Below are 273,452 nucleotides of genomic sequence, written 5' to 3'. Positions count from 1 at the left end.
ACACCATTAACCCAATTAGGAAACATAACTTAATCTGTCAAGTTACATAGTCCCCATTTAGAATGGGGGAAAGGGCAAATGTTTAGTTGCTTCCACTGGGCTGTGACATACTTCTCAGCATTCAGTCTTTTCATCACTTCATCCAGTGGATTCTGGTTAAGGAGTGGGAGTTTTTTTAAAAAATAAAGCCTGTATCCCAAAACTGAATAAAACCTAGGTTACATTTTAAATGCAAAGATCAGTTAATTCAGATTGTGATTTTAGAATCGATGAACACAACTGCCTTCACATTGGAAATTTATTGGTTGTTTCTACATGATGGTTCTATAAATATGATTACAGATCTAAAATGCCTTTAGTTAAGATCTGAAGCAAAACATGGCTCTAATGGAGCTGCTGTAAATGATTGCAGGGATACATGTGAAATATTTCAGATGCACAAGTCTGAAGAATTAATTGGAGCAGAATAAAGGGTTGTTAAAGCAAGTAGAATATGCATTAACGTGACAAAGTTGAGAAGCAAGTTGTCAGCTAAATCAAAATGATATTAATGAAAAGAATATGCTGCAATAATGTAGCAGGCTGAAGGTTAAGACACAAATTTGGATGTGTTATTTTGGGGCATCCAAAGTGTCTGGGACTAAGTGTGCTCCCAGTAGGTAAGATGAAATGAAGGACTGTTGCTGAAGCAAAAGATGTTTTTGACAGAATGCTAGTTAATGTGGGTGGGTCCTTTACAAGAGGTTGTTTTTGCAGGAAAATAAAAAAGGGTCGTAAGGAATAGCTCAATCTGTAAATAAAGAAACAGGGCTAGTGATAATTTTTCAGGGTCTGGGGATAGGATGGCCATTGTGGGGTCAAAGAGAAAATGTGCATCAACAAAAGCAAACATGACCAAGAAAGTATAAATGAGTGCACAAAATTCCGGTCAGCAGGAAGATAAATTGCTTTGCAGTTATTTGGAGAGTGAACCTCATTTCAACACTAGTTATTTCTTTGTACTGGATGCAATATAAAGCTTGCACCACAGCTGATGCAGGCATATTGCTTCCTATAGTTGTGAGCAAGTCTTTGTTTAAATTTTGAAAAGTAGTAACTGAACTTAGCAATGCTTGCTTAACCAGCTGATCTCTTCCCACCAATGGATTGGATTTTTAAATACTGCTCAAAGAAACTTCTGAAAGTCTTTTTATGTAAGAATCAGATTCTTTCTGAGGAAATTCTGACCCCTTTCACTGTGGGCTAACCCAGTCCTCTGAGCATTCCTTATGGGGAGGTGGTGAGTGAAAGTGGGAGTAAGTGGTCAAAATGACAGGGTTGGTGTATGAGCAGTGTTTGGGTCTTGGCTTGTACTCACCAGTTTAGAACAATGAGGAAGGATCTCATTAAAACCCAGGAAATATTGAAATGCCTATATAGAATGGGTGTGGAGAGGATATTTCCTATAATGGGGGAGTCTAGGACCGGAGGGCACAGCCCCAGAATAGAAATATGTCCCTTTAGAAAAGAGATGAGGTGTAATTTTTTTAGCTGAGGGTGGGGAATCTATGGATTTCACCATCACAGACAGTTGTAGAAGCCAGGTCATTGAGTATGTTTAAAGTGGAGGCGGATAGGTTCTTAACTAGTGAGTGTCAAATATTAGGGGAGAAGGTAGGAGAATGGGGTTGAAGGATAATAAATCAGCAATGAATGAATGGCAGAGTACTTGATGGACTGAATGGCCTGATTTGCGTCCTAAGTTTTATTGCCTAATTGGCAGTGGATTGATAATTAGTGTAACATTCAAGTAGTCAAATAAACCTCCATTTACATGCAAAGCTTCTCAAAAGTTCACCTCTGTTTTGAGGAACTGAGCTCCATATTTGTTTTTGCAGGTGAGTAGAATCTGTTGAAACTAAACTTTATTTCCAAGCTATAAAGGTATGAAACTTGTAATGGATGTATAGAGGTCTTGCGGTATCAAACTTTTGATGAGAATTAGCTGTGTGCTGCTGGTGTGAGAAAAGTGAAGCCTTCCAAAGTGCCCCATGAATTGTTTACTTCAACTCTGTTTTTATGTCTGCTTCTTTCCTTGTACCAAGGCAACAAATATTTCATGGTAAAGGTGGGAGCTGGACCACTGCCTCTTCATGGTGACTTGGAGTTCAGTCTTTCACAAATAGAGATGCTCAACACTTAGCCGCCTTTGCCCAGGCAATTTAAGAGTTTGTCTAGACACCTCAATGCCGTTTGCCTCTGTTTCAACCACATGGGCAGTGCAGTCATGTACTTGCCACCCCATCCCTTTTAAAATCTTCTCTCTCCCCAAACCCCACCCCCCCCCTCCTTTACCCTGAATCAATTAAAAAATGCTGGTCATCTACGTACATTTTATTCATTTACAGTTTTCTGGGTGCCCTTTATTATCTTAAATCTTTCCTCCCTTATCTAAACCCTATGTTTCCTAGTTCTATCTACCTGGAAGATCTGTTTGATTTATTTGTACTGCACTTGGTTTCATCGCCACCCCAATGACTTCTCAGTGATTGGTTCATCCCTATGCCTCACTGTCATGATCCCACATGTATAACCACTGTAATATGAGAAGACGTGCATAATAAATGTGGTTGATGAATGCTTGACAGTGAAACACAATCTCAATTTTGCACAATAAAGGATATATTTGTTGGTTAATCTTTGGATTTCTACATTAGCTTGAATCTGAAAAGCCATAACTGCTTAGCACTTACATTGATCCCTAATTGTTGGATTTCCTGTAAGCAATTCAAAAACATGGATTGCAGACAGTCCTTGGATTACAGCAATGTTCTGAGAACTGTTCATAAGTGTGTGTGGAAGAGTCACATAGAAAGTAGTGACAAGAAACAGCAGGCATGGAAGAGTGGCTGCCAGCCAGCCTCACTGATTGAGCTAGTGAGTGAGTCTGCTCAATGTTTTTTGTTCAAATGGGTGGGAGAGAAAATAACTGCCCCACTCCCAGCTGGCAGAAACTGCCAGTGGCAAGCAAATCTATCCCACACAAAATGCTGGAGGAACTTGGCAGGCCAAGCACCATCTATGGAAAAGAGTACAGTCGATGTTTCGGGCTGAGACCCTTCATCAGGACAGGAGAAAAAAGATGGAAGGTCAGGGTAAGAAGGTGGGGGAGGGGAGAAGTACAAAGCACTGTAGTAGGTGATTTGTGAAACTGGGAAAGGTGAAGTAAAGAGCTGGGAAGTAGATTGGTGAAAGGTAAAGGGCTGGGGGGTGGCATTACCAGAAGTTTGAAGAATCATTCCAGAACTAAGGAGATGTCCTCCAAAGAAAGGGGCTTCCCTTCCTCCACCATCAATACTGCCCTCACCCCATCCCCACCAGCCTTTACGTCCAGCACGTTAATTCTCCATAACTTCTGCTATCTCCAACGGGATCCCACCACCAAGCACATCTCTCCACCCCACCCCCACCACTTTCTGCTTTCTGCAGAGATTGCTCCCTATATGACTTCCTGTCTATTTGTGCCTCTCACTGATCTCCCTCATGGCACTTGCCCTTGCAAGTGGAACAGGTGCTAAACCTACCCCTACATTGTCTTCCTTACTACTATTCAGGGCCTCAAACAGTCCTTCCAGGTGAGGTGACACCAACTATGAGTCTGTTGGGGTCATCTACTGTATCCAGTGCACCCGGTGTGGCCACCCATATGTTGGTGAGACCCAATGTAGATTGGGAGGCCACTTTGCTGAGCAGCTTCACTTTGCCACAAAAAGTGGGATTTCCTGGTGGCCACCCATTTGAGTTACACTTCCCATTCACATCCTGATGTGTCAGTCCATGGCTTCTACTGCCAGGATGAGGCCACACTCAGGTTGGAGGAGCAACACCTTGTATTCTGTCTGGGCAATTTCCAACCTGATGACATGAACATTCAGTAATGGTCCCTCCCCTATCCTTCCCCATTCTCATTCTCATTTCACTTTCATCTTATCTCCTTACCTGCCCATCACCTCCCTCTGGTGCTCCTCCCCCTTCCCTTTCTTCCATGGCCTTCTGTCCTCTCCTATCAGATTCCCCCTTCTCCAGCCTTTTACCTCTTTAACTAATCGATTTCCACGCTCTTTCGTCCCTCCCTCTTCCCAGTTTCACCAAACACCTACTACCTTGTACTACCTCCTCCCCTCCCCCACCTTCAATCTGACCTCCCATCTTTTTTCTTAAGCTCTGATGAAGGGTCTCGGCCCAAAATGTTGACTACTCTTCTATAGTTGCTGCCTGGCCTGCTGAGTTCCTCCAGCATTTTGTGCGTATTGCTTGGATTTCAGCATCTGCAGACCTGTTGTTAGCAAATCTATTCTGCTTCTCTCTCATGTGCTTGTATGCATGAGCTGTACATAAATTCAGTATTTGTAAGTGGGAGAAGTCCTGTGATCAGCTCTTGTGTAAACGTCCAATAGGTGGGAACATTAAATCTCTGCAGGAATCGTGGGCAGTAATGCATCAATTGCCTGCTTTGTTCTGGGATCTTTAGTTCTATTTTTCATGCCTCTGCCAGGATAAATTTTGATCTTTTTATTGACTATTGACATTCTCTGACCCTAGTCATTAAGTGGACCATAAATCAGTGCAATGTCACAATACTCGTATATTGTTCAAAAAATTGCCCCAATTATGAGAGTTCCTGAGGCACAGAACGAACTAACTGGAGACAATTGGGCTGTACTCACCGCTCTTAATTTCGTACTGTGCAAAAGTATATGTAAAAAAAATCTAAATCAAGGATGCTTTCAAAAATAATGGAATGAAAAGATCCTGGCGTGTTAATACAGATCTGCTCATATCCGTGGCTAATCACCCCACAAAGGGTGGTATCTGTGGCCAATAAAAAAAAAGTTGACAAAGCCCTTACTCGCTCAGTCTTTCCTCTTTAATCTAGGCTGCTTCATAATGACAAGAACCGATTACCAGTTACCCTTCAGCACATCATTTCTGTGCTGACTATAATGCCAGTCTAAACTAATCCCACCCGCCTGTACATGCTCTATATCCCTCTGTTCCCTTCCGTTCATGTGTCTATTTAAATTCCTCTGAAATCCCACTATCATACCTTCTTCTACCATCTCCCCTGGCTGCCTGTTCCAGGCACTCACCAATCTCTGTGTAAAGAAAACTTGCTGCACAATCTCAATTCCTCTACCCCTCTCAGATCCTGCATTCGCTAGTATTTGACATTTACACCCTGGGGAAAAAGCCTCTGATTATCTAGCCTGTCAGTGTCTTTCATCTGCTCTACCTTCATAAGCTGGGAAGATGTGGAATCGATATGGGTAGAGCTGCGTAACACTAAGAAGCAGAAGACGCTGGTGGGAGTTGTGTACAGGCCACCTAACAGTAGTAGTGAGGTCGGAGATGGTATTAAACAGGAAATTAGAAATGTGTGCAATAAAGGAACAGCAGTTATAATGGGTGACTTCAATCTACATGTAGATTGGGTGAACCAAATTGGTAAAGGTGCTGAGGAAGAGGATTTCTTGGAATGTATGCGGGATGGTTTTTTGAACCAACATGTCGAGGAACCAACTAGAGAGCAGGCTATTCTGGACTGGGTTTTGAGCAATGAGGAAGGGTTAATTAGCAATCTTGTCGTGAGAGGCCCCTTGGGTAAGAGTGACCATAATATGGTGGAATTCTTCATTAAGATGGAGAGTGACATAGTTAATTCAGAAACAAAGGTTCTGAACTTAAAGAGGGGTAACTTTGAAGGTATGAGATGTGAATTAGCTAAGATAGACTGGCAAATGACACTTAAAGGATTGATGGTGGATATGCAATGGCAAGCATTTAAAGGTTGCATGGATGAACTGCAACAAATGTTCATCCCGGTTTGGCAAAAGAATAAATCAAGGAAGGTAGTGCACCCGTGGCTGACAAGAGAAATTAGGGATAGTATCAATTCCAAAGAAGCAGCATACAAATTAGCCAGAGAAAGTGGCTCACCTGAGGACTGGGAGAAATTCAGAGTTCAGCAGAGGAGGGCAAAGGGCTTAATTAGGAAGGGGAAAAAAGATTATGAGAGAAAACTGGCAGGCAACATAAAAATGGACTGTAAAAGCTTTTATAGATATGTAAAAAGGAAAAGACTGGTAAAGACAAATGTAGGTCCCCTGCAGACAGAAACAGGTGAATTGATTATGGGGAGCAAGGACATGGCAGACCAATTGAATAATTACTTTGGTTCTGTCTTCACTAAGGAGGACATAAATAATCTTCCAGAAATAGTAGGGGACAGAGGGTCCAGTGAGATGGAGGAACTGAGCGAAATACATGTTAGTAGGGAAGTGGTGTTAGGTAAATTGAAGGGATTGAAGGCAGATAAATCCCCAGGGCCAGATGGTCTGCATCCCAGGGTGCTTAAGGAAGTAACCCAAGAAATAGTGGATGCATTAGTGATAATTTTTCAAAACTCGTTATATTCTGGACTAGTTCCTGAGGATTGGAGGGTGGCTAATGTAACTCCACTTTTTAAAAAAGGAGGGAGAGAGAAACCGGGGAATTATAGACCGGTTAGCCTAACGTCGGTGGTGGGGAAACTGCTGGAGTCAGTTATCAAGGATGTGATAACAGCACATTTGGAAAGCGGTGAAATGATCGGACAAAGTCAGCATGGATTTGTGAAAGGAAAATCATGTCTGACGAATCTCATAGAATTTTTTGAGGATGCAACTAGTAGAATGGATAGGGGAGAACCAGTGGATGTGGTATATTTGGATTTTCAGAAGGTTTTTGACAAGGTCTCACACAGGAGATTAGTGTGCAAACTTAAAGCACACGGTATCGGGGGTAAGGTATTGGTGTGGGTGGAGAGTTAGTTAGCAGACAGGAAGCAAAGAGTGGGAATAAACGGGACCTTTTCAGAATGGCAGGCGGTGACTAGTGGGGTACCGCAAGGCTCAGTGCTGGGACCCCAGTTGTTTACAATATATATTAATGACTTGGATGAGGGAATTAAATGCAGCATCTCCATGTTTGCGGATGACACGAAGCTGGGTGGCAGTGTTAGCTGTGAGGAGGATGCTAAGAGGATGCAGGGTGACTTGGATAGGTTGGGTGAGTGGGCAAATTCATGGCAGATGCAATTTAATGTGGATAAATGTGAAGTTATCCACCTTGGTGGCAAAAATAGGAAAACAGATTATTATCTGAATGGTGGCCGATTAGGAAAAGGGGAGGTGCAACGAGACCTAGGTGTCATTATACACCAGTCATTGAAAGTGGGCATGCAGGTACAGCAGGCGGTGAAAAAGGCGAATGGTATGCTGGCATTTATAGCGAGAGGATTTGAGTACAGGAGCAGGGAGGTACTACTGCAGTTGTACAAGGCCTTGATGAGACCACACCTGGAGTATTGTGTGCAGTTTTGGTCCCCTAATCTGAGGAAAGACATCCTTGCCATAGAGGGAGTACAGAGAAGGTTCACCAGATTGATTCCTGGGATGGCAGGACTTTCACATGATGAAAGACTGGATGAACTGGGCTTGTACTCGTTGGAATTTAGAAGATTGAGGGGGGATCTGATTGAAATGTATAAGATCCTAAAGGGATTGGACAGGCTAGATGCAGGAAGATTGTTCCTGATGTTGGGGAAGTCCAGAACGAGGGGTCACAGTTTGAGGATAGAGGGGAAGCCTTTTAGGACCGAGATTAGGAAGAACTTCTTCACACAGAGAGTGGTGAATCTGTGGAATTCTCTGCCACAGGAAACAGTTGAGGCCAGTTCATTGGCTATATTTAAGAGGGAGTTAGATATGGCCCTTGTGGCTACGGGGGTCAGGGGGTATGGACGGAAGGCTGGGGCGGTATTCTGAGTTGGATGATCAGCCATGATCATAATAAATGGCGGTGCAGGCTCGAAGGGCCGAATGACCTACTCCTGCACCTATTTTCTATGTTTCTATGTTTCTATATCTACCCTAATTGTTCAGGAAGCAGCACCTTCTCGAGGGCAATTAGTGCGGGCATTGACAGTGAGACCCAAGATAATATATTGGAGTCATTGAGTAAAAAGGGCCATTCAGCCCATTGATCCTATCCATCTCCAAGTAAAGCAATCCTATCTCTTTCATTTTCTTGTAACCCTGCAACATTCTCTCTTCATTCATTCTAGCTTCCTTTCCATTCCTGGTGAAGGGTCAGCCTGAAACATTGACTGTTTATTCTCTCTGTAGATGCTGCCTGATCTGTTGAGTTATTGCAGTATTTTGCATGTGCTTGTCTCTTACATGGCCCTCGCCTCTTCTGATTCTTTTACCATCTACCCATATTAATTTACAATATTAATTATCTTACTGGCCTTGGGATGTGGGAGGAAACTGGAGCACCCACATGAAACCCATGTGGTCACCAGAGAATGTGCAGATTTCACACTGAGAACACACAAGATCAAGATCAAACCTTGGTCTCTGGAGCTGTGAGTCAGTGACTCTCCCCTCGGTGTGTGATACAAGGAGGAGTTAGCTCACTGACTCCCTCTGGTGCAGCAGTGAGAATAACTTGGCCTCAAACTGCAGGGAAGACTGAGTACTGTATATGTAACCTTTGGACTAGCAGGAGGGGTTGACAAAATCCTGAGAAAGTGCTGGTGTCGCTGTGAGCTCTCAGCTGTGACCTTGAGAGGCTGAGCCCTGTTGCAGGACCCCTTCACCAGCTGAGGGCTACTAATCTGGTGCTGAGCTTGCTCGACCTCACACTTCTCTGTGCCAGCAGAGATGTTGTTATCAGGCAGAAGTACAGCATGTGATCCCGTTACTACCTGAGGTGGATGTCTGCTGCTAGACTTCCCCGGGACTCCCCAACCCCCAACTCACTCAACTCTCCACTCCACTTTTTTTTCATTTCCTCCCCCCCCCCCCACACACACACACACACACACACAGATGATGCTTGACCAGCTGTGCCTTCAGCAGATTGTTTGTTGTCCCTCTCCCCTCTACTTACACCCTGTAACATCTTTTCACTCATTGGCCATTCATGGGACTGAAACGCCAGTTCCATTCCTCCCTTCTCTCATGGAGACTGTTCTAGCTATGGGAAGTACATAGAATATTACAGCACATGACAGGCCCTTTGGCCCTTGTTGTGCCAAACTTTTATGCTACTCTAAGATCAATCTAAAGCTTCCCTCCCATGTGGCCTTCTATTTTTCTGTCAGCCATATGCCCACTAAGACTATCTTAATTGTCCCTAATGAATCTGCCCCTACCTCCTGGCGGCGCATTCTATCCATCCACCACTCTCTGTGTAAACAACTTACCTCTGACATCCTCCCAATACTGTCCTCCAATCACCTTAAAAGTATGTTTCCTTTTATTGGCTATTTCCACCCTGGGAAAAAGTCTCTGGCTTTCCACTAGATCTATGCATCTTACCAGATTCAGAATTAGGTTTAATGTCACTGGCATTATGTCAGGAAGTTTGTTGTCCCATCTTGTCCACCTCTATCAAGTCGCCTGTCATCCTCTTCCACGCCAAAACGAAAATCCCTAGTTCACTCAGCCTCCTGCTCTGCTTGCTTTGTACTAAGTGGTTAAATACTGCTCCAATGTGAGCTGATAACACCACTGTTGTTGGCCAAATCAAAGGTGGAGATAAATCTGCATGTACAGTAGGAGGGAGATTGAAAATCTGGTGAAATGGAGTCACAACAACAACCTCTCGCTCAACGACGGCAAAACCAAAGAGCTGGTTATTGACTAGAGGAGGAAGAAGCCTGTCTTCATCAGTGGATAGGAGGTGGAGGGGATCAGTGACTTCAAATTCCTTGATGTTACCATATCTGAGGATGTACAATCCTGAGAATCATTTTCTTGTGGGCATTCACAATTAATGCAAGAAACGCAATAAAATCAGTGAAAGAATACAGCAAACAAGACGGACAGACATCCAATGTGCAAAAGAGAAAAGAATTGTTCAAATACAAAAATAAAGAAATAATAAACAAGCAAATAAATAAATAAACAATAAATGTGGAGAACATGAGATGAAGAGTCCTTGAAAATGAGTCCATCGATTGTGGGAGCTGTTTAATGATAGGGTGAATGAAGTTGAGTGAAGTTATCCTCTTTGGTTCAAGAGCCTGATGATTGAGTAGTAGTAACTGTTCCTGAACCTGGTGGTGTGGGTCCTGAGGCTCCTGTACCTCCTTCCTGATGGCAGCAGTGAGAAGAAAGCACAGCCTGGATGGTAGGAGTCACTGATGATGGATGCTACCTTCCTGTGACAGTGCTCTGTGTAGGTGTGCTGAAAGATGGGAAGAACTTTACCCGTGATGGACTGACCTGTATCCATTACTTTTTGTTGGCTTTTCCATTCAAGGACATAGGTGGTTCCATTCCAAGCTGTGGTGCAACCAGTCAATATACTCTCCACTGCACATCTACAAAAGTATATCAAAGTTTTTAGATGATATACCAAATCTTCGCAAATTTCTAAGAAAGTAGAGGCACTGCCGTGCTTTCTTTGTAATGGCACTTACATGCGGGAACCAAGGACAGATCGTCTGAAATGATAGCATCAAGGAATTTAAAGTTGCTGACCCTCTCCAGCTCGGATCTCCCAATGAGGGCTGGCTCATAGACCTTTGGTTCCTCCAATTGGTTTTCTACAAATGGTAGAAGAGCAATTTGGAAGCAACTACTCTATTTGTCTTTATTGTAAGGGAGGGGAAGATCAAGGAGATCTTGCAGAGATTATAGGGGGCTTTAATATATCTCATTTGAGGTTTTGTGCACTGTTTTAAAGGAAGATGCCTTGTTCTGCATGGAGTCATAAAGCACGGAAACAGGCCCTTTGGATGAAATGGTCCATGCTGATCAAGATGCTTATCTGTGTTAGTTCCACTTGCCTGCATCCTCTAAACCTTTCCTATCATGTACCTATCTAAATGTCTTTTATATGTTCTAAATGTATCTATCTCTACCACTTCCTCTGGCAGCTTGTTCTATACAAATACCAACCTCTGTGTGAAAAAGTTCAGAATTAAAATCAGAATCACTTTTATATGATGTGAAATGTTTTGTTTTGCAGCAGCAGTACAGTGCCATACATAAAAATCACACGAATGAGTAAATTGTGCTAAAATGAAATAACAAAGAAATGTTCGTGGTATTTTTTTAATATCTTTCTCCTCTCAACTTAATTCCATGCTCTCTGGATCTCAACTCACCTACCCTGGAAAAAAAGACTGTCACCATTCATCTTTCATGATTTTATAAATTTCTTTTGTCTGCAGAACTCACTGACTCAGAGGGCTTGAGTGAGATAGAAATGTGGAATTTTCTGCCCCAAACTGTAAATGAAGTTGAGTCAACTGTTGATAATGCATCTGACACTGACAGACAAGGTTAGGAAGATAGATCATGGACCACCAATGATCGTTTGAATGGTGGAAGAGATCCAAAAATGAGATTGGGACCTTGATCTTGTATTCTTTGCTACTATCAATTAAAGCCACAGTTAACGCCATCCCAGTCAACAACACCTTTGCTGAGTGAGTTGGATTGCACACACTTCCTGTCTCTGCTGTGAAAATTATAACACAGTAGTTATTGAGCAAAAAGTTAGCAAAAGGCACCTTGACAAATTAACTTGTTGAAGCATCAGTCAATTTTTCAGAAGTTAAAGAAGCCAGGAAAATCATTAGATAATCCAATTTCCATTAGTTCTCTGGTGATGGACAGATGATGTGGAGCCAATATTCCTTGCCCTTTACAATTTGGAGGAAAAAACGGTATTTACCAAATATTTCATTCCCACCTTATAATTCCAACTTTGAAAAATTGTTTCACTTGGCAAAGCTCACTGGATCTACGAATGCACATTGAAGGTATTGAGTGGAGAATAGGTACTGTCGCTAGTTTACTGGAAGCTATCCCCTAGGGTCAAAGGATCATGCAATAGTAACACAGGGTGGAAACAGGACCTTCAAGTCAACTGGTCCATGCTGACCAAAGTGCCTATCATGCTTGCCCCATTTGCCTGCATTTGGCCCATATCCTGCTAAATATTTCCTATGTATGTACTTATCCAAATGTCTTTTAAATGTTGCTATTGTACCTGCTTCAACCACTTCCTCTGGCATCTCATTCCATATATTTCAATATATGCACCATCATCTTCATGAAAAAATCAAGTAGGGGACCGTGCACAACCCTGATTTGATGGAGACAGACGTGAGTGCATAGCGGAACATCTGGGAAACTTCTGAAATGCGACTTCGCTACCGCTGCTACTGTGTGGTAACTGGAATCTCTGGAGCTGAAGGCCTCGAAATCCTCGGCTTTGCTTGTTTCAGCGGCTGGGGAGAGGTCGAAGGCACTCGGCAGAGGATGGCGCTCGGGAGGCTGTATCGGAGAGGCTGCTCGGAAGCTCGGATTTTTCAGACGGATGGAGTCAGGGTCAGCTGTGGTCGGCTGCTTCCAAGGTATCGGCAAGTTGACGGTGCCTGGAGGTTTATGGCAGGGAGTTTCTCCCTTGTGCTGCCTGCTGTCGGGGACTCGGGCGTCGATCGACTTGGGACTTTGAGAAATTTTTTACTGTGCTTATGGACTGTTCTTCATCAAATTATGGTATTGCTTTGCACTGCTGTAACTATATGTTATAATTATGTGGTTTTGTCAGTGTTAGTCTTTGGTCTGTCTTGTTTTCTGTGATATCACTCTGGAGAAACACTATCATTTCTTAATGCATGTATGCATTTCTAAATGACAATAAAAGAGGACTGAGTGTTCTCATAATCTAAAAAAAATACTCGGGTCCCTTTTAAAGTTTTCCCCTCTCACTTTAAATCTATACCCTCCAGTTTGTGAATCCCTTTTGCTGGGAAAACATCTGTATGCGTTCATGATTTTTATACATCTCTATAAAGTCACCCGTCAGTTTCCTTCATTCCTTAAGTCCTAGTCTGTCCAAACTCTCTCTAAAACTCTGTCCCTCAAGCACTGGCAGTATCCTTGTAGACCTTCTCTGCACTCTTTCCAGTTTAGTGATGTCTATTATAATAAAGCTACGAAAACTGCACACAAGTGTATCATAAATGAAGTGATACCCTTTGGAAGGTCAAACTTGAAGGAAGAGTACAAGATTAATGGTAAGATTCTTAACAGTGTAGAGGAACAGAGGGATTTTGGGATCCACGTCCATAGTTGCCGCACAAAGTTGATAGGACGGTTAAGAAGGTATGTTGTGTGTTGGCTTTCATTAGTCAAGGGAGACTTCAAGAGCCACAAGCTTTATAAAACTTTAGTTAGACCACATTTGGAGTATTGTGTTCAGTTCTGGTCACCTCATTATAGGAAGACTGTAGAACCTTTAGGGAGGGTGCGGAGGATATTTACCAGGAATCTGCCTGGATTCTAGTGCATATGTTATGAGGAAAGGTTGAGCAATCTAGGGCCTTTCTCTTTGGAGTGAAGGAGGATGAGAGGTGACTTGATAGAGATGTAAACGATGATATGAGACATTGATAGAGTGGACAGCCAGAGATATTTTCCCAGGGCAGAAATGGCTAATATGAACAGACATAATTTTAGGGTGTTTGGAGGAATGTCAGAGGGAAGTTTTAAAGACTAAAGAGATTAGCTTTATTTGTCACATCTACATCGAAACATACAGTGAAATGCATCATTTGTATCAATGATCAATGCACTCTGAGGATGTGCTGGGGACAGCTTGCAAGAGTTGCCTTGCTTCTGGCACCAAAATAGTATGCCCACAGTTCACTAACCCTAACACGTACACCTTTGGAATGTGGGAGGAAGCTGGAGCATGTGGTGGAAACCCACGTGGTCATGGGGGGTGGGGGAGTGTATAAGATCCTTACAAACAGTGGCGGGATTTGAAGTCTAATCACTGGCACTGTAAGGCATTATATCAGCCGTGCTACCCAGAGAGTAGTGGGCGCACGGAATGTACTGACATGGTCATGGTAGAGGGATATTTAAGAGACTCTTAGATAGACACAAGAATGAAAGAAAAGTGGAGGGCTATGCAGAAAGAAAGTGTTGGATAGATCTTGGAGAAGGTTAAATGGTTGGCACAACATCATGGGCCAAAGGATCTGTATTGTCACTGGGTACCTGCCCACTAATCCCATTGAGTGGCGACTCTAAGACTCAACATTGACCAGAGACTTAAATGGACCAGCCACATAAATCCTGTGGACACAGAAACTGTGGTGGGTGGTTCACTTCCTGATACCTCAAGGACTTTCCACACTGCACAAGGCATGAGTCAGGAGTATGATGGAATGCTGTCCACTTGGTAAACAGGTCCAGAATCAGAATCAGATTATAGTGTCTTATATGACATGGTTTGTAATTTTGTAGCAGTAGTATAGTGCAAAGATGTAAAATTACTATAAATGACCAAAAAAAGCAAATAGAGCAAAAAAGAGGAATAATGAAGTATTGTTCATGGGTTCATGATTCTTTTCAAAATCTGATGACAGAAGAGACTAAGCTGTTCCTGAATCATTGAGTTAGGACTTCAGGCTCTGAACCTCTTCCCTGAAGGTGGTAATGAGAAGAGAACATGTCCTGGATGGTGAGGGTCCTTAGTGATAGGTTCTGCCTTCTTGAGGCACTGCTAACCTTTGAAGCCCTTACTAATTAAGAACCTATCAACCTCTGCTTTAAATATACCCAATGACTTGGCCTCCACAACTGTCTGTGTTAATGAATTTGACAGATTTACCACCCTTTGGCTGAAGGAATTCTTCCTTATATCTGTTCTGAACAGTAGAACAGTACAACACAATACCGTCCCTTCAGTTTACGATGTTTTGCCGACTTTTTAACCTACTCTAAGATCAATCTAACCTCTCACTCCCACCTAGCCCTCTACTTTTCTTTCATCCATGAGTCTCTTAAATATCAGTAATGTATCTGTCTCTCCCACCACCTATGGAAGCGCATACCATGCATCACCATTATCTGTGTAAAAACTTACCTCTGACATACCCCTATACTTTTATTGAATGGCCTTAAAATTATGCCCTCAAGTATTAGCCAGTTCTGCCCTAGAGAAAAGGCACACTGTCCATTCTAACAATGCCTGTTATCAACTTATACACATTTATCAAGTCACTCTTAACCTCCTTCGATCTAAGGAGAAAAGGCTTAGCTTGCTGAACCTTTTCTCAAAAGACATCCTCTCTAATCTGGGCAGCATCCCACTGTATCTCCTCTGCATAAGAACATATAAACAAAAAATAGGAGCAGGAGTAGGCCATTTGGCCAGTCAAGCCTGCTCCACCATTCAATAAGATCATGGCTGATCTGGCCATGGACTCATCTCCACCCACCTGCCTTTCTCCATTGTCTTAAGTATATTTACTGAGGTAGCCTCCACTGCTTCATTGGGCAGTTGCTCCTCATCCCTGTCCCAAATCTACTCCCCCGAATCTTGAGGCTATGTCCCCTAGTTCTAATCTCACCTACCAGTGGAAATACCTTTCATGCCTCTATCTTATCTATCCCTTTCATAATGTTATATATTTCTATTAAATCTCCTCTCATTCTTCTGATTTACAATTTAAATCCTCTTTAGAGCTCCACATCCCTCTTATAATGGGACACCCAGAAATGAACATAATGCTCTAATATTCCTTGTTGTTAGGTGAGATTCCAAGAGCTAATATAGAACATAGAGCACAGGAGCTGGCCCTTCGGTCCACAGTGTCTGTGCTGACCATGATGAGAATGTAATTAACGTTCCTACTCATGGTTCACATCCTTTCACTGGCTGCCCGTTCAAATGTCTGTCTAAATGCCATTTAAGCATTGTATCAGCATCTACCTCCCTTGGTAGTCTGTTCCAAGTACCTATCACTCTCTGTATAAAAAAAAACTTGCCATATAAATCTACTTCAAACTTGCTTCCTTTCAACTTAAAACTGTGTACCCCCCCCCCCAACTTCTTCTCCGGCTTTGTAGTTCTGGGATGTATACAACTTGGTCCCCCCAAATCTGCGAGGTTGGGATATCTTGCCCACCCAAACCCCAGTGTGTGTGAATGTTGTACAACAAGAGTCATACGGCATGGAATTAGGCCAATCAGCTCACCAAACAATAAAATATTAACAACAACTTGGCCAATGCTTAAAGAATGTTCATGAAAACGATTTTCTTCAAAATTAGCCATTCTGTCTACATATTCTTCATGAGTTCAATATGCAAGGTGAAATTTGTTCAGACACTTTGGAACTCCTTCAAATTATTCCCACAAGATGGAAGCACCAATTGTTTGTTCTCAAAATATGAAGAATTATTATTTGTATGAGCTGTGATGAGAATTACTGAAGTTACATTGAAGTGCTGCTGACAACCTACACCAACAGCATTTGTTCAGAGTCAAACTGTAGGTTTGAGTTCAGGAACTGTGAGGTAATGTTACAGCTATACAAGACCTTGGTCAGACCCCACTTGGAGTACTGTGTTCCGTTCTGGTCACCTCACTACGGGAGAGTGCAGAGGAAATTTACAAGGATGTTGCCTGGATTGGAGGGCATACCTTATGAAAATAGGTTGAGTGTACTTGGCCTTTTCTCTTTGGAGCGACGGAAGATGAGAGGTGACCTGATAGAGGTGTCTAAGATGATGAGAGGCAATGATCATGTGGATAGCCAGAGGCTTTTTCCCAGGGCTGAAATGGCTAACACGAGGGGGCATAGTTTTAACGTGCTTGGAAATAGGTGCTGAGGGGATGTCAGGAGTAAGTTTTTCACACAGAGAGTGGTGAGTGCGTGGAATGCACTGCTGGCAGCAGTCACTGGAAGCGAATACAATAGGGTCTTTGAAGAGCCTCTTAGATAGGTACATGGAGCTTAGAAAAATAGAGGGCTTTGCGCTAGGGATACTCTAGGAAGTCTCTTGAGTAGGTTACATGGTTGGCACAAAATTGTGGGCTAAAGGGCCTGTAATGTGCTGTAAATTTCTATGTTCTATATTCTATTTTATGTTCAAACTTCTGCTGGCCCACTAATTTACATTAACCCTACACATCCCATTTTATTCTCCCACATTTTCGGCAACTCCCCCAACATTCTTCCCCTCACCTACACACTATGGGCAATTTACAGCATCCAATTAACCCGCTAGCTGCATATTTTTGTAATAGAGCGCCCAGGTAAACCCACATGGATTTCAGGGAGAATGTACAAACTGCACACAGACAGTAGCTGAGGTCCTTATTGGAGATATGAGACAGAGTCTCCACTGCACCCCTCCAGATGTTTCACAGGAACATTACCAGATTAAATTTAATAGAGTCCCTATAAGAAGTTGGTACAGTAAGTGTCCAAAGGCTTAGTCAAAGTGGGAGATTTTAAAGAATGTCTTCAAAAAGAGAAAAGGCCAGAGGTAAGGTAGAATGCACAGATTTTGATGTTTGGACAATTAAGTTCAGCAAGTCCCCAGATGCTGATACAAATGTTAAATTTTAAATGGTGAACACTTTCCTTTGGGTACCATCACTCACTTGAGGCTAACCCTCCTATTTGGTTTCCATATGACTATAAGATTTAGGAGTAAAATTAAGCCATTTGGGCCATTGAGTTTGTTCTAATATTCCATCATGTCTGATTTGGTTCAACCCCATTTTCTAACTTTCACCCCGTAACCCTTATTGATCAAGAACCTATCTCTATCTGCCTTAAATACATCCAATGATTTGGCTTCTGCAGCCCACCATGAAACGAATTCCATAGTTTCCACTGGCTAAATAAATTCCTCCTCATCTCAGTTCTAATGGAAGATTCCTTTACTGTGCCCTCAGATCCCCTACATCTGCTCTATCTAGGCCTTGCAATACTAAACAGGTTTCAATAAAATCCCCCTTCATCCTTCAGACCCAGAGTGATCAAATGCTCCTTATTTGTTAAGACTTTCATTCCTGGGATCATTTTTCTAAACCTCCTCTGGGTACCCTCAAGGGTTAACACATCCTTCCTTAGATATGGGGCCCAAAGTTGCTCAGAATATTCAAATGTAGTCTGAACAACATTTATAAAGCCTCAGCAATAAATCCTTGCTTTTATACTCTGGTCCTTTGTTTCTGAGCTATTTATTCAAGAAGTTTTGTCTTGAACCCAAAGTGCTTTGTATTCTTGTTCTTTAGTCTAACGAAGCCACAAGAGAACCAGGAGTTGCTGGAAGTCTTGGGCAAGGCACACAAAACTCTGGAGGAACTTAGCAGGTCAGTCAGCATCTATGGGAGGAAATGAACAGCCGATGTTTCTGGCTGAGACTTCATCAGGACCAGTACTGATTGCAGCATAAACTCAGCTGATGAATTCTCCGGTCAGCTCCATGGAACATGATGGACAATCCTCTACCTTCACCCATGTTGACATTGTGGAGACCAAGGCAGGACACTGGTGGCAGTGGGAAGCCTGATTTCTACAGGAGGACTGTCTCTATTGCACAGGCTTAGAATTGGTTGCTCTCTAGCCAGTAGTTCACAGGTACTGGGTGTGTAAACAGAGGTCATGAATTGAAAAAGAATCAGGGCAAGATGGACAAACCTTATCTACATTGAAACAGAAGGGGAACAAATCCAACATATTTGAAACATTGGAGTATTGTATTCAGCACTTGTCACTGCATTGTAGGAAAGAATGATGCTTCACGGTCCCGACTAAAGGTTTCAGCCCAAAATGTCGACTGTCCATTTCTCTCCATAGATGCTGTTTGACCAGCTGAGTTCCTCCAGCATTTTGTGTGTGTTGCTCTTTATTCTGTTTTGTTACAAAGCATTAAACCGGGAGATATGGGAGTGGAAGTACTGGAGCCTGGGAATTGGGAATAATTTTATTATTATCACATGTACTGAGATACAGTGAAAAGCTTTTGTCTCTGTGCCATCCGGACAGATTATTCCAAACGAGTACATCAATGTACTACAAAGGGAAAGCTAGACAGAATGCAGGATATATTGTTGGAGTGCATAATGTAGAGTTAGCTATAAAAGCCCAAAAACTTTGATGGATGTGCTTGTCCTGAAGATTTATGGACTATTGACAGTATGGATTTTTATGAGAATTTTGAAACAAATAGCAGCCAGTTCACTGCCTCTCTCTTGTATTTTGAATTAATGTTGAACCCTGACAGATACAATACACAGATGGGATTATTGTGGTATCAGACAATGAATTCTTGCATGGGTTGTATCTGGGTGAATTACTTCTTACAAGTTTACTTTCATAGATGTGTTGAATCAAAGCAAAATTTGGCAGAGTAAGGACATTTGGCTCACTTATGCTGGTTTTCCAATTAATCCCACACCCCTGCCCTTTGCTCTTGGCTCTGCAATTTTGTTTCTACAACAAGTATTTATCTAATTTACTTTTGATAGTTCCCTTTGAATCACCTTCCAACTCAGGCAATGTGTTCAAGATCACAGCATCCTATTGAGTAAAGTTCTGTTTCAGGATGTGGTACTTGGTTGACAGCATCTTGGAAGAAGACACTGGTAGTTTTCCTGTTAGCCTGTTCCATTTGATAGTAGAGACCATGGATTTAAGAGGTGTCATTGGAATAAGCTGGGCAAGTAAGTGAACATTTTGCAAATGATACACACTATAACCACGGTGCACCGCTGAGGAATTGGAGGAGCTGTTTCTTTGTCCTGGATGGGTGTGAAACTTCTTAAGATTTGTGGAGTTGCAATTAGAATCAGAATCAAATTTATTATCCTTGACTTATAGGTGGTGATATTTGTTGCTTTGTGGCAGCAGTACAGTGCAAAGTTACAAAATTGCTATGAGTTACCAAGACAAATACATAGTGGAAAAAAAGAATAACGTTCATGGATTCATTGACTGTTCAGAAATTTGATGGTGCAAGGGAAAAAGCCATTCCAGAATCTTTGAGGTTCTTGTATCTCCTTCCCAATGGCAATAATGAGAAGATGAGAATGTAAGTCTTTGATAACATACTGAATCTCCTCAAACTCCTAATGAAGTAGAGCAGTGGTTCGACTTCATTGTGATTGCATCCATGTGTTGGATGCAGGCTAGATCCTCCACCTATCCAGGCAAGTTGAGAACATTCCATTACTTGTGGATGGTGATGACTGCAAGAATGTAGATGTAGAGATCTTGGTGATGCTAATGCCATTGAATATTGAGGTTTGGTTAATAGGATGTGTCATTGGCTGTTGCCTTTGTTTGGCATGGAAGTTATTTGCCACTTATCAACCCACGCCTGATTGTTGCCCTGGTTTGCATGCAGGTATGGACTGTTTCTGAAGCTGAGGACGTGCAAATGGAACTGCAATCAGTTCCACCTCTGAAAGGAAGGTCAGTGATGGGGCTGATGATGGTTGGGTATAAGGAGCTCCTACAGTGATGTCTTGGCACTGGAATGATGAAACTCCAGCAGCCAATCACAGCCTTTTTTTATGCAGTCTGGTCCCAACCATTGGGATGTTTTGTCACTCAAATCTGTTTAAATCAACATATTGTTAAAATTACTTTAGTGATACAAGGATAGCTTTTTACCTTGCTGTTATAAGATGATTAAAAGTTCCTTAATATGATTAAGTTTGACTCATGACCTTACACCTATCTCATTTGATCTTACACCTTATTGTCCGCCTGCACTTGCTCTTTATTCTATCTGCACAACTATGGGATATGTGAGGAAACCCATTCAGCCACAGGAAGAACATGCAAACTCCATACAGTTAGCACCCAAATTCAGGCTTGAGCCGGGATCGAACTTGTGAAGAAGCAGAACAGATTGCTGTGCCACTATGACTGCTTGCTTGCTTCTCATTTCACTTTTCTTCGCATGGCACTGCTTCAGAATCTCCTCAATGCCTCTGTTCTTGAACTTGATGACTAAATTTGAACTCTCTAAGCAATGCCAAAAAAGTGACAGGGGATTTGATTGCACAATTTTAGGATGCATCCTCCACAAACGTTGGCCACTATACATTCCAACATTCCACTGAACATAATAAACATCTTTCAACATTCTTTAATCAGGACAGCCGGAAAGTGAGGCTGTTTGGGCACAGAGAGATGAAAGTATTGTAATCAGGATGGAAGAGGATTGTAGATCAGTTATGGCCTTAGTCTTGTGGCCAATGGCAGGAAGAAAATTGGAGGAAGTTTTGCTGTATTACTGCTGGTTGCATTTTACTGCTCCTGTCCTTGTTCCCAAACCTACTCACAAATTGTGGACAAAACCAGCTGTCATTCAGTAGGTTTTGCGGTCAGGGGGCTATGATAAGTGAGTCCTGGGGTCAAAGCCCAGATGTCAGCGAGTCTGGAATTCGAAAACCAGAGATTGAAGCCACAGTTCGGCAAGTCCAGAGGTTGGAAACCTGATGTTTGTGAGTCCGGAGCCATAGTCTGAAGGTTGGAAGTCCTGAGACAGCCTGTCCTGGGAATGGAGGCTCATTTCTGTGTGTGTGTGGAAGGGAATGGGGAAAGGGGTTTGCTTTGCTTTTGTTGTATGTTGGCTGCGTGTCGTTCTGCTGAACGTGGTGGGTATGCCATGTTGGCGGCAGAATGTGTGGTGATGCTTGTGGGCTGTACCCAGCACATCCTCAGATTGTGTGGGTCATTAACATCAATGACATCCTGCCTGTCCCCTGACCCCTGACCTCTGTCTCCGCTACGGACCAAAAAACTCATCCACCTCATCGGGAATATACTCGCTGATTCTGCCCACCCAGCTCCCTGGGAGAGAGAATTCTAAAGGTTCACAGCCCCTTGAGAGAAGGAACCTAAGGGGCAACTCCTTCATTCATAAGATGGCTCATAAATGGACTGAGCTGCCAGACAAGGTAGTTAAAACAGGTACAATAACAATGTTAAAAAGACCATTTGGACAAATACATGCATAGGAGAGCTTAGAGGCATGTATGCCAAACATGGGCAAATACGACTAGCTTAGATGGACGTGGTTGATTTGGGCTGAAAGGCCTCCTTCCTTGTTGGATGACTCTATGACTAAATTCCTCCTCTCTTCCATTGGAATTGCGTGACCTCTTATGTTGAAATCATATCCCTAATATCTAGATAACCCTATAAGGGCAATTCCCTCTTAGCATCCACCCTTTCCTCCTCCTCCTCAAATCAGTTTAAGAGTCAGTGAGATCACTTCTCATTCTTCTAAACTCCACTGTGCGTGGAGCCAAATCCACATAGTTTTTCCTCATAGGTTCAACCCTTTATTCCAGAAATCAACATTGTTAAGCTAGCCTGACCAGCTTCCAATTGCAAGGAAATCCCTCTTTAAATAAGAAATAAACTCAGGTATGGTTAAACCAGTGCAAGACTTCCCCACTCTTCTACTCATTCCCATGCAAACTATGATCAATATTCCACTGGCGACCTAATGATTGACTACACTTGTACATTAGGGCTGTTTTATGTCAGGTACCCAACTCCCCACGTGCCAAGACCTCCTGTCCTCTCCACTTATTTTTTGCACTATGGTCTTGTTTTGCAGTCAGTGTCCTTCAGTGTCTGACATAATTTTATGTTCTCTATCTGCCTGTGATGCTGCTGCGAGCAAGTGTTTCATTGTACAGCCTTCTGGTATGAGACTGAGAAGACAAAAAGTACACACAGGAGTGGTCCCATCAATGTCTGGATATTTGTACAAGCCCTGGGCAACACAGTCTCTTTTCAAATGACTGGTCAATCGTCCAGGAATCAGACAGTCTGATGAACCCTTGGAAATGAGACATTCACCTACCATGATATTCTGTACTTCCACCAAGATTAAATCAACCAAGCAGCCAGCGTAATTGAAGATCCCACCCATCCTGATCATTCTCTCTTCTCCCCTTCCCATCAGGCAGAAGACACAAAAGCCTGAAAGCACATACCACCAGGCTCAAGGACAGCTTCCATCCCACTGTTATAAGACTATTGAACCGAGACCTCAGAATCTGTTTGTCATGGTCTCGCACCTTATTGTCTACCTGCACTGTACTTTCTCTGAAACTGTAACACCATATCCTGCATTCTGTTATTCTTTTTCCCTAGTACCACCTTGAAGTACTGACGCAATGAAATGACCTGTAGGATGGCATGTAAAACAAACTTTTTCACATGTAGCAATAATTAATCAATTTACCAGTTTAGTATAACCTCCCTTTGAAATGCTATTTGAATCCTGCATGTCCCAATTACCTGCATCATCTGTAATAATGAAGATCTATAAGGTGACACAGTAGCCAAATTTAGGGTCAGCATGCCCAACATTTATTGATTCATTTGATTTTATAGACACATATGGATAGAAACCAAGATTTAGAGAAAGATTCTGTGGCTTCATTCATTAACAATCTGACCAATGGTACTGATCTACAATTCATTTTCCTGCTTTCATTCCAGCAACCACTCACAGTTCAAGCAGTTTCATATGTCTGTGATCATTCACAGGATTAAGGAGCCTTGACCTGGTATCACCATGTTTCCGCACAAATAGTTGCGATGTGAACGTAGCAGGAAATGTCCTAAACTGTGAAGTGTAACACAACAGGAAACTTAAAATAAAGCTCATAATCAGCTGGGATAAATACTGAAATGTCCAATTAAATTTTGGAGAGGCTTTTAGTTTCACAGGTGCATTGTCATTCAGCATGGAGGTAGGAGTCCGTGCCGACCATCGACCTCACCTGTTCTCTCTAATTCTACGCAGATCCAATTTCATTCTCCTCATGTTCCCATCAACTCTCCCAGAAACTCCCTGCTCATCTATGCAGCTCATGTGGAGATCATAGAGAATGCAGAGGAGACTTACAAGGATGTTGCCTGGATCGGAGAGCATGCCTTATGAGAATAGGTTGAGTGAACTTGGCCTTTTCTCCTTGGAGCGACGGACGATGAGAGGTGACTTCACAGAGGTGTATAACATGATGGGAGGCATTGATTGTGTGGATAGCCAGAGGCTTTTTCCCAGGGCTGAAATGGCTAACATGAGGGGGCGCAGTTTTAACATATCGAGGGGATGTCAGGGGTAAGTTTTTCACACAGAGAGTGGTTGGTGAATGGAATGCACTGCCAGCAATGGTGGTGGAAGTGGATACAATAGGGTCTTTTAAGAGTCGCTTAGATAGATACATGGAGCTTAAAAAATAGAGGGCTATGTGCTAGAGAAATTCTAGGCAGTTTCTAGAGTAGGTTACATGGTCGGCACAACATTGTGGGCCAACGGGCCTGTGATGTGCTGTAGATTTCTATGTTCTATGTAATATGTTCATCTACCTACACTCGGGGTACTTACTTAGAGATACAGCACAGGTCACAGGCCCTTCTGGGGTTAAATAAACAGTTGAGGGAAAAATGTGGGGGGAAGGACAGAGGGAATGGGTTACGTTGAAGAAGCCTTTCAAAGACCCAGTGGGTTGAATCGGCTCTCTGTATTGCACTAGTTTATGATTCCATGAAATTTTATCTTGGGCATCTCACTCACACACACACACACTGTTAACAAGAAGAATAAAGTTCAAAACAATCATAAGAAATCAAAGTTACTAAAATTTTACACACTTTTCCAATTCACATTGTACTTTTGCTGTAAGATACCATATTAAGTAGAACATTTCCTCTCCCAAATGACTTTCATAAATCTATGGGAATAATAAAACTGATCAATTTTCAGAGGAGGCATTTCATTTAAACATCGCTGGATGCAATAAATTATGGATAAATGATATCTACATTTGAAACCAACAACTGGAGGAAAAACAAGACTCATAATTATGGAATGCTTCATTCCCAAAATAATCAAAACACGCTGCACAATAGAATGAAGATAGCTTTTAAATAGTGTTTAGTTAGACAGTGTGCATACGAGTGTTCTTTTCATGTTTTGTAAGTTTGTTTCTCTTGCGACTTTAAGCAGAGATGTAAGGTGGGGGTGGATCTTTCTCGGTGATTATGCTAGCCTCATCATACGGCGGCAGGAGAACCTAATGGCAAGAAAGAGACTATGTTACAGAGAGAAGGAAAAGTATGTCCCCACCTCCACTGCTCCACCACTGAAACGTTCTCAACAATCGCTCTATTTCTGTTGCATTTTTCACAGCCTCCCCACACCTGAAGCTCTTTAAGTTCATTCATAGAAAGTCAACAACATTGGCCCTGTTGTCCCTAGGCTAAGGAGGCAGTGAAGAGCTGCAGTATTGTGCAAGACACACAAAACGTTAGAGGAATTCAGTAAGTCAGGCAGTTTCTGTGGAGTGCAAAAACAACTGATGTTTCTGGCTGGGATCAAGACTGATGATTTGTCTCAACCCAAAATGTTGACTGTTTATTCTCCTCCACAGATGCTGCCTGACTTGCTGAGTTCCTCCAGCATTTTGTGTGTGTTGCTCAAGATTTCCGGTATCTATAGAATCTCTTGTCTTTACTTGTTTTTTTTAACCTAGAGATACAGCATAGTAACAAGACTTTTCAGCCCAACGTACCCACATGTCCCAATTACATCCATGTGACCAATTAATCTATCAACCCATATGTCTCTGGAATGTGGGAGGAAACCAGAGGAAAGTCGTGTGGTTGTGGGGAAAACATACAAACTCCTTCGCGGCAGGAATTGAACCCGGGTCGCTGCCACTATAATAGTGTTCTGCTAATTGTTACCCTGGCTACCCTGTTGCCCTTGTGGTGTGGCAACAGTATTGTGTTGGGGCTGGAGTCACATTTAAGCCAGGCCAGGTCAGGGCAGCAGGGTTCCTCTCCAGAAAAACACTAGCTTTACAAAACAGTCTGAACTTCTCACAATCACCGTTGCTGGCCCCAGGTTTCTATCCCAGTGTAGTTCATTACTTGCATTTCACCTTCCCAGATGGGATTTCAACTCCTGCCTCTGGATCAGCTCCCATTGTGATGTATCGCTGAGCAACCTTGGATGGTCTATTCCTGCACCTGATTCCTGTGATCTTATCAATGGTCCATAGAGTCGTACGGTATCTCCCTCTTTAAAAGTGACCTAGATCTCTGGCTCTGATTTCACCTGCACAGTTGTAGCAGGGCTTTCCAGGGACTGGGGAGGGGTGGAGTCCTTCATAATTTGTATTATGTGCCTAAGTAAAAAACTGAACTGTTGTAATCTGCAAGACTGGAAACTAATATCTAATATCAGAGTACAGACTAAGCCCTAATATCTTTTTTACAGCCTTGGTTCCTTTATGAGGTTAAATCTCCATGGTGGTTAAATCTGCTGTAATTCATTGTCACTGAGAAAGTGAATTGAATGGGAACCTGCAGCCTCACCCACTCCAGCCAAAGTTTCAACGCGTCGCATGGGCAAGGGTAAAGCACCCTGTCTGACATTTCCACCGGGCATCAGTGCACCTCTTCATAGAAGCATAGAACGTGGACCAGAGCAGCACAGGAACAGACCCTTTGACCTATGGCGCTGTGTCACACTGATTAAGTTAGAAATTAAGTGCCCAGCTAAACTAATTTTCCCTTCCTCCACCATTGTTGCTGCCCTCACCCACATCTCCTTCATTTCCTGGACATTGGCATTTACCCATCTTTCCACCACCTTAGCAGGGATAGAGTTCCTCTTGCCTCACCTACCACTTCATGAGCTTCCATATTCAACGCATCATTCTCCGCAGCTTCCACCATCTTCAATGCCATTCTACTACCAAACACATCTTTACCTCCCTCCCACTCCGCTTTCCACAGGGATCGCTCCCTATGTGATTCCCTTGTCCATTTGTCCCGCTCCACTAATCTCTCTCATGACACTTATCCCTGCAAATGACTGAGGTGCCATACATGCCCATTTACAGTACCTCTTCCCTCGCCGCCATTCAAGGCCCCAAACAGTCCTTCCAGGTGAGGCAATACTTCACCAAAAGCAGAATTTCCCGGTGGCCATCCATTTTAATTCCTATCCTCATTCTTGTACTGACACGTCAATCCATGGCCTCCTCTTCTGCCACGATGAGGTAGGCCACTCTCAGCTTGGAGAAGCAATATCTCATATTCCGTCGAGGTAGCCTCCAACTTGATGGCACGAAAATCGATTTCTCCTTCTGGTAATTTTTTTGTCCCTCCCCCTTCCCTCTTCTATTCCCCACTCTGGCCTCTTACCTCTTCTTCCCATCTGTTTATCATCTCCTCCTGGTGCTCCTCCTTCTTCCCTTTCTCCCATGGTCAACTCTCTTCTCCTGTCAGATTCCTTCTCCTCCAGTCCTTTACCTTTCCCATACAGCTGGCTTCACCTATCACCTCCTCTCCAGTCATCCTTCCCTTTATCCCAGCTTCTTATTCTGGCATCATCCCCCTTCCTTTCCAGTTCAGAAGAAGGGTCTTAGCCCAAAACGTTGACTGTTTTATTCATTTCTGTAGATGCTGCCTGACCTGCTGAGTTCCTCCAGCATTTTTTGTGTATTAAACTCAACCCTTCTGCCCACGCGATAATCATACCCCCCCCACCCCCAATACCTGCATGTTCAGCTGCATATCTAAGGGCCTCTTAAATGTCTCTATTGAATCTGTCTCCATCACCACCCCCGGCGGCACATTCCAAACACTTACATCTGTGCCAAAAACTTGTCCCGCACATCTCCTTTACACTTACCCTTTCTCATCTTAAATGTGTGCCCTCTGGTATTAGATATTTCAATCCAGGGGAAAAGATACTGTCTGTCTACTCCATCTCTGTCTCTCACAATCTGTCCCGCAGCCTCCACTGCTCTAGAAAAAAATAATCCAAGTTTGTCCAACCTCTCCTTTTAGAAAATACTCTGTGTATCCTGGTAAACATCTTCTGCACCCTCTCCAAAGCATCCACATGTCATTCCTACAATGGGATGACTGGAACTAATTGCAATACTCTGAATATGGTCTAACCAGAATATTATAAAGCTGCAAAAGAACCTTCTGACTCTTGTACTCAGTGCTTTGAGTAATAAAGGCAAGCATGCTGTAGACCTTCTTTACTAACCTATCAACCTGTGCAGCCATCTGCTGGGAGCTTTGCACTTAGACCCCAAGATCCCTCTGTACACCAACAGTTAAGGGTCTGGTAAGCATTTTGCCACTAACAGTGTACAGTACTGTCCCTTTACATTTGATCTCCTGTCTGCCATTCCTCCACCCATACCTTCAACTGATCTACACCCAGTGGCTACTTTTCTGGGTACCTCCTGTAGCTAATGAAGTGGCCACCGAGTGTACGTTCATGGACATCTGCTGCTGAAGCACATCCACTTCAAGGTTCATCATTTTGTGCATTCAGTGATGCTCTTCTGCACATCACTCCTGTAATGCATGACTGTTTGAGTTACTGTCACCTTCCTGTCAGCTTGAACCAGTCTGGCCATTCTCCTCTGATCTCTCTCATTAACAGGGTGTTTTTCACCCACAGAATTGCCAGTTACTGGGTGCTTTTTTTAAAACTGTTTTTACACCATTCTCTGTAAAATCTAGACATGTTGTGTCTAAATTCATGGCAGATGCAATTTAATGTGGATAAATGTGAGGTTATCCACTTTGGTGGCAAAAACAGGAAAACAGATTATTATCTGAATGGTGGCCAATTAGGAAAAGGGGAGGTGCAACGAGACCTGGGTGTCATTGTACACCAGTCATTGAAAGTGGGCATGCAGGTACAGCAGGCGGTGAAAAAGGCGAATGGTATGCTGGCATTTATAGCAAGAGGATTTGAGTACAGGAGCAGGGAGGTACTACTGCAGTTGTACAAGGCCTTGGTGAGACCACACCTGGAGTATTGTGTACAGTTTTGGTCCCCTAATCTGAGGAAAGACATTCTTGTCATAGAGGGAGTACAAAGAAGGTTCACCAGATTGATTCCTGGGATGGCAGGACTTTCATATGAGGAAAGATTGGATCGACTAGGCTTATACTCGTTGGAATTTAGAAGATTGAGGAGGGATCTTATTGAAACGTATAATATCCTAAAGGAATTGGACAGGCTAGATGCAGGAAGATTGTTCCCGATGTTGGGGAAGTCCAGAACAAGGGGTCACAGTTTGAGGATAAAGGGGAAGTCTTTTAGGACCGAGATTAGGAAAAACTTCTTCACACCGAGAGTGGTGAATCTGTGGAATTCTCTGCCACAGGAAACAGTTGAGGCCAGTTCATTGGCTATATTTAAGAGGGAGTTAGATATGGCCCTTGTGGCTGAAGGGATCAGTGGGTATGGAGGGAAGGCTGGTACAGGGTTCTGAGTTGGATGATCAGCCATGATCATACTGAATGGTGGTGCAGGCTCGAAGGGCCGAATGGCCTACTCCTGCACCTATTTTCTATGTTTCTATGTTTCTATGTGTGACATTCCCAGGGGATCAGCTGTTTCTGAGATATTCCGACCACCCCATCTGGTTCCAATATCTTTCCATAGTTAAAGTCACTTTGATCACATTTCTTCCCCATTCTGATGTTTGGCCTGAGTAATAACTGAGCCTCTTTACCATGTCTGCATGGTTTTACGTTGCTGCAACATGATTGGCTGATTATATATTTGCATTAACAATTAGGTGTACAGGTGTACCTAATAAAGTATAGAGACTGAGTGTACATCCCACTGTAACATTTGGCAATACTCTATGCCATCCACAGCACCATCAGACATAGTATTGTCTGCAAACATTTCAACCCACTCATCTATATTTTCAACCGGGTCATTTATATTTATCACTAACAGCAGCAGTTCCAGTATAGATCCATGTGGAATACCACTAGTCACTGACCTCCAGTTAGAATAAGTCCCATCAACCATACCATCTATGGACAAGCCACTTCAGAACTCAAATGGCTCCTTCACCATGGAGTCCATGCACCTTAATCCTTTGGATGAGCCTTCCATGAGGCACCTTGAAAAAAAGCCTTTCTGTCATTTGTGATAAAGCAAAAACCTGAAACTTCCACTCTCGAGGAATCCTGTACTTGTACTCCTGCGTTCTTCTGTTCTATATCATTTTCCTTGGCCCTACTGTTCACTGTGAAAGTCTTACCCTCATTTGTCTATTTGAATTAAACTCCATTTGCCATACCTGGACCCACTTACCCAGCTGATCAAGACCCTCCTGTAAATCTTTATAACCATTTTCACTATTATCACCACCACCTATTTTAGTGCCATCTGCATACTTATTAACCATGTCTTGAACATTTTCATTCAAACATTTGATAAACAGTTGATGACAAATAACAATGGGCCCAACACAGAGCCCTTGGAACATCACAGGTCACAGGCATTACCCTCTGCTGTCCTCCATTAAGCCAATAGTGTATCCAGTTGCCATCTCTCCCGGGATCTCATGCATTCTACCTCTTTATTGCAGCCTACCCTGTTGAACTTTAAGTGACAATGTCTACCCCCCCACCCTCATTGACCTTCCTAGTGACTTCTTCAAAGAACTCCATCCAATTACGAGACATGACCTCCCATGCATTGAGCATTGTTGACTCTCCCTAATCATCTGTCTTTTCAAGTTCTTGTATATCTTATCCCTCAGAATTCGTCCAGCAACTTACCTTCCACACATGTTAGGCTTACTGGTCGATAGTTCCCAGGATTTTCTTTGCAGTCTTTCTTAAATAAAGACAGAACATTAGCCAGCCTCCAGTCTTCTAGCTCTTCACCCATCTTGAACAATGTATCTCAGACAGGGCTCCTGCTAATTTTTCGCTAGCTTCCCACAGTGTTATTGGAAAATTGTGATTTTATAACCAATTTTTGCCTCCACCTTTTTTGGTGCTCGCTTTAGGTGCATTGAACCAATATTCGCAACTCAGTACAGGGCGCAGTATTTTCTGTTTGGACTTTTATCCAACGTGTCTCCTAAATGGTTGAAGTAGGAACACATGTCATGGAGTTATGAGTCTGTAATGGAGCATTAAACTCCATTTGTCATTCTCTGGCCACTTACCCAGTTGATCAATATCCCTCTGTCAAACCTGATAACCATCTTTACTGTCACTATTCTAGCTTCATGCAAGAGGGTGTGTCATACAGAGCCAGAGTTGCGGTCTGCTCCTTTTCCACCTCAGTGAATTAAGGATTGTGATCTGGCAAAGCACCTCCCAAAGGAGGAACACACACAAAATGCTGGAGGAACACAGCAGGCCAGGCAGCATCTAGGAAAAGAGTACAGTTGATGTTTCAGGCTGAAACCCTTTGGCAGGACTAAAGGAGGAAGATGGATGGAAGAAGATGCAAATTTTAAAGAAGTTAAGGCATACTCTCGTTGCTTACCGCAGTGTCATTGGCCACATAGACTAGGACATCAGCTGAGTGTCTGCTGTTGATATATCTGTAGCAGTTCCAGACACAAGCAATCAGATATGCCTGGAAAATAAAGAAAGATAATGTTTCTCTTTGCTCTTTGAGCTCAACTGCCTCCTCCAATTGGACAGAAGGTACAAAAGCTTGAAAGCACATACCTGTACTTTGAATTCCTGCCCTTAAATCTCTCCCTCTCACTATCTTGTGTCAAGAATCTCTTTAAAGTTCACTTTTCTCACAGGGAAACACACACAAAATGCTGGAGGAAGTTCAGTGAGTCAGGCAGCATCCATGGAGGGAAATGAACAGAACTTCCCTCCGTAGATGCAGCCTATCCTGCTGATTTCCTCCAGCACTTTGGCAGTATTGTTCCAGATTTACAGTCTCTCTTGTGTCTTCTCTCACAGACTTTTTTTAAAAACACTTTCCCTAATGAGATCAATACTTAACACAAAACAGAAAATGCTGTAAAAACTCAACAGATCAATATTTAGCTTTCACTGGGGAGAGGACTGCATGCATTCACCCTGTCTATGTCCCTCATGAATTTCTACACCTTGGTAAGTTCATTTCTCAGTCACCTACACACCAATGAATAAAGTACTATCCTGCCCAACCTCGAGTCCTGGCAACATTCATGTTAATCCTCTTTGTACTATTTCCTGTCTAATGATGCCTTTTCTATTACGGAATGATGAAGGCCATTACATCAGATGTCTCCTTCGCCACCCAAATTTCAAACAGACCAAGAGAAATGGTTTGCAAAATGGCTACCGTGAAACACTTGCAAAAGTATCAACCAAGTGTTAAGACAACGGGGTTGCCAGAGAATCATTCCACCGAGATGCAGCACAGAGAGTCATAGGAAGTCATTCCTGCCTGAGGCCATCAAACTTCACAATTCCTCCCTTGGAGGGTCAGACACCCTGAACCAATAGGCTGGTCCTGGACTTATTTCCATCTGGCATAGTTTGCATATTGTTGTTAAATTATTTATGGTTTTATATTGCTATATTTATACTCTATTCTTGGTTGGTGCAACTGTAACGAAACCCAATTTCCCTTGGGATCAATAAAGTATGAGTATGCCTATTAATTGGCCTGCATCAACCCAGGCAACTAAGGGCTTAAGTAATTCGCACCATTGGAAATAAATTGAACATTCAGAGGTATCTCCCACTGTAGATATGTCATTCAAAAGAAGCATTGTCAACCCAAAATATTGAAGTAAACAATGTCATTGTGACCATTAAGATCATACTTAATCATCCACTGTTACTTTTTCTGTGTTCTATTGGTAAACTGGAATTTGGTCTAATGACTCATCTGAAACACAGCACCTCTGGTGATGATGCACTTCACCCTGGTGTGACTAGATTTTGTTCAAGTTTCTGAATTCAGCCTTTGGACTGCAGCCAGGGCACGCTCTCCCCTCATTACTACCATCAGGGAGGAGTACAGGAGCCTGAAGGCACTCACGCAATGTTTTAGAAACAGCTTCTTCTCTCGGGCCATCAGATTTCTGAACGGTCCATGAACCCGTGAAAACCACCTCACTCTTCCTCTTTTGCACTGTTGGCTTATTTGCATTTTATTACAACTCAGAGCGATTTTTAAATGTCTTGCACTTCACTGCTGCCACAAGACAATGCATTTTGTGACATATGTCAACGATAACAAACCTGGTCCTGGTTCTGAGTACTTTGGAAAGGCTAGTATTGGATCCCATGAGTCAGCTACTGAGGCACCATGGTGAGCAGGGACATACCCGGGCAAAGAATTTTACTGATTAGGTTAAATCGCTCACATTTTGATTTCTGATCCTTAAATTCCACTTATTTTTCCAATCTCCACTCCCCCCCAGATTCCCCTTTCATTTCCAGCTGAGAACTGCCCCCCGGACACTCTACTGCCTCGGTCTTTGGAGTTCAGCTTTGTTGCTCAACAGAGCCTGATAAAGCATCAGCATCCGATGTGGACATCAGACCTTGCCTGCCGAGAACGCACGGTAAAGAAGGCCTGAGTCCAGATAATATGGCCATAAGATACAGGAGGAAAATCAGGCCATTCGGCCCATTGAGTCTGTTCTACTATCTCATCATGACTGATCTACTTATCCTCTCAGCCGCAGTCTCCTGCCTCTCTCCCTTCATGCCCTGACCAATCAAGAATCTGTCAACCTCTGCCTTAAGTATACATAATGTCCAACCAAGGCCAATAACAACAGCATGCCATGAATTGTACCGATTCACGCTCTGTTTAATCCATAGATTATTAATTTATCTTGGCACCATCTGATTTTTTACAAGAAAATATTTTCATATCTTAACAGAACTTTGGTTTTATGTGTGAAAATAAAACTGAAGTTTATTTTAAAGGAGGAAGAGGCAACAACTCAAAGTACACAGGAATGTGTTATTTGATCTTTTGCAAAAGCCTGCCTGCTCCATTTCCACAGGAAAGAAGATTGGAGAGGAAGAAGACAGCTCAGTCACTCAGTCAGAGGAGAACTCTGTCACTATTCCACCCACTCCCCAACATGTAGCAAGTTAGTGCTGCTGCTTCCCTGTTCCAGGGACCCAGGTTCCAGGTAAGACAAGATGCAGAGTGCTTGACCACTTCACCGTGTACCTGCATTCTACCCACCATGGCCGTTTGGAGCTCCTGGTTCTTTAAGATAAACTTTAATCTTCTTTGTATGGTAAGATGGACTCTTGATCTCACAGTCTACCTTGTCATGGCCTTGCATCTTACTTTCTACCTGCACTGCACTCTCCCTGTAGCTGTAACAGTTTATTCTGCATTCTGCTATTGCTTTTCCCTTGTACTTCATGTACTGATGTGATGAAATGATGGGGATGGGAGACATGCGAAATGAAGCTTTTCACTGTTCCTCGGTATGTGTGACAATAATAAATCAGGGGGGTGGTGTTGTCAGCAGTGTAGAACAGTACCTCAGCTGAGGATTGGAAAATGTCTTTCAGTCCAGAAAAATGTGACATGTTGCATTTTGGGGGATCAACCCAGAGTACGACTAACACAGAAAATGATAAGACTCTGTTGTGGAAGAGAAGAACTAGGAAGTACTAGTGCACAGTTTGCTGAAAGTGGCATCTCAGGTAGGTAGGATGGTGAAGAAGGTATTTGACGTGATAGCCTGCACCAGTCAAGACGTTCAGTAAAGGAGCTGAGAAGTTGTGTTGTAGTTATGTGACACTGGTGAGGCTGCAATTGGACCATTGTGTACAGTTTCCGTCGCATTGTTATCAGAAAGGTGTTATTAAATTAGAAAGAGTTGAAAAAGATTTACCAGGATGTTGCATGAACTTAGGGGCTTGAGTTACAATGAGAAGTTGCATAGGACTTTAGGACTTCATTCCCTGGAATAGAGGGGACTGAGGGGTGACCTGAGATAAGATAATGAGACAGGGTGAAAGTAGACAGGGGGTGCTGTAAACATGAGGGCATAGGTTTAAAACCACAGACAAGAGATTTAAAAGGGACATCAGGCCATCTTCTTCACCCAAAGTGTGACGTATGTTTGGAATGAGCTGCCAGAAATAGTGGGTCAGTTGGAAACATCGGCAATGTTTACGAGCTACCAAACAAAAAAAAATTGAAAAATTGAGACACAGGAGACCTCAGATGCCGAAATCAAGAGCAAAAGCAGGTCAGTCAGCACCTGTGGAGAGAAATGGACAGTCAATGTTTCAGGTCAAGATCCTTCATCTGGACTGAAGGATAGAAGTGAACTTGTCAGTATAAAAAAGTGAGTGGGAGGTATGGTCGAGAGCTGCTGGCAATAAGTGAGAAGGGGTGTTAGGCAGATGGAGGAGGGGAGATTAGGAGTAGTGGCAGAAGCTGGGAGGTGAGAGGTACAGGTGACAGAGGGCTGCAGGTGATGGAATCTGATAGGAGAGGCAGGTGGAACATAGAGCCAAATAAAAGAGGTGGTAGATGGGAACAATGTGGGGGGGAAATAGGAAAACAGATTGTTCTTACAATGATTGAAACAACAAGCTTTTGAAACACAAGAAGTATCCAAAGAATTAATTGTGGACTTCCAGGAGGGAGAATTTAGGAGAACACACACCAGTCCTCATTGAGGGGGTCAATGGTGGAAAGAGTGAGCAACTTCAAGCTCCTAGGGATCAAGATATTAAGGGACCTACTTTGAGCCAATCATGAGGAAGGCACACAGGCAGCTATATTTCATTGGGTGTTTGAGGAGATTCATCAGAAACTGTTGGAAATTTCTGACTGATTACATCACAACCTAGTATGGAGGATGCAATCAATATACAGGATTACAAGAGGCCACAGGGGATTGTAGACTTGGCCATCTCCATCATAGACACGGCTCTCCCCAAATCTACATGACGTGGTACCTCAGGAAGGCTGCATCATTAAGGACCCTCATCATCTAGGACATGCCCTCTTTTCTTTGCTATCATCAGGAAGGAAGTAATAGGAGCCTGAAGACTTACTCTCAATGCTTTAGAAACAACTTGTTTTGCTCCACCATCAGATTTCTGAATGGACTGTGAATCTATGAATGCAACCTTGTTATTCCTTTGCTTTTGACATTATTTATTGATTTTGTAGTAATGTTATGTCTGTTCTGTACTGTTGCCACAAGACATCAAATTTCATTTCATTTCAGTCAATAATAAAACATTTAATCCTGATCCTGTACCACCCAGGCAGAATAAGGAAGGAAAATGATATTGTAAAGTGATGGACATCTTTTTGCAACTGTGCAGGGCTTCAGTGAGAGTTTACTTTTGGTCTTTAAGGAAGGGTATAGATGACAGAGCTATAGTGATATATATGCATTTTGATAATAGATTTACTTTGAACTTTGAACCCATGGAGAAAGGCTGAGCAAGGTTGGCTCACGCTTACCTTGAAGGCCAGAATAACACTGATGAAGAAAACAACAATGAAGAGCAAGTAGGTTGGGTTCATCGACATGATGTCTTCCTTGTATGGCATGTCATCAGGCTGTGGAAGCAAAAGGCAAGAAACAAATTATCCCTGGAACTGCTGGTATATGGCACCACACAGATCCACACAGTCCTTACTCCCATCGTTCCCATCTCCACCTCCATTCTGAGCACCGACAATAGCTATAATCGTTCAGTGCAAACCACATCAGCACGGATCCCTGAAACACACTCTCTCCTGAGCTCTACCATGGGAACTAGTGGAGAGAGGGAAAAAAGATTCAAGCATCCTTGAAGAAACACAAATGGACAGGAGAGATTTGGAGGGAAATGGGCCAAATAGAGGCAAATGAGAACAACACACATAAAATCCTGAAAGAACTCAGCAGGCCAGTCGGCTATGGAAGAAAACAAATAGTCGATGTTTTGGTTAAGACCCTTCATCAGAACTGGAAAGGAACGGGGCTGAAGCCAAAATAAGAAGGCAGGGTGAGAGAAGAGTGCAAGAGAGCAGGTGATAGATAAAACCAGGAGATGGGGGAAGGTGGGTTGGTGAGGGAGGGGTAGGGGGTTGGAGTAAGAGGCTAGGAGGGGATAGGTGGAAGAGGCAAGGCTGAAGAAGGAATCTGATAGGAGAGGGCAGTTGACCATGGAAGAAAGGGAAGGAGGAGGGGAATCAGAGGAAGGTGATACGACAAGTCATGATGGCAGGGGAGGAGGGAAAGGCTGGAAGGGCCACCGGAATGGGGAATGGTGGAAAAAAACAAAAAACTAAGAAAAAGGATGGGGGAGTAGTGAAAAATAGAGGGGAGTGATTACCAGAAGTTATAGAGAATGAAGTTCATGCCATCAGGTTGGAATATGAGATGTTGCTCCTTTGGCCTGTGTTTGACCTCATTATTGCAGTAGGAGAGGACGTGGATGGTCATCTCGGTGTGGGAATGGGAAGTGGAATTGAAATGGATGGTCACTGGGAGATCCTGCCTTTCGTGGTGGACAGAGTGAAGCTGCGTTTCTGATAGGCAAATGGGACTAGATCACTTAGTCAATGTGGTCAGTGTGGGCAAGTTGAGCCCTGTTCTCCATGCAGTATAACTTTAAGACTCTCTCGCCACTGATTCATGGAATGTCTGGCCCATGGCTGCACACAGTGGGTAAAGAACGCTGAAAAGGAAACCAAGAACCTTCAAAACACACGGCAGCCCTGTGGGAAAAGTGAATCACCTCACAGACAACCCTCTCACCACCCTGTCAGGCACCTGCTGTCCTGTCAGCGGAAAAGTCTGTGGTTCCCACATCAGCTTCATCAGCCACTCAAAAACCCAGCATGGAAGTAAATCACCTTCAGTCTTGAGGGACTGTCTGAGGAGATGTTAAGGAAGGCTAAATATCTGGTTGTGACTTCAAGAAGGGGATTCAGGGTGAACATGTTTAAATTCCTAGGCATTAACATTTTGGATGCCCTGATCTGAGCCCAGCACACAGACTTACTTTCTCTGGAGGTTAAGCTTGTCACTGAAAAATCAAACAAACTACTAGTGATGTACTGTTGAAAGTGTCCTGATTGTTTGCCGTGTGATCTGATACAAGGAATTCAACGCACAGGAATGCAAGAAGCTGCAGAGAGTAGTAGATTCTGCCCAATACATCATGGGCACATCTCTCCCCACCAGCAGGGTGTGCTATCTCGAGAAGGCAACATTTACTGTCAAAGATCCCCACTGTCTGGGCCATGCCATCTTCTCACAGTTACCATCAAGCAGGAGGTACAGAAGCCAGAAGTCCCACACCATCGGGTTCAAGAACAGTTACTTCCCTTCAACCATTCAGGTCTTGAACCAACCAGCACAAACCTAATCACTACAGTTTAACAACACTATGACCACTTTGCAGTAAAATGGATGTTTTTCATTCTAATTGTGTTCTTTCTTGTAAAAATTTTGCATAATCTGTTTTTTTTTTCTGAGTGCTGCTTATCTGATGTTATGCACCAGTGATGCTGCGACAAGTGAGTTTTTCATTGCACCTGAGCAGACATGTTCTTGTGCTTATGGCAATAAATTCAACTTTGACTTTGATTTTGAAGAGTATTTGTGTCATACCAGCTGTTGCAAGTAGTCCTGGATGGAGTTTGGGTAGACAACCAGACTGATTGCGACAAGAGTGTTGAGGGCACAGTCAAAGATCTGGTAACAGAAGAACGGGACGATCCAGGCACTGCGTTGCTGGAAAACAAGAAGGAACAAAGATGTACGAACTGTAGGCAGTAACCTGACCAACTCCGTCCTCTATCGCAACAGAATGCCGACACTCCCTCACGGTGAACGCTGCAGCAGAGAGTGGACCTGCCTTATAGCATGGTAGAGTGGTGGTAAGGTTAATGCGGTTACAATGTTAGCTACCCGGGTTCAAAGCCACTACCGTCAGTAAGAAGGTTGTGTGTTCTCTCCGTGATCACATGGCATTTTTGAGGTGGCGGCTAGCGTAATGCACTAAAGCGCCAGCAAACTTGGTTCAGTTCCTGCTGCTGTCTGTAAAGAGTTTGTACATTCTCCCCATGAACGAGTGGGTTTCCTTCAGGTGCCCAGGTTTTCTCCCACATTTGGAAGCTGCTGCTGCTATGCTGCTGCTGGGAACATGGCAACACCAGACCGCTGCCGTCACCACATTCTCAGACTGCGTTGGTCACTGACGCACATGACACTGCATGCTTTGATGTCTTGTGTAAACGTGACAAATAAAGATAATCTTTCATCTCTTCAGCATCTGCGATTCCCAGATTACCTACAGATCAACCCTCCACACCAAAATTCCCATGCTATGTGAGTTGTTCTAGGTTTCACCAGCAGTGGAATCACAAAATGTGGTCCATCCACTCCTCACTACTGATCTTTGCTGAAGTATCTCATTAAATAGGCCTTTCGGCCCATCAAACCACTGCTGACCACCAAGCACCCATTTTATTTTTATGTACAAATACATTTATTTCAACTTCTGCATTAGTACAAACTACAACAGTAACACTAGACACTATAACAATAACTCACATGAACTAAATTAAAATAGTACCATGCTCATCTAGGGTGCAATTTATCCCCTGTGGTGCTCAATGGTCACGGAACAATTCCATGATACCCATGGGCAAGCGTGTTCTTTCTCCAGGGTTACCCAGGCACAGACGTACCCTCGGAAATTTGCCAGGCAGTCAACCCAGGTGGAGCTCTCCAATGCCCACCTCAGGACCATGAATAGCTAAATTGGTCAATCCCAGGAGCAAATTCACTAGGCCACCCCCTACCCCCATCATACTGGATTAAAGAGGGTGGAGCTAAAATGTGACCAGAAGGCGAGGAGCCGCTCCCCCCCACCCGGGTAAGTGAAAAGGGCCCGCAGCCCCGTGGCACATGGCCTTTCACAGCCCGCAGAGGTGGCATGCAGCTGGAGATCTGTGTATAGGCTGATGAGCACCACTCAGTGCAGCAGTCTCCATCCAGTGTAGGAGGGAAGTGCACCCGCATGAAGAGACTTCCACCGGTGAGCCTGACATTTACAGCCGGCTCCCAGGCGACAACAAAGTGTCACGTCTTGAGAACTGCCCGCAAGTTGGAATTCAACCACAGCGGTGCGTGGAAGAGAACGGCGGTGACGGGAGAGTGAGCGGGTGTGGGAGAAGAACAGCCCCCACCCTGACTTGGCGCTCCCAACTCTGCTCAGCTCTACCCAGGCCCCAATTGTCGAGGCTCGGGTCAGGGCCATGGAGAAAAGGTGGGGAGAAGTGCCCCTTTCCCACCTGGCAGAAGACACCTGCAGCCCTGCACTAGCCAGTAAATGGGTCCCCATTCTCCCCGCTGGTCTCCTAAACACTCGTTCATGTGTATGGGGTGTCTGTAACCCAGGGAGGAGCTGAACACTGATCCTACACTACACCCATTCTGTTCCCATAAATTCCCATTAACTCCCTCAGATTCTGCCACTCACTTACACTAGGGACAATTTACCAGCCTTCATTTCTTTTTGGATGTGGGACCCCTTGGAGCAAACCCATGTGATCACACGGAGAGCGTGCGCACTCCACATGGACAGTGCTAGAGCTTAGGATCAAACCCTGGATCGCACAAGGAGGCGGCAGCTCTCCCCACTTTGCCACTGTCCTGTCTTGCCTTCACTGGCAAAGAGGCCAGTGCAGTTCACAAGTTCTGACTAAGGTGTTGTCAGTCGTAGTAAGAAGGTTTAAGTCTGAAACGTGTTAGAGACAAGTGAGAATTCAGTGGCATAATTAAATGTGTTTAAAATGGAACCGTTAAAATTAGACCCAATTTACCACTTGGTACGTCGGTGAGAAATAACACAGTAGTGAGAATTGGAGAGGCAGACAAATTGAACTCTCCCTGGTGTACAATGGTGGCTGGTGGTTTGAGCAATGGACACAGAACGCTGGAGGAACTCAGCAGGTCAGGCAGCATCTAAGAAGGAAAATGAACAGTCGATGTTTCAGACGGGCATCTTTTGTCTGCCTTGATGGGTTGTGGCTTGAAATATTGATTGTTGATTCCCCTCCATAGATGCTGCCTGACTTGTTGAGTTCCTCCAGCATTCTGTGTGTGTTGCTCAACATTTCCAACACACAAGATGCCAGAGGACCTCAGAATCTCCTGCGTCTGCAGTTGGGGGTTTGTTCTCATTTGTTGTTCATTCAGAAGATTATGGGTTCAAGTTCCACACCTGAGACTAGAGTAACAAAGCACAAAGAGCTCTCCAGTGGCCCTCCAGGGGCTTTTAGATGAGGAATTAAGTGGAGGTCCCTTTTGCCTCCAGCTGGAAGTCGAAGGTCAAAGCTGCACGTGTCAGGATTCAGTCCTGACCTCTAGTGTTCTCTGCATGGAGTTTGCACGACCTGGTGGGCTTACTCCAGGCGCACTGTCTTTTCCCACAGTCCAAAGATGGATTAGTCCATTGTATTTTAACCCTCGTGTGTAAATGAATGGTAGAATGTGTGGGAGCTGATGAAAATATGGGGAGAATAAAATAGGATTAGTGTACTTGGGTGCTTGATGGTCAGCATGGACTCGGTGGGCCGAGGGGCCTGTTTTGTGCTATATGACTCTGTGGCTGTAAGAGCAAGGAAGATCCCCCGTGATAATGTTCCCACTGTCTTCACAAGTGTTGCCCCAGATTTCCTGCTCCCGCAGAATCTTGAGTCACTCTGTTCACATTGCTGTTTGTGTGATGGCATGCTATCACAGACTGGCAAGGCAGTTCTTGCATTATAAGCAAGAACTAGAGGACATGGATTTCGGGTTAGAAGGAGAGATTCAATCGAGACATGAGGGGCAACTTTTTCCCCCAGAGCAATACATAACCCTGGAGGAACTGAGCAAGTCAAGCAACATCCACGGAGGGGAACAAGCAGTCGACATTGCAGGCTGGGACGCTTCATCAGGACTGCAAAGGGAGTGGGGAAGAAGCCAGAATAAGAAGGCTGGGGGGCGGAGGGAGGGAGTACACACTGGCAGGTGACAGGTGAGACCAGGTGAGGGGAAAGTGGGTGGCGAGATAAGGTAAGAATCTTGGAGGTGATAGGTGGAAGAGGTAAAGGGCTGAAGTGGAAGGAATCTGATAAGAGAGAACAGTGGACCATCGGAGAAGGCGAACCAGAGGGTGGTGAGGGGCAGGTGAGGAAAAAGAAAAGGGGTGAGAGGGAATGGAAAAAGAGAGGAGGAGGAGGAGGAGGAAGAGTAATTGATGTTCATGCCATCAGGTTGAAGGCTACCCAGATGGAATCTGAGTTGTTGCTCCTCCAGCCTGAGTCAGGCTTTTTTCACCCAGAGAGTGCTCTGTATATGGAAGGAGCTGCCAGGTAGGAAGTGGTTGAGGCAGGTGTATTAACAGGATTGAAACACACCTAGACATGGATAGGAAATGCTTAGAGGGAAATGGGCCAAATGCCAAAAAATAGGACTAAGTTAGATGATAATCTTGGTCAGCATGGACCAGTCGAGCTGAAAGGCCTGTTTTCCTGCTTGATGACCCAATATCTCTATGACAGAGACTGCACTCCACCAGGTGCTTTGGGAATGTCTCAAAGTGGATGTGATAGGTGTTAGGGCAAAATAGTATTCCTTTAATTCATATCCATGCTGGGATTACTTTGTAGGAGCCAGCCTGTTTTTAGCTATGGAACAAACCTTTCTGGAAAAATATGAAGTCACTTTTTTTAAACCTACAGATGTGAAAATATTGTATTGACTTTCATCAACCTGAGAATGCATTGCAAAATGCTTAGTTCGAAACAAAATGATAGAGTTTACTCAGCTAACCAAAAACCACCAAGTTTTAGCTGCAGGGAATCAGGGCACTGGGCTCTTCCTGTACCTTATAGGCTCCGTAAGTGGCCATCCCGCAGATTGTAATCATAAGCAGCGAAATTGCAGTGGCAATGCATATACCTGGAACAGAGAAACAGGAGTCATGCACAGCACAAACAACATACTATCATTGCAAGCCATATCACTGCAACAGGCCGTAATTATTAAACCTGAATACTGACCAAATACAGGGAATGGTGGTGGAAGAGTTAACCTACTGGAGGTCCTGACTGAAGATCTAACCTTAAGAATTCAAGCTTCATCAAGGAAATTGGAAAATTTAAATTCTAATTAATCAAATGCATATCGTTTTAATATTGATTTATCATTGACACATGTGCCAAGATGCAGTGAAAATCTTTGTTTTGCATGGAATCCATAAAGATAATTTTTTACAATAGTGCATTGAGGTAGGGCAAGGGAAAATAATAACAGGATGCAGAATAAAGTGTTACAGTTACACAGAAAGTGCAGTGCAAGCAGGCAGGCGATAAGATGCAAGGCCACAGTGAGGCAGATTGTGAGGTTAAGAATCCATTTTATCATATTAGAGAACTGTTCAATAATCTCATTCAATGTCAGCTTTAAGGTTAGAATGTCTGTTTCCTTTGGAGCAGGGAGTGCTGAGAAGGGATTTGTTCATGGTAGATGAGACTATGACTGGTTTGATCAGAGATTCAGACTCCTACAACCCTCTGAGTGAAAACATTTTCCTCATCCCCTCTTCATAGATTCTACAAATTACTTTAAATCTCTAACCTGTGATATTTAACCCCTCTACATTTCCTATCCATTTTGTCCTGTTCCCTCTCAGTATTAGCTGCCTTTATTAAACCTACTGCATTCCAAGGAAGACATCCCTGGCTTATCCAATCTTCCTTTGCGTCCCTTTTCTTTCAAGCCTGATGACACCCTTGCAAATCACTCCTGCACTGGCTCCATCTTCCCTGCAATGCTGTAATCAGAACAGTCCATGGTTCTTTGGCTGGGGTCTCACTAACACAGTGGTGAGTGAATTCGTCCATGCTGGTTCAGGAGCCTGATGGTTGTAGAGTCATAACTGTAGTGAACCTGGTGGTGTGGGACCTCCTGTCTGATGGTAGTAGGGAGAACAAGGCATGGGTGTTTGGCTGAAGGGCTTCTTCTTCATTCTTTATTCTAATTAGCATAACAGCACTATTTTAGAGTCACATGCTTCACCATGGAAACAGGCCCTTCAGCCCATCCAGTCCCTGCCAGCCTCACCTTCTACCTAGTCCCATCTACCTGCACCTGGACCATAGTCCTCCATACCCTTCTCATCCACCTACCTATCCAAACTTACTCTTATTACAACTGAACCGGCGTCTACCACAGTCTGCTGGCAGCTCGCTTCACAGTCACTCACCCTCTGAGAGATCTGTGATGAAACTGCAGCATCTGGGTAAAATCCATAAAGTCACAAAAAGCACTGGAGGTCAGAATTGTTCACTTTGTAAATCAATACAGTTTTTAGTTCTAGTGTTTTTAATATTGATGACCTTAATTCAATTAAAATAAATTGCAAGTTAAAATTTCCCCACCTCAGAAACACACAACTGTGATATGTTCAGTAGGAGGTGGCAACCACCAGGCAGTTACCTACTGTTTAATCATTTAAAAGCAATAATTGTTGACAGTTGCTGGTGGAGGATGGGTTGCAATCAATTGAATTCTTTCCTGAAAATCAGATACACAATAAATTAATGTCTGGTGACAAAACACTTCAGATTACATTGCAAGTTCGAACTGCCACATGTGTGGGACAGGGAGGTTTAGAGCATAGCTTGTATAAGCAATACTAACACTAGCACACACAACTAACGAGGACCTTTCAAGAGGCCGTGCCTCAAGGAGGCAGCATCCATCACTAAGGACTCTCCCCACCCCTCTTCTCATTACTACCTTCAGCGAGGAGGTACAGGAGCCTGAAAATTCACACTCGATAAATCAGAAACAGCTTGTCCCCTCCACTGACAGATTCCTGAACAGTCTATGAACCCATCAACAATACCTTGTGATTCAATTTTATGCATCATTTTTTTATTTTGCAATTTATTGTAGTTTTGTGTCTTTGCAATCAACTGCTGCTGCAAAACAACAAATTTCACCTTATTTAAGTCAGTGATAATGAATCTGATTCTGAAGAAGCTATGAACTAAAAGTGGGCTTTAACTCAGAACCATCAGGACTTTGAAGGAGAGTCCTTATGAAGTGTCTCGGCCCAAAACACTGACTTTTTATTCCCCTCTGGAGATACTGCCTGACCTGCTGAGTTGCTCCAGCGTTTTATGTGTGTATTTTTTTCTGTGATATTCTTCCCCAATGGATCACTTCTGTGTGAACTCGTTCTCGAACCTCTATCTAGAGCCACTAGATGGCAGTGCAAACAACAGGAATTCTGCAGATGCTGGAAATTCAAGCAACACACATAAAAGTTGCTGGTGAACGCAGCAGGCCAGGCAGCATCTCTAGGAAGAGGTACAGTTGACGTTTCAGGCCGAGACCCTTCGTCAGGACTAACAAAGGGTCTCGGCCTGAAACGTCGACTGCACCTCTTCCTAGAGATGCTGCCTGGCCTGCTGCGTTCACCAGCAACTTTTATGTGTGTTGTTAGATGGCAGTGCAAGACAGCTTTGATGGACAGGTCTGACCCAGCTGAGGATGTCTGCTGTCCAGGACCATTCTAGTCAATTCACAACTGTGAGATCAGGTGACCAATCACCAATTCTTCTGTCTCCCATTCTTCCTCCCCCGACTGTGGTCCCTTGATATTTTTACAAGAAAAGTTCAGTATAAACTTGCGGAAGAACCCTTTATCTCCTGACTTGGCAAGTTACAGCCTTTTGGAGCTTATGCTGAGTTGAATAACTTCCAGTAATGGTTCTGTTCCTGCCTCAGAGCCATCCCTTTTGTTCCTTTATTAGTCCTAATCCAACCATTCCTTCCTGTAATTCACTCCTTCTTTCCTTTTGGTTCGCTCTGTCACTCTCCAACCACCCAACCCTTTCTCTGCATCTTAGAACTTGGGATCTACCTGGATAAATGGGAATGATCTGGGCACCCAAAATCAGAACTAAGAACCTGGGATCTGGACTAGGCAACCAGTATCCAGATAAGTTATTCCGGATCAGGGATAGTTTGTTCCCTCACCAGTACCGACATCAATCTTAGATAAACTTTTTAAAGAATTGATAAAGGCACTGTACGTGTCTGTTAATTATTATCCCTGCTCTAATCTCTTCCATTAGAATTAGAATTTTATTTCTTATATCCATCTCACAACACGAAGGAGCAAAAATCTTTATGTTGCGTCTCTGTCACAATGTACACGCAATAATGTTTTCTCCAGAGGAACTCATTCTGACTATGGCCTATTTTATCCTGTGCCTCCAAGTACCCTGAGACCTGAGACTTCATCCTTAATAATCGACTCCAACATCTTCCCAACCATTGAGGTCAGATTAACTGTCTTACTGTTTTCTTTCTTCTGCCTCCCTTTCTTCTTGAAGAGTGGAATAACATTTGCAATTTTCCAGTCTATAGAAACATTCCAGAATCTAGTGATTTTTAAAAGATCATTACTAATGCCTCCACAATCTCTTCAGCCACCTCTTTCAGAACCCTGGGGTTTACACCATCTGGTCCAGGTGAGTTATCTACCTTCAGAACTTTCACTTTCCCAAGAACCTTTTCTCTAGTTATGGTAACTTCACACACTTCATGGCCCCTGACACCTGAAACTTCCACAATGCTGCTAGTGTTGTCCACAGTGAAGACTAACGCAAAATACTCATTCAGTTTGTTGGCAATTTCCTTGTCCCCCATTACTACCCCTCCAGCTTCATTTTCCAGAGTTCTGATATATGCACTCTTGACTCTCTTTTACACTTTACACATCTGAAGAAACTTTTGATATGCTGTTCAATATTATTGACCAGCTTATTTTTGTATTCCATCTCCACCTTCTTAATGACTTTTTAGTTGCCTTCTGTTGGTTTTTAAAAGCTTCTCAAACCTATAACTTCCCACTAATTTTTGCTCTATTATATGCCCTCACTTTGGCTTTTATGCTGGCATTGACTTCTCTTGTTAGCCACGGTTGTGACATCTTGCCTTTAGAATACTTCTTCCTCTTTGGGATGTATATATCCTGTGCCTTCCAAATTGCTTCCAGAAATTCCAGCCTTTGCTGCTCTGCCGTCATCCCTGCCAGTGTTCATTTCCAACCAATTCTGGCCAACTCCTCTCTCATGCCTCTGTAATTCCCTTTACTCCACTGTAATACTGATACATCTAACTTTAGCTTCTTCTTCTCAAATTTCATGGCAAATTCAATCATATTATGATCACTTTCCCCTAAGGGTTCTTTTATCTTAAGCTCTCTAGTCAGTCTGGTTCATCGCAAAAAACCCAGTCCAGAATAGCTGATCCTTTCATGGGCTCAACCACAAGCTGCTCTAAAAAAACATCTCGTAGGCACTCTAGAAACTCCCCTTCCTGTAATCCAAACTACCTGCGTATTGAAATCCCCCATGACTGTTGTAACATTGCCCTTTTGGCATGCATTTTCTATCTCCCATTGTAATTTATAGACCACACCACATCCTTGCTACTGTTTCGAGGGTCTGTATACACTCCCATCAGGGTCTGTTTACCCTTGCAGTTCCTTACCTCTATCCACAATGATTTAACATCCTCCAACCCTCTGTCACCTCTTTCTAATGATTTGATTTCATTTTTTTATCAACACACAATGCCGCCCCGTCTACTTTCCTGCCTGTCCTTTCAATACAATGTGTATCCTGGGACATTAAGCTCCCAGCTATAATCTTTCAACCGTGGTTCAATGATGCCTACAACATCATACCTGCCAATCTGCAACTGTGCTGTAAGTTTATCTACATTATTCCATATACTGCGCACACTCAAACGTAACACCTTCAGTCCTGTAGTCACCCATTTTGATTTTGTTCCCCTTTTACATTGTAACTATTGACTTCAATTTTGCCCCATCAACAGCAGCTCCTCACTACACATTGCCTGTTTATGTAAACCAGCTACCTCATCTTCGGCTTTATCATCTGTCTTTCCTACGATACTTCTTGCATTGAAGTGTAGGCAGCTCAGGACACTAGTTGCACCCTGCTCAACCTTCTGATTCCTAACTTTGTCTGTGGTCTTACCAAGATCCGCCTCCACAACCTCTCCACTCACTGCTCTGGCACTCTGGTTTCCATCTCCGTGCACCTCTGGTTTAAACACCACCGTGCAGTATTACTAAATCTTCCCACTAGGATATAAGTTCCCCTCCAGTTCAGGTGCAAACCATCCCTTCTATACAGGTCCCAGCTTCCCAAATCTTGGGATGATTCAAAATACTTATGCCCTCCCTCCTACACCAACTTTTTAGCCATGTATTAAATTGTATAATCTTCCTAGTTCTGGCCTCACTAGCACGTGGCATGGGTAGCAACCCTGAGATCACAACCCTGGAGGTCCTGTCATTTAACTTAGCACCTAATTGCCTGAATTTTCTATACAGAACCTTGTCACTTGTCCTACTCCTGTCATTGGTACCTACATGGATCATGTCTCCTAGCTGTTCACCCACCCACTTGAGAATGCTGGGGGCTCAATCCGAGGTATCCAGGACCTTGGCACCCGGGAGACAATACACCATCTGGGAATCTCGTTATTGCCCTCAGAGCCTCCTGTTTGTTCCCCTAACTAATGAATCCTCTATTACCACAGCTTGCCTCTTGTTCCCTGCTTCCCGTCTGAGTCTCAGAGGCAGACTCAGTATCAGAAACCGACCACTGTGATTTTCCTCTGTTAGGTCAACTCCTCAACAGTATCCAAAGTGGTATACCTGTTGTAGAGGGGGTTGACCACAGGGGTAGTCCACACTGGCAGCTTAGCCCCTTTCCCCCTCCTGACCGTCACCCAGTTTCCTGTGTCCTGCACCTTGGGTGTAACTATCTCTCTATATGTCCTATCTACCACCCCCTCAGCCTCCGGAATGATCCAGAGTTCATCCAGTTCCACCTCCAGCTCTTTAATGTGGAGTGTTAGAAGCTGCAGCTGGATGCACTTCTCGCAGCTGTAGTTGTCAGGAATACTGGAGGTCTCCCTGCCTTCCCACATCCTGCAAGAGGAGCACTGCACTATCCTGTCTGGCATCTCTACTGCCCTAGCTGAGCAGATATCAAGAAGGGAATGAAAGAGAATGTAACTTTGAACTTTTTGTTCCTTTGCTTTCTCTCACTGAAGCCTTGAAGAGCTAAAGCCTCAAGATCACCACTCTGACTCCGTCCTGTCAGACGATAGCCACTGCACATCCCTACCTTCCTTTAGTTTGTTCTTGCTAATGCTGATTGGTCACTGGTCAAAGCAGTATTATACTGCAATGACCTGCTGCTCCCTTTTCTACTCGGGCAGAGGGCCCAAGTCCACCTAGCTCCCTGAATTCCCTCTGCAGAACCTCGTCACTCATCCTACCTATTTCAGTGGTACCTACATGGACGACGACTTCTGACTGTTATAGAAGTGTATAAGATCATGAGGGGCGTAGTCAGGGTGAATGCACTCTATTTTTCTCCAGGGTTGGGGAATTAAGCACTAGAGGGAGTAGAGAGGGGAGAAATTTAATAGGAACTTAAACAAATTTTGTACACAAAGGGTAGTATGTATGTTGAATGAGCTGTCGGGGAGGTTGTTGAGGCAGGTAGGGAAACAGAAACAGGTCCTTCAGCCCAACCGGTTCATTCCAATCAAGACGCCCCATCCAAGCTAATCCCATTTGACCCACAACTTTCTGAACCTTCCCCTGTCCAACTGTCTTTGAAAAGCTTCTGTTGAATCTGCCTATACTGTACAGTTCTAATTGTTTACCTGCACTGCACTTTCTCCATAAGTGTAACACAATATTCTGCTTTCTGTCTTGCCTTTTATTCTCCCTTGAATGATCGGGCTGGTTGGCATGCAAATAAAACGTTTCACTGTTTCTCAGTATATATGACAATAATAAACCAATTCTTTGAGAGAAAATAGTTCAAAGCTCAAAAGTTCAAAGTAAATTTATTATCAAAGTACATATACGTCACCATATATAACCGGAGATTCATTTTCTTGCGGGCATACTCAACAAATCCATGCTAGAATAACAACCATAATAGAATCAATGGAAGACGGCACCAACCGGGTGTTCAACCAGCATGCAAAAGACAACAAACAGTGCAAATACAGAAAGAAAGAAATAATAACAATAAATAAATATTGAGAACATGAGAGGAAGAGTCCTTGAAAGTGAGTCAATTGGTTGTGAGAACATTTCAATGACAGGGCTAGTGAAGTTGAGTGAAGTTATCCCCTTTGCCTGCTCCTGAACCTGGTGGTGTGAGCTCCGAGCTTCCTATACATTCTTCCTGATGGCAACAGCGAGAAGAGAGCATGCCCTGGGTGATGGGGGTCCGTGTTGACGGATGCTGCTTTCCTACGACAACATTTCGTGTAGATGTGCTCAATGGTGGGGAAGACCTTACCTATGATGGACTAAGCAATATTCACTGTCTTTTGTAGGATTTACAATGTAGCTGAACCTGTGTTAATTTTACAATAACAACAGCAATAAGGGTAAATCAAGCCAAAGGGACACCACATCTCCATAGTGATGTTAGATTCACCTGAGATTCCTTGACACAATTCTGAACCACCCACTTCACCCGCTCCAGGAATATGTTGCATTTGGTTTCTTCTCCTAATTCAGTTAGGGACGTGGGTCAGTGTTTATTGGCCCTTCCTAGGTGCCCTCAGGGAGTTGCTGGTGAGTCACCACTCATGAACGGGCTGCAACAAATATGGAGCAATCTCCATAGTATCCAAACAGGGAAGGAGGTTTGGGCTATACATGAGCAGTAGATTTGGAGGTATCTGCACGGGGTTCTTGTGGGTAGTTTAATCATTAAGAAGGAAAGAGAATCATTAAGTTGTTGGAGAAGACCATTTGGTCTATGCCAACTTCCAAAGGAACAAAACGTTCCCCTGAACTGTCCCCATTGCTCTGTAAATCAGTCTCCCTCCAGTGCCCATCCAATTCATTTTTAAAGGCCCAGCTTGTACCAGCTCCCACTCCACAAGCAATGAGTTTGTCCTCACTAGGGTGGCGTGGTGGTTAGTTCAATCACTTTACAGCCCCAAAGATTACTGGTTGGGCTTCAATTCACCGTCAGTGCTGAGGAGCCTGTTTCTGTGCCGTGGTGCTCTGTGACTCTCTGACAACAGCCCCTACTGATAAAGAAGTCGTCGGTCAGTGGCCCAGTGGCACAGCTGGTAGGGTCACTGCTTCAGAGTTACAAAGACCCGCGTCCAATGTGTGAAGTGGTGACCACAGGGGTTTTCAGTTTATTCCTGCATCCCAAAGATGTGAGCATTGGTAAGTTAACTGTTAATCACCCCTCATGTGTGGGTGAGTGGTAGAATCTGGGGAGGGGGGGGAAGTATTGAGCAGAGTGTGGCAGTATAAAATGGGATTCATGAATATGGGTGATTAATGGCCAGCAGGAACTCAATGGGCCACAGGGCCTGTTTTGCATTTTGTTTTGCCAACTACCTCATATTCTGGTTTATTCAGCCAGTTTTTCCTGGAAGCAGATCACTCTGTAAGTTCAGATTTCCCTGGATTTGGGATCTTCTCTCGGAGATCCACTCCAGCTTCACCACCCTCTCCACAAAGCTGAATCAAAATAAACCCCTTCCGCACCACATCTTTGCTCCGACTCCAGCTTCTGCACTCCTACTCTGGAGCCAAAAACCCTCACCCTGCACCCATTTTCGTAAGTCTTCCCTTCACCCTTCCAGGAACTGTCACGTCCTCCTCAAAGATCCATTGACCAGAACTCAGCGTAAAGTTATTATTACTGACATATGTCATGAAATTTGCTGTTTTGCTGCAGCAGAACAGTGTAAGACATAAAAAATTGCTATAAGTTACAATATAAATAATTAATAAATAACACATAGATAGATAGATAGACAGATATTGTAAAGGAGGAACAGTGAGGTAGTGTTCATGAAATTATGGATTGTTCAGAAATCTGATGATGGAGAGGAGAAGCTTTTTCTGAATCATTGAGTGTGACTCTTCAGGCTTTTGTACCTCCTCCCTGATAGTAGTAATGAGAAGAGAGCATTTCCCAGCTGGTAAGTACTCCATCGGTGGCCTAATCAGTGTGTGGTACAAAGTCATCAAGCCATACAGCATATTCCACATTCTGCTTTCTTTTCCCTTTTGTATTTCCTTGTTATATTTATCTGTGGATTGATCTGTTATGGATGGCACACAAAACACCAAATTTTAGTAAAAGTGAATTGTTTCCTTTAAATGAATCTTTATTAGATTATGAGAACTCTCAGTTTTCATTTATTGTCATTTAGAAATGCATGCATTAAAAAATGATACAACGTTCTTCCAGAAAGATATCACAGAAACACAGGACAAACCGAAACTAAAACTGACAAAACCACATAATTATAACATATAGTTACAACAGTGCAAAGCAATACCATAATTTGATGAAGAGCAGACCATGGGCACGGTAAAAAAAAGTCTTAAAGTCCCGATAGATTCATCATCTCACGCAGGCGGCAGAAGGGAGCAACTCTCCCTGCCATGAAACTCCAAACGCCGCCAACTTGCTGATGCAGCACTATCGGAAGCACCCGACCGCAGCGGACTCTTGAGTCCGTCCGAAAACTTTGAGCCTCCGACCAGCCCCTCCGACACAGCCTCTCCGAGCACCATCCTCTGCCGAATACTTCGACCCCACCCCAGCCGCTGAGCAACAAGCAAAGCTGAGGACTCAGGGCCTTCTCCTCCGGAGATTCCGGATCACACAATAGCCGCGGTAGCGAAGCAGGCATTTCAGAAGTTTCACCAGATGTTCCTCCGTGATCTCACGTCTGTCTCCATCAAATCAGGATTGTGCACGGCACTCTACTTGACAAATAACAGACATCACCACCGGAGTGGCCGCTGCGAGCTGTGTCGCGCCACCATCTTCCCTACGGAATCTGTCTCGATATATGATAATACTCCTTTTAAAGTCACGGATTCTTTTAGATGTTTATGTGTTGTAATTACTAAAAAATAAAGCCAATTTCATTCCCTTGGTAGACTCTATGAAGTATTTATTTAGTAGATGGAGTCCACTTACATTTTCACTTGTCGGTCGTATCCATATAGTTAAAATGATGATTTTATGAAAATGTTTATATTTATTTCAGAATATCCCTGTTTTTTTGACTAAGAAGTTTTTTGATCGGATTGATTCTGTTAGTTTATCTTTTATTTGGAATAATAAAAGACCAAGAATTAGTAAATGCCACTTATAAAAGTTGAAAAAGGATGGAGGTCTTTCTTTGCCTAATTTAAGAATGTATTACTGGGCTGTTAATGTGCGATACATGTCCTTTTGGTTATATTGGGTTGATAAGAACGATCGGCCAATTTGGGTAGACCTGGAATTGAAAGCTGTGAAGCTGTTTTACTTAACCTTGTTATTGGGAGTTGTTTTACCTATACAATTAGCTAAAGTTGCTAATTTAAACCCATACCCTGTGATTAGGCATTCTTTACAAATTTGGCTCCAGTTCTGCAATTTTTTTAATCTTAAAAAATTTAAACTTTATAATTTAATTTATCGAAATTACTTTTTTAAGCCTTCTTTGAGCGATCCATTTTTTTTACTTTGGAAAAATAAAGGTATCAATTCTTTTTTGAATTTATTTAAAGAAGATAAATTGATGTCTTTTGAACAATTAGTTGATAAATACTCTCTTTCATACTCACACTTTTTACAATACCTTCAAGTTATACATTTCTTACAAAAATAATTAAGTAATTTTCCTTATATATTGGAGGCTGACCTGTTAGATACTATTATGAGTATGAATCCTTTGATGAAGGGTTCTATTGGAAGAATTTATAATTTATTATTACAATGGGATAAGCGTCCTTTGTCTAAGATTAAACAAGATTGGGAGAAGGAACTCAATTTGACTTTTATTGGATGTGGATTCTAAAGCTGGTAACTCTTCTTCGATCTGTGCTAATCATTCACCAATCCAATTTAAAATTGTACATTGTTACCATCTGATGAAGGAGAGACTGTCTAAAATATTTCCTAATGTTGATAGTTATTGTGATAGATGTAAAACTGAGACAGCTACACTGACACTTGTTCTATTCTGGAACAGTTCTGGAAGTCAGTTTTTTTGACAATTTCCAAAGCACTTAAAATTAATATACAACCTAACAAATTAACTGTGCTTTTTGGAATAATTCCTCAAAATATCCGTGGTATCTCTGTGTCTGACCAACATGTTATTGCATTTGTTACATTGATAACCAGGAGGACCATTTTGTTGAAGTGGAAGGATACACCAGCTCCCACTTTGTCACAATGGTTCTCTCAAGTGATGTTATGTTTTAGTTTGGAGAAAATTAGAAGTCGAACCTTTGAACCTTTATTTGATTTTGAGAAAAGATGGGGTTCATTTGCTCGTTATTATCATTTGAGTTAATTGATAGATTTTCTCCATGATCTAGTTGTAAATTTCTGGTATTTTTTTTTCCTTGCTGGCGGTTTGATGTTTATCTTTAGAAGCTTTTTGTATGATGCATGGCTCTGGGGTTGTACACCTAATGGGGTTTCCCCCCCACTTTTCTGCTTAGTACGGTTTTTTTATTATCACAAAAATTTTTCAATCTTTCATGTTTTTTTTCCTTGAGACATTGTAAGTGTTGCTTACCTCGATGTACTTGTTATTTTTTAATTAATAATAATAATAAAAAGATTTGAAAAGAAAGAAAACACTGTATCTTGGTACATGTGACAATGATAAACCAATTACCAGTCACCACTGTGGAAACAAGCTCGCTGACATCATCAAGCCTTTTACACTAATCCCATTTTATTCTTCCCAATTTCCTGTCAACTCCCCCCAGATTCTCTCACTTACCTACACACCAGGGCCAATTCATAGCAGTCAATTAACATAACAACCCACAGCTGGGAGGAAACTGGGCCAATTGGAGGAAGCCCACATGGTCATAGAAAGAACTGCAAACTCCATACTGACAGCACCTGGGTTCCTGGAACTGTGAGTCAGCAGCTCTACCAGATACACCACTGACTCTGTTGAAGGTAGGGGAGATGAAACCAACAAGGGACTAGGAATATGGGAGAGGGAGGTGGGGGAATGAAAGACAAACAAAAAGAAGGAAGGAGAAAGAGGGAGGGAATGAGGAAAACTGTAAAGGGTGAAAGAGGGAAATGGAATAGAAGCAGTAAAGAAAGATATAGGGAGAGAGACAGAATAGCAGAGGCAGTAAATATGTTGATAGACTTACTAGCATCGTCTGTGAAGTCAAAGTTGGTGCCAAGTTCAGCATGGATAAGGTGGTAGTGGTCTGGGTCACCAAGTACTGACAGAAGGATCAACAGCACTGCACCATTGATTAACTAACAAGAGAAAATTAAGTCATTAGTTTCGCATTAGCGTGTGCAAAAGCAAGGTTCAGTAAATATTCAAACAGACTGACTTGTTTCCATTAGTAAATCAATACAATGTATAAGCTGTCCACACTTCTGGCTGTCAGTGAAGCAGCTGGCACAATCAAAGAGCCCATTCTCCCTGGTCATTCCCTCTTCCTTCGGACAGAAGACACAAAAGCTTGAATGCTCATGCCACCAGGCTTGAAGACAGCTTCTATTTTGCTGTTATAAGACTATTAATAGTTCCTATGATAAGTTGCACTCTTGACCTCACAATCTGCTTCTTTATGATCTTGTACCTCATTGTTAACCTTTCTCTGGAGCTGTTACACTTTATTCTGCATTCTGTTGTTGTTTGATCTTGTTCTAGCTCAATGCTCTACGTAATGATTTTATCCGTATGAACAGTATGTAAGGCAAGCTTTTCTCAGTATGTTGCTACCTGTGACCACAATAAACCACTTCCATCTCAATTTCATTGCTGCATCCTGAACAGTCTTTGAGAACTTACAGAGTTTATATAACCTTTCATCTATGGTATGGAAACTGCACTGCACTGGACAGGAAGACTTTACAGCAGGTAGTCAAAACTGCCCAATGCATCACCAAGATGTGCTATCAAGGACATATCTACAGAAAGGTGCCATAAAAAAAGGCCAGCAATGTCATGAAGGGTCTCACCCACCCTACTCATGGACTGATTGTCCCACTACCATCAGGAAGGAGGCTACATAGCAACTACGCCAGGACCAACAGACTCAAAATGCTAGTCCTGGACTTATTTCATAATTTACTGGGATAATTTACACATTACTATTTAACTATTTATGGTTTTATTACCATTTATTATTTATGGTGCAACTGTAACGAGAAACCAATTTCCCCCGGGATCAATAAAGTATGACTATGACTAAAAACAATTACTTTCCCCAAGCAGTAAGGCTGATCAACACTTCCACCTACTAACTCACCCCACCACACTCCCCAGCACCATTAATTTATCATTTCCTGTCAGTCACCTTATTTACAGATATTCCTATTCCTAGTGTTACTTCATGTACATGGAAAGTATCTATTTTGCTATCTTATGTATTTATATTTATTGTGTTTGTTTTACTATTGTGTTCTTTATCTTACTGTGTTTTTATATGCTGCACTAGATCTGGAGTAACAATTATTTACACAAGTGTACTAGAAACAATCTTGAGTTCAATTAATATAGGTAACAGCTAAGCTTATAAATGCCTGGATGGGTGTTGGTATTAGGATTGGTTTGACTTGCTCTTGTACCCAACTGTGTTTATGTGGCAGGTCCAGTTGTGTTTCTAGATATTGATGATGCCAGGGTATTGATGAAGGGGTCTCGGTATTGGTAAAGCTACTGAGTGTTAGGGGTAGTGGCTAGACTCTCTCTTGTTGGAGGTGACCGTGCCTGCCACGAACACTTATAATCCCGTACTTGATTTTCTTTGAACCTGCGCATGTATGTTAAATCAGAATCAGGTTTATTGTCACTGACACATTGTGAAATTTATAGTTTTATGGCAGCAGTACAGTGCAAAACATCAAATAAATTACCTGCAAGTTAAACTAATAAATAGTGTAAAAGAAGAATAACAAGGTAGCGTTCATGGCTTTGGTGATGTGCTGAGTTTTTTTTTAATGTAGCAAGGAGAGAGAATTTTTGCCACAACACTTGCCTTTGAATCAATTTGAGTGAATTGTACAAAATCAGCCAGTTTGCTACAATAACATAGTTTATGTGGAACACTGTCTCAGAGGACAGTTCTGCCCATGGATTGAATGAAAATATGTATGTTTATTGCTTTGTTTATTGTGTATCAATTACCCATCTAGACTTAAGGGACCACTGAAAATTTAATGACGAGACTGCTTCAGTTACAACAATTATATTCTCATGTGACTTGAATTGTGATGGATATTTGTTACTGCTTAGTGCTTTTGCTAAACTACTGGAGAGTTTGCTTTATCATTAAAGAATTGACCAGTATCAGAAGCTGTTTTATGTAATGAATAGCTGGTGAATGAATCCAGAAGATCAAATTCTGGTTATTCACCATTCCAGTACAACTGCAGATCGTATTGCAGGTGGATACGATAGTGTCTTTTCAGAGACTTCTGGAAAGGTACATGGAGCTTAGAAAAATAGAGGGCTATGGGTAACCCTAGGTAATTTCTAAAATAAGTACATGTTTGGCACAGCATCATGGGCTGAAGGGCTTGTATTGTGCTGTAGGTTTCTACGTTTCTACTGAGTCATCGGATTCCTCGCTTCAATTCAGCATCGGAAAATTTACATATTAAGGAAAAAATAAAAAGGCAAACACCTTCCCCATACCCACAGCAGCCTCCCAAACCCTCCCCAGATGGAGGCGGCCCCTTCTTTATTCACAGCTATTTCCTGGGTTATCCTCTTGTGCAATAAACTCACCATCAGATTTCTGAATGGTGTATGAGCCCATGAACACTACCCTCTGTTCCTATTTTGCACTACTTTTGTAACTTATAGTAGTTTTTATGTCTTGCAGCCCAGCTGGTGGCATAGTGGCATCAGCGTCGGACTTCGGGATGAAAGGTCCTGAGTTCGAATCCAGCCGGCTCCCCTGCACGCTTTCCATCCGTGCTGGGTTACGAGCTGGTGATCTCTTTGAAAACTCACCCGGCAGGAGGCAATGGCTGTAACTTGCCTTGTATGCGGTTCCCCACTACATCAGAGAGGTGTGGAGGGAAGTTGTCCGCTAATCGGAGAAACTCCGGATGCAAAGTACCTTTCCTTCCTTTATGTCTTGCACTGTACTACTGCCACAAAAACTTCATGACATTTGTCAGTGATAATAAGCCGGATTCAGATTTTAATACCTTATTATGGCCATTGCATTCTATGTCTTCTCGCACTACACTTTCTCCATGACTGTAACACTGTATACCGCATTCTGTTACTGCTTTCCCCTTGCACTCTGCTGTTCTTGTGTTCTGTAAGGAGTCTCTGTATGTCCTCCCCATGGGTTTTCCTGGGTTGCTCCGGTTTCCTCCCACAGTCCAAAGACATACCGGCTAGGTTTATTGGTCATTGTAAATTGTCCCATGATTGGGTTAGGGTAAAATTGGGATTGTGGGTTTGCAGGGGTCGTGTGGCTCGAAGGGCCAAAAGGGCCTTCTCTGCACTGTGCTGCTAAATAAATAAAAAGAAACCAATTACAAATTACACCTGAAGTTTGCTGATCGTGCAGCCTCAATCGGTTCCTCAGTTCTTCCTCTGACGCAGCCTCTTGATGAGGAAGACTGCTCCCAGTCTGGTCCTGTGGGTTGGGGCAACGTGGGAAGCTCAGGCTCTCCCACGAATGGGACTGCAGGTGGTTGATAGGGTAGGTGGGTGGGTAGTTGGCAAAATGGTACAATCCCTCTGGTGTTTACTCAGGGCCTCTAAGACTGGGGCCTTCTCAGAACCATCCTAAATAATCCTCCCCCACCTTGAGCTGTCATGGTCAGTGGTTCCCGGGAGTCGATGGGGGTGTTGCAGATCTTCAAGGAGACTAAGCTTCAGTTTTGTGCAACGCGGTCTAATGGCTACAAGTAGAACAACACAAAGCTCTCTAGTTTAACCTGGCAGTTGAAATATGAAATTATTCAAGCTGAACTCCCGGATGTTAATATCCACAGTTAAGTGCAGTGATCAGAACTGGAAGCAGCATTGTAGCTGGGATAAATCCACTTCAGCTTAATGCAGCCTTTAACTCCCCCGACTTTGCAGTCAGTTTCTGGATGACAAGAGCTGACTTGCTTTATTTACTTCCCTCTGATCTGATCCTTTTAAAGATCCTTTTACGTGCAGAGATATCTTTGGGTCCAAGTCCATAACTCACTGAGAGTGGTCACACATGCAGCTGGGGTGGTAAAGAAAAGCATGTGGCATGCTGCCTTTCACTGGTCGGAGCATTGGGCATAAGATTCAGGAAATCGTGCAGCAGCTTTGAGGCTGCACTTGGAATCCTTATAAACAGACTCCATTGCAATTCCTTCATTGTTTCCTCAAAACATACGGTTACTGTAGATTACCCTATTGCAAATTCATGCTAACTCTCTTTAATTTACTCAGACTTCTCCAAGTGCCTCTTGATTATTTTCCTGCTAGTTTCTTCTAAAACCTTAGCTACCATTGATGTCAAACTAGCCAGCCTGTGGATACTAGAAATGCTGCTACAGCCTTATTTGAAGTAGGATGTCACTTTCCAACCCTATATCACCTTGTCCCAACACTAGAGAGATTGGAAGATCCGAGTCCATCCGTTTAATTCGACTCCATTTTCCTTGGTAAGACCTCCAGTGCTGGCCATCACATTGATGCCAGGCCTCACTGCCCATAAAGGTTACAACACAGAACACAGAGCAGTCCAGCACAGTAAGGGCCCTTTGGCTCACCAGGATGTCCCAGTGAAGTGTGCTGTTTGTGTCAATGACCAGCAGAGTCTGAGGATGTGCTGGGGGCAGCTGGCATGTGGCACTTTGCTTCTGGTGCCAATGTAGCATGCCTACAATTATTAACCATGGGCAATATGTCTTTGGACTCTGGGAGGAAATTAGGGCAGCAGGAGGTATCCCACGTGGTCACGGAGAGAACGTACAAACTCCTTACAGACAGCAGCGGGAATTGAACTCCGATTGCTGGCGCTGTAGAGCATTACACTAACCGTTGTGCTACCACAAGATAACTCTTCCCTCCTACACAGTCCATAACCCTCCATTTTTCTCTTTCATCCATGTGCCCATCTAAGAGTCTCTTAAATCTCTTTAATGTAACAGCCTCCACCACCAGCCCTGGCAGTGTAGTTCACCCTATCCGTTATCCCATCCGCCTCTCTTTCTACCAATCTTCTGTCACGATCTTCCCACATAGTAAACACCAATAAATGAATGTGCTAACTTTTGTACTCCATGCTGCTCAACGTAGACCAACTGGAAAGTGGGCAAAGGAATGACAGATGGAATTTAACTCGGAGAAGTGCTAACGGATGCATTTTGGGAAGCTAAGCAGGACGTACACTGTGAACGGCAGGGTCCTGGGGGTGTTGTAGAGCAGAGAGACCTTGACGTACCAATGTATAGTTCCCTGCAAGTAATGACATAGTGAGGAAGGATTTTGGCACACTTTCCTTATCCGCTGAGGATCTGAGTACAGGATATGAGGCATCATGTGAAAATGCACAAGACATTTGTGACACACCATCTGCAGACTTTCTCATATTTCAGATGTTAATGAGACTGCTCCTGAAATATTGCGCAGGTTTCTGGTCACCATACTACAGGAAAGATGTTACTGAGCTAGTGAGGGTGAAGAAGAGCTTCAAAAGGATGTTTCCATCACTGGAGAGCTTGGCCGTGAGGGGAGACTGGATCACTGGAGAGCTTGGCCGTGACGGGAGACGGGGTCACTGGAGAGCTTGGCCGTGACGGGAGACGGGGTCACTGGAGAGCTTGGCCGTGACGGGAGACGGGGTCACTGGAGAGCTTGGCCGTGACGGGAGACGGGGTCACTGGAGAGCTTGGCCGTGAGGGGAGAGGGGGTCACTGGAGAGCTTGGCCGTGAGGGGAGACGGGGTCACTGGAAAGCTTGGCCGTGACGGGAGACGGGGTCACTGGAGAGCTTGGCCGTGATGGGAGACGGGGTCACTGGAGAGCTTGGCCGTGAGGGGAGACTGGGTCACTGGAGAGCTTGGCCGTGAGGGGAGACGGGGTCACTGGAGAGCTTGGCCGTGAGGGGAGACGGGGTCACTGGAGAGCTTGGCCGTGAGGGGAGAGGGGGTCACTGGAGAGCTTGGCCGTGACGGGAGACGGGGTCACTGGAGAGCTTGGCCGTGATAGGAGACGGGGTCACTGGAGAGCTTGGCCGTGAGGGGAGAGGGGGTCACTGGAGAGCTTGGCCGTGACGGGAGACGGGGTCACTGGAGAGCTTGGCCGTGACGGGAGACGGGGTCACTGGAGAGCTTGGCCGTGACGGGAGACGGGGTCACTGGAGAGCTTGGCCGTGAGGGGAGAGGGGGTCACTGGAGAGCTTGGCCGTGACGGGAGACGGGGTCACTGGAGAGCTTGGCCGTGACGGGAGACTGGATCACTGGAGAGCTTGGCCATGAGGGGAGACTGGATCACTGGAGAGCTTGGCCGTGACGGGAGACGGGGTTACTGGAGAGCTTGGCCGTGACGGGAGACGGGGTCACTGGAGAGCTTGGCCGTGACGGGAGACGGGGTCACTGGAGAGCTTGGCCGTGAGGGGAGACTGGGTCACTGGAGAGCTTGGCCGTGAGGGGAGACTGGGTCACTGGAGAGCTTGGCCGTGAGGGGAGACTGGGTCACTGGAGAGCTTGGCCGTGAGGGGAGACGGGGTCACTGGAGAGCTTGGCCGTGAGGGGAGAGGGGGTCACTGGAGAGCTTGGCCGTGATGGGAGACGGGGTCACTGGAATGCTTGGCCGTGAGGGGAGACGGGGTCACTGGAGAGCTTGGCCGTGAGGGGAGACGGGGTCACTGGAGAGCTTGGCCGTGACGGGAGACTGGATCACTGGAGAGCTTGGCCGTGAGGGGAGAGGGGGTCACTGGAGAGCTTGGCCGTGATGGGAGACGGGGTCACTGGAATGCTTGGCCGTGAGGGGAGACGGGGTCACTGGAGAGCTTGGCCGTGAGGGGAGACGGGGTCACTGGAGAGCTTGGCCGTGAGGGGAGAGGGGGTCACTGGAGAGCTTGGCCGTGAAGGGAGACTGGGTCACTGGAGAGCTTGGCCGTGAGGGGAGACTGGGTCGCTGGAGAGCTTGGCCGTGAGGGGATACGGGGTCACTGGAGAGCTTGGCCGTGAGGGGAGACGGGGTCACTGGAGAGCTTGGCCAAGAGGGGAGACTGAGTCACTGGAGAGCTTGGCCATGAGGGGAGACTGGGTCACTGGAGAGCTTGGCCGTGAGGGGAGACGGGGTCACTGGAGAGCTTGGCCAAGAGGGGAGACTGAGTCACTGGAGAGCTTGGCCGTGAGGGGAGACGGGGTCACTGGAGAGCTTGGCCGTGACGGGAGACGGGGTCACTGGAGAGCTTGGCCGTGAGGGGAGACGGGGTCACTGGAGAGCTTGGCCGTGAGGGGAGACTGGATCACTGGAGAGCTTGGCCGTGAGGGGATACGGGGTCACTGGAGAGCTTGGCCGTGAGGGGAGACGGGGTCACTGGAGAGCTTGGCCGTGAGGGGAGACGGGGTCACTGGAGAGCTTGGCCGTGAAGGGAGACTGGGTCACTGGAGAGCTTGGCCGTGAGGGGAGACTGGGTCGCTGGAGAGCTTGGCTGTGAGGGGATACGGGGTCACTGGAGAGCTTGGCCGTGAGGGGAGACGGGGTCACTGGAGAGCTTGGCCAAGAGGGGAGACTGAGTCACTGGAGAGCTTGGCCATGAGGGGAGACGGGGTCACTGGAGAGCTTGGCCGTGAGGGGAGACGGGGTCACTGGAGAGCTTGGCCGTGAGGGGAGACGGGGTCACTGGAGAGCTTGGCCGTGAGGGGAGAGGGGGTCACTGGAGAGCTTGGCCGTGAAGGGAGAGGGGGTCACTGGAGAGCTTGGCCGTGAGGGGAGACTGGGTCGCTGGAGAGCTTGGCTGTGAGGGGATACGGGGTCACTGGAGAGCTTGGCCGTGAGGGGAGACGGGGTCACTGGAGAGCTTGGCCAAGAGGGGAGACTGAGTCACTGGAGAGCTTGGCCATGAGGGGAGACTGGGTCACCAGCAGCTGTTTCCCTGGGGCACTGGAGGTATGAAAGGTGCTGAATAAAATTGAGGGGTATAAACTGGGTGGTCACAGTCTTTCTCTGTAGAGGGAGTATGTTTAAAGTGAAGGAGGAAAAATTTAAAGGGGACCTGAAGAGCATTTTTTTTCACGCAGAGAACGTGACAGATTTGGGTACAATTGCAACATTTTAATGACACTTGGCCGGGTACATGGACAGGAAATGTCTAGGGAATATGAGCCAAACAGAGGCAAATGAGTGTAGCTCAGGTGGACACCTTTGTTGGCTTGGATGAGCTGGGTGAAAGGGCTATTTCTATGTTATTTAAGTTGCTGATGACACCAAGGCCATTGGCTGAATTAAAGGTAGGATCAGCATATAGGATGGAAATTGAAAATCTGGCTGAGTGGTGCCACCACAACATCGTACTCAACTTCAGCAAAACCGAAGAACTGATTATTAACGACAGGAGGAGGAAACCAGGGAGCCGTGAGCCAGTCCTCATCAGGGCATCAGAGGTGGGGAGGGTCAGCAGCTTTAAATTCCTCAGCATTATCATCTCAGGGGACCTGTCCTGCGCACAGTGTGTAATCACCATTATAAAGAAAACATGGTAGCACTTACTTCGAAGTTTGCAGAGTTCAGCATGTCATCTAGAACTTTGACAAACTTCTATAGATGAGCTGTGGAGAGTATATTGACAGGTTGCATCACAGCCTGGTATGGAAACACCAATGCCCTTGAATGGGAAATCCTACAGAAAGTAGTGGATTCAGCCCAGTCCATCATGGGTGAAGCTCTCCTCACCACTGAGCACAACAACAAGGAGCACTGCGTGAGGAGGGCAGCATCCATCATCAAAGTACTCCAGCCCACCATCCAGCCATACTCTCTTCTGGCTGCTGCCATCAGGAAGAAGGTACAGGAACCTCAGGACCAACACCACCAGGTCTACGAACAGTTCTAATCCTCAACCATCAGGTTCTTGAACCAGGGAGGATGACTTCACTCACCCCATCACTGAACTGTGTCCACACCTATGGAACTCACTCTCACAGAGACAAACAGCATGGAAACAGACCCTTAGCTCCTACAAGTCTGTACTAACCATTATTACTCTTCCCCCCTCCCCCCCATTTACATTAATCCTACTTTAATTCATTTAAAATTTTTTATCATATTCTCAGTAAATCTTCCCAGATTTTGCCACTCTTACATTGGGGGGGAAATTAACTCACCACCCCAAACATCTTTGGGATAGGGAAAGAAACCAGTCACAGGGAGAATGTGCACAGGGAAACTCCACAAAGACAGTGCCAGAGGTCAGGATCGAAACTGAATCTCCGGCGCTGTGAGGCAGAGGCTCTACCAGCTACACCACTGCGCTGCCCAACATTCCAGGAGGCAAAATGGGGAACCTCCAGTTTTCAGAGATGCCAGAGAAACTGCAGAGACTGGAAATCTGGAGCAAGACAGTGGGTCAGGCAGCATCTGCGGAGGGAAATGAACAGTGGACATTTTGGGTTGAGACCCTTCATCTGAAGCTTCAATTCACATTTTCCAGGGCAAGTTATATCCTTCATTAGGTATCTGAAGCTGTGTGTGTTCCATCCTAAAACACTTAGCTGTCACTGCAGTGTGATTAAACTGGAGCAACTTCTCTAGAAAACAAGGCAGCAATTTTTGCACAACAAATATGCCAAAAAATGCAATGCAGTTGAGGTCAGAAGATCAGTTCTTTTTTAATTGGGTGCTGGATAAGCATCTAAGAACAACTATAAACCGATACCCACGGAATGATTGATGAAACCTTTGCATTATGTGCATTATAATAATCACAGGGGAATTTAATCTTCTTATGGACTGGGCTAACCAAATTAACAATAATGATGTGAGGGCAAATTCCGGCATGGAAAACACTTGTGTTCCAGATCAATATGTTTAGAATTTGATGAGGGTGCAGAATTATTTCAGAGCAAGTGATGTAGAATGAGAAAGGATTAGAGCATAGAACATAGAACAGTACAGACCCTTCTGCCCACACTGTGGGCACCTACTCTGATCAAACTAGGGTGTGTGGGGCCCTGGACTGAGGTAGAACCTTTGACGTCTAGCAGCTGCACTCTACCTTGTAGGGTGAATGGGCATCACTGGTCCTCATCTGTCTGCTGAATCTCTCAGGTTTGCCTCCAGCTGGCACTGGAACATACTGCTTCAGCTGGCGAGCTAAACGATGTGAAGGGTTATGTTAACATGGCACCACTGGGAGAAGGACCTCGTTGACCAAGTCACCTGTCAGGGTGGGTAAGTTCCCCAAAGAACTACAACGGCCATGTGTTGGAGACGAGGGCAAGCCACCGAGTTGGAGGACATTGGCTGTGGTCTGGCCCGGAGAGGGATGGCATTCCCTGGCCTCACCAGCTCAAGATACGCGGCATATGTTTAAAAAAAAAAAAATGGAAGTTTGCCCTGAAACCAAGGCCTTAAATATAAATGAAACTAATGAGAAAATTGTGAGCTGTGTGTTGGCTGTGATCGTTGGCCTAACAGTGAATGAGCTGTAATTACATATGAGAGCATTGAAATCTGGAGCAAAGAAACAAACTGCTGGAGGAACTGAGAAGACCAAGCAGCAGCTGTGGAGGGAAAGGAATGGATGCCGTTTCAGGCTAAATGAGCAATGGCAGATATTCAAACTAAAAGGATCAGAAAGTAGAATGCCAATTGTAAAGGTACATAATAATGTCAGAGAGAAAGAGTAAAGAGTGGCAATATTTCAGAATTCCACGAAAGGGGGCTAGGAGCCAAATGTGGGCAGATGGGACAAGCTCTTTGGGCAACACAGTTGGCATGTCAACTTGGGCCGTAGACTATCTAACACTATGACTCTCTGACTGAAAGGGGAAAAGGAAAGGGGAACATCAGACCAGTTAAACTGGTTGGGAAATTGCAGGAAACAGTTATTAACAGGTAGCAATAATGTCCTTAGAAAATAATAGGATTGTGCAGAATCAATAACGCATTTGGGAAAGAAAAGTAATGTTTAACAAATCCTTCGGAGATTATAACTATCATAGTAGAAAAAGTTGCATTAGTTGATTTGTATTGGTATTGCTTTATTATTGAAACACAAATAGAGATAGAAAAGCTTTTGATTTGCATGCCTTGAGGACAGGTTATTCATTGAGATAATAAAAAGACAACAGAATACAGAATATAGTGTTGTGGTTACAGGGAAACTGCAGTGCAGGCAGATAATAAAGTGCAAGGACCACAGTGAGGTAGATGGGGAGATCAGGAGTTCAACTTTGGTGTATGAGAGTTCCATTCAAGAGTTTGGTAACAGTGGGATAGAAGCTGTTCTGAGTTTGATGGTTCATCCTCTCAATGTCTTCAGTCCAATGGGAGAGGGGAGGGGAGGGGAGAGGAGGGGAGAGAATGCCTGGGGCAGGAGGTATCTCTGGTTATGTTAGCTGTGTTCCTGAGACTGTGGGAACTGTAGACAGATTCAATAGGGAGGAAGTTTTTTGTGATACGCTGAGCTGTGTCCACTACTCTGCAATTTCTTCTGGTTGTGAACACATTTCAAAGTTCAAGCTCAAAGTAAATCTTTTATCAAAGTACTGTACACACTGTATATGCCACCCTATAGTCCTCTTCAACTTGTAGATATTTACAGTAGAACAAAAATACAATAAAATCAGTGAAAAGCTGCACACAAGGACTGCAAGCAATCAATGTGCAAAAGACAAACTGCAAATACAAAAATAAATAACTAGATGGGTAAATAATACTGAGAACAAAGCAGCTACCAACCGTAACAAGCCCTAAAGTATCCAGATAGGGCACTTTCTATAGAGCAACTAGAAAAATTGGTGAGTCGTCAGGGCACACACATTTCCTTAGCCTTCTGAGGATGTGGAGGTGATATGCTGGTGTTCAGAAGTCCTTTGTAGAAGAGGTTATGAAATAAACTCTGAGCATGTGCAGTTGGAGGCGATATATCAGTGTGGATTGGAGTTAAAGTAACAGATAGCAGGCTTATGGTTGGAATAAAGAAGTAGTGTGCTGGATCCAGATGTTCACCATCTATTGCTATGATTTAGGTGAGGGGACGAGTGTAATATAATCCAAGTTTGCTAGTTATCCGAAGCCAGGTGGCAGTGTGGCCGTGACGAATTCACAGGGAAGCTTTCGGGGAGTGGGGTGCTGGTGAGGATAGGCAGATGGAATATAGTGTGGAAAGATGAGGTCACTCACTCTGGGTAGATATTCTATCTGATGAGAAATTTGAATGATGTCAGTTCTCAGAAGCAATCTGGCTGTCCTTGTACATTGATCACTGAAAATGAACATGCAAGGACAGTGGAGAAGCAGGAAAACATAGAGTATGTTGGTAGGCAAGATAATTTAACTAATTGTTTCCACATGAGAATTACTATACAAAAGCAACAATGCCCTGCTGCGATAGATCGTGCTCCACTGAGAATTCACGTGGAATATTGAACTACAGCATATCAGCCTGGCAAGTAGAATTGAAAAGAATTTAGGTGTCCTTGCGTGCAAATCATTGCAAATCAGCCTTAGTGTAAGAAGTGTGCGCAAATCTTGCCTCAGTTATCTGAGCAAGATAAGATGTCCAGATCTTCAGGCTTTAGAGAGGGTACAGATAAGATTTACCAGGATAATATCTAGATTAGAGATTAGTAGCTCTAAGGAGAGATTGGAAAACTTGGGAAGTTTTCTCTGGAACATTGGAGGCTTAGGGATGACCTGATAGAAGCAAAACATTTAGAGAGGTTTAGATGGGGTAGGCAGTCCAAATCAGGGGTAGATAGTCAGAGCCTTTTTACCATTACATCACAAATACCAGAGGACATAACTTTAAGGAAAAGGAGAAATGGGGAAAGTTTGAAGGAAATTTATGAAGCATTTCTTACACAGAGATTGATAGTTGCCTGGTAATGTGGTGGAAGCAGGTACAATGTCAATGTTTAAGAGGCTTTTAGTTGGCAGGGGATGTGGGAGGTGAGTAGAGACCATGTACAGACAAATGGGGTTAGTTTAATTTGGCATCCTGATTGGCACAGACATTGGGAGCTGAAAGGATTAAGGGGCATGTTTTATTCTTCATGGGCATATTCCTGCCTCTATTCTTGATGTTCTCCCGAGAGACCAAAACTATGCAGATTATTGGCTTCACCCAGGCTCAGATAACTGAAGCAAGATTTGCGCACAGTTCTTACATTAAGGCTGATTTGCATGCAAGGGCACCTAAATTCTTTTCAATTCTACTTGCCAGGCTGACATGCTGTAGTTCAAGGTTATTAAAGCCCTTACTAATTTCTCATGGTTGAAGTGATGTATCACTGTCTGGCACAGAGGCTCTAACGCACAAATTCACAAGAGGCTGCACAAGGCTGGAGACTCAACACTCTCCGCCAAGGGCAATAGCCTCCACATCATCAAAGACTTCTTAAAGAGGCTGTGCATTGCTAAGGACCCTCACCATCCAGGACATGCTCTCTTCTCATTATTACCAATGGGAAGGAGGCACAGGAGCTAAAGACCCACACTCAGAGTTTTAGGAACAGCTTTGTTCCTTCTGCTGTTGGGGTCTTCACTTTTCCTCCTTTGCACAACCCACACAAAACGTAGGAGGAACTCAGTAAGGCAGGCAGCATCCACTGAGGGGAAATAAACAGTCGATGTTTCAGGCTAAAACCCTTCATCAGATTCTGATTCTAATCATCTGCTTTCTGGTGTGTGGATTACTTGCTATGTTTTCACATCATACTCCACACATCCCCTGCCTTCCCAGTCCCCTGACCTGAAAAGCCTAGATAGAGTCAACATGGAGAGAGGATGTTTCCAATAATGGGGGAGTCTTAGACTAGAGGGTGCATTCTCAGAATAGGAACGTCCCTTTAGAACAGAGATAAGGAGGAATTTCTTTAGCCTGACTGTAATGGATCACTGAAATTCATTGCCACGTATGGCTTTGGAGGACTAAGTCATTGAGTATATTTAAAGCTGATAGGTTCTGCTTGTGTGAGCACGTGGCCAAGTGGTTAAGGCATTGGACTAGCAACCTGAAGGTCGTGAGTTTGAGTCCCAGCCGAGGCAACGTGTTGTGTCTTTGAGCAAGGCACTTAATCACACATTGCTCTGCGACGACATTGGTGCCAAGCTGTATGGGTCCTAATGCCCTTCCCTTGGACAACATTGGTGTCGTGGAGGGGGGAGACTTGCAGCTTGGGCAACTGCCGGTCTTCCAGACAACCTTGCCCAGGCCTGTGCCCTGGAGAGTGAAGACTTTCCAGGTGCAGATCCATGGTCTCGCAAGACTAATGGTTGCCTTAAAAAGGTTCTGCTTAATAGGGTGACAAAGGTTACAGGGAGAAGACAGGAGAATGGGGTTGAGAGGAAAAATAAATCAACCATGATGGAAAGGTGGAGCAGACTCGATGGGCTGAATGGCCTAATTCTGCTCCTATGTCTTGTGGTCTGATGTCACTCCACACCCTTCTGCTGAGTTCCTCTAATTTTTATGTGTGAAGCTCTTGAATTCCAGCATCTGCAGAATCTCTTGTGTTTTGAAAAAACAGATTTATTATCTAATTACTTGGTGGCATCTGAATTTACAACCCAGAAGCTAAGTTAGAAACTTAACCACCATGCTTCCAAACCACATTTTCTAGTAGCTTCATTTATCCACGATTCATATAATATTTTTAATTTCAATTTTAATTTTAATTAATTTACCTGCAGTGCTGGGATTTGAACTGTGACTTCATTTGAGGTAAAAAGCTTCCAAGGTATTTTTGAGAAAATGATGGCATCACCAAATGAATCAGAGTTGCCACAAGCAAGAATTTCTGCTGTTGGTTTCTACCTCACTGACTTCTACAGTTAATTCCAGATTTTACAAAGCTTCAGTACTTTCATTACTTTTTCCATAATGGCATAGAAAGAGGCTATTCAGCCCCTCTGGTCCATGCTGGCTTTCAGAGCATTCCAGTCAGTCCCATCCCCCTACTTATTATTCTGTGTCTATTCCCCAAAGTTGGTTCCAAGCAGCAGCAATAAAACAGAAGTTTTACAGTGGCCATAACCCACCATCTCTGAGGCATGGAGTCATAGAGTCATTCAGGCCTTCCAGCGCATCGCAAGCATATCAGATACCCATATATATCCCTAGATCGGCTACATCAGGAGTACTGCATTCAGTTCTGGTAGCCCCATCCTAGGAAGAATGAGGAGGCTTTCAGAGGGTGCAGAAGAGGTTCACCAGGATGCTGGCTGGATTGGAGGGCATGAGCTATGAGGAGAGTTGGACAAATCTGGGTTGTGGAAGCTGAGAGGAGATGTGATAAAAGTTAATCTGTTGTTTCTTTGCTTTGTGGCTGCCTGCAGGAGAACGAATCTCAGGGTTGTGTTCCATCTGCATACCTTAATAATAAATGTTCTTTGAATATTTGAAGAGGCACAGATAGAGTAGACAGCTGGTATCTTTTATACCCAGGGTCAAAAAGTCTAAAACAGGGGGCAAGCATTGAAGGCAAGTGGGGTACGTTCATGGGAGATATGTGGGGGAAGTGGTGGGTGTCTGGAATGGGCTGCCAGGGATGGTGGTGGAGGCAGGTGTTTTAAGAGTCTCTTGGATAGGCAAATGGATATATAGAGATTGGAGAGGTATGGAGCTTAAGTAGGCAGAAAGGATTAGTTCCATTAGGCATTTAGTTACTAGTTCATTAGTTTGGCACATCTTGGGCCAAATGGCCAGTTGCTGTTATATGTCACACATCCTGTGTTTCGGTTTTGGTTTATTATTGTCACGTGTACCAGGATAAAGTAGAAAGTCTTGCAGACCATTCATTACACAGTGCATTGGGCTAGAACAAGGTAAAACAATAACAATGCAGAATAAAGTGCAAATGTGATCCCATTCTCCAGGTTATCTGGATACTTCTGACATGTTGTAGGAATCGCTGCTTCCCCGCGCACTGAGCTATGGGAAGGAACTAGAGTTCCTCGGAAAACCCATGTTGGCACAGGGAGAAGGTGCAAGCTCCACGCTACAGCAGCGGAGACCAGAACTGAACCCATTCACTGGAGCTGAGGGAGAGGTGCACCCGTGTGAAGCCTGTGCCACTTCATCCTTGTAGGAAATCCTACTCTGGTTTTTGGCCTTTGTTCCTGTTATCTAAGGGGAGAGGCTGGACTGGCCCTTGTTACTTCCTTGACAAAGCAGGGCGATTCTATTGCAGCATGGGAGGCTGCAGATGCTGGTAGATTTGGCAGAGGGGGCATGGAGGTAAAACGGGGAATTATTTCATCCAAAGTAGAGATGGGGTCTGGAACTCGTTCTCTTCAGAGACAGGATACTTTCCGCTGATGATCACACAATGCTCAACACTACTCGCGTCTGCTCGGATAACAGAGTCATCAGCCCCCGAATGCAGCAACAGCTGGGCGATATCCAGGGCCAGGCTGATGGGTGACAGCATCATTCGTGCCATTCCAGTGCCAGGGAACGAACATCCAACACGAGGAAGTTAACCCCCACCCCCTGACATTCAATGGCCACGGGATTCATCGCCGAATTGCCACTGACTGTGTTCTAGGGGGTTGGGGGGATGGGGGCACAGTTGACCAGAAACTGGGCTGCAGTAGCATTTGGTTCTACAATTGTAAATGATTCAATGTCATGAGGCACGGATTTAAACCTAGGCAACTGAAAGATGTGAAGAGTCACAGTTATAAAGCAGAGAAAAAGACCTTCGGTCCATCTGGTCTTCCATCTAGTCCCATCTCTCGTCCATGTACCTCTCCAATCTTTTCTTAAATGTTCAAATTGAACCAGCATCTGCCACTTCTACTGGCAGCTCATTCTGTACTCTCACAACCCTCTGAGTTCTCTTTAAATTTCCCTTAAATATTTCACCTAATAATGCGTGGCAGAAGGGATTGATATAATCAGGCATCACGCTCGACACAGACGTCCTGGGCAGCAGGACCTGCTCCTGTGCTGTACTGTGCTATGGTCTATGTCTGTGTTCAATATTCTATGTTCTCTGCTTACGGGGGAAGTGTAAAACGGAGTCCTTACAGGGGAACTGGATGGGCATCAGAGAGGGAATGATTTCCAGGTCTGTGGGGAAAGAGCAGGGAAGTGGAACTGATGGAATTTCCCCTTTAGGAGCCAGCATCAACTCAATGGGCCAAATATCCCCCCCGTTTTGTGCCACCACAGTTCTAGGATTCTCACTCACAATCCCATCACAAGATGGAACTGGGGACATTTACAGCAGAAGGATTCAAAGTACATTTATTATCAAAGTATGTATGGAGTTTACAACCCTGAGATTTGCCTTCTCCACAGACAGCCAGAAAACCAAGAAAAAAAACCATGGAACCCATTCAAAGAAAAAAATACCAACACCACCCCCTACACACGCAAAAAAAAAAAGTGCAAAGTTAAAAATAGAACAGATCAAAATGATTATCAGGCGGCATGGAGAGTCCACAGAAAATTAAACTCTATTTTTAACATAAATCCCTTTGATATTGTTTAAACAATGGTTGGCTGCCTGGAAACAGACATTTGATTCTCTGAGCCCTCACATAATCATTGAAGATGCGTTACTCCAGGAATTTGATTATTGCATGGTTTTATGTGGATGTGTTAATCCAACCCTTTGCATTCATTGCAGGATATTCTCAGGCAGGGCTTACAGGGAGCCAACAGTCTAACGTATTATCTTAATTACTCAATGCAAAGCTTGCTGAAGGTTACAGTTCCAGCCTCCCAAGGCCATGTGTGCTTATGCTCCCCTGACATTTCCAGTGAAACTAAGGCAAGAGCTTGCTCCATCCTGGTCAATCCTAATGTTGAGAGACCCCTGCAATAGTTCTGAAGCCTATTTTTAGATGATGACAACAGCCAGGGTCCTGACAGCTGGGTGAGATGTGTCCACCACAGCTGGGAGTTTATCGAGGGTTAGTGCAGTCTGGCAAAGACCTTCATCTCACCATCGGCGGCTTCCCCTCCTCTTGACTCAGCTCACACTCTGTACTCTCCTTCTCAGGTGTCTACCTCATCCCCACCACTCCTTATCCCTTTCCCTCTCCTTCCCTGCATTTTCCCTCACTCCTTCCCTCTCACTGTCCTACCAACTCCATCTAAACCTCCACCTTTCCATCCTCCTCCTCCCACTCCACTTCCCCTCCCCATCTCTTCTCTCTTCCTCCCCAATTTCACCCTTCTCTTGTCCTGCACAATTTCTGCCTCCACCCTCCCCCTTCATTCTTTCTTCGCCTGCCCTCTCGTCCCTGTCCGCTCTCACTTCCTTCTCAATTGTCCCTCCTGCCCCCTCCTCACGCCCTCGCACCATCACCCTGCTCCCTTTCTCCCTTATTTTTCTCTAATGCCCCTTCCGCATGCTCCCAGGCCCCTGATTATTACCCTGCATCGCTACCCTCCTTCCCTCCTCAGCCTGTCCATCTCCCTCTCCCTCTGTTCTTCCCCCTCCCTGCTCTACCCTCTGTTATCCTCCCCTCCCAAACCTCTACCTCCTCCCTCACTCCTCTTTGCTCCTCTACTTCCCTCCCTCCTTCTCTCACTCTCCCTTGCTCCCTCCCTCCCCCCCACCCCCAATCACTCACCATGTACCAGACTCCCAGGATTATGGTTCCAGTGCGGACATGACAACAGCAGCACTTGGTGGAGTACCAGCGATCCGCAGGCGAGATCATCCTCATCAGCCTGAGAACAAGCCGAAACGAGAAGTAAACTACAACCCTGTGCTGCCTGTGGGTGCCAGAGCTGGGAATGAAATGCCCTGCTCGCCTCCTCCCTCCCTTTCACTGTACCATGATCCTGAAGCCGATTCTCTCCTATCACTCAATGCAGCCTGCGCTGCCTGGCTGAGAGAGCAAGGGGAGGAGAATATACCTTTAACCCTTTCCCAGCCGGAGCTCTGTGAATCCCAGTTACCATCTGGTTGTCTTTTCCCTCCTTACTGAGTAGATTGAGAAGGAGACAACACTGGAACAGACCTTCAGGGCACAGAACAATACAGCACAGTAGAGGACTTTCGGCCCACCATGTTAGACCACAGACCATAAGACCATAAGATATAGGAGCAAAATTAGGCCATTCACTTATCCTGTCTGTGCCACCATTTCATAATTGCTGATTTATTATCCATCTTAACCGCATTATCTTGTCTTCTTCCTGTAACATTTGAATCCGAGGTTCGCCCACTATAGGAAACTTCCTCCCCACATCCACTCTATACAGGCCATTCATTATTCAATAGTTTTTAATGAGATGCCCCCTCATTCTTCTAAAGTCCAGTGAGAATGGGCCCAGAGCCTTCAAACACTCTTCAAATATTAACTCTTTCATCAATCTGGACCCTCTTCAATTCCAGCACCTCTTTTCTTAGATGAGGGGCCAAAACTGCTCACAATACTCCAAGTGCAGTCTGACCAGTGCCTTATAAAGCCTCAGCATTATGTCCTTGCTTTTGTATTCTAGACCTCTTGAAATGAATGCAAACATTGCCTTTGCCTTCTTTACCACCAACTCAACCTGCAAGTTAACCTTTATGGAATCCTGCACAAGGACTCCCAAGTTGCTTTGTATCTTTGATTTTTGAATTTGCTCCCCATTTAGAAAATAGTCTATGCCTTTATTCCTTCTACTAAAGTGCTTTGCCATAGGCTTCCTACATTTATTTTCATCTACCACTTCGCCCATTCTCCCAATTGGTCTAAGTCCTCCTGCAGACTCCCTGCTTCCTCAGCATTACCTGCCTGACCACAAAGCCATCAAGCCCATTGACGTAAAACGTGAAAAGAATGGTCCCAACACCAACCCTTGCAGAACACCTCTAGTCACTGACAGCCAACCAGAAAAGCCCCTGCCCCATTCCCACTCTTTTCTTCCTGCCAATCAGCAAATCTTCTATCCATGCTAGTATCTTTCCTGTAATATACCACGGGCTCTAATCTTGTTAAACAGTCTCATGTATGGCACCTTGTTAAAGGCCTTATGAAAATCCAAGTATAGAACATTCACTGACTCTCCTTTGTCTATCCTGTGGATTATTTTCTCAAAGAATTGCAACAGGCTTGACAGGGAAGATTTGCCTTTAAGGAACCCATGATGTCTTTGGTCTATTTTCTCATGTGCCTGCAAGTACCCTAAAATCTCATCCTTAACAATGGACTCTAACATCTTTCCATAATACTGAAGTCAGGCAAACTGGCCTATAGTTTCCTTTCTTCTGCTTCCCGCTCTTCTTAAAGAGTGGAGTGACATTTGCAATTTTCCAGTCCTCCAGAACAATTCCAGAATGTATTGATTCCTGAATGATCATTACTAATGCCTTCACAATCTCTTCAGCTACCTCTTTCAGAACCTTGGGGTGTACACCATCTGTCCAGGTGACGAATCTACCTTCAGACCTTTCAGCTTCCCTTCCTCCTTCTAAAACTTCTAAAACCAATTGGCTGCACCATTGATGATTTGGTGTGTTATGTTAAAGGGGCTGAATACTTATGCAATCAATTATTTTGTGTTTTATATTTGTAATTAATTCAGATCACTTTGTCGAGCCTCTTTTTACATTGACATGAAAGAGTCTTTTTCTATTGATCAATGTCAAAAAAGCCAAATTAAAGCCACTGTGATTCGATGTCAAACACAAAAACTTCCAAGGGATGAATACTTTTTATAGACACTGTTATGCCCTTTTATCTTTTATGTTGCCTTTGACTTCCCTTGTCAGCCATGGTTGCCTCATTCTCCCTTTAGAATAATACTTCATCTTTGAGACGTATCTATGTTGCGCTCTCCAAGTTGCTCCCAGAAACACCAACCATTGCTCTTCTGCTGTCATCCTGATAGTGTTCCCTTCCAAACAACCTTGTCAGCTTCTCACTTATTCTTCTGTAATTCACTTTACTCCACTGTAATACTGATATATCTGACTTCAGGTTCTTTCTCTCAAATTGCAGGGTGAATTCTATCATATTATGATCTCTGACTCCTAAGGGTTCCTTTACTTTAAGCTCCCTAAGCAAATCCAGTACATAACACAACACCCAATCCAGAATTGCATTTTCCCTAGTGGGCTCAACCACAAACTGCTCTAAAAAGCCATCTTGTAGGCATTCTACAAATTCCTTCTATTGGAATCCTGCACCAATCTGGTTTTTCCAATTTACCTGCATATTGAAATCCTTTACTTTATACTTTATTGTCGCCAAACAATTGGTACTAGAATGTACAATGATCACAGCGATATTTGATTCTGCACTTCCCACTCCCTGGATTACAAATATTAAATATTAAAAATAGTAAGAATTAGTAAACATTAAAAATTTTAATTATAAATCATAAATAGAAAATAGAAAAATGGAAAGTAAGGTAGTGCAAAAAACCGGAGGCAGGTCCGGATATTTGGAGGGTACGGCCCAGATCCGGGTCAGGATCAGTTCAGCAGTCTTATCGCAGTTGGAAAGAAGCTGTTCCCAAATCTGGCCATATGAGTCTTCAAGCTCCTGAACCTTCTCCCGGAGGGAAGAGGGACGAAAAGTGTATTGTCTGGGTGGGCCGTGTCCTTGATTATCCTGGCAGCACTGCTCCAACAGCGTGCGGTGTAAAGTGAGTCCACGGACGGAAGATTGGTTTGTGTGATGTGCTGCGCTGCATTCACGATCTTCTGCAGCTTCTTTCGGTCTTGGACAGGACAACTTCCATACCAGGTTGTGATGCATCCTAGAAGAATGCCTTCTACAGTGTATCTATAAAAATTAGTGAGAGTTTTTGGGGACAGGCCAAATTTCATTAGTTTTCTCATTAGTTTTTTCTTGGCAGTGAACTCTGCTTGGTTGGACCAAGTCAGGTCATTACTATCATAGCATTGTCCTTTTGACATGCCTTTTCAACTCTCTGTAACTTGTGTATCACATCCTGGCTACAATTTGGAGGCCTGTATATAACTCCCAACAGGGTCTCTTTACCCTTGCAGTTTCTTAACTCTACCCACAAGGATTCTACATCTTCTGATCCTATGTCACCTCTTTCTAAGGATTTGATTGTATTTTTTACCAACAGAGCCACCCCACCCCACTCTGACAACCTGCCTGTTCTTTTGATCCAATCTGTATCCTCCGATGTTAAGCTCCCAACCACGTTCTTCTTTCAGCCACGTCTCAGTGGTGCCCACGATGTCATACCTGCCAATCTCTAACTGTGCTACAAGATCATCCACCTTATTTCGTGGACTGCATGCATTCAAATATAACACCTTTAGTCTTGTGTTCATTACCCTTTTTGATATTGCCCCATGTTACACTTTAACTCATCTCACTGACTGCAGTTTTGCCTTATCATCTGCCTGTCCTTCCTCACAGTCTCACTACACAATATATCTAGTTGTGTACCAACTACCCCATCATCAAGCCTATCATTCTGGTTCCAAACCCTGCGAAATTAGTTTAAAACCTCCCCCAGCAGCTCTAGTAGAACTGTTCACAGGAATATCGGTCCTCCTCAGGTCCAAGTGTAACCCACCCATTTTGTACAGGTCATACCTCTCCCAGAAGAGATCTCAATGATCCAGAAATCTGAAATTTTGCCACCTGCATCAGTTCCTTAGCAACTCATTGATCTGCCAAATCAAATTCTTACCCTCACTGGCATGTGCCAGAGGCAGCAATCCAGAGATCACTTTTCAGCTTTCTACTTAACTCCCTATATTCTCTCTTCAAGGCCTCCTCCCTTTTCCTACCTACATCATTGGTACCAATATGTACCACAACTTCTGGCTGCTCCCCCTCCCCCTTTAGGATGCTGTGGACCCATCTGACACATCTCTGACTCTGGCACCTTGGAGGTAAAGTACCACTGGGGTGTCTTTGTCATGTCCACAGAATCTCCTGTCTGCTTGCCTGACTATAGAATCCCTTATCACTGCTCTACTCCTCTTCTCTCCCATTCCCTCCTGAGCCACAGCAAGAAGGTCTCTGGCACTGCCTTGGCTCCTCCCTGGTAGGTCATACCCCCCAAACAGTGTCCAAAGATGTTTGCTTATTATTGAGGGGAATGACCACATGAGTACTCTGCACTAGCTGCTTATTCCCTTCCCCTCTCAGCCAGATACCTGCCTCCTGCAGCTTAGGCGTGACTACCTCCCTGTAGCTCCTGTCTGTCACCTCCTCATTCTCCTGCATGAGCTTAAGGTCATCATGCAGATGTAGTTACCAGGGAGACAGGAGGTCTTCCGGAGTTCCCACATCTTACACAAGGAACATAGCATTAACTCTGGACCCATTCTTAATGCACTAGCTATCTACTAATAGACAAAAAAAAAAGCTTACGAAGAACTTCCTTAGAGCCTCCATCTGTACTTCAATAGGTTTCAATGAAATCCCCCATCATTCTTCTAAACTCTGGAGAGTACAGGCCTTGGACCATCAAACGTTCCTCATATGTTAACCCTTTCATTCCTGGAATAATTCTGTTTAATCTCCTCTGGATCCCCTCCAATGCCAACACAACTCTTTTTTAGAAAAGGGGACCAAAACTGTTCACAATACTCCAAGTGCAGTCTGGCTTTTATATTCTAGTCCTCTTGAAATGAGTACTAACATTGCATTTACCGTCGTTACCACTGAATAAACCTGCAAGTTAAACTTTAAGGAATCCTGCACGAGGACTCTGAAGTCACTTTGCACCTCTGATTTTTGAATTTTCTCCCTATTTAGAAAATAGTGTACGACCTTATTTCTTCTACTGAAGTGCAGGACCATATACGTACCTACGTCATATTCCATCTGCCCTTTCTTTGTCCATTCTTCCAATCTGTCTCAGTCCTTCAGCAGACTCCCTACCTCCTCAACACCAACTGCCCCCTCCCACCCCACCATCTTCATTTGGCCACAAAGCCATCTTCCCGTCATCCAAATCATTGAGATATAATGTGGGTAGCCTTGTGATTTACAATGTGAAAAATAACATGAGACAATTAATAGGCTTACAGTAGAAGTGAAGAGCAAATTAATGGATGCTGGTTCGGCTGTTTCCATTATTCCCCAAAGTGACTATGTTGGCATTTCAAAGATACTGAAGTGAAGCCTGAACTAGTTATTGAACTAGTTACTTATTCTGAGGAAGAGATAACTCCTGTGAGAATGACATTCGTAACAGTGAGATACAACAACCAACAAGCCAAACTGGATTTGAATGTAGTAAAAACAGGAGGGCCAGCATTGTGGGGTCACAGGTGGCATCTACAACTTGACTGGAAATCCATCCACCATTTGCAAAAAAAGTCAACCGAAAGTGAATTCAGAAGGGTACTGGATGATGCCACAGCAGTGTTCGAGGATGGCATTGGAAAACTCAAATATACTGTATCAGGGTAAAATGGTGTTAAATGAAACTGCCGCATCCAAGTTTTACAAAGCCCATCCTAATGCTATTTATGTAAAGTTGCCAGTGAGCTGGATCGCATGGAGGCTGATGGAATTCTTTCCACGGCTGTGTGGAGCCCGTGGGCAATGTTAGTGGTCTCAGTAGCCAACAAGAATGGGTCTGTCAGAATCTGTAGTGATTTTAAGGTCACCAATATCCCAGTACTGAAAGTAGATCAACACCCTCGGCCTAGAATAGAGGATATCTTTGCAAACCTTTTTGGAGGGAAACATTACAGCAAAGTGGACTTAGATGAGGCCTACCTACAGATGGAGGTGGAAGAGCCCAAAGTGTTTTTCAGCATAAACACTCACAAAGAGCCTTATCGCCACAATAGGCTTATTTTTGGGGTAACACCTGCACTCTGTCAGGAAGCTATGGACCAGGTACTGCAAGGCTACCCGGGCATTACGTTTAGGAGTTACGAAACATAACAACTTTGGCTCCTTTTCTCAGGTGGCTCTAAGTACCCAAAGTTTCCTCCTTAATAATGAACTCCAATGTCTTCCTAACCACCGAAATGTCTTCCTAACTGGCCTATAGTTTCTTTTCTTTTCCCCTCCTCCCTTCTTAAAAAGTGGAGTGGCATTTGCAATTTTCCAGTCCTCTGGAACCCTTCCAGAATCTAGTGATTCTTGAAACGCTAATGCCGCCACGATCTCTTCAGATACCTCTTTCAGAACCCTGGGATGACAACCTTGTAACCTATTCCAAGGTACCATACCTCTTTCCACCCTTTCTTTGGCAGCACACTGCAGGCACCTATCACACTCTCAAAATACTCGCACACAAATCTTAAATTTTCTCCCTCATAGCTTAAAGCTATGCTCTCTAGTTTTTGCCATTTCCTCCCTAAGAAAAAAGACTCTATTGACCATGTCTGTGCCTCTCATAATTTTATATACAGTAATCCTTTTGAGCGACTCCTTAGTTTCCAACACTCCTAAGAAAACATACAAGTTTTTTCTGCCTCTCCTAATCGCTTATACTCTCTAATCCAGACAACATCCTGGTGAAACTCTTCTGCACATTCTTCAGAACCAGGATTGCACACAAGAATCCAAGTGTGGCCTAATGAAAGTCTTATCATCATCATCAGGTGCCGTGCCCAGTTTGAGCTTTGACTGCCATGGCCCACACACTCCTGTTTCGGGTCAAGTGGATCAAATCATTGGTATTCATTTCCCGTTCTCTGGCTGCTGTCTCCATCATCATTTGTCTTTGCCTTTCTCTTGCTTTTTTCCCTTCAATCTTTCCCATAATTACTGTGCATTCTAACTCCTCTTTCCTAATCACACGTCCAATGAAGTTACGTTGCCTTTTGATGATCTCGTACATTATTTCTCTTTTTGTGTTTGCTCTGTTCATGACATCCTCATTAGATATTCGTTTCTTCCATGATATTCTTTGCATCCTCCTCAAAAACCACATCTCTGCTGCTACAATTAGATTCCTCATGTTACTACATATTGTCCAACATTCTGAGCCATATAACATAACTGGACAAACGTAACATTTCAGTACTCTGAGGTGGGTGGTCATGCCTAGTTTAGTATTGGTCAGTATACTCTTCATTCTCATAAAGGTGTCTTTTGCCATCCCTATTCTTTTTTTGATGTCCAATTTGCTCCTGCCATCTGATGTCACCCAGCTTCCTAAGTAGCAAAATTTCTGTACTTGTTCTATATCTTCCCCATCTATTCTCAGCCTGCAGATAGGATTCTCCTTTTTGGATATCACCATACATTCTGTCTTTTTGAAATTGATAGACCCATTTTTGCACTTTCTTCAACAATTATATCAATTAAGTTTTGTAGATCTTCCTCCGTACTTGCAATTAACACAGTGTCATCAGCATATCTGAAATTATTGATGTTTTCACTGCAAACTTTGATTCCCAAGATGTCTCTTATTTTTTTGTAACATTGTTTCACTGTACACATCAAATAAATCAGGGGAGAAAACACACCCTTGTCTAACGCCTCTCTTGATTTTCGTAAACTGACTCACTTCTCCATCTATTCTTACAGCGGCAGTTTGTTCCCAGTACAGATTTCTGATTAGGTGGAGGTCCTTTGAATCTGGATCTAGAATTTCCTGTAATATCTAAAATAACATATTGTGCTTCACTTTATCAAATGCTTTTGTGTAGTTGATAAAACAAACAAACAAATCTTTTTGCACTTGAATAGCTTGCTCTGATAGGATCCTTAACAAAAATATCGTGTTTCTTCCCGGACCTCCTGTCCCATGATCCTCTCGTATCCCCTTTTGCCAATCACCTGTCCAGCTCTTGGCTCCATCCCTCCTCCTCCTGTCTTCTCCTATCATTTTGGATCTCCCCCTCCCCCTCCAACTTTCAAATCCCTTACTCACTCTTCCTTCAGTTAGTCCTGACGAAGGGTCTCGGCCTGAAATGTCGACTGCACCTCTTCCTACAGATGCTGCCTGGCCTGCTGCGTTCACCAGCAACTTTGATGTGTGTTGCTTGAATTTCCAGCATCTGCAGAATTCCTGTTGTTTGTGTTTCTTGTACCTTTGTCTTTCACAAAACCACATTATTCTTTGCCTATTTAAGCTTGTATCTTACTTTTAGCTCTTGTCATCTTAGAAGTATCTTGGTGATATGACTCATTAAACTTATGGTTCTATGTAATTCACATTCTATTGCTCCAGGTTTCTTAGGAAGAGTGATAAATACTGATTTTTTTTTCATCTCTTCAGGTATTATTCCAGTCTCATAAATGTCATTGATTAAATCAATAAGTTTTTCAATTCCATAATCTTCAAGGACGATAATTTGTTCTATTACTAATTCATCAGGACCTGCTGCCTTTCCTTTCTTCATCTTATTTATTGCATTACGAACTTCAGATTTTAAAGTACTTAGACCTTCAATGTTTTTCTTAATTTGTTTTTTCGCCTGGATCGACTTCAAACAATTCCTGGGTTACTCAGTCCATCTGTGCATAATCTCATCTTTTTCTATGATAATGGTACCGTCCTTTGCTTTCAAACATCCACCTGAAGAACAGAGGAGCTTTTTACCAGTGATATTCTTGATTTGTTGATGTAACCTTTTTTGGATCAGTAATAGGGATTCTTTCTATTTGCTCACATTCCTAGTTTAACCTTTCTTCTTTGGCTTTTTGACATAAGTTTTTAACTTTTTTATCTAAGGACTTGTACTCTATAGGATTTGCTTTCTTCCTTCTCCTTTCTTCCATTAGATTTTTTATTTCATCTGTCATCCATTTATTCTTTGTGCTTTTTCCTTTTTTAGGAATCACTGACTTTGCTGATTCTACCAAGGCATCCTTCAGAGAGTTAAACTTCATTTCTACATGATAGCTATCATCTTCAATAGATTCTATTTCTAGACTTTGAAATCTATTCCTTACTTCAATTGTAAATGTTTGTCTTAAGCTTTCTTTAATTAATTGCAAGTAGTCAAGGGATTGTTCAGGTTTTCACTTCTTTAGTTTTTTTAAGTTTTACTTTTACATGACATACTACTGGGTTATGGTCACTATTACAGTCTGCACCTGGATATGTTTTGCATTGAGTCACTGAGTTTCTAAATCTTTGGTTTATAGTAATAAAGTCAATTTGATTTCTAGTGTAATCACCTGGACTTTTCCAGATCTGCAAGCATCTTGGATGGTTTTTAAAGTAGGTATTCATAATGACCTGATTATTCATCTTGCACCATTCTACCCATTTTTCAACTCTTTCATTTCTTATACAGCTGCAGTATGACTTCCTGACTGTTATATTCAGCTCCCCACTCAACGAAGGTAAATATGTGGTACATCTTCTTTACCATCCCATCTACTTTCAGAAACCCATGGACATGAACCCCAAGAGCGCTTTGTACATTCAAGTTCCAAAGGGTCCTACCGTTTACCCTGTACTTTCATCATATATTTGATCTCCTAAGGTGAAACATGTCATACTTCTACAGATTAATCTGCCACTTCAGACCAAGATTAGCTCTGCCTGAGACCGCAAGAAGCTGCAGAGAGTTGTGGACACAGCTCAGCACATCACGGAAACCAGCCTCCCCTCCATGGACTCTGATAACACTTCTCACTGCCTTAGTGAAGCAGCCAATTTAATCAAAGACCCCACACACCCTGGACATTCTCCTTTCCCCCTTTCCCATTGGGCAGAAGATACAGAAGCCTGAGAGCATGTACCACCAGGCTCAAGGACAGCTTCTATCCTGCTCTGATAAGGCTATTGAATGATCCCATAGTATGAAAAAATGGACTCTTAACCTTTCAGTCTGTGTCATTACAACCTTGTTCCTTACTGTCTGCCTTCACAGTATCTTGTGTAGCTGTAACACTTTACTCTACGTTCTGTTATTGTTTTGCACTTACTACGTCAATATACTGTTGTAACGAAATGATCTGTATGCATGGTATGCAAAATAAAGCTTTTCGCTCTACCGTGACAATAATAAACCAATTTACCACATTTCTAGCTGATCATATCCTACTGTAGCCCCTGACAACCTTCCACCAGTGTTTGTGCTGCCTGTATTAATAGACAATTAAGACAAAATTCTCCAATCCCGTGAGAGCTGATTGGCTAATAAATCCTGCATGTTTAAATAAATGGTGAATCTACTAATGAAAATACAATCACTGATGTGTTTGCATTCCCACATGACTTAGCAATTTTTTAACTTCTCGGAGGATCGACTGGTTTTAATCCAGACAGCTTGGACTGCAGCCATTGATTTTGCTCCTTCTTTGTCAGAAGGCCTTGGCAAAAAGTCCTACTCCTGATTTGTGATTGGTGTCTCAACATCAGACAAGGACAGAGTCAGGCCTGGCTGATCAGGGTTCACTGGTCAGTGACATTTACTGCCAAGCTTCATAGTTGAGCAAAGAGTCTTCAAAGTCGAGGTTGAGTTGATTGTCATTTGCACAAGTACACATGTATGCACAGCCCCACAGACACATGGCATCAGATACTCAACTTTCACAAGAAAGACATAAATTGTACAAAACTACATGAGAGAACACAAGTAGAACAAGAAAAACAAAGTCCATTCTAGTGCAAAGTGATCATAGTGTTGCTGTACTGTAGTGATCAGGGTTGTGTCAGCTGATTCAAGAACCAGATGGCTGAAGGGAATTAGCTGTTCTTGAACCTGCTGGTGTTGGCCTTCAGGCTTCCGAATCTCCTGCCCTGCTGCAAGAAGATGGCATGACCTGGAAGGTGAGGATCTTTGATAATAGACAGGGTCATAGCCATACAGTATTGAAACAGGCCTTCAGCCAAATATGTCCACGATGACCAATAAGCCCACCTAAGCTAGTGCCATTTGCCCAAGTTTGGCGAATATCCCTCTAAATCTTTTCTGTCCATGTACTTGTTCAAATACAGTACCTTTTGAATGTTAATGTACCTGCCTCAACCACTTCCTCTGGCAGCTCATTCCATATACTGAGATCTCTCTGGATTCCTCGTAAATCTCTCCCCCTCACTGTAAACCTCTGTCCTCTAGTTCCTGATTCTACTGCTGTGTCAATGCACTGCTGTGATGAACTGATCTGTATGGGTGGCATGCAAAACAAAGTTTCTCACTGTAGCTCAGTACTCTGACAATAGTAGACCAATTAACCACAAGGTTTTTTACTTAGATGGCATTCTGCTGCTTTTGGTGCTTAAACTTCACTGTGGTTGGTTACGTTTCAGAAGTGAAGTGTCCAGTATAATGTCAGTCATGAACCAGTTGTCATGGCAGAGGAAGCCTAACAGAAAATCTAAAAATATCTGGAAAAAAGACAAGAACTCCAGGAAGTTGCATGCTTACTAAGTAAAGAAATCGAGCAAACTGCCTGTGTTGTAACAAGAGCCTCGACAGTTCAAAGTAAGTTTATTATCAATACATATATGTTACCATATAATGCCAAGAGATTCATTTTCTTGCAGACATTTGCAGGGAAAAATAGAATTTCACTAAAAAGTTGTTTTATTTCCCATAAACAAAGACTGACAAACAACCAATGTGAAAAAGATGACAAACTGTTCAAATAAAATAAATAATATTGAGAACAAGAGTTGTAAAAAGTCCTTGAAAGTGAGTCTGTAGGTAGTAGAATCAGTTCACAGTAGTGGTGATTGAAGTTATCCATGTCTGTTCAGGAGCCTGATGGTTGTAGGGTAATAACTGTTCCTGACCCTGCTGAGCTAGGACCTAAGGGACCTTGATGTCTCATCTCCTGGAAATATGTCAAGCTGAGGGATCTGCCTGTCTCATTCAATGTGCCTATGTGTCATAAACCTTGTGTACCAAGGGCCCTGGGTGCTTTCCTTCTTATCCCTTGTGAGTGGTCCATCCAACAACATGACAAATATGCACTTCGTTAAGCACAATGATTCTCCAAGTGATTCTCATCTCATCTATGACTGGAAGAATATAATGGAAGGACGTAAGAAACAGGGGCAGGAGTAGACCAGCTGATCATTGATCCTGCTCCACCACTCCAAGCTGTGGAAGATCTCCCATCCCTGTTCTGTTTTCAGCACTCTCCTCATATCTCTCCCTCTGACATGAAGAAATCTTGAATAAACCCATGGTCTTGTAACTCCACGGGGCTCAAGACTAGACAGTTCACAATATTCACTGCTCTGTGTGCAAAGATATTTTCAGATGAAGGTTCTTGACCAGAAACATTGAGTGTCCACCTCCCTCCATTGAAGCCCACTAAGGCACCCCCAGCTTCCTGTGTGTTGCTTCATGGTAGAAATATCTAAAACTAGAGGGCAGAGATTCAGGATAAAAGGATAGCAACCTAGAGGGTCCTGAGGAAGAAATATTTTCACTCAGAGGATAGCTGAAATCTCAAATACACTTTTTGAGGGGGTGGTGAAGGCAGAGACTCTTGAATGGACCTCTTGGTTGATAAAATGGTCTCACAATTTATCTCGTTATGATCTTGCACTTTATTATTTACTACCAAAGCACTTTTTTGGTAGCTTTTACACATTATTTTGCGTTGTTATTCAGGCAAACACTTTGAGTGCCAAGGCAGAGAAGATCATGGAGGAAGTGCTGGTAGATAGGATTAGTGTAGATATATACTTAATGTTCAGCATGCACATAGCCTCTGCTGTACAACCCTATGATTATGACTAAATCAGTTTGAAAATTTTTATATTTCCCTTTCTGGCAATCTAGACGTGCACGGAGAAGTTTGGATAGGTACATGGATGGGAGGGGTTTGAAGTGATACAATCCACATTCAGGTAGATGAGACGAGGCAGAAGATCAGCATGGAGCAGTAGAGGAGGCCATGGATAGACATGTCAGAATGGGAATGGAATGTGGAATTAAAAAGTGTGGCCACTGGGAGATCCTGCTTTCTCTGGCAGACAGAGCGTAGATGTTCAGCAAAGCGATCTCCTAGTCTGTGTCGGGTTTCGCCAATATATAAAAGACCACATCGGGAACACTGGACACAGTATATCACCCCAGCCAACTCACAGATGAAGTGTCGCCTCACCTGGAAGGACTGTCTGGGGCCCTGAATGGTGGTAAGGGAGGAAGTGTAAGGGCATGTGTAGCACTTGTTCCACTTACACGGATAAGTGCCAGGAGGGAGATCAGTGGGGAGGGATGGGGGGGGACGAATGGACAAGGGAGTCACGTAGGAAGTGACCCCTGCGGAAAGTGGGGGTTGGGGGGGGGAGGGAAAGATGTGCTTAGTGATGGGATCCCGTTGGAAGTAGCAAAAGTACGGAGAATTATATGTTGGACCCGGAGGCTGGTGGGGTGGTAGGTGAGGACAAGGGAAACCCTCTTCCTAGTGGGATGGCGGGAGGATGGAGTGAGAGCAGATGTGCGTGAAATGGGGGAGATGCATTTGAGAACAGAGTTGATGGTGGAGGAAGGGAAGCCCATTCGTCCCCACGCCACCCCTCCCCACTGATCTCCCTCCTAGCACTTATCCATGTGGCCTTCTATATATTGGCAAGACCCGACGCAAACTGGGAGATCGTTCTGCTGAACACCTACGCTCTGTCTGCCAGAGAAAGCAGGATCTCCCAGTGGCCACACATTTTAATTCCACGTCCCATTCCCATTCTGACATGTCTATCCACGGCCTCCTCTACTATCAAGATGAAGCCACTCTAGGTTGGAGGAACATCACCTTATATTCTGTCTGGGTAGCCTCCAACCTAATGGCATGAACATTGATTTCTCAAACTTCTGCTAATTCCCCACCTCCCCCTTGTATCCCATCCATTATTTATTTATATACACACATTCTTTTTCTCCCTCTGTCCCCCTGACTATACCCCTTGCCCTTCCTCTGGTTCCCCCCCCCACCTTTTCTTTCTCCCTAGGCCTCCTGTCCCATGATCCTCTCATATCCCCTTTGTCAATCACCTGTCCAGCTCTTGGCTCCATCCCTCCCCCTCCTGACTTCTCCTATCATTTTGGATCTCCCCCTCCCCCTCCCACTTTCAAATCTCTTACTCACTCTTCCTCAGTTAGTCCTGACGAAGGGTCTCGGCCCAAAACGTTGACTGTACCTCTTCCTAGAGATGCTACCTGGTCTGCTGCGTTCACCAGCAACTTTTATGTGTGTTGCGATGCATGAAGCCTTTTTACCGTTTATGTTATCATCCACCACTAGAGGGAGATAGTAACAGTAAAATCAGAACATGTCTTCAAGGAAATTTTCTTAGGAACCATTACTGCAGCTACCAACACCCTCAGCCATTGTACCTTCTCAGAAAATGAAGCCGTCCATAAACACAAGAGTTTCTGCAGACCCTGGAAATCTTGAACAACACTCACAAAATTCTGGAGGAACTCAGCAGGTCAGGCAGCAACTGAAAAGAGGAATAAATAGTTGACGTTACAGGCATACAAGCAAGACCTTGGCAATGTTTGAGCATAGGCTGGAAAGAAGACAATACATTTGTGTGTGTGTGTGTGTAGGTTTCCATTCATTCATTAAGAACAACTAATATACTGTATCTGCTGCAAAGTAGGAATAATATTACTCTTAACAAGCGTAGATCTCATTTAAATCCCATATATTTCCCTTATAAAACAATAGGATTATTGTTTCATTATACAAGTAGACTGTTTCAGTTACACAAGTTACTGTGGCAAATTATATCATTTTGGACAAGATAGCAATGAATAAATTCAGTCGTTAACATGGCTCTCACTGAAGGATTTTTAACCAGATTGGCTCCCGCTTGAAAAATAGCAGGGTGCCCAGATGTAGAGTGACTACTTTCACAAACATTAAACCAAGAGCTCCAACTCAAATGGTAGTTAGCGTGCGGTCTTATAAATCAACATCCCCCATTTTTTGGATGTACTGTACGCTCCTAACTTTTGTGTATTTTAACACCTGAAGGTTTGTGGATTTACAGTCAAAACCCAAGGGCTTAGCACCTAAGAGACTTCTAAACTCTCAGTTCTTCTGCTAATGAGGAAAACATTCAACACAACTAAACTCTGATGATCCTTGGGGAGATCTTCCTTTATTTTTAAATGAGTGAATTTTTGAGCAAGATGCTGTAAAGCACAATTAATTAGTAATTGGCTTATTGCTGCCACTGATACTGAGGCACAGTGAAAAGCTTTGTTTTGCTGGCCATCCACATACATCATTACATTAGTGCATTGCGGGAGTACAAGGATAATCAATAACAGAATGCAGAATAAAAACATACATTTTTAAAAGGAAAATGGAACCAAAAAAGTCAAAGTCTATTTTAGAGCAAAGTGATCAAAATTATCATAGTAATGCTATACTGAGGTAGCAATTAGGATTGTCTTAGTTGGTTCAAAAACCTAATGGCTGAAGGGAAATACTGCTCTTGAACCTGGTAGTGTGGGACTTTAGGCTCCTGTATCTCCTACCTGATGATTGCTGTGAAAAGATGGCATAGCACCAATAGCCAGGATCTTGGTGATTGATGTTACTTTCTTGATTTCCCAGTCCTGGGAAAGACTATGCATTCACCCTGTCTATGCCCCTCATGACATTGTACCCCTCTATAAAATCACCCTTTCAGTCTCCTATGTCCCAGTAAATAAAATCCACAGGTTAATAGTGGTGCTGCCTACACCACAACAGTTTCATTAGTTCATAACTGGGTGTAAGGAACATCTTCATTATCCTGTCCAAGTGAACTGCCAGGGCCAATTCATATTTGATTTTTCCTTACGCCGTTGAAGGAAGCTATTGGTCCCTTCAAATCTATTCTAGCTCTCAGAGCAAGTGTTTCATTGTTTTACTCTGCAGTGGGTCACCACGTTCATGTTGCCCATTTTTTACCATCAACACAAACACATTTGATTGCCTTATGTCCTTGTTCTCCAGAGAACACCCACTTGTGTTCTCTGTGTCGATGGAGTTGAGGATGAAAGGGTGAGAGCTTCAAGTTCCTAAGTGTGAACACTCCAGTAGTCTGGTCCAGCCACATTGATGTCATGGCAAAGAAGACTCAACTTCTTCAGGAGGCTAAAGAGATTCATCAAGTCCTCAATGAACATTACCAATTTTTATCGATGCTCCATAGAAAGCAATCTACCCGGATGAATAATAGCTTGAATATGTCAGCTGCTTTGCACATGACCCCAAGAAACTACAGAGAGTTGTGAACAGATCTCGGCACATCACATGAACCATCCTCCCTCCATGGTCTACACTTCTCACTGCCTATGTAAAGTAATCAAAGGCCCTACCCACCATTGGCATCCTCTCTCCCATCGGGCAGAAGATACAAAAGCCTGAAAGCACATACCACCAAGCTCAAGGACAGCTTCTTTCCCAATGTTATCAGACTCTTGAATGAACCTTTGTACAATAAGATGGATTCAGCCTCGCAATCTATTTCATTATGATTTTGCACTTAACCGCAAACGTGCACTGTATTTCTTGATAGCTTTTACATGTTATTCTGATTGTTATTGTTGTACCTTATTATTCTTGCACAATCCACTGTGTAATGATTTGATCTGTGTAAACAGATTCAGATTTATTTATCACAGGTACATCTACATATCCAGGGAAGTAAGTCATTTGTGTTAACATCCAACACACCCAAGGCTGTTCTGAGGACAAATGTCGTCACACATTCCTGTGCCAACAAAGGATGCCTACATCGCATGGCTGTACAACACAGATCACAACAAAACAACAATGGCAAACAAGCCCCATTCCTCCCTCCCTCCCACTGATGTACAACTGTACACAGTCCTCCAACCCCATATAGGCTGCCTTCCTTGGTCTCCAGTGGATGTCATGGTCCGGTCCATGAGGTCCGCATTCCGGTTCACGGTCCAGTCCGTTAATTCCTTATTCCGGGTTCTCCTGTTTTCCTTTATTCCATTGGGTGCCTTAATTGAGGCACCTGATTCTTGTTTTGGGCTGGCTACATAAATACCTTTCAAACCAGGGATTGTTTTCTTGACTGTTCTCTCCCCCTTCCTTCTGAAGCCTTGCCTGCATCCCTGTCAAGTTCAACTGCTGGAGTGAGACTGGAGCCTTGCCATGCCAAGATGAGGAACTACCTATTGTTGAGTTTGGAACTATCTCTTTGTGTCCCTGTGTTTAGTGTCTGTGTCAAAGAGGAGTCCTGGCCCCATGTTCTGTGCTTCCCAAGGAGGGGTCCTGACTCTGTAAAGTCCTGGCCCTAAGTCCTGTTCCCAAGGAGGGGTCCTGGCTCTGTGTTCTTTGGTCCTGTGTTCCAAGTTCCAGGTCCTGTGTTCCAGTCCTGTCCATGTGTCTTGTCCTGAGCAGGAGTCCCTTGTCCTGTCCTGTAGCCATGTCCTGTCCTTGCCAAGATCCTAAGTCCCGAGTCCTAGCCCAGACCTGGGTTCTGGGTCCCAACCAAGACCCAGGTTCCAGGTCCTTGTCCAGGCTCTGGTTCTGGAGTTCTGTGTATCTAGTTCAAGTCCTAGCCCAGGTCCTGAATCCTAGTCTCGTCCATAGCCTGTGTCAATGTCCAGCGTCGTTTCTTCCTTACTCGCCTTGCTACCTCGATAAACCTAATCCTGTTCCTAGAACTGCGGTGTCTGAGTCTTGCTTTCAGGTCTGCTCTCAATGCCCATGTAACAGTGGACTTGTGGATTCACAGACACTGGGCTCTGACTTACCCAACGGGCTCGCAGAGATTCACAGACTCGGGCTCTGGCCATCAGCCCTCAACTTCTAGACTTCCAAACTTCCAATCAACCTTTGTGCTTTGATCTGGAGTTTTCCTCCTGCCATTAAGATATCGTTGTCCAGAAACCAGAAACAGTGTGCATGACTAGATTCCCTGGTATCTTGGTATGTGACAATAATAAATCATTACAAATTTGAATATTACCTATTCCCCCTCCCATGTCTTCTAAAGCAGCCACAAATTCTCTGGTTACCCTTCAGCACCTATGAACCCACCAACCTGCATGCCCTTGGGATGTGGGAGGAAGCTGGAAGAGACTGTGGGAGACCCACACCACCACAAACTCCACGTGGAGTTACATAGAAAATAGGTGCAGGGGTAGGCCTTTCGGCCCTTCGAGCCTGAACCGCCATTCATTACGATCATGGCTGATCATCCGACTCAGAACCCTGTACCTGCCTTCTCTCTATACCCCTGATCCCTTTAGCCACAAGGGCCATATCTAACTCCCTCTTAAATATAGCCAATGAACTGGCCTCAACTGTTTCCTGTGGCAGAGAATTCCACAGATTCACCACTCTCTGTGTGAAGAAGTTTTTCCTCATCTCGGTCCTAAGAGGTTTTCCCCTTTGTCCTCAAACTGTGACCCCTCGTTCTGGACTTCCCAAACATCGGGAACAATCTTCCTGCATCTAGCCTGTCCAATCCCTTTAGGATTTTATACGTTTCAATCAGATCCCCCCTAAATTCCAACGAGTATAAGCCTAGTCGATCCAGTCTTTCATCATATGAAAGTCCTACCGTCCCAGGAATCAATCTGGTGAACCTTCTTTGTACCCCCTCTATGGCAAGAATGTCCTTCCTCAGATTAGGGGACCAAAACTGCACACAGTACTCCAGGTGTGGTCTCACCAAGGCCTTGTACAACTGCAGTAGTACCTCCCTGCTCCTGAGGTCAGCAGTGAACTTGGGTCACAGGCAAACAGCAGCACTACCTTCTGTCTTGTGACTGACTGTCCTCCAAATTAGGGAGATTACCTTTGAAAGATGAAATTTAAAAAAATAGATGCTGGAAACCTGAACTAGAGGCAAGTCAAATTGAGACACTAGAGCGACTGAGATGCTGGAAATCGGGAGCAACTCAGAAAATACTGGAGGAACTCAGCAGGTCAGGTGACAAGAACCAGCGATCAAGTGGACAGCCAGCACCTTTTTCCCAGGGTGCAAATGGTTAATACAAGAGGACGCCATTTTAAGGCGATTGGAGTAAAGTACAGGGAGAATGTCAGAGGAAGTTTTTTCTACAGAGTATTCGGTGTGTGGATGGTGCTCCTGGGGTGGTTGTAGAGACGAGACTCTTGGATGAATGAAAGACAAATGGAGGGCTACTAGGGAGGGAAGTGTTAGATTGACCTTGGAGTAGGTTAAAAGATCAGCACAGCATCATGGGCCAAAGAGCCTGTATTGAGCTGTATCGTTCTACAATGTTCAGCGTCGGGCAGCATCTATGAAGGGAATTGAACAGTCAAGGTTTTGGGCTGATAAATTTGATGAAGAGTCTCGGCCTGAAACGTTGACTGTTCATTTTCCTCCACAGACTGGAATTGGTTTACTATTGTCATGTATACCGCGATATAGTGAATAGCTTGTCTTGCATACAGATCAAATCATTACATGGTGTATTGAGGTAGAACAAGGTGAAACAATAACAGGAAGCAGAATAGAGTATAACAGCCACAGAGAAAGAAAGCAGAGTGCAGGTAAACAATAAGGTGCAAGATCATATCAAGGCAAACTGTGAGGTCAAGAATCGATCTTATGGTACTAGGGGACCATTCAATAGTTTTACAACAGTGGCATAGAAGATGTCCTTGAACCTGGTGGCGTTTGTAAACTCTGCCTAACAGGAGAGAGGAGAAGAGAGAATGTCTGCAGTCTTTGCTAGGATTTCCAGAGCCAAGGGTCTTCATGCTGAAAATTCAGTTGAGTGGCCTCCTTCATGGAATCCAGAACCCTTCACTGCGCATCATCCAAGTATCCTGGAAGAAAGTTCAGGCAGGAAACACCTTCACAGCAAACGCAGTTTGGATCCAACACTACAGCCATGGCAGAAACACGTGGATGGCCCTGAACAGTGAAAAGGACTGGTCACAGCTGACGTGGCCACTTGTTGCAAAGACAGCACCTTAAACCTTCACGCATTGCCACTATAGGAACTGTGAGGCTCATAATAACATCTTGCCCCTGAGTGCAAGTTTCAGTCTGACAGATCGGAATTATATAGAACATTGAACAAACAGGCTCTCCGGCCCATTATGTTATGCTGATCTTTTAACCTATTCTCAGACCAATTTAACCCTTACCTCTCAATAACCCTCCAATAGTTTTTATCTATATGGTCTCCCAATGTATCTGTCTCTGACAGCAGTGACTCTTCTCATCCTCCTTCTCTCCAGAGAGAAAAGCCCTGGCTTGCTCAACCTATCCTCATATGAGATGCTCTCTAATCCAGGCAACTTCCTGGTAAACCCCTCTGCACCCTCTCTAAAGCTTCCACATCCTTCCTATAACAAGGTGACCAGAACTGTACACAATAATCCAAGTGTTGTCTAATTTTATAGAGCTGCAACATTACATCACGGCTCTTGAACTCAGTGCCCTGACGAATGAAGGTCAATACACTGTACACCTTCATAACCACCCTATCAAGTGGTACAGCAACTTTGTGGACTTGAACCCCAAGGTCCCTCTGTTCCTCCACATGGCAAAGAATCCTGCAGTATGACTTTCCAAAGCATCACTTCACACTTCTGCCCTCCGGCAAGGTGTTGGGCAAGTTAGGGGATATTTTCTGCAGCTGAAGTCATTCTTAAAATAAGTCGGATTCATAAAAATTCATCCTATTGCACTGTAGGTTTAACTAGTATTGTTAGTGTATATCACATATCTAATTTTCAGTCATTTTCAGAATGCCTTCAGAGACAACTTGCAACAGTATCATCAGAGAGATTCCAGTCAGTTAAATATATTGTCAGACACACAGTATTTGAGGCTCTTTCAACTGTCTACTACAGAATTCAAGGGATAATGTGGTATTTTGAAGGAAATTACAAGGTTTGCATTGATTAGTTTTTGATATACCCACTAAAGTTACTGAGCGTACCACCGACTGGCAAACCACAAAATGCATTCATAAGAATTTAGTCAAGCTACTAACAAGTTTAAAGGTTTATAAACAAATATTTCTAGAAAATCATCTGTATTATGTTTAAAATACATTTATAGCTTTAGGTTAATAATGACAATTCAAGATTTTAGATCCTGTTATTTTTCTCTATTATATCGTACAAATCCATTGATTATAATTTAGCAAACATGAAAGCACAGACATCACTGACTAGTAGTGTTTTGAAAGACAAGAGTTGAATGTTAACAAACTAATTTTATTTGACAATTACGCTGGACTTGTTCATAAAATTGATCACTCCATTTTACCTCTTGTAAATATTCCAAGAGAATTGACTTAATCACCATGACATGAGGCCTCTGTCGGTCAGGGTCAACCAGGGATGTTGTGTCCTAGCTATCTAGATATGCAAGCCAGAGTAGTAGAATGTGGAGAGAGAGCAAGCTGTTGCCCATGTAGCAATTTAGATTGTGCAGTAAAGCACAATTTCAGACAAAATTAATTCTATGTAATCCATAGTAACACACAAAATGCTGGAGGAACTCAGCAGGTCAGGCAGCATCTATGGAGGGCAATAATCAATTGACATTTTGGGCTGATACCCGATGAAGGGTCTTGGCCCAAAATGTCAACTGTTTACTCCCCCTCCATGGATGCTACCTGACCTGCTGAGTTCCTCAAGCATTTTGTGTGTTAATTCAGTATAAATTTTTTGAACCTTTCCAACAAACAAGTAACTAGTAATTCCCAGAGGAATTCCCCATAATTAGCAATTTAGTTACTCTTAGTTCCCAGACAATATCTCCTCTCCTTTCACTGGATTATTAATGAGGTAAAATTAAAATCTGTAATTCTATCCACTCACGAGTCACAATGGAAGTGGGAAACTAATAACTGGGTGCAGTTGTACTGAGCAGCTGTTCTGAGCAGAACAACTGCTGTTGAGCCCTTCAAAAAAAAGATAAATTCCAAATTTAAATACACATACACCAAGGGGCTGAGAGCTATTGGTTTGTTATTGTCACATGTGAGGTACAATTCACTGTTTGGACAATCCAAACGCTGGCCCAGATAGGCCAGGTGTCGAGTCAGGCGAGGTTGGATTGCTCTGGGCACCAAGCTAACTTGGAGGGGTCGAGAACAGCACCTACCGCAGTGATATCTGGGTCCAGAGCAATTCAGTGCGGCGGAGCCTGGGCTCTAATGTGAGGTACCATTTGCTGGTCAGACAATTTAAACGCCAGCCCAGATAGTCTCAGGGTTCCTCACTCTGTGAAGCTAAGGCTGTGAGACTGCCCCCAGCTGCTGTGCTTCATGTCTGCGAACTTTGCGGCGATTTGCCCTGCTAATATGATGAACTAAATACTGAGGCTTTGGGCCTACTCTGGGATTTGGATCAAAGAACTCAATTTGGTTCAGAATGCTGTCGTTGTTGCTCGCTTCTATTGTTTGCAAGAATTGTTCTTTTCTCTCTCTTTCTCTATGTGCACATTGGAGGTTGGTCTTTATTTTTTTTTAATTGGGTTATTTTGTGTTCCTTGCTTTGCAACTGCCTGTAATCGAACAAATTTCAAGGTTGTATAATTTATGCATTCTTTGATAATAAATGTATTTGACTCTTCGACTGTACCAAGACACACTCTGCAGTTTCTTTGCAGTCATAAGCAGAGCAATTGCATGCCAAGCTATTATGCATCCGGACAGAATGCTTTCTATGGCATCGATAAAATTTGCTAAGAGTTAACAGGGACATATCACATTTCTTTAGCCTCCTGAGGAAGTAGAGCCATTGCTGAGCTTTCTTGACCATGGTATCAATGTGGTTGGACCAAGACAGACGACTGGTGATGTTCACACTTAGGAACTGGAAGCTCTTGACCCTATTAACCTCAACACTATTGATGTAGACAGGAGCATGTGCACTGCCCCACTTCCTGATGTCAAAGAACAGCTCTTTTGTTTGACATCATTTCACAAAGCTCTTTACCTCCTTCCTGTACTCGAACTCACCCTTATTGCTGGCAGCTCAGGTTCTCTCTGCTGTTACAGCCCACAATGAAGCTCAATGCCAGAGCAGGGTCTAGCTGGGATTACATTAGCAAAAGAGCACTCAGACCCTGTGTCAGGTCGGACCTGGAGATCTGAAATCACATTGATGTCACTGTTGATTCTAGGCCCTTGGATGATGAGGTAAACACAAGGGTAAGTTGTTTTAGATACTTGGAGACATTTGGGGGGTGACTGATAAGTTTGTGGCCTAAGGTAGAAAGAGTCAATTTTAGAAAACCTAGCACATTTACTTTTCAACATAGTCTCCTCGCACACTTAGTTCAGCGGTTGTGGAGCACACGGGTCCCTTCTTTGCAGAAGTGGTCCACAGCAGGGGTGATTGATAAGTTCGTGGCCTAAGGTAGAGGAGATGAGTTATACAGCTCTTGTTACATGCACACACAGTTCAGTTCTTTGAGTGAAAATGCAGAAAGTTTGAAGTTTCTCCTCATCTTCTTCTACCTTAGGCCACAAACTTATCAATCACCCCTGCTATGGACTACTTCTGGAGGTCCAAGATGCCGACTTCTACAAAGAAGGGATCCGTATGCTCCACAACTGCTGGACTAAGTGTGAAAATGTAGGAAAGATAAATGTGCTAGTTTTCTAAAATTGACTCCTCCTGCCTTAGGCCACAAACTTATCAATCACCCCCCCGTAGGAGATTGTACACGCTGGAATCTGGTACAATGCACAATCTGCTGGACAAACTCTGCGGTCGAGTAACAGCTGAGCAGGGAAGGGAACGGTCAACAATTCAGGTCAAAACCCTGCTTCCAGACTGGGAGTGGAGTCCATAGACCATAAGATGTAGGAGCAAACAGGCGATTCAGCCCATCAAGTCTGCTCTGACATTCGATCACAACTGCAAAGTTGGGTGAGACAAGAATTAGAGCACATAGGTTTAGGGTGAAACGCAAAATATTTATGGAGAAGCTGAGTGGTACTTCTTCAATCAGAAGGCCGCACAGCTGAGGAGCAAGCTGCCGGTGGAAGTGGTGGAAGCACATTCAATGTCAGCATTAAGTTTGGATAGGTACATGGATGGGTGATGTATGGCGGGCTGTGGTCTGGGTGCAGGTAGATGGAACTAGGCAGGTACAGACTAAATGGACCAAAGGATTTGTTTCTGTGCTCTAAGATTATGATTGGGTATTATGATGGATGGGCAGATGAAATATTAACCTCCACAGATGCTGCTTGACCACGAAGTTCTTCCAACAGTTTGTATTTGTATTTAATTACTATTTTTTTTTAGGAAAAGTAAAATTATAGTATCCTTTTCTGATATTTCCTAAATGTGGGAGACATTGAATCTTACAGGGTGTTTTGGAATGGGGTCGGGTTTCACTGACGTAGAAGAGGCTGCACTGGGAACTCCAGGTATTGGACTCCCCTACATCTGTGAGACCTGATGTAGATTGGGGGGGCTGCTGTGACAACAACCTTTGCTCTGTCCACAACAGGCAGGATTTCCTGGCAGCCATTTCAATTCCACTCCTCATTCCAACTTGTCTGTCCATGGCCTCCTCTACTGCCACAGTGAAGCTACTCTTAGGATGGAGCAGTAACACCTCGTATTCTGTCAGGGTTCCCTCTAGCTTGATGGCATGAACATAAATTTCTCTTAACATCCAGTAATTTCTCCCCATTACCCCCTCTCTTTTTCCATTCCAGCAACCCCTTACCTCTTCTCACTTGCCAATCACCCCCCTTTGGTGCTCCTTCTCTTTCCGTGATGATCCACTGTCCTCTTCTATCAGATTCCTCCTCCTTCAGGCCTTTACCTTTTCCACCTATCACCTCCTAGCTTTACACTTTATCCTTGCTACCCAGCCATTTTCCCCCTCATCTGGCCTCACCTATCAACTGCCAGCTTGTATGCCTTCCTCTCAGCTACCTCCATATTCTGGCTTCTTCCCCCTTCTTTTCCAGTCCTGATGAAGGGTTTTGGCCCTAAATGTCGATTGTTTAATCGCCTTCATTGATGCTGCCTGACCTGCTGAGTTCCTCCAGCACTTTGTGTATGTTGCTCTGGATCACTGTTCCCTCTAAACTGTGCAGGTGAGTAGCCACTCAGTAACTCGAAGTGCTCCTGTGCATGTAGGCTTTGTTGCTGAGCAGATGGAATTTTCTTTTATATGATATTAATATAGTTTTGAAATTATGATGATTGTGAAATACCCTGTAATTAATTACCTGATAATGAATACATAAATTTTCTAAATAATGATTGTACCACACTTACACTTCAAAACATTTTAGAAAATTTACATTGGTCAGTGTTTCAAATTATAACACCGTTACAAATTGTAACAATAAACACAGAATGGAAGTTGGTAGCTTGTTGTTAATAATCCATTGTCAAAGCATTTTACTTTTACCATTGTGCTTCTCAGTTGTTTTGACTGTCTGACGTTGTTTACTTGTGTTGTGAGTTGTGCTTTGTGTTTGCTTGATGTGCATATTACAAAAAGAACATTTAAAGTGTGGTGCAGTATTCAGGCAGTGTAAAAAAAATTTCTGCTCAGATCAATGGTTGGTCTGCATAGCTGTAAAATACTCTGGATTTCCAGCATCTGCAGAATCTTTTGTGTCTGACAACCCTAATTAATGCAGGTTAGCACCACTGTGACCACTTGGGCACTAAAATGGATGATTTTTGTTCTAATTGCATTTCTTTCTTGTTAAGATTGTTTAACGTGCTTAATTTATGTTTTTCTCATGAATGCTGCTTATGATGCTATGTGCCTGTGATACTGCCAAAAGTAAGTTTTTCCATTGCATCTGTCTATAAATACTTGTGTATATGATAATAAACTCTACTATAGGTGTAGGATTTACCATTGGTTTGTTATGAAACTACCGGGAGAGTGGGGTAAAGAGGGCTGTTAGACCAGGGTAACCATGTGGATAAGCTGTAAACAAGAACACGAGATTCTGCAGATGCTAGAAATTTACATCACATGCAAATTGCTGGAGCAATTTAACAAGTCAGGCATCATCTTTGGAGAGGAATAAACAGTTGACGCTTTGTGTTGAGACGCTTTATCTGCAAACAAGATTACCTAGTCACTGGGTGAGTATGCAGCAGTTTGAGGAGAACATGGACAAAAGAATGTAGCATATGTGAAATGCAGAACAGAGAGACATCAGCCACAGAGAGAGAAGAGGAAAAAATGAGGCAATATTACAGATGGATGACTGATACCAACTGAGAAATAAAGTTACCCGAAGATATTTTCAAAGATGTTGCCGGGGCTGGAGAACCTGAGTTACAAGGAAAAATTGAGTAGGTTAGAACTGTATTCCTTAGAATGTAGAAGATTGTGAGGAGATTTGATAGAGGTATACAAAATTATGTAGATAGGTATAGATAGGGTAAATACAAGCAGGCTTTTTCCATCAAGGTTGGGTGGAGCTACAACCAGGGGTCATGGGTTAAGGGTGAATGGTGAGAAGTTTAAGGGGAAACTTCTTTGCTCGGAGGGTCATGAGTATGTGGAATGAGTTACCAGCATAAGTGGTGCATGCAAGCTTGATTTCAACATTTAGATGTTTGAATAGGTACCTGGATAGTAGGGGTATGGAGGGCTTATGGTCCTGGTGCAGGTCTCAATGGGAGTAAGCAGTTTAAATGGTTTCAGCATGGACTAGGTGAGCCAAAGGGCCTGCTTCTGTGCTGTACTTCTCTATGACTCTATAAAGAACTCCATACCAAATCCAGAAGAATGCAGTGTGCCCAGGTGGAAAATGAGGTGCTGTTCCTCTGGTTTGTATTGGGCCTCACTGCAACAGTTCAGGTCAAAGACTGATACATCAGAGTGGGAGGAGGTTGAAAAGCAAAATGGTAGCATCATCAAGCTTAAGGTCCCCTCTGTGGACTAAACGTCTGCAAAGTGATCACCAAACTAGATTTGCAGGGGGAGGGGAACCAGAGTGTTAGAGCAGATAGTGAGGTGGAGGAGGATAAAGGTCATGCGAGAACTGCAAGTATAGTGCATGGAGTAAAGCCAGATCTAACATATAGAGACACTTTGAGGAAAGAGAAGCAGAATAAAGGGTGTAAAAGTAGTAAGGTAGAAGGGTTAAAGGACATGTACTTCAATGCAAGAAGCATCAGGAACAAAGGTGATGAACTGAGAGCTTGGATACATAATGGAATTATGATGTAGTGGCCATTACAGAGACTTGGCTGGCACCAGGGCAGGAATGGATTCTCAATATTCCTGGATTTCAGTGTTTTAAAAAGGATGGGGGGGGGAGGGGAGGAGGGGTCGAATTACTGGTCAGGGATACCATTACAGCTACAGAAAGGTGTGTAATGTAGCAGGATCCTCTTTTGAGTCAGTATGAGTAGAAGTCAGGAACAGGAATGGAGCAGTTACTCTATTGGGAGTATTCTATAGGCCCCCTGGTAGCAGCAGAGATACAGAGGAGCAGATTGGGAGGCAGTTTTTGGTAAGGTGCAAAAAATAACACGGTTGTTATAATGGGTGACTTTAACTTCCCTAATATTGATTGGCACCTGATTAGTTCCAATGGTTTAGACGGAGCAGAGTTTGTTAAGTGTGTCCAGGATGGATTCCTGTCACAATATGTTGACAGGTCGACTAGGGGGCATGCCATACTAGATCAAGTAAATTGAGGCTATAATGCTAGAACTTGTGGGTACGAATTGGGATGATGTTTTTGCAGGGAAATGTACTATGGACATGTGGTCGATGTTTAGGGATTTCTTGCAGGATGTTAGGGATAAATTTGTCCCGGTGAGAAAGATAAAGAATGGTAGGGTGAAAGAACCATGGGTGACAAGTGAGCTGGAAAATCTAGTCAGGTGGAAGGCGGCAGCATACATGAGGTTTAGGAAGCAAGGATCAGATGGGTCTGTTGAGGAATATAGAGTAACAAGAAAGGAGCTTAAGAAGGGGCTGAGGAGAGCAAGAAGGGGACATGACAAGGCCTTGGCGAGTAGGGTAAAGGAAAACCCCAAGGCATTCTTCAATTATGTGAAGAACAAAATGAAGACAGGAGTGAAGGTAGGACCAATTAGAGATAAAGGTGGGAAGATGCGCCTGGAGGCTGTGGAAGTGAGCGAGGTCCTCAATGAATACTTCTCTTCGGTATTCACCAATGAGAGGGAACTTGATGAAGGTGAGGACAATGTGAGTGAGGTTGATGTTCTGGAGCATGTTGATATTAAGAGAGAGGAGATGTTGGAGTTGTTAAAATACATTAGGATGGATAAGTCCCCGGGGCCTGATGGAATATTCCCCAGGCTGCTCCACGAGGCAAGGGAAGAGATTGCTGAGCCTCTGGCCAGGATCTTCATGTCCTCGTTGTCCATGGGAATGGTACAGGAGGATTGGAGGGAGGCGAATGTTGTCCCCTTGTTCAAAAAAGGTAGTAGGGATAGTCTGGGTAATTATAGACCAATGAGCCTTACGTCTGTGGTGGGAAAGCTGTTGGAAAAGATTCTTAGAGACAGGATCTATGGGCATTTAGAGAATCATGGTCTGATCAGGGACTTTGTGAAGGGCAGATCATGTCTAACAAGCCTGATAGAATTCTTTGAGGTGGTGACCAGGAATATAGCTGAGGGTAGTGCAGTGGATGTGATCTATATGGATTTTAGTAAGGCATTTGACAAGGTTCCACACGGTAGGCTTATTCAGAAAGTTAGAAGGCATGGGATCCAGGGAAGTTTGGCCAGGTGGATTCAGAATTGGCTTGCCTGCAGAAGGCAGAGGGTGGTGGTGGAGGGAGTACATTCAGATTGGAGGATTGTGACTAGTGGTGTCCCACAAGGATCTGTTCTGGGACCTCTACTTTTCGTGATTTTTTATTAACGACCTGGATGTGGGGGTAGAAGGGTGGGTTGGCAAGTTTGCAGATGACACAAAGGTTGGTGGTGTTGTAGATAGTGTAGAGGATTGTTGAAGATTGCAGAGAGATATTGAGAGGATGCAGAAGTGGGCTGAGAAGTGGCAGATGGAGTTCAACATGGAGAAGTGTGTGGTGGTACATTCTGGAAGGGAAAACTCCAAGACGGAGTGCAAAGTAAATAGCATGATACTTGGTAGTGTGGAGGAGCAGAGGGATCGGGGGGGTACATGTCCACAGATCCCTGAAAGTTGCCTCACAGGTAGATAGGGTAATTAAGAAAGCTTATGGGGTGTTAGCTTTCATAAGTCGAGGGATAGAGTTTAAGAGTCACGGGGTAATGATGCAACTCTATAAAACTCTGGTTAGACCACACTTGGAGTACTGTGTCCAGTTCTGGTCGCCTCACTATAGGAAGGATGTGGAAGCATTGGAAAGGGTACAGAGGAGATTTACCAGGATGCTGCCTGGTTTAGAGAGTATGCATTATGATCAGAGATTAAGGGAGCTGGGGCTTTACACTTTGGAGAGAAGGAGAATGAGAATGAGAGGAGACATGATAGAGGTATACAAGATATTAAGAGGAATAGATAGAGTGGACAGCCAGCACCTCTTCCCCAGGGCACCACTGCTTAATACAAGAGGACATGGCTTTAAGGTAAGGGGTGGGAAGTTCAAGGGGATATTAGAGGAAAGTTTTTTACTCAGAGAATGATTGGTGCGTGGAATGCACTGCCTGAGTCAGTGGTGGAGGCAGATACACTAGTGAAATTCAAGAGACTGCTAGACAGGTATATGGAGGGATTTAAGGTGGGGGTTATAGGGGAGGTAGGGTTTAAGGGTTGGCACAACATTGTGGGCTGAAGGGCCTGTACTGTACTGTTCTATGTTCAGACTGTGTTTGATCTTCTGAGTGTAGAGGAGACCACATTGTGAACAAGAAATGCAATAAACTAGATTGGAATTGCAAGTAGATTGCTGCTTCAGCTTTTGTCCCTGGATGGTGTGAAAATAGTACAAGATTTCTACTACCTGTGGTTGTAAGGGAAAGTGCTGGGTGGAAGGAAGGAAGAATGGACCAGGGAGTCATGTAAGGGACTATCCCTGTGAAATTCTGAGAGGGGAGGAGAGGATAAGGCGTGTCTGCTGGGGGTGGAAAAAAAATCACTGAAGGTGACAGAAACTACAGAGAGCAGTCTGTTGAATGCAGAGGTTGGTGGGGTGGAAGGTGGGGACTGAAAACTCTATTGTTTTGCTCTTATTCCTTCCATCTGCCCCACCTCTTTCCAGACCAGTTTCTCAGGTTTGTGTTGGGCCTCACTGCAACAATGCAGATCACAGACTGATAAGTCATAATGGGAACTGCCATTCACTGCCACCAACCTTGCCCTGCTTGTTTCTGCCTCCTACCCAAGATCGACAAACCTTACTTCCTCATAGGCCCATTATTTCTGCCTGCATCTGCCCCCCTGAAAATGTGCCTGCATACCTCAACCCTGTTTTATTCCCCTTGGGTTAAGTCCCTTCCTACCTATAGTCACACTTCACATGCTCTCAGTCTTCTCAAATAACTTTCTTTCTTTCCTTGGCCTGATCGCCTTACTTTCTCATTGATGTCCAGTTACTATCCAATTCTATTCTCCCCATCGAGGCCTAAAGCTCCCCGTTTCTTTCTTGACAACAGACCAGATCAATCCCCCTCCACCACCTCCACTTTCTGTCTGGTAGAATGATTTCTCTTTTAGCTTCTTCCACTTTCTCCAAACCCAAAGGTGTAGCTATAGGCCCCCCGTGTGGGCGACAGTTACGCTGCCTTTTTGTTGGCTAGGTCCAAGTCCATGATCCAAGCTAATATTCCCCAACTCTTTCTCTGCTACACTGACAATTGCATTGGTGCTGCTTCATGCACCCATGTTGAGCTCAATTTTGTCTCCAATTTCCACCCAGCCTGGTCCATTTCTGACACCCCTCTCCCCTTTCTCTATCTGTCTACCAATACCTTTTATAAACCCACTGACACCCACAGCTATCTTGACTGCACCTCTTCCAGTCTCCTGTAAAAATGCTTTCCTTCATCACTGATGCTACCCTCACCCCAAACTCCTCCATTTCCCAAACATCTGCCCTCACCCCATATACCTGCCATTAACAGGGATAGAGTTCCTCTTGTCCTTGCTTACCAACTCATGAGCCACTACATCCAGAACATTATTGTCTGCAACATCTGCCATCTTCAATGGGACCCTACCACCAAACACATCTTTACCTCCTCCTTCCAACACTATTCTCTGCTTTCCACAGGGATTGCCTCCATGATTCCCTTGTCCATTTATCCCTCCCCACTAATCTTCTTCCCGTCACTTACCCCTGCAAGTGGCAGAAATGCTACACCTACCCATTCACCACCTTCTTCACCTACATTCAGTGCCCAAAACATTCCTTCCAGGTGAGGCAACACTTCACCTGCAAATCTATGGGGGTCATCATCTGTATCCAGTACTCCCATTACCTCTTCTACATTGATGAGACTAGATACAGATTGGGGCTATGTTGAGCGCCTTTGCTTCATTCGTAAAAAGCAAGATTTCCCAGTGGCCAATCATTTTAATTCCAAACCCAATCGATGCATGACCTCCACTTTTGCCACAATGAGGTCAATATGTCAAGTCAGAGAAGCAACACTTCATATTTCATCTGTGTAGCCTCCAACCTGATGGTATAAACATTGATTTCTCTAACCTGGTATTTTTCCTCTCTTTTCCTTTTCTTCAATTCTCCACTCTGGCTCCCTTCTTACCTCCTCTCTTCTCCTTACCCACCTACCATCTCCCACTGGTGCCCTTCCTTTTCTTTCTCTAATGGTCCACTCTCCTCTCCTATCAGATTCCTTGTTCTCTAGCCCTTTCCCCTTTCTACCCATCACATTCATACTTCATCTGCCCCTCCTCCAACCACCAGGCTTCACCTATCTGTACTCCTTCCCTTTCCCTCCCCACCTTTTCTGGATTCTATCTCCTTCCTTTCCAGTCCCGATGAATGGTCTTGGTTTCAAACGTCAACTGTATATTCATTACAATAGATGCTGCCTGACCTGAGTTCCTCCAGCATTTTGTGTGTTGTTCTGAATTTCCAGCATCTGCAGGATATCTTGTGTCCAGACCATTTTACCTCCTTTTGGCCCCTTTCTAAGTGTGACTGTGGGGGGAAAAAATTACATACAATACATACATTCATTTGCTAAATTTATTTCAACAAATCAACTTAGAAATTCATTGCATTTTAACAAACTTTAGAACATGTAAACATACTTGCTATGTTTTTGAAACAGGTATAAATACATTTGTTTAACTTTAGTAATCAAGGTAATTACAAAAGCACAACAAATACCACGTCATAACCAATTAAGGCAGGTTATCGGGAGCATAATGACCATTATTTAAACTTTGCAAAATCTTTGCTGTCCTGGGTCAAACTCATTTACAGGTTTGACACAGATTAGTGGACAAAGTACCATTAGTATCAGCTCATTAAACTTCGGCCCCATTTACTTCCACTGTGTAGTTTAAACATTTCACATCCATTTAAAAAAAAAAATAATCATGGCTTGGTATGATCAGGTTAACTCAAGGAGGTGATGGAACATACAATGGTCCTTTATCAAGAGAATGTATGGCTGGTAAAGTTATTAAAGAATGCATGTGGCTTTGCATGCACTAGTTACTTCTAACAATACTTGCCAGCACTGCAAAGTAGACTGGAGATTTATCTGTGTGGTTATGGTTTAGATTCTAACCAGACTACAAATTTAATAATTGGTGGTTTTCTTTAGTATTTGTGCTTCAACTCTATTTTCAAACCTTGCATTTCAAGTAATTCCATTTGTCCACATGCAATTTAATTTTATCCTGTGCACCCATCCCTTCTTTCTGGCCTGCCAAGGTGTGTGGAAACACTGGCAATGAGACCTGTGACCAACACCAGACGCTCTGCTGTCAGTGATCAGTACTCAGTTAGAATGTGCAGTTTGACAAAACCTGGTGACTACTGAGAGGTGTTGACATGCATGCATCTTGGGTGGGGGATGCTAAGTGCAGTATTAATCCAAAATCCAGGTTGTGCAGACCCACTTTAATCATTGGTGGGATGCCATCACAAGATTATTTTATGGAGAAATGTGTCTATGGATATTTTGTTGTGCCTTTTCAGGAGTTAATTGGCACAAAACGTCACATGCATCTGGTAAATTTTATCCCATATCCACCCTCCCCACTGTTTTGAATCAACCTTTAATTGCAATTTTCCTTTAACATTTTTCTTTCTAAACTACAGGTTAAGGCAGTAAAATGTCACTCCTGATATAAATTGAAATTCTGTCCACAAATATTAAAGCTATCTAAATATTTACTTCCCTTTTCCTTCCTGCTTGTCACTCAACCCAGTACAGATTGAACACCATGCAATCTACGTTTAACTGCATTTTGTTAAAGCGATATTTTTGCTGCGGCTCATAGTCCCTCCCAAAGTCAACAGTGGTTTCCATTCTTTTGAAAACAAACCCACATTTGGGAGGTGGGTAGAGAAACATAAAATGCAGTGTTATTCTAGAAACTAGTCCTTGTACAGCCTGGACTCAATTTTAAAGTCAGGCTCGCACTGAAGGTTTCTTGTGTGGAGCTAATGGTCACATGTGATTTGGTTCTGCACTTACTTCAGAAATGCTTTAAAAATCACACATTTCCTAGTGTCAAACATAGACCCAGCATTAGTGGCTGTAGACAGCATCAGTGTTTCACTTGAAGTTTCTCACATTGTATCAAATCAAGTTGCTCATGCGCTTTGCAACAGCCTTTTTTAATAAAAATTACAGTCAAATTTTCTATAAAATTCTGTACATTTTCACAAATTATTGCATAAACAGATTTCTTCAAGATCATTTTGCATAACAACTGACCACTGAATACAAAATAAAAAGCTCATGTTTCCCTTCTTGCCCTCTTCTTCTTCTTTATCTGCTTCGGTGATTCCCAACTTCCTTCAGATTTTGCTGAAATGAGATAAAGAAATGTGTGTTTATTTTCAGTATCTGGGCCCTGCCAGAAAGGGCCACATTTAGTGCCTTAGAGAAGGTGGTGGTGAGCTCCCTTTTTGTCTTACTGATCAAGATGTTCTTATAGTACTGTTGGGGCAGGACTTTCAGGACTTGGATGCAGTTGCGATGGTGTGCAGCTTGTAGGGGCTTTGCAGGGTAGGTGTTCCCACACACCTGCTGTCCTTGTTATTGTGGCAATACAGACCATGGGTTCAAGAGGACAATTGAAAGATTCATTACAGTCAGACTAATAATGCTGGTATACCTCTGACCACAGAACAGCACAGTAGAGGCCCTTTGACCCATAATGTTGTGCCAACCTTTTAACCTACTCCAAGATCAATCTAACCCAACCCTCTCACATAGCCCTCCATTTTACTTTCATCCATGCACCATCTACCCACAACACTGTTTAAAAAAAACTACCCCCTCCCCACTTAATTTCCTTCCATCATCTTAAAATTACCCCTCTTGTATTAGCTATTTCCACCCTGGGAAAAATGCACTAGATGTTAATTTTATCTATGCCTCTTATCTTATACATCTCTATCAAGTCACTTCTCATCCTCCCGGAACTCAGCAGGCCAGGCAGCATCTATGAAGAGGAAAAAACAGATGATGTTTCTGTCCAGCCACTTCATCAGGACAGATGGAAGGGCCTCGGCCCAAAACATCAACTGTTTATTCTTCTTCATAGATGCTGCCTGACTTGATGAATTCCTCTAGCATTTTGTGCATGTTGCTCTGCATTTCCAGCATGTGCCAAATCTCATTTACCTCTCATCCTCCTTCGTTCTAAAAGGAAAAGTCCTAGTTCACTCAACCTACCCTCATTAGACAGCATTCTGTTAAACCTCCTCTACACATCTGTAAAGCTCCCACATCCTTTCTATAATGAGCCATGCACGGTCATGCACTTTGGTAGTAGAAATAAATGTGCTGACTATTTCTAACTGGTGAGAAAATCCAAAAATCTGAGATGCAAAGGGACTTGGGAGCCCTTGTGCAGAACACCCTGAAGGTTAACTTGCAGGTCAAATCGGTGGTGAGGAAGGCAAATGCAATATTAGCATTCATTTCAAGAGATGTAGAATACAAGAGCAAGGATGTGATGCTGAGGCTTTATAAGGCACTGGTGAGGCCTCCGCCCTGATAAGGATCCTGGCATTAATCCTGTACTTTGCTGAAAGTTCAACCTTCCAAAGTGAATCACTTCCACTTTTCCAGACTGACCTCCATCTGCCGCTTCTCAACCCAGCTCTGCAGCCTATCAATGTCCTGTTGTAACCTGTGACAACCTTCTACACTATCCACAACACCAACAATCTTCATGTCATCCTCATACTAACCCAACCTTCCACTTTTCATCCAAATAATTTATAAAAACCATGAAGAGCAGGGGTCCCAGAACAGATCTCTGCAGAACACCACTAGTCATGTACCTTCAATTTATTACTGAACAAGGAAGCCTGACTGACTGCATCTAATCTATTGCTTCTTAACTATATTTAATGAGGCCAATAAGGTTTGCATAGTTGGGGAATTGCGTTTTGGGGTAAAGGCTGGTATGTGGAGTTGACTCCACAGCCAGACCTGCCATTATCTTATTGAATGGTGAAACAGGCTCAATGGGGCAGATGACCTAATCCTTATTAATTTCATTTCTTTTATGTTCACCATGGCCTGCTACAGCAATTCCAAAGCATAGGAATGCAAGAGGCTGCAGAGTAGTGGATACAACTCAGTCCATCATGGAGTTAAGATGGCGCCAAGTGGCTGCCTCTTTGAGCTCATCTGTAGAAAACAGCGCAAATTCCTCTCTTTAAAATCTCTTTTCTTTTCAAGGTGGTTGAGATTCTATGAGGTCCTGATCTGCATGTGGAACTCAGACTGCAGATTTTGTTTTAAAACAATGGATGAGATCCCATTCCTGGAGCTCGTTGGCCAACCATTTTCCGACATTCTCCAGGTGCGGCTTGGAAGATGATGTCTCCAGGGTTCACGCTTGCGCGGCCCTGTGGATAACCAATTTCAGGCCAGTGATGCCAACTGAGGTGTCGCGGGAGATGGAACACCAGGAAGTTGCTGCGGCACATGTATGGAAAAATGACGTGGCAGAATGCAATATTGTAACAGTGGCTATCAGTCTCCCCTTTCACTGTGAAAATGGGGGATATCCCTGTCCCTTGTTAGTGTGAGGCATGTCAAACTGTCAGGTAAACAATATTTTTTGTGGACTGCAGATCATAGTCTCTCTTTGGGTGCTTGCTGGGTGGTGGGTGCTGACGCTTTTTGCTGAAACTGGCTGGGGAAGAAGGGAGGGAGGACGATGAATTGATGCTTTCTGCTGCTTGTGGGGTGGGAGGGAGGGAAGGAGGGCTTTGGGGTTCTAATGTTTTTCTGTCATTCATTCTTTTGGGGCTCTTCTGTTTTCTCCAGCTATTCAAATGAACCAAATTACTTCCTTCGAGTCAGTATGGAAATGTGACACAAACATGAACAATACTGGTTTTTTGGAATTCACACAGATTAACTTTATTGTCACTTGTACACTGAAATGGTGAAATGCATCATCTGTGTCAACAACCAACATAGACTGAGGATGTGCTGGAGGCAGCCTGCAAGTGTTGCAATGCTTACAGTGCCAAAATAGCATGCCCACAACTTACTAAGGCATCTTTGGAATGTGTGAGGAAACTGGAGCACCCGGTAGAAACTCGGTCACACAGTAAATCTACAAACTCCCTACAGAGAACAGTGGGAATTGAACCCAAGTGACTCATTACGCTAACTGCTATGCTACTGTGTCACCAGGTTTGGAACTGTCTAAGCAAGACTGAGCAAACCTTTAATAATTTGTTTTTGAATTTATGAATTTATAATCGCAAGCCATGAGTTCTGGACAGAGCAGGGATCAGTGCATCTGAACAATGATTTCCCATCTAGGTAAAGTTTTAAGTTGCTGGATAACCATCTTTATTCTTGCAGGAAGCACCAGGCAATGGAGGGAAATGGATGAACTGTATCTGCAGTTCAAGGGCCTTTGCTGACAGCAGTATACAGTCAGTGGCCACTATTAGTTACACCTGTACACTTGCTCATTAGTGCAAATATCTAATTAGTCAATCATGTAGCAGCAACTCAAAGCATGCAGACATGGTCAAGAGGTTCAGTTGTTCAGACCAAACATCAGATTGGGGGAAAAAATGTGATCAAAGTGACTTTGAGTGTGGAATGATTGTTGGTGCCTGTTGTGTGGTTTGAGCATCTCAAACTGATGTTCTGGGATTTTCATGCACAACAGTTTCTAGAGTTCAGAGAGAATGGTGCAAATTAATAAATAAAGTGAGCTGCATCTCTGTGGGTGAAAATGCCTGGCTAATGAGAGGTCAAAGGAATGTGGCCAGACTAGTTCAAGCTGATAGTAACTCAAATAACCATGCATTGTGGGTAGAAGAGCATTTCTGAACGCAAAATATGTTGAACCTTGAAGTGGATAAGCTACTGCAGCAGAAGACCACAAACATATACTCAACGGCCACTTCATTAAGTACAGGAAATGCCCAATAAAATGGTCACTGAGTGCATATTTTAATTCCCTGACAATTAAAAGCGAGACCACTCAGTCCCTATGCATCTCCACAGCAATCCCATCCCATACTCCTCAGGGTAATTTACAGTGCCCAACTTAATCTACCAACCAGTACAACTTTGAAACCACAGCACCCAGGAGAAATCCACAAATTCACAGGGAGAACATGCAAACTCCACACAGAAAGCACTGGAGGTGACAACTGAACCCAGGTTGCAGAAGCTTTGTTAGTTCTGCCAAATCCATATGCCGTGAGTTTTTTTAAAAAAAGTTAATTCATGGGATGTGGATGATGTTGATTAAGTGTTCATTGGTTTGATCTTAAAAGCATAACCTTCCAGAAGCTAAGGAAATTTGCCATGTCCCTGTTGATCCCCACCAACTTTTTATCAATGCACTATAGAAGACATCTGATTTAGTACGACAACTGCTCTGCATGTGACCTCAAGAAACTGCCGAGAGTTACAGACACAGCTCAGCACATCATGGAAACCAGCTTTCCCCTCAATGAACTCTGTCCACACTTCTCACTGCCTCAGTAAACAGCCAGCATAATCAAAGATCCCAGTCCGGACATTCTCTCTTCCCTTGCACATTGACAGAAGGTACAAAAGCCTGCAATCATGCACCAATAGGCTCAAGGGCACATTGTATCTCACTGTCAGAATACTATTGAACAGCCCCCTAGTACCATAAAATGGACCCTCGACCTCGACTCTATACCTTGCCATAGCCTGATACCTTACTGTCTAACCTGCACTGCAGTTCCTCTGTAACTTAACACTATTCTCTTAATTGCTTTTCTGTTTGTACTACCTTGAGGTGTGGAGGTTTGGAATGACATGTATGAATGGCATGCAAAACAAAGATTCCCCCCCCCCCCCCACTGTATCTCAGTACATATGACAATAATAAACCAATTACCAATTCATTGGGAGTCAACTACACTGCCATGTCTCTGCAGTCACAGACAAGGATTTGGTAAGGCAGTTTCTATACATGGGCGTAAACTGTTGATTTTTCGAGCAGAGATCCTTCATCAATCCCAATGAAGGGCCTCAGCCCCCAAGGATGGCTGTTTACTCCCCTCCGTAGATGCTGCCTGACTTACTGAGTTCCTCCAGCCTACAGCATGTTGCTCAAGGTTTCTAGCATCTGCAGAATCTCGTGTTTTTTTGCCAAAACAGTTGGCTTCTTAGCAACAAAATGAATACATTTCTGGATCTTTGGCCCAAGCCATCAGATTTACCTTCCAGACAAGATTTGGAAGGAGTTAATTTCTTAGCTCTCTGACTAAAAGGTTGCTGCAGCTCCCTCCATTTCCACCTTGACAAAGATCAGCCACAGAGGACAGTTAGAACACCAGCACTTTGTGGAGTATATAATCAGTACCAAAATATTCAGTTGCGTCAAATTAAACTGAAGCACCAACATTTAAAAGCTTGAAATTTCAAAGCTAGGGATAACATAGCTGTTGTGTTGCACCTCACATGATATATGTAAAAGAAAATGACATCTACAAATTGCAGCTTGATGGCAGTAAACTAAAAATACATTGAGGATAGACAGACCATCATAACTGCCTCAATAAGTTCATTAATTTTAGAAACTATTTCAGTCCCAAACCCAAAAATAGTTCAGAGTCAAAACAGCAATTCTCTCAATACAAAAAAAAAATGCATTCACAAAGGTGAACTTGTGTGGCTGATCTATAAATCAGTTCGTTACATGGGGCGAGGGAGTGTCATACCACTTGCTCTTAACATCCACTGGCATTACCACTGCCTAACCCCTCACCAACATCCCCGGAGTCACTTGTTGATCAGAAACTCAATTGGACCAGTCAAAAATGCTGTGATGTAATTCAGAGGCTAAATATCTTGCGGAGATTAGCTTGCCTCCTAACAACCCAAGGCTTTCCCTCCTCTACAAAACACAAAATAGGAACGTTATGGAATAAATGCTTGCCTGGAAACTCAACAACATCCAGGATAAATAGGTATTTTTAATCTACACCTCATCCATCATTCTCACCATTTACCTCCTGCACCACCAGCACACAGTCACCCTATCTACAAAAATGCACTGCACTCATAGCATCATCATCTACTAAAATGAAGAAGCTGTACCACAGAGGAGAGCTTGAGGTAATAGGACCATCATCAACTGCAAATTAACCTCCAGCTCACATACCATCCTCTGTTTGAATATATTGCCATTCTAAATACTAGAAATTCCTACATAACACTGTGGGAGTATCTTCAAGCTACAACTCACCACAAGCTTATCAACAATAGGAGATATTTTGAAACAACTATACAATACCTACATACTTGGCACTGTAATTTCTCCATTCAAGGGGAAACAATTGGAAAGAATTTAGGTACTGACCTTGTGAAGAAGGCTGGCTATTCTGTTTAGTAACAGAAGCGGAAGGTTCCGACTCAGATAGTATGTCTGGCACTTGGGAAGTGATATCCTGGGAAGAACTTTTCAAAATGATAGCTGGTTCTTGGCTGATTATGACTGGCAGTGCCTCTTCATCCTGTGGAGAAACAACACCTCATTGAAAAAGTTCAAGACATTTGAAAAAAGTTTAATTATTTATTTAGAGATACCAATTACATCCAAGTGACCAATTATTCTATGAACACATACATCTTTGCACTGTGGGAGGAAACAGGAGTGCCCAATGGAAACACGTGGTCATGGGGAGAATGTACAAATTCCTTAAGACAATGGCGGAACTGAACCGGGTCACAGGTGCTGTAATAGTGTTACGCTAACCACTACACTACCATGCTGCTCTTGGGAATGCTCAATATACACTAATAAAGACACACAACTGAAAAGCTACGCCACCTTGCAACAACAGGCCACTGCATTAAGCAGAGAAACATTCCAAGACACTTCATAAAAGTTGCTGGTGAATGCAGCAGGCCAGGCAGCATCTCTAGGAAGAGGTACAGTTGACGTTTCAGGCCAAGACCCTTCGTCAGGACTAACTGAAGGAAGAGTTAGTAAGAGATTTGAAAGTAGGAGGGGGAGGGGGAGATCCAAAATGATAGGAGAAGACAGGAGGGGGAGGGATGGAGCCAAGAGCTGGACAGGTGATTGGCAAAAGGGGATACGAGAGGATCATGGGACAGAAGGTCCGGGAAGAAAGATGGGGGGGGGGGGGAAAAGAGGACCCAGAGGATGGCCAAGGGGTATAGTCAGAGGGACAAAAAGGAGAGTGAGAGAAAGAATGTGTGTATAAAAATAAGTAACAGATGGGGTACGAGGGGGAGGTGGGGCATTAGCGGAAGTTAGAGAAGTTGATGTTCATGCCATCAGGTTGGAGGCTACCCAGACGGAATATAAGGTGTTGTTCCTCCAACCTGAGTGTGGTTTCATCTTTACAGTGGAGGAGGCCGTGGATAGACATGTCAGAATGGGAATGGGATGTGGAATTAAAATGTGTGGCCACTGGGAGATCCTGCTTTCTCTGGCGGACAGAGCGTAGATGTTCAGCAAAGCGGTCTCCCAGTCTGCATTGGGTCTCGCCAATATATAGAAGGCCACATTGGGAGCACCGGACGTAGTATATCACCCGAGCCGACTCACAGGTGAAGTGTTGCCTCACCTGGAAGGACTGTTTGGGGCCCTGAATGGTGGTAAGGGAGGAAGTGTAAAGGCATGTGTAGCACTTGTTCCGCTTACACGGATAAGTGCCAGGAGGGAGATCAGTGGGGAGGGATGGGGGGGGACGAATGGACAAGGGAGTTGTGTAGGGAGCGATCCCTGCGGAATGCGGGGGGGGGGGGGGGGAGATGTGCTTAGTGGTGGGATCCCGTTGGAGGTGGCGGAAGTTACGGAGAATAATATGTTGGACCCGGAGGCTGGTGGGGTGGTCGGTGAGGACCAGGGGAACCCTATTCCTAGTGGGGTGGCAGGAGGATGGAGTGAGAGCAGATGTACGTGAAATGGGGGAGATGCGTTTAAGAGCAGGGTTGATAGTGGAGGAAGGGAAGCCCCTTTCTTTAAAAAAGGAAGACATCTCCCTCATCCTAGAATGAAAAGCCTCATCCTGAGAGCAGATGCGGCGGAGACGGAGGAATTGTGAGAAGGGTATGTGTGTTGCTTGAATTTCCAGCATCTGCAGAATTCCTGTTGTTTGCCAAGACACTTCATAAAGGTTTAAAGAGAAACAGGTGCTGAGTTAACAAATGGTGGAAAGGGAATGCTCAAGCTTTAGATGTGGTGATAAAGTTGCAATTACAGGATACAGCTTAGGCAGCTAAAGAATTAGAAACCAGAAATGGAAAGGGGGGGTGGAGGGAATGTAGAAGGGTCCAAGCTTTGGGGAAAGCAGTGAAAGTTCTTCAGATGTATAAAGTGAGGAAAAGAATATTAAGACTTAAATTCTGAGAAAAATTTGTGAGCTGTGTGGTGGATGAGAAGGACACAGGGAATTCATTCAAAATGTAGATGGAGAATGGAGGCAGCACAATTTGGAAGTTACCATTATTGGAGGTTAGCTGGAATTGATGAGTCTCAGCCAGTTCACCCTGGAGCCCATCTCTCAGACCCTGGGATGCTCCAATGGTCAAGGTAGCACTACTGTGATTGCTGGCATGCGATGGACTTGTCATGTCATTACACAGTACCTACACTGTACAGGATGCATTCTGTGACCTATACTGTTTTCATTAAATTGTTGATTTCGTTAGCTAACCCTCCCCAAAATCCTTAATGGGAGGCATTCAATACCTCCACAGTGATGGGCTTTCTTCTGTCCTAAATTTCTACAGGCATCTCATATGACAGGATTGCTAGAACTTAACTCTACCTTTTCACTACAGCAAGCAATGTCTCCGAACTTACCAAAACACTATAATTTGGCTAATTTAATTCCACTCTTGAACACGCTGCTCAAATAACATTTGTTAATAATCTTGCACTGTGGTTACAAGGGCATAGCAGTCTTGGCAATCCGTGGACCAAACATCTCTTCATTAATACATCCATTTACAAGTGTAGGGAATTGTTAGAAAGGTCATTTGCCCTTTGAGAAGGCGAGAGTGAGCCATGTACTGAAAAGTTGCAAGATTTGGACCAACTAAATCTTAAAGTCACTATGTAATGTTGGAAGGGACTCTGAAGGGACTTTGTATTCCCATGCACCTGCTATCATTGCTCTTTCTGGAAGTAGAACTGATGAGTTAAGGAGGTGCTAGCACAGTAGCCTAAGCAAGTGAATGAATTTTGTAGATGGAACACACTGCAGCTATGCTGTGCCAGTGATGCAGTCTGTGATAATGGGTGCCAATCAAATGAGGTCATCATCCTATAGGTTAATGGCTTCCCTCTCCATAAATGCTACCTGACTGATTGAGTACCAAGGCGCAACAAACAATCTGCTGGAGGAACTCAATGGATTGAGCACAATCCATAGAGCAAAGGAACTGCCGATGTTTTGGTTGAAGGCTTGCATCTGGAGTTCTGACGCTGAGTTCTTCCAATGTACTGTCTGTTGCTGCTGCGTGTCATAGGCCTTGAGGCAGAATCATACAGCACAGAAGGAACAGGTAATTTGGCCCACAAAATCTAGCTGACCATCAACACCAAACCTACACTGGGCCCATTTTATTCTCCCAACTGTCACATCATCTCTCCCCAGATTCCACCATTCACCTAACACCAGTGCAAATTTTGTTACTTTTGTGGGATCCAAGAGGAAACAGAAGCAGATCAAGGAAAAAAAGTCACTGGGAGAACATACAAAGTCCATATAGACAACACCAAAGGTTAGGATTGAACTGGGGTTGCTGGAGCTGTGAGACAGCAGCACTACCAGCTGTCCTAAAGTGTTCCCAGCATCTTGCATTTAAATTCAGGTTTCCAGCAAGTTTGTTTCTGTTGCCAGTTCTTACCTCAGCTAGTTCACTAGTGCATATGGTTTCAACGGGTGAAGAACTCTCTTCTTCAGGCTGGGCCTTCACAACGAGCTGCTCCTGGTCTCCACAAGTGGGTTCCTTCTCCTGATCCTCGACCTCCTTTTTATTAAAGTATTTACACTATAATACACTTATGAACAGTTGAAAACTTTAACTTCACTAAAGAAAACTGCTGAAAATTCATACAATGGCATTTTAATTCCTGCATGGAAGGCTCTTTTTTGAATGTTAATATATCTGTCTTGCATCAATTAACTCAACTCCAGATCAAGAGAAGAGAATGCATATGCTGTAACCTGGAGCCAAAGACAAACTGCTGGAGGAACTCAGGTCAGACAGCATCTATAGAATAGAGGAATGTTTGATATTTAGGTTGAGACCCTGCATCAGAATTTCAACCCAAAATGTGGACCATCTCTCTGCCTCCACAGATGCTACTTGACTGATGAGCTCCTACAGCAGTTTTGTGTTTTTGAGTTTGATGATTCCGATAACTTTGGGTATGAATCTAACAAGGTGATATAGGATGATCAGCTATTTCTTTCAGGAAATTCTATGATAAAAGACTAGGAAAAGTTGGTTAGCAGGTATATGGTGCACAAAGATTAAAATATACAGGCTATTAAAGTACATCAATGGAAAAATCAAGCAGCTCAAATTCAATCAACCTTTTGTTAAGTAAATATATGAATTTATACTCCATTTTTCATTGCCAATGATGTTATTGTTGAAACACGAATTTGTTGAAAATGTAGAATATGCTCAAGAATCTTCTCACCAGCAAAAAGGTGATAATGAGCCATCTGCTTTAGAGATTTCTTGATGAGGGATCGTCGTGGGTATCCTAATTCTCTGCCTTTTAAAAATAGTGCTATGACTCATTCAAAAATCCATTCACCATACCACCAATCCCTTCATTTAACCTCATTTGCCCACCATTCTATTACAGATCACTCTCTTTCAAAAACCCTCAGCTTTTGCCCTCACAGCCAATCACCTCCATTAGTGTCATATCATTTATACACTGAGGCATTTGGTCGATGACCTCCTCGCAGCTCTAGGTTTTCAGTATCACTGTGCAATAATCCACACCACATTTTCAAAGCCACTTATGCTTTCCAACAGGCAGCCAGCTAACACTTTAGGTCTCTTTATTTAAGCCTGTAATGAAACTATTGCTTTCATTTACAAAGCTAATACAAAACTAAAATTCTCAGATGCCCCCAACTATTTTTGCTCTCATTGCACTACTTATTTAATGTATATTTTTATATACATCTTGTATTGTAATTTTACTTCTGTCTTGTATTGCATTGCTGCGCAAAACAACAAATTTCATGATGTGATATTAAGCCTGATTCTGATACATATATCACTGAAATCATCTTCAAAGCAATTCCATACAGATTCAAGACTTTATTCCATTTACCACTTTGCTATCTTTACAACTCCACCACGAGGATGTCTGAAATAATGTCATTGGTATCTCTGTCCTGAGTGAGTTTTCAGTACTATTGCCAATCAGAACATCACTGAGTAAATCAGGAAAGCCACTAACTTTTGTACTTGTACCAGCTGTTCCAAGTAGTTTTCCCAATCACTCTCCTCATTCATACCCTACTGTTATCTGGTTCTCTTTTTACTGAATCCACTTTTGTACCCTCAGGCACTTCATTCTCATTTGTAATAATTTGCTGCCTTTGGGAAAGTGGTTTCCCTCTCTAGCTCTTCTATCATCTTAAATCTACATCCTCTGGTTACCAATTTTCTTATGCAAACACCAATTAACTTACAGCCAAAAATCCACAACTGTTTTTCCATTTCAAATTTCTCTTTCTTTTTGCATCACAGTTGCCATCTGACCTACATCACTTTTAGAAGAAAAGACACAAGATTGCAGCAACTTAATGAACTCCACCGGACATGGGGCACATGCTCACTTGTGTGGCAGCAGCAGTATCTTCACCCTTTTTCTTTTTCTTCTTCTTCTTCTTGGATTTGCTGCTTGCAGAACCTTGCAAACCAGCATCTGTTTTTTCTTTATCTTCATCCGACACCTGCAAAATTTAACAAGTCTTTTAAAACAATCCACAACTTGGATAATTCTATTCAGACTGAAGCCAACTGTCTTTTCACCCAAATAAAAAAGAAAATATACCTACAAATTAGAAATTATTCCATCCCGAAATACTTCCACAAAATATAGTCAATTGTATAGATTATTTTTCTATCTACTCAGATCAATTTGATATAGAATCGAACAGAACTAGAGGCAGCCATTTGGACAATGCTGCCTCTACTGATTTTTCAGAAGAGTATCCATCAGTGCTACCCTCCTGCTGTTACTTACTGTCCTGCAGATCATCACTCACAGTGGAAAAGGTCACTTAAATGAAACCCTGACAAACCATTAGCCAATTATTTGGTTAATGGTTCAGCGATTGGCTCAATAGGATTAGTAGACTAAACCCTTGTCACTTATGTATCCCCAAATCCACGTACCAGAGAGTTCAATTGTGTATTACTGGGTGCGCTGTGGAACTCAGTGTCAAAAGATTTTCTGCATTTGTTGTTTGTCGTCTACATTAACCACCTGGATGATAATGTGGTTAACTGGATCAATTTTGTGGATGACACCAAGATTGGGTGTGTATTAAATCAGAATCAGGGTTTATTATCACCAGCATGTGTCAGGAAATTTGTTAACTTAGCAGCAGCAGTTCAATGCAATACATAATATAGAAGAAAAAACAATAAATCAATTACAGTATACGTAGACACGAGGAAATCTGCAGATGCTGGAAATTCAAGCAACACACAAAAAATGCTGGTGGAATGCAGCAGGCCAGGCAGCATCTATAGGAAGAGGTACAGTTGACGTTTCGGGCAGGGACCCTTCGTCCTGATGTATATGTATATTGAATAGATTAAAATTCATACAAAAACATAAATAATATACCTTAAAAAAGTGAGGTAGTTTTCACGGGTTCAATGTCCATTTAGAAATCGATTGGCAGAGGGGAAGCTGTTCCTGAATAGCTGAGTATGTGCCTTCAAGCTTCTGTACCTCCTACCTGATGGGTAGCATGAGGAAAAAGGCATGCCCTGGGTGCTGGAAGTCCTCAATAAAGGATGCTGCCGTTCTCAGACACCGCTCCTTGAAGATGTCCTGGGTACTCTGTAGGCTAGTACCCAAGATGCAGCCAGCTAAACTTACAACCCTCTGCAGCTTCCTTTCGTCCTGTGCAGTAGCCGCACCCCCCCCCCCCCCCCCCATACCAGACAGTGATGCAGCCTATCAGACTGCTCTCCACGGTACATCTGTAGACGATTTTGAGTGTATTTGTTGACATACCAAATCTTCTCAAACTCCTAATGAAGTATAGTCACCGTCTTGCCTTCTTTATAACTGCATCAATATGTTGGGACCAGGTTAAACCCTCAAAGATCTTGACATCCAGGAACTTGAAACAGCTCTCACACTCCAATTCTGATCCCTCTATGAGAACTGGTATGTGTTCCTTCCTCTTACCCTTCCTGAAGTCCACAATCAGCTCTTTCATTTTACTGACATTGAATGTCAGGTTGTTGCTGTGGCAACACTCCACTAGTTGGCTCACTCTTGTACGCCCTCACGTCACCCTCTCAGATTCTACCAACAATGGTTCTATCATCAGCAAATTTATAGATGGTGTCTGAGCTATGCCTAGCCACACAGTCAAGGGTATAAAGAGAGTAGAGCAGTGGGCTAAGTACACACCCAGGAGGTGCACCAGTGTTGATTGTCAGCGAGGAACAGATGTTATCACCAATCCACACAGATTGTGGTATTTTAGTTAGGAAGCTGAGAATCCAATTGCAGAGGGAGGTACAGAGACCAAGGTTATGTAACTTTTCAATCAGGATTGTGGGAATGATAGTATTAAATGCTGAGCTATAGTCGATGAACAGCATCCTGACATAGGTGCTTGAGTTATCTAGGTGGTCTAAAGCTGTGTGAAAAGCCATTGAAATTGCATCTCCTGGTGACCTATTGTGGCGATAGGCAAAATGCAATGGGTCCAGGTCCTTGCTAAGGCAGGAGTTCAGTCCAGTCATGACCAATCTCCCAAAGCATTTCATCACTGTAGATGTGAATGTTACTGGGCGATAGTCATTAAGGCATCTCACATTCTTAGGCACTGGTATAATTGTTGCCTTTTTGAAGCAAGTGGGAACTTCCACCCGTAGCAGTGAGAGGTTGACAGTGAGGAAGACTATTAAAGCTTATAGGGGAATCTGGGCCAGCTGGAAAATGGCAGATGGAATTTAATGCAGACAAGTGTGCACACTGGGAGGACCAATCAGGGTAGGTCTTACACAGTGAGCAATTGGGCACAGAGGAGTGCGGTAGAAAAAGGAATCTGGTCCATAACTCATCGAAAATGGCAGCACAGGTAGATAGGGTTGTTAAGAAAGCTTTTGGTACATTGGCATTCATAGATCAAAGTACTGAGTACAGAAGTTTGGATGTTATGTTTAAGTTGTATAAGATGTTGGTGAGGCCTACCATTTGGAGTATCGTGTCCAATTTTGTTCACCTACCTACATGAAAGATATAAATAAGAGAAAATTTACAACTGGAGAACCTGAGTTATAAGGAAATATTGAATAGTTTAGAACATTATTCTCTAGAATGTAAAAGATTGAGGGGAGATCTGACAGAGGTATACAAAATAATGAGGAGCGGAAAAAAAAATCCGGTAAATGCAAGCAAGCTTTTTCCCCCACTGAGGTTGGTTGAGATTTCAACTAAAGGTCATGGGTTAAGGTGAAAGGTGAAATGTTTAAGGGTAATGTGAGGGGGAAGTTCTTCATTCAGAAGATGGTGAGGGTGTTGAACGAGCTGTCAGCGCAAGAGGTGGGTGCAATTTCGATTTCAATTTCAATGTTTAAAAGGGGTAGGTTGTTGGGACTAAGCAGTTTAAATGCCTCGATATAGACTAAATGGTTGAAAGGATTTTTCTGTGCTGCGGTTTTTCATGACTCTACAAGTGGAGTAAAGGGAATTACAGAGGCACGAGGAGGAGTTGGCCCAACTTGATTAGAAGGTGACACTCTGAGGGATGATGGCAGAACACCAATGGACAGTGTTTCTGGGGACAATTGAAAAAGTGCAGGACAGCTACATCCCAAGGATGAAGTAGTATTCTAAAGGCAGGATGAGACAACTGTGGCTGACAAGGGAAGTCAAAGACAGCATAAGAGCAAAGAGAGAGCATTATTTAAAAAAAAAAGAGCAAAAAAACAGAGTGCTAGAAGATTGGGATGCTTTTAAAAACCAACAGAAGGCAACTAAAAAAATGAGATAAAATATGAAATATGAAGATAAGATGGCCATTAATATCAAAGCAGATACCGAAAGGTTTTTCCCCGGATATATAAAGAGTAAAAGCGAGAAGAGAGTGGATATTGGACCACTGGAAAATGATGCTGAAGAGGTAGTAATGGGAGACAAAGAAGTGGGGGATGAACTTAATAAGTACCTTGTGTCATTCTTCACTGTGAAATATACTAGCAGTGTGCCAAAAATTATATATGCACATATATATATATATATATATATATACACACACACATATATACATATATATATATATATATATATATATATATATATATATACACACACACACACACACACACACGGAAAGACTTTGACAAAGTGCTGCACATGTGGTTGCTTAACAAGTTAAGAGCCATTCGTATTACAGAAAAGATACATGCATAGATAGATGATTGGCTGACTGGAAGGAGACAAGCAGTGGGAATAAAAGTGGCCTTTCCTGGCTGCTGGTGACTAGTAGTAGGAAAGTGTAAGGTCATGCACTTCAGTAGAAGGAATAAAGACATAGTCCATTTTCTAAACAAGGAGAAATTTCAAAAATCAGAGGTGCAAAGGGAACTGTGAGTCCTTGTGTAGGATTTCCTAGAGGTTAACTTGCAGGCTGAGTCAGTGCAAATGCAATGTTAGTAGTGAGAGTATATAAAAGCAAGAATGTAATGTTGAGGCTTTATAAGGCACTGCTGAGACCACATTTGTAGTAGTATTATGAACAGTTTTGGGACCCTTCCTCTAAGAAAAGATGTGCTAGAATTGGAGAGGATTCAAAGGAGGCTCACGAGAATGATTCCGGGAAGAAAGTTCAAAATAAATTTATTATCAAACTACATGTATATCACCATATACAACCCTGAGATTCATTTTCTGTGGGCATACTCAATAAATCCATAATAGAAAGATAACCGTAACAGGATCAGTGAAAGACTTGAGTGTTCAACCAGTGTGCAAAAGACAACAAGTTGTGCAAATACAGAAAGAAATAAATAATACATAAATAAATAAGTAATAAATGTCGAGAACATGAGATGAAGAGTCCTTGAAAGTGAGTCCACAGGTTGTGGGAACATTTCAGTGATAAAGCAAGTAAAGTTAAGTGAAGTTATCTCCTTTGGTTCAAGAGCCTGATGGTTAAGGGGTAATAACCATTACTGAGAATGTGGTGCAAGACCTGAGGTTCCTGTACCTTTCTCCTGATTGGCAGCAGCAAGAAGAGCGCATGACCTTAGTGGTAGGGTCCTTGATGATGGATGCCGCTTTCCTGCGACAATGCTCCACGTAGACAGGTTCAATGGTGGGGAGGGCTTTACCCAATGATGGTCTGGGCTGTATCAACTAGTTTTCCTAGTACTTTTCCTTTCAAGGGCGTTGGTGTTTTCATACCAGGCTGTGAGGCAGCCAGTCAATATACTCCCCATCACACATCTATAGCAGTTTGACAAAGTTTTAGATGTCATGCCAAAATTTTGCAAGATCCTAAGTAAGTAGAGGCACTGTTGTGCTTTCTTCATAACTGTACTTGCGCACTGGGCCCAGAAAAGGTCCTCTGAAATGATAACACTGAGGAATTTAAAGTTGTTGACCCTTTCCACCTCTGGCTCATAGACCTCTGGTTTCCTCCTTCTGAAATCAGTAATCAGCTCCTCGGTCTTGCTGACATGAGCAAGAGGCTGTTGTTGTGGCACCACTCAGCCAGATTTTCAACCTCCCACTTACATGCTAATTTGTTACCACTTTTGATTCGGCCTACAACAGCAGTGTCATCAGCAAACTTCAATATTGGAGCTGTACTTAGCCACACAGTCATAAGTGTAGAGCCAGTAGAGCAGGGATTATGCACACGGCCTTGTGGCACACCAGTGCTGATGGAGACTGTGGAGGAGATGTTGCCAATTCAAACTGACTGGGGTCTGCAAGTGAGGATACAATTGCACCAGGCAGTACTGAAGCCAAGGTCTTGAAGCATATTGATTAGTTTTGAGGGGATGATAGTATTGAATGCTGAGCTATAGTCGATAAAGATCATGTTGATGTGTGCTGTACAGATGTTCCAGGGTTGACTGAACAGCCAATGAGATGGCATTTGTGGTGGACCTGTTGTATCAGTTGGCAAACTGGAGTGGATCCAAGTCACTTCTTAGGCAGGAGTTGATATGTTCCATTACCAACCTCTCAAAACATTTCATCACTGTGGATGTAAGTGCTACTGGATGATAGTCACTGAGGGTTAACACATTCTTCTTGGGCACTGCAATAAGTGAAGCCTGTTTGAAGCACTGCTGAAGCAAGTGGTTAAAGATCTCACTGAACACTCCGGCCAATTATCAGTACAGGGCCTTTCGTACTTGGTTAGGTACCCCACCAGATGCTTTTCATGGGTTCATCCCCCGAAAGGCAGATCGCATGTTGTCCTCAGAGAATGAAATCACAGTATCATCAAGGGCTGTGGGAGTTTGTGATGGTTACTCTATTTTGACAGTCAAAGCAAGCATAGAAGGCATTGAGCTCATCTGGAAGTGAAGACCTGTTGTCGCCAATGTCACTTGATTTTACTTTACAGGAGATGATAGCATTCAAGCCCTTTCACAACTTCATGCACCCTCTGCTGATTCAAATGTTACATACCCCGTGGGTATCTTGTGACTGTCTTATGAGTATGATGTAATGGTCTTGCAGAGGTCACATGATGTAATTTTCCCACCAGTGAGGTCACATGATGACAGTCTCAACAGGTATAAAGGAGACCCCTGTTGTGACGCAGTTAGTTTTCAGTTTAGTTTTGTGTTAGTTCGTCAGTTACTCCGTTATGCTGCGTATGCATCATGACGCAGTTTCATTTTAAAACGGAGTTTTCCTTTCTATTTTAAGGTGCAAAGTTTGGTGCTGGCAGTTTCGCTAATTGCTGCCAGGTTTGTGTGTTGCATCTATAATTTTCCCTTTTCAGTAGTATTGGAGAGTGAAGACTTTATTAAAGGACGGGAACCTGAAGGATCGGAATAAAGTTGGAGTCGTTCGGCGGTTTAATGAAGGATCGACCTTATTGAGGATTCTTTCATAATATAGCCACCTGCATCTGAGATAACTCCTTCAAGAGTGGGGAAGTTGTGCAGTGTTCACTCGTCAGGAAACGGTCAGTTCCTTTAAGCCGCATTAATTCCTTCGTCGTGAATCCTTTTGAGAATCAGCAGTAACATCACGTCTTTGAAGAAATCCGTTTCCAGAGAAGTCTTTCCTTATTGACTGTGTAAATCACCTGGACTTTCGAATTTACCATTTTAAGACTGGGTTCAAATTTACCACTTTAAGAACCGTTTCACTACTTACCCTTTTAAGAACTGTTCCAGAGTTGCCGTATAGCAATTAACTTCTGGTTATGTTAGTCGTTTGAATACCTTTTGCTATTATTGAGCAGAGTTTAATAAATGTTTATGTTTGTTTATAAACACTGCCTCAATTGATAATTCATCGTTGCCGATCACGTGACACAAATTTGGTCCAGAATTGCCACTTTGCCCATGAGATGGCTTTCTAGAGACCGTAAATGGACCTCTGGTAACTTCCTTAGTCATCAGACATGAATATCCCTGATCTGGCCCTCAAAAGATTGCAGATCTCATGGTTCATTAAGGGCTTCTGGTCCGGGAAGACCGATGTTGAGGGCACACACTCATCTACAACTGTTTTTATAAAGTCTGTGACAACCATGATGCATTCATTCAGATCCACAGATGAGTCATTGAACATGGCCAGTCCACCAACTAAAGCAATTACATATCTGCTACGTTGCCTCCCACGGCCCCCTCTTTGCTGTCCTAATCTTTGCAGCCTTGCTCTTTAGCCTCTCTCTCATTGCAGGCAGAAGGACAGCCAAGTGATCAGATCAGAAAGGGTTAACATAGAAGGAGCGTTTGATTGCTCTGGCCCTATACCCACTGGAGTTTAGAAGAATGAGACAGGAATCTCATTAAAACCTAACAAATGTTGAAAGGCCTAGATAGAGTGAATGTGGCAATGTTTTCTATAGTGGGTCTCAGACCAGAGGACACAGCCTCAGCAGACAAGGACGTCTCTTTAGAATAGAGATGAGGAAGAATTTCTTTTGCCACAGTGTGGTGAATCTGTGGAATTCATTGCCACAGACAGCTGTATAGGCCAAGTCATTGAGTATATTTAAAGTGGAGGTTGATTAAGTTCTTATTTAATCAGGGCATCAAAAGGTTATGGGGAGAAAGCAGGAGAATGGGGTTGAAAGGAATAATAAATCAGTTATGATGAAATAATGAAGCAGACTCGAATAGGCTGTGGTCTAATTCTGCTCCTGTGTCTCATGGCCTCTCATTCATCTTATTTCTTCTTCTTATGATTTTATACACTTCTGTAAAGTCATATTTGGCCTCCTACACTCCAGGGGAAAAAGCCCCAGCCTATCCAGTCTCTCCTTGTAACTCATACCTTCTGGTCCTGGTAATATCCTTGTGAATCTTTCTGCATCCTTTCTTGCTTAATGACATCTTTCTTATGTAACCAGAGTGGAACACAATATTCCAAGTGGGGTTTCATCAATATCTTGCACAGCTGCAATGTGGCATCCCAATTCTTGTACTCAAATGTTCTGACTGATGAAGGCAAATGCTTTCTTCACTACAGTCCATCTGTTTCACCACTTTCAGGAAACTGTGTACTTGTACACCTTGATTTCTGTTCTACAACACTCCCCAAAGCCCCATCATTTACTACACAAGCCTTGCACAGGTTTAACTTATCAAAATACAACACTTCACCCTTATTTGTGTTATATTCCACCTGCTAGTCCCTGGCCATTTCCCCAGTTGATCCAGATGCAGAAGAAATCTTACTCAACCTTCTTTACTGCCCACTACACCATTAATTTTGATGTCATATGCAAATTTACAAACCTCACCAATTATATTCTGAAACAAGTCACAAACATAGATGATGCACAAATGAAAATTATTGTATGGTACATTAAGAAACTGTTGAACTAATCTTATAAGTAAAATCTGATAGACTGGAAAATCTGCCAGTCCAGCATATCCCAAGACTACCAGATAATTGGGGTTTTAAATCTGCAGTAACATCCAGAGCTCAACTTTGCAACCAAAAGAAATGCTAATTCTCATCCACAGAAGTAATTAGCCGATTACTTCTGCTGTATTTCGGAGGTTGTGGGTATTTTCTGCTGCAGTTCTTTATTGTTATAGTTAGGAATGGGAGGAGGGATAAGCTCCCACAAACCATTAAATGCTCCTAGTGGTATGCATTTCTGACAACCAAGTCTAGCTCCTGGCCTTCACACATGGATTAACTACTAAGATCAATAGAAGCATTTCTACTGATGGGAGAAGGGTCAAAAGCAGATTACTGGTGCCTTAACGCTAGCTGCTTTGGGCAGACAGGGCTCATCCAAGAGAAGGAAAACTGATCTCAAGCCTCCACTGCCTTGAGGCCATGCTCACTCTTGGGAAAGGCCTCGGGAGTAAACCCTGAGGAGAAATCCGGGGATGGAGTCCCTAAGGCAGTCCTACATTGAGTTCAACACTGACTGGCACCTCCAGTAATGCCACTGGTGCCAAACAGTATTGATCTGTGCTGATCCTTTGGATTCATCAGCTGCGCAGAGAGGGGAAGCCTTTACATGGGCAACAGCTTGCTGTCCATATCATACTACCTTGGCATGCACATCACAGACAGTTGGGATGTAATATCTATGGTCAACTCGGATAAGTGGAAATCCTCAAAGTATTGCTGCAAAGGGTAACATTTGTCTCTCAAGAAGGTGATGCCCAACTGCTCTTTTGGTCAATTGCACTGGGAAAGTGTTAGACCCAGCCATGGTGAATGAACAATGATAGTTGCAAGCAAAGGTGACATGTAATTTGGAATGAAGTCTGCAGGGAAAGGTGGCTCCCATGTGTCTGCTGACCCAATTTTACCTGTTAGTTGAGATTGCGGGATTGGTAGGAATTGTGAGTAGCCTCAACAAATAAATGCAGTACATTTTGCAGATAGCACAGAGTGCAAGCATGGAGTACAACTGGAAGTGAATTCTGTGATTCAATTCCCTGCTATTTTCACATTTGCAGAATTAAATCATTGGTTTATTATTGTCACGTGTAGTGTAAAACTTTGATGTTGCAATATGAAACTAAAGAAATTTGGCCTGTCCCCTAAAACCCTCACTAATTTTTATAGATGCACCGTAGAAAGCATTCTTCTAGGGTGCATCACAACCTGGTATGGAAGTTGTCCTGTCCAAGACCGGAAGAAGCTGCAGGAGATCGTGAACACGGCACAGCACATCACACAAACCAATCTTCCGTCCTTGGACTCACTTTACACCGCACGTTGTCAGAGCAGTGCTGCCAGGATAATCAAGGACACCACCCACCCAGCCAACACACTTTTCGTCCCTCTTCCCAACCGGGAGAAGGCTCAGGAGCTTGAAGACTCGTATGGCCAGATTTGGGAATAGCTTCTTTCCAACTGTGATAAGACTGCTGAACGGATCCTGACCCGGATCTGGGCCGTACCCTCCAAATATCCGGACCTGCCTCTCGTTTTTTTTTTGTACAACCTTACTTTCCATTTTTCTATTTTCTATTTATGATTTATAATTTAAATTTTTAATATTTACTATCGATTTGTAATTCAGGGAGCAGGAAGCGCAGAATCAAATACCGCTGTGATGATTGTACACTTTAGTATCAATTGTTTGGCGACAATAAAGTATAAAGTATGGTCTGAATATATGGCAGAGGTGGTACAAAAGAAAAGCAGAAGAGACCTCTAGAGCTGATGGGGAAACTACAGTTATTTATGTCTTTTTAGCCTGGGTGCAATCTGTGAGCTGGCCACCAAACTTGGGCGCAATCTATTGTTCCGTAACTAAAATGTCTCAATTCTACATTACTCCCCGAACCACTGAAGACACATTACTTCTGCAATGCTATTACCAAAAGCCTCTGCTGCTTGTGATTGCTGAACTGCCCTCCTGTGAATACAAGAACTCAAAATAACCAATCCCTGCAGTAGAGAAATCCAAATACTGTAAATATGAAAACATCTGCAGGAGACTACAGCATGATTTCTCGTGGCTCAAGGTATGTGCAATACTAAAAGTACTTCTGCTAATCCACCTCATTCACGTCCTTCCTTAATGCTAGTCTATTGAATGTTCATATGTAGTAGCTTACCACATTAAAGGAAAATAATTTCTTTGCTAAAAATAATGAAAAGATTTTTTTTTAAACATTGTTTTGGCACTAGGGGGCTAGTTGTAGAATTTGTAATCCCCTTGACAAATTAACAAACTCTCAATACAATTTGATACATAATTGTACTTGCATCAGTGCAGACCGAACAAGTACAAGTAAATATTATATTAATAATGATCTGTTAACTCTATGAATTCATTCAAATCGACTACAATCTATGTGAACACGAAGCCCCAGGCTGGGGGTAATGATGCAGCTGTCAGTATTGACAGACTGGAAGGCTTTAAAAAGGTGGAAGTTTCTTGGGAGAACCTCTCTTTGCCCATGAAATGGAGATCAAAACAGCTGGGAATTCCAAACTAGCACATGGCACAGCTGCAAGCATAACAGTCCAGCTACCTCAGCTCAACTAATTTATAGTTTTGGGTATTGAAGGGAGTACTGGCAGTTTCTGGCTTAAATCCAGACAGTTGTTTTCCCAATGACTGGAAACTTCTCAGCTTGCTTTAATTCTGCAATGGAATCTGAAATCACCAGATCAATCAAATCCAGTAAATTTTCTTCATTTATTGCTTCCTAATTTTAGTTTTATTTTCTTCCACTATCCAAATGCTAATATCTCCCACTCCTGCAGAAATTTGATGTGCTTTCACAACATACTGTTGAAGAGGACATGGCAAAGTTTGCCTATTTCTCCAGTTCTAATCGACCAAACTGAGCTGTCCTTTTGGTGGGTCTAGAGTTTCATATACAGGCTAATCCAAATAGAATACAAAACAGACACAGGTCATTCGACCCATGATATGATGTGAAATTAATCTAAATCTCCTCTCACTGCACATGATCAATATTCTTCCATTACATACCTATTTAAAAGACTCGAACTACACAATCATATCCGCTTCCACCACCCGCCCTGGCAGTTGATTCTAGGCATCTGCACTGCAAACAGTGCAGGCAAAAGTACAAGTTACAGTACCTTTTAAAAGTACTCATCCCCCAACCCTTTGTTCATATAAATGAGTATTACAACCAGGAATTTTGATCTATTTAATTGAAAATTTGTATTTGTGAATCACATGCTCTTCTTTAAAAAATTATAGTGGAGCCCAAGTATCAGGGAAAATTGTAGAGCACGAAAAACTAAAAATTAATAAACTGAAATGTCAGCAGTTCAAAAGTATTCAACCCCCTTTGATCAGTAATTAGTTGATGCAATCGGCACTGATCTGGGCCAACAATTACGTGCCGGGTGGCAACTAATTAATTAGCTTTTTTATTTCGGCTTTTTTCTTAAAGATGTGCCATGTGTCTCCCGGCTACCGCTGCATTCTCCGCGAATCGGTATCTGTCTGCAACCTGGGGGTTGGGGTGGTGGGACACTAGGGTGTCATCTCATCGTTGTGTTTCCATTAGAGCAGGCAGCTCATCTTCTCCTATGACTGCCCGCCTCGATGTCGAAGGTTGAGGTTCATTGTCTGCTGTGGCTGATGTGGAAGGCTTGCTTGACTGCTGAGCCTCGTGCATTTTTCTATCATACAGTTCTTTGTAAGCACTCAAACCATCCTGCAAATTTTCCCTAAACCGACGTACCCTTTCAAAATTAAAGTCGTACTTTATCATTGCAGCAAAAATCTCACGCAGTTCCTTCACTTTTGTTACTGCATTCGGTTTCGATTGTTATCCTTTCCTCTTCCAATTGCATCAGCTCTTCATCTATCAGTTCTTGGTCATGGGATGCCAAAACCTCTTCAACATCATCTTTGTCAGCTTCCACAAACCAAACTCACTTAGTCCTTACTTCGTTCACCACGATCAAAACGCTTAATTATGTCTAGTTTTACGCTAAGTGTAACACCCTTACCAGCTCTTTTAGGTTTTTCCGATACCTTAGAACGCATCTTGCAAACGGCTGCTCACAGGCATGTGTTTAAGCAATGCCGGCAAGAATGCAGTTCCGAATCCAGGGGAGAGCGGCTGCTCGGGGCACGCGCTGCCTTTTATTGCACGCTGATTTTTTTCGCGCGCTACTTTTTTCGTAACAGTGAAAACACCTTCTGTTAGCGAAAACAGGTAAATAATGTAGGTCTTTCGTAACAGTGAGGTTTCATAAAGCAAACGTTCGAAAAGCGGGGGGACACCTGTATCTCACTCCATACAGCAGAGCACAGATACTAATACAGTGCTTGCTTAGGCATAATCAGAAAAATAAAATTAACCTTGCACTTTGATGATTTCCTGTATTTATTAACTAGCGTCAAAACCCATGATTTAAAAAACAAAAATTAAACCAAAATATTTTTGTAAGTTTACTCTTCAGACTCAGCTGCATTCATTTGCAAATTAGGCATGGAGTGCACAAGAATATATAATAAGCATTTTTCTAAGTACTTGGTTTGACAGCACCCCATGATCAAAATGCAGTTCCCATTAGCATTGCTTAAAAATAGAACAATGCAAGTGTGAGATTTTTCCTATACTAATGACGTACGCAATCACTCTACTGCGAACTGCATCACATGGGCAGATCACATGGTCCCTGTTGAATTCACCACTGTTTGAATTCATGTTGACTATACAAGTGCACAAAAGGCAGCGGACAACCCCATCATTGTGCTCAGTGTGTAACCTTGCATAGGAGTGTGAAGGGCACGGGAGGGGAGTTCAGCAACAATAGCCAGGGTTACTAACCTTCTGAGCTTCTGTAACAGTCTCCTCGGGCTGCACGGCTGGAGCAGGTTCTTCTGCTGTCCAATTACCCCATTCTTCTGTTGGGGCGTTCCAGTCTGAGCTTGGATCAGCTGTTGAAATTCCATCTAGGAAAAATGATAGGCAAGAAATCAAATTGATTTTAACAATTGCTAATCGCGACACAGGAGACACCAGATGCGAGAATTTGGAGAAAAATAAAATCAACGTTGGAGTTCAGCGAGTCAGGCAGCATTATCTATGGAGGGAACTGGACCGCTGCCATTTCAGGTAGAGGACCTTCATCTAGAATGGCCACTGTCCATTCCCCTCCACAGATGCTGCCTCACTCTGAGTTCCTCCAGCAGATTTTTTTTGAACAATTGTTTAAGTTAGCTTTAACCATGGAGAATATGCAAAATTTACGGCGTACGATGCTTTAAAGGATAGACAAATTGTTGTTTTAGAAGCTAAAATGTTATTTATACACAGCAATTACTTTGAAGTCCAATGTGTGACATTAAATATTCAAATATTAATAAAATATTGAACTTAAATTTAACAAAGGAGACAGTTTGTGGGTTAACCATCAGAGAAACTTATGGACCAATGAAGCCACTACTATTTCCACTGATCCTTTCCATCTCTTTCTTACTGAACTTTAAAGAGGAGAAACTGACCATTATAAGGAGTAGATTTAGACGATCTAATGACACAAAATAGTATGCTTAGAAAATCAGGCAAGCTAAAGAATCAACATCTTACGTCAACCCCACTGCAGATGGGCAGACGAAATTGGAAAGTGAGCATCTCTTCATAAAGACCAAGTACAAATCTTTTGTTTTTTTATTAACATAAAAGATAACATGTTTAAAACAGGAAAAAGGAAAAAGACAATCTGAAGCGAAAGAAGAAACAGACAATTTAGAATGCTTTAAAAATTCTACTGGTACTCAGCTGCCACCAGGTTCAGCATTAGTACTGGCAGAGATCAGAACAAATGCCCAAAATAAATACCAGAAGGAATTCTACTACCGGTAAACAATTCTTAACCAACTGGGGAAAACAGCAATTATAATCACAATGTACCATTATGGCTTAATAGAACCACGCAAGGGGGGACTGTCACTTAGCTCTTGATATGCCCCAAACAGCAGCCTATAGATACAACTTAGCCTCAAAATTATTTGCAGTTCAAAGGCACTGCTGCAAAGGTAATTGGGTTTTAATTCACATCAGAAGGTTGGGCATTTATATCCCTTCATGTCAAAAATGTTATGAAATATCCAACAGTAGAGTTAACTGAAGATTGGTTAACAGCCTTGGTATTAGTGGCAATCGGAGGCTGAAGGATGACCTTAAGAGATTTACAAAACTGAGAGGCACAGATTAGATAGTCTTTCTTAGCTAATAGAATTTAAAACTAGAACACACAGGTTCAAGAGCAAGGGGAAATATCTAAAGGAGCTCTTAGCAGCACTGTTTACCACACAGAAAGTGGTGGGTATACAGAATAAGCTGCCAAAGATGCTGCAAGAGGTAGGTTCAATTGCAATGTTTAAAATACATTGGAGAGGAAAGGTTTAAATATGGGTCCAATGCAGACAGGTGGGACTAGCACAGATTTTCATCTTGATGGGCACAGATAAATTGGGCCAAAGGGCTTGTTTCCATGCATTGTAACACTGTAGTCTATGAATTTTTATATACAAAACATTTTCTTTCAAGAATCTTTAAATTATCCCTTCAAACTACAAAGCATACAGACTACGTTCCCACTCAATATCTGATCTATTAAAAAATGCTGAACTTCAAGATGCTCTGCAGCAAAAGCAAGATCAAAGCTACTACTAAGAAGTTTTGCTCAAAACGCAAAGAATTCAACCAACATTTGCCTCCTCCTCTCTGCAGGTGTCAAATCACAAGGGTGACAAGCTCATCAAACACGAGAAAATCTGTAGATGCTAGAAATACAAAGCAACACACAAAATATTTGAGGAATTCAGCAGGCCAGGCAGGACCTATGGAAAAGTAAACAGTCGACATATTGGCCGAGACCCTTCATCAGGACTGGAAAGGCAGGGGAGAAGTCAGAAAAAGGTGGTGGGGGGAGCGGAGGAAGTAGTAAAAGGTGGCAGGTGATAGATGAATATGGCAGAGGGGAGAGGTGAAGTAAAGAGCTGGGAAGTTGATTAGTGAAAGAGAAAGGGCTGGAGAAGGGGAAATCTGTTAGAAGAGGGTAGAAGACCATGGAAAAAAGGGAAAGGGGAGGAGCACCAGAGGGAGATGATGGGCAGGTGAGAAGACAAGAAAGATAAGGAGATAAGATGAGAGAGGAAACCAGGAATGAGGAATGGTGGGGGGGGGGGGGTTAATTACTGGAAGTTCAAGAAATCAATGTTCAAGCATCAGGTTGGAGGCATGAAATAATTTCGTCTCATTTTCATGATGGATGTCCAGTCCCTTTACACTTCCATCCACCATCAGGAGGTCCTTAAAGCTCTACGCTTCTTTCTGGACAAAAGACCCAACCTGCTCCCCTCCATCGCTTTCTTCTGTCTGGCGGAGCTGGTTCTCACAATCAACAAATTCTCCTTCGGCTCCACCTACCTCCTTCAAACCAAAGGTGCAGCCATGGGCACTCACATGGGTCACAGCTATGCCTGCCTTTTCATTGGTTATGTGGAACAGTCCATGTTCCAAGCCTATGCTGGCATCGCTCCTCTACTCTTCCTACACTACATTGACCACTGCATCGCTGCTGCTTCCAGCATCCATGCTGAGCCTGTCAATTTCATCAACTTTGCCTCCAACTTCCACCCTGCCCTCAAATTTACCTGGTCCAATTCCAACACCCCTTTCCCCCTTCTCAATCTCTGCCCCCATCTCTGGAGACAGTTTTTGATATCTTTTATAAACCCACTGACTCTTACAAATATCTGGACCATACCTTTTCCCACCCTGTCACTTACAAAAATACCATTCCATTCTCTCAGTTCCTCCGTCTCCATTGCATCTGCTCTCAGGATGAGGCTTTTTGTTCCAGAACAACTGAGATGTCCTCCTTCAAAGAAAGGGGCTTCCCTTCCTCTATCAACGCTGCCCTCAACCACACCGCCTACATTTTACGTGTATCTACCCTCACCCCATACTCCTGCCGCCGCAACAGTGCTAGGGTTCCTCGTGTCCCCGCCTACCACCCCTCTAGTCTCCACGTCCAGCATACAATTTTCCGTAACTTCCGCCATCTCCAATAGGATCCCACCACCATACACATCTTTCCCTCCCCCTAGTTTCCACTCCCTTCTCCACTCGTCCCTCCCCACTGATCTACTTCTCCTGACTCCTGCTACTTCTCCTTGCAAGCAGAACAAGTGCCATACCTGCTCCTACACCTCCTCCCTCACTACCATTCAGGGCTCCAAACAGACCTTCCAGATGACACATCACCTGCAAGTCTGTTGGGGTCATCCTGGTGTGGCCTCCTGTATAATGGTGAAACATGACGTAGATTGGGAGACCATTTCGTCGAGCACTTTCACTCCATCCGTCACTAAAAGTGGGATTTCCCGGTGGCCACCCATTTCAATTCTACTTCCCATTCCCTTTCTGACATGTCAGTCCATGACCTCCTTTACTGCCAGGACAAGGCCACACTCAAGATGGAGGAACAACAGCTTATATTCTGTCTGGGTAGCCTCTAACCTGATGCATTGCTTCCAGTAATTGCTGACCCCCTCTTGTCCTTCACCATTCCCTGTTCCTGTATTTTTCTCTCATCTTATCTCCTTACCTACCCATCACCTCCCTCTGGTGATCCTCCCCCTTTATTTTCTTCCATGGTCTTCTGTCCTCTCCTATCAGATTCCCCCTTCTTCAGCCCTTTATCTCTTTCACTAATCAATTTCCCAACTCTTTATTTCAATCCCTCTTTCCTCCCAGTTTCACCTATCACCTGCCACCTTGTACTACTTCCTCCCCTCTCCCCATTTTATTCTGACTTCTCCCCTTCCTTTCCAGTCCTGATGAAGGGTCTTAGCCTGAAATGTCAACTGTTTACTTTTCCACAGATGTTGCCTGGCCCGCTGCGTTCCTTCAGCATTTTGTGTGTGTGTCATGCTCTTCAAAACTTATCACAACAGTCATTTGCTCACGAAGAGTGAAATGTCAAACTATACACCATCCAATCTTTACGTGGGTCCAACAATCATGGGGAGTGTGATTAAGAGCAAAGAAAGTGCAGCCAACTCACCATTCACAAGCAACCAATCAATACAGTTTCTGTATAGCAAACAAAATTCCTCAACAATGTTTAATCACCCTAAATCAGAAGCAACTGAGTGACAGCTTTACTCAGTATTGAAGTGCTCCTTGTAGTCTGAACCAAGATCTTAAATACAAATTCCCTTGATGAAACCTACTTCCAATTTAATTTTCTTCTAGTTCAAGTTATATAACAATTCTAATAGTGCAAAAGCTTTTAATGACATCCTTCACTTTACATATTCTGCCAAACTGGATTAATATCTATGATAATTTATGATCAGCTTGCAGCTACAGTAGGCAATAATTTAAATTTTCTGGCTTTTGAGTCATTAAGCACAATTTTAGCACATTTAGTACACCTAATTAATAATAAAAACACAACATACTTATCCCAGACCAGGCATCGTCAATGGAACTGGGAGTTGGGTTAGCATCCCACTGATGGTCAGTAGTGCTTGGCTGGGGAGATGGTTCACTGGTGTTACCTGTTAGAAGGGAGAATGAGAGAAATTTACAGAATCATAGTGTCTTAAAATAACAGGTTTCAAACACAGCTCCAAGATTTTGCTCAACTGATGGATTACTCAAGAAAAAGTATTGAAGTTCAGTTAATATACTTACTCAATATGACACTCAATGTCAAATTAAGGGACAAATTAAGAAAAAGTGCAGCGTTTGATGAATGACCAAATTAATTTATTAACAAAAAACGGTCAAATGTTGCAGGACATTGTGTAGAAATAACTGGCTCAATACCAATCCTAAATACGTGCTGAATTTTATTGAGGACTTCCAGTACAGCAAAATTTTGCTTTTGCTTTCTGGTGGAAGTAGTTACTGTACTTCTCCCAACAGAAATGACCTGTTGAGTGTTTCTAGCATTGTCGGGTGAAATTAAATGCAAGGGAATGCTTTGAATATTTTAGCAAAGAGTAGTTATTAATTCATTGATCAATCAGTCTCATTCACGCCAGGATGCTGCCTGGATTAAAGAACACGTCTTCTGCGAGAAAAGTTGAATGAGCTTGGGCTTTTCTCTGGAGAAAAAGAGTATGAAAGGAGACTTAGAGGTGTCAAAGATAAGAGGCAAAGGGTCAGCTTTTTCCCCAGGATAACAATGGCTAATATCAGAAGACATAGTTTTAAGGTGATGTGGGAGGTAAGTATGGGGGGGAAGGGGGCCGGAGAATGTCAGAAGTAGTTTTTAAAAAAAAATAAAGCACAGAGTGCGAAGTGCATGGAACACACTGCTGGGAATAGTGGTAGAGGCAGATATACTAGGGACATTAAAGAAAGGCACATTGATGAAAGAAAATGGAGGAGTAGGTTAATAGGTTGGCTCAACATTGTGGACCAAAGGGCCTGTGCTGTGCTGCTCTGTTTAATGTTCGATGTAATTGCCACTTTTATTTTAAACAAATAATATCTTTAGGTCCAAAATGAGGTCAATGACCTCAGGAGCTTAGTCACAATCTTCAAGTGCCTTTGAAGTTAATTTAGAAATAATACTCATACTATTTTACAAAATAGTTTCCATGTTTGATTTAGCCAAACTTACCATCGTGGGATGATTGAGAATGATTTAGACTATTTATTTTCAAATAAGAATCCGAGTTAGACAAACAGTTTAGTTACAACCAAAGCAGTTTTAAAACAATGCCAGTGACAGCAATTTGCAATTCTACCTCTACTGCAGACACAATAGGGCATTCAGACTTCTCTGTCATAGAACTCTATAGCACAGAAACAGGCTCGTTTGCCTGACTCATTCATGCTGTTGAACTTGCCTTCCTAAACTCCTTCGGCCCTATCCCGCTAATACTTTACTATCCAGGTATTTGTCTAAAAGTCGTTCAAATGTTGTAATTGTACCTACCTTTACCACCTCGCATCCACATATACCCAGCCACCCTCTGTTGTGGAGAAATATTCTGGATAAACCACCTCACTGCCCTCTTCAAATCTTTGGTCTCACCTTAAATCTATGCCCTTTAGTTTCAGACTTTTCCAGCCATGGTTAAAAAGACCATGGTCATCCACCTGATCTATGCATCTCATTATTTTATAAACCTCTATAAAAGGTTGCCACTCAGCTCTCTCATCAGGGAAGACAGTCCCAGCCTATCTGGTCTCTCCTCAATACGCAAGTCCTCCAGTCTTGGCAATGTCTTTGTGAATCTTTTTTAATACAATAGTTTATCTTTTTTTTAAAAAACAAGATGCCCTATGCCAATTTTGGCAGATTGTTGCAATTTCAATTGAGACTTTGTGTGCACTTTAACAATGACTTCACCAGAAAGGTGAATGAGGCAATTAAGGTATATAACATGAGAACAGATGGAGAGGGTGCAGGGGAGTTTGATGGAGATGTCACTTGCATGGGAGCAATTCGGTTACAAGGAAAGAATGGATAAGACCATAAGATATAGGACAATTAGGCCATTTGGCCCATCAAGTCTGCTTTGCCATTTCATCATAGCTGATCCAATTTCCTCTCAGTGCCAATCTCTCACTTTCTCCCCATATCCTTTCATGCCCCATCAAGAACCTATCAACCCTTGCCTTAAATATACCCAATGACTTGGCTTCCACAGCCACCCGTGGCAACCAATTCCAGTTTCCCCACTCTGGCTAAAGAAATTCCTCTTCATCTCCATTCTAAATGGTCATCCCTCTACTCTCAGGCTTAGAATAGGAAACCAGAGGAAACATCCTCTCCAAATCTACTCCATCGAGGCCTTTCAACATTTGATGAGATCACTCCTCATTCTTCTGAGTTCCAGTGTGTGACGGCCCAGAGTCATCAAACACTCCTCATATGATAAGCCTTTCAATCCCAGAATTATTTTCGTTAAGCTCCTTTGAACCCTCTCCAATATAAGCATATCTTTCTTAGATAAGGGGCCCAAAGCTGCTCACAATACTCCAAATGAGATCTCACCAGTGCTTTATAAAGCCTTAACATTATATCCTTGCTTTTATGTTCTAATCCTCTCAAAACGAATGCTACAAATTCACCTTTAGGGAATCCTGCACAATGACTCCCAAGTCCCATTGCACCTCAGATTTCTGAATTTTCCTTCTCCATTTAGAAAATAATCTACTCTTTTATTTCTTCTTCCAAAGTGCATGGCCATACACTTCCTGACACTGTATTCCATCTGCCATTTCTGGTTTTAATTTCCCTGACACAAGGGAAGCAGATGGGTGCTCTGATAGAGGTCCACAAATTATAAGGGAAATAGATAGTTTTAAAAAAAACTTTGTTCCTTGGGAGTGTGTGTCTAGGAAAAGAGGGCTAAGGCTTAAGATGAGTGGTGAGAGGCTTACAGGGGATTCAAATATGAATATTTCTCCACAACAGAAGGTGGCTGGAGTTTAGAATATATTGCCTGTAGAGGTGGTGGAAGCAAACACAATGAGTATTAAAGAAACATCTAGACAAGTACTTGCATTGTTGATCACAAAAGACTATAGACCTCATGTGGTTATATGGGATTAGTACACATAGGCACAATGTAAATAGGAATGTTGTGTTGAAGAGCCTGTTCTATGCTGTACCATTCTGAGACTTTAGATCTTAACTTGCTCCTTTCTTCGCAAATGACACCATTCATTGAAAGAAGGGAAAGCTTTTTTTTACATCCAAGCACAGAATCACTCAGCTTCATTCTAAATAGCTTTCCTGGGCATTTCTGCAAGTAAATTTTAGTAGGGAGCCAACAAAGGCCCCTGGTAGAGTAGCAGTTAGCATTACACTACAATGGCACCAGCAAACCAGATTCAATTCCACCGCTGTAAGGAGTTTATATATTCTCCCTGTGATTACATGGATTTTATCCCATTTTCCAAAGACAGAATCAGATTTATTATCACCGGCATGTGACGTTAAATTTGTTAACTTAGCAGCAGCAGTACAATGAAATACATAATAAAGGAGAAAAAAAACAAAATAATAATGAAAAATAAATAAATCAATTACAGTATAACATTGAATAGATCAAAAATTGTGCAAAAAACAAACTATATATTAAAAAATTGAGGTAGCGTTCAAGGGTTCAATGTCCATTTAGGAATCGGATAGCATAGGGGAAGAAGTGGTTCTTGAATCATTGAGTGTGTGTACGTATGGGTTATTAGGTTAATTGGTTAAATGGGTGTAATTGTGCAATGCAGGCTTGTTGTGGTGAGTTGGTAGGCTCAGTTACTGTGCTGCATCTTGAAAAATAAAACAGGCATCATCCAATTTCAGATTCAAGAACTTCCAGGCAGGGTCAAGCAAGGCCAAATATACCAATCCAGCCGCAAGCTGAAATTTCAATTCAGAAACAGTTCTTTAACATGCCAGTGTAGAACAAACCAGGCCCAATGACTCTTCCTTCCTACTTCTTCTTCCTACCCGGTCACTTGGGAAAAAAAGCGCCATTCTGTTTCTCAGTTCCTCTGTCTCCGCCACATCTGTTCTCAGGATGAGGCTTTCCTTTCCAGAACATCTGAGAAGGGGTTTCCCTTCCTCTACCATTGATAGTTTCCTTACCTGCATCTCCTCCATTTCCCAAACTTCTGCCCTCACTCCATCTTCCTGTTGCCATAATACGAAGAGTTCTTCTTGTCCTTATCTACCACTCCACAAGCCAATGCATCCAACATATTACACCATGCATCTTCTGTAATCTTCAACAGCATCTTACCACTAAACACTCTCTCTCTCTCTCTCTCTCTCTCCTTCCACCCCCCCCCCACTGATTTCCATCCTGGCACCTATCACGGAAAGCAGCCCAAGTAATACACCTGCCCCTGAACCTCTTCCCTCACCACCAGTCAGGGTCCCAAATAATTCTTCCAGGTGAGACAATTCTTCACATGTGATTCTGTAGATTTTCACAAATAAAACGAAGTGAGGTGCTTTATGTTTAATGAAACCCATAACACATTTTATTGAACTCCAAAACCTAATAACAAAAGCATGCTAAAAATCTTTACATAACCATGTCATCACTCAAGACAAGCCTCTTAAAGTGAAACCCCAACTCAATGTTGGTGGCTGTGAAATATGTGCATTTCTCCCAATTATGCTACCCAGCACATCACACCCCCCCCCCCACCACCACCCCCAGAATTCACTAAAACTGGCATTATGAGCCTGTCTGGGGCTCAGATGAGCTGCCCAACTTGAGTACTATGTTCCATGGGTGCAGGGACCGTAGATGCCTCTGGCTTATCCAGAGGTGCATTGACATGCTCATAGTCATGCTGTGACGCCAAGGGTTATGAAATCCTCCAAATCTTGGTGGGCTGGTTTAAGACGATCTACTGAAATACATTCAGATTTACCCCTTTTAACTGTGATAAAAGTCTTTTCTCTCCATTCCAAGATACGGAGCAGGTCATTGGGGACATTGATGTGTGTAATGGTGAATGAAAACAAAGTGGAATGTAGATCAACAGAAACCCAAGAGTGCTGCACGCCATAATGGGAGGTTGAAATAGGTGAAAAGAAACTGGATTTACTCTGGAGGGTGGAACACTGTTGAGAGGCTGACCAGGCAGTCGGAATGAAATCATCTGGCACTTGTAATGGCCACGGACAACTGCAGATCCTCTTTCTGAACAGTTCTGTGCCCCAGCAGGCACCACAGGAGACGATTGTGCCAACACTCATTGGTCAGGGAAGTCCTCTGAGCAGCCTTTAAGGAACAACGAAGCTGCTTGCATATGCCATTGGATTGCAGGTGATACGCCATGGCACGATGCAGCCTAATGCTCAGCTTCCAAGGCCATGGCAGCCCAGAGGTCTGAAATGAATTGGAGACCGTGGTCAGAGGAAATATCAGAAGGGGTGCCAAACCATACGACCCAGCTGCTGATGAACACCTGTACCATGTCTGTGGCCATCGGCGATGTTAGAGCAATGGCCTCTGGCCACCTGGTGGTATGGGCCACCATGGTAAGAAGGTGCATGAAACCGCTGGAGGGTGGGGGGGGGGGGAGAGAGAGAGAGAGAGGGCCAACAAGGTCCACATTGACATGGTCAAACAGTCGCTCAGGAATTTCAAAAGGTGCCAATGGCACCTGAACGTGGTTAATTTTTGCCCTCTCGCAATCCAGACAAGCTGCAGTACAATCACGCACATCCATTCTCAGGCCGTGCCACAGGAACTTTAGTGCAACCAGTCCCTGTGAGACCTTCTGGCCCGGACACAAGAGGCCACGTATGGAGTCCAAAACAGTCTGTCTCCAGTTTGCGCAGGCATGATGGGGTAAGGGCAACACATTGAGACATCGCACAAGAAAGAAAGCCTAGTTTCTCCGAACTTAACATCAGCCAACCGCAGGCCCATGACTGCTGTTCAGTAAGCCTGCACCTCTGGGTCAATAACTTGGCTGGCTGCTGTACCAGCATAGTCAACCCCTATGTGTACTGTGTCGACAGCTGGCTGTGACAGGCAATCAGCCACAGCATTATTTTTCCCCTTAATATGTTGTATATCAGTTGTGAACTTGGATATGTAGGCCAGGTGGTGTTGCTGTGCAAACCAAGGGTATTTTGTCCATCGCGTGCACAAGTGGGTTGTGGCCAACAAACACTGAAATGGTGACCCTAGACAACAAAAATAATGGACAGCCAGATACAGACTAAGAAGCTCACAGTCAAACCTGCTGCACTTCCTTACAGGGAGATGGAGCTGCTGGCTGAAGGCAATGAGCAGCTGCCACACGCCTCCAACCAGCTGTTCATGTACAACACCAACAGCATAGTCTAAGGTGTCAGCAATATGGCTATGGGTGCATTGGGGAGATGGTGTACTGGTAGTATCGTGTTGGAAAGAGCTTGTTTGGTATCATCAAATGCCCTGGTCGTGTTTGCTGACCAGTCAAGCACTTAATTACGAGTAATACACACAAAAGTTGTGCTGAATTACAAGTGTTGCCTTTAAGTGCACTATACAGGGGGAGCACAAGTTTAACAGCTTTTAGAATGAAGTGGTGATAGAAATTCATCATACCCATAAACTTTGGTAGGTTTTTTGTAGTGTGGGACGATGGGAAATCTACAACAGTGGCTACTTTTGATGAGAGGGATTTTGCATCTTCTGCAGAAATGCAATGGCTGAGAAAGTCAATGGTTGACAACCCAAACTGGCATTTAGCAGGGTTGATAATCAACCTGTGTTGGCTTAGGTGCTGGATTCAGATTGAGGCATTGGCGACAGTATGTCATCCAGGTAAACAAAGAAAATTTAAGTCTTTTAATATGGAGTTCATCAGCCATTGGAAAGCCTGTGCTGCATTTTTTCAGTCCAAAAAGGCCAAACAGAGTTATCACAGGTGTTTTGAGAAAGTCCTCTGAGCACACCAGCACCTGATCGTAGCCCCTAACTAGATCAACTTTGGAAAGAAAAACTTGGTGATGTTTGGGAATTTGCCCAGCAGTCGAGAAAGCTCACATGCGGTGGTGTATGCGCTTGACAAGAGTCATTGCGGGGAGCTTTCTGGAGGAGCAGGGTAACGACCCAAAGTCCTTGACATCTACAAACTGGCAGTTCTTAAGTTCGACTATCAGTCTTCGGCACATAAGGAATCTGCACCAAGCCAGGATGAAGTCCCATGTGTAACGTCACCCACTGAAGCAGTACATCACCCACTGTGTCCTGCAAGTCTGAATCCTGGTGCCGTTGGCAGCTTCCAGCAGGGTTTTGTCACTCTTTGCCTTCTGACCAATAGCCAATGCTGGCTGCAAACTCATTTGAGCACCTGTGTCACACAGGAAGCGTCACTCTGAAAGGGTGAATGAACAGTCGATGTCCCTGGCAGCTGGAATCCATGCTGTTCACAGACCTCTGATGTCCATGTGCTGGCACTGTCGAAGCTGCAAGGCAGTTGGCAATTCCAAGCGTTCTTAACCAAGCAAGCATTATAAGAACATAGGCCTGACATGTGTTTCACAGCTGCAGGCATCCTTGTGTTGGGGATCTTGCTGACTGGCTTATTGAGTAGAAAAAGGTATAGGAATGATGCATCACTGCTTGGTTGAGTGTAGACCATCAGCCATTTTAGCAAGCTCCCTACAGTCATTTGGAAGGTCTATGCAAACTTGATTAGGCATTTGCTGCATGAGGAGTTCTTTAAAAATAAAACAAGGATGGTGATTTCCCAGGAGACAGAGCATGTGGTCCATTAACTCTGAAGGCCTAGCACTGCTAGGACTGGGAAATGAGAGCAACTGTTTGGCATGCTCAGATAGTCCAAAAGTCTGTAAGACGTGAGTTTTCAGTGAACGGTATTTATCATGTTCAGCCAGTTGTTCAAGCAGACTCACCACTCTCATGGCCATGGATTTTCCTAGCAACGCTACCACATTGTAGAAATTGGTGTCCTCAGCAGAGATTTCTCTCAGAATGAACTGGGCCTCAGCTTGTACAAACCAAGGCATTTTGCTTCCAAAACTCCAGCAGTTTCAAAGCGACCGTGTTGGCTGACACAGAAACATAGAAAACTTACAGCACAATACAGGCCATTTGGCTCACAATGCTGTGTTGAACATGTATTTACTTTAGAAATTACCTAGGGTACACCTAACTATAGGAAGGATATCAGTAAGATTGAAAGAGTGCAGATAAGATTTACTAGGATGTTGCCGGGTCTTCAGGAGTTGAATTACAGGGAAAGATTGAACAGCTTAGGATTTTATTCTTTGGAGTGTAGAAGAATGAGGGGGGATTTGATAGAGGTTTACAAAATTGAGGGGTGTAGACAGTAAATGTGAGTAGGCTCTTTTCACTTCGATTAGGAGAGATAAATACGAAAGGACATGGCTTTAGAGTGGAAGGGGAAAGATTTAGGGGGAACTTCTTCACTCAGAGAGTGGTAGGAGTGTGGAACGAGCTGCCATCTGACCTGGTAAATGCGGGCTCACTCTTAAGTTTTAAGAATACATTGGATAGATACATGGATGGGAGAGGTCTGGAGGGTTATGGACTGGGTGCAGGTCAATGGGACTAGCGGAATAAAGTTTCGGCACAGACTGGAAGGGCTGAATGGCCTGTTTTCTGTGCTGTAGTGTTCTATGTTCTAGGGTTCTACTTATAGCCCTCTATTTTTCTAAGCTCCATGTACCTATCCAGCAGTCTCTTAAAAGCCCCCATCATATTTGCCTCCACCACTGTTGCCGGCAGCCCATTCCACGCACTCACCACTCTCTGCATAAAAAACTTACCCCTTACATCTCCTCTGTACCTACTTTCAAGCACCTTAAAACTGTGCCCTCATGTTCAATAACTCTGGAATCGCACTAAAGCAACATCAGTGTCACCAATGTAGGTTTTCGCAAATAAATTGCAGAGAGGCTTTTTATGTTTAATGAAACCTGTAACACATTTTATTGAACCACAAAACCCAAAAACAAAAGCGCGCTAAAAATCTTTACATAATCACATCATATCAGACCAGCCCACTGAACCCCAATTCAATGTCAGTGGTTGTGAATTACGTAGAATACTCCCAATTATGTTACCCTACAGGTCTATTGTATCCTATGCTCCTGGTGCTGCCTCCTCTACTTCGGTGAGACCCAATGCAGATTGGTGGACTGCTTTGTTGAACACCTTTACAGCCAGGATTTCCCAGTGGCCAACCATTTTGATTCCACTCCCAATTCCCATTCCAACATGTTGTCCATGGCCTCCTCTATTGCCATGATTAGGCCACTCGCAGGTTGGAGGAGCAACAGCTTATATTCCGTCTAAGTAGCCTCCAATCTGATGGCAAGAACATTGATATCTCCAACTTCTAGCAATTTCTGCCTCCCACCTTTTTTTTCTAAACCCTATTCTGGCTCTCCTCTTACCCTTCTCACCTGCCTGTCACCTCCCTTTGATGCCCCTCCTCCTTCCCTTTCTCCCATAGTCCACTCTTTTCCTATCAGATTCCTTTCCTTCAGTCCTTTATCCTTTTCACATATTATCTTTCAGTTTCACTTCATCTCCCCTTCCCCCACCCACCTAACTACCTTCCCCCTCACCTGATTTCAACTATCACCTTCTAGTTCGTACTCCTTCACTTCTCTCACCTTCTTATTATGGCTTCATCTCCCTTCCTTTCCAGTCGTGATGGAGTCTTGGCCCAAAACTAACTATTTATTCCTTTCCATAGATGCTGCCTGAACTGCTAATTTCCCCCAGGACTTTGTTTATTATTAAGCCAATGTACAAGTATTCTAGTCACCACAATCTACATGTATGTCATACAACCTCAGTGACCAAAAATTTACCCTTCAGTTGTGCAAGAATTACCAGTTTCTACGTCATCAGGGACACAAAAAAGTTAAATAAAAACACAGACATTTAATATAGTTGCATACAGTGGATGTAAAAAGGCACTCTGCCAAGCTACTGATCCAGACGATCAATGTACAATTGCAAAACAAAAACATGACAAAACAAATTACTAACCCAACATTCACAAAGTAGTTGATTCAAAAGAGCTTTCCAATTAAGTATCAGAGATTGAATCAATACTTACTGGCCACTGAGACTTTAGCCCCATGAGAGAAAGATGGTTTTGGTTCTGAAGAATTCATTCTTTCGTTGACTCCTGTCCAAGCACCTGCAAAAGAACAAAGTAATGTGATAAATTAGTCCGCGAATGAATTTGATTTACATAACACCTACAGACTGATAAAAATATCTCCCAGTGCTTTAAAACATACAGGTTCATTACAGCAAGGACCATCTTTAAAGAGAGAAGCAAATGACATAAAAAAGATCAAGAATATCTGAGATACAAAAAACTGCAGATGCTGGAAATCCAGAGCTATACAAAGGCACTGGAGGAACAGCATGTTAGGCAGCATCCATAGGGAGAAATGGACAGTTTGACATTTTGGGTTGATGTCCTTCATCAGGACAAGTTCTACACATTACAGCAATGAGGTTAAATATCACATAGTAAAAAAACTGCTTAATCTTTGCAAATAGCTCAATTTAAAAAAAATCTTTGGCTACAGAAAGGTTTTGAGTAGTCATAAAATCCTGATGTAGTAACTTTAAATTCCATCCTCTACTCAGAAGAACATAAAACAGCACAGCACAGGCCCTTTGGCCCACAATGTTGTGTCAACCATTTAACCTGCTCCATTATCAACCTAACCCTTCCCTCCCACGTAACTCTCCAATTTCTCTTTCATCCATGTGCCTATTTAAGAGTCTCTTAAATGTCTCTAATCTATCTGTCTCTACCACTACCCAGGCAGTACATGCCACACATACTCCCTTTTGTAAAAAATCTGCCTCTATCAGTACACTATACTTTCTTCCAATTTACCTTAAAAATTCTGCTCTTTCATATTAGTCATTTCCACCCTGGGAAAAAGGTGCTGACTGTTCACTATCAATGCTTCTCATCATCTTACCCACCTCTTTCAAGTCACCCCTCATCCTCCTTCACTCCAGACAGAAGCCCAAGCTCACTCAAGCATTCCTCACAAGACATGCTCTCTGGTCCAGACAGCATTATAGTAAATCCCTTCTGCACCCTCTCTAAAACTACCATTTCGCTCTTTTAACGAATTGACCAAAACTGAACACAATACTCCAAGTATGGTCTAAACAGAGTTTAAAACACTGCAACATACCTTGTGGCCCTTGAACTTAATCCAACACACCATACACCTGCTTAACCACCTTATCAACTTGTGCAGCACTTACTCAAGTCACTTTTCTTGATGAACATCAACAAGATCTGAGAAATGCTTGCAGCATGCCCAAATCATGTGGATGCAAGCCTGAAATTGTAGGTCACCCAAGCTTATTTGGAAAACTATAACAGGACAAGGCTCAGATTTATTTACCTTTACCAAACAGTACAAAACTATTTTAATTTAAAATAGGTAGAAATAATTAAAATCTTAAAAATTAGAATAAACCTTCAACTCAAAGAATATACAGCAGAATCCACCTAATTGGGACACAACAGGGGCAGTATGTTTTGGCCCAATAAAGCACTGATCCAATTAGCCAAAGTTTCATGGAAACAGTTTAAGGTATATTTTTTAAAAAAAGACAAACCACCATACAATTGAGTAACAAATTGTGAATTCAAATCAAATACAGAACCAATTAGAACACTACCAAAACTACTATAGTGTTATTAAACTCTGTATTAGTTCCTTTCTGGCATCTCCAAACCTGAATGCTTGAAACCCCAGAGGCCAAAACAGTTCTGAATTGTCTTGCTGCTCATTTGTCATTAGTGACCAAAAAAAAAAAAATCACTGCTGTTTGAAAATACACACTATTTAAAAACTGTTTGCTCTAAGCAGTGTAGTTTCTAACCCCACAGTATGTGCACGCAACTGATGCTAGTTAGAAACTGTTCAGCAACAGTCTCCTGTCCCAATTAAGCAGTAGAGTTGTCCAAAATAAACAAAAGGACTCCATTCAATTATTTTTTGTTAAGAGATGCTCCAAATGAGTGGCTGCCTTGATCAACCAATGGCCCAATTTACCAGAATCCACTATATTTTCAAACTGACAGCATGTGAAAATGGTAACTTGGAACAAGAACTGAATGTCATACTATAAGCAAAATTCCAGATGTTACTCACAAGGTAACAGCCAAGCACAGTATACTGATTCAGTACTTCTCATTTATAAAGCAACTGAAAAACACTTCAAAACCCTCTCAATTAGGGTTCCATTTCATGCACCTTATGACAAAAATGGTGCCTCCTTGCTAACTTGGTTTTGTACCAGACTTGGAAATATCAAATCACAAGGTCACCTTCATTTAATCAGTGGAAGAAAAAAAACTCAAACAGCTGCTTCCTTCCAACACTTTTTCCAGCTCAAGGAACCCAATGTTTGATGAATGAAGATCTGCTTAAAGGCGTATTTATAATTGTGTGTCAATGATCTGAAATCAAAGGCACACACACGGAGGAATGACCAATATAATTCTATTATATCTTGCATTTTCAATGCTGCCCCACAGTACGCTTATACATAAAATGTAAAAGCATAATTAACACAAATGTACTTTCAGCAAATGGCCAGCAGCAAGATAGTGAAAGGTCAAAATCCTAAAATCTATGGACTTTCTCTCTTTTGAAATTTCACAACTATTGAATGTGACAGGATTCTTTTTTGGACCAGCAAGAAAACTAGCTAGAATTACTGGAAGTATAGACCCTAGATTGCAGATCCTGGAGCAATAACAAGCAAACTACAGGAGGAGCTCAGTAGGCAAGGCAGTAACTGTGGGAGGAAATGGACATTATCCCAGAAACAATAATTACCTCATCAGGTGCTGCCTGATCTGCTGAGTTCCTCCATCAGTAGCATTTTGTTCTTAGAGGTGTTTTATTTCAGTGCAACAATTGTGACTAATTTATTCTATTGTTTAAAGACTTTTCTATTAATTATTCTGCTCATTATTTAAAGGTGAATTATTTTGGCCATATTCCAAATAAGAAAACTAATAATTAATAGATTTTCCATAAAAATGGAAAGATCCATACAATTAGACAAATTAAATCCAGCTGATCTTGGAGTGCTTTCCTTTGTAAATCAGAGAAGCAAATGAATATTAAATATCTGAATGTGTATCAACTCGAGTAGCTCCAGTGTGTAATGTAGTGGCTATTTTAATAGTATGACAGCAGACCACAAGCCTTTTTTTTTAAAAAAAACTCACTAGTAGATGTCACCACAGAAGCTGATCTCATTCCTCTTCATTCCACAATACAGTTGCAAATAAAAGTTTGTGAACTTTTGCAATTACCTGGTTTTCTGCATTAATTACTTATAAAATGTGGTCTGATCTTCATGTAAATCACAGTAATAGACAAACACAGTCTGCCTAAAATAATAACTCACAAAAAAATCATTCTTTTCACATCTTCATTGAACACGTTGTTTATCATTCACAGTCCAGGCTGGAAAAAGTACGTAAACTCTTGTATTGAATAACTGGAAGAACCTTCTTTAGCAGCAACAACTTCCACCAAACACTTCCTGTAGCTGCTGATCAGACTTGCACAACAGCGAATCTTAGACCATTCCTCCATATTTCTGGGATACCTGCATAAACAGCCAGCCCTCTTCAGTTCACGCTACAGCGTCTCAATTGGGTTAAGATCTGGACTCCGACTTGACCATTCCAAAACACAAATTTGCTTTTTAAACCATTCTATTGTTGATTTCGGATCATTGTCTTGTGCATCATCCAACATCTACTAAATTTCAGGGGATGGACCACTACCCTGACGTTCTCCTGTAAAATGTCTTCATACAATTTTGAATTCATTGTTCCCTCAACGATTGCAAGTACTCCAGGCCCTGAGGCAGCAAAGCAGTCCCAAACCATGATGCTCCTTCCGCCATGCTTCACAGTTGGGAAGAGGTTTTGGTGTTGATGTGCAATGCCCTTTTTCCTCCAAATATAGCGGTGTACACTTCTGCCAAAAAGTTCAACTTTTGTCTCATCTGTCCACAGAATATTGTCCCAGAAGCATTGCGGAACATCCAGGTGGCCTTTTGCAAACTTGAGACGTGACACAATTTTTTTTTTGGAGCAGTGGTGTCCTTCCATGACACCATTCTTGTTCAATGTTTTTCTTATAGTGGATACATGAACAAAGATTTTAGCAAGTTCTAGAGATTTCTGCAAGTCTTTTGCTGTTACTCATGTGCTCTTTCACCTCCTTCAGCATTGCACATTGTGCTCTTGGTGTGATCTTTGCAGGCTGCCCACTCCTAGGGAGAGTAGCAACAGTACTGAATTTCCTCCATTTGTAGACAATTTCTCTTACTGTGGACTGATGAATAATCAGGTCTTTAGAAATGCTTTTGTAGCCTTTCTCAGCTTCATGTATCTCTCCAATTCTTCTTCCAAGGTCCTCTGAAAGTTGATTTGATTGAAGCATGGTGCACATAAACTGATCTTTCTTGAGAAGAGCAGACCCTGTCAGTAAACTGATTTCGTATATTTTTTTTTTAAAAAATAGGGTCAGTGCACCTCTACAACCCACACCTCCAATCTCATCTCATTGATTGGAACACCTGACTGACTCTAAACAGCTTTTGTAGAAGGCACTACCCCAGAGGTTCACACACTTTTTTGAACCTAGACTGATTGTTTAAATGGTGGACTCGGTATTGATGAGAAGAACAATTTTTGAGAGTTGAGTTTAGGCAGGCTGTTTTTGTCTATTATTGTGACTTTGATGAAGATATTTGAGTAATTCATGCAGAAAATTAATATGGGCCACACAGTGGTGAAGTAGAATCAGCACTGGGCACAGACGGATGGTCCAGAGTTCAAATTCGGCTGAATCCCAACCAGGGAAGCAGCAATACCTGTGTGGAAGAAAGGCCAGGTAATCCACTTCTGTATCTTGACATGAAATCCCTATGGAAAAGTACACTATTGGCAACTCGATGGCACTCAACAATAATGCAGAAAACCAGGTAGTTGCACACAAGCTTTTTCTTTTAACTGTACATAGAGAGCATTCAACAGCAAAATCTAGTTCCTGTCATTAGCTAAAAGAACATTCAGTAATTAGCCAAATACTATGCCAGATGAGGTAGAGTTGCTACTTCATAGCTCAGAATCAGATTTAATATCAGGTTTAATATCACTGGTTTTGTCGTGAAATTTGCTGTTTTGCACCGGTAGTACATTACAGTACATAATAATAAAATCTATAAACTAAGAAATACAGTGCTCTGGTTAATTGGGCCATTGGTTAATCAGGGCAGCTGCTTATTTGGGACAACTCTTAAAGAACAAAATCAAATCCAGAAAATAGCTGGGATTCCTTTTGTTTATTTGGGACACTATGCTGCTTAACTGGGGCAGGCGAACAGTTTCTAATCCCTGTCAGTCGCGTGCACTTGCTGTGGGCATTAGATACTACACCATTCTTAGAGCAAAAGATTTTTAAAATAATGTCATTTGTGTGTATTTGTTTTCAAAAACCAGTAATTTTTGTCACTGGTAATTGATGAGTAATGAACAGTAAGCCAATTCAGAACTTCACTGCAATTTCGAGCTTCGAAATGCCAGAAATGTCCAGGAGTGAAAATGAAACTATTTCACTACTTCAAGTTAGGACCTACGAAGAATTTGGAAGAATGGACAATCATCTTGAATATTACAATGAAAACAAATATTCATCAAAAACATTATATGAAAGCAGCTGATTATCTGCACTAGGTGTCCGTGCTGATTTTCTTTTATATAGTCATTCAAAAGAACACGTCAATGTACATTGAATTCCTGCACTGATAACTATTAGGAACTAATACAGTTTTGTAGTATTGTAGTAGTTTTGGTGGTATTCTAATTTATTCTGTACTTCATTTAAATACATAATTTGTTACTTAGTTTGTCTTATATCTCTTTAACCATTTCCATGAAACTCTGGCAAATTGGGACAGCCACTTCAATTACTGGTCCTGATATGTCCCAATTAACCGGAACCCACAGTATTTATAAAAAAATAAATTAAGTCGTGCAAAAAGAAAGCAAAAAAAGGTCAGTTAGTGTACATTGTCCATTCAGAAATCTGATAGTGGAGGAGAAGCAGCTATCTTAAAACGTTAACTGTGGCTTCACGCTCCTGTACCACCTTCTTGATGTTAATGAGAAGAGGGCATGTCCTGGGTGATGGGGATCCTTAATAACCGATGCCATCTTTTTGAGGCATCACATTTTTAAGATGTCCTCAATGCTGGGGAGGCTAGTGCCCATAGTCAAGCTTGAATGAGTTTGCAACTTTCTGCAGCCTTTTCTGATCCTGTGCAATGGCCCCTCCATACCAGATGGTTATGCAACTAGTTAGAAAGTTCTCCAGGATACATCTGTAGAAATTTGCCAGTCTTTGGTGACATACCAAAGTATCCTCAAACTCCTAATGAAATATAGGCAGTGTTGTGCCTTCTTTGCAATTGTATCAATATGTCCAGCCCAGGGTAGATGTTCAGAAATGTTGACAGGCAGAAACTTGAAACTGCTCATTTCCGCTGCTCCAGGGATCCAATTCTGACCTCTGGTGCCATCTGTTTGGAATCTGCAGTCTCTCAGCGACATTGCCCTAGATGCTCAGGTTTTCTTCTGCATCTCAGATAGAGCAAATTAACTCTCCACTGTAAATTGCCTGCAGTGTTTATGAGAGTGATGGGAATGTACTGGTATTAGTGTAGGATTAGTGCAAATGGGTGCTTGAGAATCAATGTGCCGCAGTAGGCTGAAGAGACAGTTTCTGTGCCAGGACAGATCTTTTGCCTTGTAAGTATTTACCTGCTGAACTGTCTGGAGGTTAATCAAATTGAGCTCCATCAGTTAGAGACTATATGATAAGGCCAATGGAGCCAAGATCCTGGAACTTGCTGTGTACAAAACAACTGTCATTACTCCTACATTACAACAATGAAAAAAAAATTTGGAAAGATTTTTGTCAAATTACCTCGAAAGGTAATTTTAACTTTAGTTTAAAATGAAAGTAATTTCATATTAAACTAAATAACCTCCTTCTCTCATTTGATCAATTGTAAATTCAAAGGCCCAGATTCAAAAACAGAAGAACACTCACCAATGCTGGGGAAAAGAGCATGCTCACTCCAAGTCTCATCGACTAATGGCACAGTCCATTCTTTAGCCCCTGCACTGGTATCACCACGCTCCTGACCCCAAGCAGGCTGATCTGGGCTTCGTTTTGCATTGGGCAGGACAGGAATTTGCTGCCATTTGTCTTCCTTGGTTGCATTAATCTGAGCAGGCAGTTTCACAGGAATATCACACCAACTTCCTCCATTCACTGCTTGCTGTTCACCCCACCCAGGGGCAACTTTGAAGAAAAAGACACTTATTAAGCCTTATTAAAACAAAATAACAAATCACTAATTTCCAAGACATTAAGATGTGTTTTACAACAGAAGGCTACATTGAGGTTCATTGATAACAAAAATTATGATAGTTGTGGTCATATACAAATCCAGTAATAATCCAAGTAATTAATCCCATCTGTAAAAGTTGCCCATTTTGCCCTTAGGGGTAAATACAGAGGACTCCAACCAAATTTTTGATTGCTTCATCTACAAAGGTATACAAAATTACGAGGGGAAAAGATAGGACAAATGCATGCACATTTTTCTCCTCAGGATGGGTGACATGAGGGGTCAGAGATTTAGGGTGAAGGGTGAAATATTCAAGGGGAATCCAAAGGAGAACTTTTTCCACACAGAAGGTGGTGCGAATGTGGAATGAACTGCCAACAGAAATGGTAAATGTGATTCTATGAGAAGTTTTAATAGGTACATGGATGACAAAGGTTTTAAATGATATGGTATGTGCATAGGTAGATGAAACTAGGCAGAAGATCAGATTAGCATAAACAAGATGGGCTGAAGGACCCGCTTCTGTGCTATAGTATTCTATGACTCAATACACCACCCCTCCTTCAAATCATCTTCTGCAGTACACTAAACTATACCTAGAATAAAATTGATTAAAAACTATGGAAGTTCAATAATTAGTATTCAGAATACATCTAGAGATGAGAATTTACACAAACACTGCTTAATGGAAGCAGCATGCCACTTCATTACATTTTTGCACCTCAGAGCACTGAATCATTCAGCATATCTATCTCACCTCATACTGGATTGCATACTATTTCCTACATCAAATCACTGTTTAGTTGACCTTGCACTAATAACCAACCTGATGCTTCAACTGCTTTGGCCTTCCGTGGCCCAAGCCCGGATGAGGCTTGTGGGTGCTGCTGAGCAGAAGATCCTTCAGAACCACCTGCTGGAAGACTGGAATCCATGGACGAAGGAGGATCACTTATTCCTTTATCGCGTCTGCGTTGTTGTCGCTTTTCCCGGCTACTGATTTTGGTTTCCCATGCACCTATAAATCAACCAAAGTAAACCCCATAATAAATATACATATTCTCTCACCCCCCTGCCCCGCCTACCCAAGTGTAGTGGGATGAACAATCAAAGATTAAAAAAAACAAAGCCAAAAAGGCAGGGTAGTCAATCTAATTGTACAGAGCTGGTTCACTCCTGGCCAGCTCACATCCTCAAAATCTCATGGGCCTTAAATTTAGTAAGTTGGCTTATTACTGTCACATGCAAAATCTTTGTTTAGCATGCCAACTATACAGATCATTTCACTTCAACAGTTCAGTGAGGCAACAAGACCATAAGACACTTAAGTAGAATGAGACCATTCAGCCCATCAAGTCTGCTCTGCCATTTATGTCTGATTTATTTTTCCTTCTCCCCATAATCTTTGACAACCTTACTAAATCAAGAACCTATCAAACTCCACGTTAAATACAGCCGTACAGTATGTAGCAATGAATTGAAATTCACACACTCTCACTAAAGAAGTTCCCCCTCATCTTTGTTCAAAAGGGACATCCATGTATCCTGAAGCTGAATTCTGGTCCAAGACACTCCCTCTATTGGAAGTACAAGTGAAAATGATAGCAGAATGCAGACTGAAGTGTTACAGTTACAGAGAAAGTGCAGTGCAGGCAGATAATAAGGCCATAACGAGGTAGATTGTGAACTCAAGAGTCCATCTCTTATACAAGGAGACCATTCAACTGATCATCCAACACATTGCTCTCTACTTATTGGGTTGCATGAATGTTGCCGCATCAGGTGTTTATTGTCATGAAAATCCATTCTCGGTGAGCAACCTCCTGATTGTACCGCTCTGATCTTAGAGCCAGGATGAGACTTGCATGTGCTGCTGAATACGAATTACATGATCTGGATGTACCCTGCAGTCTTAGAGGGTCTTGACCTGAACTGTCGGCTGTCTCTGACTCCAGATGATACTTCACCTACTGACATCTTCCAGCAGTGTTGTGCTCTGTGGTCTCTTATTTGGCTCTCAGCAACTGAAGTGCTTTGCATTGCAGTTCCAGCCAACTTGTACTTCCTTGTCTTTATTCATCTTCCTCAATCCACACTTCCTCCAGACAGTTCAGCTGCAATTAGTAAGGTTTCACCACTCAGCGAGCACCACTGCCTTTCATCTCAATTGAGCTCTTTTGGCAGACATTATCCTTGGTTCTCTCCACTCCTCCCCTTTCCCGAAGGGAAAGTAAAATTTATTATCAGATGTATAGATTACCTTATGCTACCTTGAGATTCATTTCCTTGCATGCTTGTTACTGACTTCATTAAACCCTGTGTTAATGAGTGTGTGCCCACAAAGACTTACTGTACATTCCCAAACCAAAAGTGGTGAAAGAACCAGGAGGTACATCGTCTGCTGAAGGCTAGATCTGTGGCATTCAAGTCTGGTGACCCAGGCCTATACCAGAAAACCAGGTATGATTTGCGGAGGGCTATTTCAAGGAAGAGGAGACAATTTCGGATGTCGCCTCCAACATCATCGGATGCATGGCAACTCTGGCAGAGTTTGCAAGATATTACTCCCTACAAAGTGAAACCCAATAGTATGAAGGCAGCGATGCTTCACTACCAGATGGAACTCAATGCCTTCTATGCCCACTTTGAAAGGGAGAACACAACTAGAGCTGTGAAGATCCCTGCTGCACCTGATGACCCTGTGATCTCTGTCTCAGAGGCTGATGTTAGGCTGTCTCTAAAGAGAGTGAACCCTCGCAAGGCAGAAGGACCAGATAGAGGACCTGGTAAGGCTCTAAAAACCTGTGCCAACCAACTAGCAGGAGTATTCAAGAACATTTTCAACCTCTCACTGCTACGGGCAGAAGTTCCCACCTGCTTCAAAAAGGCAACAAATTATACCAGTGCCCAAGAAGAATAATGTGAGCTGCCTTAATGACTATCGCCCGGTAGCACTCACATCTACAATGAAGAAGTGCTTTGGAGAGGTTGGTCATGACTAGACTGAACTCCTGCCTCAGAAAGCACCTGGACCAATTGCAATTTGCCTATCGCCACAATAGGTCAAAGGCAGACACAATCTCAATGACTCTTCACAAGGCTTTAGAGCACCTGTACAACACAAACACCTATGTCAGGATGCTGTTCATCGACTATAGCTCAGCATTTAATGCCATCATTCCCACAATCCTGTTTGAGAAGTTGCAGAACCTGGGCCTCTGTACCTCCCTCTGCAACTGGATCCTCGACTTCCAACCGGAAGACAATTTTTGCGGAATGGTGATAACATATCCTCCTTACTGATGATCAACACTGGCGAACCTCAGGGGTGTGTGCTTAGCCCACTGCTCTACTCTATATACACGTATCTATGTGGCTAGGTATAGCTCAAATACCATCTGTAAATTTGCTGATGATACCATTTTCGGTAGAATGTCAGGTGGTGACGACAGGGCGTACAAGAGTGAGATATGCCAACTAGTGGAGTGGTGCCACAGCAACAACCTGGCACTCAATGTCAGTAAGACGAAAGAGCTGATTGTGGACTTCAGGAAGGATAAGACGAAGGAACACATACCAATCCTCATAGACGGATAAGAAGTGGAGAGAGTAAACAGTTTCAAATTCCTGGGTGTCAGGATCTCTGCGGATCTAACCTGGTCTCAACATATTGATGTAGTTATAAAGAAGGCAAGACAGTGGCTATATTTCATTAGGAGTTTGAAGAGATTTGGCCTGTCAACAAATACACTCAACCTCTGTAGATGTACTGTGGAGAGCACTCTGACAGGCTGCATCACTCTCTGGTTTGCGGTGGGGAGGTCCGAAAGAAGCTGCAGTAGGTTGTAAATCTATTCAGCTCCATCTTGGGTATTAGCCTACAAAGTACCCAGGACATCTTCAGGGAGCGGTGTCTCAGAAAGGTAGCATCCATTATTAAGGACATCCAACACCCAGGGCATGCCCTTTTCTCACTGTTACCATCAGGTAGGAGGTACAGAAGCCTGAAGGCACACACTCAGCAATTCAGGAACAGCTTCTTCCCCTTTGCTATCTGATTTGTAAATGGACATTGAATCCTTAGATACTACCTCACTTTTTAAAAAAAATATACAGTATTTGTTTTTTTTGCATGTTTTTTTTAATCTATCCAATATATGTATACTGTAATTGATTTACTTATTTATTATTATTTTTTTTTCTCTCTGCTAGCTTATGTACTGCATTGAACTGCTGCTGCTAAATTAACAAATTTCACGTCACATTCCTGTGATAATAAACCTGATTCTGATTCTGACCTTGTACTCAACGTCAGTAAGACCAAGGATTTGTGGATCTCAGGAAGGCGAAGACCGAGGATTCAACGTGAGACCTTGGACTCAACATCAGTAAGACCAAGGATTTGTGGATCTCAGGAAGGGGAAGTTGAGAGCACAAACCAATCCTCAGAGAGGTCTGCAGTGGGACAACATTTTGGAGGATCAATCCTGGGCTCAACATATTGACACAATCACAAAGACATACCAGCAGCTATGCTTTATTCGGGGTGTGAGGAGATTCAGTATGTTATTGACAATGCTCACATATCATGGTGCCATCCAGCATGTTGAATGATTGCTTTACTGCCTGATATGGAGAATCCAATGCACATAATAAAAAACACAAGCTAACATTTAACAGTCATTAATTCTTTGCGGCATTCCTCTGTTTTGGTGGATGTTTGCGAAGAAAAAAGAATTTCAGGATATATATTGTATAAATTTTTCTGACAAAATGTACCTATTATAGCCACTGTAGTGACTTTATAGCTGAATGGGATAAGCTGACTGGCCAGTCTTTTTCCCCAGGACAGGGAAGACAAAAACTACAATATATAGAGTTAAAGTCAATAGAGGAATGATTTCAAAGGTACATGAGGAGCAAGTTTTTGTACACACAGGGTGATAGGTACATGGAAGGAGCCACCGGCAGGTGCTGCAGAGGCCAATACACTTACAATTTGCAAAAGACATTTTGACCAGATGTGGACAGGAAATGTCTAAAGGGATTTGGGCTAAACACAGGCAAAGGGGACTAGTTTGGATAGGTAACTTGTTCAGCATGGGTATGCTGAGTGAAGGGCCTGTTTCCACACTATATAATTCTATACCTCTATTCATAAACCCCAAGATTCCAGAAACTGCATTGAACACTTTCTAACTGGCCCTATCACTTTCAACATTTCATGTAAAAATTACACCAGACTTCTCCACATTACAGAATTCATTTTGAAACTGTGAGTTTATACTGCCTCTTCTCATTCTTCCTACCAAAGTGTAACATTTTACATTTTTCAGCATTAAATTTAACATGAAAACAGTAATGTTCTCACATCTGCAAGCACCGTCCAAGATTTAGTCAATGCATTTGTTTGTAATCCATCCAAATAAGGAAGTTCTACACATTCAGGTAAAACTCCATAAGTAAATTAGGTTACAGGAATCAAAAACTATTTGGCTTTCATCCAAAATGACTGGTTTCCTGCTCCTGGATGAAAAGAACAGATGTTGGATTTATCATTCCGCTTGGTCCAATTTTGAGATTTTATTCACTGAAGGGCCATGATATCGTATCCAATATCATGAAGGATACAATGATATCGTATCTGTTAAATGGGGGCCCTGGACAATTCTGATTTGATGGAGACAGACGTGAAAGCACAGAGGAACATCTGGAGAAATTTCTGGAACGCAGTTTCGCTGCTATTGTTACTGCGCAATCGAGAATCTTCCGGAGGGAAGGCCTCAAAATCCCCGACTTTGCCTGCTGTTGGCAACCGAGACTGAGGTTGAATCGTTCTGATAGAGATGGTCCTCAGTACTCCGTGTCGGAGAGCTGATCGGAGGCTTGAAGTTTTCGGACGACTCAAGAGTCGGACTGTAGCCGGGCATGGCAGGGAGAGTTTTTCTTCCTTCTCCCGTCTGCATGAGACGTGGGACATTTGAGAGACTTTGAACTTTTTACTGTGCTCATGGACTATTCTTCATCAAGTTACGGTATTGTTGCACTGTTGTAACTGTATGTTATAATTATGTGGTTTTGTTAGTTTTTTCAGCCTTGGTCTGTCCTGTGTTTTGTGATATCACACCGGAGGAAATATTGTATCATTTCTTAATGCATGCATTACTAAATGACATTAAAAGAGGACTGCGTGTCTTCATAATCTAAATAATCTAATCCAGATTTTTTTTTTTTCTTTTTTTTTTTTTAAAAAAGTAGTGATATTTAACTAACTCTCCCAGTGTGGTGAGATACAAATTCATACTTTTAGCACAATAGTTCATCAACTTAACCACCAAGTTACCATTCAGTACAGCCAACTTGTTTCAGTTCAAACTAACCCTACTTAGAACAGAAATGTAAAAGCCTCTGCACTATCACTTACATACTTACAAACTACTGGACTATATAACATTTATGAGTATTGAACTGAATGAACATAGTCACTGGTTAGCAAAACTCACCTTCATCAGTTTCTCTACATTCTGCCCGATTTTGGAGCTCATCCTGCAGCAATTTCACCTCTGACTTTGGTTTCTTCTTGTTTTTCTTTGCCTAAAGAAAAGTATCCAGATTATTAAGGAGCTGCAGATAACAGCAGGTCATCAGTCTTAACAGCCAGTCAATGAACAATAAAGTTTACAAATCTGAAAAACACCCACACAAGAGCTTTGGACCATGTAACCCACTACCACCTTACACTGCTCTTCACTGTACCCATATCAGTTCAACAAATTGTATTTACATTACAATGCCTTTAATGTAACACATTTAACAGGAATAATATCAAATAAAAAAAGACATCAAAGTATAGGGAAGCATCAGGACATGGCCAAAAGCTTTGCTACAGAAGTGAGTTCCTACTTCTAGGGATTAAAACAAGAGGTAGTGGTGGTGGGGGGCAGGGGTGTGTTAATACTGGTTCAAGAAAAACACATCCATGAAAAGGATGATAGGCAATGATGATCAAACAAGGTCAAATTAATTGAACTAAAGAACAAAAAAGGAGACGATCACATTCTTGTAAGTGAGTTAGAGACCTTGAAACAAACAATTGAAGACGACAGAATCTCAAATCAGGAGGCAAATGTCTTTGTGAAAAAAAAGGATAGTATTATCAAGGATTTCAGTTAACCTATCAGTAATGTGATATAGCCAGTGTAAAAGTTAGGCAGCACAGAATTTCTAAATGGAGTTAAGGATTAATTTTGGATTTCATTTCATGTAATGAAGCTGAGCAAAATAAAGTGAAACTGAACTTGTGCAGTTAGTGTTCATAATTCATTGAGATTTAACATAGATATTAAACTGTCAAATCTGTAAATGACAAGGTGCACAAAGGGGATGATGAGACAAAGAAACAACATTTATATGAAACACAAAGAGTTTAATACAGAAGAAAGTGTCAGAGCATTGAAAACGTAGGAGTGAAATTAAATGGGAGATTAGGAAAGAAGAGAGGTCATGAACAGCACAGGTAGTGAGGAGTGTGGTGGAAAAAAGGGATCTCGGAATACAGCTACATTATTAATTGAAAGGGTGTCACAGGTAGATGGATGGTAAAGAAAGCTTTTGGCACATTAGCCTTCATAAATCAATGTATTGAGTACAGAAGATGGCATGTTATGTTGAAGCTGTACAAGATGCTGGTGAGGCACAATTTGGAGTACTGTGTGCAGTTTTGGTCACCTACCTACAGCAAAGATGTAAACAAGGTTGAAAGAGTGCAGAGAAAATTTACAAGGATGTTGTTGGGTCTAGAAGACCTGAGTAAGATTGAGTAGGTCAGGATTATATATTTTTTTAAAAGAACAGAGAAGGTTGAAAAAAGATTTGATAGAGTTGTTCAAAATTATGAGGGGTATAAATAGGGTAAATGAATGCAAGCTTTTTCCCACTGAGAATGGGTGGGACTACAACCAGAGGTCATGGCTCAAGGGTGAAAGGTGAGAAGCTTAAGGGGAAGATGAAGGGAAGCTTCTTCGCTCAGAGCAACAAGAAACATTGGTTTGGCTGAAAATGTAGTATTGTTGTCCAATTCCAGTGAGAACACTAAGAAAACAATCATGTTCCTCATGATTTCACAGTTTGTTCTCTCTGCCTGAACTATAAGAGGGTGAAGGATGACTTTATAGACAAAATCACAAGCAGCACAGATAAGGTCAATCTTTTTCTTCAGGACAGGAAAATCTAAAATTTAGTCTAAAGGTCTAAACTACAGCAAAGAGTTAAAGTGAATGACTTAAAAGATACCTTTTCTACATGTTAGGAACATGGAACAAGCCATCAGAAAAAGCTGTAGAGGCCAATACAATTATGTTTAAAAGGCACTTAGACTAGATGTGAATAGGATGGTTAGGAAAGGTTTAGCGGGATCTGGCTAAACACAGGGAAAAACACTCATTTGAGTAGGCAACTTGTTCAGCATGGATATTTGTACAGAGCCTGTTTCCCCACTGTATAATTCTATACCTCTGTTTGTAAACTCCAAGATCCCATAAACTGCATTAAACACTTGCTCAAATGGCACTGCCACTTTCAATATACTATGTAAATACTGCACCAGACTTGTCCACTTTACAGAATTCACTGTAAAACTGTCTGAGTTTATACCACCTCTTTTCATTCTTCCTGCCAAAGTGTAACATTTTACATTTTTCAACATTAAATTTAATTTACACTTGATGTTTTCATGAAGACAGTAATGTCATCACATCTGCAACCAAAGTCCAATATTTAGTCAATGACTTTGTTTGCAATCCATTCAAGCAAGGAACTTCTGCACATTCAAGTAAATGTTCACAATTTTGATAGCAAATAGATTACAGGAATCAAAAGATATTTGGTTTTCATCCAAAAAGATTGTGGATGAAATGAACAGATGCTGGATTTAACATTCCACTTGCTCCAAGTTTGAGGATCATTTCAGAATAAAAACTACTGGAATTGTACTTAAATTGTATTTAATTGAACTGTAATTGGGACAATGTCATTTTGGAAGCTTCTCTTTGACAGCATCTTTTTGTGGGTAGCTCTGCACTACCTGGTTGAGGTAAATGGGAATGTTAGGATAAGATAAAAGAGATGGCAGACACTGGAATCTAGAGCAAAAACCAAATGCTGGAAGAACTCAAAAGCAGCAGCAAATGTGGAGGGAAATGGACAGTACAGTTGACATTTCAGGTCAAGATATTTCATCCACCTGATAGTGAAGATAGCCAGAATAAAGAGGCAAGGAGAAGGGGTGGTCAAAAGTTGGCAAGTGAAAGGTGGATCCAGGTAAGGTAGATGGAGGGGGGGGACAGTTCAAATAATGATAAAGGCTGAGAAGCAATAGGTGGAGGTGAAGAGCCCCACAGGAAAAGAAGGTGGAGCATGGAACCAAAACAAGGGAGGTGGGGAGGTCAGATGGAGTGGGTGGAGAAGGGGAAATAAACAGGCTGATGGAGGGATGGGGTGAATGTAGAAAGAACTGCATACATCAAGAGAAGAGAGAAAGGAGGAAGCAGTTTACCTGAGATTAGAGAAGTCAATGATAGTGTAATTAATGTACTGGATCATTTTGTGATTTGTCAGTATGGTTGACTCTTAGCTGTCTTCCCCAACGAGGGCTAGCTACACACCTTGTGAATAAATAACAGTTTATAAACAGAGATCATGAAAGCATCTTCTACCTGTTGGCAGTTACATAAACTTCCTCCAAATCAAACAAATACATAATCTGGGAACACTATACCATTATACATTGCCTTGTAAAAGTAGTCAGCCCCCAGTCGTTTGTTCACATAATAAAGCATTACAACCAGGGATTTTGATCAATTTAGCTGCAAATTTTTATTTGTGAATCACATGCTCCTTTTCTCCCCCTCCCCACAGTAGAACTTAAAACAGGGAAAACTGTAGAGCATGAAAAACTAAAAATTCAAAATCTGAAATGTCAGCAGTCCAAAAGTATTCACCCCCCCCACCCCTTTACTCAGTACTTAATTGAACCACCTCTTGCTGCTATTACAGCTAGTAGTCTTTTTGGGTAGGTCTCTAGTAGTTTTGCACAACACGATGGAGCAAGGTTTTCCCCATTCCTCCTTGCAAAATTACTCAAGCTACAGCAGGATAGTTGGAGTCGTAGTGGACAGCAACCTTGAGGTCTTGCCACAGACATTTGATCCAGTTAAGGTCAGGACTCTGACTGGGCCACTCAAGGACACCAATTTTCATCATTTGAAGCCACTCCATGGTTGCTCTTTGGATCATTTCCTGCTGAAAGATTAACTTCCTCTCCAGTTACAGAGACCTCACAGAGAGGGGGTATTTAATTCAGATGATCCTCTAATTTTCTACAACAAATTGTGTGAGTTGGTAAGGTAATATATAGTATTGCACCTGAGGAAATTAGCGTAGGGGATGCATACTTTTTTAGTCCCAATTTTAGTTTTTAATTTTTGTAATTGTTGACAGGTTTTGAAATTTCTTTTGATTTGACATGATGCACGAAGCTTTGTAAATAAGCTTTAAAAATCCTACTTCAATACATCCAAATTTAGAAAATGAGACAATAAAATGTGGAAGTAGTTGCGGGAGCCGAATACTTTTTCAAAGCACTGTAAATAGTCTTGTTTCCTCAGAGTATGGGAGTCACTGGCAAGGCTGGTATGCATATACGGCTATTCCCAGATGGTGGCAAGATACCATTATGCATCATTGAAGTTGGTGATTATTGTAGGACACTAAGTGCCTTCCAAAGATTCAGGCATTACCAAATTATTGCCTTAGCTGTAATAAACCCTAGACAACTTCCATCCCTGTAATTCAGGGTGCATTAGTTTGAACGTCTCTGAAATGGTTTGGAATCATTTTGTTTATAATGAGGGTACAAATGCAACTTAATGCAGAATGTCAACAACTAACTCAGGTCCAATACATTAGCCTACACAAACATCACACAAGAAAGTCAAGAGATATCAGATGTAAACAAACCTTTTCAGTTTTCTTTTCTACATCCAGTTGTTTCACAATAATCTTTTCAAATGATTCATTAATTTCCTCCTCTAATGGTTCAGCTCCTGCACGTCCATTAGGCTGAGATTTCTGGCGAAAAGAAAAACACAACCATGAGTTCTTGGAAAATATATATCTAAAACAATTACAACCAAAATAAACAATTGTTCCAAAACTAAAACTGGTGACAAAACCCATGGAGGGGATGCAGGAAATATTGATTTAAGAATATTTCAATACCCCTCAACATGGGCCTGCTGAACTTATTATTTTCCCTAAGTACTCTGATACCACTTCCTTAATAATACAATCTGGCATTTCCTCTACTACCAAAATCAGCCTAACTGCTCTGACTTATTCCTCTTTCCAAATTAAAAAGTAGGCTTACAATTCCTGAATCACAGTACTTATTGCAACTATTCTAAAATCTATATGTTTGGATCATAACCAATGTCTCCATTCTCAAGGACATGCCTCAAAACTCTAGGACACATCATCAGCTACTGTGAATACACTGGCGTTCAGTCCCCTTAACGTCTCCAATATTAGTATTTGATTAATAATTTCATTAAACTCTTCTGTAAGTTTTCATGGTCATTTCCTAAGAGGGCAGACAAAATATTCATTTAATTTTGCTGCCATTCCCTTTATGCTCAATATAATTTCCATATCGCATTCAGCAAAGGACCTACATTACTTGGCCTAAAAGATAACTTTACATAACTTTCACAAAAGGTTTCAAACCAAACTGACTTAAAAAAAAGTTGGTAGGTTTAGCAAAGAATAAAATCTGGCTGGTGGTGACCCACAGAAGTCAGTATTGGGTCCCCTACTTTTCACATTGTATGTTAGTGATCTGGATGACATTAATTGATGGTTTTGTGTGTGGTCATGCACTTGGGTAGAAATAAACAAGTAGACTATTTTTTTTTAAAAAGTGGGGAGAAAATTCAAAAATCAGAAGTGTTAACAGACTTGGGAATCCTAGTGCAGGATTCCCCAAAGGTTAGTTTGCAGATTGAGTCTGCAGTAAGGAAGGCATATGCAACGTTAGTATACATTTCAAAGGTACAACGATATAAAAGCAAAGTTATAATGTTGAGGCTTTATAAGGTATTAGTCAGGCAACATCTGGAGCAATGAGAGCAGTTTTGGCTTCCATACCTGAAGCTGTGCTGCCACTGGAGGTTTACGAGAATAATCCCAGGAATGAAAGGATTAATTTGAGGAGTGCTTAATGACTCTAGGACTGTACGTGCTGGAGTTGACAAGAATGAGTGGGAATCTCATTAAAACCTACTGAATATTGAAAGGTCTAGATGAATAGTGTGCAGACAATGTTTACAACTGAGGGAGTCTGGGACCAGAGGCCACAGCTCAGAATAGAAGGACATCCCTTTAGAACAGAGATGGAGATGGAGATGGATTTCTTTAGCCAGAGGGTGATCAGTCTACGGAATTCAATGGCACACATGGCTGTCGAGGCCAATTAATTAGGTACATTTAAAGTAGAGTTTAATATGTTCTTGATTATTAAGTGTGTCAAAGGAGAAGGCAGGAGAATGGGATTGAGGGGGAAGATTAAATCAGCCATGGCAGACTCAATTAGGAGCATAATTAGGCCATTTGGCCTGTCTTATGGTCTTGTATCTTGACCATAGGCCAAGTTGTGCCTTGCGTGGAACTGAGACAGGACAGGCCACAGTCTACAATTCTTACTAGGCCATAAATGGAATCATTGAGTTATAGAGTTATACAGCACAGAAACCACCTCTTTGGACCAACCTGTCCATGCCAACCAAGGTGGCTAACTGAACTAGTCCTACTTCCCTACATTTGACCTATTCCTCCAAACATTTATTATCTGTGTATCTTGTTGCCCAATTAGGAAGTACAGGCAAGACCAAAAGGGAACACAGAAAAAATCCACCAAAGGTCCTAGGCTTGAGGGACTTCAGTTACAAGGATAGACTGGGGTTCTTCTCATGAAAGAGGGGACTGGTAGGAAAACCAAGCTGTTTTGGTTAGCAGTAGTTTAAAGACTAGGATATGCAAAATAACATTTTTGGGGAAGTGACACTGAGCAGATGCAAAGTAAGATTTTCTGCTTAGAAGTAATCAGCTGAAATTCACAACCTGCATGGGTGGTAGAAGCAGTTAGTACCTTCAGTAACTACAATGGCATGGGCAGAGCATTTTTCAGGGAAATAGGACCGTGGGACTGCTTTACTTGTAAACTGCATTGCTTTAATGGTTGAAATGGACTTCTATGCCTTAGCAGATTTACTATTCAATGATCCACAAGCAGTTTTAACCAGTTTGGCCAGTACTGTAGCAACGATGCTGCTATTCACCGTCAAACAGGTATGGTGGTGAGGAATATCAACCAACTAACAAGTAAATACATCTTCAGGTAAGCTGAATCAATAATAGTGGGAATAAAAATGGCATTTTTTAAAGTTCAGTTTGTTTTAGAACCTTTGTACATATTTTTAAATATCCATACATGCATTAGAATACAGTACAGCACAAGCCCTTCCAGCCCACAGTGTTATGCCAAACTAAGCTAATATCTAATTGCATTCTGTCTGCACATGGTCCACATCCCTCCATTCTCAGCACATTCATGCGCCTATCTTAGAGCCACTTAAATGTCTCTGGCGTATCTGCTCCCTGGCAGTGCATTCCAGGCACCTACCAACATGTAAAAAAAAAACTTGCCCTGTGCATCTCCCTTAACTTTGCCCCATCTTCCCTTAAATGCATGCACTCTGGTACCGGACAGCTCAACCTGGGAATAAGATACCAGTTATCCACTCTATCTATACCTCTCATACTTCCATCACATCTCTTCTCAGCCTCTGACACTTAGAAAATACTGTAGTTTGCCCAGCCTCTCCTTGTAGCACATTCCATCTAATCCAGGCAGCATCCTGGTAAACTTCTTTTGCACTCCCTTCAAAGCCTCTATAATCCTTCCTATAATAGGGTTTTTTTGTGTAAACTAAAAAAACATGCAAATTTCCAGAGGTAAACTAATTAGTTTACTGATCTCATTAAGTCTACCAAAGTTAATTTGACCAACTTCAAATGTAAATTTTGCTCCTGCAAATTTCGGGCCTCTTGTGATTACTCTTATGATTTGTTAATATATTTCGGTAATATTACTTTATATGTTATGTATGAGTTACATGTACTGTGTTGGGTGCCTTGGTCTGGATGAATGTTACTTCATTTGGCAGTATACCTGTGTACCACTGAATGACAATAAACTGAACATGAACTTGAAGGGTTTTAATGCACAACAAATTGGTTCTGTGACTGTTCCTAGTACCCATTATCCTGAAAAACGTTACAACCAGAAAGCCAGAGATCAAATCAAACGGGTTTAATCATATTTACATTAAAAATACCCCACACAAACAGGCTCTGCTGCTTGCAAAGTCTGCCTGGTGTGTGCCCTTGACAATTTTACCCTGATCACTCATCGTTCCTTCAGTTGCTTGGCCAAGATAGATCTGTACATTGAGAGTTTTCTCCTCAACCAATAACAGTGGAATTTCACATTACACCTCTGATCCTGGCCCCTCTGCCCCAACTTTCCAAAAGTTTTGAAGTTTCCATCCAATCCAGGCTTAGAGAGAGTGGTCAAAATTCCAACAAAAACATTCCTCTCCTTATTTACAGTATTTTAATGTCTTAATACCAAGGCACAGGTAGTGAAACTAGTGTCAAAATTTACTTCCTATGGCATGAAGCCTTGAATACCACACACAAATCTAACAGCAGCTACATCAAACCAGACTAAAGACTCTTAGGACACAAGGATCTTTTGCTTTTATTTTCCCCCCAATAAAATTACCATTTCAATTCACAGTGCAGCTTTTTAAAATCAACTTTTAAACTTAATCCACATGCAAAATTTCATCTCCAATAGTTTTGCCTATTTGTCCAGCAGCATATATTATTGCTTTGTTGGTCTTTAACTACATTTCCATTTCGATAAAATCTGTTTCTAAGCCCTAATCAGATCTCCATCAAGTAGCCACAGGGATCGATGCAAATTATCTAGCGTAATAATTTTGATTTCAGGATCAAGTACAAGTTTGCTGATAACAAAACTGGGTGTGCACTGCCAGAAGGATACAGAGAAGCAATAGTCATCATTAAGCGAGCAGTGAGCAGATAAGCGAAAGCAGCTTCAGGTTCCTGGATGACAATATCTCTGAGAACATATTGATGCAATTAGCAAGACAGCACTCCAGTAGTTCTACCTCATTAGGAGTTTGAGGAGATTTGATATATCAAAGACTCTTGCAAATATCTATAGGTATACAGTGAAGTGCATTTGATTGGTCGTGTCACAAGTGATACGTGGCCTCCAATGCACAGGATTTCAAGAGGCTCAGTTCCATCATAGGCACTATGCTCCCCATCAGAGGACATATTCAAAAGGCAGTACCTAAAGAAAGTACCATCCGTCATTAAGGACCCTCACCATCTGGGACATGCTTCCTCCTTTTCACTATCCTCAGAAAGGAAGTACAGGAGCCTGAAGATCTACACTCAGCAATTCAGAAACAGCTTCTTCCCCTCAGCAACCAAATTTCCAAATGGTAAATGAACATTCCTCAGTATTCCTTCCCACCACCCTCTATTTTTGTAATTTATAGTAATTTTATGTCTTTGCAATTGTGCTGCCACAAAGTAACAAATTTCATGTTGTAAGACAGTGATAACAAACCTTATTCTGATCTGTATATGCTCAAAGTAAATGGCGGATGAGATTATAATATGGAAATAGGGAGACCGTCACTTTGGTAGAAAAATGAGGAAATGAACAGTATTAGCCACAGTTGTATAGTATGGAAACAAGCCATTCACTCCAACTTATCCACAATGACCAGAAGTAATGCTGTTTCCCTATATCCCACAAATATTTTCTATCCATGTACCTGCTGGTGTTCAGTAGACCTGAGGTTACACTGTACATAAATTAACGAAAGCTAGTACGCAGGTCAAGCAAGCAATTTGGAAGGCAAATGCAGGAATGCCAGAAAAACTCAGCCAAACATGCAGCATCCACAGAAAGAGAAGCCAGTCAATCTTTCAAGCCATCATTCCTTCCTCAGGAATGGGATGATAGCCTCTAAGCAAGTAGAGGTATCTTACTCAAATTATACAGAGCTTTGGTGGGATTGCCTTCGAAATGTTGTATATTTGTTTACTCTATCTGAGGGAATCCATATTTGGTGGGGTTGAGGTATGGAAAGACCTGTGCTTTCAGAATGAGGTGTGATCTTATTGAAACACTACATTCTGCAGGTTTAAAGTGGCCAGTGCTGCGATGTTTCCAACAGTGTCTACAACCAGGAGGCAAAAATTGCAAAACTTAGCCACTCAAGAGAGAGTCTAGAAGAAATGCCTTCACCCAGAGGATCACGAATCCTTGGAATTCTCTACCCACGGTAGATGTGGGGGCTCAATTGTTCAGTTTATTCTATCAGAGATTGATAGATTTTCAGATACTAAGGAGCCGAAGATATGTAGATTAGAGGAATAAGGTGATTCTGAGGTAAAATAAGTGGCTGAGAAGACTCAGAAAGACAAATAATCTACTCCATTTTCTATTTCTTATCTTTTCCTTGCAAAGGAAAACTCAGTCAAATAAATGATGGGCTCATTCAGAGAATATAGGCATCGGTAACTGCACTAGACTAGAGATTACTTGTCTACTTCAGAGGCAGTTAAAAGGCAGACTGGGCAATTAATCTATGGTCACACAAGCCAAACCACGTGGCAGGTATCTTTCCCTGGAGGATATTAGTGAACTGGTCTAGTTCTTAATGACAATAATAGTGATTTATAGGACACTAATGCTGATATCATCTTTTAATTTCAGATTACTTTTCTCAATTAAGTCTCCAACTACTGTGGAGGAATGAGCACACATCTCTCGATTATTAATCCAGACCTCTGGATTACAACTACAGTACCATATCCACAGTAATAACAAACCCATACAATGAACAATTGAAAAGCATTTGTTCAAACGCATTGTGTTTATGCACCCTGACCCATGACCTTAATCTGCAATAATACACCTATGGGATACTAAAGAGGATCAACTCATGTCAGGCTTGAGACAACCTCCACTGTTCTATTACGAAAAGTTAAATTATCACAGTTTTAAAAAAAAAAAGAGAAGACTGCAGCATTTAATGAATGAATGATACAATAATTTAACACTGATGTCACAAAGAATCTATAGGAAACAATCATGGGATTTGATTGTAGCAGAAAGGTCATTCTCAATCTTAAATGACTTTCCAAGAACTAAACTGATTTTACTGCACTGTTGCTCAAATTTGTTCTGTCATTCTTACGGCACAGAAGATACACGTGAACCCACTGTATCTGTGCCAGCTCCTTAAAAGAGCTATCAAATGTGTATTACTACCATGCTCTTTCCTCATAACGCTGCATTGTTTTCAAGTACTAATCAAACTTAATTTTGTCTTTACTGAATCTGCTAATTATAGATGATCTATCTAATCTATAATTGGAAATGCTCTGCATATGAAAAAATTTCAAATGGACAAATTCCAAGTGGGACTAGTGTTAAATGGCCAGTACAAACTTAACAGACTGTATAGTAACAGACTGATTTATTGCACTTCAAGTTTCCTTTTTGTTGTTTTAAACTTGGTGCTCTTCAGAAACCATACTTACCATTTGCAGAAACTATTCCACAAAATGCATTGTAAAAACATGAAATTTTAACACCTTTATATTTCCGATTCAAGGAGAAAACTCTTCACTACTCCAATTATTAAATTTCTTCATCATGTTTATTTATTTCTACATTTATCAAGTTTGTAACTTCAAGGTTGCCAGAAATTAGAAATGTGGGAGGATACAACTTATCAATGGCCGTATACGAATAAGTTTTGCATTATCAATTACCAAAGCAAATTAGATTTTGCCAACTTTAAGATCATTCTGTTCAATTGACTTTTACAAGAATGAATGAAAGTATAATCTTAGACTCTCAGCTCAGTTTAAGTAAGTTGAGCTTGATGGTTGATTTACTTATGAATTTCAATTACTAAAACTCAATTCATTGCAAAATTAACATATGTATACATGCATCCTGCCAAGACCATTTGGATGGCAATGTTTAAATCATAAATGTGCAAATACAAGATTTTTAAATATCATTTAGTTGACTTTCTGTAGTTGCATTGGAGGCATTGACTAACACATCAGGTGAAGAAACTTGGTCAAATGGACCAGAACATGCAAATGTAATACTCTCCATTTTAAAAGTCACCCATCTGCTCTTATTTTTAGATTTCAATTATCAATTTCTGTGTCCTTATTTAGAATAGAAAATTTCACTCCGTAACTAAAGCCATTCCCAATATGCAAGGCATTAACAGTTTTTCTTAGGGCTGGGAAATGGTAGCACTGGGTTCTACAATCACCAATCTCAGCAAGGCAGACATCAGAAGCTGAAAAGGCATTCTTTAATGGGGGGGGCAGAAGGCAGACAGTGGGTATTTAATCTTCAACATTTTACAAGAATATGCAGGCGAATCAGAATTTGACTGAAGAGGCTGGGATGCTTGTCCCTAGAGTACAGCAAGCTGAGGGGTGACCTTAATGAGATTTAGAAAATGATGATGGCATAAATCGAGTAGATGGACAGTCTTTCCCCAGGGCAGAAAGTCTAAACCTAGGGCACAGGAGAGGAAACATTTAAATGGGACCATAGGGGAACTTTTTCCAGAGGGTGGTGGCTACGTGGCACCAACTGTCAAAGGAAGTGGTGGATGTTTAAATCATAATGTTTAAAAGACATTAAACGTTGACATGGGTCAAACGCAGACAAATCGGAATAGTTCAAGCTGACACCCTGCTAGGCATAGATGAGCTGGGCCAAAGGATCCATTTCCCTGCTGTATGATTATGATAAAATTAAAGTTCGATAGAGATTTCAGAATAAGCTTTTTAGAGAATGGCTAAAATGTGGCACTTGTTAATGCACAGAAGAATTTAAATCAACAGCAACAAAAGAAATGAAGGAGCTAGGTAAGCTTGTGGGGAAAGGTTAAGTGGGGAAAGATAGTCATGTGGAGCCTAAACCTCAATATTGAACAGTTATGCCAAATAGCTTATTGTGCATTCCAAACTCTCGAAGGTTCAACTCCCAAAACAGGAATACTTTTGACAGTTTATAACCAGGACATCTATCCAAATACTGGAATACAGTTGTTCAATTTGACTTGTACGTACACAATAATTTTAAGGTAACTTACTCTGGAGAATGACTAATTAAAAAAATGTAAAAACTGAATTAGAAACAAAATTTCCTACTTTTATGACCCATAATTATTATTGGTACAGAGAAACAATTATGAAATACATAGTCTCATCACAAATAAGAGAAAATCTTCAGATGCTGGAAATCGAAGCAACACACATAAAAAGCGGGATTTCCCAGTGTCTGCCCATTTTAATTCCACATCCCATTCCGATATCTCTATTCATGGCCTCCTCCACTGTTGTGATGAGGCCACAGTTCGATTGGAGGAACAAACCTTATATTCCATCTGGGTAGCCTCCAGACTGATGGCATGAACATTGATTTCTCGAACTTCCTGTAATGCCCCCACCTCTCCTTCACCGTTCCCCATCCACTTTTCCCTCTCTCACCTTATTCTTGCCCACCCATCGCCTCCCTCTGGTGCTCCATCCCCCTTTTCTTTCCCCCATGGCCTTCTGTCCTCCTCTATCAGACTCCCCCTTCTCCAGTCCTGTATCTCTTTCACCAATCAACTTCCCAGCTCTTTACTTCATTCCTCCCCCCTTCAGGTTTCACCTGTCACCTCGTGTTTCTCTCTCCCCATTCTCACCCCCACCTTTAAAATCTACTCCTCAGCTTTTTATCTCCAGTCCTGCCAAGGAGTCTCGGCCCAAAACGTTGATTGTACTCTTTTCCATAGATGCTGCCTACCCTGCTGAGTTTCTCCAACATTTTGTGTGTTACATACTGTCTTAAATGGCTTAAGGCAAGTAAACCCTGACAGGAATCATCAATTGAAAGGATGACTTCAATGGGTCAAATGGCCAATGTTCATTCCAATATGTCACTTCCAGGGAAAGCTGGGGATGCAAACCTTTCTCCTGTATAATATACCGCAAGAAACGCTGATTAAGATTATAACTAGAATTGGTGATGAATATCATATACCCTTTCCACCACAATATTCCTTATGAACTTTGCGACAGTGGGCTGAAAACTGTAGTTAACAGCAACTAGGAAAACTACAAAACAAAATCCACTATTGTCCAGTGAAAATGTTTCCAATCAGCATTTCTCCAACTCGCTCAGAAAGTAATTTTATTACAGTAGCCCTTTTGTTCAGACTGGTCAGGATGAAGGAAAGCAACAAGTCTGCTGAGACAAGGTTGAAAGTTAGAACTGGCCACCAACACAACAGCATGCAATGCAAGACATCCAATACAAGGGACATACAGGGGCCCATGTGCCAAAAAAAAAATTTGGAAATTACACAATTTTTCCATAGTAAACAACAGAAAATACTAACAGCAGATTTAGGATTAAATCAACAGTTTGTTTTCTACTAATTTGATTCACATGGAAAAACTATGCAATTTATACTGTTTTACACAGACCAGGATAGGATTATTTAATACGTGCTGTGAAAATCTTTAACTTTAAAAAAGTTGATTTTTTTTTTGTTTTTTTAAAGCAGTTATGTCACTTTAAAAATAATGGTGACCACTCTGCAGTCAATTACGGAGACAAAACACTCAAGCTTTCTGTTTAAAGCAATTTTTCTCCCTCAACACACACAAAATGCTGGAGGAACTCAGCAGGGTCTCAGCCTGAAATGTCAGCTATACTCTTTTCCTAGATGCTGCCTGGCCTGCTGAGCTCCTCTAGCATTTTAAATGCGTTGCTTGGATTTCCAGCATCTGCAAATTTTCTTGTTTTCTCCTTCAACAGTACGCTTCATCTCTGCCTACCAGGATACCAGGCATTTCAAAAGTCGTCCTGAAATAAAACTATAATGGAATTGCTCTGTACTTCTTGAAGTGTCATCTGTAACTAATTACCAGTCTCTTATGTATATTCCATCAGGGTTAACAGCAAACCACCGGTATTGTATTTTGTCACAAGTACATCAACACCTAACGTTTGATGCATACTTTAAAAAAAAACACAGAAGCATGTTCTCAGACCATCATTCTGCCTGCACCACAAATTCTATCTATGTTTTCAAACAATTTCCTCTGCTCCTGTCACTTGATTTTAGTTAGGGCATTAGAAAATTTGGTATTAGGTTCGTGGGGTATTTAAGTCTATATTGGCAATCATCAGAGCAGACCAGCTCCATCTTAACAGCAATGCACGGACTCATCTCATTTTCACTGAATCATTAACCATCCAGTGCCATTCTCTGGTGTACACCAACTGCTATTTATGTTCTACCTGAACTACAATTGCTCCCCAATGTGCTACAATAAAGCTATTTATCCCAAATCCCTTGATGATCTATTTCTGCCATTTCAGTGCCTTCAAACCTCCTACTCCTATTGTTCATTGCATTTCATCTATTCTTCCAATGTTGAATCTACCATTCAGATACAAGCATTGGTGGATGCTGGAATCTGGAGCAACAAAATCTGCTGGAGGAACTCTGAGTCAAGCAGCATCTGTAGGGGTTGGGAAAAATAAAAGGTCCTGGTGCAGGGTTGACAATTACTTTCCTCCCACAGGTGCTATTTGACCTGTTGAGCTCTCCATCAGATTGTTTGTTAAACCTCCTATTGTCTGGATTTTCCCTCCAAAATATTTCTACATTTGTCTTTTTAAATGAGTCATGACTTCTAAAAGCATCATGTCTATTGTTCCCATCACTGAGGATCCACGAGGTCTGTACATACCGGATATGTGGTGGAAGAAAGCACAACAGCGCCTCTTTCACCTCAGACGGTGAAAGAAGTTTGGTATGTGCCTCCAAATCCTAAGAAATTTCTACAGGGCACAATTGAGAGCATCCTGACTGGCTGCATCACTGCCTGGTATGAGAACTGTACTTCCCTCAATCGCAGGACTCTGCAGGGAGTGCTGCGGACAGCCCAGTGCCTTTGTAGATGTGAACTTCCCACTATTCAGGACATCTACAAAGACAGATGTGTAAAAGGGCCTGAAGGATCATTGGGGACTCGAGTCACCCCAACCACAAACTGATCCAGCTGCTACTATCCGGGAAATGGTACCACAGCATAAAAGCCAAGACCAAAAGGCTCCAGGACAGCTTCTTCCACCATGCCATCAGACTGATTAATGAACGTTGATACAATTGTATTTCTGTGTCATATTGACTGTCCTGTGGTACATACTATTACAAACGACTAAAAATTGCACATTGTACATTTAGACAGAGACTTAAGGCAAAGATTTTTACTCCTCGTGTACAATGGCATGCAAAAGTTTGGTCAAAATTTCTGTTACTGTGAATAGTTAAGTAGAAGATGAACTGATCTCCAAAAGTCATAAAGTTAAAGATGAAACATTCTTTTCAACATTTTAAGCAAGATTAGTGTATTATTTTTGTTTTGTTTTGTACAATTTCAGAATGGGAAAAAAGGAAAAAGTTTGGGCACCCCAAGAAATTTGAGCTCTCAGATAACTTTTACCAAGGTCTCAGACCTTAATTAGCTTGTTCGGGCTATGGCTTGTTCATAGTCATCATTAGGAAAGGCCAGGTGATGCAAATTTCAAAGCTTTATAAATACCCTGACTCCTCAAACCTTGTCCCAACAATCAGCAGCCATGGGCTCCTCGAAGCAGCTGCCTAACACTCTGAAAATCAAAATAAATGATGTCCATAAAGCAGGAGAAGGCTATAAGAAGATAGCAAAGTGCTTTCAGGTAGTAGTTTCCTCAGTTCATAATGTAATTAAGAAATGGCAGTTAACAGGAATGATGGCAGTCAGGTTGAGGTCTGGAAGACCAAGAAAACTTTCCGAGAGAACTGCTCATAGGATTGCTAGAAAGGCAAATCAAAACCCCTGTTTGACTGCAAAAGACCTTCAGGAAGATTTAGCAGACTCTGGAGTGGTGGTGCACTGTTCTACTGTGCAGTGACACCTGCACAAATATAACCTTCATGGAAGAGTCATCAGAAGAAAACCTTTCCTGCGTCTTCACCACAAAATTCAGCGTCAGAAGTTTGCAAAGGAACATCCAAACAAGCCTGATGCACTTTAGAAACAAGTCCTGTGGACTGATGAAGTTAAAGTAGAACTTTCTGGCCGCAATGAGCAAAGGTATGCTTGGAGAAAAAAGGGTGCAGAATTTCATGAAAAGAACACCTCTCCGACTGTTAAGCATGGGGATGGATCGATCATGCTTTGGGCTCGTGTTGCAGTAGCCAGTGGCACAGGGAACACTTCAATGGTAGAGGGAAGAATGAATTCAACTAAATACCAGCAAATTCTTGAAATAAACATCACACCATCTGTAAAAAAGCTGAAGATGAAAAGATGGCTTCTACAACAGGATAATGATCCTAAACACACCTCAAAATCCACAATGGACTACCTCAAGAGGCGCAGACTGAAGGTTTTGCCATGGCCCTCACAGTCCCCTTACCTAAACATCATTGGGAATCTGTGGATGGACCTCAAACGAGCAGTGCATGCAAGGCAGCCCAAGAATCTCACAGAACTATAAGAGTTTTGCAAGGAAGAATGGGCGAAAATCCCCCAAACAAGAATTGAAATACTCTTAGCTGGCTACAGAAAGCATTTACAAGCTGTGATTCTTGCCAAAGGGGGTGTTACTAAGTACCGACCATGCAGGGTGCCCAAACTTTTGCTTCAGGCCCTTTTCCTTTTTTATTATTTTGAAACTGTAAAAGATGGAAATAAAAAATAATCTTGCTCAAAATATTAAAGAAATGTGGCGTCTTTAACTTTATGCCTTTTGGAAATCAGGTCATTTTTTTTTACTCGCTTAGCTATTCACAGTAACAGAAATTTTGACCGGGTGCCCAAACTTTTACATGTTACTATACGTAAAGGATGTAAGTAATAAAGTCAATTCAATTCAATTCACCTCTCATACCCACATATCCATTCTGAGCAGCATTTCACAACAAGGACACCATATGGCCTAATGTTGCTCCTTTGTGTTATGGTCTCATATAGATATACAATAGGTGTGATGCTGTGGTTGTGAAAACCATTAGTATCTTAACACTTGCTGCTAACCAGATAAACTTCCAAGCAGAATTCATATAGTATTAGATGAGTGCCAGAGTCGAAACTTCAGCCAGTAAACGAAAATTTTAAAAATTGCAGATGCTAGAAATCCAAAATAAGAACAGAAAACGGTGAAAATACACAGCAAGTCATGCCACTTGTGTGGGCAGAGAATGAAGTTAATGTTTCAGGTCAGAAATTCTTTGCCAGAACTGGGTCTGATTCTGACAAAATAGGTTCAACCTGAAACATTTGACTATTTTTAAAAATTACTACACAGTCCCTTATTGTATAATTACACATTTCCATAAAAACATTAAGGGAAAAAGAACAACTAGGGAGACAATAGAGCCCTTAAAGTTCAAAGGGAACATCAGTGTGTAGCTGAGGGAGATGGGCAAGGGCATTAGTGAATATTTTTCTGGCTTTTAACAGAGAAAACTTTAGAACTAGGAAAAGTAATGGAGGGGCTTTTGGGAGAGACTGGATTACAGGTGGTGTTAGATGTCTTAAAAAGTATGAAGGTAGACAAATTTCCAAGGCCTAACCTGGTTTATCCAAGCGCACAGTGAAAGGCTTAAGAAGAAATTGCAGGAGCCCTGGCTGAGATAGTTGCATCGTTAGCCACAGGTGAGATGCTGGTAGACTGGCAGGTATGATAGGCCTTTACTTCAGAAGGGTGGCAAAATAAAGGGTAGGCCAGCAAGGCAAACATCTGTGTAAGTTACTGGATGGTATTCGAAGAGATAGGATATACACACATCTGGACACAGACAGAAGTTGGCAGCATAGTTTTGTTCATGGGAAATTATTTCTTATGAACCGGTGTTTTTTTTTGTGATACCTTACAACATAGGAACAGAATTAGGCCATTCGACCCATCGAGTCTTCTCCACCATTCAATCATGGCTGGTTTAATTTCCCTCTCAAACCCATTCTCCTGCTTTCTGTCCATAACCTTTCACCCCTTTACTAATCAAAAACCAATCAGCCCCTGCTTTCAATATACCCAATGACTTCACCTCCACATCTGTCTGTGGCAATGAATTCTATAGATTCATCACCCTCTGGCTAAAGAAATTTCTCCTCAATTCTGTTCTAAAGGAACATCCTTATATTCTGAACCTGTGCTCTGTGGTCCTAGAGTCTCCCACTATTGGAAATGTCCTCTCCACATCTACTCTATCTAGAGCTTTCAATATTCAGTAGATTTCAATGCAACCCTACTTCAAACTTCAGTGAGAACAAGCCAGGAGCTATCAAATGTTCCTCATATGTTAACCCTTTCATTCCCAGAATCATTCTGTGACACTTCTGGGACAATGCTCCATGGACAGGTGAGACAAAATTGGAACTTTTTGGTAGAAATGCATACCACCATGTTTGGAGGAGACCAACTGAGATGCTGTGGCATGCACACCAACACCAAAACTCATCCCAACTGAGAAGCATGATGGAAGGAGTATCATTGTTTGGGGCTGCTTTGCTGCTTCAGGGCTTGGACAGCTTACAATCACTGATTGCAATCAGCTTGCAATCATTAATTCAAAATTGTATCAAGACATCTTACAGAATGTCAGGGTAGTAGTCTGTCACCTGAAGCATAGTAGAAATTGGATGACACAACAAGACATTAATCCGAAACACGAGAGTAAGTCAACAACAGAATAGTTTAGAAAGAAGAAAATTTTTGTCTTGAAATGACCAAGTGAGATGCTGTGGCATGACCTGAAGAGGGCTGTTCATGCAAGATATCCCAGAAATATGACAAACTGAAACAGGTTGTATGGAGGAATGGTCTAAAATTCCTCCTCGCTGTTGTGCAAGTCTGATCAGCAGCTACAGGAAATATTTAATGGATGTTATTGCTGCTGAAGGAGGTTCTACCAGTTATTAAATACAAGGGTTCACATACTTTTTCCAGCCTGGACTGTAAATAATTAAATAATGTATTCAATAAAGACAGGAAAAGTATAATTTTAAGTGTGTTATTAGTTTAGTTAGATTGTGTTTGTCTATTATTATGACTTAGATGAAGATCAGACCACATTTTATAAGGAATTAATGCAGAAAACCAGGTAATTACAAAGGGTTCACTAACTTTCTCTTGTAACTAGTTCCCTCAATGTGAAGGCATAGTTAGACTTTGACTGTCACGCTGGCCTTCAGGGTTACTGAGCATAATAGTTCGAGGTCATGGTGCAGTTGTATAAGACACTGGTAGGGCCACATTTGGAGTAATGTGTTCAGTTTTGTTCGCCCAGCTATAGGAAATATATTATTAAACTGGAAAGAGTACAAAAAAGGTTTACAAGGATGATACTAGGATTTGAGGAACTGAATTATAGGGAGAAGTTAGTACTTCATTCCTTAGCACACAAGAGACTGCTGATCTTACAGGTGTATAACATGAGGCGCATTCATATGGTCAATTCACTGTCTTTTGTCTCCCACCCAAGAGATTGAGTACCAAAAACTTGACAGCGTAGGTTTAAAGACCATAAGACACAAGAACAGAATTAGGCTACTTAGCCTATCGAGTTTGTTCTGACTCACCATGGCTGATCCTGGATCTCTCTCAACTCCATACATCTGCCTCCCTGTAACTATCCTTTTATGCCCTGACCGATCCAGAAACAATCAACTTTGGCCTTAAATATACTCACGGACTTTGCCTCCACCACAGTATGTGGCAGAGCATTCCACAAACTCACCACTCTCTGGCTAAAAAAATTCCTCCTTGTCTCTGTTCTAAAGGGTAGCCCCTCAATTTTAAGGGTGTGCCTCAAAATTCACTGTCATTTGTCTCCCACCCAAGAGACCAAGTATCAAAAACTTGAGGGTCACTCTTTTATTACATCTACAGAACCAGGTGGAATCAGCTGCCAGAGAAACTGACTAAAGCATGTACAGTATAATAACTTAAAAGACAGTTTAAGAGGTACATGGATTGGAATGGTTTAGAAAGTTATGGGCTAAAAACTGGCAAGTGGGACTAACTTGGACAGGGTATCTTGGTCGGCATGTACCAGTCGGGCCGAAGTGCCTGCTTCCAGGCTCTATGCCATTAAGCTGGAAAGAATGCAGAGAATCATAAGGATGTTGGCCAGACTTGAGGGACTGAATTATGGAGAGAGGTTAACCAGATTGGGACTCTGCATTGGAGTGTAGAAGGAGAGGTGATCTTATCAGAAATGTATAAAACCATGAGGGGCAAAGACAGGCTGAAAGATCGATCTTTTTTCTAGGGTTAGGGAATTAAGAACCAGAGAACACAGGTTTAAGGTGAGGGGGAGAAGGCAGCAAGGTGGCTAGCGTAACACTTTACAGCGTCAGCAATCAGGGTTCAATTCCTGCCACTGTCTGTAAGGAGTTTGTATGTTCTCCTTGTGACAGCAAGGGCTTCCTTTAGCTGCTCCAGTTTCCTCCCACATTCCAAAGCCTTACAGGTTAGTAGGATGCCCCAGCATATCATCGGACTGTGTTGATCACCGACACAAATAACACATTTCACTGTATATTTCAAGGTAGATGTAACAATTTTTTTTTTTAATCTTAATTAATTAGGAACCTGAAGGGCAACGTTTTATCCAAGGAAGCTCAGTGTATAAAAGGAGCTGGCAGAGGAAGTGGTCGAGGCAAGTACAACAATGATATTTAACAGGCACTTGGATAGGTTCATGGATAGGGAAGGTTAGAGGGACATCAGCCAAACACAAGCAAATGGGAGCAACACACATCAAAGTTGCTGGTGAATGCAGCAGGCCAGGCAGCATCTCTAGGAAGAGATAGTCAACATTTCAGGCCAAGACCCTTTGTCAGGACTAACCGAAGGAAGAGTTAGTAAGAGATTTGAAAGGGGGAGGGGGAGGGGGAGGGTGAGATCCAAAATCTCCCAAACCCCAAGCAAATGGGGATAGGTTAGACTGGAATATTGATAGGCATGGGCCAGTTGGACCTAAGGACCTGTTCCTATGCTCTATGAGGCTACATAAAACATTAACTTGTTCTCCAAGCAGACGCTGGCTGATCGGAATAATTTTCCAATGATCACTTTTAATTTCAGATTTCCAGCAGCTATGGTATTAAATATTTCTTAAAGCGGAAATAGACTGAGAAATTCCCTACATTAGCGTGCAAGTCGTTGGCATTTTGGCAGAGTCCTGTACCTAGACACAGTAGCAAATAAAAGGGAAAAATTAATGACAGGCTTTCATTCTTATTCAGCGAAACATCTATTCATTCACAGGGAGCAACTAGGTAACGTATCTAAAAATAAATTTGTCTCCAAGTACGAGATTACACACACAAAAAAACGCAACTATCATGCGTTGGCAAATTGAGCCCGGACACGATCTTCTTGCGCGCAGTTACTGCGAGAACTGCCACATCACACAACTAGGGTCTGGCACCGGCCCAACTACACAAAATGCACTCAAAGCCTGGCCCATCCCAGGCAGATGCAGAGAAAGGCCACTGCAAATTCCACTCCACCCCCCCCACCCCGCCTCTCCCAAACTCCATCAGTGCACAGATGAAATCTTTCAGGTTTCAAAGAGGGATAGGGCAATAGGAAAATATGTCCGTCTCCAATCCAACACAAAATATACTCGGCCACTAAACGGCGTTGCAGCAAAGTGTTAAGTATTAGAAAGAACGCAGCATTTCAAACCGAGATTATTAATGACATACGGCCAGAACAGGCGACCAGGCTGTTAAATGCAAGGAGTTGGTGGTGGTTACAAGGAAGTTGCTCAGTTTTAAGGAATTATGGCCACATAATGATTATCAGTTGCTCAGCCTACATGGAGTACAGGGTATGGAGGATAGACAGCGATTACACATTAGGAGGGGCTCAGGGCTGTCATGGAACAAGCTAAACAAGAGCTACGGGTAATCACGGAGGTTATAAGGGTTTTTATTTTAGAATTTATATAGGGTAAAAGCGCACCGACAGCAGGTTTATTAATTATTTGGTAACGTGGTTTAGGGGATCATTCAGTTAAAGAGGCTCAGATTTAAACATATTGAGTTTAGTAAAGGGCTCAAGACGGATAAAAGAATTGTTATACCTTGAGTGTCTGGTTGGGTTTTAGGGCGTGTTAGCAGGGAGCTGTTTTCCAGACGGTATAAATCAGGGAGTATTCATTTTAATGGGGCTACATTTGGCATAAGAAATTCAAATTTAAGGGCCGAGTATGAAAATTTGGAGGTCTGGGGATTAATAAGGACGTGGATCGCTCCATTCAGAGAGGTCGTAGGCTGACTAATCACTTTTGTAAAGGCCAGAGTGGATCTAGCACTAGGATAGTTAATTCATTTGAGGGTTTCAACCATTTTAAAAACGTTCAGGGTGGCGGAAAAAAAGAGGATTATAAAGAGGATGGCTACACATTCAAGAGGGGGAATAATAAGGGGGCGTTGACTATTTTAAAGGGTTGGGAGATTTATAAAGGTGTTAGTTACCCATTCAATTAACAAGGGCAATTGAGCATGTTAAACAGCCGGAAGAAATATAAAAGGGTGGGTTACCCATTCGGGCGGGGGAAATTAATAACGGAAGGGTGACCATTTTAGAGAGTTGGGAAAATTATAAAGGAGTTGATTACCTTTTCAATGAGGATTAATGCGTTATATGGCTATTTAAAGGGGCTGGAAGATTTATGATGGGGTTGGTTACCCCTTCACGGGGTAATGCTGCAGTTTCTCTCCTACCTTTGGCTTCTCCTTCTTGCGGCTCCTCTTCCTCTGCTCCTCGGCTCGCTGTAGTTGCACCTCTGCCGGCGTCCTATCCCTGTTCCTGGCGCCGCTGCCACTCCTCCGACCGCCGGCACCCGCGAGTGGGGTTCCGCTGCTGGACCGCTTGCCAAAGCCCAGACATCGACCAAGGCGACAGGCGGCCGTCCACAGCCCGGCGAGCAGCAGCAACAGGCCGCCCGCCGCCGCCGCCAGTAGCAACAGCCAGCCGGCTGAGCCGGGGGACTGGCGTCTGAGCCACGGCTCCAGGCCCAAATCGATGCCCAGGCCGGTGCGGAGAAGGCCCAGGCCAGCCCATACTCCTTCCTCCAGCCGCCCCAGCAGGAGCTCGGCCTTGTCGGCCAGTACGTCGTGCCAGTTCGCTGCCATCTCCACCTCCACCCCTCCCTCGACCCGCCGGCCCGCGCTAGACCGCCGGCCACATGGCCTGGGGAGCCAGGCTCGTCCCACTCCGAGCCTAAAACACTGCCAACGCCGCCTCCCGCATCCAGTAAGCAGGCCGCTAACTCGGCAGCTTCCACACCCGTCGCTCGACAGCCGGCCCTCCCGCTCCTGCGAGGTAACCCTCCGACCGCAGCGGCGCGCACACCTGCCTCAGCCCGCTATATAACCGGTGCTGTGTGGTCCTCCGGCCACGAGGGGGAGGGGTTGGGGGACGTGCGCTGTACGTGGAGGCCGGCTCACTTGTAACGTCCTCCGACCGGAGGGGCGGTAGGAGGACGGGGAGGCCGGCTCACCCATGTGGGCCTCCGACAACGGTGGGGGGATACTGTCATCGGAGTCCCAATCTCACCGTGCTGAATGCTGGAGGACCTCAGCGGCTAAGGGAGGCATCTGTGGAGGAAAACGAACAGTTTACATGTAATCATTGGCTACCAGTATTCTCAATTTAGATGAAGGGTCCCAACCTCAAACAACGACTGTCCATTTCCTTGCACAGATGCTCTCCGAGTCAAAGGAAATGTATTATCGAAGTATATATATGCTACCATATACTGCCTTGAAATTAATTTCCTTGCAGGAATTTAGAGGAAAATAAAGAAATACAATAGAATGTTAGAGAAACTCAGTAGGTGAGGCAGAAGCTGTGGAAAAGAATAAACATCTGGTCTTGGCCCAAAACATTGACTGTTTTACTCTTTTCCAAGGATGCTGCCTGCCTGCTGAGATCCTCCTTTAGGACTGGAAAGGATGGGAGGAAAGGCGCCAGAATAAAAAGGTGAGCTACTGACTCCACCTCTGATCCCCTAATGAGGCTCATGGACCTCCAGCCTCTTCCTCGTTTAGTTGACAATCAGCTCTTGTATTGTTGTACCACTCAACCAGATTTTCAGTCTCCTGCCTATATGCTCATTCATCATCACCTTTAATTTGGCCAAGAACAGTATGTCATTGGCAAAATTAAATACAATATTGGTGCTGTACTTAGACATGCAATCTTGGGTAAAAAGCAGGGGGCAAGCATACAGCCTTGTGGTAAATCTATGCTGATGATGAATGTGGTGAAGTTGTTGTTGCCAATCTGTACTATATGGGGTTTGCCAGTGAGGAAATTGAGGATCCAGTTGCAGAGGGAGGTATTGAGGCCCAGGTCTTGGTGCTTAGGGTTAAGTTCCTCCAGATTTTTGTGTGTTGCTGCATGAGGTCAGTCAGCGAGCCTGGAGTTCAAGGCCTGTATCCCATTATCGGCGAGTCTGGGATCGATACTAAAGATCAAAACTCAAAGGTCAATCATAAGTTGAAGCCCAGTGGCTGAAGCCCGGAGTTGGAAACTGAAGGCTCTGAGGTCTGTCCTGGAGTTGGAGGACTGCCCAAGTGTGTGGGTGGATGGGAGGGAGGAAAGAGGCTTCTTTTGCTGATTCATTGCTTATTATGTTCTGTATTTTTTTGCTGAGCAATGTGGGCCTGCTACATTGGTGCCGGAATGTGTGACCACACTTGGAGGCAGCCCCTAGCACATCCTTGGGTTGTACTGATTGTAAATGCAAGCAATGCATTTTGCTGTATGTTTCCATACACTTGTGATAAATAAATCTGAATCTGACATGTAGGTGATGTGTGGTCAAGACAACGGAGTTCGCAGCTGCTGGATTCTTGAGCAACACAGATTCTGCTGGAGGAACTCAGTGAGTTGAACAGCATCTGTTGGGGGAAAGGACCAGGCACTGGGATGTGCTGTCCTCCAGTCAGAGGATGCAGTCTATAGCTGCTGATGTGTTCAGTAAGTGCAGTGGCTACAAATGGCTTACTTAACTCACTCTATATAGTTCGTAACAACCAGTCCATAAGGACAGAAGACTAATATATCGAAGCAATATTGGACCGTCTGGCTCATTGAGTCTGCTCTGCCATTAGATCATGGCTGATTTACTTTCCATCTCAACCTATTCTCCTGCTTTCTTCCTGCAATCTTTGACGCCCTTACTAATTGAGAACCTAACAACCTCCATTTTAAATACACCTAATGTATGGCCTTCACAGCCAAGATGGATTCTACAGATTCACCACCTTCTGGCTGAAGAAAACCTTCTTCATCTGTTCTAATGGGATTCTATTGAGGTTGTGCACTCCGGTCCCAGTCTCTCCCACTATTGGAAGTATCCTCTCCACATCCGCTCTCTCTAGGTCTTTCAATATTTAGTAGGTTTCATTGAGGATCCCCCCCCCACTCCCCCCCATTCTTCTAAGCTCTGGTGAGTATAGGCCCAAAGTCATCAAACACTCTTTGTACATTAAACCTTTCAGTCCTGAAATTATTTTCAATGATCTCCAATGCCAACACATCCCTTTTTAGAATCAGAATTAGGTTTAATATCACCAGCATATATCATGAAATTTGTCGTTATGTGGCAGCAGTAGATTGCAATACATAATAATTTTAAAAACTATAAATTGCAATAAGAAATATATTTTAAAGGAATTAAATAAGTAGTGCAACAAAAAGCAAAAATAGAGAAAAAAATATTGAGGTACATGGGTTCATTGTCTGTGGAGAAATCTGATGGAGGTGGGGGAAAAGCTGTAACTAAAACATTGAGAGTGTGTCTGCAGGCTCCTGTACCTCCTCTTTGACGGCAGCAATGAGAAGAGAGCTTGTCCTGGGTGATGGGGGGCCTTTAATGATGTATGCCACCTTTTTGAGGCATCACCTTTTGAAGATGTCCTCTAACTCTGCAACTTCTTGCTATCATGGGCAGAGCAGTTGCCATACCAAGCCGCAATGCATCTGGATAGGATGCTTTCTGTGGTGCATTGATAAAAATTGGTGAGGGTCAAGATGAACTTGCCATTGAGGGGTTTCAGTGAGGTTTAACCAGACTGGTTCCAGAAATGGTGGGTTTACCATATGAATGGAGATTGAATAATCTGGGACTGGACTCCATAGGTTAGGAGATTGAGTGGATATCTTATTGACCCTTACAAAATTCTTGAAGGGCAGATGCAGGGAAGAAATTTCCCCTGGCTGAGGAGTCTAGGACCAGGGGCACAGCCTGAAGTTAAGCGGTAGGCTGTTCAGGCTGAGGTGAGGAGAATTTCTATCAGGCAGAGTATGGTGAATGTTGGAAGTCTCTCTCCCCTCCCCCCCACCCCCCAAATGACTGTGATGGCTCCATTACCTGCATCAGAGCAGAGGTCAATGTCAATGACAGGAGAGGAGTGGACATTGATGGAATCTAAGGATATACAGCACTGAGATATGTCAGTAATGATCTTAATGACAAAGTAGATCCAAAGGAGTGGGTTTCCTACCCTTGCTCCTGATTCCTCTACCTCATGCTCTTGAGTCACTATTAAATTCACCGCTGACACTGATTGATAAAACCATTTTCAATTTTAAATTCTATCACATAACTACAAATGATTAAATGGCACCTCTATCTAAATCATCCTGCAGTCACAATCCAACCTCGTTATGATTGTTTTGCAATCATTTTTATTTAACATTTTCATGTAATGCTGTACATTTAATGTTCAAACACCATCAATTATTACAATCAGCTCCTTTAGTACAATTTTTAACTAGAAGTCAAATATCGGTAAAGCTAAGTCACAATTCACAGATCTGTCCAGTTTGATTTGGATTTCTGCTGAAATGTCCTCACTTGGAGTTTCCTGTCCCTTTTCTGTGAATGGAGCCTTTCAGAATTGGGTCTGTCAAAAAAACAATGCAACAATGTTGACATTGGAAATTGATAATGTTATGAGTATAGTTCCAAGCAATGCAATTGAGTCTTCATAAGCAGTTCCCTTAATGGATCTATTGGCAAATGCATAGCCCGGGTTGGAGCTGGACTTCACAGACAAGTAGATCCCGCTCAGCCAGACGGGCTGAATTCTCAGATCACAGCTGGAGCTGGATGGGCTCTACTTGGAAAATGCACTACCTCACTGGGATCTGACAGCCAAGGTGTCCAGAATTGTTACCAGGTTTCTGATTGTTTAGAAATACTGATGGTTTGGCAACTGTCTCGCTCACTGTTCTGAAGTATGAACCCTCAAGCATCGTAATTACACAATGGATGACATTTGTGCAGGCGGTGGAGCCACTGGCTCATGGCTCCAGAGACGTGAGTTTGAGTCTGGCCTCAGTTCCTGTCTGTGTGGAGTCTGCACGTTCTCCCTGAGATCTTGAGTTTCCTCTGGGTGCTCTAATTTCCTCCGACCGCCCTGACATGTGCAGGTTGGTGGGTGAATTTGATCAGAAACGCAATGCCTGAGCAAGTGGTGGACTCACTGTGCGTGTTTAAGAAGCATGGTGTGCAACAGACCAAAAGCAAGTCAATAGGATTAGAACATAGAAATCTACTGCACATTACAGGCCCTTCAGCCCACAATGTTGTGCCAACTATGTAACCTACTCTACAGACTACCTAGAATTTCCTTACAATAGCCCTCTATTTTTCTAAGCTCTATATACTATGAGTCTCTTTAAAGACCCTATTGTATTTGCCTCTATCACCCTCGCTGGCAGTACATTCCATGCATCCACCACTGTGTGGAAAAATTCACCTCTGACATCCCCCTTGTACCTACTTCCAAGCACTTAAAACTATGCCCCCTCATGTTAGCTATTTCAGCCCCAGGAAAAAGCCTCTGGCTATCCACACGATCAATGCCTCTCATCATCTTATACACCTCTATCAGGTCACCTCATCCTCCGTCACTCCAAGGAGAAAAAGCCAAGTTCACGCAACCTATTCTCATAAGGCATGCTCCCCAATCCAGGCAACAACCTTGTAAATCTCCTCTGCTCTCTCTCTAAAGTATCCACATTCTTCCTCTAATGAGGTGACCAGAACTGAACACAGTACTCCAACTGGGGTCTAACTAAGGTCTTGTATAGCTGTAACATTACCTCACAGCTCTTGAACTCAATCCCACAGTTGATGAATGCCAACGCACTATATGCCTTCTTAACAACACTGTCAACCTGCGCAGCAGCTTTGAATGTCCTATGGACATGGACCCCAAGGGCTTGCTGATCCTCCACACTGCCAAGAGTCTTACTAAAGACAATATTATATACTTTCTTCACATTTGACCCACCAAAATGAACCACCTCACACTTACCTGGATTGAAGTCCATCTGCCACTTCTCATCCCAGTTCTGCATCCTATCGATGTCCCGCTGTAATCTCTGACAATGCTCCAGACTATCCATAACACCCCCAACTTTTGTGTCATCAGCAAACTTAGTAACCCACACTCTTACTTCCTCCTCCAGATCATTTATAAAAATCACAAAGAGGAGGGGTGCCAGAACAGGCCCCTGCAGATCACCACTGGTCACCGATCTCCATGCAGAATACGAATCATCTACAACCACGTTTTGCCTTCTGTAGGCAAGCCAATTCTGGATCCACAAAGCAAGGTCTCCATGGATCCCATGCCTCGTTACTTTCTGAATGAGCCTTGCATGGGGAATCTTATCAAATGCCTTACTGAAATCCATGTACACTGCATCCATTGCTCTACCTTCATCAATGTCCTTTGTTACATCCTCAAAGAATGCAATCAGACCCGTAAAGCATAACCTGCCCTTGACAAAGCCATGCTGACTATCCCTAATCAAATTATGTCTCTCCAAATGCTCATAAGTCCTGCCTGTCAGAATCTTCTCCAACAACTTGCCCACCAGTGAAGTAAGACTAACTGGTCTATAATTTCATGGGTTATTTCTACTCCCTTTCTTGAACAAGGGAACAACATTTGCAACCTTCCAATTCTCGGGTACTCCTCTCGTCCCTATTGATGATGCAAAGACCATCGCAAGAGACTCAACAATCTCCTCCCTTGCTTCCCACAGTAGCCTGGGTATATCTTGTCCAGTTCAGGTGACTTATTCAACTTAATACCTTTAAAAAGCTCCAGCACGTCCTCTTTCTTAATGTCTATTCAGTCAAGCATTTCAGTCGCTGTAATTCATCCCCACAACTGCCAAGGTCCTTTTCACTGGGGCATACTGAAGAAAAGTGTTCATTAAGTACCTCCACTACCTCCTTCGGCTCCATGCACGTTTCCACTCTCACTCCTGGTTGGACCTATTCTCACATGCCTCATCCTCTCGCTCTGTACATACTTGTAGAATGTCTGGGGGTTTTCCTTAACCCTGCTCACCAGGGCCTTCTCATGGCCTCTTCTAGCTCTCCTAATTACATTCTTGAGTTCCTTCCTGGCGCCCTTGTAATCTTCTAGAGCTCTAACAGTACCTAGTTTCTTGAACCTTTCATAAGCTTTTTTTCTTTTTCTTAACTAGATTTTCTACATCCTTTGTACACCATGTTTCTTTTACCCTACCATCCTTTCCATGTCTCAATGGAACATACCTATGCAGAACATTCCCTGAACATTTGCCACATTTCTGCCATGCATTTCCCTGAGAACATCTGATCCCAATTTATGTTCCCAAGTTCCTGCCCAAGAGCATCATATTTCCCCCTACCCCAATTAAACGCTTTCCTAACTTGTCTGCTCCTATCCATCTCCAGCACTATGGTAAAGGAGATAGAATTGTGATCACTACCTCCAAAATGCCCTCCCACTGAGAGATCTGACACCTGACCAGGTTCATTTCCCAATACCAGATCAAGTACAGCCTCTCCTCTAGTTGGCTTATCTATATATTGCATTAGGAAACCTTCCTGAACACACCTAACAAACTCCACCCCATCTAAACTCCTTGCTCTAAGGAGATACTTGTCAATATTAGGAAAGTTAAAATCACTCATCACAACAATCCTATTATTGTTGTATCGTTCTAGGATCTGCCTCCCTATCTGTTCCTCAATGTCTCTGTTACTACTGGGAGAGTCTATGAGAAAACACCCATTAGAGTTATTGCTCCTTCCTGTTTCTGATTTTCACCCACAATGACTCAGTAGACAATCCCTCCACGACTTCCTTCTTTTCTGCAGCCGTGATACTATCCCTAATTAGCAGTCCCACTCCCTCACCATTTTTTACCTCCTTCCCTATCCTTTTTGAAATATCTAAAGCCCGGCATACTCAGCAGCCATTCCTGCTCCTGTGTCATCCAAGTCTCTGTAATGGCCACAACATTCATCAATGTATTGATCCACACTTTAAGTTCATCCTTCTTGCCTATAAAACTAGTGTCAATAATAGTCAGCACCAATGATGGTGGTTCAATTCCTGCCGCTGTTTGCAGGGAGTTTGTACGTTCTCATTGCTGGTGCTGTAAAGTGTTACTCTAGCTGCCACACTACCATGCCATCCCAGTGAACGTTGACTTCCAATGGTTGCACAGAAAAAAAAATAAATATGGGGGATCTGCACAACTTGTTTTTTACAAATTAGTTTTGAATACTCACATTGACTAAACCGACTCCTTTGCCAGACTTGATCATTTGCTTCTGATACTTCTTCCTCATGCAGTATGCGGTGAACAGCGTGATCAGCAGCATGGCCAGGAAGATGACTACAGATGAAGTCACAGCAATTACAACGGTATCCTGTTGTTCACTAAGGTTTTCACAGTATTTGCCTGAATACCACCAATTATCGCCTGTTTGACACCTGTAAGACAACAGTCAGATGTAGGTCTATTTGGCCGAACTGGTTGACATTGTTTATATTACTCACCTATTGAAAGTATCCTGATTTGTAACATCATGGTCCTGTCCAGCATTTCAATGGCGAAAGAACGCAAGAAGCTGCAGAGAGTAGTGCACTCTGCCCAAAATAATATGGGTATACCGCTCCTCACTGCAATAGTATCTACAGGAAGCACTGCCTCAAAAAAGACACAAAGATTTCCACCATCCGGGCAATGAATTAACATCCAGCATGATGTACAGAAGCCTGAAGTCCACATCACCAGGCTCAAGAACAGCTACTTCAAGAACCCTTCAACTATTCAGTTCTTGAACCAACCTGCACAACCCTAATCGCAACACTATGACCACTTTACACTAAATGGATATTGCTTTGCTTTGTGCTAATTGTGGGTTATTGCAAAAGGGCTCTAAAATTTGTTTTTCTTGTGAATGCTGCCTATCTAATGCTATGTGCTCATGAGGCTGCTGGAAGTAAGTTTTCTTTTTCATTGCATCTGTGCATGTACAGTATAGACTTGTACATATGCAATAAACTCGATTTTGACTTTGAACATAGAATAGTACAGCACAGTACAGGTCCTTCAGCCCACAATGTTGTGCTGACCCTCAAACCCTGCCTCCCATATAAACCCCCACCTTAGATTCCTCCATGTACCTGTATAGTAGTCTCTTAAACTTCACTAATGTATCTGCCTCCACCACTGACTCAGGCAGTGCATTCCACGCACCAACCACTCTCTGAGTAAAAAACCTTCCTCTAATATCCCCCTTGAACTTCCTACCCCTTACCTTAAAGCCATGTCCTCTTGTATTGAGCAGTTGTGCCCTGGGGAAGAGGCGCTGGCTATCCACTCTATCTATTCCTCTTATTATCTTGTACACCTCTATCATGTCTCCTCTCATCCTCCTTCTCTCCAAAGAGTAAAGCCCTAGCTCCCTTAATCTCTGATCATAATGCATACTTTCTAAACCAGGCAGCATCCTGGTAAATCTTCTCTGTACCCTTTCCAATGCTTCCACATCCTTCCTATAGTGAGGTGACCAGAACTGGACACAATACTCCAAGTGTGGCCTAACCAGAGTTTTATAGAGCTGCATCATTACCTTGCGACTCTTAAACTCTATCCCTCGACTTATGAAAGCTAACACCCCATAAGCTTTCTTAACTACCCTATCCACCTGTGAGGCAACTTTCAGGGATCTGTGGACATGTACCCCGAGATCCCTCTGCTCCTCCACACTACCAAGTATCCTGCCATTTACTTTGTACTCTGCCTTGGAGTTTGCCCTTCCAAAGTGTACCACCTCACACTTCTCCGGGTTGAACTCCATCTGCCACTTCTCAGCCCACTTCTGCATCCTATCAATGTCTCTCTGCAATCTTTGACAATCCTCTACACTAGCTACAACATCACCAACCTTTGTGTTGAAGGCTGAGCATAGAACAGTACAGTACAAGCCCTTCAACCCACGATGTTGTACTAACCTTTTAAACTACTCCAAGATCAATCTAACCCTTTCCTCCTACATAACCCTCCATTTTTCTCTTGTGTCACAAATGTATCTGCCTCCACCACCATCTCTGGTAACACTTTCCTCCTCTCACCGCTCTGTGTAAAACAAACCTACCTCTGATATCCTCCCTATATTCTCCTCCAATCACCTTCAAATTACGTCCTCTTTATTAGCTATTTCCGCCCTGGGAAAAAAAGCGTTGGCTATCCACCCAATCTCTGCCTCTATCATCTTATACCCCTGTAACCCTCAGGTTCGGCTGGTGGCAATAGTGAAGGGGAAGATAGTATCTGGCCCTGCCAAACTTGTGAAATCTCGTTTGCGTGGATGCTGCGTGATGTTTTTCCATTACAAATCAGAACCATGAAATAATGAACAGTATACCATATGCAATTAAATGACAGAGCTTCATAATTCTTAATTTGACTATAGGGTTAGTAGAGAAAACAAAAAGGGAAAAAAAAGTGCTCATTTTAATGAAACAGTTTAATCTGCATGTTGGAGCTCATGATTTTCCTGTCCGTTCGTTCTCCATCAATTTTCCCCGGGTATCCTCGACTCCTGACTCCATTCCAAGTCCTCTCCGTCCTGCAGTCTATGACCTCTCCGTTCTGGCCTCTTCTCTCTCCATCTTCTGCTGAACAGAAGCCCGCGAATCCCTCGCTCTCGGGCAGACACAAAAGAAAAACCTCCCCTCATTGGATGCCACACATTCCAAAGTCCCTGTTATCTCTCGTCATAACCCAAACACTGCTGCCATAGAGAAACCATCAGATTAGCAGTGAACTTTCCCGGGGCGTTACACTCTCCTTCCCTTCCCCCCCCCGACTAAATTTAGTCATATCCTCATGACCTTGAGATAATTTGCCAACCCTTCCTGCAAAACACAAAGTCCAACCCAGGTGTAAAAGGGAGTAATATAGCTCCCCAAAGCGCTAGGGGCCACACTCTGTTCACCCGGTGCTACATAGGCCAGCCTATCTGGTGGTCTCCTAATTCTCTGAGATCTCCGTTACCTCTCATCTACCTCTTCATGTTCCGACACTACTGGTGATACTTCTGGTCTACCTGGCGAGGCCTCCCTGGCCTATCACTTGTGCCCACCTGCAACTTGGACCCCTCTGTCCCTTGGCTGAGCCCCGCTTCATCACTTGCAGGGTCTTGCTGAAACCTAGTCTGTCCACAGATAGCCTCCACCCCTCCCCCCTCCCCCCCCCACCCCGGCCTCCGATTTCACCCGACTCTGTGTGAGAAGGGTTGGGAGTCTCTTTCTCAATCAATGGGGAGTTAGCAAAAGGCAGCATATACTGCACCCCTATGTGCTCATCCTCCAAATCAGTATCCCAGTCAGGGGCGGGGGCCGGTCTAATCTCTCCTGCTGTTGGTCCTGCAGTCTCCCCACATCACTGCAGAGTCCTCTGACTAGGTGTAGGCTCCAGTTTGGGCTCTGGGTTAACCCCCACCTCTTGTCCCAGAGGCAGAAGGTGGTTCCGATGGAGAATCTTGACAGGCCCATTCCCATCCTCTGGTTTTACCTGGATAACTGGTACATTTGGTATCTGACTCTCCACCACACAGCGGGTAGCCACCCAGCAGTTGGCCAACTTATACTCACCAGGTAGCCCCAAATTCCATATGAGGACTCTGTCTCCTGGCATGAGTTGGGAGAACCTAACCTTTTGATCATCAGTCAGTCAGTGGGTGCCGTCCCGAATCCAGGGTTAGTGGCTATGCACCTCCATCTTCTTGGATCTTGTACTCTTTTTCTGGCCTCAGCATAACTCAACCTAGTCCATTGCCTCACCTTATTGTACCAAGTGGTTCACTGCCTTCCTCTTTCCCTCTTTCCTTCTATCATCCCTTCCAATAACAATTTCTGCAGTCCACCACCTCTTAACAAGTGCCCGGCATATTCCAGCTTCCTTTTCTGCACATTCTTCAGCAACTCCTTTTCTCTCCTCACTGTCTTCAACACTTCCATATTACTGACCTTCATCACCCATCTAATTTTCTGCATTCTCCTTAATCACCACATTTCAAATGCCTCCAGTCGTCATTGCACTTCCTTGCATAAGGTCCACGATTTGACTCCATACAACAGACTGCTCCAGACGTAGCATTTCCAAATTCTATAACGCAGCCCAAAGTCCAACCTCTCACCACACAGCACATCACTCAGGCTCCAGAACATTGATCTTGCAATCTCAATTCTTTGTCTAATTTCTGTATCACATTTCCCATCCTCTGTGACCATCTGTCCCAAATACACAAACCTTTTGATCATACCTCCCCTTATTTCCTTGATTCTGCTTGGTAGCCGCAACCTCAACTAATTCATAAGCCTTTTTCAGCTCCCTTCTCATATCAGACACATACTTCAGATGAACCTTCCGTAGTAGGTTGTCCTCATCAGTCCCAAGACAAAGGTCAATAGACAATCTCACCTAATGCCCAAACATCAAATAATATGGCGAGTACCCGATAGCTTCATTTTGTGTACAATCGTAACAGTGTACCAGATGTCCAATATGTTGACTCCACTTGCTCTTCTTGCTGATCTCCAAGATTCTGAGCATGTCTAGCAAGGTCCAATTGAACCTCTCGGACTAGGGATCATCTGCGGGTGACAAGGAGTAGTCCCTGACTTCTTGACTCCGAGCAAGCTCTGTAACTCATTGATGAGCCTCTTTGCGAAATCCCGTCCCTGATCATTATGTATCCACCTGAGGAGGCCATAATAAACAAAATACTTTGGCCACTGTGGACGCCCTCTGGTCCTTGGTAGGGAAAGCCTGTGCATATCTGGTGTAGTGATCTGTGATGACTAAGACATTCGCCATGTTGCTGGCATCTGGCTCTATTGATGGGAAATCCATATACATCAGGTCAAGGGGCCCCGCATTCTGCAAGTAGGACAAGGGAGTTGCCCGTGTAGGCAGCGTCTTCCTCCATATGCATTGAATGCACGACTTACAGTATTCTTTGACCTCTGACTTTATCTGGGGCCAGTAAAACAGGTCTCTGAGCAATCCATAGGTTTTTTCAACCCCCTAATGTCCAGAATAATCATGAAGTGACTTCAACACCATCCTCCAATACTTCTCAGGCAGAACCAGCTGGGAATACTGACGTCAGTCCGGAGGTGACATGACCTGAGATAGGATCCAGTTCCTCAACTCCAATCTGGGCCATTCTCTCAGTAATAGAGGCACTGCAGCGTGTTTCGTCTTCTCCGCTTGGGCCAAGTCTCCTTTTCAACCGCTGACCAAATGGTACCAATGCCCGGGTCATACCGCTGAGCAGCTACCACTTCCCCAGGATTCGATTCTGGTAACTGGTTTGGCTTCAGAGCAGTCAGGTTACAGTAAACTTGTGGAATGGCGTCATCCGAAGCTCCCAATTGATCTACTGCTCGATCCTGTCCTTGCTTTCTGTCTGCCTTCACAGTGATGACAAACTGTCACAAGGCTTTCACCCCCGGGGCAGGAATGCTTTCCCACTCCTCTTCCCTATCCAGCCCTTCATGTGCATGTTGGGACAAAGCATTAGCATCAATTTTCCTACTTTCTGGCCTGTATTTCAGGCTGAAATCATAGGCAGACAACACCACCAGCCACCGATGGCCTATGACATCCAATTTTGCCGAGGTCAGGATATAAGTTAGGGGATTGTTGTCCATCCTCACCTCAAACTTGGCACCTTAAAAGTAGTCACTCAGCTTATCCACCACAGCCCATTTCAAAGCCAGAAACTGCAACTTATGCATGGGATAGTTTTTTCTCAGAGGGGGACAGACTTCAACTGACAAACGCCCCAGGCCTCAACCTGGTGCCCTGATCCTGATACAGGACATCCCCCCAAGCCCTCTCTGCTGGCATCCATTTGCAGTACATACAGCATTCGGGGGTCTGCAAAAGCTAGCACAGGCACCTGGGTCAGCATCTCCTTCAACGACTGAAAGGCCTCTTCACATTTTGCATTCCACCCTGGTCCAAAAGGCTCCGAAGGGCTAAGGTACTCCTTGCTCTCCTCTCCTTTTGTCCCCCTCCCTTTCTTCCCCAGGGAAGGTAACCACAAAGAAGCTGATTCAACAGGTGACTAACTTTCACGTAGCCCTTCACAAACCTCCAAGAGTAACCACAAAACCCGAAGAACAAGTGCAAATCGCTCACAGTCTGGGGCCTTGGCCAGGTGGTCACTGCATCCATCTTAGACAGGTCTGTATCTACTCCATGCTGGGAAACTATGTGCCCAACATAGCCAACAGACGTCTTCTGAAACTGTCATTTGTCCAGTTTTAACCCTTCAGCTTTCAGGCGGCCCAGCACCTTCAGTAGCCTTGCTTCATGTTCTTCCAAGGTGGACCCAAACACTATGAGGTCACCCAGATACACCAATACCTTGAGCAAGTTAGTACCCCCACCGTTTTCTCCATGACCCGCTGGAAAGTTGCAGGGGCTCCTGATATGCCCTGGGGCATCCTTTCGAACTGGAAGAATCCCAGTGTACTTATAAATGCCGTCTTCTCTTTGTCAGCCTCACTCATGGGGATCTGGTAATATCCACTCCTCAAGTCCAACACACTGAACCACTTCACACCACTCAAACAGGCCAGAGCGTCTTCAATCCTCGGGACAGTATACTGGTCAGGGACAGTACGCCTGTACACCCACATCCGTACCTTCTCATTCTTCTTTCTGGCCACTACTATTGGGGACGCATGGGGGCTTCGGGACTCGGTGATGATCCCAGCTTCCTTCAACTTTCATAAGTGCTGCTGAACGTCTTTCACCTCTGCAGGGGCCAGTCGTTGCGACCTCTCTCTGAACAGGGTATCCTCGGTCTCCTGGATAGTGTGACGAGTGTTCTTAGAACAATCCAGAACAAACTTGTCAGTGGAAAAGATACCTTCCAGCTTCAGCATCTTCTCTACCAACCTCCTCTTCCAACCCGCAGGAACCAGGGAGTCCCCGAAGTTAAATGACTCAGCGGTCAACCTTCCCCCTTTTTCCACTAGTTTCTCCCTGGCTTGTCTCATAGGGACACGAGACATTACCGTCACTGGGAAGAAATGCGCCAGGGGCATCCCCTGCTTGAAGATGACCTCCCTCTTTGTACTGTTCCTCACAATCACTGCCGTCCTGTTTGCCTGTACAACAGAGAGCTTCTGCAGTTTGGGTCTCACCAGTACCCCAGCAGGCACTCCCGACTCCTCTTCATGGTCTTCCGGAGCATCCACCAACCAGGCCTCACCCTCGGGCATTCCAGGATATTTGGAGTTTCCCATTACTCTCGCTACTTCCCCGGGCCGTAACATGATTGACTTGGACTGGGTGAACCACACAGTCCCTTGTCTAAACTCGTTATCTGGCCCAGCACAGACACGCACTTCCTCAAAAGCAGCTCGAAACACCGGGTGAATGGACAATGTCCTCAGGAAGCTCTCTCCATCTTTCTCCCTGCCGGCTCCCATGAGCCTACTCGCAATAGGAGTGTTGGTCCCCAGAAGAATTGAAATGCCACCCTTCTCAACGGGATCCAGACAAACTGACGCTAATGTATACGGGCCTCAGCCACTCCCACATTAGCCTCCAAAAACTCCAGCTTCACTGACAAATAACCATCATACGGATGATCACCCGCACTAAGACCCCAGATCTCTCGTGCACTGAATGGTAAATGCATCAAGTACCCATTGTAAAATGAATGGTACAGCAAAGTGACCTGTGACCCTGTGTCAAGTATGGCTCTAGCATAAACACACTATCTGTAGCGATACACTGGAACTTGGCCCCACTAAGCCTTCAGAAATAGGGTTCTTTGCTTTAGGGTTTTCCTTGATATATTCCTGGGAATGTGTCCCCCCGCCCCTGATACGCCAGGCCATTCCCCCCACTGCGTGTCCTTTAAGTTTTCCCATCAACTCTCTCTGCTTAGGTACCCAGGGGCTCCCTCTCCGATGGGTTTCCTGTCGTTCACACTCCCACCTGGTGTCCTTCTTCACCACAGTTAAAACAGACAATACCGGCTGCTAGCAGACCTCGGTATAATCTGTTCTCTTAGAGGATCCACCTCCCTATCAGCTTCATCATATGGGGGGGGGGTCACACCTGCTTATAACAACCGGGACATCTCTGTTCTTAACTTTGCCGCAGTCTCCTCTACCATTCCCTAGGGCATGCTACCTGTGGTCACTTCACCACAGGGGACCACTACCGAGGACTGTACTGTGCTGAAGGAGGCCTCCCGTGCCTCTGATGCATTCTCCTCCTCCCGCACTTCTCTGATCAGCTCAACAAATGAGGGAGAGGGGACATCTTACGAGACAGTCGGAGACCCCAAGCGATCAGGTCCTGAGACTGGGCGCCCTTTGCTACCTGGTCCATTCTTAACTGATCCACCTCAGCCACCTTAATGGCCCCTCTGCACCTCTCTAGCCGAAAGATGTAGGAAGAAAGATCTCTCCCTTCTCCTGACGCATGTTCTGAAACCCCACCATGAGCCCCGCTGGGCTTCCTGTCATGCCAAATGCCTTTTCCAGTGCTCCCATGTAATCTCCCATAGTTGCTCGGGGATACCAGGACCTGACAACTCTCACGCCAGCAGCCCGCCCACTCAAACTCTCAACTAATCCCTGTCGTTTTACATCATCAGAGCACTGCCACTCATCTAACAACTGAGAGCTGAGAGGTGTGCTCCACCCAAGTCTCATACTGCTCTTACCCTTTAGGCGTTGGAGTATTTCCACAGAATAGGCAGAGCCTACCATAGCTGGGCATTTTTCCATTTATTCGCCAGAGAGGTAAGGGCAGATACTAACTCAGAATTCTCACTCTTCCCTGGGGGACAGGGACTAAGTAGCCATTCCAAATCCAACCACTCCTTTCCCTCACTCCTCAGAAATGACAGAACCCTGCCTTTGAAGTCTCCGCCCCAGCTACAGGAAGCTGGACTTGTGATTCAGCCCGCTCTGCTACCGTTACATCAGCTCTAGTCTGCAGTAAAACAAAGGCTGTGCCTGCCATTTTATCAAACCTTCGCCCCGCAATTGTAACTTTTCCAACAATTTTAACAGTACTTAACATGCGAATTAACCATTCATCTGGAGTACGAATATCTACCCCATTCAACACGCACGCATTAATTACCACTCCAACATGGCAGCATCCATACCAGCACAGACTTAAACACACAACCCACGGGTTCAATACTCAGGGCAAACACACAGCATCCAACGAAATGAATCCTGGGTGAGCCCCCACAATTGTAACCCTCAGGGTCGGCTGGTGGTGATTGTCAAGGGGAAGATAGTATCCGGCCCTACCAAACTTGTTTTCTCCTGTTACAACTCGGTACCATGAAATAATGAACAATACACCATATGCAATTAAGCAATTGAGTTTTATAAATCTTAATTTGACTATAGGGTTAGTAGAGAAAACAAAAAGAAAAAAGGGCCCATTTTAATGAAAGCCTAATGTGCACGTTGGAGCTCACGATTTTCCCGCCTGTTCATTCTCCATCAATTTCCCCCGAGCATCATCGACTCCCGACCGCATTCCAAGTCCTCTCCATCCTGCAGTCTACGACCTCTCCGTTCTGGCCTCTTCTCTCTCCATCTTCTGCCAAACAAAAGCCCACAAATCCCTCGCTCTCGGGCAGACGCGAAAGAAAAACCTCCCCTCATTGGATGCCACACATTCCAAAGCCCCTGTTATCTCTAGTCGTAACCCAAACACTGTTGCTACAGAGACACCATTATATTAGCAGTGAAACCTTTCCCAGGGTGTTACACTCCTCTATCACGTCAGCCTTCATCCTCCTCCATTCTAAAGAGAAAAACCCTAGTATTCAACCTATCCTCAAAAAAACATGCTCTTTAATCCAAGCAGCACCTTGGTAAATCTCCTATGCATGCTCTCTAAAGTTTCCACATCCTTCCTATAATGAGACAACTGGAAACATGTTGGGTTCAGTACTATATGACTCTATAGAATGAACTGGGAGGTGGGACTAAGTTACTTAAGAAAAAACAGGCAAAGTACCTTAATGACTACTGTAAGTTTTTGTAAATAAAACATCAGAGGCTTTTAAAGTTTAAGGGAAACCATTACAACTCACCCTATTGTCAACCAAATACAGAACATAGAGTGCGGTTAAAAAAATGCACATAATTACATCACCACGTCAGACCAGCCTCTGAAAGTGAACCCCTAACTCAATGTTGGTGGTTGTGAATTCTGCATATATTTCCACCCCTGACATTATCCTACAGAGGCCACATCCCCCATCCCCGTCCCCCCCAAGAATTCACCAAAACTGACACGTGAGCCTGTCCGGAGCTCCAACGGGCCATTCAGCTGGGGTCCGTTGTGCCGTGGGAGGAGTAACAGCAGCTTCCTCTGACTGGTCCAGAGGTACGTTGACACGCTCATGGTTTTGTTGTGATGGCAGGTGCACGGTAGCAGAATCCTCCAACTTTTGGTGGGTTAGTTTAAGATGATCCACTGAAATACATTCAGGTTTACACCTCCTATCTATGAAGTGTTCCAAAATTCAGAATATTTCATAATTAAGCAAGCTATAAATCAATACACTGTGGTATCTGGTGAAACTGCGATTGGAAGTTGAAAAATGTCATATTGAACACTTTGTGAATGCCCAATGTTAGCTGTGGCTCTGTGAACTGGATGCTGAACTTTGAGTCAGGAGATTTTGAATTCTAGTCTGATTTCCAGGTCAACATTATAATGCAGCACTGGATGAGCTAGACACTTTCATACTTGCTCTGCCTTAGATGAGACATCAATTCAGGAGCTTGTCTGCTCAGGAACATAGAGAGGTATAGTACAGGCCTTTCAGCCCAGAACTTTTTAGCGTTCTCCAAGATCAATCTAATTCTTCGTTGCTAGATAGCCCTCTGTTTTTCTTTCATCCATGCGCCGATCTAAGAATCTCTTAAATATTTCTGTCTCTACCACCGACCCTGGCAACATGACCCATGCGTTTACCACTCTCTGTGCAAAAAAAACTTACCTCTCACATTCCCCCCTATATTTTCCTCCATTCACCTTATCTTCTTTTTAAGCCCATTACCCCTCCAGGGGCATAAGTCTGCCTACTGCAGTTCACCTGAGTACTCTCTCCTGGACCAGACTTTCAAGTTGTCCCCAGATGTAGCCCATCTTCGAAGATCCTTCCTCTCTGAGTAATGAAGTCTTTGGAGCTTCTGTTGGCATCTCTGTAGCACTGGGTTTTTATGATATGGGGTTGCTAGCCGATGTCCAACCCTCCTCCTTTCGCAGGCGGATTTGGGACTGTCCGTGGCGGAGTCCAATCACCTGATAATCATTTCATATTATTCATTGCTATCCTGGTAAAAGAGTACTGATATCCACTCTATTTCTCTTATGATCTCATACACTTCTATCAAGTCTTCTCTCATACTCCTTTACTCCAAAGAGAGAAGTCCTAGCTTGCTCAACCTTTCCTCAATGGACATGCCCTCTATTCCAGGCAGCATCCTGGTAAATCTCCTTTGCACTCTGTCTAAAGCTTCTACATCCTTCCTATAATGAGGCAACCAGAACTGAATACAATACTCCATGTGCCCTAAGCAGAGTTTAAAAGAGCTGCAACATTACTTCAACTCAAACCTTCAACTCACGAAGGCCAACACACCATATGCCTTGTTAACTACCCTATCAATTTGCTCCCTCAGGTAAAAAGATCCTTTAGAATTACCCAAAGAGGAATTCCACCTGTGATCTGGGCCAATATTTAAATCTCACCAAAATGACAAATTTTCATTGTGGTAGCTTGTAGTGTAGCAATTGGTCAACGTATTTAATATACCTCATGGCTAAGAAAGCTTAACAGTGCCTTTACTTCCTTAGAAAGCTAAAGAAATTCACATTTCCACCTTGACTCTCACTAGTTTTTACTGAGACACCATAGAGATCATCCTATCTGGATATATCCCAACCTGGTATGGCAGCTGCTCTGCTGAGACTGCAAGAAACTTCAGAGGGCTGTGGACATCATGTTATGAACTCTCTCAGCACAGCATGGAAAACAGTCTCCTCTCCATGGAGTACTTGTCCAATTAGTATCGTTTTAGAGGAGATTTATCAGGATGCTGATTGGATTAGAGAGCATGCCTTATGAGGATAGGTTGAGTGAGCTCGGGCATTTTTCTTTGGAGCAAAGGAGGATGAAAAGTGACTTGATAGAGGTGTATAAGATGACAAGATGCATAGATAGAGTGGATAGCAAGAGGCTTTTTCCCCTAGGTGGAAGTGGCTAACATGAGGGGGTGTGATTTTAAGATGATTGGAGGAAAGTATGGGGAGGATGTTTGTTTGTTTGTTTGTTTTTTTATTACACAGGGAGCGGTGGGTGTGTGGAAAATACTGCCAGGGTGGTGGAAGAAGTAGGTACATTAGGGACATTTAAGAGGCTCTTAGGTAAGCATGTAGATGAAAGAAAAATGGAGGGCTATCTGGAAGGGAGGGATTGGTCAGAAAGAACGAAAATCTATAAATAAGTGAACAGGAATGAGGCAAGGGCAGTGGAAACAGACAGAAACAAAAGTCTTTGTTCTTGCTGTGTAGTGGCAGGAATGGAGGTGGCCATTCTGTGAAACTGTCCTTGCAGCCACCATTTTGTGAACTGTTTGGTGAACTGCTTCTTACTCAGGGATAACTTAATCAGACAGTTGAACGTGGACACAAGTAATTTCTGCTAATGATCTGCTAAACCTGAGACCATTCTCAGATGAGAAGCTCTTTATTATGTAAAATGTAAATTTGTAGAAGAAACAGCTGAGCCCAGTGTTTGGGTGAACTGGTTAGACTAGTTTGAACCAGGCTGAGTTAGAAAAAATAGCAAAGGAAGTCACCTTAGACACAAGGCTAGAGGAAAGGCTATAAAGTAATATTGCTTGTAGCCTTGGGCTACTTCCAATGGGAATCTGACACAGGTCAGTCAGATGACCTTAAACCAACAAAACTGAAACATCATAGATTGATCTGAAACACGACAAAATCTGCAGGTCTGGATGAAGGGTTTTGGGTTGAAACATTGACCGTTTAATCTTTTTCATAGGTTCTGCCTGGCCTGCTGAATTCCTCCAGCATTGTGTGTGTCTGTTGCATAGATTGGTCTGATAAGGAAAGGAGTAAGAATGACTCCACTTCAGACACATGGAAATTACACTGGCACCACAAGGAACCCCTAGACTCTTTTACTTGGCTTATTACCTTTTCTATTCTTTGACTGTTCATAGAGGGATAGAGAAACCCAATAGGTGTGCACACAGATGTAAATTTGCATGCTTGTGAACTGGGCCAATAAAGGCACTTGTCAAGAAATACAGATTCTCTGTGTGCCTAACTAATCATTATTATTGAGGGGTAATCCTTATAACAGAAGGGTTAGATCTTAGAACAGGTTAAAAGGTCAGCACAACATTGTGGGCTGAAGGAGCTGTACTGTGCTGTATTGTTCTATGTTCTGTGAGACACAAGAAAGACTGCATATATACAGGACATCTGAGTTGGATGATCAGCCATGATCATACTGAATGGTGGTGCAGGCTCGATGGGCCAAACGGCCTACTCCTGCACCTATTTTCTATGTTTCTATGTTTCTATCTGGAGCAACGCACACACAAAATGCTGGAGGTACTCAGTGGATCACGCAGCATCTGTGGAGAAATGAATAGATGACACTTCAGGCTGAGATCCTTCATCATGCTCCCCTCCATGGACTCTACACTTCTTGCTCATTCAGTAAAGTAACCAACATAACTAAAGATCCCACCCACCCTGGACATTTTCTCTTCTCCATCCTCTCACTGGCAGAAGATTTAAAATCCTGAAGACACATACCACCAGGCTCAAGGGCAGGAACGAAGGGGTTAACATATGAGGAGCATTTGGTAGCAATGTGCCTGTACTCACTGGAATTTAGAAGAATGCGGGGGAATCACTTTGAAACCTACGGAATGTTGAAAGGACTAGATAGGGTGGATGTGGAGAGGATGTTTTCTATGGTGAGGGTATCTAGAACCAGAGGACACAGCCTCAAAATTGAGGAGCAACATCTTAGGACAGAGGTAAGGAGGATTTTTTTAGCCAGAGGGTAGTGAATCTGTGAAATGCTGTGGTGGAGGCCAAGTCTGTGGGTATATTTAAGGTGGATGTTGACAGTTTCTGTTTCCTGGTCGGTCAGAGCATCAAAGGATATGGCAAGAAGGCAGGTGTATGGGTTGGTGTGGGATCCGGGATCAGACATGATGGAATGGCGGAGCAGACTCGATGGGCTGATTGGCCTAATTCTACTCCTATGTCTTGTGGACTTATGGTCTTATGGACAGCGTCTACCCCTCTGCCATAAAATTGTTGAATGATTATCTAATACAGTAAAATGGACTCTTGACTTTACAGTCTACCTCATTATGACCTTGCACTGCATTGTCTGCCTGTACTGCACTTTCTCTGTAACTGTAACAATTTATTCTGCATTCAGCTTGTACTGATGTTGTGAAATAATTTGTATTGGTGGCATGCAAACCCAAGTTTTTCCATTGTACCTCATATACATGGCAATAATAAACTAAGTTATCAATTTACAGGTACATCATGGTGCATTTGATTGTTTGTAAAGCATCCTGAAGTCACTAAACATATCATATGCGTAAATAAAGTACTTTCCAGTTAATGGCAATCAAAATTATCAGTGTCATTGGAACACTACAATAAAGAAAAAAGCCCTCAACTCCGAGTGGAGTCATCGGAATGCCGGCATGATAGCGTTTTTTTGGCAGGCTTTCTGATTTTTACAAGGCCGAGTTGCTAGCTCGACGCTCAACCCAGGATGGATGGAAAGTGTTCAAGGGAGCCGGCTGGATTTGAACTCAAAAGCCTTTGCTCTGAAGTCCGGCACTGATGCCACTACGCCACCAGCCAACTAACTGTACAGTAACAAAAGCAATTACCTGCACACAGGCTCTCCATTCAGTTCAATGCAGACTCCTTCATTTTGACATTGAAAACCAATGCATAATTCTGGGATATTTGTCACCGGTTTGTCAGTTGCTGGCTTGCTGGTCAAGTTGGTGATAGGATGGGGTGTGAGCTTGTTTGTGGTGGAATGGTAGGGAGCTGATGGTGTAGGTTGACTGGCTACAAGATGTGATGCATCTGAAAGATCAGAGAACAGCACACATCATAGCTTATACAATCAGATTTGTTTTTTTCAAAAATATATTTATTCCAACTCTACAACAAACATTGGAGACAACAGCGATAGCTAACATGAACTATATTAAAATAGTCCCATCCTCACTGAGGGTGCCATTCATCCCCTGTAGTACCCAACAGTCCCAGAACACCTCTATTGCATCTTTGGACAGTGCATGTTTTTTTCTCCAAGGTTACTTGGGCATGGACAAACCCTCGCAAAATGGCCAGACAGTCAGCGCAGGTGGAGCCCTCAGCTGCCTGTCTTCAGGACCCATTGATAGCTAACTCGGCCAACCCCCTGGAGCAAGTTGACGAGGATGTCCTCCTTCCCCCTTGCCTCCCTCTGTACTGGATAACTAAACATGAAGAAGATGGGGATAAAATGCAGCCAGAAGGCAAGGAGAAGCCCCCTTAGATAAGAGAAAAGGGGCTGCAGCTTTGCACACTTCATGTACATGTACTAAATGGCCTTTTACAGCCCATAGAAGAGGCAAGTGGCTGGCAGATGCATATACGGGCTTAGAAATTTATTGCAGGGCACTGCTCTATGCAGTAGCCTGCACTCCAGATCACATTCGATAACTTCTACACGCCTGATCCAACAAATTTTCTCAATCAAAATCAGAATTAGAATTAGATGTGTATATCATGAAATTTATGTCACGAAATTTGTTTTGTGGCACAGTACAGTGCAAAAATTACTGCAAGTTACAATTTAAAAATGATTGCAAAAGAGGAATAGGGAGGTAGTGTTCATGGGTTTGTGGGTCATTCAGAAATCTGTTGGCTGAAAGGAAGAAACTGTTCCTAAATCATTGAGTGTGGGTCTTCATGATCCTGTACCTCTTCCCAGATGATGAGGATAGTGAGGATTGTGAACTTGAAATGTTAACTCTACTTCTAGTTTCAGATGCTGCCCAGTTTTCAATAGGCTTCAATAGGTACAATGTACATTTAATGTATACAATATACTTCTTGAAATTTGCTGAGTACTTCCAGAATTTTTTGTCTATATACCAATTAAAGCAAAACGCTCAGATACCTTTTACAAGTTCCCATATGGTAGGTTGGTCAAGAAGGTTGAGTCGCTCAGCATTAAAGATGAAGTTATAAATTGGATTAGGCATTGGCTTTGTGGGAGAAGCCAGAGAGTGGTAGTAGAGGGTTGCTTCTCTGACGGGAGGGCTGTGACTAGAGGTGTGCCGCAGGGATCGGTGTTGGGTCCATTGTTGTTTGTCATCTATATCAACAATCTGCAGGATAATGTGGTTAACTGGATCAGCAAATTTGCAGATGACACTAAGATAGGGGGTGTAGTGGACAGTAAGGAAGGCTATCGTCGTTTGTAGAGGGATCTGTATTGGCTGGGAAAATGGGCTGAAAGATGGCAGATGGAATTTAATGCAGACAAGTGCGAAGTGTTGCACTTCATTAGGACCAATCAGGGTAAGTCTACACAGTGAATGGTAGGGCACTGAAGAGTGTGGTAGAACAAAGAAAACTGGGAACATAGATCCATAATTCATTGAAAGTGGTGTCACGGGTAGATCAGGTCACAAATAAAACTTTTGGCACATTGACCTTCATAAATCAAGGTATTGAATACAGGAGTTGGGATGTTACGCTGAAGTTGTACAAGACATTGGTGAGGTCTAGTTTGGAGTATTGTGTACAGTTTTGGTCACCTACCTACAGGAAAGATATAAATAAGGTAGAAAGAGTACAGAGAACATTTACAAGGATGTTGCTGGGTCTGGAGGACCTGGGTTATAAGGAAAGATTAAATAGGTTAGGACTTTATTCCTTGGAACGTAGAAGATTGAGAGGAGATTTGATAGAGGTATACAAAATTATGAGGGGTATAGATAGGGAAAATGCAAGAAGGCTTTTTACACAGTGGTTGGGTGGGACTACAATCAGAGGTCAAGGGTGAAAGGTAAAAGTTTAAGGAGAACATGAGGGAAACTTCTTCACTTAGAGGATTATGAGTGTGTGGAATGAGCTACCAGGCCACATGGTGCATGCAAGCTCGATTTCAACATTTAAGCCAAGTTTGGATAGGTGCATGGATAGTATGGATGTGGAGGGCTATGGTCGTGGTGCAGGTCAATAGGAGTAGGCAGTTTAAATGGTTTCAACATGGACTAGTTGGGCCAAAGGGCCTGTTTCGTGCTGTACATTTCTATAACTCTGACCAGTTGTTCCTCCTTATAGATGTGCAGTGAGTGTAAGAAACAGTATCCAGAAAATAAAGCCTTACCTTCCATGGTCAAAAGGAAATAAACATCACCTCCCTTGACAAACTCTCTACTTTTCAATCTTTCATGGGATAAAAAAGTACTGATTCCCATGCTTGGTCCCCGGTAATACTGACTGCCATCAGCTCCTGTCACCAGATATCCCACTTTATTTGGTCTATCCCAGAAGAAGGTTGTTTCATTGCCTGTAAACAGATCAGATAGCCATTAGTATGCCTACACTAAAACTACAAGCAGGAAAGCTAAGCAAGATATGGACTGACCTGTAGTTTGGATTTTATTTGGGTCCGTAGTTACCGTTCTCTGGTGGGACATGCGTCGTCTAATGTCGGGGTGCTGATCCATCAGAAGCATGGTCCCTTGCATCCATGGGCATGGCCATTGTAGACGATCATCATTAATGCCACTGACCAAGTGAAGGAATATACCAAGATAGAAGGGAAACTCACTTGTACCGTTCATGTAGAGCTTGATTTGAAATGCATAACCTTCACTGGAGTAATATCTTGGGCTGTAGATAACCCCAGCGCTTCCCGGCGGGCTTCTGTTCAGAATGTCGTTGAAGTTTCTGATGTGCCACACATGGGCAGGACAGTGGGTTTCTGAGAGGTTGATATCATCAATGGAAATCCCTCCATTGGGGGAGGCTGCTTGTTTCACGCCTTCAAAGACGACACGAAACTTTCCAGAGACATTCAGGCTGACATGATGAATCTGCCAGTAATTCAGACCTGCAACTGTTGCAAGGAACAAAATTTCATTTTTCTAGAATCTAAGAGTTGTTTCAAATAACTGGATGTCGCTGGAGGAGACAACACTTACTATTCATTTCTAACTACTCTCTGTACCTACTGGAAGACGATTTCAGAGTCAACAACATTGGCAGATTTGGAATCAGATATTGACCAGTCCAGTTTAGGAAATTTCCTTCTGCATAAGGCTGAATTCTCCAAAAAATAATCTAGTAGTTTTAATACAGAAACTGCGGAGTTATGATCACAGTTTAGTACATCCCAGAAACCTGCATGCTTTCATTGGCCTCTGTCAATACTTCTCACTGGCTTGGTAAAGCAACCAACATATTCAAAAACACCTAGCACTCCAGCATTCTCTCTTCTTTCCCCTCCACTGGGCAGAAAACACAAAGCCTGGAAACAGGTACTGCAGGCTTGAGGGAAGATTCAATCCCGGGGTTCGAAGATTATTGAGTGATCACCTAGTACAATAAGACGGACTCTTGACCTTTCAATCTACCTCATTATGATCTTGCACCTTAATGTCTGTCTGCACTGAACTTTCTCCATAACTGCAACACTTTATTCTGCATTCTGAAATTGCGTTCCCCTGTACCACCTCAATGGATTATTGTAATGAAATGATCTGCAAGGATAACATGAAAAACAACATTGCACGGCCTGCTTTAAAGCCTTCCCGTTCCCGCCCTCCCTGGGGCGGGACTGCTGTGGGGAATGCATATTCCCAGACCCTTTCCGCGCGCGGGATTTTCCCCCTGCTGGTGAAGATGGCCTGGCGCCCTTTTTGGGGCCGGCCCTCTAGGGTGCTTCCAATGGTGCTGCATCGGCAAGCCCCTGTAGTTCTAGGATATCCCTGGCTGAACCACCACAACCCCTACATCGACTGGTCTACCGGGAGGATAGCCAGTTGGAGCCTGTTTTGCCACGCCACCTGTCTGCGGTCAGCTCTGATGAAGGGAGACTACCGCGACCCCGGCTGTCTTGGAACCCCTCAACTTGTCTGAAGTCCCCGCAGAATACCATGACCTGGGACAGGTATTCAGCAAACAATGGTCTCTTTCCCTGCCTCCGCACCGCCCATATGATTGTGCTATCGACCTTCTCCCCAGGGCCTTGTTACCCACCAGTCGTCTTTATAACTTATCCCAACCAGAGAGAGAGGGCATGGAGAAATACATTAGTGAGTCCCTCGCAGCGGGCATTATTTGACCTTCATCCTCCACGGTGGGCGCCGGTTTCTTCTTTGCAGAGAAGAAGGATGGGTCGATTCATCCCTGTATTGATTACCGAGGCCTAAACAACATGACCTTTAAAAATAAGTACCCACTGCTCCTCATTAACTCAGCATTTGAACCACTTCACGGAGCCACCATCTTCTTGAAGTTGGACCTTCGTAGCGCCTACCATCTAGTCAGGATGAGGGAGGGAGACGAGTGGAAGACGGCCTTTCATACACCATTAGCCCACTTCAAATACTTGGTCATGCCATTTGGCCTCACCAATGCCCCTGCCGTTTTTCAAGCCCTAATCAATGATGTACTGAGGGACTTTATTAATCGCTTCATGTTTGTCTACCTAGATGTTATCTTAATATTTTCTAGCAGCCCCCAGAAACACATTCACCATGTCCATCTCGTCCTCCAGAGACTGTGGGGGAACAAGTTATTTATGAAGGCGGAGAAATGTGAGTTCCACATCCCTTCAGTCAGCTTCCTGGGCTACATCATCAAGAGAGGGCAGGTGAGGGCAGATCCTGAGAAGATCTGGGCGGTGGAAGAATGGCCCAGACCCACGACCCGCAAGCAACTTCAGCGGTTTTGGGGTTTGCAAACTTTTATCGCCAATTTATCATGGATTACGGTCGGGTGGTGGCCGTAATCCTACCAAAATAACAACATTTTTCACTGTACTTTGGTACATGTGACATTAATAAACCAATTTACCAGTGATTGTTCTTTACAACACATTCATTCACCGATTTGAATTTAGTTTTCCCAAATGCCACCAATAAAGTTCAACTCATATCAATGGGATTTCTGGATACAAGTCGTATTTCTAATCAGTAGGCTTTCCGGATATCTTTTCTCACAAGTTATACCCTTATCAATGAGCGATCATTTGATGGTGCATAGTAAGGCTGCCTGTACCTAATAAAGTGGCCACTGAGAGTATGTTCATAGTTTTCTGCTGCTGTAGCCCATCTCAAAGAACATCTCTGAATGAAGTGTTGTGCATTCACTGCATATCACTGTTATAACATGTGGTCATTTGAGTTGCTGTGTTCCTGTCAGCTTGAACTATTCTGGCCATTCTTCTTTGATCTCTCTCATTAACAAGGCGTTTTTACCCACAGAACTGCCACTCACTGGATGTTTTTTTTTGTTTTTCATAGCATTCTCTGCAAACTTTAGGGTAAGGGCTGTTGTCCATGAAAATCCCCAGCAGATCAGCAGTTTCTGAGATACTCAAAGCATCCCATCTAGCAGCAACAATCATTTCATGGTCAAGGTCACTTAGATCACATTTCCTTCCAATTATGATGTCTAGTCTGAAAAACAATTTAACCTCTTGACCATATAGAGTCATAGAAAAGCACAGCACAAAAACAGGCTCTTTGGCCCCTCTAGTCCATGTTGAACCATTTAAACTGCCTGCTCCCATCGATCTGCTTCGGGGCTATTGCCCTACGTACCCCTGCCATCCATGTACCTGTCCAAACTTCTCTTAAATGTTGAAATTGAGCTTGTATACACTATTTGTGCTGCAGCTCATTCCACACTCTCACGATCCTTTGAGTGAAGAAGTTTCCCTTCGTGTTCTCCTATAACTTTTCACCTTTCATCCTTAACCCATGACCTCTGGTTGTTGTCCCACCCAACCTCGGTGGAAAAATCCTGCTTGCATTTAACCTATCTATACTCCTTATAATTTTGTACACCTCCATCAAATCTCCACTCATTCTCCTATGTTCCAAGGAATAAAGTTCTAATCTATTCAATGTTTCCTTATAACTCAGGTCCTCCGGACTTGGCAAGATCCTTGTAAATTTTCTCTGTGCATCTTGTTTACATCTTTTCTGTAGGTAGGTGACCAAAACGGCACACAATACTCCAAATTAGGCCCTACAAACGTCTTGTATAACTTCAACATAACATCCCATCTCCTGCACTCAATACTTTGATTTATGAAGGTCAATCTGCCAAAGGCTTTCTTTACGACCCTATCAACCTGTGATGCCACTTTCAATGAATTATGGAGCTGTATTTCCAGATCCCTTTGTTCTACCACACTCCTCTGTGTCCTACTGTTCACTGTGTAAAACCTACCCTGGTTGGTCATACTGAAGTCCAATACCTTGCACTCGTCTGCATATGATTCCATCTGCCATTTTTCCCAAAGCATAGCTGTATGCTTTTACGTGTTGAGTTGCTGCCATGTGATTGGTGTGATCATATATTTTCATTAACGAGCAGTTATACAGGTGTACTAAAACAAATGGCCACTGACTGTGTCCATTATTGTTATTATTTACATGACAATGATCTTATTACTGTTGAAACTCATGTATTCTTTGTTGTTCAATAACCTACCTTCTACTCCTCTAACTTTAGTTAAAGTACCATTGGGATTTTCTTCGTTGAAAACTCTGACCCAAATGTTTAGCTCGTCTTTGTCGCTTCCACTGTTGAAGGAGTAGAATTGGAGGCATTGGAAGCCACGCTTTGGGTAAAATATCCTGCTTTCCAAGAAGGCCTTCTGTCCCACCGGGCCTGAGCTGGTGCTGAAGTGCATGAAGTATCCATTACCTGCCACACAGAAGAAGCCTCATTTGTGAAGTGTGTGTGTTATGAAATTGGGGGTTGTCTGTTTTCAATGGATTAAGCAGTTGCTGTATTTCATACTAATGTCCATTTGGCACGCCAATAAAACAGTAATGGAATTAGCTAAAATAAATTGAGACAGCTTTGGAGAGGGTTGCTCCAATGGTCAGATTCAGATTTATTTATCACATGTACAACACGCCTATGGATGTGCTGTGGGCAGCTCGCTAAGTGTTGACTCGCACTCTGGGGCCAACGCAGTGTTTCCACGATGCTCAGCGGAACAACACAGGACATAAGCAATGAAACAACAACTGCAAAACAAATCCTTTTCTTCCCTCCCACCACCTGCTCACACAGACAGACAGACACAATGGCAATTGCTAAAACAAGACGCGAAAAGTTGCCATGGCACCAAGCTCAGATATATGAGATTTTCTCCCATGGACTCTGTCTGGACTTCTCACTGCCTCAGTAAAGCAGCCAGCATTATCAACATTATCTTGTTCTACCATAATGCACTGTGCAATGAATTGATGTGTATGAGCAGTAATGCAGGATTATCTTTTCACTGTACCTTAGTACAGGCAATAATAATGAACTAATTTCAATTCCACTTCCAGTTCCATTATGCACCAATCTGCTGGAAGAACTCAGCAGGTTGAGCAGTGTCTCTGGGGGAAAGGAATCGTTGAGGTTTCAGGTAGGGTCCCTACAACAGCACATCCCAAATGCCATGATGGAACCAGGTAATCCATTAGAACTCCATTGTCTCCTTCATATGTACAAAGCGAACAATGCACAAATGAGCTCCATGCCCCACAATGTCTCTAGCAGACCAGTGAACCATTTCAGAAAATCAATTCAGGTATTCATTCAGTTACAACAAATAATCAGTGCAGGCGAAGCACAAAGCACCATGTGACTGATTACTGGGCTTCACATTGACCAGTGGTGTCCTGTGATAAGAAGGACCACCTAGCTTGCTTTGGGGCTTGAGTAAAGGGCTACTTGGCTTCCTTGATGACTACAGTGGAGGCCTTGCTTTGGCACGTAAGTAGGGAACCATCTAGTTTGCTTTGGGACTACAGTGGAGGGCCACCTGACTTGCTCTGGGGCTCATAATTTTAATGTTCCTGCTATCGGAGACTCTCTATCACAGAGCCTCTCATGTCCTGCATAGACAATCCTTGCCCCCCGCACACATACGGTGACCAGGGACGTGCCACTGGAAGCACACCTCTTCTACCCAGTCCTCATGCTTCTTCACACAGTCTGCATCTGTGGAAGGCAAGAAACTGTTGACAATCTGGGTCCCAGTTCCTTTTCCCTACCAGATGCTACTCGACCCATTGACCTATCAAGTACCTCCAGCAGACTGTGTGCTGCTCCCAACTGCGGAATTTGCATTCCGGTGTGTTGTCTCCTCCTCCTCATACCACTGAGGTTCCGGGTCTCCCTGCTGCACTTCCTCAGGCACCGCATGCTATCTGCAATTGACCAACTTGTGTCTGCTATGAAAATCTGCACACCTAGTACATGGGACACAGATCCTTCAGCATTCCCTCCACATGGAGGATCATCCTGACTTGGAAATTTATCATCAGTTCATCCACGTTGGGGGATCTAAATCCTGGAACTTGCCCTCCTGTGGCACAGTGGGAGCACCTTCACCAGCCTGTGCAAACAGGTGGAGCCTTACATGACAAACAGAGTCTCATTTTGAGAAGACCAAAGCCTTTCCCCACACAAATGTATTAGCTGATATTCAGCTAATGTGACTGGTTTGCAAGTTGGTGTGTGCATCCCAGGAATAGAAAATACTGCTCCCCAGCATCCATCCCTCCTGGCATTTCAGGCTACTGTAGCCATCTGTTGGTGCATTGTCCCTGAGGAAACATGGCATTGATCAGGAGTTTGAGTAGAGTCGGTGTGGTGGAGAGCATTCTGACTAGTTGCATCACAGCCTGGTATGTAGGCTCCAATGTACAGGACCGAAAGAGGCTGCAGTGGGTGCAGACTCAGCCAGTTCCATTGCAGGAACAGCATTCCCCACCATCAAGGACATGGTCAAGAGGCTGTGTTCCAGGAAGGCAGAACCCACCATTAAAGAGTCTCTCCGTCTGAGACATGCCCTCTTCTCATTACTACTATCAGCGAGGAGCTACATACACCTGAAGATCCACACCCAATGATCCAGAAACAACTTTTTCCCCTCTGCCATCGGACTTCTGAATGGTTCATGATCCCATGAACACTAACTCATTATTCCTAAACACAAATTATTCTGCAGGTGCTGGAAATCTTGAGCAACATGTGCAAAATGCTGAAAAAATTCAACATATCAGGCAGCATCTATGGAAGGGAATAAACAGTTGGCATTTCAGGCCAAGACCCTTCATCAGGACTGAAAAGGAAGGGGACAGAAGCCAGAATAAGAAGGTGGCTTCTTATTATTTTGTTTTGCATTATCTATTTACTTGCTATAAATTATAATTTTGTCTTTGCACTATACAACAACAAATTTCACTTCACATAAGTATAAGTGGTAATAAATCAGATTCTGATTCAGGTTTTGAAGTACTTATCATTTGTTCATTTCTGGGCCATGGGCATCCTTGACAAGAACAACATTTATTCCCCATCTCTCAATGCCCATGAGTTGGCGCTGGTGAGCCACATTCTTGAACCACTTTAATTCAGGTTAAGGTGATCTCACCGTGCCACAGGAGGGGAAGTTCCAGGATTTAGATCCACCAACAATGAAGAACTGGTGACAAATTTCCAAGTCAGGATGGATCTCTACAGGGATCAGTGTTCCCATGTACCAGCCGCTTTGTCCTAGGCAATAAGAGATTGCCTTGTTTGGGAGATGCTCTTGAACTTGTGCGGACGCTGTCAAGTACACAACAGTGAAATTTAAACTGTATCGTTAAATTGTGCTGGAAATGGAAGTGTTTACCTTTACAGTTGCCCATGCTGGTGAAGTCTGTTGAAGGCCCACCCGGGGCCTGGGAGACTCGCTGCCAATCTGCGTCGTCTTTTTGATCCTGTATCATGCCGCAGATATTTTCAAGTTCAAAGTCGCAACTGTCCAAAAAGCTGAGCGAGGTGGCTAACCAGAAACAAGACGGAAGAAAGCTGAGAGTTTGCCTTTGACCTTGACAAGAAGAATTTGCATTTATGTAACTAAAAGCAGAAAATATTTGAAACTCTCAGCAGGTTTGCGAATGTTACAAAGGTTGGTGGAGGGACTGATAGTGCCAAGGAAGCAGGGGGTCTGCAGAAGGACTTGGACATTTTAGCGGAATGGATAAAGAAGTGACAAATGAAATACTGTATAGGAAAGTGCACTTTGGTAGATGAAATAAAGGACGGGACTATTTTCTAAACAGACAGTAAATTCAGAAATTGGAGGTGCAAGGGGATTTGAAGGTCCTAGTGCAGGATTCCCTAAAGGTTAACTTGTGGGTTGAGTCAGTAGCGAGGAAGGCAAGTGAATTGTTAACATTCATTTCATCCGTTAGTCTTGCGAGACCATGGATCTGCGCCTGGGAAGTCTTCACTCTCCAGGGCGCAGGCCTGGGCAAGGTTGTATGGAAGACCAGCAGTTGCCCATGCAGCAAGTCTCCCCTCTCCACTACACCAATGTTGTCCAAGGGAAGGGCATTAGGGCCCATACAGCTTGGCACCAGTGTCGTCGCAGAGCAATGTGTGATTAAATGCCTTTCTCAAGGACACAACACGTTGCCTTGGCTGCGGCTCGAACTCACGACCTTCAGGTTGCTAGTCCAATGCCTTAACCACTTGGCCACTCATTTCAAGAGGCCTAGAATATAAATGCAAGGATTTGAGGCTGTAATAAGCATTAGTTAGACCACATTGGAAGTAATATGAACAGTTTGGGGCTCTATATTTAAGAAAGAATGGGTTGGCATCGGAAAGGATACAGCGTAAGTTCACAAAAATTATCTAGGAAATCAAAGGGTTAACACATGAGGAGTGTTTGATGGCCCTGGATCTGTACTCAGTGGAGATTACAAGACTAAGAGTGGATCTCATTGAAATCTACCAAATATTGCAGGGCCTGATAGAGTGGACATGGAGCGGATGTTTCCAAACGCGGGAGAGTCTAGGGCCAGAGAGCACACCCTCAGAATAGAAGGTCATCCCTTTTGAACAGAGATGAATTTCTTTATCCAGAAGATGGTGAATCTGTGGAATTCATTTCCACAGAAGGCTGTGGAGGCCAAGTCATTGGGTTGATAGCTGAGGTTGATAGTTTCTTGATTTGTAAGGGCATCAAAGATCGCAGGGAGAAGGCAGGAGAATGGGTGAGAGGGAAAATAAATCAGCTAAAATCGAAAGGCAAGTGGCCTAATTCTGCTCCTGTGTTTTGTGGTCAAGATGACAGTATCTGTGGAGAGGGAAACAGAGTTAATGCTTCAAGTCTGAGTCCATCGATAGATTTCCTACAAAGGGTCTTCACTCAGAAAGTTTAACTCTGCTTCTCCTTTCACAGAAACTTAGAGTCATAGAGTTATACAACACTGAAAAAGGCCCTTCAGCCTAACCCAGTCATACCAGCCTAAGCTCATCCAATTTATTCTATACTTTGCCTTCCCTTGTACTACCTTAATGCACTGATGTGGTGAAATGATCTGTGTGGGTGACATGCAAAAAAGGTTTTTTTTTACTGTATCTCAGTACATGTGACAATAATAAACCAATTTGACAATATCCCTATAAACCTTTCACACCTTTCTCACACAGAGGGTGGTGAGTACCTGGAACACACTGCTGGATAGTGCCTTGGAAGGAGTTACTGATGGTGCTTAAGAAGCATCTGGACAAGCACTTGAATTATCTAGATAAGGTAGGTTACAAGCCAGCAGCTGGAAGGTGGGATTCATGCAGATAGATCAGCATGAACATGATGGGCAGAGTAGCCTGTTTCCATGCAATGTGACTCTCTGATCGCAAGTCTCCAATTCCCAAGCAAATCCACACAGCAGAGAGTGAGCCCCAAGTCACCAATTCTAAGCTGATGAAGCCCGACAATATCTACTCAGTGGCCGTATTGTAAGGTACAGAAGTGGAAGCTGGTGTGGCCTTCAGCTGCTATAGGCCCATTCACTTCAAGGTTCAACATGTCTGTTCAGAGATGCTCTGCTACACACCACTATCGTAAAGTGTGGTCACTTGTTGGCTTTCTGTCAGCTTGAACCAGGCTGGTCATTCTCCTCGGACCTCTCTCATTAACAACATGCTTTCACCCATAGAACTGCTGCTCACTAAATGATTTTGTTTTTGTTTTTCTGTCATGCTTTGTAAAGTCTAGAGATTGCAAGGCATGAAAATCCCAGGATATCAGCAGTTCTTGAGATACCCAAACTAGCACCAGTTACATTACTTCCCCCACCCCATTCCAACGCTTGGCCTGAACAACAACTGAACTTGCATGCTTTTATGCACTGAGTTGCTGTCACACGATTGGCTGACTAGAAATTTGCATTAACAAGCAGGTGAGCAGGTCTATCTAATAAAGTGCAGAGACACTCTACACTGAGAATCAGAGAAAGATAGGTTGGTTTATTATTCTCACTTGGACTGAGGTGCAGCAAAAACTTTGTTTTGCATACCATCCATACAGATCATTTCATCATGTCAGTGCATGGAGGGAAAACAACAACAGGATGCAGAATAAAGCGCTACAGAGGAAGTGCAGTGCAGGCAGACAATAAAGTATTAAGATCATGTGAGGTAGACTGTGAGCTCAAAAGTACATCTCATTTTACTGGTCTTATAACAGTGAGGTAGAAGCTGTCCTTCTACAGCAAGGAAACAGGTACTTTGGCCCACTGAACTGATGCAGGCTATTGAACACTAACCCAGACCAAATCCCATTTAATTTTATCCTCCATGTATTTTCAATAAATCCCTCTGCGCTAAGATCTTACCACTCACCTATACCTACACACAGTGACCAACTGACTTACCGATCCTCCTGTCCTTTAGCGGGGTTAACTGGCCACTGTAAATTGCTCCAGCTGTGTAGGTGAGGGGAAGAATCTGGGTGGGCGGGAGAGCTGATAGAAACACTGATGCACTATCAATTACTCCAAAAGACTGGAAGTAGAGTAAATACTGAAAGGCTTTTATTAACAGTAAAATGGGTCTCGTCCCTGCTGAGTATCTGCCCTGGACTCAGAGGAGGAGCAGTGGCACAATCCCCTTTATTCAGGGGTCTGTGAGAGGAGCCACAGGAGCAGTCAGCAAAGGGGCGTGTCCAGACAGGTAACCCAGTTACAACATATATACATGGTTTACAAATACAGAGAGAATTTTTAAACTTGGGATTAGTGAAGGGCTGTGTTGTACGGTATGTCCCTGTGACTCTATCTTTCCCAACACACACGATATCTCCAGCAACACAGAAGCTACTAGTGGAGCTCAGTGGGTCAGGTAGCATCTGTGTTGGGATATTAACTTGATGTTTGGGGTCAAGATGCTTTCATCTGGATCCAAGACCCAAAATGTTGACTGTCTATTTCCCTCCACAGATGCTGAGTTTCTCCAGCAGCTTGTGAATCCCTCTGGGTCCCAGCGTCTGTGGTCTCTTGTGCCCCCACCCTCACTAATCTTCACATGTGTTCACCCTGCCCACAAAACTCTGGTACTCACTGCAGTTATAGAGTCGGTTGACTTTTTGGAGATCATAATCGCTGAACTCCATGCGCTGTCCAATCACCTTACTGAACTCAGCAATCTTGGTGACAATGGTTGGTTCTGAGCCGTTGTTGAAAGCAGTTGAGCTGTAGTGCATCACGGAGGTATAGTCATACGGTATGTTCTGAGAAATGGTCACCTTGTCGTCGTACTTATTGAAATTGTGTTCCTTACCTGAATAAATTGAAACAAAAGCTCATCAAGAAACTTCTAAGAGAATGCTGGAATTAGGTGCTGGCCATGCTGGACCAAATGGCCCTGGTCTAGGTTTGCCAAGCTTTAATTCTATAAGGGGCCTTTGTCACTCTGTCCATCCTTCCTTTGCTCATCTGTCAGTCTGCCCATTATATCTGGATCCAGCTATGGCTTGCCAGCTCTTGCCCTACCCATCCTCTGCAAACTTTTTATGCTAACTCTCTCTCCTCTCCCAATTTCAGTCCAGTCTCGATCTGAAACATTGATTGTCTTTTTCCCTCTACAGGTGCCGCCTGACCTGCTGAGTTACTCCAACAATTCCTTGAACCTTCTCCATCACTGGCTAATCTTGTGGATCAAATGATCTTAGCCTCAACTCTACTTCCTCGCCCAGTGTCCTTTGTTGGTGAGTGGCTCAGAAGCCTATCTCATCATTGAATCTATTCAATGTCTCAACCAGCACCAGTCTCTGAGGTAGAGCATTGAAAGATGCCAAAGTAAGGGGCATATATAGTTGGTAGTATTAGAGGGAAGATAAGGACCATTACTTCATCTAGAGAGTAGAAGTTTGGAACTCACTCTCCTGAAAAGGCGGTAGCACATTTAAATAATACTAGAATGTGCACTTGAATACCTTGCAATACCACCAGCTCAGTTCTGGAAAGTGAGATTAGTTTGGATGAAGAATGAACTGCTAGAGAGCAGCATCTGCAGAGGCAAGACTAATTTTGGGTCAAGACTCTTCATCAGGACTCTACATCAGCATGAAGAGGTGAGGAGGAGAGGGGAAGTAGGGGCTAGCAGGTGATCGATGGATCTAGGTGAGGAGGGGGTTGATGGGCAGGAGGAGGTAGAGACGGAGGCTGAGAGGTGATGTGAAGGCTGCAGATGCTGGCATCTGGTGTGAGGAAGGTGATGTTGAAGGTATGATGGGCAGATGGGAAGGGGTATTGAAGGGAACTGTTCCAAACCACTTCCATCTGCCATTTTTACTCATCGGATTCCATCAGCCCTTTGTTGACTGGCCAATTACCTTCCAGCCTCTAACACTCCCTCCGCACCTCCCTCACCACCCCACCACCAATAAATCCTCCTAACCTGTCTCCATGTCACACGCCATCCCATGCCTCACCCCTTCCCCTCACTACTCTATACCAGCGACCTCCCCCTGCATTCTCAGTCCTAATGCAGGGTCTTAACGTGAAGTGTCAACGCAGGTGTTGCTTGAACTGTTGAGTTCCTCCAACAGTTTGTTTCTTGATCCAGGTTCCGGAGTCTGCAATCCCTTGTGTCTATGCTCGCTTGAGTAACTCTTTTTTTACCAGTATAGACACATGGACAGGTACATGGATTGGAAAGATTCAGAAGATTACAGTATGGGCGAAATGGGACTAGATTGGATGGGCATCTTGGACAGCATGAATTATTTGGGCAAAAGGGCCAGCCCTCATCTTTCTCATCTTCATATTAAACACTTGACTAAGTGTCCAAACCTGGCTCTGGGACACCTGTTTGGAGGATGTCACCTGACTTTACCATGTTCAATCCTGTCCCATATTATTTGGACGTAGTCATCGCGATCGGGTCTCGACTGCTCATGCCAGAATCCCAGCGCATGGAGAAACTCGTGTTCAATGGTTGCAATTCTTTCACACCTCTCTCCGATTGAAAGCTGCTGCTTGCCAGCCTGCTGATTGCCCACCGATGACCAACACCTGTCACACAGAGAGATTCACGTCAAACCTGCAGCTGGTTCTTAAACAACTGCGAGAGGACTAAGCTAAAGGCATTGTCAGATAATAGAGAATTGGGTTGGTATTAGAGAAGGAGAATTTTGCGGGCTGCTTGAGGAAAGGAAATGTTTGTTCTTTCCATGTAGATTAATAAAGCATGAAAATAGGCCTTTGGCCCAACTTCTCCATGCCAGCCATGTGCGAAGCAAGTTAAATCCCATTTGCCTGTGTTTGGCCTATATCCTTCTCAAATTTTCCTATTCATTCACCTATCCAAATGTACTGTATTTTAAATGTTTTTTATAGCACTGCCTCAACTACTTTCTCTGATAGCTCGTTCCATATATGTACCGTCCCTGGGTGAAGAAGTTGTCCCTCCAGTCTCTTTTAAATGTTTTCCCCTCTCATCTCAAATCTATTCCCTCTAATTATCAATTCTATTTCCTGAGGAGTATATTTCTCTTTCTTGAGGAGCATATATAGGGTGATTGTGCATTCACCCTAGATATACCCCTCTTGATTTTAGACATCTCCTTAAGGTCACCCCTCAATCTCTTATATTCAAAGGAGTAACATCCCATCCTGCCCAGCCTCTATCTATGCCTCAGGCCCTTGAGTCCTGGCAGCACCCTTATGAATTTTCTCTGCATTCTTTCCAATTTAATGCTTTCCTATAAGAGATCGACCAAAACTGCGCTCAATACTCCAAGCGTAGTCGCACTAACACATCTTGTACAACTGCAACATAGTGGCCCAACACCCCGACTGATGAAGGCAACCATGCCAAACCAGAGGACATGGATTTGTGAGGTTTAGAGGGGATCTGAGGGAGAAACCAAAAACTTCATGTCTTTAAGACCAGAGGGGATGCAATTAATGTGAGGTTGGGGAAGTTCAAGGAAGTTGTGCTGAGCAAGTTTTTTCATCTGAAGAATGGTGGGTGCCTGGAGAGTCCTGCCAGGGTTGTGGTGGAGGCGTTTAAGAGGCTCTTAGATAGACACATGAATGTGCAGAGAATGGATGGATATGGATCATGTGCAGGGAGAAAGGATTAATGTAAAGGCGTCATTTGCGTAATCATTTTGTAACAACATCACGGTCTGAAGGTGCTGTTCCTGTGCTGTATTCTTCTGTATTCTATGTTCTAATTCCCTTTACCCATAAGATGGTTGAAATCTTAAACACGCTGATGAGGGCAGGTCCTCTCACAACATTTAAGAAACAGCTGGATGAGCATTTGAACCACCCAGGCACTAACACCTATGGGCCAAGTGCTGGCAAAGGGAATTAGTGAAGTACTTGATGGTTATCATCAATGTGGTAGGCTGAATGGCCCTCTTCTATGAGTATTAGATCAGCTATAATCTTATTGACTTGTGGACTATGATCCAGGGCCACATTTCCCCCCTTGCTTCTTTTTCTTAAGCTCTTGGAAAATGAGTCAAATATTTTTTGAAAGAAGTGGGGCAGAGAATCAAGCTGTATAATTGGCAGCAGTTTGGGTCACATCATGGCAACGGTCTGTAGAATTGTATGGTTTGTAAGGTAGCAAGGTTGACATTGGTCTCACCATCTTGTGATATGATCAGTGAAATTGCAAACCAGAAGAATAGGCAGAAGTGACTGGCTACTGTCAATCAGTGAGAGGTGAGGCAGAAGAGATTCTGCAGGTGCTGGAAATCTTATGCAACATGCACACACACATGCACACAATGCTGGAGAAGCTCAGCAGGTCAGGCAGTATCTATGGAGGGAAATAAAGAAACCTGATGAACAGGTTCGGCCTGAGATGTCGACTGTTTGTTTCCCTCCCAAATGCTGCCAGCCATGCTGAGTTCTTCCAGTATTTTGTGTGTGGAAAAATACTGGAGGAACTCCATGGAATCTGTCTGCATTTCTCACTGCCTTAACGGTGGGTGGGGTCATTAAATATGCTGGCTGCTTTCTTAAGAGGATCCTCTTCTATCAGACAGAAAATACAAAAGTCTGGAAGCACGTACCACCAGGCTCAAGGACAGTTTCTAACCCACTGCAATAAGGTGATTCCCTGGTATGATAAATTGAACTCTTGGCCACACATTCCACCTCATTATGGTCTTGCACCTTATTGTTGACCTGCACTGCACTTGCTCTGTAGCTGTTACACATTAATCTCCATTGTCAGTGTCTTACCTTCCTCTCTACCTCAGTGCACTGTGTAATGATTGATCAGTAAGCAAGCCAAGCTTTTCACTATCTCTCAGTGCACATGACATTAATAAACCAATTCCATAATGTGCCCAAGGGTAATTAATACATTCCTCACTAGCAAAGTCCATATGGCATGAACAAGCAGAAGATAACCCTCACCATATATTAAGAACAATATCCAAGGTACTGTACATACTTAGTTATCAACCCCAAGGAACTGAATGGATAAAACAGCAACGAATGAAGAAAATGAACCAGTCTTTAGAGGAATACCAAGTCATGCTCTTACCCACGTCCCTTGAATACGGAGATGTAGTTAGCTTCCCCAGTCCAAGGCTTAAAATTAATGCAAGACTTAAGGCGATATTGTTCAAAAGCTTTAAGGATGACACCTTTAGCATTTACATCTGTGGGAAAGACGGGAGATCATATTTCAAATGGTCGCCTTTGCAAACTTCACCTTAGGGTCACAGAATCATTGAAATTTGCCGCATGGGAATAGGCCATTCAGCCCATTGTGTTCATGCTTGCCAAGTATGGACTTTAGGTTAATCCTACTTCCCAGATCCAGATCACAAGCATTGCAGGTTACGGCATCTCAAAGGTTTATCAAGGTATGGTTCAGTGATTCTGCCTTCAGATCCCTTTCAGACCATAAGTTCCACACCAGCCGCACTCAATGAGTTTAATAATCCTCTCTCAATCCCTTCTGATCTGATTGATTTCAAAAGAAGTTTGTACTGAAAACCCCAATTTTGGAATTTGAACTCAGAGTCTGTGCAGAACAAGTTTCAGCTAGAGACTGTTGCTGAAAAAAACTTTGTTCAAACACTATCAGAAAAGCAGTACCACAAAAATGACAAGAACATAAGTGACCATTAGAAATTATGTTTGGGGTAGGTATCTTATCGATCACTGAACCAATAAAATATAAGCCAATGAAATTCAGAACTCAAACTCGAGGAAATCTGCAGATGCTGGAAATTCAAGCAACACACATAAAAAATGCTGGCGAACGCAGCAGGCCAGGATGAAGGGTCTTGGCCTGAAACGTCAACTGTACCTCTTCCTGTAGATGCTGCCTAGCCTGCTGTGTTCACCAGCAACTTTTATGTGAAATTCAAAACTCTGCAGGTGGTGGAAATCTGAAACCGAAACCCTGGATAGAGTGGATGCATAGAGGATGCTTCCATTAGCAGGAGAATCTAGGATCTGAGGGCATCACCTCAGAAGAGAAAGATATCCCTTTAGAACTGAGATGGAATCATGGAGTCATAGAAAAGTACAGCACAGAGGCAGGCCCTTCAGCCCATCTAGTCTGTGCTGAATAACCTAAACTGCCTACTCCCAATGAGCTGCATTGTGACCATAGCCCTCCAATCTCCTGCCATCCATGTACCGATCCAAGCTTCTCTTAAACGTTGAAATTAAGCACGCATACACCACTTGCACTGGTGTCTTGTTCCACACTCTAACGACCCCTTGGATAAAGAAGTTTCCTTTCATGTTCCCCTTAAACTTTTCACCTTTCACCCTTAACCCACGATCTCTGCTTGAAGTCCCACCCAACCTCAGTGAAAAAAGCCTGCTTGCATTTACTTTATATATACCCCTCATAAATTTGTATACCTCTACGAAATCTCCCTTCAATCTTCCACATCCTTAGGATTAAAATCCTAACTTATGAAGAACAAAATGCCAGAAACTTTCTCAACGACCCTGTGACAACACTTCCAATGAATTATGTACTTGTATTCCCAGATCACTTTGTTCTACAGTACTTCTCAGTGCCCTACCATTCACTGTGTAAGACCTATCTTGGTTGGCCCTACCAAAGTGCAACATCTTGCACTTGTCTACATTAAATTCCATCTGCTATTTTTCAGTCCATTTTTCCATCTGATACAGTTCCCTCTTCAAGCCATGATAGCCTTCCTCACCATCCACCTCACCCTCAATCTTGGTGTCATCTGCAAATTTGCTGATCCAGTTAACCACATTATCATCCAGATCATTGATATAGATGACAAACAACAATGGATTCAGCACTGATACCTGTGGCACTCCACTAGTCACAGGCCTCCAGTCAGAGAGGCAACCCTCTACTACCACTCTCTAGCTTCTCCCACAAAGCCAATGTCTAATCCAGTTTACTATCTCATCTTGAATGCTAAGCAACTGAATCTTCTTGATCAACATCCCATGTGGGACCTTGTCAAAGGCCTTGTAAAACTCAATGTAGACAAAACCCACTGCCTTGCCTTCATCACCTATTTGGTAATTTCCTAGAAAAACTCCAAAAGATTGGTTAGATGTGACTTACCAAACACAAAGCCATGCTGACAATCCCTAATCAGTCCAAATACACATATATCCTGTTCCTTAAAATAACTTCCGATAACTTTTCCATAACTGATGTCAGGCCTACAGGTTCCTGGTTTATTTTTAGAGCCTTTTTTAAACAGCAGAACAACATTAGCTATCCTCCAATGCTTTGATATCTCACCTGTCACTAAGGACGATTTAAATATCTTTGCTAGGGCCCCTGCAAATTCTGCATTTGCCTTCCACAAGGTTTGAGGGAACACCTTGTCAAGCCCTGGGGATTTGTCCACCCTAATTTGCCTCAAGACAGCAACATCTCCTCCTCTGTAATCTGTATAGGGTCCATTACTTCACTGCTGCTTTGCCTCATTTGTGTCAACTCTGTGCCAATCTCCTGAGTAAATACAGACACAAAAAAATTCATTTAAGATCTCTCCTATCTCTTTTGGCTCTATGCATAGATTACCATTCTGATCTTCCTGAGGACTAATTTTGTCCCTTGCAATCATTTTGCTCTTAAAATATCTGCAGATTCCTATAGGATTCTCCTTCACCTTGTCTGCCAGTAAAACCTCATGCCTTCTTTTAAACCTCCTGACTTTTTTTCTAAGTGTTCTCTTGCATATCCTACACTCCATAAGTACCTCATTTGTTCCTACCTGCCTAAACCTGCTATGCACCTCCTTTTTTGTTCTTAACCAGGGCCTCAATACCTCTTGAAAACCAAGATTCCTTAAACCTGTTATCTCTACCTTTTATTCTGACCAGTACATGCAAGACTTCCACTCTCAAAATTTCACTGTTGAAGGCTTCCCATCTACCAAGTACACTTTTGCTAGAAAACAGGCCGTCCCAACCACTTGTGCCAGTTCCTTTCAGATACCATCAACATTGGCCTTTCTCCAATTTCGAATCTCAACCCGCAGACCGGATCTATTTTTTTTCCATATTTACTTTGAAACAGATGGCATTATGATCACTAGATGCAAAATATTCCCCTCATTCCTTATGGGAGTCCCAGTCAATAAGTGGAAAGTTAAAATCACCTACTCTCACAACCTTATGTTTCTTGCAAGAGTCTGTAAACTATCTACAAATTTATTCTCTAAATCCTGTGGACTGTTAGATGGTCTATAATATAGATCCATTAATGTGGTCATACTTTTCTTATTCCTCAGTCCCACCCATAGAGCCTCGCTAGACGAGATCCCCAGTCTGTCCTGACTGAGCACTGCTGTGACATTTTCCCTGACTAGTAAAGCCACCTCTCCCCTTTTAATCCCTGCTACTCTGTCCATTCCGAAACAATGGAACACCAGAATATCGAGCTGCCAGTCCTGCTCTTCCTGCAACCACGTCTCACCATTGGTTACAATATCACAATTCCATGTGTTCATCCAGACTTGAGCTCATCTGCCTTTCCTACAATACTTCTTGCATTGAAACATACACAGTTCAGTACATTAGTCACACCATGCTCAACCTTTTGATTCCTGACTTCGTCTGAGATCTTAGCAACAGCTGCCCCTACAACCTCTCCACTGTCTGTTCTGGCGCTCTGGTTCCCATACCCTTGCAACTCAAGTTTAAACCCCTCCCCCCACCGAAGTAGCACTAGCAAACCTTCCCACTAAGATATTAGTCCCCCTCCAGTTCAGGTGCAAACAGTCTCTTCTGTACAGGTCCCACCTGCCCTTGAAGAGAGCCCAAAGATCCAAAAATCTTACGCCCTCCCTCATACCCCAACTCCCTAACCACACGTTTGACTGTATAATCTTCCTAGTTCTGGCCTCACTAGCACATGCCATGGGTAGCTATCCTGAGGTCACAACCCTGGCAGTCCCGTCCTTTAACTTAGCACCTAATTGCCTGAACTCATTTTGCAGTACCTCGTCGCTCTTCGTACCATGTCATTGGTACCTACATGGTCCAATGGTACATTTCCTCCCAACTTGCAGGGTCTGGGACATCTTGGATCAAGTCCTCATGCTTAAGAATGCTGAGTACTTGATCTGAGATATCCCTGACCCTGGCACTCGGGAAGCAACATACCGTCCGAAAATCTCAATCCCGTCCACAGAACCTCCTTTCTGTTCCCCTAACTAATGAATCTCCCTATCACCACAGGTCACCTCTCCCCCCCCCTTATAAATTGCAGAGTCAGGCTCAGTGCCACAGACCTGACTGCTGTAACTTTCTTCTGACTGCTTAACTCCTTTACCCTTCCTGACTGCCACCCAGTCTCCTGTGTCCTGCACCTTGGGTGTAACTATCTCTCTATATGTCCTATCTATCACTCCCTTAGCTTCCTGAATATCCATAGTTCATCCATTTCCAGCTCTAATTCCTTAACATGGAGTGTTGAAGCTGCAGCTGGATGTACTTCGCATGGGTGAAGTCATCAGGATTGCTCCTAACTATGTGTTACCTGACTGTAAACTTCAATAATTATTATCAATTAATACAATCCCAATTGCCCTGTACTTTTTTTTGTAATGTGTTTGATGTTGAAACTAATAAAAAGATTGAAAAAGAAGAAGAAAGGATTGCTGGAGGTCTCCCAGCCTTCCCACATCCCACAGTAAGAGCATCCAATTAACCTGCATGGCATCCCTACTGTTGTAACTCTGCAAATATAAAGAAGGAAAACAATAAATAAACTGGGGAAAATATTTACCTTTAGCGTTTGTATAGCTATAGCTACCTCCAGGAATTCCCTCATCTCAAGAGGGTGCTGAATCTGTGGAAACTGTTACCACGGAGGACTTGGAGGCCAAGTCTTTGAGCATAAATTGGTATGTTATTGATTGGTGGGGGGGGGGGGGTTAAGAGTAATGGTGAGAGAAGGTGGAGAATCCTACAGAAATCTAGAGATATGTTAAGAGCGAAAGAATTGCAAGGGACAAAATTGGTCCTCTGGAACAGTGGTCCCCAACCTCCGGGCCGTGGACCGGTACCGGGCCGCAAAGCATGCAGGGATGCAGCGGTAGCTGGAGCACACCCAGCATATCTTTAAGAAAAAGCCGAAATAAACAAGCTAATTAATTAGGTGCTGCCCAGAAGCCAGTCTTCATTAGAGGAACTGAGGTGGAGAGGGTAAATAACTTTAAATTCTTCGGCATTAAGGATCGACGTTTCTCTCTCTGTAAAGTGTCAGAGGATCTGTCCTGGGACCAGCACGTAACTGTCATTACAAAGAAAGCACTGCAGCACCTATACTTTATGAGAAGTTTGTGTAGATTCAACATGTCACCTCGATCCTGATAGCCCTGTCTTTTCAGCCTGTCTGGGCTGGCGTTTAATTTGACCAAATAATGGAACAGCTGAAGGCTCCAGCGCCCTGGAAAGAGGAGTGAACATCGCGTACAGCAAGTGAAATCGGCAATCACCTCTGATCTGGGCTGACATTTACGTGCCGGGTGGCACCTAATTAATTAACTTGTTTATTTTGGCTTTTTTCTTAAAGATGTGCTGGGTGCACTGCGGCTACCGCTGCACTCCTGCATGCTTCGCGGCCCGGTATCGGTCCACGGCCTGGAGGTTGGGGGCTACTGCTCTGGAAGATCAGAATTGTAATCCATGCATGGAGCCAAAATAGATGGGGGAGACTTAAGTACATCTTTTGCATGTGTATTTATCTGGGAGACAGGCACAGAGTCTGTAGAAGTGAGGCAAAGTAGCAGCATGTTGCTGTATCCTATACAGATTACATAAGAGGAAGTTTTTGCTGACTTGAGGCAAATTAGGGTGGACAGATCCCCAGGACCTGACAAAGTGTTCCCTTGGACCCTGTGGGAGGCGTGCAGAATTTTCTGGGGCCCTAGCAGAGATATTTAAGTCATACTTAACAACAGGTGAGATACCGGAGGATTGGAGGATATGTTCCGCTGTTTAAGAAGGGCTCGAAAGATAAACCAGGAAATTATAGGCCAGTGAGCCTGACATAAGTAGTGGGAAAGTTAATGGAAGATATTCTAAGGGACTAGATGTATAAGTATTTGGACTTTGTGTGTAGGAAGTCATGTCTAACCAATCTTATGGAGTTTTTCGAGGAAGTTACCAAGAAGGAGAATGAGACAAGGCAGTGGTGTTGTCTACATGGACTTCAGCAAGGCATTTGACAAGGTCCCACATAGGAGGTTGATCAAGAAGGTTCAGTTGCTCGGCATGCAAGATGAGGTAGTAAATTGGATTAGATATTGGCTTTGTGATCTGAATATCAATGATCTGGATAACTGGCTGAGCAAATTTGCAGATGACACCAAGACTGGGGGTGTAATAAACAGTGAGAAAGACTATCAGAGCATGCAGCAAGATCCAGACGAGCTGGAAAAATGGACTCAAAAATGGCAGATTGAACTTAATGCAGACAAGTGCGAAGTGTTGCACGTTGGTAGGACCAACCAGGGTAGGTCTAACACAGTGAATGGTAGGACACTGAGGAGTGTGGTAGAACAAAGGGACCTGGGAAAACAGATCCATAATTCATTGAAAGTATTGTCACAGGTAGATTGGGTCATAAAGAAAACTTTTGGTATATTGGCTTAATAAATCAAAGTATTGGGTACAGGAGATGGGCTGTTTTGCTGAAGTTGTATAAGGCAATAGTAAGGTCTAATTTGGAATATTGTGTGCAGTTTTGGTCACCTAACTACAGGAAAGATGTAAATAAGATTGAAAGAGTATAGAAAAAATTTACAAGGATGTTGCCGGGTCTGGAGGATTTGAGCTATAAGGAAAGATTGAATAGGTTAGCACTTTATTCCTTTGAACGTAGAAGATTGAGGGGAGATTTGATGGAGGTATAAAAAATTATGAGGGGTATAGATACTGTAGGATAAATGCAAGCAGGCTTTTTCTACTGAGGTTGGGTGGGACCACCATTAGAGGTCATGGGTTAAGGGTGAAAAGTTTAAGGGAAACATGAGGGGAGATTTCTTCATTCAGAGGTTTGTGAGAGTGTGGAACGAGCTGCCAGCGTAAGTGGTGCATTTGAACTCAATTTCAATGTTTAAGAAAAGTTTGAATAAGTATGTGGATGGCGGGGATATGGAGGACTATGGTGCCGGTGCACGTTGATGGAACTGGGCTGTTTAAGTGGTTTGGCATGGACTTGATGGGCTGAACAGCCTGTTTCTGTGCTCCACTTTTCTTTGACTCTAATATGGTATGCAGTCAATGTAAATCTGAAATAAAATCAATTGCCAAGAACGATTGTCAACTCGAAACCTCACTTCTATTGCTCACGACAGATGCTCCCTGACCAGTTGAGCATTTCCTGCATATAGAGCATATGGTTTTCATACCAGTGACACCAATCCAAAGGGTCGGCGTTATATTCTGGGTCTGAAGTTACCTGACTCTGGAGAGGACTAGGATTCAAAAGCAAGGATGTACTGCTGAGGCTGTGTATGACAATGGCCAGGCCACATTTGGAATATCATAAGCAATTTTGGGCCTTGCATCTAAGGAAAGTTGTGCTGGCCCTGGAGAGGGCTCAGAGGAATTTCTCAGGAATGATCACAGGAATGAAAATTTTAATGTATGAGGAATGTTTGATGTCCCTGGGACTGTACTCTGTGGAGTTCAGAAGGATGTAGGGGAAATCTCATTGTAACCCAGCAGATACTGAAAGGCCTAAAGAGTGTGATGTGGAGAAAATGTTTCCATTAGTAGGAAAATCTGGAATCCTAGGGAACAGCCACAGAATAAAAGATGTCCATGTAAAACTGAGATAATAAGGAATTTCCTCAGCCAGAGAATGGTGATCTATGGAACTCATTGCCACAGAGAGCTGTGGCAGCCAAGTCATCGGGGTGTATTTACTACGGAGACTGATAGGTCCTTGATTAGGGGATTAGAAGTTATGGGGAAAAGGTGGGAAGATGGGGATGAAAATAAATAAAATTAGCTATAATTGAACGGCATAGCTGACTTGCCAAGTCGAATGGTCTACTTTGCTCTTAAATCGTATGAACTTATGTGTTCGTTAATTCTCTGATCTTACTTACAGGGACTCACTAGACAAAGGCCTGGCGGTGCGGTTGAAATTCACTGAATTATACAATTGGATAGTCACGGTCCTTTAAGGCCAGTGACCTGGTTAATAATCTCGGTCAAGTGAAAATTACAAAGTTTAGAATTCTCTAATTAACCATAAATGCTTCATGGAACAACTATCACATTATCTAAGCAAAAAGTCAAGCTGAAATATAATACCTTGCTAAAATTCATCTATAGTTAGTTGATAAAATGAACCTGTAAATTAGAAATGCAAAATGAAAGCACTTAATTGCAATCTGGGTTAAAGTACCACAATAATTGGATTTCATTCCGTGTTATTACCCACCTAAGCTATCTTCCAGATAGTATGGAATCATCTTTGGCCACCTGTATTTTTCATCAGCAATTGCACTTCTGGCAGTGGTCTGATTTCAAAGGTAATGCAAAACAATTCAGTCATCCTCACAGCAATACATGGGGTAAATTTATGTAAACATTCTGCTTTTCTCAACATACCAGAAAAAAATGTCACGAGCTTACCATATCGTGCATGATATCTCCTTCTATGAGATCCAGTCCAAGTTCTGCAGAGAATAAACAGACATTATCCATCGGTTTATACTTCTCGCTGTCTCAGTAAAGCAGCCAGCATAATCAAACTCCCCACCCATCCCAGATATTCTCTCTTCCCACCTGTCCCATTGGGCCGAAGATACAAAAGCACGAACCAGTGCACTCAAGGACAGCTTCTAGCCTGCTGTTATAGGACAATTGAATGGTTCCTTAGGGCAAAAAGATAGGCTCTTGACCTCACAATCTACCTAGTTATGATCTTCCACCTTATTGTCTTCCTGCACCGCACTTTCTCAGTAGCTGTTATGCTGTATTCTGCATTCTGTTACTGTTTTACCTTATTCAATCTCAATACACTGTGTAATGATCTGATCTGTGTGAACAGTATGCAAGACAAGCTTTCCACTGTACATGTGTCAATAATGAACCTATTCCAGTTCCACATTCCAAGGGCATGGGAGAAGGTGGAGAAGAGGATGGTACTTGGATGGAAAGGTTATATCCAGCAATAAAAAGTGAATAGACTGAGACAGTTTGTCTCAAAGAGGGAATGAGAATCTCACAAAGGTCTTTAAAGCAAAGATGCTTGTACAGAATTTTCAGAATGGGCCTGTTTCCATACTGGATGACTCCATGGCAGAGGAGATGCTCCCACATGTGTGTGGTGCTCTTGACCTGGGAGCCATAAACACACGGGGGGGGGGGCGGGGGGGATCACTGGTGTGTCCAACAGAAGCTTCATCCAGTCGGTGATTAAAATGTGCAGATTGCTACCACATCAAGCTATTGAGGAAAGTAGTGATGGTAAGTGTATGACAAACACAGGAAGGGGAGATGAACCAATTCTGCATTATATGTTCTGATAATTCTATCTAAAATTAAGCAAAATATTGAAAATTGAAGATACTTCCATCACAGCAGGCTGCACCAAAATGGATCCAGGCAGCAGTGAAACTGAGCCAGCAGTGAAGCCAGCATTTGTTTGTCATCATGGATTACTTGCCTGAAATCAGTCACGGCCCACCGCAGATAGAAAGCGCAGTGGAGGGGCACAGCTGTCTAGGTCAGAATAGCTGAAGACCACAGTGCACTGCGCAAGCATTAAGACCATACGGCCATGAAACGTAGGAGCAGAATTAGGCCATTCAGCCCAACGAGCCTGCTCTGCCATTTGATCACGGCTCTTTTATTTTCATTCTCAAAACCATTCTCCTACCTTCTTCCCATAATCTTTGACACCCTTACTAAGTAAGTACCTAATAACCTCTACTTTATATATACCCAATGACTCGGCCTGCTCTGCCACCTGTGGCAAATAATTCCACCTTATGGTTAAAGAAATTCTTCGTCATCACTGTTCTAAAGGGACGTCCTTCTACTCTGAGGCTTAGACTCTCCCAATATTGGAAACATCCCCTCCATATTCCCTCTATCTAGGCCTTTCGAATAGAGGGAGAGGAGCCCTACACAGCAGGGGGTGAGGAGTTCAACCAGCCAGAAAGAGGATTGCATCCTTCACCCCTGCTACAGGGTGTCCCAAGCACATTTTGAATTGGTGTTGTCACGTTGCAGCCAATTTTGACACAACACGCTCTCATTACCTTAACCTTACTGAAAGTAAATATTGACAACGTCCACATCACACATGATTACAAATGGTGTAAAATTACCTTCATTTATGTCGAATATGTCTTGATCTAATCCAGCGTCGACATCCTCTTCTGGATGAGAGGCCAAAAAGAGGTTTCTTCAGTCATCTTTTTCAATGCTGAGAGTATTCTTTGTGCAGCTCAGAAAGCCATTTTTGACCCTCTGCACCAGAGCTTTGAAAGAGGGGATATACTCCCAGCTGCTGCTGCTGTTCTCACTCTTCCCTCCCCCATCTGCCAATCATTCCTCCTCACCTGGATCGACCTATCACTTGCCAACACTTTCTCGGCCCCCTTCCTCTCTCTGCTTAATGGAGGCTAACTCCGCTCTAGCCTTTCAGCTTAACCTTGACCTGAAATATTGACTGTCCATTTCACTCCACATTTGCTGCCTGACCCACTGAGTTCCTCCAGCACTTTACTTTTGGTTCTGCATTCCAGCATCTGCTGTCTTCATTTCCTCCAACTCTGAATCATTTGCTCCAAGTCTTTATCCAATTCCCTTCGAATGTATTTATTGAGCCACCTTCCGGAATGTGACTACCTGAAACATTGATGTTCATTCTTCTGTACATTGCTGGATGGATTTAATACAGAAAGTTTAAGCTTTCTCTTCAATTTATACTTACCATTTGTACTTAATAGCATTCCAAGGTCAATCTGGAAACAAGCATCTGAATGAACCTCCTATCATCACTGCTAATTAAATCTTTATTAATTGCTTCATCCATGGAAAAGTTTGTTAAAGGATGCTGACCCATATCAATGCAATGTGGTTAATTGAGTGATGGAGGCTGAGAGGAGCTCTGCTGCCCTGATTATGAGAGGCAGAAATTGGCAGCTGGTATGCTTCTCCTAAGGTTGACATTCAATACAAGAGGCTATGCATTTAAGGTGAGAGGGAGCTAGGTTCAAAGGAGGTGTATGGGGCAAGTTTATTTAGTGCACAAGTAAGTAAAAACAAGGTTTGGGTCATAAGAGTGCGTGTGTTCTGGGCCCAGTTATTTTATTTATCTTATTATCAGGGATGACAGTTACCACTGTGCAGGTTGAGCACACACAAAATGCTGGAGGAACTCAGCAGGCCGGGCAGCACCTATGGAAAAGAGTCAATGGTTGATGTTTTGGGCTGAGACACTTCAGCAGGACTGGAAAAAAAAGATGTGGTCAGAGGAAGGGGAGGGGAGGAAGAAGTACAAGGTGGTAGGTGATGGGTGAAACCTGGAGAAGGGGAGGGGTGGTGAAGAGCTGGGAAGCTGATGGGTGAAAGAGATGAGGGGCTGGAGAAGGGGGAATCTGATAGGAGAGGGTAGAAGACCACGGAAGAAAGGGAAGGGAGAGAAGCACCAGAGGGAGGTGATGTGCAGGAAAGGAGATGAGGTGAGAGTGGAAAATGGGAATGGGGAATGGTAAACGAGTGGGAGGAGGCAAGTACTGACAGTTCAAGTAATTGATGACCACAGTGGATTCACCATGCTTGTCCAGTCCCTATACACCTCCATCCCTAACAGGGCCTTAAAGCTCTCTGCTTCTTTCTAGACACCAGGCCCAACCTATTCCCCTCCACCACCACTTTCCACAGTCTGGAGGAGCTGGTCCTCACTCTCAATAATTTCTCCTTCGGCTCCTCCCATTTCCTTCAAACAAAATGTGTAGCCATGGGCGCGCGCATGTGTCCCAGCTATGCCTGCCTGTTTGTCGGCTACGTGGAACAGTCTATGTTCCAAACCCACACCAGTAGCAAATTCCAACTTTTCCAATGCTACATTGACGTCTGCATTGGTGCTGCTTCCTGCACCCACGATGAGCTCATCAGTTTCAACAACTTCACACTTCACTTGCAACTTTCCCCTGCCCTCAAATTTATCTGGTCTATTTCCGACACCTCCCACCCTTTTCTCGATCTCCCTGTCTCTATCTCTGGAGACATCTGATCTACTGATATCGTTTATACATCCACTGATTCTCACAGCTATCCGGGCTATACCTCTTCCCACCCTGTCACTTGTAAAAATGCCATCCCCTTCTCTCAGTTCCTCTGTCTCAGCGCATTTGTTCTCAGGAACTAATGAAATGTCCTCCTTCTTCAAAGAAAGGGGCTTTCCTTCCTCCACCATCAATGCTGTTCTCATCCACATCTCTTTCATTTCGCGCACATCTGCCATCACCCCATCCTACCACCACTCTTGTCCTCACCCCACTAGATTCTGCAACCAGCATATACTTCTCTGTTATTTCCAACCTCTCCAATGGGATCCCACCATAAAGCACATCTTTCCCTCCCTCCAACTCCAATGGGCTTACACCCATCTGGATGAGCCAGGCAGCACTGTGAGAATCATATTCTCTGCTTTCCTAAGGAGTAAGCTCATGGGGAAGCAGGTGGATGCTCCACTAGTGTCCTGGATTACAGACTAGTGTCCAGACAGCCGCAGTATGTGAGATTGCAGAGCTGTGTATCAGACACTGTGGGTGGCAGCACAGGAGCACCCCTGGAGTCTGTCCTGTCCCCCTTCCTGTTCACCATCTACACCTCGGACTTCAGATACAATTGGGAGTCCTGCCGCCCACAGAAGTTTTCGGATGATTCAGCAGTTGTGGGCTGTATCAGCCAGGGTCAAGAGCTTGAGTAAAGAAGAGTGGTGGACAACTTTGTTGAGTGGTGTGGGCTGAATCATCTGCAGCTCAACATCACTAAGACAAAGGAGTTGGTGGTAGACTTCAGGAAGGTGAAAACACCCTGCATTCCCATCTCCATCAAGGGAATGGATGTGGAAGTCGTGTGAGGCTACAAATACTTGGGAAATTGCCTGGACAATAAGCTGGACTGGACTAAAAATACAGGGGCTCTGCACAAGAAGAGACAGAACCGACTGTACTTATTGAAGAGGCTCCAGTTATTGGGTAGGACCAACCACGGTAGGCCTTACATGGTGAGCAGCAGGGCACTAAGGAATGTGGTAGAACAAAGGGATTGGGAAATATAGGTCCATAATTCATTGAAAGTGGTGTCAGAAGTAGACAGGGTCGTAAAGAAAGATTTTGGTACATTGGCCTTCATAAATCAATGTATTGAGTACAGAAGATGGGATGTTATGTTGAATTTGTATAAGACGTTGGTGAAGCCTAATTTGGAGTATTGTGTGTAGTTTTGGTCACTTACCTACAGGAAAGATTTAAATAGGGTTGAACTAGCACAGAGAAAATTTACAAGGATGTTACCGTGTCTGGAGAACCTGAGTTGTAAGGAAAGATGAAATAGGTTAGGACTGTATTCTTTAGAATGATTGAGAGGAGATTTGATGGAGGTATACAAAATTATGAGAGGTATAGATAGGTTAAATGCAAGCAGGCTTTTTCTACTGAGGTTGGGTGGAACTACAACCAGAGGTCATTGGTTAAGGGTGAAAGGTGAGAAGTTTAAGGGGACCATGAGAGGAAACTTCTTCACTCAGAGGGTTATGAAACTGTGGAATGAACCGCCAGCACGTGGTGCATGCGAGCTCGATTTCAACGTGTGAAAGATGTTTGGATAAGTACATGGATAGTTGGGATATGGAGGGCTATAGGCAGGGCAGGGATATAGGGGGCAGGTTGATGTTAGGCAGCTTATATGGTTTTGTCATGGAATAGATGGGCCGGTTCCTGTTTCTGTGCTATACATGTCTATGACTCTATGTCTGTATAGAACATAGAACATAGAATAGTACAGCATAGTAAAGGCCCTTCGGCCCACATTGTTGTGCCGACCCTCAAACCCTGCCTCCCATATAACCCCCCACCTTTAATTCCTCCATATACCTGTCTAGTAGTCTCTTAAACTTTACTAGTGTATCTGCCTCCACCACTGACTCAGGCAGTGCATTCCATGCACCAACCATTCTCTGAGTAAAAAACCTTCCTCTAATATCCCCCTTGAACTTCCCACTCCTTATCTTAAAGCCATGTCCTCTTGTATTGAGCAGTGGTGCCCTGGGGAAGAGGCACTGGCTATCCACTCTATCTATTCCTCTTACTATCTTGTATACCTCTAACATGTCTCCTCTCATCCTCCTTCTCTCCGAAGAGTAAGGCCCTAGCTCCCTTAATCTCTGATCATAATGCATACTCTCTAAACCAGACACCATCCTGGTAAATCTCCTCTGTACCCTATCCAATGCTTCCACATCCTTCCTATTGTGAAGGGACCAGAACTGGACACAGTACTCCAAGTGTGGCCTAACTGGAGTTTTATAGAGCTGCATCGTTACCTCGCGACTCTTAAACTCTATCCCTCAACCTATGAAAGCTAACACCCCATAAGCTATCTTAACTACCCTACCTACCTGTGAGGCAACTTTCAGGGATCTGTGGACATGTACCCCCAGATCCCTCTGCCCCTCCACACTACCAAGTATCCTGCCATTTACTTTGTACTCTGCCTTGGAGTTTGTCCTTCCAAAGTGTACCACCTCACACTTCTCTGGGTTGAACTCCATCTGCCACTTCTCAGCCCACTTCTGCAACCTATCAATGTCTCTCTGCAATCTTCAACAATCCTCTACACTATCTACAACACCACCAACCATTGTGTCGTCTGCAAACTTGCCAACCCACCCTTCTACACCCACATCCAGGTCGTTAATAAAAATCACAAAAAGTAGAGGTGCCAGAACAGATCCTTGTGGGACACCACTAGTCACTACCCTCCAATCTGAATGCACATGTACACCCTCCACACGACCTCCTGCTTTCTGCAGGCGAACAACTTCTGAATCCACCTGGCCAAACTTTCTTGGATCCCATGCCTTCTGACTTTCTGAGTAAGCCTACTGTGTGGAACCTTGTCAAATGCCTTACTAAAATCCATATAGATCACATCCACTGCACTACCCTCATCCATATGCCTGGTCACCTCCTCAAAGAACTCTATCAGGCTTGTTAGACACGATCTGCCCTTTACAAAGCCATGTTGACTGTCCCTGATCAGACCATGATTCTCTAAATGCCCATAGATTCGAACTCTAAGAATCTTTTCCAACAGCTTTCCCACCAGAGACGTAAGGCTCACTGGTCTATAATTACCCTACTACCTTTTTTGAACAAGGGAACAACATTTGCCTCCCTCCAATCCTCCGGTACCATTCCCGTAGACAGCGAGGACATAAAGATCCTAGCCAGAGGCTCAACAATTTAATCCCTTGCCTCGTGGAGCAGCCTGAGGAATATTCCGTCAGGCCCCACAATGTATGTCAATCCATTGCCCCATCTACTGCCGCAATGCGGACGGCTGATGGCATGAACATCAATTTCTCAAACTTCTTCTAATTGACCCCCCCTTCACCATTCTCCATTCCCGTTTTCCTCTCTCACTTTATCTGCTTTCCTGCACATCACCTCCCTCTAGTGCTCCTTCCTCTTTCCCTTTCTTCCATGGTCTTCTACCCTCTCTTATCAGATTCCCCCTTCTCCGGCCCTGTATCTCTTTCACCAATCAACTCCCCAGCTCTTCACTTCACCCCTCCCTCCCTCCTGGTTTCACCTGCCAGTTACCACCTTGTACTTCTTCCTCCCCTCCCCCCACCTCCCTACTGATTTCTCATCTTCTTTTCCATTCCCAATGAAGGGTCTCAGCCCAAAACGTCGACTGTTTACTCTTTCCATAGATGTTGCCTGGCCTGCTGAGTTCCTTCAGCATTTTGTGTGTGTTGCTAGTAGCAAGGAACTTCAGGTCTGCTGTTGAAAGGATTTCTGTTTCTCAACTGAGGCTGCTTATTAAATTCTACCAGTGATTATGTTGTATCATTCTGTATCTATCCTCTTGCACGTTTCAGTAATTCTTTGCTCCTGTGATCTAAGTGACTTACTGGAAAGACAAATCTGCCCATTCTAGACTTCCAGTACCATCATTGCAGCTTTTGTTCTGATAGGCCACCCAGTTGGTAGTGACTCATCCATTTCCAGCTTGACCAGTATTCCTTGTTAAAAATAAAGATCTAAAACTAAACCTTCCTGAAATCGGAGACCAAATTACAGTCAGGAAATACGGGAGACACTCTAATTGTCTCCTCACTGTTGATATTATGAATTCAGAGAGTCAAATAATCAAGATATTCATTGATGGGAAGTTCCAGCATTTATTATTAATTCTTAATTACTCTGAACTGAGTAACTTGTTGGACCTTTTAAGAAGTCGTTTAGGAGTCATTTTTAGATCTGTAGCTTTGGAGACACATAAAAATACCTGACATTGAACAAGGTTATCAAAAATTACAGCAAGATCTTAATCAGCTGAGTACGTGAGCCAGGGAATGGCAAGTTTTAATTCATAGAGTTGATTAGTTACATATTTAATTCATAAAGTGTTGTATTGTGAAAAGTCAAACCAAGGTAGCAATTTCACAGTTAACAGTCGGGCCCTGGGAATTGTCGTAAGCCAGAGGAATCTTGGAAATCAGTTACATACTTCACTGACAATCGAGTCATAAGTAGGCATGTGGTGAGGAAATAAATAGCACAAGAGATTCTGTTGATGCTTGAAATCCAGAGAAACACACACAAAATGCTGGAGGAACTCAGGCAGCACCTGTGGAAATGAATAAACAGTCAACGTTTTGGGTCAAGATCCTTCTTCAGGCACCCTGGCCAGGGCAATAAATATAAATGTTGGGAGGTCATGGTATGATCGTACAGGACACTGCTGAGGCCACACTTGGAATATTGTCTTTGGTGTTTGGTCATTCTTTTATATGAAAAATGTAATGAAAATGAAGAGAGTGCAGAAAAGTTTTGTAAGAATGTTTCAAGGACTTAAAGGACAGAATTTTCAGGGGGAGGTTGGATAGGTTAAGGCATTTTTCCTTAGAGCATAGGAGGCTGAGAGGTGGCCTTACAGTGGTGTGTGAAACAATGAAGGGTGCAGATGGAGTGAATGAACACAGTCTTTTTCCCATTGTTGGGGAATGCCGAATTAAAGGGCATAGGTTGAAGATGAGAGGGGAAAGATTTAATAGGAGCCTGAGGGGCAACTTTGTTTACATAGAGGATGGTCAGCATATGAGATAAGTTACCAGAGGATGTGGCTGAGGCAGGCACATTAGCAAGATTTGAAAATCATCGAAATACGGGTAGGAGAGGTTTAGAGGGCTAAACAATGCTAGCTCAGAAGGCAACATATCATATCATTACCGTCTGTCGTGGAGACTCCAATGCACAGGGTTGTAAGAGACTGCAGAAGGCTGTCGTCTCAGCCAGCTCCATCACAGGCACTACCCTCCCCACCGTTGAGGACATCTTCTAAAGGCAGTACCATCCATCATTAAGCATCCGTACCATCTGAAATGCCCTCTCCACATTACTACCATCAGGGAGGAGGTACTGGAGCCTGAAGACGCACACTCAACACTTTAAGAACTATAACTTCCCTTCTACCATCAGATTTCCCAACAGTTGTTAAACCCATGAAGACCACTTCACTATTCCCCTTTTGCACTATTTATTTATCAAGTCCTGATGAACAATCTCAGCCCAAAACATAGACTGTTTATTCCTCTCCATAGCTGCCGTCTCGTCTGACTTCCTCCAGCATTCTGTGTGTGTTGCTCTGGATTTCCAGCATCTGGAGAGTCTCTGGTATTTATTTTTCCGTATTGTAACTTGTAATTTGTATGCCTGCATTTTTCTGCTGCCACAAAACAACAAATTTCACAACTACTGCCAGTGATAATAAATCGGGTTCTGATTCAGATTCTGAATTGACAAAGATGGATTGGGATGAATGACCTAATCCCATGACATATGACTCTATGGCTCTATGATAGTTGGACAGGGACAGTACATGGATAAGAAAGATTTCAAGGGATTTGGGCCATATGCTAGCAGATGGGATTAGCATGGATGGTCAACATGGACCAGCTGGGCCAAAGGATCTGTTTCCATGCTGTTTAACTCTATGACAGGACACATTGGCAAATGTTCTTTCCAAAGGTAAGCAAATCCATTGGATTTCTATGACAGACAAGTAACTTCATGGCGACTTGGTGATATGCCAACTTTTTAATCTGAGAATTACTAATTTAACTAAAAGTCGGTTGCCCAGCTTTTGTGGTAGAGTTCAAAACCATGGCCCAAGGTATTACTTTGGGCATCTGGATGTGAGTTCAATAATTAATCTCAGATGGAAAACAAAGTAAGTATATCTGGAAACGCTGAGATTCCAGGGCAATTTAATTGAATAATAATTCACTACCAACCTTTGCATAAACACTAGTACAGCAAAGCAGTTCTCTGAACTTGCTGTAATGAAATTATTTTATTGAGCATTATTGAAAATCATTAAGCAGATTAGTTTGCTAACAAAATAAAATACCAGCAGATAATACAACATCATTGACTTTTATCTTATACCACCTTCACTGCAATGTTATTTCACAAGACATGCCATAGGCAGAGGATAGAAAGCTCACTCAGGGAGGAGGTACAGGAGCCTGAAGACACACACTCAACATGTAAATGAATAATTCTCGGATGAAAAGGTGATAATCGAGGAAAGAGGAGTGGTGAGGCTGAGTAAGGGATTTGCACCTAATGAAAAAGGGAGACATACAAGAGGTTAGCATTGGCAAAGGGCAGAGTTCACAGGAAGCTGAGGCATTGGAGGAGATTAAAGTATGAGGAAGACAGACAGAGTTGGAAAAGTAGCAAATTGCTTAAAAAATTGGTGTGTAAAGAATAAGGAATAGGAATTTTGGAGAAGGCACTGAGAATGGGGGATAGTTTTCACATATGGATTGAGCAAGTTTGCAGTCAGTTGTTTTGGTGTGTCCAAGGGATAAGTTGTAGTATTTATGGAGACGTCCATTGTTGTAGACTTCTGAAACCTTTTGCACTTTCATATAAAATATTCGGCTATGTTTAACTAAAGAGGAAAATAAAACTCACCTGTCTCTAGTGAGGTTGCCTATTGAAAACAAACCAAAAGATGGAGGTTAAAGACAAATAGAAATATTACCACATTCAAATCACATTATCCACAACACAAATCAAGATTTCAGGTTCAGAAGGATAAATAATTGTACATTTATTATTATAATTTTATCTGGTGTTAATGTAATTTTTTTGAGTCTGGTGGTCTTTGTGTTAATGCTTCGTAGCCTCCTCCCTGATGGGAGTGAGACAAACAGTCCATGAGCAGGGTGTGTGGGATCGTTCATGACGTTATGGCCCTTTTCTGGCACCTTTCTATATATATAACCTTGATGACAGGTAAGCTGGTGCCTGTGATGTGCAATTTTGCCTACCCACTGCAGAGCCTTCCTGTCCATGGCAGTATAGTTTCCATACCAAGCAGTGATGCTACCTGTTAGGATGCTTTCTTCTGCACATCTGTGGAATGAAATGAGCATGGATGTGCAAACTCCAGTTCTCTTCAGCCTCCTCAAAAGATAGGGGCATTGGTGAGTTTTCTTTACTGCGTAGGATGTGTTCTGGGACCATGAGAGGTTGTGTGTGATGTGCATTCCCAGGAGTTTGAAAATGCTTGCAGTTTCCACTGTTATGCCACCAGTGTAAAGGTGGGTGTGAGTACTGTGATTTCTTAAGTCAATGAATAGCTCTTTTGTCTTGTTGATGTTAAGGAGGGCACCAGGCCTCAATCTCTTCCTCTTCCTCTCTGTAGACCGTCTCATTGCTCTTAGTGATAAGCGAGGCTTTGTGCGTTGGTCCTTTAGCTCAATGCATTTTCCTGTGGAAACAACTTCTTTACATCTTCACAGAACAGTACAGTACAGCACAGGAACAGGCCTTCCGACCCACAACATCTGTGCCACCCATGATGCCTAATATTATGATCAACCCTGTTAAACCCTGTAAAAATGAGATACTCCTCATTATTCTAAACTCAGGGTGTAGAGCAGTTGACTTAAATAATTATCCATGGACAATAAATTCATCCAAGCAACTATTCAAAATGCACAGCCATTACTCACACTGGTTACTCCAACAGCATCTCCCGTGCCTGCAGCCACCACCGCTAAGACAGACAAGGCTAAGAGGCACTTGTGAACACCACTCTCTTCAGATTCCCCTCCAATTCCCTCACCATCGTTAAACTATATCACTGCCCCTTCATCATCACTGGGCCTAAGTCTTGGATCTTCCTCCTCAGAAACAACAAAGGACTTCAGAAGTTCAAAAGGACAGATCAACTCTGCCTTCTCAAAGTCAAAGTCACATTGACACATGCACAAGTATATGTATGCACAGTTGCAATGGAAAACCTACTGCTAGAAGAATCACTGGCACATGGCATCAGACACACAAAATTCTCAAGGAAAACACAAACCTTGACATAAATTATACTCAACTTTCATAACAAAGAACAATTAGATCAAAATAATAGTCCTTTGTAGTGTGCAGTGACAAAAGTGGAGCAGTTAAAGTCAGATATACAGTATCAGAATTACAGTAGAGTACAGAGGATTATGGAGGCATGAGAGAGGAGCTGGCCAATGTTGATTGAAAGGGAACACTAGCAGGAATGACAACAGAACAGCAATGGCTGGAATTTCTGGCAGCAATTTGGAAGACACAGGATAGAAGAAGTATTCTAAAGGCAGGGTGGTGCAATCATGGCTGACAAGAGAAGTCAAAGCCAACATAAAAAAAACAAAGAGAGGGCATATAATAAATCAAAAATTAACAGGTTGTTAGAGGATTGGGAAGCTTTTAAAAACCAACAAAAGACAACTAATAATATCATAAAGAAGGAAAAGATGGCATATGAAGGCAAATGATTCAATAATTTTAAGGAGGATATCAGACGTCTCTTCAGATATATAAAGTGAGGATAGATATCAGACCGTTGCAAAATGATGATGGAGAGGTAGTAATGGGGGACAAGGAAATAGGAGAGGAACTGAATAAGTATTTTGCATCAGTCTTCACTGTGGAAGACACAGTATGCCAAAGTTTCTGAGTGTCAGGGGGTAGAAATGTGCGCCAAGTCGCCATTACTAGAGAAAAGGTTCTTGGGAAACTGGAAGTTCTGAAGGTAGATAAGTGACCTAGACCAGATGGTGTACACCCCAGGGTTCTGAAAGAGGTGGCTGAAGAGATTGTGGAGGCATGGGTAATCATCTTTCAACAATCAATTGATTCTGTAATGGTTTCGCAGAATGAAAAATTGCAAATGTCACTCCAATCTTCATGGAGGGAGAGAGGCAGAAGAAAGGGAATTACAGCCCAGTTAGTCTGACCTCAGTAGGTGGAAAGGTGTTGGAGTCGATTGTTAAGGATGCACTTCTGGGGTACTTGGAGATACATGATAAAATAGGCCGTAGTCAGCATGGTTTCCTTAAGGGAAAATCTTGCCTAAGTCTGTTGGAATTCTTTGAAGAAATAATAAGCAGGATAGAGAAAGGAGAATCAGTGGATGTTGTGTACTTGGATTTTCTGAAGACTCTTGACAAGGTGCCACACATGAGGTTGCTTAACAAGTTAAGAGCCCATAGTATTACAGATTGGCATGTATGATTTTGTAGGCATCACTGAATCATAGATGAAAGAAGAGTATAGCTGGGAGCTTAATGTCCAAGAATACACATTGTATCGAAAGGACGGGCAGGAAGGCAGAGGGAGTGCCATTGCTTTGTTGGTAAAATATGAAATTGAATCTTTAGGAGGAGGTGACATAGTGTTGGAAGGAGCTTAATCATTGTGGATAGAGCTAAGGAAATGCAAGTCTTTTGGAGTAATTGATAGTGCATCAATTTGTTAATAAAATGATGCACTATCAATTACTCCAAAAGACTGGAAGTAGAGTAAATACTGAAAGGCTTTTATTAACAGTAAATAGACACATGGCCATGCTGAATATCTGCCCTGGACTGTGGGAGGAGCAGTGACACAGTCGCCTTTATTCAGGGGTCTGTGGGAGGAGCCACAGGAGCAGTCAGCAGAGGGGCGTGTCCAGGCATGTCCAGACAGGTAACCCAGTTGCAACCTATATACATGGTTTACCACAGGTAAAAAGACCTTGATGGGAGTTGTATATAGATCCCCAAACAATAGTAAGGATGTGTCTACAAATTACAGCGGGAGATAAAAAATGCATGCCAAAAGGGCAATGTTACAATAGTCATGGAGGATTTCAATATGCAGGTAGATTCATAAAATCAGGTTGGTGTTGGATTCCAGGAGGGGGAATTTCTAGAGTGCCTGTGAGATGGCTTTTTAGAGCAGTTTGTGGTTAAGCCCACAAGGAGATCAGCTATTCTGGACTGGGTGTTGTGCAATGGTCTGGAATTGATTAGAGAGCTTAAGGTAAAAGAACCCTTAGGGGAAAGTGATCATGATATGATTGAATTCACCTTGAAATTCGAAAAGGAGAAGCTAAAGTCAGATGTATCATTATTACAATGAAATAAAGGGAATTACAGAGGTATGAGAGAGGAGTTGGCCAGAATTTCCAGGTCTAGAACACAAGAGCAGGGATGTGATGCTGGGGCTTTATAAGGAACTAGTGAGGCCTCACCTTTAATATTGTGAACGGTTTTGGGCTCCTCATCTAAGAGAAGATGTGCTGGCATTGGATGGAGAGAGTTCAGAGGAGGTTCACAAGGATGATTCTGGGAATGAAATGGTTATCATACGAGGAATGTTTGAAAGCTCTGGGTCTGTACTTGCTGAAATGTAGAAGGATGAGGGGGGATCTCATTGAAATCTTTTGAATGTTGAATAGACAGAGTTGATGTGGAAAGGATTTTTAACATGGTGAGGGGTCAAGAACAAGAGGTCACAGCCTCAGGGTAAAGGGGAGTTCATTTGAAACAGAGATGTGGAGAAATTGCTTTAGTCAGAGGGTGGTGAATTTATGGAATTTATTACCAGAGGCAGCTGTGGCAGCCAGGTCAGTGAGGGCATTTAAGGCAAAGTTTGATAAGTTCCTGATTGGACATGGCATGGGGAGAAGGCTGAGGAGGGGAAAAGAGATTAGCCATGATTGAATGCCAGAGCAGACTCGATGGACCAGATGGCCTAATTCTGCTCCTATGTCTTACGGTCTAATTGATTGGAAAACAACAACAGCAGAGCAGCAATGGCTGGAGTTTCTGGAAGCAATTCAGAAGGCATAAGATATATACATTCCAAAGAGGAAGAAGTATTCTAAAGGCAAGGTGACACAACCACGGCTAACAGGAGAGGTCAAAGCCAACATAAAAGCCAAAGGGAGGGCATATAATAGAGCAAAAATTAGTGCAGAGTTAGAGGAATGGGAAACTTTTAAAATCCACCAGAAGGCAACTAAAATAGTCATTAGGATGGTAAAGGTGGAATCCAAAAGCTAGCCAATAATATTAAAGAGGATACCAAAAGTTTCTTCAAATACATAAAGTGTAAATGAGAGGCAAGAGTCGATATTGGACCATTCGAAAACGATGCTGGAGAGGTAGTAATGGGGGATATGGAATAGCAGATGAACTGAATAAGTATTTCGCATCAATCTTCACTGTGGAAGACACTAGCTGTGTGGTGGCAGTTCCAGGTGTCAGGGGTCATGAAGTGTGTGAAGTTACCATTATTAGAGAGAAGGTTCTTGGGAAACTGAAAGGTCTGAAGGTAGGTAAGTCATTTGGACCAGATGGACTACACCTCAGGGTTCTGAAAGAGGTGGCTGAAGAGATTGTGGAGGCATAGGTAATGATCTTTTAAGAATCAATAGATTCTGGAATGTTTCTATAGACTGGAAAATTGCAAATGTTACTCCACTCTTCCAGAAGGGAGGGTGGCAGAAGAAAGAAAACCGTAAGCCAGTTAATCTATCCTCAATGGTTGGGAAGATGTTGGAGTCGATTATTAAGGATGAAGTCACAGGGCTCAGGGTACTTGGAGGCATGTGATAAAATAGGCCGTAGTCAGAATGAGTTCCTCTAGAGAAAACATTGTCTGAAAAACCTCCTGGAATTCTTTGAAGAAATAACAAGCAGGATAGACAGAGGAGAATCCATTGGTGTTGTGTTCTTGAATTTTCAGAAGGCATTTGACAAGGTGCCATACATGAGGCTGCTTAACAAGCAACGAGCCCATGGTGTTGCAGGAAAGATTCTAGCATGGATAAAGCGGTGACTGATTGGCAGGCAGCAAAGAGTCGAAATAAAGAGAGCTTTTTTGGTTAGCTGCTGGTGACTAGTGTCCCACAGGGTCTGTTTGGGACCAATTCTTTTTAAGTTATATGTTAATAGGCTGTATCACTGTCTGGTATTCGGGGAGGGAGGCTACGGCACAGGACCGAAAGAAGCTGCAGAGGGTTGTAAATTTAGTGAGCTCCATCTTGGGTACTAGCCTACAAAGTACCTGAAGTATTTTAATGGGCGATGTCTCAGAAAGGCAGCGTCCATTATTAAGGACGTCCAGCACCCAGGGCATGCCCTTTTCTCACTGTTACCATCAGGCAGAAGATACAGAAGCCTGAAGGCACACACTCAGCAATTCAGGAACAGCTTCTTCCCCTCTGCCATCCAATTCCTAAATGGACATTGAACCTGTGAACACTAGCTACTTTTTGCACGATTTTTAATCTATTGAATATTCATATACTGCAATTTATTTATTTATTTTTCTTCTATATTATGTATTGTATTGAACTACTGCTGCTAAGTTAACAAGTTTCATGACACATGCCGGTGATAGTAAACCTGATTCTGATTCTAATTCTGATTAATGGTTTGGATAATGGAATTGATATAAAGTTTGCAGACAATATGAAAAGAGGTGGAGCGGCAGGTCATTTTGAGGAAGTAGAGAGGCTACAGGAAGACTGATTAGGAGAATGGGCAAATAAATGGCAGATGGAATACTGTGTTGGGAAGTGTATGGTCATGTATTTGGTGGAAAAACTGAAAGGGTAGACTATTTTCTTAATGAAGAGAAAATACAAAACACTGAGGACATTGGAATCCTTGAATAGGATTCCCTGAAGGTTAATTTGCCGGCTGAGTTCGGTGGTGAGGAAGGCAAATGCGATGTGGTATTCATTTAAAAAGGACTAAAATATAAAGCAAGGATGTAATGTTGAAACTTTATAAAACACTGGTGAGGCCTCACTTGGAGTATTGTGAGCAGTTTTGGGCCCCTTATCTTAGAAAGGATGTGCTGAAACTGGAACACGAGGGAATCTGCTGATGCTGGAAATTCAAACAACACACATCAAAGTTGCTGGTGAATGCAGCAGGCCAGGCAGCATCTGTAGGAAGAGGTACAGTCCACGTTTCAGACCGAGACCCTTCGTCAGAACTAACTGAAGGAAGAGTTAGTAAGAGATTTGAAAGTGGGAGGGGGAGGGGGAGATCCGAAATGATAGGAGAAGACAGGAGGGGGAGGGATGGAGCCAAGAGCTGGACAGGTGATTGGCAAAAGGGATATGAGAGGATCATGGGACAGGAGGCTTGGGAGAAAGAAAGGGGGAGGGGGGAAGCCCAGAGGATGGGCAAGGGATATAGAGAGGGGGACAAAGGGAGAAAAGGAAGAGAGAAAAAATAATAATAATAAATAAATAACGGATGGGGTACGAAGGGGTGGTGGGGCATTAACGGAAGTTTGAGAAGTCAATGTTCATGTCATCAGGTTGGAGGCTACCCAGACGGAATATAAGGTGTTGTTTCTCCACCCTGAGAGTGGCTTCATCTTTACAGTAAAGGAGGCCGTGGGTAGACATATCAGAACGGGAATGGGATGTGGAATTAAAATGTGTGGTCACTGGGAGATCCTACTTTCTCTGGAGGACGGAGCATAGGTGTTCAGCGAAATGGTCTCCCAGTCTGCGTTGGGTCTCGCCAATATATAGAAGGCCACATCGAGAGCACCGGACGCAGTATATCACCCCAGTCGACTCACAGGTGAAGTGTTGCCTCACCTGGAAGGACTGTTTGGGGCCCTGAATGGTGGTAAGGGAGGAAGTGTAAGGGCATATGTAGCGCTTGTTCCGCTTACACGGATAAGTGCCAGGAGGGAGATCAATGGGGAGGGATGGGGGGGACGAATGGACAAGGGAGTCGCGTAGGGAGCGATCTCTGCGGAAAGCAGAGAGGAGGGGTAGGGAAAGATGTGCTTAGTGGTGAGATCCCGTTGGAGGTGGCGGAAGTTACGGAGAATAATATGTTGGACCTGGAGGCTGGTGGGGTGGTAGGTGAGGATAAGGGGGACCCTATTCCTAGTGGGGTGGCGGGAGGATGGGGTGAGAGCAGATGTGCGTGAAATGGGAGAGATACGTTTGAGAGCAGAGTTGATGGTGGAAAAAGGGAAGCCCTCTTCTTTAAAAAAGGAGGACATCTCCTTCGTCCTGGAATGAAAAGCCTCATCCTGAGAACAGATGTGGCGGAGACGGAGGAATTGCGAGAAGGGGATGGCATTTTTGCAAGAGACAGGGTGAGAAGAGGAATAGTCCAGATTGCTCCCCTTCCCCTTCTTGCAATTCCTCCATCTCCACAGCATCTACTCTCAGGATGAGGCTTTTCATTTCAGGACAAAGGAGATGTCCTCCTTTTTTAAAGAAAGGGGCTTCCCTTCCTCCACCATCAACTGCTCTCAAACGCATCTCCCCCATTTCACGTACATCTGCTCTCACTCCATCCTCCTGCCACCCCACTAGGAATAGGGTTCCCCTTGTCCTCACCTACCACCCCACCAGCCTCCGGATCCAACATATAATTCTCCATAACTTCTGCCACCTCCAACAGGATCCCACCACTATGCACATCTTCCCCTCCCCCCCCCCCCCCGCTTTCTGCAGTGATCGCTCCCTATGCGACTTCCTTGTCCATTCGTCCCCCCCATCCCTTCCCACTGATCTCCCTCCTGGCACTTATCCTTGTAAGCGGAACAAGTGCTACATATGCCCTTACACTTCCTCCCTTACCACCATTCAGGGCCCCAGACAATCCTTCCAGGTGAGGCGACACTTCACCTGTGAGTCGGCTAGGGTGATATACTGCGTCCGGTGCTCCTGATGCGGCCTTCTATATATTGGTGAGACCCGACGCAGGCTGGGAGACCGTTTCACTGAACACCTACACTCTGTCTGCCAGAGAAAGCAGGATCTCCCAATGGCCCATTTTAATTCCACGTCCCATTCCCATTCTAATATAGCAGATATTTGTAGTAAGAACAAGGTTGTGATTGTGGGAGATTTTAATTTTCCACACGTAGACTGAGAAACCCATTCTGTAAAAGGGCTGGATGGTTTGGAGTTTGTAAAATGTGTGCAGGATAGTTTTTTGAAGCAATACGTAGAGGTACCAACTAGAGAAGGAGCAGTGTTGAATCTCCTGTTAGGGAATGAGACAGGGCAGGTGACGGATGTTAGGGAGCACTTCAGGTCCAGTGATCCCAATACAATTAGTTTCAGTGTAATTATGGAGGAGGATAGGACTGGACCTAGGATTGAGATTTTTGATTGGAGAAAGGCTAACTTTGAGGAGATGCGAAAGGATTTAGAAGGGGTGGATTGGGAAAATTTGTTTTATGGGAAGGATGTAACAGAGAAATGGAGGTCATTTAAGGGTGAAATTTTGAGGGTTCAGAATCTTTATGTTCGTGTTAGGTTGAAATGAAGGGTTAAAAGTTTGAGAGAGCCATGGTTTTCAAGAGATATTAGAAACTTGGTTCAGAAAAAGAGAGGGATCTTCAATAAATATAGGCAGCTTGGAGTTAAGGAGATACTCAAGGAATATAAAGAATGTAAAAAGAATCTTAAGAAAGAAATTAGAAAAGCTAAAAGAAGATATGAGGCTGCTTTGGCAAGTAAGGTGAAAATAAATCTAAAGGGTTTCTACAGTTATGTTAGTGGCAAAAGGATAGTGAGGGATAAAATTGGTTCCTTGGAGAATCAGAGTGGACAGCTATGTGTGGAGCCAAAAGGGATGGGGGAGATTTTGAACAATTTCTTTTCTTCCGTATTCACTAAGGAGAAGGATATTGAATAGTGTAAGGTAAAGTAGACAAGTAGGGTAGTTATGGAAAGTATGACAATCAAAGAAGAGGAAGTACTTGCACTTTTAAGGAATATAAAAGTGGATAAGTCTCTGGGTCCGGACATGATATTCCCTAGGACTTTGAGGGAAGTTAGTGTAGAAATAACAGGGGCTCTGACAGAAATATTTCAAATGTCATTAGAAATGGGAATGGTGCTGGAGGATTGGTGTATTGCTCATGTGGCTCTATTGTTTAAAAAGGGTTCTAAGAGTAAACCTGGCAATTATCGGCCTGTGAGTTTGACGTCAGTGGTGGGTAAATTGATGGAAAGTATTCTTAGAGATGGTATATATAATTTTCTGGATAGACAGGGTCTGATTAGGAACAGTCAACATGGATTTGTGCGTGGAAGGTCATGTTTGACAAATCTTATTGAATTTTTTGAAGTGGTTACTAAGAAAGTTGACGAGGGTAAAGCGGTAGATATTGTCTATATAGACTTCAGTAAGGTCTTTGACAAGGTTCCACACGGAAGGTTAGTTAGGAAGGTTGAATCGTTAGGCATTAATATGGAAGTAGTAAAATGGATTCAGCAGTGGCTGGATGGGAGACGCCAGAGAGTAGTGGTGGATAACTTTGTGTCAGATTGGAGGACGGTGTGTAGCGGTGTGCCTCAGGGATCTGTACTGGGTCCAATGTTGTTTGTCATATATATTAATGATCTGGATGATGGGGTGGTAAATTGGATTAGTAAGTATGCAGATGATACTAAGATAGGTGGTGTTGTGGATGATGAGGTAGGTTTTCAAAACTTGCAGAGAGATTTAGGACAGTTAGAAGAGTGGGTTGAAAGATGGCAGATGGAGTTTAATGCTGAAAAATACGAGGTGCTACATTTTGGTAGAACTAAACAAAATAGGACATACATGGTAAGTGGTAGGGCATTAAAGAATGCTGTAGAACAGAGGGATCTAGGAATAATGGTGCATAGTTCCCTGAAGATGGAATCTCATGTGGATAGGGTGGTGAAGAAAGCTTTTGGTTTCCTGGCCTTTATTAATCAGAGCATTGAGTATAGGAGTTGGGATGTAATGTTGACTTTGTATAAGGCATTGATAAGGCCAAATCTGGAGTATTGTGTACAGTTCTGGTCACCGAATTATAGGAAAGATATCAATAAAATTGAGAGAATACAGAGGAGGTTTACTAAAATGTTGCCTGGGTTTCATCTCCTGAGTTACAGAGAAGGGTTGAACAAGTTAGGTCTTTATTCTTTGGAGCGTAGAAGGTTGAGGGGGGACTTGATAGAGGTGTTTAAAATTATGAGGAGGATTGACGGAGTTGACGTGGTTAGACTTTTTCCATTGGGAGTGGGGAAGATTCGAACAAGAGGACATGGGTTGAGAAGTGGTTGAGGCAGATGCTATGTTGTCATTTAAAGTTAAATTGGATAGATATATGGACAGGAAAGGAATGGAGGATTATGGGCTGAGTGCGGGTCAGTGGGACTAGGATAGGGTACGGCACGGACTAGAAGGGCCGAGACGGCCTGTTTCCGTGCTGTAATTGTTATATGGCTATATGGTTATATGATATGTCTATCCACGGCCTCCTCTACTGTCAAGATAAAGCCACACTCAGGTTGGAGGAACAACACCTTATATTCCGTCTGGGTAGCCTCCAACCTGATGGCATGAACATTAAATTTTCTAACTTCCATTAATTCCCCACCTCCCCCTCGTACCCCATCCGTTATATATATATATATATATATATTCTTTTTTTCTCTCTCTCCTTTTTCTCTCTCTGTCCCTCTCACTATACTCCTTGCCCATCCTCTAGGCTTCCTCCTCCCCCTTTCTTTCTCCCTAGGCCTCCTGTCCCATGATCCTCTCATATCCCTTTTGCCAATCAACTATTCAGCTCTTGGCTCCATCCTTCCCCCTCCTGTCTTCTCCCATCATTTCCCTCTCCCCCTCCCACTTTGAAATTTCTTACTCTCTCTTCTTTCAGTTAGTCCTGGCGAAGGGTCTCAGCCTGAAACGTCGATTGTACCTCTTCCTATAGATGCTGCCTGGCCCGCTGCGTTCACCAGCAACTTTTATGTGTGTTGCTGAAACTGGAGAGGGTTTAAAGTAGGTTTACGAAAAAGATTCCACGATTGAATGGCTTGTCATATGAAGAGCATTTGATGGCTCTTGGCCTGTATTCACTCGAATTAAGAAGAATGAGGAGTGACCTAATTGAAACCTATTGAATGGTGAAAGGCCCTGATAGAGTGTACGTGGAGAGAATGATTCCTATGGTGGGAGAATCTACGACTAGAGGACACAGCCTCAGAATAGAGGGGCGTCATTATAGAATGGAGATGAGGAGGAATTCCTTTAGCCAGAGAATGGTGACTCTGTGGAATTCTTTGCCACAGGTATCTGTGAAGGCCAAGTCTTTGTGTATATTTGAGGCAGTGGTTGATAGATTCTTGATTGGTCAGGGCATGAAGGGATATGGGGAGAGGCAGGAGATTAGGGCTGAAGAAAATTGGATCAACCATGATGAAAAGGTGGAGCAGGTTGCTTGGGCCAAATGTTCTAATTCTGCTCCTATATCTTATGGTTTAATGGAATGATATTAGCATGGATAGAGCATTGGCTGATTGGCAGGAGGCAAAGAGTGGGAATAAAGAGAGCCATTTCTGGATGGCTGCCTGTGGCTAGTGGTGTTGCACAGGGATCTGTGTTTGGGCTGCTTTTTTAACATTATACATCAATGATTTGTATGGTATAATTGATAGGTTTGTGACAATGTTTGAGGATGATACAAAGATAGGTGGAGGAGCAGGTAGTTTTGAGGAAGTAGAGAGGCTAAAGGAAGATTTCGACAAATTAAAAGAATAGGCAAAGTGGCAGGTGGAATACAGTGTCAGAAAGTATATGGCCATGCACTTTGGTAGAAGAAATAAAAGTGTAGACTATTTCTAAATGGAGAGAAAATTCAAAAATCTGAGGTGCAAAGGGACTTGGGAGACCTCATGCAGTATTCCCTAAAGTTTAAGTTGCAGGCTGAGTCGGTGGTGAGGAAGGCAAATGCAATGTTAGCACTTATTTTGAGAGAACTAGAATATAAAGCAAAGGTGTAACATTGATGCTTTATAAAGCACTAGTGAGGCATCACTTGGAGTATTGCGAGCAGTTTTGGGCCCTTATCTAAGAAAGGTTGTTCTAACAGTGGCGATGTTTCGAAGGAGGTTCAAGAGAATGATTCTAGAAATGAAAGGATTACCATAACCATGTAACAATTACAGCACAGAAACAGGCCATCTCATCTCTTCTAGTCCATGCCGATCGCTTACTCTCACCTAGTCCCACCAGCCTGCACTCAGACTATAACCCTCCATTCCTTTCCTGTCCATATAGCTATCCAATTTTACTTTAAATGACAATATTGAACCTGCCTCAACCACTTCTGCTGGAAGCCCATTCCACACAGCTACCACTCTCTGAGTAAAGAAGTTTCCCCTCATGTTACCCCTAAACTTTTGCCCCCTAACTCTCAACTCATGTCCTCCTGTTTGAATCTCCCCTACTCTCAATGAAAAAAGCCTATCCACGTCAACTCTATCTATCCCCCTCATAATCTTAAATACCTCTATTAAGTCCCCCCTCAACCTTCTACGCTCCAAAGAATAAACATAGGACATAGAATAGTACAGCACAGTACAGGCCCTTCGGCCCATAATGTTGTGCCGACCCTCAAACCCTGCCTCCCATATAAGGCCTCACCTTAGATTCCTCCATATATCTGTCTAGTAGTCTCTTAAACTTCACTAGTGTATCTGCCTCCACCACTGACTCAGGCAGTGCATTCCACGCACCAACCACTCTCTGAGTAAAAAACCTTCCTCTAATATCCCCCTTGAACTTCCCACCCCTTACCTTAAAGCCATGTTCTCTTGTATTGAGCAGTGGTGCCCTGGGGAAGAGGCGCTGGCTATCCACTCTATCTATTCCTCTTATTATCTTGTACACCTCTATCATGTCTCCTCTCATCCTCCTTCTCTCCAAAGAGTAAAGCTCTAGCTCCCTTAATCTCTGATCATAATGCATACCTTCTAAACCAGGCAGCATCCTGGTAAATCTCCTCTGTACCCTTTCCAAGGCTTCCACATCCTTCCTATAGTGAGGTGACCAGAACTGGACACAGCACTCCAAGTGTGGCCTAACCAGAGTTTTAGAGAGCTGCATCATTACATCGCGACTCTTAAACTCTATCCCTCGACTTATGAAAGCTAACATCCCATAAGCTTTCTTAACTACCCTATCCACCTGTGAGGCAACTTTCAGGGATCTGTGGACATGTACCCCAAGATCCCTCTGCTCCTCCACACTACCAAGTATCCTGCCATTTACTTTGTACTCTGCCTTGGAGTTTGTCCTTCCAAAGTGTACCACCTCACATTTCTCTGGGTTGAACTCCATCTGCCACTTCTCAGCCCACTTCTGCATCCTATCAATGTCTCTCTGCAATCTTTGACAATCCTCTACACTATCTACAACACTACCAACCTTTGTGTCGTTTGCAAGCTTGCCAACCCACCCTTCTACTCCCACATCCAGGTTGCTAATAAAAATCACGAAAAGTAGAGGTCCCAGAACAGATCCTTGTGGGACACCACTAGTCACAATCCTCCAATCTGAATGTACTCCCTCCACCAGCACCCTCTGCCTTCTGCAGGCAAGCTAATTCTGAATCCACCTGGCCAAACTTCCCTGGACCCCATGCCTTCTACCTTTCTGAATAAGCCTAACGTGTGGAACCTTGTCAAATGCCTTACTAAAATCCATATAGATCACATCCACTGACTACCCTCATCTATATGCCTGGTCACCTCCTCAAGGAACTCTATCAGGCTTGTTAGACACGATCTGCCCTTCACAAAGCCATGCTGACTGTCCCTGATCAGACCATGATTCTCTAAATGCCTATAGATCCAACTTGTTCAACCTTTCTCTGTAACTTAGGTGCTGAAACCCAGGTAAACATTCTAGTAAATCTTCTCTATACTCTCTCTATTTTGTTGACATCTTTCCTATAATTTGGTGACCAGAACTGTACACAATACTCCAAATTTGGCCTTACCAATGCCTTGTAGAATTTTAACGTTACATCCCAACTCCTATACGCAATGCTCTGATTTATAAAGGCCAGCATACCAAAAGTTTTCTTCACCACACTATCTACATGAGATTTCACCTTCAGGGAACTATGCACCATTATTCCGAGATCCCTCTGTTCTACTGCATTCTTCAATGCCCTACCATTTACCATGTATGTCCTATTTTGATTAGTCCTACCAAAATGTAGCACCTCACATTTATTACCCACAATGCCCCCTATCTTAGTATCATCTGCATACTTATGAATCCAATTTACCACCCCATCATCCAGATCATTAATGTATATGACAAACAACATTGGACCCAGTACAGATCCCTGAGGCACACCGCTAGTCACCGGCCTCCAATCTGACACACAGTTATCCACCACTATTCTCTGGCGTCTCCCATCCAGCCACTGCTGAATCCATTTTACTACTTCAATATTAATACGTAACGATTGAACCTTCCTAACTAACCCTCCATGTGGAACCTTGTCAAAGGCCTTACGGAAGTCCAAATAGACAACATCCACCGCTTTACCCTCATCAACTTTCCTAGTAACCGCTTCAAAAAATTCAATAAGATTTGTCAAACATGACCTTCCATGCACAAATCCATGTTGACTGTTCCTAATCAGACCCTGTCTATCCAGATAATTATATATACCATCTCTAAGAATACTTTCCATCACTTTACCCACCACTGACGTCAAACTCACAGGCTGATAATTGCTAGGTTTACTCTTAGAACCCTTTTTAAACAATGGAACAACATGAGCAATATGCCAATTCTCTGGCACCATCCCCGTTTCTAATGATATTTGAAATATTTCTGTCAGATCCCCTGCTATTTCTACACTAAATTCCCTCAAGGTTCTAGGGAATATCCTGTCAGGACCAGGAGACTTATCCACTTTTATATTCCTTAAAAGCGCCAGTACTTCCTCTTCTATAATCATCATAGTTTCCATAACTTCCCTACCTGTTTCCCTTACCTTACACAATTCAATATCCTTCTCCTTAGTGAATACCGAAGAAAAGAAATTGTTCAAAATCTCCCCTGTCTCTTTTGGTTCCATACATAGCTGTCCACTCTGATTCTCTAAGGGACCAATTTTATCCCTCACTATCCTTTTGCTATTAATATAACTGTAGAAACCCTTTGGATTTATTTTCACCTTACTTGCCAAAGCAGCCTTGTATCTTCTTTTAGCTTTTTTAATTTCTTTCTTAAGATTCTTTTTACATTCTTTATATTCCTTGAGCACCTCATTTACTCCATGCTGCCTATATTTATTGTAGATCTCTCTCCTTTTCCGAACCAAGTTTCCAATATCCCTTGAAAACCATGGCTCTCACAAACTTTTAACCTTTCCTTTCAACCTAACAGGAACATAAAGATTCTGTGCCCTTAAAATTTCACCTTTAAATGACCTCCATTTCTCTATTACATCCTTCCCATAAAACAAATTGTCCCAATCCCCTCCTCATAAATCCTTTCACATCTCCTCAAAGTTAGCCTTTCTCCAATCAAAAATCTCAACCCTGGGTCCAGACCTATCCTTCTCCATAATTATATCGAAACTAATGGCATTGTGATCACTGGACCTGAAGTGGTCCCCAACACATACCTGTCACCTGACCTATCTCATTTCCTAACAGGCGATTCAACACTGCCCCTTCTCTAGTTGGTACCTCTATGTATTGCTGCAAAAAACTATCCTGCACACATTTTACAAGCTCCAAACCATCCAGCCCTTTTACAGAATGGGCTTCCCAGTCCATGTGTGGGAAAATTAAAATCTCCCATAATCACAACCTTGTGCTTACTACAGATATCTGCTATCTCCTTACAAATTTGCTCCTCCAATTCTTGCTCCCCATTAGGTGGTCTATAATACACCCCTATAAGTGGTACTACACCTTTCCCATTCCTCAATTCCACCCAAATAGCCTCCCTAGACAAGCCCTCTAATCTATCCTGCCAGAGCACCGCTGTAATATTTTCTCTGACAAGCAATGCAACACCTCCCGCTCTTGTCCCTCCAATTCTATCACACCTGAAGCAACGAAATCCAGGAATACTTAGTTGCCAATCACACCCCTCCTGCAACCATGTTTCACTAATAGCTACCACATCATACTTCCAGGTATCAATCCATGCTTTAAGCTCATCCACCTTTCTTATAATGTTCCTAACGTTAAAATAAATGCATTTAAGAAATTTTCCACCTCTCACTCTCTGTTTATCACTAACGGTGCAAACAACTTTACTATTTTCTTTTTCTTCCTTTTCCTCTATATCTGTTCCTACACTCTGGTTCCCCTCCCCCCTTGTATGAGGTCTCATTGATGGCTCTGGACCTATACTCACTGGAATTAAGAAGAATGAGGGGAGACCTGATTGACACCTATCGAACGTTAAAAGGCCTTGATAGAGTGAATACGGAGAGGATGTTTCCTATGGTGGGAGAGTCTAAGACCAGAGGACACAGCCTCAGGATAGGAGGACGTCCGCTTAGAACAGAGATGAAAAGGAGCAGGGAGTGGTGAATCTGGGGAATTTATTGTCACAGGTAGCTGTGGAGGTCAAGTCATTGGGTATATTTAAGGCAGAGGTTGATAGATTCATGATTAGTCAGAGCATGCAGGGATGCAGGGAGAATGCAGGAGATTGGGGCTGAGCGGGAAATGGATCTGCCATGATGGAATGGTGGAGCAGACTCGCTAGGCCAAATAGCCTAATTCTGCTCCTATATATTATGGTCTTATGGTCTTAAAAGTGATCAATGTGTTGCTCTGCTGAACTGTTGATTAGGGTTGTGATAGTTGCTTCAAGAACGGAGTGGTTGAAGCTGTTTTTGAACCTGATGGTGTGGAACTTCAGTCTTCTGTATCTGCTGCCCAATGGTAGCTGTGAGATGTTTGGATAGCCTGGATGGTGGGAAATTTTGATGATGGAAGTTGCCTTCTTTAGTCAGTGCTTTCTGCAGAATCTACCACCGGTGGGGAAGGATGTTTCACAGGATGTATAGGGCTGAGTCCACTATCCTCTGCAGCTTCTTACGTCCCTGCACATTCATATTTCCATACCAGTCTATGGTACACCAGAGAGAGTACTTACAGCAGTACATCTGTGATGGTTTGTTAGAGTGTTTGGTGAATAACGAGCCTCCTTGAACTTTTCAGAATGTAAAGACTCTGGTGCCTACTTTGCACTAAAATTGACCATTTTTGTTTTTATTGTATTTCTCTTGTACAAAATTGTATGTAACACCCTGGGAAAGGCTTCACTGCTAACATAATGGTCTTTCTGTAGAAGCAGTGTTTGGGTTATGGTTAGAGGTAATGGGTGCTTTGGAATGTGAGTTGGGTCCTTTGTTCAGCGGGAGGTGAAGAGAGAAGACGCTGGAGGGAACTGGTCATAGGATAAGAACAAAGGAACATAAGAAATCGGAGCAGAGTAGGCCATCTATCCTGTCGAACCTGCTCCGCCATTCAATAAGATCATAGCTGATCTGGCCATGGACTCATCTCCCCATACCTGCCTTTTCCCCATAACCCTTAATTCCCCAGTTATGCAAAAATTTATCCAACCTTGTCTTAAATATATTTACTGAGGTAGCCTCCACTGTTTCATTGGGCAGAGAATTCCACAGATTCACCACTCTCTGAGAAAGCAGTTCCTCCTCATCTCCATCCTAAATCTACTCCCCCAGATCTTGAGGCTATGTCCTCTAGTTCTAGTCTCACCTATCAGTGGAAACAACTTTCCTGCTTCTATCTTATCTATCCCTCTCATAATTTTATATGTTTCTATAAGATATCCTCTCATTCTTCTGAATTCCAGCGAGTACAGTCCCAGGTGACTCAATCTCTCCTCATAGTCTAACCCGCTCATCTCTGGAATCAAACTGGTGAACCTCCTCTGCACTGCCTCCAAAGCCAGTATATCCTTTCTCAAGTAAGGAGACCAGAACTGCATACAGTACTCCAGGTGCAGCCTCACCAGTACCCTGTACAGTTGCAGCATACCGTCCCTGCTCTTAAATTCAATCCCTCTAGCAATGAAGGTCAACACTCCATTTGCCTTCTTGATAGCCCGCTGCACCTGTAAACCAACCTTTTGTGATCCATGCACAACCACTCCCGAGTCCCTCTGCACAGCAGCATGGTGCGATTTTTTACCATTGCCACGACCCAGTGGGGAGATCGTGATCCGATGGAGCCAGGTGGCGAGATCGACTGAAGATCGGTGAATTGAGCTCCAACTGGTGCACATTTGACTGTTTAATTTTAATGGGCCCTTTTTGTTTTTTTTTCTTTCTTTTAAGATTCATAAATATAATTCCTTTAATCATATGCAGTGGGCTGTCTGTTATTTCAGGCACTGAGTTGTAACAGGGTAGCATATCACACAGCACCCACACAAACTGGGGTTCAGCAGGTGGGGAAAGTCACCTCAAGCTCACGGCTTTGGCGGGATTGGAGTCAAACTTACGCAGTCAAGGAAACCAGTGGGGTTTCACGTACTTACGTTATAAATAATTCAGTTTTCTAAAGAATGCTGCTTATCTGACCTTACATGCCTGTGACGCTGCTGCAAGTAAGCTTTTAATTGCACCTGTGAAGTCACGTCTTGCGCTTATTAGAATAAACTCGACTTCGATTTTGGTTACAGTCTTCCAAAGTCAACAACGAAACTCTCCGACTTTAGGAAAATTCCCATTTCTTTCTGTCCAGACCTCATGTTGGGTCAGACTTTCTATTCCTGCGAGAATATTCAGGTCTGTTGGGCGTGTCCCTCGGCCTTGATATTAACACCCAAAGGTGGCACGGTGTCACAGCAGGTACAGCCACTGTCTCGCAGCGCCAGAGGCTCGGGTTCAATCCTGACCTCGGCTGATGTCTATGTGGAGTCTGCATGTTTGCCCTATGATCAAGTGGGTTTCCTCTAGGGGCTCAGGTCTCCACAAATATCCCAAAGATGCCCGGGTTGGTGATTAATTGGCTGCTTTAAATTCCATCCTGCCCCCCTCAGTGTGTGGGTGAGTGATAGACTGTGGGAGGGGGGTGGTTGATGGGAGCATGGGGAGAATAATAATGGGATTTGTGTAAATGGTTGTTAGCTGGTCAGTGTGGATTGGTGGGGAGAAGGTCCTGTTTCTGCGCTGTGTGGCTAATTGTCTGTAACATGTTTCAAAATGCACCCTCCAGCATTTTGTGTGCATTGCATCAGGTTCAAGAACAGCTTCTTCCCTTCAGCCATTTGATTCTTGAACCAAACAGCAAAACAGTAACTACTGTTACGTACCCTGTAACTGGGTTGCCAAACCAGCAGAAATGGATCACTCAGTTGGAGTCTGGATTACTAGAACTAAGAAAGTTTTATTAAAGAAACAAGCAACACAGTACTCTAATCAAAAGGATAATAAAAGCAACAGTTCAGCAATGATAAACATACATGTACACAAAATTAAGGTAACAGGATCAATCAAGCTCTATCGTTGTCTAGGGGTAAATGACCAGTTTCAAAGTGACGCAAAGTTCAGTTCAATTTAGTTCAGTTCAGTTCACAGTCATCGCTGCCGTGGGAGATGGACAGTGTGGGGGAAGGAGAGAGAGAGCAAAAACGAATGAATATTCAAGGCTTCCACACAGACCTTCGCAGTCAGCTTTCGGGCGAGTCCTTTGTGATGTCATCTGAGGTCACCGACCATGACCCCTCCATTTCCAGATACGATCGTTTCTCTGCGGTGAACCCAGCACCCAGGCAATGGTGGACACACCCCAGGTTCCCGCCGATCGTGCCTTTCCACCCTAAGCGTCTATGGCTTGATCCTGCGATCAGCCGTCCAAGAACTTCCCACCGACTTGTGAGAGACGCACCGCTTCCAGGGTCTCGTTACCTCGGGTGTCATGTGTCTGTTGCCTTAGCGAACCTGTCCCTTTTTATCCCCCTGCTGGGGTATCGCCTGTCCATCACTTCAAACAGTTCGGGGTTCAAAGGGGGAGCCAATCTTGGCAGCTCTCCTTCCTTCATTAACATCTCCAAATGCTGCTCCATTGTTTTCCTTTATCTCTCTTTCTCCTGAAGACAGGTGGCAGACCAACTGCTGATCCCACCGGTGCCAGCACAGGACAGCTACATCATAATCTATGTGTATTCTTGTCACACTACCGAAGGCTGACAACACTACCAGCACTTTGATCAATTGGCACTAAAATGGACCTCTGCTTAAATATAAGATAAGATAAAACTTTATTCATCCATAAGGAACTTATTGTTGCAAGTTTGTTCTGCCAGAAAATATACTTTATAATACAAAATGTAAGCAGTGAGGTATGAAGAAGAATCCAAAACGTGCATTAAAAAGTAATTGAGCAAAATACGGACGTGACAGTGAAACTACATACTTCTATACTTCAGCAGGAGGAGTTGTGGAGTCTTACAGCTGCAGGGAGAAAGGATCTCCGTGCACCTCAGTGGAATCGGTCTGTTAGTAAAGGTCTCCTCTGTTTGTCCAGTGTGTTATGGAGGGGGTGAGGGGGATTGTCCAAAATGCTCCATAGCTTCTGCAGCGTCCTCCTGTCAGTCACCACCACCAGGGAGTCCATGAGGCGCCTTCGTTTCCTAAGCTCCACCCCGCAACTATATTTGTGTTCCCTCACCAGGGAACACCTCATATACCGTCTGGGTAGTCTCCGGCCCCTTGGCATGAACATTGAATTCTCCAGCTTCCAGTAATTTCCTACCCCTCCCTTCGCCCATCCCAGTTTCACTCTGCCCCCTCTCCCAGCTGCCTATCACCTCCCTCATGGTTCCACCTCCTTCTACTACCCATTGTGCTTTCCCTTATTCCTTCTTCACCTTTTCTGCCTATCTCCTCCCTGCCTCCCCTACCCCACCCCTGGATCCTTCCCCTTACTGGTTTTTCACCTGGAACCTACCAGCCTTCTCCTTCCCACCCTCCCCCCACCTTCTTTATAGGGCCCCTGCCCCCTCCCTCTTCAGTCCTACCAAGGGTCTTGGCCCGAAACGTTGACTGTTCATTTCCACAGACGCTGCCCAACCTGCTGAGTTCCTCTAGCATGTTGCTTTGACCCCAGCATCTGCAGAACATTTTGTGTTAAGGAACCAGTTCCACCCCCAGAACAGAACTAGCCTTCCTTATCGATCTTCTTGGCATCATCTGCTCTCATTCTGCTGCCCCAGCAGACTACAGCGCAGAATTGACTTGTGCATCTGACAATAAACTCGATTTCGCCTTTGACTTTAACGTTACCAAATCCTCAGCCAGTACATTTGAGAGTCCAGTCACAATATAGGTGAAAACATTGTCACAATATAGGTGAGGGGTGGAGCTTAGGAAATGATGGCGCCTAACGTTAAATCCTGTGCTTGCATCTTTGGAAACAGCTCTATTTCTATCCTTAATATCTGTATTTTTCCCTGTCAGGGTTTTTACATGCCGACTTCGGTTCTTTGTGGGAATGGGACCTGCTCACAGGGTCTCACAACTGGCCACTATTCGGCATACCAAGGACGCGGCCTAGAAGACTAGCATGCCTTCAGGGTTCCGGGATTTCGTGGCTCTGGAGGCGGGCAGACATGAGGTTGGTGCCTCCGCAGAAAATCGGTGTGTCATGGGAGACGGAAGATCTAAAGCAGCGAGCTGGCTGCTGACTGTGTGCTCAGAGACCCGAGTTCTTTGGGCACAGAGCTCAGAAAAAGTGATGCAACAGACTTTCAACATGGTAAGTCAGCAGATTGTTTGTTATGTCTCCCCTCTTGATGTGAAATGGGGACATCTCTTTTTCCTTTATTGAGGAGAGAGAGAGCCTGTGGTATGTCGAATTACTGGGTGAATGAGTAGACTTCAGGGTACTGCAAGTCTGTGTCTTTTTTGATGCTTTGCTGCACGCTTGAGTGCTCGGTGGGGGGTGCCTATGCTTTTTTTGCTGGTGGGGGAGGGGGGATCGATGCTTTGCTGCTGATTGTGAATGGGGGGGAGGCTTTGGGGTTCTAACATTTAACTGTCATTCACTCTTTGGGGCACTCCTCTGTTTTCGTGGATGGTAGCAAAGAAAAAGTATTTCACGATGTATATTGTATACATTTCTCTGACAATAATTGTACCTTTGAAACCTTTGATAAAAAACTTCTTCTGATCCCCTCTGAAGTTCTTAATCCTCACCTTAAAAGTGTGCCCTTTGGTCATAGATGCTTCTGCCTTGGAGGGAGAATTCAATCTCTCTGTCTCTGCTGTATCTGTGCCCCTCATGACATTATATATCTCTATCAGGCTTCACCTCAACCTCCTCTGCTCCAAGAAGAACCAGCCCAGACCGTCTAATCTCTCCTCCAGACTGACGGAAGATCTGTGGAGTGTCCTCAAACATGGTTGCCTTTGGAAACATATCTCTATATCACATCCTGCACATGATGCTATCCATGTTTTGATCCTAACCAGTAGGTCCACCATGGACTCGAGCACTATGTAAGCAAGTTTACGTTATTATTCCCCCAACATGTCAATCAATCTGCCTTACCTCAGTACTGCATATAACCTCCAATAAACTTCCCGTTGGAGTGAAGCTAATCTACAACAGCAAAGGGAATCCATTCAAGCTGCCTCTTCTTCTAAGCAGAAGCAAGCCCTCTCCAACATCAGTCACTCAGGTGCAGGGTGCACTTTGTTGCTGGATTATAAGACTCATGCAAAACTTTGCAAAGCAGTAACAATTAGTTGTTATAAGCTGCTCCCTATAAGCATAAAGCTACTGACATTGAATCATTAACTTACCAAATCCAGTGGGATAGCTGAAACTGCAAAACAGCAGAAACACAGGCAGAGAAACCAGGAAACCATTCTGTCCGATGTACAGTGAATAATGTGCTTCAAATTTGCATTTGTCTTCCTGTGCTTTAGGACTTTAGCCTCTGAGTAATGAGAACTTTGGCACCTTAGCAGGAAGAATACACTAACAAATGAAGATTGCATTTCCCCTTTCAGCTGCTTTCAGGTCTGAATTTGGGAAACCGCCTCGGGTATTTTTTTTACCTCACCCTTGTAATTGCATTTTCAAAGTTGGATACTTCAAATTCCAGTACAGAAGTTTTGAAGAAGCCTTGAGTTAACTACAAATGTTCCTTTATCCTAACTTGAAGTCCTCTCATTTTATCTGCCACTGATCCAGGGAAAAGTTTCCCCCCGTCTATTCTATCTATCCCCATCGTAATTTTTTCTGTATATCTCAGCTATGACACCTCCTAACCTCCTCTGTACTGAGGAGAAAAGTATCAGCCTATGCAGTCTGTCCTTATAACCCAAGCTTTGCAGTCTAGCAACATTTTTGTGAATCTCTGCTGCACCCTCTCTAGCTTAATCACATTCTTCCTACAACTAAGTAACCAGAACTGCTCACACTCCACATAACCAATGAACAATGTGTATGAAATCCCAGCTCTGTGTCTTTGCTGATGAAGGCAGGCCTTATTGACCACTCCTGATGAAGGGTCTTGGCCAGTAACGTTGGCTGTTTATTCCTCTCCTTAAATGCTGCCTGACTTGCTGAGCCTGTCCATCATTTGTGTGAGTTACTCCAGATCTCCAGCATCTACAATCTCTTATGTTCACACTCTGTCTACTTATGTCATCTCTTTCAGTGAACTGTGTACTTGTATCTCTTGGCCTTGCTGTTGAGTAATCCTCCCCAGAGTCCGGCCATTCACTGTGCAAGACCAGTCCTGGTTTCAGTCAAGTCAGGTCAGCTCAGCTCAAGTCTATTGTCATTCAGCTCTGTACATGCATAATATCTCGTCAAACGAGACACATAATAACAGAATACAGAACACATAATAACTTATGGATGAAATCTGCAGATGAATCGCACATAAATAAACAACTGAAGTGCATAAGTTAGGTATTGTAAGGTACGGAACAGATTAACCAGTGACACTTTGAATACAATGCGGCCAGGAGTTCAGAAGCCTAATGGCCTGGGAGAAGAAACTGTTTCTCATCCTGACCGTTCTTGTTTTTATGCATCATAGTCTCCTGCCTGTTGACAGAAAGTCAAAGAAGATGCTGGATGGATGGATCCTTAATAATACTAAGGACCCTGCATATGCCGCGCTCCTGTTAAATGTCCCCGATGGATGGTGTGGAGACCATGATGATCCTCTCAGCTGTTTCCGCTGTAGGAACTTCTGGTCTGATACTCTGCTGCTCCCATACCAGGTGGAGATACAGCTTGTCAGGATGCTCTCTATGGTGCTCCTGTAAAATGCAGAAGATAGCGGGGTGGGGCGGTGCAGGGGCTTGGGGCCACTTGGTAACATGAGGCACAGACTCATTGGGATGAAAGAGCCTGTTTTTGTGCTGCATCTCTAAATAAAAGTAAAATAAAATAAATGAGGCATAGATAATGTGTAGTTTGTTGCTCTAGATTCCAACAGCTGCAGTCTCCTGTGTCTCCACCTTAATCAGAGCGGCTTGCTGGTGAATAATGGACAAGCCAGTTGCTCAAGTGTGTCCAATGGAAATACATCTCATCTGTAGTGATTACAACTTATGGTCCATCCAATGTCCAAACACAAGGATCCAATTAATGAATGTGCTATCTCTGAAGCTTTGAAACAGCACATATCTGAAGCCAGGTATGTGTTTAATTGCTGAACGCATGAAAGACTATTTGCATTAGACCTTAAACACATTTTCATTCAATTCATAGAAATGAAGGAGCTATGCTTGGGAGCAGATGTGTTTTCCAGGTACTGAATTTAAAAAAAGCTCTCAAGACAAATCAAAATCAGCCCAAATGATTTCAGCTGAACATTAGCAATAAAATTAAACTTGTGCAGTAAAACCTTGCACTTACAAAGAGTTTTAGTGCAGTAGAGTCCCCATTGACCTATCTATTAGGTACAGTAAAGTAGGTAGAATAGAACAGAAGAAACGGATTAGAATCCAGACTGGTTGCACCATGGTCTGGTTTGGGAACTCCAAGGCAAAGGAACGCAGGAGACTACACAAAAGTGGTGAACTCAGCCAATCCCATTATAGGTACAGATCTTCCCCCCATTGAGCAACCTACGAGAGGTGATGGCTCAGGAAGGGGATATCCATCAAGCACTGCCACCACCCTCTGCTATTGAGGTGTAACAGGCAAGGCATTGGGAGGGCAAGCATTTCTACAGATTGGGGTAACTGGGAATAAAGCTTTGAAACTTTAGAGAGGGTGAAATTTGGAAATCTACAAGAAAAATAGAGTCAGAGAGCAACACAATGTGGATACAGGCACTCTGACCCACAGAGTCCATGCCGACTATGGTGTCACTCAGCGAGTCCCAATTCATGCATTCGGCCCGTATCCCACAAAACTCCGGCTGTACATGTACTTCTGAAATGAAACTACTGTACCTGCTTCGACCACTTCTTCCAGCAGCTTGTTCCATATAATGACCACCCTCTGTCTGAAAAAGGCTGCCCCGCAGGTCCCTTTTAAATCTTTCTGCTCTCACCCCAAATCTATGCCCCATGGTTTTGGACTTCCCTATCCTGGGGAAAAGACTGTTACCTGATCTACACCCATCAATTTTAAATAATTCTATAAAAACACGTGTCATCCCCTGTATTCCAAGAAATAAAATTTAGTGTGGTCAACTTCTCCCTGTAATTCGGGATCTTGATACCTGACAACATCCTCGTAAATCTCTGCACTTTTTCCAGTTTAACCATGTCTTTTCCATGGTAGAGTGACCAAAACTAATGCTAGGTTCAGTTTTAATCTGGTGCCAGTAATTGATGTTCAGCAGAAGGTAGGAGCTACTGCACCATGCACAAAACACTGGAGAAACTCAGCGGGTCATGCAGCATCTATGGAAACGATGAAACAGTCAATGTTTCAGACCGAGACCCTTATTCAGCTACTGCATGACAGTTCGGTCAACCTTCAACCCTGGGTCTCAACATGGCAGAACAGGCTAAAGGAAATAACTTCTTCCACCTTCCAATGCATTTTCTTGGATGGCATCAGACCAACAGTACCCAGCCACAGAAGTAAAAGTTAAAGGTCCATTTAGGAGCAAGAGGGCACAGCAATATAACAGCCAATAGAACCAGGAAGCTACAAGGAAGGTTGATACAGGGAGAAGGCGTTTGACAAAGCCCTGTGTGGGAAGCAGGTCCAGAAGACCCAAGCACTTGGCAGTCAGGATGAAATTGTCAACTGGATTCAACATTGGCTTGGTGGAAGAAGCCAGACAGTGGTAACAGATAGTTGCCTCTCTGATTCGAAACCTGTAACTATTGGTGTGCAGCAGGGATCGGTGCTGGGTCTGTTGTAGTTGTTTATCCTATAATAATGAAATAAACTGGATGGTACCAAGACTGGGGGCATAGTGGACAGTAACGAAATCTATCAGAGCTTGCAGCAGGATCTGGACCAGCTGGATATATGGCCTAGAAAATGGCAGATGGAATTTAATGGCGACAAGTGTCAAGTGGCACTTTGGGAGGACAGACCAGGGTAGGACCTACAGAGAGCAGGAGGGCACTGAGATGTGGAGTAGAACACCTCAGTGCCCAGGCAAGTGGACAAACCTGCAACAAACAGATGGGAACGTGGGGAGAATGAAAATTGGATTGATGCAGGATGAGTGTAAATCGGTGGATGATGACTGGCCCAAACTCACTGGGCTGAAGGTCCTGTTTCTGTATTTTGTGATTCTAGGTGTCTATGAAAATGAAGGTACAAGCAGAGAACTTGGAGGTTAGAATCTTAGAATCAGAGTTCAGGTCCTTCAACTCAGCTTATCCATCCCAGTCATCAGCCATCCATCCTAATCATACATCAATCAATTTTTCTACCCTCCTCACATGCTCACTGAGAGCCTTTTTGCAAAGCTTCATTCTGGCACCAAGTCATACTACACTACATTTCTGACTGCTTCAGGAAACAGAACCATACTGGGACAGATTTCACCGTACAGTAAATTCTCCATCACAGAACATATATATGCTCTGAAGATGGACAACTGTCTTCTCTTGTAAAAACTGTATAATTTATGTTTAAATTTTTTTTATTGTAAGTTGTGGGTATATGATGCTGCTACAAGTAGTTTTTTTTTAATTACAGCAGTGCATATGTCGGTGAAATGGAGGGGAAAATCAGTCTCAAACCTAGAACGTTACTGTCCTTTAATTCTCCTCTGAATCCCACTTACATCACCAACATATCAGAATGACCAAAACTGCAAGTAGGTCGAGACATTTCAGATCCCAGTCACTTCTGCACCACTGTCTAGTTCCTCTTCCATGTGCAACTGAAAATCACAGCAAAGGATGTCTAAGCCAGCTCTGTGAGACAATACAATCAGTCACACGTCCCCAATGATGAGACAAATGAAGTTGAGTGAAATTATCTCTCTGACGCGAGAGCTGATGGTTATGGGGTAATATCTGTTCCTGAACCTGTGAAGTGGGACCTGATGCTCCTGTACCTTCTTACTGAAGAGAGCATTGCCTGGGCCGTGGGGGTTACTGATGAAAAGATGTTGCTTTCCTGTGACAGCACTGTGTTAACACACTCAATGGTGGGGAGAGCTTTTCCCATGATGGACGAGGCCATATCCACTACTTTTTGTGGGATATAAAGGAGTATAGAACATAGAATAGTACAGCACAGTACAGGCCCTTCGGCCCACAATGTTGTGCCAACCCTCAAACCCTGCCTCCCATCTAACTCTCCACCTTAAATTCCTCCATATACCTGTCTAGTAGTCTCTTAAATTACACTAGTGTATCTGCCTCCACCACTGACTCAGGCAGTGCATTCCATGCACCAACCACTCTCTGAGTAAAAAACCTTCCTCTAATATCCCCCTTGAACTTCCCACCCCTTACCTTAAAGCCATGTCCTCTTGTATTGAGCAGTGGTGCCCTGGGAAAGAGGTGCTGGCTGTCCACTCTATCTATTCCTCTTAATATCTTGTACACCTCTATCATGTCTCCTCTCATCCTCCTTCTCTCCAAAGAGTAAAGCTCTAGCTCCCTTAATCTCTGATCATAATGCATACTCTCTAAACCAGGCAGCATCCTGGTAAATCTCCTCTGTACCCTTTCCAATGCTTCCACATCCTTCCTATAGTGAGGCGACCAGAACTGGACACAGTACTCCAAGTGTGGTCTAACCAGAGTTTTATAGAGCTGCATCATTACCTCGCAACTCCTAAACTCTATCCCTTGACTTATGAAAGCTAACACCCCATAAGCTTTCTTAACTACCCTATCTACCTGTGAGGCAACTTTCAGGGATCTCTGGACATGTACTCCGAGATCCCTCTGCTCCTCCACACTGCCAAGTATCCTACCACTTACTTCGTACTCTGCCTTGG

The 273,452-nt window shown here is 43.2% G+C and overlaps 3 protein-coding genes and 1 long non-coding RNA gene across 6 annotated transcripts; 1 reads left to right on the top strand and 3 right to left on the bottom strand.

Moving 5' to 3' along the window:
* Positions 1–24,750: 24,750 nt before the first annotated feature.
* On the bottom strand, positions 24,751–73,688 carry laptm4b (lysosomal protein transmembrane 4 beta). Its single transcript, XM_072264409.1, has 7 exons — positions 73,593–73,688; positions 55,013–55,124; positions 42,590–42,663; positions 38,320–38,442; positions 36,177–36,275; positions 31,242–31,334; positions 24,751–24,969 (listed from the first exon to the last, which is right to left on the bottom strand). The coding sequence occupies exons 1-7, from the start codon at positions 73,686–73,688 to the stop codon at positions 24,895–24,897; spliced, it is 672 nt and encodes a 223-aa protein (XP_072120510.1). The 3' UTR covers positions 24,751–24,894.
* Positions 73,689–105,933: 32,245 nt separating this feature from the next.
* Positions 105,934–185,500, bottom strand: mtdha (metadherin a). Its single transcript, XM_072257941.1, has 12 exons — positions 184,838–185,500; positions 165,800–165,910; positions 161,287–161,377; positions 155,610–155,801; positions 154,480–154,734; positions 147,405–147,488; positions 137,270–137,368; positions 132,621–132,745; positions 119,255–119,371; positions 117,291–117,413; positions 113,767–113,920; positions 105,934–107,738 (listed from the first exon to the last, which is right to left on the bottom strand). The coding sequence occupies exons 1-12, from the start codon at positions 185,246–185,248 to the stop codon at positions 107,668–107,670; spliced, it is 1,833 nt and encodes a 610-aa protein (XP_072114042.1). The 5' UTR covers positions 185,249–185,500; the 3' UTR covers positions 105,934–107,667.
* On the top strand, positions 183,973–193,648 carry LOC140197664 (uncharacterized). Of its 3 annotated transcripts, none has more exons than XR_011885991.1 (4): positions 183,973–184,015; positions 186,028–186,098; positions 186,931–187,100; positions 192,776–193,648. It is a non-coding gene; the product is annotated as an uncharacterized lncRNA (long non-coding RNA). The 3 variants fall into 3 exon arrangements; XR_011885990.1 differs by lacking the exon at positions 183,973–184,015 and adding an exon at positions 185,586–185,740 and having other exon boundaries at positions 192,776–193,647; XR_011885989.1 differs by lacking the exon at positions 183,973–184,015 and having other exon boundaries at positions 185,752–186,098; positions 192,776–193,646.
* Positions 188,492–267,985, bottom strand: mep1ba (meprin A subunit beta a). Its single transcript, XM_072257927.1, has 15 exons — positions 267,859–267,985; positions 244,870–244,888; positions 235,972–236,022; positions 234,269–234,312; positions 234,075–234,153; positions 225,690–225,807; positions 223,014–223,192; positions 221,238–221,456; positions 217,516–217,668; positions 214,323–214,538; positions 210,241–210,714; positions 209,980–210,162; positions 207,473–207,677; positions 192,712–192,916; positions 188,492–189,031 (listed from the first exon to the last, which is right to left on the bottom strand). Exons 1-15 carry the CDS (start codon positions 267,922–267,924, stop codon positions 189,020–189,022), a joined length of 2,223 nt encoding a protein of 740 aa, XP_072114028.1. The 5' UTR covers positions 267,925–267,985; the 3' UTR covers positions 188,492–189,019.
* Positions 267,986–273,452: the final 5,467 nt, after the last annotated feature.

This window comes from Mobula birostris, chromosome 1 (genome assembly GCF_030028105.1).
Source record: "Mobula birostris isolate sMobBir1 chromosome 1, sMobBir1.hap1, whole genome shotgun sequence".
In the NCBI taxonomy this organism is placed as follows: Eukaryota; Metazoa; Chordata; class Chondrichthyes; order Myliobatiformes; family Myliobatidae; genus Mobula; species Mobula birostris.
This window is presented reverse-complemented; position numbering and strand designations above follow the sequence as displayed.

Excerpts from the sequence above, each read along its gene's own strand:
- mtdha (XM_072257941.1), bottom strand. The coding sequence starts at position 185,248 with ATGGCAGCGAACTGGCACGACGTACTGGCCGACAAGGCCGAGCTCCTG. Across the intron at positions 132,746-137,269 it reads CGATGCCTGGTCTGGGATAA|ATGGAATTTCAACAGCTGAT; the intron begins GTATGTTGTGTT and ends CATTTTTCCTAG. Across the intron at positions 113,921-117,290 it reads GCACTAGTGAACTAGCTGAG|GATGAAGAGGCACTGCCAGT; the intron begins GTAAGAACTGGC and ends GTTTCTCCACAG.
- mep1ba (XM_072257927.1), bottom strand. The coding sequence starts at position 267,924 with ATGGTTTCCTGGTTTCTCTGCCTGTGTTTCTGCTGTTTTGCAGTTTCA. Across the intron at positions 221,457-223,013 it reads ATGGGACAGGATTGAACATG|GTAAGGAACACAATTTCAAT; the intron begins GTAAAGTCAGGT and ends CAATTTATTCAG. Across the intron at positions 210,715-214,322 it reads TAAAGTTAGAGGAGTAGAAG|TTGCAGGTCTGAATTACTGG; the intron begins GTAGGTTATTGA and ends TCCTTGCAACAG.
- laptm4b (XM_072264409.1), bottom strand. The coding sequence starts at position 73,688 with ATGAGGATGATCTCGCCTGCGGATCGCTGGTACTCCACCAAGTGCTGC. Across the intron at positions 42,664-55,012 it reads TGACTTCACAGACGATGCTA|GTATATGCATTGCCACTGCA; the intron begins GTAAGTCTATCA and ends TCTCTGTTCCAG. Across the intron at positions 36,276-38,319 it reads AGGACTACTTGCAACAGCTG|CCTGATGACATGCCATACAA; the intron begins GTATGACACAAA and ends TTGCTTCCACAG.